This window comes from Lacerta agilis, chromosome 8 (genome assembly GCF_009819535.1).
Source record: "Lacerta agilis isolate rLacAgi1 chromosome 8, rLacAgi1.pri, whole genome shotgun sequence".
NCBI classification, from domain to species: Eukaryota; Metazoa; Chordata; class Lepidosauria; order Squamata; family Lacertidae; genus Lacerta; species Lacerta agilis.
In genome coordinates, this window is record NC_046319.1 from 6,691,739 (window position 1) to 6,955,690 (window position 263,952).

General features: G+C 46.8%; 8 protein-coding genes across 26 annotated transcripts; 3 read left to right on the forward strand and 5 right to left on the reverse strand.

The window, feature by feature from the left end:
* The first annotated feature begins 4,245 nt into the window (after positions 1 to 4,245).
* Positions 4,246 to 31,274, forward strand: LOC117052365 (PH and SEC7 domain-containing protein 4-like). Of its 3 annotated transcripts, none has more exons than XM_033159222.1 (16): positions 4,246 to 4,363; positions 7,342 to 8,529; positions 9,070 to 9,142; positions 12,153 to 12,594; positions 16,051 to 16,257; positions 18,100 to 18,180; positions 18,869 to 18,981; positions 20,379 to 20,437; positions 20,653 to 20,745; positions 21,372 to 21,415; positions 24,773 to 24,939; positions 25,213 to 25,283; positions 25,966 to 26,111; positions 28,905 to 29,049; positions 29,226 to 29,369; positions 30,779 to 31,274. In XM_033159222.1, the coding sequence occupies exons 2-16, from the start codon at positions 7,447 to 7,449 to the stop codon at positions 31,040 to 31,042; spliced, it is 3,132 nt and encodes a 1,043-aa protein (XP_033015113.1). In that variant the 5' UTR covers positions 4,246 to 4,363; positions 7,342 to 7,446; the 3' UTR covers positions 31,043 to 31,274. The 3 variants fall into 3 exon arrangements, with proteins under 3 accessions (XP_033015113.1, XP_033015111.1, XP_033015112.1); XM_033159220.1 differs by lacking the exon at positions 4,246 to 4,363 and adding an exon at positions 5,354 to 5,463; XM_033159221.1 differs by lacking the exon at positions 4,246 to 4,363 and adding an exon at positions 5,677 to 5,756.
* Positions 31,275 to 38,423: 7,149 nt separating this feature from the next.
* Positions 38,424 to 76,725, reverse strand: PAX8 (paired box 8). Of its 10 annotated transcripts, none has more exons than XM_033159226.1 (10): positions 76,615 to 76,725; positions 57,785 to 57,950; positions 55,367 to 55,567; positions 54,517 to 54,605; positions 51,708 to 51,836; positions 49,909 to 50,114; positions 48,989 to 49,112; positions 47,934 to 48,035; positions 40,875 to 40,964; positions 38,424 to 39,074 (listed from the first exon to the last, which is right to left on the reverse strand). In XM_033159226.1, exons 1-10 carry the CDS (start codon positions 76,637 to 76,639, stop codon positions 39,004 to 39,006), a joined length of 1,203 nt encoding a protein of 400 aa, XP_033015117.1. In that variant the 5' UTR covers positions 76,640 to 76,725; the 3' UTR covers positions 38,424 to 39,003. The 10 variants fall into 10 exon arrangements, with proteins under 10 accessions (XP_033015117.1, XP_033015124.1, XP_033015125.1 ...); XM_033159233.1 differs by having other exon boundaries at positions 49,948 to 50,111; positions 55,367 to 55,564; positions 57,785 to 57,953; XM_033159234.1 differs by having other exon boundaries at positions 40,875 to 40,961; positions 49,909 to 50,111; positions 55,367 to 55,564; positions 57,785 to 57,953.
* Positions 76,726 to 96,388: 19,663 nt separating this feature from the next.
* VPS29 (VPS29 retromer complex component) lies at positions 96,389 to 102,599 on the reverse strand. 2 transcript variants are annotated; one of them, XM_033159242.1, is made up of 5 exons: positions 102,502 to 102,599; positions 99,484 to 99,495; positions 98,086 to 98,277; positions 97,537 to 97,772; positions 96,389 to 96,813 (listed from the first exon to the last, which is right to left on the reverse strand). In XM_033159242.1, the coding sequence occupies exons 1-5, from the start codon at positions 102,502 to 102,504 to the stop codon at positions 96,696 to 96,698; spliced, it is 561 nt and encodes a 186-aa protein (XP_033015133.1). In that variant the 5' UTR covers positions 102,505 to 102,599; the 3' UTR covers positions 96,389 to 96,695. The 2 variants fall into 2 exon arrangements, with proteins under 2 accessions (XP_033015133.1, XP_033015132.1); XM_033159241.1 differs by lacking the exon at positions 99,484 to 99,495 and having other exon boundaries at positions 102,502 to 102,569.
* Positions 102,600 to 103,117: 518 nt separating this feature from the next.
* RAD9B (RAD9 checkpoint clamp component B) lies at positions 103,118 to 116,508 on the forward strand. 5 transcript variants are annotated; one of them, XM_033159236.1, is made up of 11 exons: positions 103,118 to 103,167; positions 104,901 to 104,971; positions 105,858 to 106,007; positions 106,608 to 106,722; positions 107,530 to 107,629; positions 108,609 to 108,715; positions 110,699 to 110,805; positions 111,537 to 111,601; positions 112,048 to 112,170; positions 114,489 to 114,627; positions 116,261 to 116,505. In XM_033159236.1, the coding sequence occupies exons 1-11, from the start codon at positions 103,134 to 103,136 to the stop codon at positions 116,384 to 116,386; spliced, it is 1,137 nt and encodes a 378-aa protein (XP_033015127.1). In that variant the 5' UTR covers positions 103,118 to 103,133; the 3' UTR covers positions 116,387 to 116,505. The 5 variants fall into 5 exon arrangements, with proteins under 5 accessions (XP_033015127.1, XP_033015131.1, XP_033015126.1 ...); XM_033159235.1 differs by having other exon boundaries at positions 103,125 to 103,185; positions 116,261 to 116,506; XM_033159240.1 differs by lacking the exon at positions 105,858 to 106,007 and having other exon boundaries at positions 116,261 to 116,506.
* Positions 116,509 to 117,925: 1,417 nt separating this feature from the next.
* On the reverse strand, positions 117,926 to 140,004 carry PPTC7 (protein phosphatase targeting COQ7). The gene is made up of 6 exons (XM_033159243.1): positions 139,600 to 140,004; positions 128,472 to 128,651; positions 125,822 to 126,020; positions 124,223 to 124,346; positions 121,916 to 122,045; positions 117,926 to 121,221 (listed from the first exon to the last, which is right to left on the reverse strand). Exons 1-6 carry the CDS (start codon positions 139,799 to 139,801, stop codon positions 121,163 to 121,165), a joined length of 894 nt encoding a protein of 297 aa, XP_033015134.1. The 5' UTR covers positions 139,802 to 140,004; the 3' UTR covers positions 117,926 to 121,162.
* Positions 140,005 to 147,996: 7,992 nt separating this feature from the next.
* On the forward strand, positions 147,997 to 171,314 carry TCTN1 (tectonic family member 1). The gene is made up of 14 exons (XM_033159244.1): positions 147,997 to 148,469; positions 150,042 to 150,162; positions 153,046 to 153,176; positions 155,911 to 156,080; positions 156,371 to 156,458; positions 157,017 to 157,126; positions 157,415 to 157,435; positions 158,429 to 158,554; positions 161,400 to 161,525; positions 162,413 to 162,495; positions 163,226 to 163,366; positions 169,339 to 169,492; positions 169,766 to 169,891; positions 170,999 to 171,314. The coding sequence occupies exons 1-14, from the start codon at positions 148,112 to 148,114 to the stop codon at positions 171,140 to 171,142; spliced, it is 1,899 nt and encodes a 632-aa protein (XP_033015135.1). The 5' UTR covers positions 147,997 to 148,111; the 3' UTR covers positions 171,143 to 171,314.
* Positions 171,315 to 172,095: 781 nt separating this feature from the next.
* HVCN1 (hydrogen voltage gated channel 1) lies at positions 172,096 to 197,512 on the reverse strand. 2 transcript variants are annotated; one of them, XM_033159246.1, is made up of 6 exons: positions 197,325 to 197,512; positions 179,972 to 180,207; positions 177,443 to 177,547; positions 174,778 to 175,009; positions 173,450 to 173,562; positions 172,096 to 172,427 (listed from the first exon to the last, which is right to left on the reverse strand). In XM_033159246.1, the coding sequence occupies exons 2-6, from the start codon at positions 180,167 to 180,169 to the stop codon at positions 172,362 to 172,364; spliced, it is 714 nt and encodes a 237-aa protein (XP_033015137.1). In that variant the 5' UTR covers positions 180,170 to 180,207; positions 197,325 to 197,512; the 3' UTR covers positions 172,096 to 172,361. The 2 variants fall into 2 exon arrangements, with proteins under 2 accessions (XP_033015137.1, XP_033015136.1); XM_033159245.1 differs by having other exon boundaries at positions 197,280 to 197,512.
* A 4,980-nt stretch (positions 197,513 to 202,492) lies between these two features.
* Positions 202,493 to 222,027, reverse strand: PPP1CC (protein phosphatase 1 catalytic subunit gamma). Of its 2 annotated transcripts, XM_033159249.1 has the most exons (8): positions 221,862 to 222,027; positions 212,657 to 212,788; positions 211,445 to 211,675; positions 208,597 to 208,701; positions 205,269 to 205,492; positions 204,517 to 204,651; positions 203,638 to 203,698; positions 202,493 to 202,882 (listed from the first exon to the last, which is right to left on the reverse strand). In XM_033159249.1, exons 1-8 carry the CDS (start codon positions 221,914 to 221,916, stop codon positions 202,869 to 202,871), a joined length of 957 nt encoding a protein of 318 aa, XP_033015140.1. In that variant the 5' UTR covers positions 221,917 to 222,027; the 3' UTR covers positions 202,493 to 202,868. The 2 variants fall into 2 exon arrangements, with proteins under 2 accessions (XP_033015140.1, XP_033015138.1); XM_033159247.1 differs by lacking the exon at positions 202,493 to 202,882 and having other exon boundaries at positions 203,404 to 203,698.
* Between the last annotated feature and the right edge of the window lie 41,925 nt (positions 222,028 to 263,952).

The window sequence follows — 263,952 nt, forward strand, 5'->3', positions numbered from 1 at the left end:
GCCGTGTCTCGCCATGAAATAATGGGTAAGGAAGAGAAATGGGGCGGTGTTGGTGGTCCTTGCTTGGGTCCCTGGTAAAGAAAGGGGGAGGGGGCTTCCTGATTCAAAGGAAGGGGGAGTGAGGGTCCCCCCCCTGTTGCCTAAATCCGGCTCCCTGAGCAAAACCTTCCTTAAGGGCAAGGGAGTCTGGATCCTCTTCCTGTTTACCTGAGTGGAAGGTTCATAGAATCATAGAGTTTGAAGAGACCACAAGGGCCATCCAGTCCAACCCCCTGCCAAGCAGGAAACACCATCAAAGCATTCCTGACAGATGGTTCAAATGAGCCTGGCCAGCCTTCCTTGCCCTGATGGGGCAGCAACACTTGAGAGTGAACCCCGAGGAACCCCCTCCCTTTGAAAACATCCCCTTGCCCCCCACTGTTAGCTGTAAGACTTCTCTTTCAACAACTTTCCACACTTTTATTCATTTCCTCTGTGAGAAGGAGAAGAGGCCTCGTAGGACGTCACATGTGGCGCTGTGGGTTAAACCACAGAGCCTAGGGCTTGCCGATCGGAAGGTCGGCGGTTCGAATCCCCCGCGGCGGGGTGAGCTCCCGTTGCTTGGTCCCTGCTCCTGCAAACCTAGCAGTTCGAAAGCACGTCAAAGTGCAAGTAGATAAATAGGTACCGCTCTGGCGGGAAGGTAAACGGCGTTTCCGTGCACTGCTCTGGTTCGCCAGACGCGGCTTAGTCATGCTGGCCACATGACCCGGAAGCTGTATGCCGGCTCCCTCGGCTAGTAAAGCGAGATGAGCGGCACAACCCCAGAGTCGTTCGCGACTGGACCTAATGGTCAGGGGTCCCTTAATGACGTCACACGGGCTAAGCCAGGGGTAGGCAACCTAAGGCCCGTGGGCCGGATGCGGCCCAATCGCCTTCTCAATCCGGCCCACGAACAGTCTGGGAATCAGCGTGTTTTTACATGAGCAGAATGTGTCCTTTTATTTAAAATGCATCTCTGGGTTCTTTGTGGGGCATAGGAATTCATTCATTTCCCCCCCCAAAAAATATAGTCCGGCCCACCACATGGTCTGAGGGACCCATGGCTGAAAAACGTTGCTGACCCCTGGACTGAGCAGAAGGGCCACTGTCGGCTGTTGCCTAGAAGTCAAAGCCCCCCCCCCTCTTGGGCTGGGGTCTCCCCGTGCAGACCCTCCCTATTTTCCAGGGACAGTCCCAGATTTCAGGGGGACAGCCACCAAGTTCTATGCTTACACAGCCCAGGAAAGGAACATAAAAAATAAAAATAATCAAAAAACAGGAGAAAATGTAACAACAGCACACAAACCCACAACATCCCTGGAAAGACCCCCACAGCCCACCAATCGGAGGATGTGCTGGCAATGACACCCACATGCCAGAGGGTGTCCTGCCACCTCCCAAAGCTCTTGGCTTTGGAGCATATACTTGCACTCTTAAAACAGGAACACAGGAAACCGACTCACATGGAGTCGGACCACTGGCCCATCAAGTTCAGTACTGGCGGCAGCTCTCCAGGGTCTATACCAGCCCCACCTGGGGGCTGAACATGCAGAACAGGTACACTGCCACAGAGCCCTTGAATTGGGAGATTCACTTACCTGCTTAAAACATGCATCTATCAACATATAGAACAAGAAGAAGAACAAGAAGGATATGCGTTTAAAGAAGATTGGAAAATGTTTATTGAATATACGGGGGGAATCGTGTACACTTGAAAACCTTTGGCAGCATTGAGATAAATTCAACAGTGTAAAGAAGTTTTGATGGATGCAAGAATGGAGTACTGAATGGTTTAGTTTATATAAAATATGCAGGGATTTATGTTATGCAAAATGAACCAAGGAAAAGAGAAGAAGAAATCATTGATATTTTCGATATGGGGCTATCTGTTTAGCTCCATTCCATTGTAGGTTACGCTTTCCTTTTTTTCTTCAAAGTTCCTTCAGAGGTTTTAATTCTGTACAAATGTATTTTTTTCCGACTGACGGTCAAATAAAAGAATGTATGTATGCATTGATATTTTAAGGTTGTTTAAATGAACATTATAAATGGTAAAACAGAAAATTTAAAAAATAAATAAATTAAAATTAAATTATACACACCACACAAACACACACAAAACATGTATCTATCACTTTTCCTTATAAAAAAAATCCCAGGGTAGTGCATATAAAGAATTAAAACAGCAGTGTAGTAAAACACAGAAATTATCCACGGTAGAAAGAGATTAATAAAATTAAAAAGCATTATCGCAAAAAGCTCAGTGTTAAAAGCCAGCAAGATAAAACCGCACTCCTGCTTCTTATTGCCCTGGGATCCCATGTTTTTCCTCCTCCCAGGCTCAGACCTCATTCTTGCCTGGCTCATTTGGGAATGGGGGAAGCTTGAGCCTGCTTAAGAGGCAGGGGCTCTGGCCTCCATCCCGCTTCCTCCACTGCTGGCTCCACTGACAGTGAGAAAGACCCTTTGTTCATTATTAATCTTCGCCCACAGCACTGGCAACCAGGGAGAGCTTGTGAGGGGGCCCAGGAGGCCCCCAGCTCAGCTCAGCCGTGCCACTCACCACCTGGCAAAGGCCCCCTGGCAGCAGCGGCGGCTCAGCTTCTCTGCCCAATGCCTCTTTCTCGAAGGTGGGAAGAGAGGTCACAATGGACTGTGCGGCTTCTGTTGCTCCTTCCCAGCTGCGGCTTCCTCTGGAGACCGCAGCAGCTGCGCGCATGTGGCGAGAGCGATGCCAGGATCCTGCCATGGATGAGAAATCCGCCAACATCCTTCCCTGTTCTGTTCCTTTGTAGGCGTGCAGATTCTCTGCGTGAGAGAAGAAACTACGAAGCTCGTTCAAGAGAGGCGAAAACAGGATCAAACCAAGGGGACAGGAGAGTCTTGTGAAAAGACAATTCATCCGCAGAAGAAGCATTCAAGGGGGACTCTACGCCCTGCCTCCTGCCGTGAATTTTGCCCCAGGCCTATCTGACCCATCTGGACCATCTCAGAGCTGGAAGGAGGAACTCTGCTGGCAAAACGTGAGTTGAGTAAAGGGCAGTTGGCGGGGAACCAGCTCAGTTTCGGGGGGTTGGGGCTGGAGCCTGGGCACCCCTACCCCAACTCTTCTAGCCTTGCTGAGATTGTCAAACTCGGATACTCCCCAAAATGAAAAACAGGCGAGTTGTGCAAAAGGCACAACCACTCCAGCCTTTCTCTGTCAGTCCTGCACTGGCACTGATGGATGAATCTCTCCTGGGATGCACAGCACCTGCAAGGACTCTCCGATCCCGATCAGAACCGTGCGGTTTGCGCGCGAGTTCAAAGCCTCCTTTCCCCTCGCAATGCAGCCCAATCTGGGTCCCAAGGCTGCTAGCCGGGGAAGAAAAACAAACCTGCAACACGGCCCGTCACGTGATCAGTGCCCTGTGCACTTTGTCCCCGAGCGTGTGATGCGGTTTGACTTAACGCTAAGCCGGTTGTGTGGGGGCCTCGGGAGGCCCAGCACCAGCCCAGCAAGGACCCTCCCTTTCCACAAAGGCAATTTGGATGCTGACTGTTTTAATAGGGGAACGGCCATATAGATCACTGGCAGAGCGTCTGCCTTGCAGGCAAAAGGTTTCAAGTTCATTCTCCAGCGGCATCTCCAGGGAAGGCTAGGGAAGACTGAAACCCTGGAGAGCAGCTGCCAATTAGTGCAGGCAACACTGAGCTGGATGGACCAGTGGTTTGGTTCAGTATAAAGGCAGCTTCCTATGTTCCTTTCGTTGTTCCAAGGCTTCTCAGTGCAGATGCTTGCAAGGGATGTGGCCACTTCAACCAAAAACTTAAAGCCAGAGCATGTTTCTGCTGCCCACCCCATCACTTCCACGGTCCCAGGTGGCTCACAGCACCACTTGAGGGCAGCGAGGCCTGGGCCACCTGCAGCAGGGACTCTGGTGGGAGGGTGGCTGGCCACTGCATGGTACCCATGTTGATTCTCTGGGATGACTCAGTCTGCTCTTTTCCAGTGCAGGGAGGTCTGTGAGCACCCTGGAGGCGGTTTTTCCCCAGTGCAACTGCAGGGAGGGGAGGGCAACCAATGAATCAGTTGCTTGCCTTCCCCTCTGGGCGCCCTCTTCTCGCTGGGTGACCTTGGCAGAGGATGAAAAGGCACATCCTTTGGGCCAGCGATTTTTTGTTGTGCCCCTGCAAGGAGGAAGGCTCCCCTCAGCCCCCAAAAGAGCACTCTTGACAGTTACTTCCTGAGACGGGTGCTGACGGTGAGCTTAGACTTGCAGGCAAACAGGAAGCAGCAAGTTTGCCCCATCTTTCTTGCTCAGGAAATGGACACAAGCCCTGGGCAACAGGCAGCTGTTGGGTAAGTCTGTGTTGAAACTTCCCCATGAGTTACCTAGAGCTGGGGGGTGCGGGGTGGGAGGTCCGGAGCTGAGCCCCACTGCAGGGAGCTGGGACCACTGTCCTTGGGATCCGAAGGACAGGTCGTTCTGCCCCTCCCAGGGGATGTTGCAGGGTCAGTTCTACATCCCTCCCACTGCCCAGAGCTGGCCTGGTGTTGTGCAGTGACAGAGAGGGTGCAAAGTGCTTCTGGGGCACCCCATAGTGAGGGAGCCTGAAGGACTCAGCTGGATCTAGTTCTGTGCCAGCGGGCAATGAACGCAGAGGTGAGTGATCCCCACCCTGCCCCTCTCCACAGGCCCACCTGGAAAACATCTGAATGAGAACAAAATTTGGCAAAACCTCTCCTAATATTTCTTGTTTTCACAATAATTCATTTTGGCACAGTTGCTTTTTTTTAATGGATCTTCTCAAGAAGCTAACTGAAACTTCACATTATTGAGAAAAAATTATTATTATTATTATTATTATTATTATTATTATTATTATTATTATTATTATTATGCACCCACTCGACTTGGCACTCTAGGGGTGGGGACCGGCCACACCACCCTAAACCCTGTACTGTTGTCCGGGATCCTTGCTGAAACAGCTGCCCAGAACCTGCCCCACGTTGCCAGGCTGGGGGCGGCTGGGGGCTAGAGATGGGATCCCCCAGTGGACCAGGCGAAAGGGTTGCATCCCGACTGGCTTCCTAGGCTGCCTTGAGCCCTGCTGATGTGGAGGGGGCTGCTGCCGTGGCAAAAGCCGCCCCGCGGAGGCGGTTCGGGCGCAAGAGGCCACCTGCTCCGGGCTTGCTCCTTCGCGCAAAGGGCCCGTCTCCAACCTCGGCGCGCCATCCTGCGCAAAGGTGTCCTCGGGTCGGGGGCTGCGAAGCCTCCGCGGGGTGAGAGCAACCGGGCCCCTGCCGAGCTCGGCCGGCACAAGCCAACGAAGCCTCTCGGAGGCAGGAAGGCCCGGCAATGCAGCTGCGGCTCTGGCCCTGGCTCGGCGGGGAGGGCTCCCGTCGCCAGTCCCGCCCGACGAGCAGGAAAGGCGGAGCGGAGCCGGGCGCGCGGTCGGGTAAGTGCGGCCGTGCGCGGGGCTCTGGCCGGAGCGGGCCGGTGGGAGGGAAGGGGCCGCTCGGATCGGACGGCCCCGGAAGGGAAGCGGGCCGGGCGGGCTCCCTTCGCGGGGCTGGGAGCGGCCTTGGCCGAGGGAAGGAGACGCCACGGGCTGGCGGCCCCGACGGAGGGGGGACTTTGCCCGGGGAGAAGCTGCCGCCTCCGCGGCGCCCCCGAGCGCGGCCCGGGTGGAGGCAGCTGGAGGGCGGAGGCTCCTCGCAGGTAGACTATTCCTGCCCTGGGAGGCCCGAGGTGAGGACTCGATGAGCCCAGTTTCTTTTGCAAAAGCAGCTTCCGGAACCGAGCAGCTTGGAAACGGGGTCCCCACCCCACCCCACCCCTCGGGCAGCCGGTTTCCAAGCGCCAGCCAGCCTACCTGCCTGGTCATTCCTAATGGGAAGGCCACCTGCGCCGCGGGTCGAGTTGTCCAGATTCCCCGCCTGGGTGGGAATGCCTGCCTGCCTGCTTGCCTCCCTCCCCGGCGCCCCTGGCCCCTTTCCCACGTGCTCCCTTCCGCAATCGGAGGAGACGCCGCCCTTCTTAAAGAACAAGGAGGCTGACCGCGCAGGGTCGGCCTGCAGCCTTCACCCAGCTGGGCCTCGCCAGGTGTGCTTTGGAGCACACAAGCCCTACCGGGGACGGCCAGAAGGGCATCATAGGGGCCGGGGGCGATGGGAGTTGTGGTCCGAAACACTGGGGAGGGCATCAGCTTGGGGGAAGCGGGGGTTGTTTATTTTGGAAATCGCCAGTACTGCTCTTTTACAAGTCAGAAGGCAATAGAACAACAATGGCAGCTTCTGTGCGCAAAACACCCGAAAACCAAAAAACGACAAAATTTAAGCAAACTCATAAAGTTCAGAAGAATGGGTTACATAATAGTCAAGGCTGGCTATCATTGCCTGCTGGAATTTCAGGGCAAACAAACAGGTGCTTGCCAGCCTGGCCCTGAAATGTCATAGCTGATGCTTGGCAAGCCTTCCTGAGGAGGGTCTTCCATAGTGAGCCCCTTCCCATGACTCAAAAGGCCCCCCTCCTTGCTCCCCACTCACTTAAGGTTGTGCGCCAGGGAGGCTTGGCCTAGAGACTGGCTGCTGGGATGAAAGGTGATTAGCTCCAGGGACCACCAGAGTGATTAGCCGTCCAGGACCCCATAGTTATCCGCCAGCTCTCTGAATTGTGCCCAGAAATGGATCTGCACTTGGTGCCGTGATTTAAGAACTGCTGGGATGTGATCCGTATAGCTAGTCCCCATTAGCAACCTAATTTTGGGCAGAGATACGGTATATAAATTCTTAAAATACTGAAGAGAAACCTAGTTTCTCTTCACAGTGTGTTTTCGGCAGCAAAGACATTCCTTTGGGCTAGGCTGATCCTCTGATCTGCCTCGATTGGAGCCCCCAGAGCTGGTGAGTCTCTCTCTCCCACCCCACTGCCACCAACCAGTTTCTCCTCCTCTAGCCCAAGATTATTAGGGCTGTTGTGGTTGTGGGGCTGCACTTCACCTCCAACATCTTCTGTTTTCATGCCAATGGATTGGTGGGGTGAGATTTGAGCCCCTTGGATTGGCTTCCACCAGCTGGAACGATGCTTTCTAGCACGGTGAATTGTGGTCCATTGATACGAGAAGAGTGTCCTTTCCCACCACGAACCTGTGCGGAGAGACCGCTGATAATGTTGAAAGTGAAATGATGGACAATTTAAGCACCCCCCAATTTAAACCTGGTGACACCTACAGGGCCCTTTCCAGGTGACCTTTCGGCCTGGTTCTGTTTGCAGCAGCTTCCCTCTCCAAGACTCCTGTTTTGTGATACATCAACGTTTGCTTTCTCTTTTCCAGCGCCAGCAGGAGAGGCATGGATCCTGCCCGCAGGAGGCCCGCATTGCTCAACCCTTTACAAACAAGATGAGGGCTTAGCCTAACTGGACCTTTTTGGACGTTTTCATGGTGAACGCCAGAATGGAGCCTTCTGGATCCTCCAGTCCTTCGGACCTAATAGACTTTCTGACTGATTTAGGAGTAAGAGACGTGACCTGTGAAACTGGAGACAGCTTAGGAGGGGCGGGTGGCCTGCTGACACCTTTAGAAACCCCCCAGACTGAAACCATGACTCCCCTTCCATTCTTGGGCCTGGAAGACATAGACCTTCTCCAGGGAAGCTTGGAGGGCGCTGGCTGGAGCAGAGGTGAAACACCCTCCGTGAAGCCTTCTCCCCCGCTGGCCCAGAGCCGTGCTGAGGAATTCCACCCTGGAACTTCCCCTGCTTCAGAGGGCCTGGAGATTGTGCAGCCTAGGAGGGAAGCATCTCAGCAGCCACCGGAAAACCCCAACAGCCTGGACGACAGCAGCAACGATGCCACAAATGCTCTCTTCTGGGCCAGCATCCTCCAAGCCCAGCTGTGCGTCCTGGACCTGCAAGGGGAGATCGACCGGCAGAAGGAGCCACTTAGGAGTTCCTCCCTTAGCCCTGAGAAGGCGCTGGGGACGCCCCCCTCGCAGGACTCGGCCACCTCCTATGAGCCTTCGCTCCTGGAGAGCGATAGTGGGGAGGAGCCGGAGGAAGACTCAGAGAGGCAGGAGGAGGAGGATGAAGGCTCACTGGAGGAGGAAGAGGAAGAAGAGGAGGAGGTGGAATGCTTGTTTTACGACAACCCGCTCTTTTGCGCCAGTCCAAGGACCACCAGCTCCGAAGGACCAGCTCTCTTGGGCCATATGGAACAAAAAGCCTTCAAGGAAGATGGGGAAGGAATCCCCACCTGCGGTCTGACCTCTAGGGATTGTGCCCACGGCCTGCCGGGCCAGACAAGTGTGGCAGTGAGCCTTGCGGCCACGGACTCCGAGCCTGCGCCTGAGCCAGATCCTGGCGGTGACCCGTCCCCAGGCCCTTACCCAAGCTACGTGCCTCATTACCGCTCCTTGTCGCCCCTGTTGATCACGGAAGGGGAGCTGGAAAGTGCCTGCCCTGTGGAAGAGGAGGAGAGGGAGCTGCCTCATTCCCTTGCTGCCTTGTCGGACGCGTCAAAGGAGGTGAGTCCCGAACATCCAGCCCGGTGTTGCTGCTGTTTCCCTGGGCCAGGCTGCAGGGAATGGCGGCCGTAGCCCGGAGCTCAGCCTGGCCTTTGAAAGGTCAGCCAACTGATGTTGGATCTCTGCGTAGCCTGCCTTGGGAACGAAGGAGACCTGCTGGCTGCAGGAAGGGTGCCTGACAATTCCCCACCTTCAAAGACAGCCCAGTGTGGTACTGATGCTGCTTCCCTATCACAGCCTGGGTCGCCCACCCTCCCTCCACTGCGGTGGCCTTCCCTACAAGCAGATGTGCTTCAGGATGGGCTGCAAGGCCCCCTCGGAAGCCCCCACATCGTTTGCTCCCCTCCCTCCCTGGTCCAGCTGCTCGCAGGCTGCCATTCTCTCCCCCTGCAGGTGCTTAGCAAACATTGCCCATTGACTGGACTGGCAGGAGGCTCCATAGGCAGGCAGGGTCTTCCCAGGGTGGGGCGTGGGGGCCAGAGCTGCTCTCCAAGGCCTGGGCTGCCCTGCCCTTCTCTGACCTCTGCCTTTGCCTTCCAGGTCCAAGGCTTCTCCCCAGACCAGTCGGACCACAGCCCCTGCAGCAGTGATTTGCACCGGATGACTCCCCCAGGTGAGTCTTGTTGTGGGCTGCAGACCATCTTTTAAGAGCATCAGGTTACTACACTCACTGTCTCCCCTGACAATCTCCTCCAGTTTTCCCAGAGCACCAAAGGTTCAGCTATTCCCAGAAATCTGGACTTTTCCTTTGTGACTGCCACCCCCACCCACCCCCCGCGCACCTAAGAGGCCTGCTGGCTCACTTCTCAGCTGCCCTTTATCTGCCCAATAACCTTTGAGATCAGGTAATCTCGGTCTGCTTGTTCTTTACGGTTTTTGTTGGTTTCAATTGGTCTCGAAGGTTTTAAAGGCAGGTCATGCTGCTACGGACTTTCGGTGAAAAGTGGTGTGGAACATATGAAAATAAATTAAATGAAGTGGAGCCCTCTGGCCTGCTTATTCAGCCCCAGCAATTGGATGAAGAGAGACTCTGTGATCCAAAAGCCTTTGGCTTAAGAGAAACACGCGCACACATGGAAATTCACTCCCGCTGCAAGAAATGATAAGGCTCTCTTTAGCTTCTTCACTGTGCAGGGTCGCTCTCCTGCACCCACACTTTTTCTCTCCCCCGTCCCTTTTTACATTTTAAAAAGATTTTAAATATCTTTATCGAAAGTTCAAAAAGTACGTAATTATATGTGCACTAAACATTGTGAGACGTAAAAGAGAGCAAAAGAGGAACAGAATGTGTATAGAAGGGAAAATAAGGGGGGGACACACCCCAAACTATGTACCGTATATACCCGAGTATAAGCCGACCCAAATATAAACCGAGGCACCTAATTTTCCTACAAAAACCTGGGGAAGCTTATTGACTCAAGTATAAGCCGATTCACCTTTGCCGCTGTGGAGGAGGAGGAGGAACGAGCAGCCCGAAAGCAGCCCTTTGGGCTGCTCCTTCCTCTTCCTCCTTTGCCAAGTTTGCATTTATGCGAGCAGTTCAGGAATGGAACAAGCTGCCTGGGGAGAGTAAAGAACCGCTGTTCTGGTACGCTTCTTAAGGAATGGTTGACTGGGGAGAGCGGGTGGCGGCACGAGCGGAGAGAAAGGGCTTCTTTCTCGCTGCCCCCACCGCCCGCCTCACTCAAGTATAAGCCGAGGGCAGCTTTTTCAGCACAAAAAATGTGCTGAAAAACTAGGCTTATACTCAAGTATATATGGTACTTTACAAGGTTGTTATAGTACTTCACCAGATCTTAACCTATTACAGTATATGTAAGAATGGATTCCAGATATCATTGAATTTGTCCATGGCAAGTCTGCATTTGTATGCAAGTTGTTCATACGTTGCGAGTTTGTATAAATCTTCAATCCAACTGTAGAAGGGAGCCGCATTTTTATTTTTTCCAATTCATCAGTATCAGTCTTTTTGCTGCGGTAAGGGCACAGAGAGTCCACTCGTAATGTCCTTTTGTAAATATTCAAGAGGATATTTTGCTCTGTAAATGTAAGGTTGTTCCGTACAGTTCTGTTACCTTCTGCCAAAAATTTTCAATATAGGACAATGAAACAACATATGTTTTAGAGAAGCATTATCCCTATTGCATCTCCAACAAAATAAAAAATAAAAAAATTCCTTCCAGTAGCACCTTAGAGACCAACTAAGTTTGTTCTTGGTACGAGAAGAAGAAGAAGAAGAGTTTGGATTTGATATCCCGCTTTTCACTACCCGAAGGAGTCTCAAAGCGGCTAACATTCTCCTTCTCCCTTCCTCCCCCACAACAAACACTCTGTGAGGTGAGTGGGGCTGAGAGACTTCAGAGAAGTGTGACTAGCCCAAGGTCACCCAGCAGCTGCATGTGGAGGAGCGGTGACGCGAACCCGGTTCACCAGATTACGAGTCTGCTGCTCTTAGCCACCACACCACACTGGCTCTCAGATACACTGAAACAGAAGTCACCAGACCCTTATATATAGTGAGAGAGTGGGGAGGGGTATATCTGAAGAAGTATGCATGCACACGAAAGCTCATACCAAGAACAAACTTACTTGGTCTCTAAGGTGCTACTGGAATGATTTTTTTTATTTTTTATTTTTGTTTTGACTATGGCAGACCAACACGGCTACTCTTCTTCCTCTTCCTCCTCCTCCTCTCTGTTTAGCCCCTGAATCGTTAAGCCACTACAGTGGTACCTCGCTTCTCAAACTTAATCCATTCTGGAAGTCCGTTCCAAAACCACAGTGTTCCAAAACCAAGGCGCGCTTTCCCATAGAAAGTAATGTAAAATGGATTAATCCGGTCCAGACTTTTAAAAACAACCCCTAAAACAGCAATTTAACATGAATTTTACTATCTAACGAGACCATTGATCCATAAAATGAAAGCAATAAACAATGTATTGCAGTCACACAATCAATCAATCAGTAGCTGAACTGGGTTCCACACAGTCAACCCCCCCAAAAAAGAGCCACAAAACACAAAATAAAGAGCAAAAACAGTCAGACCTCAGCGTAACACTCAAATTGGAAGCGTAGCACTTAAAACAGAGCACGTTCAGCTTCTGAAAAAAGTTCGCAAACCAGAACACTTACTTCCAGGTTTGCAGTGTTTGGTTTCCAAGTTGTTTGAGTAGCAAGGCATTTAAGAACCAAAGCACCAATATAGTTGGACCCTCGAAGCCCACGCTAAATGGGCCCAATGCTAGGGGCTCAGCGATATCTGGTTTTCAACTTCGTGATATATCACCAGCTAATCCTTGCGTTATACTGATATAACACAATGTCTGAAATATGTAGATGCATTGGCTGGCTTCACGGTTTTCCCCCGCATCGTGATTTTTGCAGAGCGTACACACAAACATCATGATTTGCAATATATTGCCAGGTCAAAAATTTTGAAACCAATATCACAATAGGGACCTCGAACCAGTTTTGGACAATACTGTATATCGGTATATTGCCTAGCCCTACCAAATACCCATCCAACCTGACCCCAGCCCTGGTCCATGGAGGACCAGAGCAGAGCCTTGTCACGGTATAATTAACCTGTTGTCCCATCCATTCCTCCCTCCCTTTCCGCCCAGGCGTTGACTTGCCATCCCAGGAAGGCCTGCTGTTTTCCACCTGCAACACCTCCCTGGTGACTGCTTTGCTGCAAGACCCTCTGCAGAGCCACCCTGACTCAGAGCCTCCGCCTCCTGCGGAGACCAGCTGGGCTTCTTCCAGCTTCCGGGTCCTCTCGGCTACTGCTGCAGAGCAGAGCCGGTGGCAGGAGGAGCACAAGCCACAAGCCCCATCCCGTGGCCACCCATTGCCTTCGTGCGCATGGGTGGAGGAGCCCAGAAGGACTTCCTGCCTGCAGGAGGAACTTGCTGCGGCAGATTTGCACTCGGCCTCCCTCGGCGGTGGTGTGGAAGGGAAGCTGGAGAGCTCAGCGGAGGGTCTCGAGATGGTGCCCGTCGTGGATGGAGATGAAACCTTGGAAGAGGAGGATGGCGAGGACGAAGAAGAGACACCGGCTGTACAGTAAGTTTGTTCCCTTGGGTGTCTCCTGGGGCCTTTGGCCTCCGTTCATCTGCTAGACGCCCACAACATCCTCCTGGTGTGGTTAGAGGCTGGGCCTGGGCAGGCGCAAGCCAGCAGCAGCCTCCATGTGTGGGGAGGTGTTCCTTTGCAGAGGCATGGCAGAGCGCTTGCAGCTTTGAGGAGCCTCAGCTGCCCTCTGTTCGCCTGTTGCTTCCTCCTTTCCTCCTTCTGCCGGGTCCTCCGCCCTTGTGGCTTGTGGCTCTCAGGATCTCTTTCCTTCGGTGCTGCTCCAGCTCTCTGTGCAAAGGAAAGGCTCTGTGGGAATGTTCAGGGATGCAGGAGAGGATATATTGTTTAAGATATCCTATTCCAACTTGTGTTTACAAGTTCAATAATATCAGCAGAGTTTACATCCCCCCTTTTAAACACACACAGCGGATGCTTGCTCAGGTTCGCTAAAACCTCTATAATAATACTGTCCTGGTATTTTCCCCTTAATCCCTCCTAGAAGATAAGAAAACGACACAGTGTTCTTATTAAAGTATAAAAAGAGTTTACTTACACATCTGTTCACAAAAGGATCCCAGAAGGCAGACTTAAGCTTAGTGAAGTTACATACGGTACTTGGAGACTATTCCATATGGGAGATAGTTCCTTCTCCTCTCTTGGCTGGAAGCCAAGAGAGCATCTTTAGCTGAAAAGATGTTGCTTGCTTGAGAGCGAAGTCAAAAAGAGAGATGGCGTCTGGCCTCTTTGATTTTGTTTAACCTGCACAGGTGAGGCCACACCCAGCTCCAGTCACATGCAGAGGAAGTCTATCCTAGCCCAGGAGAAACAGGAAGTTCTGACTGGCCGGCCTAGAGTTCCCCTTTTATGTCCACTCTAGGGATGTTGTACTTGACTGCTCCTGTGTTTCACAACACCCATCTGACACAGAAGCGCTGCAAGGAAATGCATCCCTCGGATGCTCTGTCCATCCTAGGGGGAGAAGGGCAAAGGGGCAGCCCACCGCTGGCCCACACACAGGACCCACAGAGAGAGTGTGATACTGCCAGGCAGGTACGCTGCCAACTGCAGGGGTCCCGCCCCAGCAGCAGCCAGACTTGCAAGGGGCTGATGCGTCAGCGGCTGTCCTTTTCAGATGGATCTCGGGACATCCGTTGTACTTCTTCATTGGTTAAACTGTGGAACTCACCGCCACAGGAGGCAGTGATGGCCACCAACTTGGATGGCTTTAAAAGAGGACTAGACAATTTCATGGGGGAGAGGGCTGTTGTTGGCTGCCAGCCAGGACAGTTATGGAATCAGTCATGCTTCTGAATACCAGTTGCTGGAAACCACAGGAGGGGGCGGGGCTCTTGTGCTCTGCTCCTGCTTGCAGGTTTCGCGTAATGGGCATCTGGTCGGCCGCTGTGAGAAGAGGTTGCTGGACTAGCATTGACCCGATCCAGGTTCTTCTTATGTTGCCTTTTACCAAGTCCATCTTGTTCAGTGTTGCCTACTTTGACTGGCAGCATCTCTTCAGGGTCTGGCTCCACCTCCCTTTTGGTTCCAGGGACCTCATTCCCTCAAGACTTCCTGTCAGTTCAGACCAGGCCTCTTTCCGTGCCGGGCCGGGGGGGGGGGGCACCTGCTTTCCAGCCTGGCTTTGGATTGCTGGCAGTGTCTTTTTATTATTATTAATTTTCCGTTTCATAATATTCAGACACGTCTCCCTTATCCATTTTACTTCTTTAGCTCTTCGGAGCCTGCGACTTCCCTCCCTCCCTCCCGCCTCATGGTTTTCAAAGTTAACCTCTATCTCAAAGCATTTATGCATTTTCCAATTTACGTTTCGCTCCTTCAAAATACCACAATTTTTAAAATAAATATAAACAGGGAAAGAGCAATTATCATTACAAGTCTTTTTACAACCCTGCTAGTGTTGTTAATTGCTTGCAATGGTCCTTCAAATATTGTATAAATTTACTCCAATCTTTTTGGAAAGCTTGATCGTGCAGGTTTCGGATTTTTCCCGTCAGCTTCACCGATTCCGCAAAGTCAATCATCTTAACCTGCCACTCTCCTTTCATTGGGACTTCTTGTTGCTTCCATTTTTGAGCTAAAATAATTCTTGCTGCAGTTGTTGCATACATAAACAGTTTTTTTAAATCTCCCTTTGGTATCTCTTCACCTACTATACCCAGTAAAAAATGCTTCTGTTTTTTTAACGAAAGTATTTTTATACGTTTTCTTTAACTCATTATATATCATTTCCCAGTAAGCTTTTACCCCCTTACAAGTCCACCACAAGCGATGGAAACTACCTTCCCTTTCTTTACATTTCCAACACTCCTTCGCTCTTGTCCTATACATTTACCGCATGCAGTGCATTGAAAGAATATGTTATGAAAATGATGTATAGATAGATTGCTGGCAGTCTCAGCCTGAAAGCACCAGTGGCAACACCCTGCGCTGGACCGTGTGAATTGGCCACAAATATGAGGGCAGCAAGGGACGCGGGTGGTGCTGTGGGTTAAACCACAGAGCCTAGGGCTTGTCGATCAGAAGATCGGCGGTTCGAATCCCTCAACGGGGTGAGCTCCCGTTGCTCGGTCTCTGCTCCTGCCCACCTAGCAGTTCGAAAGCACGTCAAAGTGCAAGTAAATAAATAGGTACCGCTCCGGCAGGAAGGTAAACGGTGTTTCTGGGCGCTGCTCTGGTTTCGCCAGAAGCGGCTTAGTCACGCTGGCCACATGACCCGGAAGCTGTACGCCGGCTCCCTCGGCCAGTAAATCGAGATGAGCGCCGCAACCCCAGAGTCGTCCGCAACTGGACCTAGGAATTAGGAATAATTTATTGGCCAAGTATCAACCATACTTGGGATTTTGCTTCGACTACATTGCAGTGTAAAGAAAAGCGTACCTCATACAAACACTATTGCCCTCACAATACAACAGAACAGCGAAGGACCCCCATACCACCAACTGACCTCCCTTCCACCCACAACTACAAATTCAACAGTTTGATGGCACAAGGAAAAAAGCTGTTCCTGTGCCTAGACATTTTTATGTATAAAAGAAGAAGAAGAAGAGTTTGGATTTGATATCCCGCTTTTCACTACCTGAAGGAGTCTCAAAGCGGCTAACATTCTCCTTTCCTTTCCTCCCCCACAACAAACACTCTGTGAGGTGAGTGGGGCTGAGAGACTTCAGAGAAGTGTGACTAGCCCAAGGTCACCCAGCAGCTGCATGTGGAGGAGCAGGGATGCGAACCCGGTTCACCAGATTACAAGTCTACCGCTCTTAACCACTACACCACACTGGCTCTGGAGTCCTGGAGTCCTGTAACGACGTCCTAATAGTCGGGGGGTCCCTTTACCTTTTATAAGGGCAGCAGCTTCAGTGTTTTTCTGCTGCCCCTCCCCACCGAAGGCTCCCCGCTTTGCAACTGGCCTCTCACTTTCCTCTCTTGCAGCCGCCCTGAAGAGCCACCCTCTGGGAAGGGCACCGACTCAGGGGAGGAGACGCCACCCGCCAAGGAGCAGGCAGAGCCCAACGGCATCCTCCACGCCAACGGCAGCGCCCCCCCTGCAGACCAGGCCGCTGCGATGAGGCTGGCAACGCGGCTCTACCACCTGGATGGCTTCAAGAGGTCGCAGGTGGCCTCTTTTCTCCGGAAGAAGTAAGGGGGGGGGGTCTTGGATCAGGAACAGAGGCAGAGGTTTCTCTCCCGGCCCTCCTCCCGGCTGGAGTGGTGTGACTCAGATCGCCTTCCTGCCCAGCTGGCTTATTTTGGCTCTTTTCCCTTTTTCTTTTTTGCTCTCCCAGCTGGACACGGCTGCGGCCTCTTGAGGCACGTGGTTAAACCGTGGAACTCACTTCCACAGGAGGCAGGCGTGGGCCAGCAACTTGGATGGTTGTTAAATGAGCACCGGGCAAATTCATGGAGGAGGAGAGGGATATTGAGGGTGTGGGAATGTTTTGGGATGCAGGAGAGGATATATTGTTCAAGATATCCTATTCCAACTTGTGTTTACAAGTCGCAGAAATTAGCCGAGTTCTCATTCCCCTTTTTAAACACACACGCAGCAGATAGCTTGCTCAGGTTTGTTAAAACCTCTGTAGTAAATGTCCTGGTATTTTCCCCATTAATCCCCCTCAAAATAAGACAATACACGGTCTTCTATAAAAGCATAAAACGTTTACTCACGAGAAATCATCTGTTCACAATTGGATCCCAGAAGCAGTCTTAAACTTAGTAAAAGTAACATTTACTCAGGAGACTGTTCCATAAGGGAAAAACACCCCCTTTGTCCTCTCTTGGCTGGAAGCCAAGAGACCCTCTTAGCATTGTTGTTCCTTTGAGAATGGTGTCCAAAAGAGAGAAAGATGGAGTCTGGTCCCTGTGGTTTTGTGTTAACCTGCCCAGGTGAGACCACACCCATCTCCAGTTACATAGAGGAAGTCCACCCCAGCCCAGAATAAACAGGAAGTTCTGGCTGGTGGACTAAGATGCCTTTTGTGTCCACTCTAGCAATGTTGTGTTTGACTGCTCCTGCGTTTTACATCCCACAGAGGGCTGCTAGCTAGGTTCTGCCTCCACAGCTGAAGGCAAAAATGCTTCTGAATGCCTCTTGCCGGGAACCACAGGAGGGAAGAGTTGCTCTTGTGCTTGTGGGCTTCCTACGGGCACCTGGTTGGCCACAGTGAGAACAGGGTGCTGGACCCGGTCCTCCTTGGCCTGATCCAGCAAGCTCTTCTTAGTATGTTCTTAAGCTCTTGCAATGAGCAGGAGGGCAGGAACTTTAAACAAGCCAGACCTTCCTGATGGCATCCTCTCTGGGCTGAAAAGTCATCCTGACACTGGAGTGGGTTTGCCTGGGCAAGTGGTGGTCAGCAGCTCCCTGGTGCCTGGGGTGGCAGAAGGGCAGATACCTGCCACCTGCTGTAACCCCTTCTTGCCCAACTGTTCCTGGAGGTGCAGGAATGGGGCTGCCCCCTTTTTGCACCTGGCCAACCCTGTTGGGTTGAGGGCTGGGTTGAGGAGCCTGTGGGCAGAATTGGGAGTCCCTCCAAAGGCTGGGCGGGGGGTTGGCAGCAGCTGATGCTGGAGAAACCGGAGCGGTGGTAGTGTGTGAGTTCCCCACAAGGCTGCTCCCCAATGCCTTTGGGGTGGTGGTCCTGAGCTTCTCCTGTGTCTTTGTAGAGAGCCAGTTTGGTGTAGTGGTTAGGAGCGGCAGACTTGTAATCTGGGGAACCGGGTTCGTGTCTCCACTCCTCCACATGCAGCTGCTGGGTGACCTTGGGCTAGTCACACTTCTCTGAAGTCTCTCAGCCCCACTCACCTCACAGAGTGTTTGTTGTGGGGGGAGGAAGGGAAAAGGAGAATGTTAGCCGCTTTGAGATTCCTTCGGGTAGTGATAAAGCGGGATATCAAATCCAAACTCTTCTTCTTCTTCTTCTTCTTCTTCTTCTTCTTCTTCTTCTTCTTCTTCTTCTTCTTCTTCTTCTTCTTTGTCCACAGCAACGATTTCAGCCGGCTGGTGAGAGAAGCTTACCTCTCTTTCTTCCAATTCAGCGGACAGACTCTGGACCAAGCGCTGAGGTGATGCCCCTTACTGTGGGGTTGTGTGTGTGTGTGTGTGTGTGTGTGTGTGTGTGTGTCCATCACCTTGCTCTTGAATGGGAAGGCGGGTGGCCATGTCTCCCACCCTAGGAAGTACGCTAAACCAGAGGAGGAGGTGGTCTTGGCCTCCCAGGGAACAGCCCAGCGGGAAAGACAGGGGGCTGCCCTAGGTTTCCACACACTTTGCATCAGCCTCAAAAGGGCCCCCTGGCAGGTTACAACCAGAAACTTACATTGAAAAAGAGAGAGAGCAGTAATTTTTTTTTAAAGGATCACTTAAAATATAGCATCCAAGTGAAGCAGAGAGGAAGCTTTGTGGGAGGGGGGGAATTCCTGTTTTGGCTATTCTAGGAGGGCAGAAACAGGCCTCGCCCATCAGGGGTCCTTGATAATTTGAAGGAGGGGAGGGGAGAGAACAGGATTCTGGCTGAAGGACATGGGTGAGAAATTGGGCAGGGGAGGTGTAATCCTATCTTCCCTACTGTCCCTGGACCATTGCCGCCTGTGTGTGCTGAGCTCCACCCTTGGGAAGGATGCAGAAGCTTATTGGGGGGTCCCAACTTCCTTCCAGCTTCGTGGAGTGATGTAGTTGACACTGGGAGCCGGCAGAGGAGGAGGCAGACCAGGGCTGCCCCCCCTCATGCACTTCTCCCCCTCCTCTTTGCAGGTGCTTCCTGAAGGCGTTTGTGCTCACCGGGGAGACTCAGGAGCGGGAGCGGATCCTGCGGCATTTCTCCCAGCGCTATCACAGCTGCAACCCCGAGGTCTGCTTCAGCCCAGGTAAGGCAGCCAGCAAGCTCAGCTCTTCACCTGCAGCCCCAGACAGGGCTTAAATGAAGGAGGGAGGGAGGGAGCCCTTGTCCCCTCTCTCATGCAGTTTGGGTGTCAGTGTGCAAACGGTCTCAGGTGGCCCATGTGTATCCTGAACTGCACAGGATACTTTCCACTTGGAAGGTTTTATGGCTATATATATATATATATATATATATATATATATATATTCATTTTTAGCTTTAACAATTGTCACAAATAAGTCATAATAGGATTCTTTAAATCCCTGCAATTTCCTGCACCCCTCCATGGTTTCCATAGTTATTATTTTCCAACTGCATCATATAATGTTGTTGTTGTTGTTCAGTCGTGTCTGACTCTTCGTGACCCCATGGACCAGAGCACGCCAGGCACGCCTATCTTTCACTGCCTCTCGCAGTTTGGCCAAACTCATGTTAGTAGCTTCGAGAACACTGTCCAACCATCTCGTCCTCTGTCGTCCCCTTCTCCTTGTGCCCTCCATCTTTCCCAACATCAGGGTCTTTTCTAGGGAGTCTTCTCTTCTCATGAGGTGGCCAAAGTACTGGAGCCTCAACTTCAGGATCTGTCCTTCTAGTGAGCACTCAGGGCTGATTTCTTTAAGGATGGATAGGTTTGATCTTCTTGCAGTCCATGGGATTCTCAAGAGTCTCCTCCAGCATCAGAATTCAAAAGCATCAATTCTTCGGCGATAACCTTCTTTATGGTCCAGCTCTCACTTCTGTACATTACTACTGGGAAAACCATAGCTTTAACTATACGGACCTTTGTCGGCAGGGTGATGTATAATATAATATAATGTAATGTAATGTAATGTAATGCAATGTAATGTAATGTAATGTAATGTAATGTAATATAATATAATATAATATAATATAATATAATATTTTCTTAACGCTCAATTCTCACCGTAGTTCTCATTACATTATGAGTGGGGTTTTTTTAGAATCCTGCCGATGTTTTTAATTGTTTGCAGTGTTCTTTTAAGTAACTTACAAAATCCCGCCATTCTTTATTGAATTTATTATCCTCTCGATCTCTGGTCTTCCCTTTCGTTTTTGCCATTTCGGCATAGTCCGTCATCTCTGTCAGCCATTCTTCTTTTGTGGGTACTTTCGATCTTTGAGCTAATAACATTTCGCGCAGCTGCCGTAGCCTACATAAACATTCTTTTTTGCTCCTTTGGTATTTCTGGACCTGGAATTCCTAATTTAAAAAGCTTCTGGCTTTTTCACAAAAAGTTATTTAAGCCCCTTTTCTGAGTAAGGGGGTTTGCTGGCATTCTGGGAGCAGGAGGCGGGGGCCGGGGTCCTTTGAGCCTGTGGGCCTCCCCTGACCTTCCCCTTGGTCTCCACCCCACTCTGCAGATGCTGTGCACACCCTCACCTGTGCCATCATGCTCCTCAACACTGACCTGCATGGGCAGGTAAGGCCATGGGGGATGGGGTGTGTGGCTTTTGTATGCAGGGGGCCCTATGGAAAGAGGGCTCGCCCCTAGGCGGAGAGGAGCATCGGTGCCCCTCCCACCTCACGCTTATGGGTCTAACGGGAGGGAGGCCTTTGGGGGAAGCACAATCCGGACGTTGCGTTACCTGTGGCCTGATGTGCACCCTTCCTCCCTTCCCTGCTTGTGGCATGCAGAATATCGGGCGGAGCATGACCTGCCAGGATTTCCTCGCCAACCTCGACGGGCTGAACGATGATGGCAGGAACTTCCCCAAAGAGCACCTGAAGGTACAAAGGAGAGGGTGCCCTTTCCCCTCGTCCTGGTCTCACCCAGAGATGAGTGCGCGGGGGGGGGCGGGCGGAGAGACTGGGGGCTTAGCTTGGCTGGGCAGCCTTGCTTCGGCCTTCTTTGTACGGAGGTGGGCAGCCTTCTGCCACTTGAGGTGCCAGCCAGGGGGACGGGCAGCCGTCCTCTTGGGAATTGCCGCGTACAAAAAAATTATTATGTTGGGAACTTGGGACACAGAAGGGGAGAGCAGATGCTCCTGGGTTCACGTTCTTTTTAAAGACGTGAAAATGTCTTTTAAAGCGTTCCGTCTCGTCAGGGCGAAAGCGTGACTCTGAGCACCTCTGCCATCGTGCTTTGTTTGAGGTTCTGTCTCCAAGGGATCAGGCGCTTGGTTTGGGAGGGGAAGGGGAAATCCTGACAGACTTGCTCTGCTAGAGGAGGCACCTAAGGCCCAGGCCCGTTCCATCTGGCTTCTCCTTTGCCTCCTTGGGGGTGCGGCAGGTCCTGGGGGGACGTGCGGCAGGGTGGGGCTTGGATGTGAAGAGGGAACCATAGACTGATGGCTCTCCCTCCCTCCCTCCCTCCCTCCCTCCCTCCCTCTCTCTCTCTCTCTCTCTCTCTCTAGGAGCTATATCATTCCATCCGCCAAGAGAAACTGGAATGGGCTGCGTAAGTAAAGGTGGTGGCAACTTGACGTTGGGGGGGTGGGCGGTGGGTGTCAGACCTTCTGAGTGGGCAGAAGAGAGGCCCATGGCTGCTCTGCATGGAACCCTCCAGCCCCAAATGCCCTGGGGGCAAAGAGAGAGAGAGAGAAGTGAGGGGCCACAAACCGACTGGGAAATAATCTTCAGCCAGTCTGCTCCCAAATGTGCTTCGCAGCCAGGACTTCACGTGACGGACGGAGGCTGAGGCTGGTGGCAGCTGCCCTGATCTGCCTTTGCGGTCTCTCCCACCACGGGGACCATAGATTTGTGGGAATGTTGTGGATAGTAGGAGAGGATATATTGATTAAATATTATCCTTCCTCACATTCCCCAGTATATAGCAGGAAGCTAGTTGGTAGATTCGTTTGAATCTCTTTACTTAAGCAGTCCAAAGTGGCTTGTCCAGATTGGGTTTGATTCTGGTGAATTCCCCTTTTATCCCTCTTGAAAAGAATAAAGACACAACAGTCTTCTTTTAAAAGTAATGATAAGAAGTTTACTTACATTCAATTCACAGTAGGACGTGGGTGGCGCTGTGGTGTAAACCACTTAGCATTGGGTTTGCCGATCGGAAGGTCGGCAGTTCGAATCCCCGCAACGGGGTGAGCTCCCATTGCTGGGTCCCTGCTCCTGCCAACCCAGCAGTTCGAAAGCACGTCAAAGTGCAAGTAGATAAATAGGTACCACTCTGGCGGGAAGGTAAACAACGTTTCCGTGCGTTGCTCTGGTTTTGCCAAAAGCGGCTTAGTCATGCTGGCCACATGACCCGGAAAAAATTTCTGCGGACAAACGTCGGCTCCCTCGGCCAGTAAAGCCAGATGAGTGCCACAACGCCAGAGTTGTTCACGACTGGACTTAACTGTCAGAGATCCTTTACCTTCACCTTTTAGTTTCCCTGAAGGCAGGCTTTAGCTTGGAGTTACAGAAAAGAGAGTGGGTTCATCCCATGTAGGGATTTGAGCCCATGTGCTGCTGGCTTAGAGCCAGCAGACAGCAAAATGCATCAAGAGAACAGCATCAAGAGTCAAAGAGTCCAAAGGGTAAGATGGCTGCGTGTCTGACCCTTTTACAGGGTCTCCCAGGGTCACGCTCATCTACCTGGTCACATGCAGGGGGAGGAAGCTCCAGGCCAGGTGTGACAGGAAGCCCTCCTGGCTGGAGTAACATCCCCCTGTGTGTCCACTCTGGGCAAACAGGAAGTGTTGCACTTGACTGCTTATGTTACATCCCATAAGAATTAAGTTGGAAGGGACTTTGAGGACCATCTATTCCACCCACCCGCAATGCCCCATACGGGGCTTGAACCTGCAACCTCAGTGTTATCAGCACCATGCTCTAGCCAATGGAGCTATCCAGGGAGTTGAGGATAAGCTTCTCTAACAGACCTCAGCCACCTCTCAGTGCTCCTGGCACGTGCTGTGCTACCAGGAAGATCAGCAGCAGCAATCTAGGCACATGGCAGGAAGCACTTTTGTCTTCCTGGACCTGGACAAAGGTCTGTGCCTCCTGCTGTGGTCTGAATGTGTGGGTTGTCCAGGGCAGAGGTAGGAGACACCTGTGGTCCTCAGAAGTTGCTTGGCTACGACTCCCACCATCACCCCTGACCATTGGGCATGATGGCTGCTGGGAGTGCCCAGCTTTCCCACTCTAGTCTCTCAAGAGAGGCCTGGAACTTCCTCCCTGACATTCTACTAGTAGGTCAGGTTTTTAATGAATGTGGAAGGGCTCGAAACATTTGTGTTGTATTAACTGTTGTAATGAATTTGTTCTTGTTGTTTGACATTATAGCAGTTGCAATGCTTGCTTGCTTTTATTGCCGTTGTGATGATGACTGTGAGCCGTTTGAGATCAGCATTTGTTACTGGGAAAGTAGAATACAAATATTGAGTCAAATCAAATAAAAAAATCAGACGTCTGCACTCAAGGTGCACAACCGAAAGCTGTTTTTCTTGATGGTTATCAAGCGTGGTTGGGAAGAACAGGCTGGCTCCTGATTTCCCAGTGGGTTGATGGCTCCTAACCACCCCGTCCCCCAAATCCTGAATAGGGATTGGCAGCAGAGCCCAGGTCCCCAAAAGGAAGAGGTGCACATTTACCTGCTAATGGGACAATAATTTGTAAGTGGCTGGCAGCCATCAGGACTGGCCCTTCTGTGAGGCAGAGGCAGGGGGCTGCATCAAGCGGCAGATACTGCAGGGAAGTGTTGGAGGACAGAGCCATGTCAGCCCCATGGCCTTGTCAGTTTGCATTTCTTAGTACAGAAAGTATTGATCTGATGTGTAGAGATCTTTCCTGTTCTATTTAAATCAATAGGGTTCTGGAAGGTTTCTTTCTATGTGAAAGAAACAGGAAGAAGGTTCTTGTTTGGGTTATTCCTTCTGTGAAGCTGAGAACAGCTGGTTTAAACTGGTTCTGTTATCTTTCTGTCAAGGTCACGCTGACTATAATTGTAAGGCCAAAAGGAGCCAGAGCTTACTTTCTGAGAGCCAGTGTTGTGTAGTGTTTAAGATTGGTAGACTCGTAATCTGGGGAACCGGGTTCGTGTCTCCGCTTCTCCACATACAGCTGCTGGGTGACCTTGGGCTAGTCACACTTCTCTGAAGTCTCTCAGCCCCACTCACCTCACAGAGTGTTTGTTGTGGGGGAGGAAGGGAAAGGAGAATGTTAGCCGCTTTGAGACTCCGGGTAGTGAAAAGCGGGATATCAAATCCAAACTCTTCTTCTTCTTCTTCTTCTTCTTCTTCTTCTTCTTCTTCTTCTTCTTCTTCTTCTTCTTCTTCTTCTTCTTCTTCCTATCTCTTTGTTCTGGTGTGTTGTTCTGTTCTGTATGCTATAGCGTTAAGGTTTAGTCTTATAAGTTACTGTAAGTTTGAGTTAAGTCTGCTGCAACTGGATTTTTTACGGACTGTGCCAGTCCTGAATGTATTGGATTTGTGACCATTATGCTCATTTGCCTTCAGCAGCAGTAAAGCTCTGCTGGATGAGATACAATTGCCTCCGGTCTATTTTGGGGAACTCCGCAATGTGTTTTGGTCGTCCTGTTCCACAGATGCCTTTCCCCTCTGCTCCCCTAAGCGAGAGTGCTGCTGCTCCATCTCCAATGTTGACATCAGATTCAGCTTCCAGTTGGATCAGCTGGGAGGGGACGGCAGCCCAGTGCCTTGGGGGGTCGCCCTTGGCAGTCATGTCAGCGTTTGGAAAAGGAGGAGTTTACTGCAGTGGCTGAATCAGGAGTTGTTGCTCATCCTGTCCTCTGTTCCTCCGGAAGGCCTTTTCAGACAGACCCCCACGAAGCCTCTTTTTCTCCTTCTGTCCGCTGCAGGGATGATGAGGAGGAGAAGGCACCCGGCGCCATGCTGCTCTCCCCTTCAGCATCCGGCCAGAAGAAAGCCAACCCTTTCCTGACTCTTTCGCACGACCCCGAGGCGAAAACCTACCGGCAGGGCCTACTGGCACGCAAAGTCCACGCGGAGGCCGATGGCAAGAAGAGTGAGTGCTGGGCCAGGGGGCACGACGAGCAGCAGCCCACGGGGACCTGGGCCTGCGAGAGATTTCAGCTGTCTCACATGCATGCCAGGCCTGTGGGCAAGCCGGGTGGAGGTGGGCAGTGGTTGGGGCTCTCCTGTGCCACAGGAGTCCTCAGCAACCTCCAGCCCTTTGGGGACAGCAGCCCCTCCTGGGCAGCTCCCAGTGGGCAGCCCTTGAGCACCAAGGCGCAGGCGCAGGACCCAATTGACCGCTCCCCATCTCACCCCTTTGCAGCGCCCTGGGGCAAGAGAGGCTGGAAGATGTTTCATACGGTGCTGAAGGGAATGGTTCTCTACTTCTCCAAGGTAACCGGGAGCAGGCCAGACCACCGCGGAAACCAAAGGACTTGCTCTCCTAGGCCACCCTCCCCGTGGGAGACCAGGGCTTTGCTGCACCCCAGCAGAGCCAATAGAGAGGGGTCCTCCAGGAGGCAGTGAGGCATTTCTTGGGGCCGTGGCATAGAGAGGAAGGGAGGGACGGGCATCCTTTCATTCGGCGCTGCCTCCCCAGCTGGCTGTGCAGTGCTTGGCCCTTCTCCCTCTTCTGGCTTCTTTACTTTCCACCCACCGTTTCTGCTGACCCCCGGGGTTTCGCAGTTGCAGGTAGAGAGCCCATGCAGAAGGTCCCAGGTTCAGTCCCAAACAGCCGGGCTGGGAATGCCCTCCACCTGAAACCCTGGAGAGCCTCTGCTCATCTGGGTTAGGGAGTCCTGAGCTAGAGGGACCATTGTGTGTCTCTTTAACCAGGGGCTTCTTCCCAGGCTGGCTGAGTGGGACCCTCTGCCCTGGCCCACCAGCTGGTGGCTCAGTTTCACCCAGGACCCCACCCCCTGGCTCCGTGCATGTTATCCTGGGTCTGACCTCCTAGCCTGGCTGGCCGGCCGGCCTCGGGTGCCTCTCAGCTCATCTATTTGGGATTATTGCTTCAGGCAAAATCTCTGCTCGGCCACCGCACCCCCAGTTCAGCTTGCTCCTGCTGTTCTTGCAGGATGAGAGCCGGCCAGACGCCTCTGCCTCAGAGGAGCCCATCGGAGTGCACCACGCCTTGGCCGAGAAGGCCAGCAAGTATACCAAGCGGGCCCACGTCTTCCGGTTGCAGACGGCCGACTGGCGCATCTTCCTCTTCCAAGCCCCGTGAGTATTTGCAGAGCTCTGTTGCGGGGAGCCACAGGCTACCTCCTCAGCTCAGGATTTCCTTTTGGCTCCCTCTGAGGCAGAAGCACACCTGGCATGTTGTTGTTGTTCAGTCGTTCAGTCGTGTCCGACTCTTCGTGACCCCATGGACCAGAGCACGCCAGGCACGCCTATCCTTCACTGCTTCCCGCAGTTTGGCCAAACTCATGTTAGTTGCTTCGAGAACACTGTCCAACCATCTCATCCTCTGTCGTCCCCTTCTCCTTGTGCCCTCCATCTTTCCCAACATCAGGGTCTTTTCTAGGGAGTCTTCTCTTCTCATGAGGTGGCCAAAGTACTGGAGCCTCAACTTCAGGATCTGTCCTTCTAGTGAGCACTCAGGCCTGATTTCTTTGAGAATGGATAGGTTTGATCTTCTTGCAGTCCATGGGACTCTCAAGAGTCTCCTCCAGCACCATAATTCAAAAGCATCAATTCTTCGGCGATCAGCCTTCTTTATGGTCCAGCTCTCACTTCCGTACATTACTACTGGGAAAACCATAGCTTTAACTATACGGACCTTTGTCGGCAAGGTGATGTCTTTGCGCAAGGTGATGTCTTTGCACACCTGGCATGGCTGGGTGTCCAAAGGAGGCAGGCCTCCCCAAGCCACTGCCGCTTCCTCCTCACCTGAGCAATTCGTAAGTTTCGCAGATCCAAGAAGAAAAGCGACAAAGGCTGGCATTGGGCAGGAAGCAGTAAATCACGTTCGGAAAGACGGGGTCACTTCGGTTCTTGCGGTATTAGCGACGCAGCAGCAACATTCTTAATCAGCAAGCATAGAGCAAACAGTTTTAGTTTTTTAAATGTGTATTCGAAAAGGAGAAACAGGCTTTGGTCTCTGGCGTGCCTCAAAATCTGTCCCTGTCACTTAACATTGCCCATCAAAATGCTGACTATAGTCTTCGTCGGCAGCCCTGGGGAGTCGAGGTTTCTGCCGTTCCCGTTTAACCGGGTGAAGAGGCCCAACAGTAAACAAATTCTAGCAGGTGGAGGAGAGATAGGGGACCCAATCCTGCTAGGCCCAGCTCTGCCTGCTTGGATGTGATGGCTCCTGGGATACAGCTGCATACAGCGGTACCTCGGGTTACATACACCTCGGGTTACAAACAGTTTGGGTTACAGACTCCGCTAACCCGGAAGTAGTACCTCGGGTTAAGAACTTTGTCCCAGGATGAGAACAGAAATCTGGTGGTGGGAGGCCCCATCAGCTAAAGTGGTACCTCAGGTTAAGGACAGTTTCAGGTTAAGAATGGATCTCTGGAACAAATTAAGTTCATAACCAGAGGTACCACTGTATAAAGGTAAAGGTAAAGGGACCCCTGGCCGTTAAGTCCAGTCACGGACGACTCTGGTGTTGCAGCGCTCATCTCACTTTACTGGCCGAGGGAGCCGGTGTTTCTCCGCAGACAGCTTCCGGGTCATGTGGCCAGCATGACTAAGCCGCTTCTGGCGAATCAGAGCAGCGCACGGAAACGCCGTTTACCTTCCCGCCGGAGCGGTACCTATTTATCTACTTTCACTTTGGCGTGCTTTCAAACTGCTAGGTTGGCAGGAGCAGGGACCAAACAACGGGAGCTCACCCTGTCACAGGGATTCGAACCGCCGACCTTCTGTTCGGCAAGCCCTAGGCTCTGTGGTTTAGACCACAGCGCCACCCGCATCCAACCACTGTATAGGATTTTATTATTTGACAACCACAGTTCTGTTTCTGGATTGCAATTTGAAACGTAGCTAAACTTGGTGGTGTGTGTGTAACTCTCGCCTGCTGGTTTTGCCGGTTCCCCTGCTGTCCCTCTCTTTGAGGGCTGTCTGGAGTAATTCGTGCCTGCTGCGTGCAGACTCCTGCTCGGATGCCTCCCGTCGACTGTCTTCCTTCTGCATCTTCCTCAGGAGCAATGCCAGACAGTTCTGCTGCTGCTGCCACCACCACCAAGGAAGTGCCAGTGGGGCTCTTGGGAGTAGGAAAGCCTGCTAGATTAGAAACGTGCATTCAGTTGGAACTTTCTACCATATGTGGTGGACGTGTCCAGAGATCAGAAAGTTCTGGGACATGATCCATGAAGAAATAAACAAGTTACTAAGAACTTTACTAAGACCAGAAACATATCTTTTGGGAATATTGAACAGTAATATTCCAAAAGAAAAAAGGATATTTTTTTTCTGTATGCGACATCAGTGCTGAGAATTCTGGTGGCTAAGTACTGGAAGGGTAACCAGGTACCGACCAAAGAGGAATGGTTATGTAAATCCACCAAATTGACGGATATAATAAGACTAAAGCCAATGAATACAGTCAAGAAGGAATGGAATTGATTGAATGACTATTTAGAAAGACAAGGTTCAAATGCAAAAAAGTTGGCTGTGTCTAGAATGACCTCGCGAATGGCAAAGGGGAAATATACATATATACGCATCTATATATAAAGATGAAAATAACACTGAAATACAGATAAAATATGGAAGGTGAAAGGAATTGTTGTGAGAGTGATGGAAGTCTATTATTATTTTGTAAAATATTGTTTATTGTATTGAAATATACTTTTCTTTATTCTTTTACTGTCTACGTTTCTTTGCATTTTTTCTTTTTCTTCTTTACTTTTTCTTTCATTCTGTTTTATTAGATATCATTCTTTATGTACGGTTTCGTTTTGATGTATTTACTTTGCAATATAATAAAGATTAAAAGGGAAAGGGGGGGAAGGAAAAAATGTGCATTCATATAACTCTCCCTGCCCTCTCCCGTTTCCCTAGGACCGCAGCAGAAATGAGTTCCTGGGTTGCCCGCATAAACCTGGTGGCTGCCATGTTCTCCTCGCCACCCTTCCCAGCAGCTGTGGGCTCCCAGAGGAAGTTCATCCGGCCAGTTCTACCGACGGCACCTTCCAAGAACTCCCTGGTGTGTGCCCTGGGGCTCCCTTGGCAGGCTGCTTTGCGGCTGATGCACAGAAATGGCTGGGTGGGGGGAATTTGGGGTGGGGCAGCAGAGCGCAGCCTATGGGTTGCCCCAAACCCTTAGCTGCAACCCCCTGGGCACAGGTAAGGCTGAGCAACAACCTGTTCCTCTTGCTGCAGGAGGACCAGCACTTTTCCCATGAGTCCTGGATGGACCAGGTGTCAGACGACCTCTTGGACCACCAGCGGAACCTGCCCAGCAAGCGTGGCCGGGGCCGAGACCTGGAAGAGTATCAACTCAAGAAGGAATATTTGCTCTACGAGGTGGGCAAGGACCAGGCCTGTCTTTTGCTGGGGGCGGTAAGGCATAGCTGTCAACTTTTTCCTTTTTTTAAGGGAAATTCCCTTACTCCGAATAGGATTCCTCGCAAGAAAAGGGAAAAGTTGACAGCTATTTGGGTAGGGGGACCTTCAGAGCATGCTCCCACTGTACTCCTCGCCACTTTGAATGGTCAGAGAGAGCCAGTGTGGTGTAGTGGTTAAGAGCGGTAGACTCGTAATCTGGGGAACCGGGTTCGCGTCTCCCCTCCTCCACATTGCAGCTGCTGGGTGACCTTGGGCTAGTCACACTTCTTTGAAGTCTCTCAGCCCCACTCACCTCACAGAGTGTTTGTTGTGGGGGAGGAAGAGAAAGGAGAATGTGAGCCGCTTTGAGACTCCTTCAGGTAGTGATAAAGCGGGATATCAAATCCAAACTCCTCTTCTTCTTCTTCTTCTTCTTCTTCTTCAGAACACCTAATTTGTAAAAAGTGATACATAACTTCTCCAGGACAAGGTTTTTACGAACGGAGAGTTTGCATGTTGTTGTGGTCTTTGCTGGCTGGTTTGCTCTCAGGCTGCCGGCTCTGAGCTTTTCCTTACCCAAATGTCTCCTCGCAGTCCTGCGGTCTTTTGCAACCTTCCCCAATGAGTGCAACACAGATTCTATAGCAACAAATCTCACTACTGCTCCTTTAAAAGAAAGGAAAATCTGCAGTAACCTGCCACTTTTGCATGCAGTTATGTACCACGACCATAAGAGCTGTTTTGACAGTGGAACGGACTCCCTCGAAAAGTGGTGGACTCTCCTTTGTTGGAGGCTTTTAAGCAGAGATTTGGAGGGCCACCTGTCAAATTCTCCAGTTGTGATTCCTGCATCGCAGAGGGTTGAGCTAGATGACTCTCTTGGGGTGTCTTCCAGCTCTACAGCTTTGATAATTACGTGATTTTAGACTACCGAAACATTAACTATGGACATCTTTTGCATCCTTAATCCTGGGTAGAAGAGTTTGGATTTGATATCCCGCTTTTCACTACCCGAAGGAGTCTGAAAGCGGATAACATTCTCCTTTCCCTTCCTCCCCCACAACAAACACTCTGTGAGGTGAGTGGGGCTGAGAGACTTCAGAGAAGTGTGACTAGCCCAAGGTCACCCAGCAGCTGCATGTGGAGGAGTGGAGACGCGAACCCGGTTCCCCAGATTACGAGTCTGCTGCTCTTAGCCACTACACCACACTGGCTCTGAAAGAGAAGCTGGGGAGAAATCCTCCGTTAACAGGATGAACCTTCTCCCTGGTCCCAGTGTGTCAGGGGTGCCTGCCCTAGTAGACTCCCTCAGGTGCTGCCAGCCAGAGGCGGCCTTCCCCTCCTCACCCACCCCCCCCCACATGATGCCCTGCCCTTTTTTTGTGCAGAAGCGCCGCTACGAGACCTACGTGAGGCTGCTGGAGGTGAAGCTGGCCGGCGAAGACACGGAGGACCTTGAGCAGTGGGAGGTCCGGCTGGGGGAGGCAGGCGAGTTGCCGGCCGAGGAGGGCGGCTCGTCCCTGCAGAAGTCCCACTCCAGCCCCTCCCTGAACGTGGACGGGCCGCCTGCGGGGGTCAAGGTGAAGCGGAACATTTCTGAGCGCCGGACAGTACGCAAAATCATTCCCAGGCGCAACAAGCACTTGCTGTGAGGGCCCCCCACCCACCTTCCAGCGCCGCTGCCGCCGCCCTCCCTAGGGATGGGACGCCCTTCTCCCTTTCCCTCACCCATCCCTTTGGGTGTCGGCCTTCGAAGCCCAAAGTGGACACAAGGTACGAAAGGAGGAGCGCTGCTCTCCGAATCGGCGCTTGCAGTATTTGGACTCCAGGTGGCGCCACGTCTCAAGAAACAGATGGGCAGAGGCTGTTGGGGGGGGTGTGCTGTCCTGGCCAGGCCAGCCTCTGCACCTTCTCCAGGGCATCGCCCACATCACCTGCCTTCAATGCAGAGACTCAGGGAAGTGTCCTGCCTGCTGCTGCTGGGCTCTACTTTGGGGGGCTCAGCCTTCTGCTGCCTTAACCCCTGTCCCCGTCCCTCATGCCTCAATCGCTGCCACTGGGGCAGCTGTGACCTTTGTGCAATAAATGGAGATATGCAGGGACTCAGCCTGGATGTTGAGGGTTGGTGGGGAGGCGGAGCAGCTACCGGGACCCTTTTGCCCCAGAGGGGGAGGGTGCCTGGGGAGAATTGAAGGCCTCTCACCCCAAAAATCCTAATACAGTGGAACCTCGGCTCCCGAACACCTTGGGAGCCGAATATTCCAATTCCCGAACGATCGAAAACCGGAAGTGATTGTCCCAGTTTTTGAACATTCTTTGGAAGCTGAACGTCCGGCGTGGCTTCCACAGCTTCCGATTGGCTGCAGGAAGCACCTGCAGCCAATTGTTAAGCCGCACCTTGGTTCCCGAACCGTTTTGGGAATCAAATGGACTCACAGAACAGATTAAGATTCTGCTATAACTGGTCCCAGTGGCTTTATGTGTTGTTGTTCAGTCGTTCAGTCGTGTCCGACTCTTCGTGACCCCATGGACCAGAGCACGCCAGGCACGCCTATCCTTCACTGCCTCTCGCAGTTTGGCCAAACTCATGCCAGTCGCTTCGAGAACACTGTCCAACCATCTCATCCTCTGTCGTCCTCTTCTCCTTGTGCCCTCCACCTTTCCCAACATCAGGGTCTTTTCCTGGGAGTCTTCTCTTCTCATGAGGTGGCCAAAGTACTGGAGTCTCAACTTCAGGATCTGTCCTTCTAGTGAACACTCCGGACTGATTTCTTTGAGAATGGATAGGTTTGATCTTCTTGCAGTCCATGGGACTCTCAAGAGTCTCCTCCAGCACCATAATTCAAAAGCATCAATTCTTCGGCGATCAGCCTTCTTGATGGTCCAGCTCTCACTTCCGTACATTACTACTGGGAAAACCATAGCTTTAACTATACGGACCTTTGTCGGCAAGGTGATGTCTTTGCTTTTTAAGATGCTGTCTAGGTTTGTCATTGCTTTTCTCCCAAGAAGCAGGCGTCTTCTAATTTCGTGACTGCTGTCACCATCTGCAGTGATCATGGAACCCAAGAAAGTGAAATCTCTCACTGCCTCCATTTCTTCCCCTTCTATTTGCCAGGAGGTGATGGGACCAGTGGCCATGATCTTAGTTTTTTTGATGTTGAGCTTCAGACCATATTTTGCGCTCTCCTCTTTCACCCTCATTAAAAGGTTCTTTAATTCCTCCTCACTTTATGTAGATACCAAATAGAACTGTGAATAGTCCCCCACAGCGCCCCATAGCAGAGCTGCCAGGGGGCCAAAAGGCACTATCCCAGTGCTCCTCTCTGGACTCTGCCCTGAAGGTAGGATCGGAGCAAGGCCGCTCTCCTCTTGTCCCACTCTCTGCAGAAGTCATTCATCAGGGGGACCAAGGCTGTCTTGGTTCCGTGGCCAGATCTGGACCCAGATTGGAATGGATCTAAATAATTGGTGTCCTCCATGAATGTTTGCAGCTGCCCCACCCTGGCCCCCTCCACCTCCTTCACCGAAAACTGGGTGTTTGCAGCTAGTCGATAATTGCTCCCATCCAAATGGTCCAGGGCCGGTTTCTTTAGCCACAGTCACACTACGGCTGCTTTTAATGCAGTAGGGACTAGTGAAGGGTTAGCCACACTCTGGAGCCAACCAGTCAGCCCCTCTCTGCAAGGTTTAATAAACCAGGAGGGGTGAGGGGGCACACAGTCACCTTGCCGCCAGCACCTTGCCTACACCAGCTGGTTGCATGAGGTGAAACTGATCCCACGAAACATCCACGACGGCAGCACTGGGTACTCTTCAATCGCTGCTGTGACAAGTGCAGAGTCGAGATCACTCCAAAAGTTCGAGCAACTTTATCCTCAAAGTGTGTAGCCGGTTGGCCGCAGCGGGTCTCCGAGCACTTCCACACAATGGGAATCAGAAACCTCTGGAATGTCCGAAATAAGTCCACTGGCCAGCTGCTAGAGGATGCAATGCAAGCTGCCGAATGAGCCTTTTGTTTTGCAACCCGCACTGCCTACCAGAACGGAAGGCCCTGAACCTAGGAGCAACCACAAACAGTTGAGAGCGGTGGTGACCCTTTCCCCATCATACCCCTCCCCTCCCCCCCCCCCGCTTTGGGGAAGAGGCCTGGTGCTTGTACCCCTTGTGTGTGGCACAGAGGGGCCAGAGCAGCTGCTGTTGGGGGCAGGCACAGGTAAGTCCTCCAGCGGCAAAGTGGCTGGCTAGCTGGCTCCAGGATCACCATTGCAATGGGGGGCAGGAGTGGCGCCCCCCTCCCTGTTCTATCAAAGTCTACTATGAGTGGGTGGACGAGGGGCATCTCAAAGAGGTGGCTGTTAGGAGGAGTGGCTCAGCAGGAGAGGGAGCGACTAGGGGGGGCACTAAGAGTTGTTCTGACTCTGCTTAGGGACCCCCGATCGCTGCCTCGGATTGGTTACTTGTGGAATCCGAAGTAGCAGCAGCATTGATTGGTTTCCCTGGCAAGGGCTGTAGGGTTCACGAAGGCGGAACTGGCCTTTCCTTTGACCGGAGGGAGGGAGGAACCTTTCAGGCCCCCGAGGGCAAGGAAAAGAAAGCAAAAGAATAGCAGGCCGGAGTCGGACCCGCCAACAGCCACAAAAACCCGGAAACGCAGACTGCCGCTTATAAGAAGCAAAACCCCGCTGTTTCCTTTAAGGGTTCGCGACAGAAGACAGGCGCTTCGGTAGCCATTGGCTACAAAAAGCAAGTCAGGAGAGCAGAAGAGAGGCTCTCTGAGCCTGTGCAGAGTACCCTGGCGGAGGGAGCGCCTTCTAGGCAGCCGCGGCTGCCCTCCTCGAGGGGCTTTTCTCGGGCGCGCCGGGCACAGAGAGAGGGCAGCGGCACCGTAGAGCCTCTGCCACTTGGAGCGCCCGTGCGCCCAGGGCGCAGCTGCTGCCCCGACGAGTCCCGGGAAGCCCAGCGCAGGGCGCAGTCGCCAGTGCCGTCGGGGGACAGTCCTGGTCCGGCAGGCTCCGCTGCCTTCTCCTCCTCCTCCTCTTCCTCCTGCCCTCGGCGGGCGGCGCGGCAATTCCAGCTGCCGCCGTTGCAACGAGGACGGAGGCAATGATCCTTCAAATTGCCACATCTGTATAATCTGCCTTTGATTTTCTGCTCCATGAAGTTTTATTTCCGATTGTTCCTCTCCCCGGCCGCGAGGGCTTCTTCCGCTCTCGGTCGCCGGGGGGTCGCCTTCGCGCCCCGCTCCCTCCGAGTTCTTTTCCCCGGGAGCCGCCCGGCAAGGCTAAGAGAGGGGTCGTCGCCTGCCCAGACTCCCGGGTCGCGGTACCTTCCACTAGCCCACCGGCCCGGTTCTGTGGGCAGCCTCACGGAAGCCACGATCACGACCTCTCTCCCGCCTGCAGTTTGGATGCCTGGCGGAGGATGCCTGTTTCTAGTCCACAAACGGCCGGATTTGGCCCAGCGGCCGCCAGCCGCATACTCTTCCTTATTCCAGTGGCGCAGGCGACCCCGGCAGCTCCTCCTGCCTCAGTCGCGCTTCCCGCAGGGAAACCGATTCCCTTGGCAGCTGCTGACTTGGAGGCTTCCAAAGCGCATTAAAGCAGCGGTTCCAAACTGCTTGAAACCAGGTCAGATCACCAGCCCACCGAGCTCAGTTCAGTCTCCACTGGCTTGTTGCAGTGGCTCTCCAGAGCAGTACCTTGAATGGAAATGCCACCTGGGACCGCCTACATGCGATCTATCACTGAGGCTCCACCTGAGTGTACAAGGTCAAGCTAAACCTGGGTGGCATGGATAGCACCTTCTCATCTAGAATTCACAGACTCCAGCTCTCCCGCTGTGACATTTAAAATTTATTCTTAGGTCCCAGGGATGATATCCTTCCAATTCCCAGCAGAAACCTGATATGACCAACCATGATAAAAACCGCTAGCATATTTGCTACAGCTAAGCAGGATCTGGTCTGGTTTCAAATTGGATGGGGGACCCATTGAAATTCCTGCATTACAGGGGATTGGACTAGATGGGCCCTTGATTCTGTGATCAAGAGTGGGGTTGCTAATCCACAGTGCCAAATGGGGGTGTCAGTCTTAAAAACAAGTTCATTTACTCACTTCCTTTGAAAGCACTTTCGGCTTCTTTAAAAAGCCGAATCTTCAGAAGTTGCAAGTTTGTTTTACAAAGCACTGGCTAAAAAAAACAACAACCCATGCTTTTTTCATTTTTTTAAAAAAAGTGCAGATACTTTGAAGTTTTTACCAGAACACCTTTTGCATTATCACCGCCCCACATGGGCATAGCCAGGATTTATTGGGGGGGGGGGCAGCACCGCAGTTAATTACTTTTTTATTTGATATAGGGGCTATGTCCATGCCACCCCAGGATCCTAGAGCTGGTGTAGGGAACTTTTGTCCCTCCGTAAGTTGCTGGACTACAACTCCCATGAGCCTCAGCAAACATGGCTGATGGCCACAAATGATGGGAGCTGTAGTTCAGCAACATCCAGAATGCCAGATGTTCCCCCACACCTGGGCTAGGGACAAAAAGGTCTCCAGTTGCAAACAACAGTCTCTGAAGAGTTCTTAAAGGGCAGGTCAGGAGTCTTATCCAGTGGTGCATTGCAAGAGAGTTAAACCTACCAGAGATTGGAGGTTGTATCCTGGCCAGTCCCTGCTGTACACTGATCTGCTGTACAGCTGACCCATGTCTACTCCACCAAGGAGCTGCTACCTTCTGGGTTTCTTTGAACTGTCACTTGAACATGCGACCACAGAGCGTGGTGGTTCTTCCCTCAGCTGGTCCCCATCTTCTTTTGCCGACAGATGGAAAGAGAAGGCTTTTTTTCCTCCATCTCCCCAAAATGAAGGCTGAGGACCACGAGCCTGTTGGATACTTAAAATTGCCATCCAACCATGCATGGTTGCTAAATAGACACATGACAGGACAGCTGAAGCTCAAGAGTCCTGTAAGTTTCCTAGTTGGCTTATTGCCACACCAAAGAGATGACTGCTGATATTCTGACCAAGCGTCTACCAGAACCTTCCAGAACCTTCGAATTGGGATGGAACTCTGGGTGGCTTAACAAAAGTGCATGTCTGTTTTGCCTGAGAATGGTTGCGTGGGATATTTGCAGTGCAGCGAAACCATCAATGCATGTTTGCTAGATAGGCACCCGATAGGAGCTGAAGCTCAGAGTCCTGTAAATTTCCTAGAGGGGGCTCTGAGAGACACTCCCAGGTGCCCGGCCAGGGGGAGGGTCTATGCATACGTCACATCTCACCTGGCTGGGCGCTTGCTCTTTGCTCTCACTTCCATTCCAGCAACATGACTAATTTTAAACTAGACTAAAGAGAGTCCCGTGGACTGCAAAAAGATCAAACTTATCCATCCTTAAAGAAATCAGCCCTGAGTGCTCCCTGGAAGGACAGATCCTGAAGTTGAGGCTCCAGTATTTTGGCCACCTCATGAGAAGAGAAGACTCCCTAGAAAAGACCCTGATGTTGGGAAAGATGGAGGGCACAAGGAGAAGGGGAAGACAGAGGATGAGATGGTTGGATAGTGTTCTCGAAGCTACTAACATGAGTTTGGCCAAACTGCGAGAGGCAGTGAAGGATAGGGGTGCCTGGCGTGTTCTGGTCCATGGGGTCACGAAGAGTCGGACACGACTGAACAACAACAACAGCAAAGTATGTCTTTGTAGCTGGCTGGATTATCATTTTAAGCCTGCCTGAACAAAGCCGCTGTATCTGTTACTCTTCAAGTATTCTGAGTGAGTGAATGTTATTCTTTTTAAAACTTTTACAAGACTTTGTGTGATTATTGTTTTAAGGGGAGAAAAGGGGGAAACACCAGAAGAATCCAGTCCACCTTAAAGCATTCTGGATTAAGTTAAACTAAAAAGCTAAAACTAACCTATTAAAGCTTCCCTTTTAAGGGGCAAAGGTATGGCACGCTGCTTCCTCAACAAAAGGAAAGAAAGATAATATAAATACCGGTACATCCCCTCCTAGCATTTATACACATCCCTACAGAGCCGAGGGTTTCGTGTCATTAATACAAACTGCTTTTATTCAAAGGGATGCAGGGGAGGAGACTGTTCTGTGCTGATGGAGGCAGGATGAAAACCCACGCCCATTTCCCAGGGGTGCAGCTTGTGTAAAGTACTGTGTATACAGCATGAAGGACGCGGGTGGTGCTGTGGGTTGAACCACAGAGCCTAGGGCTTGCTGATCAGAAGGTCGGCGGTTCGAATCCCTGCGACGGGCCGAGCTCCCGTTGCTCGGTCCCAGCTCCTGCCCACCTAGCAGTTCGAAAGCACGAAAGCAAGTACAAGTAGATAAATAGGTACCGCTCCAGCAGGAAGGTAAACGGCGTTTCCGTGCGCTGCTCTGGTTCACCAGAAGCGGCTTAGTCATGCTGGCCACATGACCCAGAAGCTGTACGCTGGCTCTCTCAGCCAGTAATGTGAGATGAGTGCCGCAACCCCAGAGTCGGACACGACTGGACCTAATGGTCAGGGGTCCCTTTACCTATACAGCATGAAACAAAGGCATATAGACGTGGACACACAGCGCAACTCGACACCTACCAGCAGCTCCGCTTCAGTTTCCACTAGGCCAAGGAAGAGCTCAACCCCTCAAAAAGGACAAGGCCCTCAACATCTTGCCTTGGCAACTTGCAGGCACCCTGCCAACACTGAAATGAGTTGAGGTCTGCAAATGTTAGCAAGAGCTGTTTACTGGCAGGATCTGGCCCCTGTATTAGAGCAAGCCAGTAAGAGAGGACAAGGGGGGAAGGAGCCCACCATGAGAGGACGCAATCGGGAATTGTGAGGTTTAACTTGGGAGTTGCAGGCTGAGAATCCTCCACTGGGAAATTTCCTCGGCTCCCACCAGCTGTTTGTTGTGCCCCACTCCTTCTGACCTAAAGAAGCTCAGCCCATCTGTCCTTGCCCCACCCGTAACTGAATCAGCCGCCTCTGCCTTTGCCCACAAAAGTTGCACTTGGGGTCCTTATCTGTGGGGCTGCACTTCCTATTCCTGCTGTTCAAACATGGCAAGAACGAAAGAGGAACAGCCAGAAATAAGGGACGGTGCGACCTGCACAAGCAAGCAACTTCAACTGCAGCCAGGATCCCCTAGGGTGAGGGGAGAAGCAGCCCAGGTGTTCAAGCTCCCTGGCCTGGCCCCAAGCCTGCTCTTCTACCAACTACTCTCTCTGCCCCTCTCCAAGTGTCCAGTCCTTTCAAAGACCCACACTTTGCACAAGAACCTTAGTGCAAGAGAGAGAACATTGTTATAAAGTGACTTCGTAAAGCGTCTCTCGATTTCATTGGTTTGAGTTCCTCGATTTCAAGGTGTTTAGACTGTCCTCACTTTTGGAGTCCAGGGATGCAAGCACATTAACGACCCCCCGCTCTTCCTTCCTTCCTTCCTTCCCAGCTTCGTGGGTAACAGGATGGCCTTGCATGCTTGCAACTGCTGCAGCTGCTTGTGTGGATGCCATTGCCCACTCTGCAGATTGAACCAGTCCACATCCCTCTTCGTTGCCGCTGGGCTATAAACAGAGTGGCCCAGGAGAGCTGGCCTGGCTCCCAGAGGGACTGCATCATCTACAGGTGGTCGTAGGTGGTGTTGGGAGGTACAGGGCCCCGTGAAGATGAGCTGTAGTAATAGGGGGAACCTGGAAGAAGAAGAAGAAGAAGAGTTTGGATTTGATATCCCGCTTTATCACTACCTGAAGGAGTCTCAAAGCGGCTAACATTCTCCTTTTCCCTTCCTCCCCCACAACAAACACTCTGTGAGGTGAGTGGGGCTGAGAGACTTCAAAGAAGTGTGACTAGCCCAAGGTCACCCAGCAGCTGCATGTGGAGGAGTGGAGACGCGAACCCGGTTCCCCAGATTACGAGTCTACCACTCTTAACCACTACACCACACTGGCTCTCTCTGGAGAGAGAGAGAGAAAGAGAGAGAGAGAGAGAGAGAGAGAGAGAGAGAGAGAGAGAGAGAGAGGCCATTACCAAATAACCTGCCCGGGTTAACCATTCACTCCAGCTCAATACACATTAATCATCTCGTACCCGCAGCCTTTGCACCCCTCAGCAGGGTTCATGTTAAGATGCCATCAAAACAGCCCAGGGGATGATTGCCTTCCCTGCCCCCTATTCTGAGACAGGGCCAGGATACTTCCTTCCTGTGCAGGACGGGGACTTTGGTCAAACGGCTTCCTTCCCGTAAGAGAAGCAGAAAGTTATCCGGCGTCTCGCATCTGTGCAAGGTGTGTGACTGGCTGCAGAAGCGGAGATGGAGCTCCCTAGCAAGGGCTTTGGTCACTTTGGGTGTCAAAATATTTGGGCAGAGCTGTGGGCCTCTGGGAAAGGAGAGTCTCAGGCAGACCTCTCTGCGTGGTCCATTTGTGGCGAGGAAATGGGGTTGGAAGGAAGTCTTAACTCCCACCCCAAAAATTGGGGATCCCGTTCAAATTCTTTCATCAGATAATCACTGTTCTTAGCCTTAGTCACAAGGGCTCACCATCTTGTACCTGCAAATCTACTGGAGGCAGCGCCTCTTCTAATCCAGAATGCGGCAGCTAGACTGGTGACTGGGGGCAGCCGCCGAGACCACATAACACTGGTCCTGAAAGACCTACATTGGCTCCCAGTATGTTTTCCAAGCACAATTCAAAGTGTTGGTGCTGACCTTTAAAGCCCTAAATGGCCTCGGCCCTGTATACCTGAAGGAGCGTCTCCACCCCCATCGTTCTGCCCAGACACTGAGGGCCTTCTGGCGGTTCCCTCCCTGTGTGAAGTGAAGTTACAGGGAACCAGGCAGAGGGCCTTCTCGGTGGTGACGCCCTCCCACCAGATGTCAAAGAAACAAACAACTACCTGACTTTTAGAAGACATCTGAAGGCAGCCCTGTTTAAGGAAGCTTTTAATATTTGATGAATTACTGAATATTTTGCTGGGAACCGCTCAGAGTGACTGGGGAAACCCAGCCAGGTGGGTGGGGTAATAATAATAATAATAATAATAATAATAATAATAATAATAATATTTTTTAAAAAATATCCCTTGATCATGGAGAGGACTCAAAGCACAGGAGCTTCCCGAGGGGCAGGCAGTGACTGCATTCACAACTCTGCCACGAGAAGGGCATGTTGGAGCTGGGAGCTTGCAAAGAGCAATCTTCGATTTGGAAGGGGGTTCCAAGGGTCATCTAGTCCAACCCCCTTCAATGCAGGAATCTCAGCAGAAGTGCAACAAGTAAACAGTTCTACTTGACTCCTTGCTGCTGGCTAGTTGCAAGGATTGAATGCTCCTCCTTTCTGTGTCGGAGACCACCACAAACAGTCCTCACCTCCCTACACCCTCAGCTTTGACCCCCAAGGTCCCAGGAGACCTGCCAGGCCAAGCTGGGAAAGCGACAGTCCCCACCCCACCCACAACCACCTGCCCTTGCAGCCCCAGAAGAGGAGACTCACCCAGTAGTCCAGAGTTGGGGAATCGCCAGGGCTCTCCATAGCTGGTGTAAGGGCCGTGGCTGTAGGCACCGCCAGAATAATCACTCCCTGCTGGAGACAAAGAGAAGGGGACGTGCGTCAGGCAGCTGGGGGAGGCTCGCTGATGGGGCTGCAAGTGGGGACACCTCCACAAAAGCTAAATGCAGGGTTGATGTGGTGTTAAGGCTACAAAGTTGTTTTCATCACGCACCACAAAAATCAAGATGCCAAACCTGGTTGTTGTCGCCATCATCATTGCCATCTTCCTCCTGCGGCCTTCTAAGAGTGTGTGGGATGTGATACACAAGTAGCAATCAAGTACAACATTCCTTGTTTTCCTAGAGCGGACATGCAGGGGAATGTTTGGTCCAGCCAGTCGAAAGCTTCCTGTTTCCTCCTGGCCGGGACATACTTCCTTTCCATGTGACTAGAGGTGGGCGTGACCTTACCTGCCCAGGTAACAAAAGGGCAAGGCACGCAGCACACCTCTCTCTTTGTCACTTCCTCTTTTCCACCTTCCTTTCATTGTGTGAGCTGCAGTGACTGCCAGTCTGCAGTCACTGGGATTATCCCCCCATATGGGGTAGATCCACATGTACATATTTGTAACTAAGTCTGCCTTCAGGGATCCAACTGTGAACTGATGATGTGAGTAAACTTTTATATACTTTACTCAAGGTTGTGGCATGTTTATTCTTTTAAGAGGGATGTAAGGGAACTTACCAGGAATCTAATATTGAGAGGCTTAAACAAGCCTGCAACCAGCCATCTGCTGTGCGTTTAAAAGGGGAATGTAAAACTCTGCTAAGTTATAGAACTTGCTAATGCAAGTTAGGAAGGATATTAATAAACAATATAACCTTTGAAAGTTAGGAAGGATATTAATAAACAATATAACCTCTCCCTGAACTTTCCCACAGAGGGGACTCAGGCTCTAGTGCTTCTCAAGATGGAACTGAAATGAGGGCACCCAAATTTAAGGGAGGAGCTTCTTCAAACTCGAGGGCCTCCTCATATATTCAGAAATACCAAAGCCTGTTTATGAAAAGGTTTTTTACAAAACCAAAAGCCCAACGGCCTTGGCAAGAACCTCTGAGCTGACAGGCTGCTGGTGACAGTTGAGCAGAGGCTGAGCAAAGGAGACCTGAAGCCAGGCAGAGGCTCAAAGGGTGCAGCCCTCCAGCAGGAGATGGTGGGGTGAGAGACAAGGGGGGAGGTTGTTGTTAATCTCTTCTCTGCTCCTGAAATCCCCCTTCCCTGAGCATGCATTCCTAGGTGAAAGGATTGACCCCCCCTTCCTAAACTCTGTATGCTGCAACATTTCATAATAGGTCCCTCTCAGTTTGGAAGAGAAGAAGAAGAAGAAGAAGAAGAAGAAGAAGAAGAAGAAGAAGAAGAAGAAGAAGAAGAAGAAGAGTTTGGATTTGATATCCCGCTTTTCACTACCCAAAGGAGTCTCAAAGCGGCTAACATTCTCCTTTCCCTTCCTTCCCCACAACTAACACTCTGTGAGGTGAGTGGGGCTGAGAGACTTCAAAGAAGTGTGACTAGCCCAAGGTCACCCAGCAGCTGCATGTGGAGGAGCGGGGAAGCGAACCCGGTTCACCAGATTACGAGTCTACCGCTCTTAACCACTACACCACACTGGCTCCCAAGTGAAACCGGAGGGCAACCCCAAAGGAAGGAAGCAGCATATGAACAGTTGGGGGACCCTCTAGATATGCAGAGCTCTATCTATATACACCTGTAAATGGAAAGGAAACGGTTACCCACATCAGTGTTCTCATAAGGAAACCACGGCTCCATTTAGTCAAGCATTATTAGCAGTTTATATTCTCACTCCCAATCTTCCACCAAGGTGGGGGAGGGGGGGAGGGGCTCCTCCTGACAGATAAGTAATAATCCACAGAAGTCTGAATGCTATTTTTGGCCACATCCAAACCTTAAAGCAGTATTATATCACTTTAACAGTCATGGCTCTCCCCCCCTCCAAAAATAAATAGCATTCTGGGGAATGTAGGTTAAAAAAAAAGTGTGCCGAGAGATGTTAGGAGACCCCTATTCCCCTCACCGAACTACAATTTGCAGAATTCCCTGGGAGGAAAGATTGAATGTTTTATATCCTCCAACCTTTCTCCGATGTAGATAGGGACGTCCTATTCCATAATAATAATTTACTATTTATACCCCACCCATCTGACTGGGTTGCCCCAGCCACTCTGGGCAGCTTCTAACATATATAAAAACATAATACAGCATTAAACATTTTTATTTGAAAAAAAAAACAAACCACTTCTCTATACAGGGCTGCCTTCAGCTGGCTCAGGAGTGAGATAACTCCATACCCTCCAACATTTCTCGGATGAAAATAGGGACGTCCTAAGGAAAAGCGGGACATTCTTGGATCAAATCAGAAACTTGGGGTGGCTTCTCTAAATTGGGGACATCCCTGGAAAATAGGGACACTTGGAGGGCCTGCTGTTTCAACACTCTAAAGTGTGATGTGGCCTTAACCCAGTGTACTACAGAGGCCAGCAACAGGACTCCCGTTTCCACAATGGGGCTTCCCCCTTCTTCTCCCCCCACCCCACACCTCCCTCAAATCTTCTCTGGAGTCCCAGAAGAGTGGGGGGAGCATGGGGGGGGGGAGATTGTTCCATCTGGAAGGCGGAAATGTCTGCACAGATTGATCATATAAGTGCAATGTTTAATTCCATGCATAATTCTTTTTCTGGTATTTCCTCCAAGTACTGTACTCCGAATACACTAATCTTGGTGGTCCTTATCAATGACCCTGCAAGGTAGGGTTGTATGCTTAAACCCCAAATCCCGTGTAGGGTTTAGCCGATAAGAGGTGTCTTTGTATTTGTATTCAGGTTGTCTTCAGGGGTGTGTGTGTGTGTGTGTGTGTATGCGCACACAGGGGGGTGTCGGTTAGAGCAGGTTCTCAAGCCATTTGGATGCTGGTGTTGGTGAGGGGGGGTGGGGTGGGGCTGGAGCCTGACTGCGAGGGAGGGGAACAAGATTTCAAGGGGCATTTGATTGAGTGCTCTCATTACAAGCAGTGTAAAAACAGCCCCCAATCTCTCCTTTCTTCTCCTGACCAATCTCATTTCACGCTTGAGGGGAGGGAGCGCGCTAGGGAGAAGATTCTGTATTCTCAACGCCGCATTAACCACATCTCCAAGGTAACCCAGGGACACACCAGCTCAGCACGTCCGCCAAGCCAAAGGGAACCAGCTTGCCAGCTTCTCCCGCCTCGACGGGCAAGGCCTTCCTCCTGACAGCAGAATTCGAGGCTTGCAAAGTTCATGCGCAGCTTACGCTGGCAACCAAAACATGCTTACTAGGGAGCGAGCACCCCTGGACAGAGTTGCGCTTACTTCTGAGTAAACATGCACAGGATTTGCCCCTTAGAGGCTGCAAAGTGGCCACAAAAAGTCAGATCCTCTTACACCTTGCCAGTTGGAGGAGGGGCCAAATCGTTTCTGAGCTCATTTTTAAAACACATTAATGGCTGGGATCAGGTTTCGTGGAGGAGAACTTTTGCCCTGTTGAACTTACTCCAGCCGTCAAGCATACCCTCCAACATTTCTCTGATGAAAATAGGGACGTCCCATTCCATAATGATAATTTTACTGTTTATACACCACACATCTTACTGGGTTGCCCCAGCCACTCTGGGCAGCTTCCAACATGTATATAGAAACATAATAAAACATTTAAAAACACTTCCCTATACAGGATTGCCTTCAGATGGCTATGGGGTTGCATACATTTCCCCAATGAAAATAGGGACATTCTAAGGAAAAGGACCCGGGTGGCGCTGTGGGTTAAACCACAGTGCCTAGGGCTTGCTGATCAGAAGGTTGGCGGTTCGAATCCCCGCGACGGGGTGATCTCCCGTTGCTCGGTCCCAGCTCCTGCCCACCTAGCAGTTCGAAAGCACGTCAAAAAGTGCAAGTAGATAAATAGGTACCACTCCAGTGGGAAGGTAAACGGCGTTTCCGTGCGCTGCTCTGGTTCGCCAGAAGCGGCTTAGTCATGCTGGCCACATGACCCGGAAGCTGTACGCCGGCTCCCTCGGCCAGTAAAGCGAGATGAGCGCCGCAACCCCAGAGTCGGATATGAATGGACCTAATGGTCGGGGTCCCTTTACCTTTTAAGGAAAAGTGGGACATTCCATGATCAAATCAGAAACCGGGATGGCTTCTCTAAATCAGGGATGTCCCTGGAAAATAGGGACACTTGGAGGGTCTGCATCAAGTTGGCCTCAGAAGCCTTGCGCTCTAGGCCACTTTTGCAAAGGGGCTGCCAGCTACAAGGCCATCTCGGTGGTGGTGCCACAGCTGCGGCGGAATTTTCTCCTTCGGAATTTTCTCCTTTGGGAAACCCAGCTCCTCTGCTTCTTGTTTTCAAACAGCGTTCAAAAACGTTTTCATCCTGGAAAGTGTTTTATGAGTGATTGCTGTTTTTATGTGTTCTGGTTTTTAATGCTGCTGTGCATTCTCAGGACTTTTATTTGAGTGAGCCTAATATTGTATTTTGCAACATGGTTTCTTATAAGGAAAGCAGAGTGGGAAAATGAGCTTGAAATAACCCAAAGAAACAAGGAAAGGGAGGAAGGCGGGGCCGCGGGAGGAGTGGTCTCACTGGGCAGAGGCAGCCTAATGGCAACTGAGGGAAGGAGCACCCAACAGAAGCTGGCCCTTTAAGGGGGCAGACCATGGGGCAGGGTAGCCTCAGGCTTATGGGTTGTGGGGGGGGATTCTTCCTGGCTGCTCTGGAAGGAGAGATGCTGTGCTGCGTAACTCCAGGTGTTTGGGGACTGTATGATGTGTCTCAGTGGGGATGGAAAGACCCCTGCAATCTGGGGAGGTGGCAAAGCCTGAGACTGCGGGCAAAGTGGGTGGGAGGGGCATAGCCAGCCATGGGCATCCTCACTGCCATTGCCCCGCACGGCTGTTGCAGCTGGGATCACCTGCCTGTATCTTGTTTTCTCTCTGTGTCGTGGAGAATGCATAATTGGGGGGGTGGGATACCAGAAAAAGCTGCTCTCTGCGGACTGCCCTCCCCTTGGAAGTGGGCAGCGCCAAGAGAAGTGTAACTTTTTTGCCCAGGAATTTTCAGCATCTCCGTGTATTGCTCTGTTGGGGGAAGGCTAGTCGGCTCTGTGCTTTTAGCCAAGGTAGGCAAATTAAGTACGAACCCCATAATTTAGAATCTGTACCAAAGTTTTGCAGGGGTTTTTTTTTTTCAGACGGCGATGCAGATATGTTTGTATGATAATTCAATATGCTTAAACAGGTAAAGGGACCCCTGACCATTAGGTCCAGTCGCGGACGACTCTGGGGTTGCGGCGCTCATCTCGCGTTACTGGCCGAGGGAGCCGGCGTACAGCTTCCGGGTCATGTGGCCAGCATGACAAAGCCGCTTCTGGCGAACCAGAGCAGCGCATGGAAACACCGTTTACCTTCCCGCCAGAGCGATACCTATTTATCTACTTTCACATGCTTTCGAACTGCTAGGTGGGCAGGAGCAGGGACCGAGCAGCGGGCGCTCACCCCGTTGCGGGGATTCGAACCACTGACCTTCTGATCAGCAAGCCCTAGGCTCTGTGGTTTAACCCACAGCACCACCCGCGTCGAGGGTCTCTAATGAATATATATTTAACTTATTCCAGCTGACGAAGAATTTTCGAAACGGGGCCCTGTCCTGGTGTATATACTTCATCTGACGTATAAACTTCTATAAATAAATCCATCTACAGAAGAGATTATTTGAAACAATTGTATCATTTGAACTACTATCTAGTATTATTTTACTTCTGTGACCTGAGTTCTTGCCCTTGTACCATTTTCGTGTGGTTTTTTTGGGGGGGCAGCGTTCTTTTACTCAGTTTGTGAGGCGCTGCAAAATGCTGGGTTTTTGCTGCAAAAAAAACCCTGCAAAACTTTGCCACATGTTTGCAGAGGACCCCAACTTTGGGGGTTCGTAGTTAATTGGACCAGCTGCAGTTACTCTTTAAAACTGAGGGGTTTTTTTGTTTTTGTTTTAAGACTGTTTCTATTCTGTTTGAAGTCTTGTCTTTTGTTTTATTTTCTCTTATTCAATTTATAACCTGCCCTTCCTCCTAAAGGAGCCCAGGGCAGCAAGCAACATGCGATAAAACACATTTAAAACAATTTCAATACAACTCGGTATTCAAGAACTGTTGGAAGAAGAATATTTTCAGCCTGCCCCTAAAGGAGAACAGAGGCAGCACCTTTCTAATGTTCAAAGGGGAGGGAATCCCCTTGGGCAGAGAGGCCACCACAAGAAAGGCCTGATTCCTACATTGCACAGAGTGCAGCGATTGGTTTGGCATACAAGGGACCAGATGATCTTTCATGTATCGTGCTCCCAAGCTGCATATTATTATTGTTATTATTATTTTAAATTTATTTATTTACTTTATTACATCTATATGAAAGAAAAAAGAACATTGAATAATAATAAAAACGATAACCAAAGAATAGCAATGTTAAAAGATTACATGTTAAATTCTTCCTAAAAAACCACAAAATGCATTCAATTAATGCCTTCCTATATTCCCAATAACTCAGTGGTAAATAATACAAAGCAAAACATAACATCCAATTAATTAACATAACATACAATTAATTTATTAAGCACATTCTAAACCACCATCTCAAGGCAATTTACACCTAAAATAATTTCAAAAGTTAGAAACACAAAAGCAGAACCAAAACCGCAACAAGTGATATAGACACATTGTGGTATAGACCCATTTATTCAGCTGTGTGACCCCGTATGTCTTTATGCACCAAAAACGGCACCCTGAGCCTAGGTTGGTGACTGTGAATAAACTTGAACAACCAGCCTAAGAGATTCAAGCAGATGCTCTGCCACCTCACCCCACCCTACCATAATTTTAGCCGTAGGGGATCCCAGGGCTGGCTGTTCCTAAGCACCAGGACACCTGAGTCCCATCCCTTCCGCCTCCTCCTCCCCTGAAGCTTTTCCCAGGGAGCTTCTTACCTGCCACCATGCCGGCAATTGCGGATGAGCTATAGCTTCCCTGCCCGCCAGTTGGGATGTGGGGAGGGTAGCCCGGAAGGGTGGAGCCAACCACTTCGCGCCCTAAGAGAGAGGGGGGAGGGAGAGAGAGGGACAGAGGGAACCAGAATCAACAGACATGCCAGGAAACACCCTGAGCAGCTTAGGTGCTCAGGGATCTACAAACTGCATTGAACCTCAGTGTGTCTGTGTCTGCCTCCTGAAGCACCAGCCAAAACCCACTGGCCTGATGTGCTACCCCGCATTTCACCTCTCCAGGCTAAGGCTTTGAAAAAGACCTCTCCACACCCCGCAGGCCCTTGCATGGGCGTACCCAGGGGGCCGGGGGGGGCAGTTGCCCCCCGCCCAGAAGCAAAAAAAATAATTAAATGGTTATTGGCAGCCTAAAAGGGAAAAAAAAAGCTCAAGACTGGTCTTTCTCCCCCTCCCAAAATCTCAATAACAATTGAGCTCTTCCGCTCTTGCCGAGGCAGTTGGCCACTGTGTGTGTGTGTGTGTGTGTGTGTTGCCCCGGCTGTTTCCCCCTCCCTCATGCCGACAAAGAGCTGGCGTGCCTATCAGAGACCGGATCCTAGCCTGCACCCTGCTTGGTCAAATGGGGATGCAGGCTGAGACTTGGGCAGTGTCAGGGGGCAAATTCATCATTGCCAAGATTCATTGTTGCAAGGGAGCTTGGCAAACTGAGTTCCCTTGCATGGTGAGTAGTTCCTTTGCGAGGACTGAGGATCCTGGGAAACTGAGTTTTTCAGCCATTTGGGGCTTTCTGTTTTTTGGGGGGGAGTTTTTCTGTTTTTTGAAGCTGTTTTTGTTTTTGAACCTGAACGACCATGGCTTGCCCCCCCCCCCCCTAGTTTTGATCCTGGGTATGCCCCTGGGCCCTTGTGTGACCAACTTGCAGCAAATATGCACAGGACACACCCTGCGCTGCCTCTCCTTCAGAGCTGGTGTGGGACCTGGAGCACCCACAGGCACGCTCATGTTGGGTGCCCAGACGTCCCTGAATGGGCAGCCCTTACCTGTCACAGCAGAGTATGTCTGGTGGGCCGCCAGGTTACGACTCAGCGATGGGTTCGAAGGCGTGAGCATAGATTTCCCATCGTCCATGGATGTGTTGAGCAGGGGCACAGCATAGATACCTGCCTGAGAAAGGGGTGGGGGCAGCAGGAGATCAGGGCCTCATGGGGATCTGAGCACAGTCCTCCATGGCCCCCTGGTTTTTCCCCCACACAGGACTCCCTACTTGTTCCTTAGGTCCCTTCGGTGTCAATGAGCCCTGAATTCCTTCACAATATAATGGAATTCCTGCGTAGTTGAGATCCCTGCATTGCAGGGGGTTGGACCCTTCTAACTCTATGATTCTATGAATATATCCATCAAATCTCAGGTGACGCAGGTGGTGCTGTGGGTTAAACCACAAAGCCTAGGGTTTGCCGATCAGAAGGTCGGCGGTTCGAATCCCCGCAATGGGGTCGGGTGAGCTCCCGTTGCTCGGTCCCTGCTCCTGGCAACCTAGCAGTTTGAAAGCACAAAGTGCACGTAGATAAATAGGTACTGCTCTGGCGGGAAGGTAAATTGCGTTTCCGTGCGCTGCTCTGGTTTGCCAGAAGCGGCTTAGTCATGCTGGCCACATGACCCAGGAGTTGTACGCCGGCTCCCTCGGCCAGTAACGCGAGATGAGTGCCGCAATCCCAGAGTCGTCCGCGACTGGACCTAATGGTCAGGGGTCCCTTTACCTTTTCCTTTACCTCTAACTCAGCCTTGTAGCTTCTCCCCCACCTCCATCCATGCCCCCCCCTGCCGGTTAGGGAGTCACCTTATTATAAGTTGGACCACTGGTGCATCAACATTAGAGGTGCCAGGGATGGATCCTGGAACCTATCGTATCTAAAACGTACGTCTACCACTGAGTTCCAGCCCCCCCAACCCCTCCTCCCACCTCAAGGCTGCCGTGGTGGCCTTTGGCTCCAGCACACACCTGTTCTCCCTTGGCATGGCTAGGGGAAGCGTAAGCCTCTGGGAAGTGCTGTCTCTCGAAAGGGCACTCCAGCAGGTGCTGCCCATACGCCTCGCTGCGCAGGTGCTTGTGGGGGGTGCTGCTGCCTTGAGAGTCTGTGCTGAGCTGGCAGCTCTCCTGGTCACCTGCTGAGGGAAGCCGCAATCAGCCTGACTTGGACAAGCCTCTGCCCGGCCCACCTGCTCTCTCTCTCTCTCTCCCCCCCCCCCCCAGCCCACGGCATTTCCGCGCATTCACAGGATGTGGTTTTGTTCCATGCTCTCTCCCTGCTCAGCCCTCCTGGATGCAATGGGGCAGGTGTGGGTCTCTCAGGGATGGCAAGCATCATTTCGGTAAATGGGTCTCTTGCAACTGCTCCGTGTCATATACGCAAATATAGATCCATGTGCGCATGTGCGCACATGCCCCCAGGGCTGTGCCCCTCCTCGTTCCACTCCGCAACCCCTTCCCCCAACCCCCAACACCCCTTAGACCTTGCCAAACCCCCTTGCACCTCACCCCCTGCACAACCCCTTGCGGTTGTCTGGTGAATAGAGTTTTCAAACAGTTGCACCCACCATTTCTGGCACATCTCATGACTCGGTGGACCAATCAGGACAGGACAATCTGGGGAGGGGGGATTCTTTCCCTCCCTTAAGGGGCTTTGGGGCTCCCTCCCTCTTCCCCAAACCCCCCACCTACCCCTATAATGTTCATTTCGTAAAATCTTCCCTTTTAAAAAAAACTACTTCTTTTTTTGCAGTAATGGTAGCAAAGAAATTTGACTTTGCAGCCACCCCTTGATATGGTTCCGTGAGCCACCATCTACTTTCACCTGTGGGAAGTTTAAGGTGGCGAGTTTGAGCCATGCAAAGGGCAAAGGAGAGATTTGTTGCTATTTTGCTAATATTCCACTCATACGATTGCCCTAGCCAAATGAAATCTAGTCCACCTGAGCGACTGAATGAAACTTTGCTTGGCTTACAGGAGCATTCCCCCCTCCCACAACGTAATGTGCCGCAGAGGTATCGTGGGCAAGTGGGCAAGTTAAGCAGGCACAATGTGAGACTGCAGAACACCATTGCTGGTTACGGAGCAAACTTAGAACCAAACAGAAGTCAGGACAGAGGCTTAGCTTGCGGTTTCCGTGCTTTTTGGCACGAAACTGTCAGTATGTCCTACTCACAAGTAGAACCCTGGCAGAGACACATGCCCGACTGGCATGTTCCCTCCCTCCTGGGTGATCGTTCAGGAGCTTCAAAAGCATTCTTTAGCCCGAACATCACAGCGACTGCTGCCAGAAGACATCAGCACACTTAGGGATCCGCAGAGGTTTGCGCAGTTGCATAACAGAACTCAGCAACTCAGCATCTTGGCTAATCTACTTTATTTACATATAAACACACACAGAGCACTTCAAAATGGCTCCCTCCCTCTAGCATCGGACAGCAAAGAGAAAGAACAAAGGACAATAGTCCCACTTCAGGAAACACAGTAAGACAAACATCCTGTCTTCGTCACATCCTATTCCTGTAGAATCAAAACACATACCCAGTCATGTGATTGACAATAATCCCATGACTGCACACGGGGAATGAATCTCCAACAGTAACAAGTGACTGTGTAAGAGTCCCCTCTTCAACCACAGCACTTCTGAACCTACACTCACAACCTGGAGAAACTAATGTCAGCAACAGGGGTGCCCAGACCCTGCCACACACCCCCAGCCCAGTGTCACTTACTGTCCTGGATTTTTCTCTTGTGGTCGCTGCTGGGGGAACCGATCCCTAGAAGGCCGTTGATGGAGTAGGTGGAAGAGCCCAGAGAGTCCGACTGGGGCGACTCAGGAGGAGTCACAGCTGAACTGGGGACTGGAGGAGACACAGCAGAGGGGTCAGCTGGGAAATGTCAGCAGGCCCTCCCAGGAAAACACCCCCCACCCCTCTTCCAGGTCACACTGGATTGCGGAGGTGAAGAGCAGTTAGGAGGACTGGCCAAGCGGGGAACTCGCCCCCATGGCAAGGGGCAAGGGGGGGCCTAGTTTGGGAATGCTCCCCTCCAGCTAGGACCGAAGAAGAAGGACGCAGCTTCACTTTGTTTCCATGGAACAACGGCAGAGATTCCAAGCTAGCTATCAGATGTTTCTACCACTCTTCAGGAGGAAGGGTGGGGCATCACTTTAACAAACAAACAACATCAGTAGGGCTGTTTACAAAAATTACAATTACTGTACATGTCTCCCTCCCCACCGCACCCGACCCCCAAAAAAACAATTAAGAACCTTCAAAGCTTAGGGCTCATCCACAGTGGAGTTTAATGTGTATTTGAAGCTGCTTGTGTCTCTATTTTCATTTTTACAGCATCCCCATGACCTCCTCTGTATCCAGTTGGCAAACTGCACTCCCCCCCATCCCCCGCCCTATATGAAGATTTTCCTGATCCATGCATAACCCTATAAGGGAAGAAAATCTCAAAGAAAACCACACGGCACCTGATTGTGGACACACATTTGTTTTGCTGGGTGCCACCATTCGCCACACCCCCTACTCCTATTATTATTATTATTATTATTATTATTATTATTATTCAATGCAATTTTAATAATACAGCAGAATCGCCTCCAAAGTAAAATGGGGGGGGGGGGCCAAAGCCCAAAGGAAAGGATGCTGCCAGCCCCTTTCCACCGGTTGTTGAAGTCGCCTTCACAATACTTTTATTCTGAAAACAGTTCTTTTGTGCAGAACTGCTCTTGTGCAAGAGAGTTCTATTAAAAATAAGATTTGCTACTGCAGTTATGGGAGACTGGGCAGGAAAAGGGGCGGAAAGGAAGCTCAAGGGGTTCGCGATCTTTGCCTGGCTTGAAGCGACAGACTTGTGCTGCTGGTTGTCACCTGCTGTCTTGTGCACTTCTGGTTTATACGAAACCTTGCATTTCACGGTTTTTAAAAAAGGTGTATGTCGACAGGTAACCAAATACCTGCAGGCAGTGCCGGATGTACATATGGGCTGAACAGGCTGCAGCCCAGGGCCTCATAATCTACGGAGGCCTCGACCTCTTGCCAAAAATCTTTTGTAAAAAAAACCAGGCAGATTTTACTATCTAGGCCCAGTTGCTTAGGAACAGTAAAGAACAGAATGAGGTTCTATTTCTCATGATCAGATGCTATTAAGTTTGGGCTTCCCAAGGTCTCCTAGCCCAGGGCCTCCAGTTGGTTTAATGCCTGCCTGCCCACACGTGCCTTGTCCCTTGCAGGCTCAAGGGCTCTCTTGGTCTCCCTGCAGTTGGCATTTCCTGCAGCCCAATATTCTCTGATCTTCAAAGCCTGCACTCCTTCGCTGCAGCAACACTGGACTCCATGGGAGGGTTGACAAGTGACAGAACATCGGAAGCGGACTTTTCCTGGGTCTGACCACTGGGCCATCGGGCTCAGTGTTTGTCGGCACTTGGGCTAGCAGTGGCTCTCTAAGATTCCAGGCTGGGGTTTCTCCCAGCCCTGGCAGGAGACTCTCTCTCTCTCTCTCTCTCTCTCTCTCTCTCTCTCTCTCTCTCTCTCTCTCTCTCTCTCTATCTATCTCTCTCTCTCTTACCAACTGTGGGGTGTAACATAAGCAGTCAAGTACAACACTGCCTGCTTGCCCAGAGTGGACACACAGCGGGATGTTACTCCAGCCAGGAGGACTTCCTGTCACACCTGTCAACAGCAGGGGTAGGCAACCTATGGGCCGGGGGCTGGATCCGGCCCAATCGCCTTCTCAATCCGGCCCGCAGACAGTCTGAGCATCAGCGTGTTTTTCCATGAGCAGAATGTGTGCTTTTATTTAAAATGCATCTCTGGGTTATTTGTGGGGCATAGGAATTTGTTCATTATTATTATTTTTCAAAATATAGTCCGGCCCACCACATGGTCTGAGGGACAGTGGACCGGCCCACGGCTGAAAAAGATTGCTGACCCCTGGTCTACAGCATCCTCCCCCTGCGTGTGACCAGGTAAATGGGCGTGACCCTGTGAGACCCCATGAAAGGGCTGGTCATGCAGCCATCTTCCCTTCTTCCTCGTTTTATTCCATCTTGATGTATTTTGCTGTATGCTGGCTCTCAGCCAGCAGCACATGGGCTCATTTCCCTACATGGGATGAACCCACTCTCTATTCGGTACCTCCAAGCTAAAGCCTGCCTTCAGGGAACCTACTGTGAACTGAATGTAAGTAAACTTATCGTCATTACTTTTAAGAAAAGACTGTTGTGTCATTATTCCTTTTAAGAGGGAACAAAGGGGGTTTACCAGGAACAAGCCCAATCTGGACAAGCCAGATTGGATTGCTGAAGTCAAGAGATTCAGATGATTCTACCATCTAGCTTCCTGCTATATACTGAGGAATGTACTCTGCAACTGACTCACTAGCGTGAGTAAGGAAGGGTAATATTTAATCAATATATACTTTCCTACTATCCACAACATTCCCACACCAACTAGCTAGGGGATTCAGTTGAACCCAGAGAGTGGAGCCAGTGGGTGCAGACCAGGCGGGAGCCATCCAAGGAGCACTTACTGAGGTTATGGCCAGGGCTCAATGTTTTAGGCACCATGCAGTTCTCCATCGGGAGGTTGAACGGCTGCTGAACCTTTGTGCGAATGATCCTGGAGAGAAAAGAAGACGAGCTGGGAGAGGGTGTCTGTGGAAGAACGCACGGTCCTGGTGTCTGCTCGCAGCATTGCTGAGATCAGAAGCTGGTCCTGGCCAGTGTTTAGAAGCTCAGATATATAAGCTAGGCGCCAAGTGGCTGTGGGATGTAAACACAGAGCAGCCAAACCCAACACTGCTAGAGTGGACATGAAGGTAACTCAGTCCTCCAGGCTTAACTTCCTGTTTACCTGGACTGAGTTACAGGAACCAGAAGTAGGTGTGGTCTTACCTGGGAACAAGAACCCAAAGAAGACTCCCCATTTTTGCCTTGCCAAGCAGGATGCTCTCTCTCAGCTTGCAGCTGAGAGAAGCAGAGGTGAAGCCTGTTCCCCTATGGAATCAGCTTCACCACATGTAAATATATTTATCTAAGCTTATCTGCCTCTTTGAGCCTGTATTGTGACTCACGGATGACTGTAAGTAAACTCTATTATATCTAATAATCAGTACTGTATTGTGTCTTTGCTTTTAAGAGGGAAGAAGGGGAATATACCAGGAATATATATTTCTTATAGAGGCTTTAGCAAGCCTATGCAACTGTTTTCTGCTGTGTTTTAGAAGGGAATGTAACTCTGCTAAGTTTGGAGCTTGCTCACACAAGCTGGGATGATATATATAAAATAATATATACTCATCCACACTCCTAAACATTCCCACAGTGGCCCCATAAAACCAGGTTACCATCGCCACAATGGAATGTGGTCAGTGCTCTCACCTGTTGATGGAGCTGACACTGGGAACAGTGTCGTTGTCACAGACGCCCTCTGCCAACAGCCGGTCCCGGATTTCCCAAGCAAACATGGTGGGGTTCTGCCGCTTGTAATCCCCAATCTTCTCCACCACCTTGGGGGTTGCCACCTTGGGCTTGGAGCCCCCGATCACCCCTGGCCGTATACTGCCAGTCTCGTAGTACCTACTCCAATAGACAAAGTAATAGGATTACCACACTCACAACAAGAAATGTTCTTGGCGTTGCCTAGAGTTTTATCACCCCTCCAGCTGAAATGTAGCTGCATACATGGAGATGGGCTCCTGCTGAGAGTGGAAATTTCAAAATGGGTTCCTTGCGGAATAATAATAAAAAAAAACTGCATTGACCCAGACAGCAGCTTTCTCACATCTAATTATTTATTTTTAGGATTAGGATTATTCTATTAATTTACATCCCACCTTTTTCAAAACAGTTTACAGTTAAAAGAGAAACATGGGGGGGGTTTAAAAATAAAACATTGATAGCACACACACACACAAACACAGTACCTTAAAACATACAGATTGTTACTATTGAAAACATCACGGCCCTGGCACTTTGCCTAAAAACAGTCAGTTCCCAAAACCCTGTTGGAACAAGAAAGTCTTCATTTGCTGGCAGAAGGACAGCAAGGAGGGAGCCAGACTGGCTTCTCCAGGGAGGGAGATCCAGAGTCTGGGAGCAGCCACCAAGAAGGCCCTCCAAGAAGGTGATGGGACCGAGAAGCCTCCCCGCAAAAAACTCAGGGCTCAGGGAGCTTTGTATGAGGGAACAGGGCCTTTCAGACAGCTTGGGCCTAAACCACGTAGGGCTTTATAGGTTCATAACCAGCATTTTGAATTGTGCCCAGAAACAGGTTGGTAGTCAGTGGAGCTGTTCCCTATAACCAGCCCCCATCAACAGTCTGGCTGCAGCTCTTGGAGCCAGTTGAACTTTCTGAGCACTTTTCAGAGGCAGCCTCACATAACTGGCAGCTCCATCCCACTTCACTAGCTCAGACATCCATGCAGGAAGGTGAATACAGCGGTACCTCGGGTTAAGAAATTAATTTGTTCTGGAGTTCCGTTCTTAACCTGAAACTGTTCTTAACCAGAAGCACCACTTTAGTTAATGGGGCCTCCCGCTGCCGCTGCGCCACCAGAGCACAATTTCTGTTCTTAGCCTGAAGCAAAGTTCTTAACCTGAAGCGTTATTTCTGGGTTAGCGGAGTCTGTAACCTGAAGCGTCTGTAACCCGAAGACAGCACCACTGTACTTTCAAGCACTTGAGTTAAGCAATTGCACAGTAGGCAACCAGGAAAACCCACAGTATATAGCAGAGTTCTCTTTCTTACACTTCAAGCACAGGGTGTTTCTTCAGGCAAAAGGGGACCCTTCCACTTGAAGAAAACACAATAAGAGGATTACATGGTGTTCTATATTTAAAGGTAAAGGGACCCCTGACCATTAGGTCTAGTCGCGGACGACTCTGGGGTTGTGGCACTCATCTGGCATTACTGGCCAAGGGAGCCAGTGTACAGCTTCCGGGTCATGTGGCTGGCATGACAAAGCTGCTTCTGGCGAAAAAGAGCAGCGCATGGAAACTTGCACTTTGATGTGCTTTCGAACTGCTAGGTGGGCAGGAGCTGGGACCGAGCAACGGGAGATCACCCTGTCACGGGGATTCGAACCGCCGACCTTCTGATCGGCAAGCGCTAGGCTCTGTGGTTTAACCCACAGTGCCACCCGCATCCCGTTCTATATTTACACAGCCCCAATACTACAGCACTTAGTCACTTAACATTCCCAGCTTGCTAAACCATTGTTTAGCTGAAACGACAGAAGCTCATTTGGAGGTGGCCTAAGATCGTGGTTAGTAAACCAGGGTTAAGCCACAGTTCTTTGTTTGGACATCAATGTCTGCTGCATCGACAACACCACTCTAAGGGCTGAACAGTCATGGTCAGGCTCCACAATGTGGTTGATAAGGGTATCCAAAGATTTTGAGCACGTGTGAAATGAGCTTTCTGAAAGATCTCCTTCCTTGAGAGGGGAAATGGGCAAGCCTGGAATGCTCGTGAAACAGCAACACAATAAAATTGCAGGAGAAACCAAGCAAAAACTTTTGCCACAATATGATTAAAATTTGTTTGGGCGATCAGGGGCATGGCGAATTGTTCCATGGAGCCCACAGCCCTCCAGCTAGCCACCCCTGACCTCTGGAATGCTCCCAGGATGGTGCCTTTGAAAATGGCCAAAGGAAAGATTTGCTCTCAGCCTCCTTGTCTAGAGCTCCTTCTTGATGCCTCGTCGGATTCTCTGAGCAAGAGGCCAATCTGTCTTCCGGCACGGTCATTACTCACCCCAGCTCTGCACAGCCCTGAGTGGCCACCTTCATGCTTACCTGCCAAGGATTTTGCTGACACAACCGTGACTGACCCGCAGCTGTCGGGAGATGTCGCAGGGCCGCACGCCCTGGTGTGCCAGGTCTACAATGCGCTGCCTCACTACTTCTGGCAGGGGCCGGCCATTCACAAAGGCCCCGCCCAGCTGGTTCAATCCTCCGTGTCCTGCTACGACACAAACCCAGTCCCGAGAGGGATGGGGAGAGATGGTTTCAGTTCGGAACTCTGTGCTGCAGCCGCTGCTGATATTTTTGTTAACGATAGGTTCTAGATGGAGCGTGGGGCTCTGCTAATTGGAGTGCGAAGGGTTTCTATTCCTCTCCTTGGGGTGCATTACTCCACCACCCCAATAGTTGTGGGTGGTGGAGAGGGTGCTGAGTAATTTCTCAGCCTTGGGGGGGAAAGAAGAGGAAAGTTAGATGCCACCTAGAGTTGCCATTGTTTGGGGACGAGCTGCAGGTAGAGGACAAAAGCACCCACCTTTTGTGGGGCAGCGGTTTGTGTGTGGGATTGCATGATTGCTAGACAGTTGCAAACGGGGGCAATGGCGCCACAGAGTTTCAGAACCTGTATTGAGGGGACTCCATGATGTCTGACTGGGGCAATCAGTCGTAATAGTTATACCCCACTCAGATAAGCGGGGTATAAGTACAGCAACACCAACACCAACAATTACTATTGTACCCCCAAACCTGGTGACGGGAAAAACACAATGGGTTAATCCAGTGCTTTTTTTCTATAAAAATAGGTGCCAGTACTCACCATGAATTTGTTACAGAAAGTGTTAACACTTTTTAAGAACAACAAAAAAGAGGTGACAGTACTGCGTATCCTTGAGTACCCCCTGAAGAAAAAGCACTGGGTAATAATAATAATACTTACCGTATTTTTCGCTCCATAAGATGCACTTTTTTCCTCCTAAAAAGTAAGGGGAAATATCTTATGGAGCGAATGGTGGTCCCTGGAGCTGAATCACCCAGGGGCCAAAAGAGGATCATGCTTTTTATTTTACAAAGAGAAAAGGGGGTGTTGAAAGGACCCCACTGAGCAGCCGATCAGCAAGAGATCGGGAGAGAGATAAGAGTCCCGGCTCCCTTTCAGCGCCGCCCTCTTGCCCCGCCCTCCTTTGTTGAATGTGCTGCAGAGGGAGGTTGTTTGTTTCCCCAGCTACATGTGACTGACTGATTAGATTATCTGTCTGGAAACTGTGGAAAAGGCTCCCTTTCCTTTAGAAGCTGCAGAAATGTGAGTTGAACCCCATAAAAACAGGGCTTTTCCTCTTTGCTTTTCCCCCCCTTGCAAAAGGAGCTGTGCTTTTTCCCCTTTGCAAAAAAAGCTGCAAAACTTTTAGCTGATCCTCAAAAAACCAGGGCTTTTCCCTTTGCAAAAAAGCTGCAAAACATTTAGCTGATCCTCAAAAAAACAGGGTTTTTCCCTTTGCAAAAAAAGTTGCTAAACTTTTAGCTGATCCTCAAAAAAACAGGGCTTTTAGAGGAGGAAAACCTACTTACCTACTTACTTAACTTATACCCCGCCCATCTGACTGGGTTTTCCCAGCCACTCTGCGAGGCTTCCAACAAAAGATTAAAAATACATGAATCCCTATCTCTTCCTTCCTGTCACTACACACTCTTTTTCCTACCTTCTTTGCTCTTCTCCAGAGCAGAATATCCATTTTGAACCTCCATATTTGCAACATTTAAGGGTTATTGCCTGTGTCTGTATCTCTAGAATCTGTATCACATGAATTCTGGCAAGAGTTTTGGTGTGAGTACCGGTAAACCTTGCATTTCCTTGTTTACTAAACAGTCTGAGAGTGATTTCCTTGTTAAGAGGGAAACATAAAACTGGGAGAAGATAATCTAAAGCATCCTTGGCTATCATAATGGTTCTAGAAGACAGAGGCGGGCCTTGGGGTCTCAAATTTCAGCTGCGCCCTGTGTGGACTCTGCCTCTTGTCTTCCACAGAGGAGGCCACATCATAGTTGTGGCCTCCCTTGTGGCGCCCCTGAAGCTCTGTGCCCAGTGTGACAGAACAGAGGCAGTTGCAGAAGAAGAAGAAGAAGAAGAAGAAGAAGAAGAAGAAGAAGAAGAAGAAGAAGAAGAGGAGGAGGAGGAGGAGGAGGAGGAGTTTGGATTTGATATCCCGCTTTTCACTACCCGAAGGAGTCTCAAAGTGGCTAACATTCTCCTTCTCCCTTCCTCCCCCACAACAAACACTCTGTGAGGTGAGTGGGGCTGAAAGACTTCAAAGAAGTGTGACTAGCCCAAGGTCACCCAGCAGCTGCATGTGGAGGAGCGGAGACACGAACCCGGTTCACCAGATTACGAGTCTACTGCTCTTAACCACTACACCACGCTGGCTCTCCTAAATCTACCTCTGTAGAAGCTTATGCAACTTTGTCCTAATAGCGCCTAGAGATCAGCTGCACACGGATGGTGATTTTTAACTCTGCTGAAATAGATATTTGCATTCTCACACAAGTGATAAAGAAGAAGGTTAATTACTGAATAAAATATCCTTGTTATCCTATGTGAAAAACTTTAATAAAAATCTTAGTACCAAAAATTAAAAAATTTAAAATTAAATTATCCAGCAAAGCATCCCAGGCCAGCCGTGTTATAAATCCTTCCAACATCTGTTTATTCTACAAAACACCACCCTGGAAAGTAATAGTGCAGGGAATCTGACCCCGTGCCCCCCCCCATGCCATAGCTCTAGTTCAAATGCCTGTCCCTCAAAGCTTCAATTACCCGTTGGGGGGAATAACCGCTGGGAGCTGGATTAGGGCCATGATGCAGGAGCAAATAGTTAAGAAACCCCTATTCTTGTGTATGTCTGGTCTGGGGCTCAGAAGTAAGTTTGGTTCCAGTCCCAGACCTTTCATCTCGCATACAGTCTGACTCTCAGCATCGAAGGATGATTGATTGACAGGCTCAACTTCTGAACGTCACTCCGCTGGGGATGAGCTGCCAGGTGACTTGAGAAAATAGTAAAGAGGTTCCCCAAAGGTGGAGTGGGGAGGTGAATGAGCCTGTTTCCGGAGTTGACTGTGATGCCAGCAGGGCAGGGCATACCCCTCCCCTTCTCCAGGGGGCTCCAGCCCACCTCCCGACCCTCCCTTCTGCCATTGCTGCCGCCAGCCACAGTCCAAGAGGTTGTTCTCCCGGCCATTTTTGTTCCCCTTGTTATGTACTGAGTTGAATAGGATCCAAACTGCAGCAGTCTGATTGGTCCTAGAACAATAGGATTGAGATTGCAGCAGTCTGATTGGTCCCAGAACAATAGGATTGAGATTGCAGCAGTCTGATTGGTCTGCAGGAGCCACCCAATCCAGCTCCAGGTGGAAGTGAATCCGCACTCCGATTGGCATACAGGAGTATCCCGGAATTAGCCAATCACATGGGGCCCATTGTGTAAATAGTGTATATAAAGCAAACGTTTTGGGAGAACTACATTCCTCACTACCATGAGCTGAATAAAGAGCATGAAAGTCACACTGGACTCCGAGTATCTTTCACCCTTGAATAATAATCATGAGCAATGGCATCACCAGGCTTGTGTTTCGCAGGTACAGCTAGTCCTAGTCAAGAGACGTTTAACATTCTTGACCTCTGGCCTCTCGGTTCCCTTCCCCACTCCCAGGGAACGCGGCCAAGAGTTAAAGCTGACGCATCCGAGGCACAGCTTAGATTCCAGGCAAATGCAGCCACCTCTGGCAGGAGGACATGGCCGGCCTACAAGGCCAGTTCCAAGCATCACACAGAGGGAACGGAAGCCTGAGATCCTGCCCCCGCCCCAGAATGCACAACCATAGGGTTGCCCTATTTCAAAATTGGTTCTTTCTTTCTTTCTTTCTTTCTTTCTTTCTTTCTTTCTTTCTGTAGGAACCTACCAAAATTGTTCAGCTTTTCTGGGGAAACCTGTCCCCAAAATAATGATTTAAAGCTTTTTTGCAGCTCTTTCCACTGCTTTTTCCGTCGCATTCACATACATCAGGTAAAGGTAAAGGGACCCCTGACCGTTAGGTCCAGTAGTGGACGACTCTGGGGTTGCGGCGCTCATCTCGCTTTACTGGCCGAGGGAGCCGGCCTACAGCTTCCGGGTCATGTGGCCAGCATGACTAAGCCGCTTCTGGCAAACCAGAGCAACGTACAGAAACGCTGTTTACCTTCCCACCGGAGCGGTACCTATTTATCTACTTGCACTTTGACGTGCTTTCGAACTGCTAGGCTGGCAGGAGCTGGGACCGAGCAACGGGAGCTCACCCTGTCACGGGGATTCGAACTGCCAACCTTCTGATCGGCAACCCCTAGGCTCTGTGCTTTAACCCACAGCACCACCCATGTCTGAGTTTTCCCTTACATTTTGTTAATTCAGCAAAATTTTCCCCCACCCCACATCATTTTTGCACCTGAAAATCAGGACTTGTCAGGAATTTTCCTGATGTATGGCAACCAGGAAGCAATAGAGTCCAGCTCTCTCTCCCTCCCTCCCTCCCTCTCTCTCGCTTCCTGGTAGCTGAACTTATTTCTGTCCAGTCACACTCCCAACTGCTCTATTCTAAAAGATAATGTGGCAAGCAACAGGATTGAAACTAGAGCCACAAAATGCCCACCTTGCCAGAGTGGCTGCATTCAGAGTACCTGCTCTTCCTGCAGGCCATTCCCCTCCCCATGATTTATTTTCTAACTAACACTCAGCAATTGGTGGTTACTGAGCACCGGGCGCCAGGAACGGGGGGGGGGGGGGAGGCACCTCCTTAATTTTTGAAAAAAGTTTTTCTGTACTTCTGCAAAACTCAGGTATCCCCTGAACATGCCCAGTATTTCCCTTCTGTTTCTTTATGGCTGCATTTTGCCTCCATTTCCGTTGGAACAAACTCATCACCTGATTTCAGAACACTATAGTGAAAAGAGGGAATTTTTAAAAACCCTGTACAGGCAGCGTGTCAGCCTTAGACACTTGAATCTAAGTAGCAAACTAAAATCTCTTCCCAGTGCCTTCTTCTCCTGGGATATACCTGTGCATTTGTTTTTTTGGGAGGTGTGGGGCTGCTTGCCTTCCCTGTCTCAGCATGTTGTTACTGGTAACTACTGGAGTTAAGCCAGAGCCTAGGGCTTGCTGATCAGAAGGTCGGCGGTTTGAATCCCCGCAACGGGGTGAGCTCCTGTTGCTCGGTCCCTGCTCCTGCCAACCTAGCCATTCAAAAGCACGTCAAAGTGCAAGTAGATAAATAGGTACTGCTCCGGCGGGAAGGTAAACAGCGTTTCCACGCGCTGCTCTGGTTCGCCAGAAGTGGCTTGGTCATTCTGGTCACATGACCCAGAAGCTGTACGCCAGCTCCCTCAGCCAGTAAAGCGAGATGAGCACCGCAACCCCAGAGTCGTTCGCAACTGGACCTAATGGTCAGGGGTCCCTTTACCTTTACCTTTACGGATTGCAAGGCTTACTCAGATATTTGAGTTACAGGTAGGTAGCCGTGTTGGTCTGCTATAGTCAAAACAAAATAAAAAAATAAAAAAATTCCTTCCAGTAGCACCTTAGAGACCAACTAAGTTTGTTCTTGGTATGAGCTTTCGTCTGCATGCACACTTCTTCAAATACACTGAAACAGAAGTCACCAGACCCTCATATATAGTGAGAGAGTGGGGAGGGGTATTACTCAGATATTTGATCAATGCATTCATATCATACCAAAAGTTCAAGATTCTCCAAAGTCCTGCCCCACATATTATCATGCCAATGGGGTGACCTAAGTAGGGGCAATATGGTAAACCAAAAAAAAGCTCAGATGGTGGAATGCAATATTTCTCATATGGAAGTTTTGTAGGTCCGTATAGTTAAAGCTATGGTTTTCCCAGTAGTAATGTATGGAAGTGAGAGCTGGACCATCAAGAAGGCTGATCGCTGAAGAATTGATGCTTTTGAATTATGGTGCTGGAGGAGACTCTTGAGAGTCCCATGGACTGCAAAAAGATCAAACCTATCCATTCTCAAGGAAATCGGCACTGAGTGCTCACTAGAAGGACAGATCCTGAAGTTGAAGCTCCAGTACTTTGGCCACCTCATGAGAAGAGAAGACTCCCTGGAAAAGACCCTGATGTTGGGAAAGATGGAGGGCACAAGGAGAAGGGGACGACAGAGGATGAGATGGTTGGACAGTGTTCTCAAAGCTACTAACATGAGTTTGGCCAAACTGCGGGAGGCAGTGGAAGACAGGAGTGCCTGGCGTGCTCTGGTCCATGGGGTCACGAAGAGTCGGACACGACTGAATGACTGAACAACAACAACAAGTTTTGTTTTTATTTTTTAGCAATCCTCAAATGGAGCTTGTGTGGTTACTGACATGAGCCAATAGGTTTCCTTGATACCTGCTCCTGGATACCGTACCTATCGAGGGCAAATCATGTTTCTATGGTGCACTGCAGCCTATTTTAAATCCTTGGGGAATGCAACATCTCCACAACAGACGTGTTGCCAGGAGGAAGGAGGTCTGGATCCTCTGAAGAAAAGGAGTAACCGCCTCATTGCACAAAGGAAGCGTTGCCTGGAGAGGGTCCTGAACGTAGCCCAGCAGGGGTAGAAGAGCACAGATGCTGCCAATGAGACTCTTTTTCTCATCAAATCACAATTGTCCGAGTGCTTTTGGGCTTTGCTTAGAGCTACAGGTAATTTCTCGAGCCTGAGCGGCAAAACTGCGAAAAGCCACCTATCAGGGGTCTGAGCAGAAGGAGGGCATCAAGGAGTTAATGGGAGGATTTGCGGGGTTGGAAGCAGGAAGGAAGGAAGGAAGGTTGGGTACCATTAACAGAGAAACCCATTAGAAAGACCAAAAGGGAAAGAATCAGGAGAGCGCAATAGAGAGGCAAATCTAATATCAACTAGGGAAAAATAAATAGAGATTAGGGTGAACAAATTAGCTGTAATGGGCTCAGCACTAATACAAGAATAACGACAGAATTGCGAATGCCTCTGAGGGGAGATGGAATATGAGGCCAGAGCAATCATGCAGAGGGCAATAACAATTATGGAGGAAAGAAGGAAAGAAGGTAAAAAAGAAAAAGAGAGCAAGAGAGGGGGAAAAACTGTTTCCAAATGCTTTACTTTTTTTTTTTTTGAAAGGTGGGTTTTCAGCTTATTAATATGTCTCCCACTTCATAATATGTTGAACTAAAGACTCAAGAAATTTGTCCTTCTACCTAAAGAGATGTCTGCCAACATCTCTTGAAAATACTTCCTGGTGCTTGTTGTTGTAACGATTTGGATCGTGCTGCGGAAGTAATGCAGTCCAAAGGGCAGATTATAGACCCCAATTCTCTTCTTGAAAACCGAAAGGATTTGCCAATGCCGCTTGCGAAATTATTTATCTATCTGAAATGTTACCCTAAATCATGGAGCCAGGGAGGGCGTCCAGCCACAACAACCGCTTGCTCAAGGAAATAAATCCAGAGATAGAGACTCCCCAATAACATTCGGAAAAGGGCAAGCGAAACAATGAAGGGGGTGGAGCGACTCCCCTCTGTGAAAGGTTGCAGCATTTGGGACTTTTTAGCTTAGAGAAAAGGTCAGTAAGCTAGGTGACATGGCTGAAGTTTATAAAATGTACTCATTTACACAGCACATAGTTAAACTATGAAATTCACACACACACCCCAGAAAATCCCCCCAACTTGAACGGCTTCAAAAGAGAATTAGACAGATTCATGGAGGAGGAGAGGGAAGAGAAGAAGAAGAAGAGTTTGGATTTGATACCCCGCTTTTCACTACGCAAAGGAGTCTCAAAGCGGCTAACATTCTCCTTTCCCTTCCTCCCCCACAACAAACACTCTGTGAGGTGAGTGGGGCTGAGAGACTTCAGAGAAGTGTGACTAGCCCAAGGTCACCCAGCAGCTGCATGTGGAGGAGTGGAGACACGAACCCAGTTCCCCAGATTACGAGTCTACCGCTCTTAACCACTACACCACACTGGGATATCAATGGCTACTAGTGCCCTCCAAGTCAGAGGCAGAAGTGCCTCTGAATACCCATTTCTGGAAGCTGCAGAAAGGGAGAGTCCTGGTTGTAGGTCACCCACAGACATACGGTTGGCCACAATGATAATGATGATGATAATTCACTATTATTATTATTATTATTATTATTATTATTATTATTTATACAATGACCATTGGGCTGGGTTTCCCCAGACACTCTGGGCAGCTTCCAACAGAATATTAAAATACAATAGTCTATTAAACATTAAAAGCTTCCCTAAACAGGGCTGCCTTCAGATGTCTTCTAAAAGTCTGGGAGTTGTTTTTCTCTTTGACATCTGGTGGGAGGGCGTTCCACAGGGCGGGTGCCACTACCGAGAAGGCCCTCTGCCTGGTTCCCTGTAACTTGGCTTCTCGCAGCGAGGGATCCGCCAGAAGGCCCTCGGCGCTGGACCTCATTGTCCGGGCAGAACAATGGGGGTGGAGATGCTCCTTCAGGTATTAGAGCAGGATGAGTGGCCTGAACCAGCAAGGGTCTTCCTATGTTCTTAATAAATGACAGCCCAGCCTCTCCATGGAGAGAGAGTCCATCACTACCCCTCTCGGTTGATTGGTGTCAGGATCAAACTGCACTTTGTTATCAAGAGATTTCTCCTAATGTTCAAACAAAATCTAACCTCCTGCACTCCTATAATCTCTACTCCTGCCCTCTGGAGCAGCAGGGAGGAAGCCTTTGCCCTCTTCCATCCCAAACACCTTAAGATTAACCCCCTTTTAGCCCATGGGTCATATTCCTGCAGGGGCAACCATACCAGTGATGGGGTGGGACTTAGAGGCAAAACTGAGCAGGGTAGCAGGTGTCCCTTATACAGTAGGCTACGTGCCAGTCATGCAAAAATAGAGCTTTCTGCACCCACAGACTCCTCCATCCAGACAGACAAGCGAAAGTGCTCTGCCACTTCCCTCCAGCCAAGACTTAGGATAGCTTTGTTTGCTGTGAGTACCAAACCAAAACTTTCCTTTACCCTTACAATCAGCAGCCTTATCTGGTTTTTTCTCTGCACACCACTGCAGTATATCTACTGTTCTCCAACAACAAAGAGGTCTGGAGAGGCACATTTGATCCCTAGGTCTAAGGCATGGGTCGGCAAACTAAAGCCCAGGGGCCAGATCCAGCCCAATTGCCTTCTGGATCCGGCCCGTGGACGGTCTGGGAATCGCCGCGTGGATCTGATTCTGATTGTTTGGGCTGCGCCATTTCCCCCCCCCCCACACACACACACCACGGCGGCGCCTCCTCCCTCCCTCCTCCTGGCTTCTCCCTGCCCTGCCTAGAGGAGGAAGGGGGCTGGGCTTTGTTAGTACCAGCCCCTCTCCAGAGCCCTTTCGCACACCACTCATCGTCCCTCCGCCAGCCCCTGCCACTCGCAAGACACAGCAATTTAAAGCAGCCCCTCTCCGGAGCCCTTTCACATCTCGCGCATCGTCCCATTTTCCCCCCTCCAAAATATAGTCCGGCCCCCCACAAGGTCTGAGGGACAGTGGACTGGGCCCCCTGGCTGAAAAATTTTGCCGACCCCTGGTCTAAGGTTTCTGACCCCTCCTCAGCCTTCTCCAGGCTAAACATATAGTGTAGTGGTGCCCGCCCTGTGGAACGCCCTCCCATCAGAAGTCAAGGAAATAAACAACTATCTGACTTTTAGAAGATATCTGAAGGCAGCCCTGTTTAGGGAAGTTTTTAATATTTGATGTTTGATCACTTTATTATTATTATTAATACTCTGTTGGGAGCCACCCAGTGTGGCTGGGGAATCCCAGCCAGATTGGCGGAGTATTAATAATAATAATAAAAATATATTATTATTATTATTATTATTATTATTATTATTATTATTATTATTATTATTATTATTATACAATGCCTTAAATAATTATTCACAGGCCTTGTTTTTTGTGAGAGGGATGTGCAGCCAAATCAGAAAGGTGTGGCTGCTAGATAGTCACAGACAGGGGACTCTATGATGTCATAGGTCCCAGGGAGATCCCTGAAGATCCCAGGCCCCAGGGAGGTTAGACTGTCCTTGACCAGAGCCAGGGCCTTTTCGGCCGTGGCCCCGGCCTGGTGGAACGCTCTCTCACAGAAGAGCCCAGGGCCCTTCAGGATTTGACATCTTTCCGCAGGGCCTGCAAGACGGAGCTGTTCCACCAGCCCTTTGGTCGGGGTTCAGTCTGATTCTTTTCTTTCTGTATAATAACAAGCATTAAAGAAGTCTCCTAGCCCGCTCACAGGTCCTTTAAATAAGACCAGTGATAACAGTTGGCCCTGGGTAATATTATCCACTCTCCATTTTACCCGTGGACTGCCATCTGTCCAGATTTTAATTTGCTCTGAACTAATTTTAAGATGTATTTTAATTAATTGATTGCCTGTTTTTATATTCTTTTGTTCTTTGTATACTGTGTTAGCTTTATGATAAAAAAAATCCTTCCAGTAGCACCTTAGAGACCAACTAAGTTTGTTCTTGGTATGAGCTTTCGTGTGCATGCATGCATGCACACGAAAGCTCATACCAAGAACAAACTTAGTTGGTCTCTAAGGTGCTACTGTGGAAGACAGAGGAGTTACCAACCATAGAAGAATGGCAGGTGAAAATGATGGACTATATGGAGCTTGCTGAACTGACCGGGAAACTTCGTGACCAGAGGGAAGAAGCGGTGGAAGAAGATTGGGAGAAATTTAAAATGTATTTAAAAGATCGTTGTAAGATTAAAGATTAGAAGCAAGCTGAAAGATATGTTAGGCTGTAGATTCAGAAGATAGATTTAAGGTATATAACTGTTTGAATAATTGATAAGGATATTAGATAAGAAGAGATGTTAAGGTTAATTAATAAAAAGATGATTTTAGCAATGTAAAGAAATTACTAAAGTTGATATACAAGGAACGCAGGGAGAGAGGACATGAGGAAGTCAACCCACAACGATAAGAAAATGAGAAGAAGAAGAAGAAGAAGAAGAATAAGAAGAAGAAGAAGAAGAAGAAGAAGAAGAAGAGTTTGGATTTGATATCCCGCTTTTCACTACCCGAAGGAGTCTCAAAGCGGCTAACATGAGATAGTTGTATTAAGATTCAAGTTTTTATTTTTTTATTATTGTTTTCATTGTTTGTTTGTTTGTATATGTTTTTGTTATGTGTATGTTATATTTTGTTAAAACTAATAAAAATTTAATTTGGGGGGGAAAAATAAGGTGCTACTGGAAGGAATTTTTTTAATTTTCTTTCGACTATGGCAGACCAACACGGGTACCTACCTGCAACTAGTTTTATGATGTTAGCCGCCCTGAGCCTGGCTCCAGCCGGGGAGGGGGAGTACAATAAAATATATTATTATTATTATTATTATTATTATTATTATTATTATTATTATTATTATATCCTCTAAACTTGTGTGGCAGGAAGGAGAACAATAGAAACAAAATATTTAATTCTTCCTGTCACTGCACACACTTTTTCTTACCCACAATGGGATAGGATGTCTGTAAACTCTCGTCCAGAGAGCACACTCCATTTTGGACTATAACTTTCAATGATTATTGCTTGTCTGATTTGCATCACTGATTTTCATCATTGCATCTGTTGAATCCTGCCAAGACTTCGGATGTGAGTAAATCTAACAATTTATTTACTTAAACAGTCTGAGGGTGATTTATTTGTTGAGAGGGAAACATAAACCAGGGAGAAGATAACCCAAGTCTGCCTAAGCATCCTTGGGTATCATAATTGTTATAGAAGCCTGTGCAACCTCATCCTAAAAGCTTATAGAGATAAGCTGGAATTGGTATTTGCGTTCTCATACAAGCAGTATGAGAAGGCAAAAAAGGAAATAAGCCCTGTTATAGCAGTTGGCAAGGGAAGGGGATTTGCGTTGGGGCAAATGGTTGGATCAGGGGTCAGCAAACGTTTTCAGCAGGGGGCCGGTCCACTGTCCTTCAGACCATGGGGGGGGGCTGGACTATATTTTTTTTGGGGGGGTGAACAAATTCCTATGCCCCACAAATAACCCAGAGATGCATTTTAAATAGCACACATTCCTACTCATGTAAAAATTATGGTGCTGGAGGAGACTCTTGAGAGTCCCATGGACTGCACAAAGATCAAACTTATCCATCCTTAAAGAAATCAGCCCTGAGTGCTCACTGGAAGGACAGATCCTGAAGTTGAGGCTCCGGTACTTTGGCCACCTCATGAGAAGAGAAGACTCCCTGGAAAAGACCCTGATGTTGGGAAAGATGGAGGGCACAAGGAGAAGGGGACGACAGAGGATGAGATGGTTGGACAGTGTTCTCGAAGCTACCGGTACCAACATGAGTTTGACCAAACTGCGGGAGGCAGTGGAAGACAGGAGTGCCTGGAGTGCTCTGGTCCATGGGGTCACGAAGAGTCGGACACGACCAAACCACTAAACAACAACAACAACAACAACAACAACAACAACAACAAGCAGCGCATTTTTTAAAGAAAAAGGTGCCAGTACTCAACAACAAGCAGGGGGAGGGACCAGCACATGGGGGGGTGGCCTGGTGCCAACAAGGCTGGGCAGTGAGGGCGGGTTAGCTGTTTGACACTCCCTTGCCCACCCACCTACTGAGGTGCTGCCGCCCAGGTGGGAGTCCGGGATCCTGTCAGAGCATCGCACCTCCTTCCCAAAGCTGGGCAAACACTTCCCGGGCTTTGAAGACGCTCGAACTCAGGACAAAAGGGAGAAACGTGCTAAGAGGAAGGCACGCTTGGCAAAGCCTCACCGTGACTAACTCCCGCCCGGAAACCTATGTCCCCACTGTGGAAGGGTGCGAGGATCCAGAATTGGCCTCCACAGTCACTTACGGACTCACTGTTAAAACCGCGTTTATGGAATACAATCTTACTCGGCTACAAGTGATCACCAGAGAAGAATATTTAAGGATCTGGTGACTTCTGTTTCAGTGTATCTGAAGAAGTGTGCATGCACACGAAAGCTCATACCAAGAACAAACTCAGTTTGTCTCTAAGGTGCTACTGGAAAGAATTTTCTATTTTGTTTCGACCAGAGAAGAAGACATGACATGGAAACTGAGGGCCCTTCCAGAGGCTGGTATTTTACTGTAGTAGATATTTTCTGCAACATGTTTTTGACACAAGAATAGTGCGTTAGTGGTGCACTTATTCCGTGTTATTAGTTGGTCTCGGTGGAAGCTGACCCAACAGGGCAAAGGAGAACAGATAACGCAGAATCACACCAGGTGTTGCCATGGTCCCAATTCCCGTCTGCCCAGGCAGTCAGCGTGGACAATAGTTCATAGAATCATAGAATTGCACGGTTGGAAAGGACAGTGAGGATCGCATCCGCTTCAGCACCATGGATGGGGCTGCAAAGAGCACAAAGACTGCGGCGCTTTGGGTACAAATAGGAGAACCTCCCGTCCCACCCCCGCCGCCTGAAGAATTGCATTTCTGGGTGCTCTTGAAAATAGCAGCAGTAAGGGGACTCGTAGAGGGGTCTTGCACTTGGTGGGGTCTGCGCACACGACAGAATTGTGTGGGCTTTATTGTCCCCCCCCAAAAAAATATTTTGGAATGTTTCTCTTCACCACGTTAGCACCCCCGGGGTACGTGATTTCCCCTGATTGCTCGTTGCACTAGCCTAACCCAGCAGAATCTTAAAAAGCAAAGACATCACCTTGCCGACAAAGGTCCGTATAGTTAAAGCTATGGTTTTCCCAGTAGTAATGTACGGAAGTGAGAGCTGGACCATCAAGAAGGCTGATCGCGGAAGAATTGATGCTTTTGAATTATGGTGCTGGAGGAGACTCTTGAGAGTCCCATGGACTGCAAAAAGATCAAACCTATCCATTCTGAAGGAAATCGGCCCTGAGTGCTCACGAGAAGGACAGATCCTGAAGTTGAGGCTCCAGTACTTTGGCCACCTCATGAGAAGAGAAGACTCCCTAGAAAAGACCCTGATGTTGGGAAAGATGGAGGGCACAAGGAGAAGGGGACGACAGAGGATGAGATGGTTGGACCGTGTTCTCGAAGCTACTAACATGAGTTTGGCCAAACTGCGGGAGGCAGTGGAGGATAGGGGTGCCTGGCGTGCTCTGGTCCATGGGGTCACGAAGAGTCAGACACGACTGAATGACTGAACAACAACAACAACCCAGCAGAACTGTAAAAAGTTAACTTTCAGAGCAGCGCCCGCGGTATCCCTGGGCTGGCGGAGGATGGGGAGAGTCAGGTTTCCTTACAGGTTTTCAACCAGCCCCTGCACACCTGCACTTGGAAGGGAAGGCTGCCGTTTCCTACCAATCAAATAGCTAATTGCAGTGTTAATTAATTTCTTCCTCGAATGAGGTTTCTTAAGTCAGCGAGCCAACTGAGAAGGATGCGGGCATGAAATGGCTCCCGAAAGGGAAATGCTCGGCAAAAATCCTCCGGCCTGGAGGGACACCGCCGCCGCTTCCAGCCCCCGGACAACAAGGGCTCCCCCGGGTGCCTCAGCTGCGCTCCCGCAGCCGGGTTGTGCAGGCTGCCGGACTCTTGCAATCGGCTTCCATCTAGACGCAAACCTGCATGAAGGACATTCAAAGGCTCGTCTGGAAGCGCGCAGCGCTAGGTAGGAATTTGGCCTCGCCGGCCTCTCAAGCTGCGAACTGGAGGTCCCGGAGTTCTCTCTCCCCGCCTTCCTCCTAGCATGTTACTTTCTCTGCTCTATCACCGCGCGAAACGCAGCAAATTTCGCGGGGTCTCAGAAGATCCGGAAACAGCAGAGAGGAAAAGAAGTTTGATCAAGCCCGATCGCTTCTCACTTGGTTTTTCCTCCTCGTGACGGACTTCCAGATCAGATTTCCTCGGCCCGGCTGCGCCCCCAGACCCCAAACCGGCATAATTGATCACAAGACGTGGCACATGTACACCATTTGAATGGCAGTGCCCATCAACATGGGGGGGCGACCCCCCTCAAATATTTTATTGGGAGGGAGAAGGGACCTCAGCCCCTAGGAGTTGGTTCTTAATGGCACATGTGCTCCACCCCGTCTCCCGCCACGCTGGCTGCAAGCAAGCCATTTCCATGGAGCAGCAGTCGGGGGCAAACAGCTGGCGAGAGAAGAGCAACCAACTCCGCTGCCGAGATGCGCAAACTGCCGAAGCCGCAAAACCTGGCCAAAGCCAACAGTCTGGCCCCGTTGCCCTCTGGGCTGCAAACCAGCGGGTCATCCTGTACGTGTGTACACGCCTCCCAGAAGCTGCCAGGTCTTACTCCGTCCGCAGTATCTCCCTGTGGAGCTCCGGTTCCGTTCTCTGTTCCTTCGAGCGCAGTAGCCGCGCCTGTTGCTTTTTGACAAGCTTCGCTCACATTCCCTCTTCGCCAGTCAGTTAAAAAAAAAAAAAGGCAGTGGATCTGGCGCCACGAACTTCTGAGGGCCTTTTCTCCCTCCTTATTCCCACAGGGGATGGAATCAAGACGTGTTCGACTCCGTCTTAAAAGTCAGAAAAGCAAATTCGCTCCAGCGCCCGGTCAATACCAAACAGGAGTGCCCCGCGACCGTCGGTGCCTGGGACCATGGGTGCCCTGGCACAGAAATCTGTGGGTGCCCGGTCCCTTCATGGGGAATTTTGTGGGTGCTCGAGCACCCAGGGGCCCCAGGGAGTTGGCACCTATGTCACCAAAGGTTCTGGAAAAGCCGAATCTTGTCAGAACCCGAAGGGCGGCAGACAGGAGCCCGAAGGTGGTCGCTGTCGAGGCAAGAGGGGGACGCAGCCTCCCCATTTTATGTCGGCTCTTTTATCTATTTTGTCAATTTTGGGTGAAGAGGTTGCCTCAGAGGAAGACGGGAACGTGACCGGGCACCTTTTCATTCAAGCTGCTCGCGAGCCCCGCGAGAGAAACACGACGAGACCAATCCAAAATAAAAGCTTTGCGCCTTCCCGCCCCTTGGACATGGGAGCGGCCGAGTCGAGCCAAAGAACCGAATCCCGGGGGGACGGATCCGTCTCCTCTGCAAGAGGGTTGCCGGGGTCTTTGAAGAGATGTTGGGGTTGTCGGGATGCCCCAGCGAGAATCCTGTCCAAATGCCCCGTTTGTGCCTTGGGCAGAAGGAGCGCTTGGGAATGTATGGCGAAGAAATGCGCCATAAGAACTCCAGCAATAAGTCTTCAGAGGCGCCCCAAGACTTCGACGTGGGCAGCGGGGACCATTCAGATGCTCTTGTTATATGTACGTTGAATTGATCGCCATCCAATTCTACTTCCGCTGTGGCCAAACTAGGTCTGCAAAAGGGCCCCGCCTGAGCGTTTCCTTCATGCAGAAATATTCCGAGTGGGACGAGATCGTTTGGGTGAGAGGGCCGTCGAGGGCCACGGTGGCTCGGCTCTGCGGCTACAATTGGAGGCAGCAATGCTTCTGAATGCCAGCTGCTGGAAACCGCAGCAAGGGAGAGGGCGCTTGTGGTCGAATCCTGCCGGCGGGTTTCCGCCACAGGCACCCGGTCGGCCTCTGTAAGATCACGATGCTGGACTCGATGGGCCTCTGGTCGGATCCAGGATGCAGGCTTTTCATGTGCTTTTACGTCTCCAAGAAAACGGCCGCTGAAATTGTGAGACGAAATTGTGGAGATGGAAGCGGACGCCTCGAGGGGCCCTCCTTGTTCGGGGGAAAGGAAAAAAGGAAGCCCTTGAAAGAGAAGGGAAGTGGGGCGGGACGGAGCGATGGTCGACGAGAAGGCAGCCTGGGACTGCAAAACCGACGTGGCGGGCCGGAGGTAGCGTCCCTCCGATCCCTTCGCAGCCGCCGCCGCCGGTCTCCCTGCTTCTCCCCACGGGAGGGAGGGGGCCTCAGCCCGCCCAGAAGCCTCCCGGGGCGAAGCGGGACTTGCTTCGGATTCGAAAGAGGCACCGGCGAGCGCACGTGGCCCGAAGCAGCCGAGTAGATGGGATCCGGACACACACACACACCCGCGATCCAGTCTGGAAGGGCTGCTGGCGGGCGGCAGGAGACCTGACCCAGGGGATCAGACGCGCCTCAATCCGAAGAGGCCGACACGTGGCAAGCTGGACTCGTTTGCACCTGCTTTTTCTTAAACGTAATGTTAGGCCCAGCATTCACTCGAATATGAACTTCTTTAAGGAAGTTGCTCAGCAGGCAACGGACATTGAATTAGCTGGGCGGCCCAATGCTACAGTGAGTTGCCGTATTGTGGCAACCCTGAGAGTTTTTGCAGCGCTGGGAAAGAAGGGAAATTTTGACATCTAAAAGCCTAAATGGTTGCACAACTGGTGGGGAATAACAACAACAAAACAACAAAACAACAACAACAACAACAAATAATAATAATAATAATAATAATAATAATAATAATAATAATAATGGCCAACCGTGCAGCAGAAGCGGCAATACCCCACATCCAAATTTCACTCTAATGGGAACTGAATTTTCCCTTCTCTTTCCAACCCGCCGCTGGCAATTCTCCGGCGCTCTGCCTCCTGAGAAATCTCACGGTTGCTCTCTTTAAGTTTACCCCGAGAAGAAGAAAATGCAAATAATACGGAAACTGATGACCAGTGGAGATCTCAGGCACCTGCATGGGCGTAGCCAGGATTTATGTGGTGGGGGGGGGCAGGCTTCATGTTAGGGGGCAGAACCTCAGTTAGTTAAGGATATTTATTGGTTTACTTCATTTAGGGGGGCAGCTACCCCCCTGCCCCACCTTGCCTACGCCCATGGGCACCTGCCTCTCCGTTAAGGGGGGCCCAGTTGAATATTGGCTCTGGATGAAACGAAAATACTGCGTTGGCCCCACTTGGTTGGCCAGGGAGCCACAGAGCTGACTTTCAGCCGGCAAAGGCCTCGGGGTGGCCTTTCTGCCTCCAACACCGCAAATGTCTGGACAACTTGGAAAAGGGGCCCCGCGCTGGCCAGGTGGGCGGGCTGTGACTCTCCCCGCGCGCTCAGAGGTGTGTGCGGGGCGCGCCAGACCCCGCCGATCCCGATCCACGTCTCCCGCACGTCGAAACTTTGCTAGGGTGAGAAGAAGGAGGTGCGCTTCTTGTAGCAGCCCAGCTCCCTCTTCGCCCCGGGGCTCAGCCCCACATGGAATAAAGGAGCGGCTGCTTTTCACCCCCCCCCCCAAAAAAACCAGGGGATCTGGAGGTTGCTACGTGGGAGCCCCAGGAGAGTTTGAACAGCAGGCGAGCACTTCACTCCAAGCTTGTGTGTTTTGTGGGGCGGGGGCTGGAGGAGGTTTTCTCCGGTGCCCCTGGGTGGGGCGAGTCGGTCAGGAGCGACCCCATCTCCGGCCACAGAGGACGCGTTTGCCTCCCTCCGCAAGCGGACCAAGGCCGGCGCAGAGGCGGAGTCTTGCGCCCCGCTTGGCGAGGCGGGTGAGAGAGCCCAGCGACTCGCTCGGGCTGCTCGCCATGGGGCTCGGCCCGATGACCCACCAGCCCCCCTCGGGTGGGTCCTCCCCGCAAGCCTGGCTCGCCGCGGCAGGAGGGCGCCCGGGCTGGCCTTGGGCGCGCGCAACTTCCGCGCAGGCGGGCCGGGAATGCCCTGTCTTGCCGTCCGCGGTGTGGCCCTCCCGGACCTCCTTCCCCAACGCGCGTGGGGCGAGGGGGCTGGGGGCTGGAAGAGACCGGCAGGCCGGAGCCGGCAGCCCGGCTGGAGGGGGCAGCGGCAGTTGGGGCGCCAGTTGGGAGTGGAAGGCACACAGCCGGGGGAAAAGCTCTTCTCTCATCCGCCGTACAGGTTGGGAGTAGGCGAGTGACTCCCCCACTCCCTCCCACCCTGGTCCCTGCCCCCACCGCCACGGGAAAGCTTACCTGAGCGGATGGAGTTATGGGGCATGGCTTGGCCGGCTCGTCGGGGGGCGGGCGAGAGGCCGCCGGGTCCTTTTCCTGGAGAGATCCGAAGCCCTGCTCTTGCTGCTGGGGGAGAGAAAGCGAAAGCGGCCTGAGGAAAGGTGGGGGGGGGGCGCCCCAGCAAAACCGGCAGAGGGCACTTTTCGGGGCACCTGCTGGCCCTGACTTGGACGCTCGTGCTTCCGTGAGCAGAACCTCAGAAGCACCCAAGGCTAGGAGGGCCGAGGGTTCTTGGAAGAGTCCCCCCTACCCATTTCTCGACGACCCTAGGATTTGCGAAGGTTCCTGGGAAGCTGCGTGGCCCGGGCACCTCTCCACCCGACCCCCGCGCAGGTCTCCTGCCTCTAGCACCCTAGGAGGACCCTTTACCTGCTCGCCTCCGCCCGGGCCAGCCAGGAAAAGAAGCTACTGGTCCTGGGCGGCTTCTCCGGCCGTTTTGTCCCCAGGAAAAGAGGCATGCCAAGCTGGTTTTATCCACACAGCCCCCTCGCAGCTCTGCCTCGGCAAGCGAAGCGGCGCTGGATTGGCTGCCTGGGGTTTTGGAGGGGGAGAGAAAGCAGGGGGGGTCATGGCTGAGTGCTTTTAAGAGTTAAAAAGAACTGCTCAGGAGCTGTTGTGAAAGAAACCAGGCAGGAGGGAAGGAAAGCAAAGCAAGGCCTGGACTGACCTAGCCAGGAGATCTCCTTCCTGGGTCCACATCACCTGCCCTGGACTGCTAGGCCCAGCTGTGGCCCCCACTGACGGCCAGCCCATGTCAGGCTGGCGCAGCAGGGAGTGCCTGTTACGGTGGGACGCCTACTTGTGCCCTTGCATAACATAGGGAGCCACCTCACTGGCTGGCAGCAATGGCTCCCCCTGGGTTTCCAGGCACCAGTCACCCCCCAGCCCTGCCTGGAAATGCCACCAGGGAGTGGACCCTTTTCAGGAAAAGCAGACACTCTGCCATCACACTGCGGCCCTTTGCAAAGAGGATTTGTTGGTTCCTGGGGCCTCATCCTGTAAACTTGTTCAGGTGGGGGCAGGTACCCTACAGAAGGTCTGGTGAAAAATCCCCACTTGGAGCAAGAGTTTGTTTCAGTGGAAGGGCGAGGAGCAGGCACACGTACCTAGAATTTGTAGAGTTGGAAGGGGGATCTTTCACCCAACGTAGGGCTCAAACCTATGACCCTGGAATGAAGAGTCTCATGCTCTGCTGAGGTTCAAGTATGCCCTTGGCAAGGAGATGTGGGCTGCCCAGAGCAGTGGAAGAACAGCCTGGGGACGGAGCTCACAGACAGGCAGGTAAGCTCCTAGCCACTCTGAGCCAGAGTGGAGATGCACAATTTCTGTGTCCTTGATGGGGGGGCCAACCTGATCAACCTCTACGTACACCCCTAGTGAGGAGGGGTAAAAGTCCATCAGGATCTGCTGCTGGGTTGCTGCCAGATCTGCTGAATCAGTAAAGGATTTCTGATTCCCTCTAGAAACCAGAAGAAGCTGGTGCCAGTTAGGTGTCTGGTGCCCCAGATCCTCAGCAAATCGCATGTAGCTTCGTTCTGGTATGTGGAGGTGTGTGACTCAGGGGCGCAGTCTGTGCTAGGCTCCACCATTTGAGCATCTGCCCTCAAGCTACTATTTTGCAGCTGTCACCAGCTGGTGGACCACTCCATTCTGGTAAATATAATAAGTGTGAAGTCTGCAGGACAGAAAGGACGAGAGAAATGACAGCAGATGAGGTGAGGTGACATAACACAGCACAACACGGACCAGGGTACTTTTGGCAAAATCACCAGAGCTCTTGGCCGGGGAAGGGGGCGGGGACTGTGCTACGAAATGCAGAATAGCTCTGTATTTTATTTCATTTTTTTGAAATAAAGCAAAATTTCTGTACCACTTGATTGTAACAAAACCTCTAAGCAATTTACAATAAATTGCTGTAAATACAATGAACATGTTGTGCCCTGGCTGCATTTTCTGGATCAAGCAAAAGGGAAGCCCCACATGGCACCTATTACAGTAATCTAATCTTGAATTTACAAATGCCTGAGCAAGGTCTCCCAGCCCAGGAATGGTTGTGATACCAAGCATGGAGGCTACCTCTCCCTCCAACGACAGAGCCAACTCCAGAAGCTTGCCTGCTCCTCCAGGGGATGGGCAACCCCATCTCAGGCAGGCAATTGACCTCTTTCTCTGACATGGGAATAACCCACCCAGAGTGCTGCTGTCTGGCGGGGATTCAGGCTCAATTTATTTCCCTTCTCCCATCTCACCACTCAGCCCAGGCACTGATCCAGGTCTTGCATGGCCTCTGATGTTACGTGGAAACAGAGCTAAGTGTCGTCAGCATGCTGATGGTGCCTTTCCCCCAAACTCCTAATGACTGCCAGTGTGATGTAGTGGTTAAGAGCGGTAGACTTGTAATCTGGTGAACCGGGTTCGCGTCCCCGCTCCTCCACATGCAGCTGCTGGGTGACCTTGGGCTAGTCACACTTCTCTGAAGTCTCTCAGCCCCACTCACCTCACAGAGTGTTTGTTGGGGGGGAGGAAGGGAAAGGAGAATGTGAGCCGCTTTGAGACTCCTTCGGGTAGTGATAAAGCAGGATATCAAATCCAAACTCCTCCTCCTCCTCCTTAGTTGGCCTCTAAGGTGCTACTGGAAGGAATTGTTTTAACAAATTTTTGTAAGCCACATTGGGATCATTTTTAGCTAAATGGTGGGGAGAAACGTTTTAAATAAATAGCTCTGCTTAGCTTTCCAGGGGCTGCAGCAACAGCAGCAGCAGCAGCAACCAATTATATTTGGAGGGTCTCATTTAAATAAAAAGGGCTGCACCAAATTCCAGTAAGCTGTAAAACAGACCACAGTGTAGAGACCAAAAATGATGCTCACCGTGGTTGTATCATCCTCAGTCTCATGGCACAGAATTAACCAGCATATTCCCCAAATGATGGACATTCCTGCGACATCTGTGAGCTCACCATCAGCTTCAATCACGCTCTTTATGTTCTGCGATAACATCTGATTTGTACAATGAAGTAAAAGTTTTAGTTATGTCCCGTCCCCCCCGTGGATCATGAAATGGTAGTTGCATTGCTTAACCTTCATTTTCCGTGCTGCCATTTGTATTCCTCGGTCATTAGCCATCAGGGAAAAAAGTCTGTTGTCTGTTTGCCATATCTTCTGTCAGCCCATGCAAATTCTATGTGCTATTCTGAACGTGCCAGATCTCCTCTGCTATTACTGTATTTTATATTGTCTGCATGATGTGTCCATCATGCCAGGAGACCGTAAGAGTGTATGAACGCAGCTTTATTACCCTCATCTTGATAGGCAGAGAAGCATTTCACATTTATTTATTTCTTATTTATTTTGTAGCTGGTTGGCGTTCCTTTCCCCAAAAGTGCTCAGCGGTGGCTCCGCATCAGCATAGACTGGGTGGGTGGGCACAAGCTTCTGTCTTGCCCTGGTGGTTCATAGAATCATAGACTTGTGGAATAGGAAAGTTTTTTATATTTAATGCTGTGTTGTTTTTAACACTTGATTGGGAGCCACCCAGAGTGGCTGGGGAAACTCAGCCAGATGGGTGGGGTATAAATATTTTTAAATTATTATTATTATCATCATCATCATCATCATCATCATCATCATCTATATATATAAAACGCAAGTGTCTCTGCATCCAGTCCCTGTGTCTCTGGGTTTGCGCTACTGAGCATGTGCCCCACGGACACAGGGATTGGAGCAGAGAGATCGGGCCGGGAGCAGCGGCGGCAGTTGAAGCGGCGGTTGAAATGGAACGCTGGCGCTCCAGAGGCTGAAGGGAGGCCGAGAAGGGAGGCCACGCTGCCGCTCTCGCTGCTGGACAGAAGGAGGAGGAGAAGCCTCCCGGGAGATGATGCCGCCGCCTCCGCCGCCGCCTCCGCCGCCGCCTCACCCCCCTTGCTTCCCCACCCACTGCCCCACACTCCGAAAGGGGCTGGGAGCCCCACACATCCAGAAGGAAACCTGTTCTACAGGAACAATAAAAGGAAACACGCTGTCATTTCTCCCTCAGGAATCTTAACGCCGTGTAGGGAGCGCATGGTTTGCCCTGCTCCCTGCACTTCAGGACCTTGGGTTTTGTGTCAGAAATGTTCTAGCGCCCGTTATTTTAACGGGTTTAAACCACTAGTTATTATTATAATATAATAATACAGGAATATTTTGCTTTTAACATCTTCAAACACAGAGTGCCTCAAATTTGCAGCTGATATCTAACTGGGAAAGTTCACTAATGCTTTAGATTAGAAAATGGAAATGGGATTTAATATTGTCACAAATGTTGGGCACCACCCACAGTCTCTGTCCAGTGATAGCAAGCTTCCAGAGGGGTCCAAGCCACTCCCCCAAGGTCTGTGCTGCTTTGGAGAATCGAAGACACAGTGGAGACCACTGTAGCTTTAAGAAATAGGATTTATTCACATATTTACACCTTCAGTCTGCATGGAGGGAGTCCAGATCTGACAACACGGTCATCTCAAGCAGGGATTCTTACCCACAGCAATGGAGTGCTGCAGTCAAAGGTATCTCTCCCACACAGCCTTCAGCCAGCCTGCCCAAGATGGATCTCTGTCTTTCTTCTCCCCTTCTTCCCAACACACCTTGCTAAAGGCACTCTTCTCCTGTCACCTCTCTTTCAAACACCCCAGTCGCCTTGGCAACCTCTGCCTGCCCAGGCCCAAGATTCCTCTTAGATGGGCCACCAACACCTTTAGTCTGATGATGACATTAAAATATTTTGTTGTTCTTCAATAAAGGAGAAAAGGGAGATCAAATTGTGTCTCTCTTTTTTGTGATTTTTGTTATCTGACGGTTTGTTTGGTTTAAAAAAATATATAAAACACTGTGAAGGTCTTGTTAGAGCCAAAAAGTGGCATGAAGTGTTTGTATTTTTATCAACATTAAAAGAAAAATCTTGTTGCCCCTAAAACAGAGCCCTAATATAAAAACTTGGATCCATTTCTAATTTTCTGTATCGGTAATAAGGGGAAGGAAAGACAAGAGGTTAATAAATCTACAAGAAGTTTGGTTAAGTGGCTGAGGAATGCAATATCGAATAACTTAATTAGCAACCTGAGAGGAGGGCAAGCGGAAGCCTAAGAAATTGACAGGATTAACAGTTTACAATCAGGTATTATGATTTATGATTAATTTTGATTGGTTATGATTTATTTATTTATTTAAGTAGTGAATATTGATATGTTATTAATAGAATGAATGAATATGCATGACTTGTTTTGGTTATAATTTTCTTTCTTTGGTGTATTTTTTATGTTTGATATTTATTTTTATGTTTAGGTTTTTTGTGATGTCTGTTTTGTTGTCTTTTGTTTTTAATGTATGAATGTTATAATTTTCAATAAAGATTTAAAATAATTTTTTTTTAAAAGAAAGAAAGATCTTGTTGGTCACCTGCCTGTGCTGACCTCAGTAGGTCGAGGTTGGGGGGACTGGATTCAGGTGGTGGGGCAGATTGTTCTCTCCCCCACCCCATGGACCAAGTTTGACAAATGGGCAGGCCAGCTAGATGCCAATCACCTGATGTCACAATGACTTTGGGCAGCATTGCTTTTTGCCCACAGGGTTTGTAATCGAACATTGTAGGCAAAGGTTGAGTCTACAAAGTGCCAATGAGCAGCTACTGATCAGCACCTGGGTGGCGCTGCCCAGCTGGGCTGGCAGGGTAGCGGTCCTGTCCCGTCCCGTCCCCCCACTACTGCAGGCAAATGAGCTGCTGTTCCTCCCTCCCTTCCTTTGCGTGACCTGAATTTCTGTGGTGAAATCATCAGGCTGACAGGGTCTTCTCTTCTGTGGCATCTTACTGGAAGCTGTAAGACACCCCTCCCACAGCCCTGGCATCCTAAGTTATGCCAAGGCAATGGTAAATTGCTAGGTATTACTCTCTCAATCTTAGAGGAAAGGCACAGGCCATTTGGAAGCCATAGAGTGACAAGGCTCAAAACCACTTAGTCTTTGAGAAACAGTTTCTTGAAATTCTGGGGTGCCATTTTGGTGTTTTGACAAAGTGTCCTGTGCTCCTGTGTTGCTTTCCTTTGGCATCAGAATACATGAGGTTACTCTTAATTCCCTTCAGGTGTGTGAGGGAAAGGACTTGCCCAGATATTCAAACTGGAATCTCGGGGTGTTTGGGTGAGAGGCGGGGGGCAGCAATGTTAACGAAAGGAAAGAAGAAGAAGAAGAGGAGTTTGGATTTGATATCCCGCTTTTCACTACCCGAAGGAGTCTCAAAGCGGCTAACATTCTCCTTTCCCCTCCTCCCCCACAACAAACACTCTGTGAGGTGAGTGGGGCTGAGAGACTTCAGAGAAGTGTGACTAGCCCAAGGTCACCCAGCAGCTGCATGTGGAGGAGCGGGGACGCGAACCCGGTTCCCCAGATTACGAGTCTACCGCTCTTAACCACTACACCACACTGGCTCTCAGAAAGGAAGCGCTGCGGAATTTTTAAAAGCCGGTTTGTGTTTGTTCCGGAACACGAGGCTGTATCTGAATGAGTTGAGAATGCATGCACAGGTAGATAGGCAGCTACTGTGTGCGTAGCGGGTTTGTTATCGAACTGCAGCAGCAGGCCTGCCATTCTTCATCGCACACCCATTCCCATCATTCCTGCGGGTGGGGAGGGAGAGTGCCCCTCAGGTCCCAGACAAAGGGGCATTTGCCCCCGGAGCACCAATCCCACCCACCCAGTTACTCGATGACAGTGGGGCTTCGGATGAATTTAAGCAGTTCTTTTATTATCTTCTGGACGGTATTAATGTTTATATGGTAGGTCTTGACAGGTGAAGAGATCTGGGTTGATGAATTATGCTCTGTGACTCAGCAGCAACAGGCCTTAGTTAACCATTACCTCCCTGATAAACACTAAGATGAAGTTGCCTAACGGTTAGGGTTTTCCAAAGTGAAGTCTCCCCCCAGGTTCAAAGGCACTTTCTTGGTGGGTTAAAGATTGCAATGTGGTTTTTTAAAAGGGTGTGTGTGTGTGTGTGTGTGTGTGTCCGTAACAACACACTGACTTGGCCGTCGATTCCTTTCAGCTGATAAATGTTTCAGAGAGGCAGCTATAGCATCATTGACTAAGCAAGTCACATCTTTCACTAATGGCTGACAATTTGCCAGTTTAGAACATTCGAGTTTTCTACAAATATATGTGACTCAGCTTTCCTTAAGTGTCTGACATGGAGTGGGGAAATGAAGTATACAGTGGTACTTCTGGTTACGTACTTAATTCGTTCCGGAGGTCCGTTCTTAACCTGAAACTGTTCTTAACCTGAAGCACCACTTTAGCTAATGGGACCTCCTGCTGCCAGAGCACGATTTCTGTTCTTATCCTGAAGCAAAGTTCTTAACCTGAAGCATTATTTCTGGGTTAGCGGAGTATGTAACCTGAATGCCTTATGAGGAACGGCTTAGGGAGCTGGGTATGTTTAGCCTGGAGAAGAATAGGTTAAGGGGCGATATGATAGCCATGTTCAAATATATAAAAGGATGTCATATAGAGGAGGGTGAAAGGTTGTTTTCTGCTGCTCCAGAGAAGCGGACACGGAGCAATGGATTCAAACTACAAGAAAGAAGATTCCACCTAAACATTAGGAAGAACTTCCTGACAGTAAGAGCTGTTCGGCAGTGGAATTTGCTGCCAAGGAGTGTGGTGGAGTCTCCTTCTTTGGAGGTCTTTAAGCAGAGGCTTGACGGCCATCTGTCAGGAATGCTTTGATGGTGTTTCCTGCTTGGCAGGGGGTTGGACTGGATGGCCCTTGTGGTCTCTTCCAACTCTATGATTCTATGAGTAAGTGTTCCTCACTTATTAGCGCTCCGGCAATCTAAGAGGGAAAATGCCTGTAGCAAGCTAGGTTGCTGTGACAATCTGTGCATTTTAAACTGGCTGCATTTACTTACTTATTAGAAATACTCCCCAAAGTATGAAGCATATGTAACCTGAAGCGTATGTAACCCGAGGTACCACTGTACTGTGTCTATTTCGGGGCATCACAATTGAAGAAGGATATTGACAAGCTGGAATGTGTGCAGGGGACGGCGACCAAGATGATCAAGGGCCTGCAGACCAAGCCTTGTGAGGAACAGTCGAGGGAGTTGGAGATGTTTAGACTGGGAGGAGATACAATAGCCATCTTCAAATATCTAAAGGGCTGCCACATGGAAGATGGAGCAAGTTTATTTGCTCCTGCTCTGGAGACTAGGACCCAAGCCAATGGATTGAAGTTGCAAGAAACGAGATTCTGATTAAACACCAGGAAGACCTTTCTGACAAGCAAGCGCTGTTCAGCAGTGGAACAGACTCAGACGAGAGGTGGCGGACTCTCCTTCCTTGGAGGTTGGATGCCCATCTGCCATGTATGCTCTAGTTTAGATTCCTTCATTGTAGGGGGTTGGAATAGAAGTGAGAGCTGGACCATAAAGAAGGCTGATCGCTGAAGAATTGATGCTTTTGAATTATGGTGCTGGAGGAGACTCTTGAGAGTCCCATGGACTGCAAGAAGATCAAACCTATCCATTCTGAAGGGAATTAGCCCTGAAGGACAGATTCTGAAGCTGAGGCTCCAATAATTTGGCCACCTCATGAGAAGAGAAGACTCCCTGGAAAAGACCCTGATGTTGGGAAAGATAGAGGGCACAAGGAGAAGGGGATGACAGACGACGAGATGGTTGGACAGTGTTCTCGAAGCTACCAACATGAGTCTGACCAAACTGCGGGAGGCAGTGGAAGACAGGAGTGCCTGGCGTGCTCTGGTCCATGGGGTCACGAAGAGTCGGATATGACCAAACGACACAACAACAACAACAACAACAACAACAACAACAACAACAACAACAAGGTGCCTCCCAACTCTACAATTCTATGAGTTTCACTCAGGGGCTCTCTAACAAGAATTCCTGTCCCCTTTCCAAAATATAATTGATAAACAGTTGATAAAAGGCAAGGTTCATTATTAAGCAAATGTGGTTGGAATTGGCATTGGAGGGACATGATACCCCAGCATTTTGGAAATTGGTGACTGATTTGGAAGGTCTCTCCAGAATTTGAGTGTCACATCATGAAAATGATGTGGGAGGATTCCCCCCCCCCATTAGCATGAAACGATTTTGCATGGGTTTGCCGCACCCTCTCTGCTACTGCCACCCGTTGACAAATAGCCACTTGCGATGATCGATGAAATGGACAGAACCATCAAAAGCATAGGAAGTGGCATAATTTACACACCACAAGCGATAGGCTGGATTTAGAAGCTCTGCATCCAAACCCCATTCAGAAGTGGCTAGAAAGGGCAGTTACCCTGTTGGAGGAGCCATACATCATCTAGAGCACATGGCATCCAGAGGAACACCAGCAGCACCACCCACCCATAGCATGGCCAGCCATGGGTGAACACACACACACAGTGTGTGCCCAAGGGTAACAATGCAAGCAAATGCACATGCCACTGTGAAGGCCCCAGCACCCTATAATCACAGTCCCTACAAACACCCGAAGCACTCAGAGAGGGTGTCAACAAGAAACAAATAATACACACAGGGAAATTTATTGCCACCATAGAAGGGTTCAGTCGGAGCACAGGGAGGAGTCCTGTGGGGGCTGGGATCTGAACCCCCCTGGATCCTGCATCCTCCCCAGGGAAAGGCCAACCATCATCTCTCCTCTCCTCTATCCTGGGTGCTACTTGGCCCTTCCTGCTGGGGCCTGGGCATCTCTGGGGCTGAAAGGCACAAGACCAGGGGTTGGCAACCTAAGGCCCATGGGCCACAAGCGGCCCGCGGGGTCGTTAACCGGCCCATGAGCCGCTGCCGAACTGAGCAGCCCATTTGGTGAGTCCCCATGCGCTGTGCTAAACCGGCGCAGTGCGGCGTGGGGACTCGCTTCCGTGGCGCCAGAAATCGCGTCTGTGCAGACGCAGACACCAGAAATCGCGAGCGAGCGAGCAATCCGACCCACAGAGGGATCTCCGCCGGAGTGAACCAACCCAGGCGAGGTAAATTTTGCCAACCCCTGCACAAGACAGACACTACTGAGGGCTGAGAACTTCCGATAGCTTGTTGGCATGAGACCTAGCGGCCGCCGTCTGCTCCTCCAGGGACATCTTCAGAAGCCCTTGAGGCTCATGTGGTCCAAGCCCTTCCTGGGTGCATGACATCCGATACTAAAGCACCTGGGGTTGGTGGCCACCCAGACTGTGCTTAACAACCTCTACCAAAGCTTTAACACCTTCTAAGGCAGCGCCCCCCCCCCCCCCGCCACTGAAATCAGAATTTTTATACAAATTCCTCTCTCTTGCAATTTCATGCCCATGCTAACTGGAGCGACAGGAAATGAATTCACTCCAGCGTAATGGCTGCAGGTGAAACATGCCCAATTCCTTCCATCTTTGCTCATCGGACTTTAGGGTCTCCAGGCCCCTTACTGTATCTGTGTTTCCTGTGGGCATGTCCCACTTTGTCCATATCCCCCTTTAAACTGTGTGGCCCAGTACTGGACAGCCCGTACACCTGGCCAAGCCAAAGCAGAGCTTAGGTACCATTCCTTCTCACGTTTTGGACACTATACGACTTCCATCAGTGCAGCCTAGACTTGCATCAACCTTCTTAGCTGCCACAATGCACTCCCAGTTCCTGGTTAGTTTGTGGCCCTCTAAACCCTCCCAGATCCTTTTCACGTGTACTGCAGGTCAAGAGTGGATCACGGTGCCAGGCAGCAAGGACAGTCCAGGATATAATCCAGAGGGTTTCAGTTTAGTTGCTTGCATGCTGTGTGTCCAAATACTTGGGGTTTTGAAAGGTTCCCTCGGAAGACACAGCAGACGGAATAGGAAGAACTCTGATAGCACCAGTGAGCGCCAGAGACATAAGAGAAGGTCAGGATGGGACCAGGTGGGCACTGCTGTTCCACAGTACAGACAATACAAATCCCTGCCTTCACATCCCATGATACCCTAGGAGCCTGGGAACAAGGAGGGAGGCACAAGGCTCAGCTGAGGAGGGCAGGATTTAATTCTATGCATCATTAAATAGTCCTCTCAATGCCGTGTCCCCCTATACATCATCCATGCTGAGTACCCTGCACAGTGACATTACATTAGTGTCTGGAAATGAATTTCCTCTTTTATAGGGAAATTGAGAATTCACCAAGAAGAAAGGAGGGAAAGGGGGGGGGACCTTAAAAACCAATTATTGGAGCGTTTATGAGTCTCCCTTCTCTCCCCGCCCCCCACGCTGCTTTCACAACACTCCTGTGCCCAGATGCAAAGGAGCGTTTTATAGCTAATTGATTAAGAAAAGAAAGAAACGTTGATAGATTAGGAAACAGTGCAGCGTTTGCCACCTATTCCGTTCCACAGACGCTTTGCATGTTGCCGAGTGAATATGCACCCTGCTCATGCCAGCTGCCAGAAGTTTCCACATACCGCACCTGGGCTCAGTATAGAGGAGGGTGCAAATCCTTGCCTCGCCAAAAGGGAATGAATCAAGTATGCATTGATGCACAGACAGAAATATACCTCGCAGGGCACAATCCTGCATTAAAGATCTGCTAACTGGCAATGGGACGCGGGTGGCGCTGTGGGTTAAACCACAGAGCCTAGGGCTTGCTGATCAGAAGGTCGGCGGTTCGAATCCCCGCGACGGGGTGAGCTCCCATTGCTCGGTCCCAGCTCCTGCCCACCTAGCAGTTCGAAAACACATCAAAAGTGCAAGTAGATAAATAGGTACCACTCTGGCGGGAAGGTAAACAGCGTTTCCGTGTGCTGCTCAGGTTTTGCCAGAAGCGCCTTAGTCCTGCTGGCCACATGACTCAGAAGCTGTACGTCGGCTCCCTCGGCCAATAAAGCGAGATGAGGGCCGCAACCTCAGAGTCGGACACAACTGGACCTAATGGTCAGGGGTCCCTTTACCTTTACCTTTAACTGGCAAGGATGCTACTAGCCCAAAGATGGAAAAAATCAACAAGTTCCGACCAAGGATGAATGGCAAGCCCAACTGCTGGACTATGCTGAAATGGCCAAACTGACTGGGAGACTCAGGAATCCAGAAGATTATGACTTTAAAAAAAGAAAGGGGGAAATTTATAATTTATTTAGGAGACCATTATAAACAAATAAAAGCGTTAGCTGAACTGTAAAGATAACTTGTAAAGAAATGAAAAAAATATGGATAATTTAGAGAAACAAAAACTGTGGAGAACGTAATGATACGTAGTTTTAGAAAAATGATTTTAAGGACCCGTGCAGGGGAAAGTCACGAGATTCAGAGAATCTCATATATGGATATGGTAAAAGTTTTTTTCTTTTTATTATTTTGAATTTGTTCTTGTAAAAACCAATACAAAAATTAAAAAAAATTAAAAAAAGATCTGCTAACTAAGGGGCCACAGGAAGAAGCACGAGTTCTGTTCTGGTGGTGTAGCTGTGTTGGCAGAACACAATTTACACTGTATGAAACCCCTCCCGTACGTGTGGCAGAATACTCCCCAAGAACAGAGCGGAAACCCATGTGGGCCTGGTGTAGTAACAGGTCTGAGACTGGAGTTATTTCCCCTCCCATTGAAGTTGGTGGAATGGGGGGGGGGAGGGAGACTTCAGGAAATGAGAAAATAGTTGCCCCATCTTTGCCCCTGCAAACGACAGAGCTGATGCGGTAAACTCAACACCCAGTAAAATTCACAGTGCATCCCAAGCAGCTGCAACATTAGAAGCTGTGCTATAAACAAAATCTGCCCTTTTCTCTTATGGGGTACACAAGAGCGCTTTGCGGGTAGGAGAATATAACAGAGGCCAACCAGAGAATATTTAGAACCAAAGCAGCTGGTAAGCTTGATCTTTATTAAGGCTGTTGCAACAGAGTGTTTGCCCCCCACACAGGAGAGTTCTAGGAAAAGACCTAGAACAAAGGAGCGCCTCCCCTTATATAGAAATTTAAATTTCCCACGCTGGAGTAAAAGACCACCCCCAGAAACATGATACAAATGTCACAGAAGGGGTGTAACGCAAGACACCCCCCCCCAGATACATCATACCTAAAGGTAAAGGTAAAGGGACCCCTGACCATTAGGTCCAATCGTGTCCGACTCTGGTGTTGCGGCGCTCATCTCGCGTTACTGGCCGAGGGAGCCAGCGTACAGCTGCTGGATCATGTGGCCAGCATGACAAAGCCGCTTCTGGTGAACCAGAGCAGCGCACGAAAACGCTGTATACCTTCCTGCTGGAGCGGTACCTATTTATCTACTTGCACTTTGATGTGCTTTCGAACTGCTAGGCGGGCAGGAGCAGGGACCGAGCAACGGGAGCTCACCCTGTTGCGGGGATTCGAACCGCCGGCCTTCTGATCAGCAAGCCCTAGGCTCTGTGGTTTAACCCACAGCGCCACCCGTATCATCATACCTACATCACAGAAAAAGGAGGTCTCCAACAGGTTGTTTTTCTCCTGCCTGCCAGTTTATATGATAATGCCTTATCTGATTGCCTTTCCTGGGTAGCCCCATTCTTTTGAGATGGTACCGGTACTTAGCTCCTGAATCTCTTACGCATACTGATAGTGCGCTCAGCTTAACAGATACTTGCCAGACTGTATTTACAGGGAGGTGTAAGTCCCAAAGAGAATTGGGAAGCTTTTCCTATTGTCTTCTCTCCTTGCAGAGAAATACTTGGTCAGCTGGGAGTCAGAATGGTGCTGCTTCAGACATGTGGCCCATACAATCATGTACGTTTGCTTGGTACACTTATGAACAATTATTATATATATAAGACCTTAATATTCTTACAACAGCTGCACCATATCAAGTCAGGCCATTGGTCTCTCTAGCTCTGTATTGTCCACACTGACTGGCAGCAGCGGCCCTTGGAGATGCCCATGTGTGCAAAAGACTGTTCTCTGCCTCTGAGCTGTAGCCTTTCCTCCCAGAGAGGGCTGGGTGTGAAGCAGGGGACTCTCTCTCTGTGTCCTCATGGGACACACAGCGTCAGAGCTGGTCAGGATCCTGAGGGAGAGGGCAACACGGGGTGGGGGGAAGAGACTGCAGAAAGGGACAAAGCTGACTTCTTTCAGGCTTTGCTGACTGCCTGTCGCCGTGGGGCAAAGGTGAGAACGAAACAGAAAAGGGAAATGGGAAAGACTGCCAGGGCTTTGCAATGAAAGGGCTGTCTGCCAGGAAGGCTTCAAATAAACAGGGAAGGCATTTTTAAAATACACACACACAATTGAAACAGCTTAGGGTTGAATTCCAAGCAGTGCCAGCAGCCCTCCTGCCCATATGTGCCACCCAAATCTTCTCAGGAAGGTTCCCCAACCCTCCAAAAATGAATTTGAGGATTCACAAGGGGCTGCAAGTTCTGCTCTGCTGGTCCATGTGCCTTGTACTTCAAACCACACTGCAACCATTTTCAAGCTAGGAGCCTGAGGCTCCCAGCCTCCACATGGAGTTTCTGTTTGCTAGAAGGCACACTAATTTTATTAGTTTTCCATAGCATAGTTTTTAGCATTGAGGAGGAAGGGCAGAATAAAGACAGAGCAAACAGTTAAATAATGTTATGCGTTCTCTGGGTCATTCCCATTTTGCAGGTGAGACTTCCTTCCATGTCAGGAGCCTGGGATGAGGTTGCATCAACTGATCCAGGGTTGTATCTGTGTTTCAGCAAACACAACTTTCCCCACAGAATGTTTCTTGGTGGTTGCTTGTATCTAGAGAGGCAGTGTGGTGTAGTGGTTAAAGTGTCAGGCTAGGAACCTAGGAGATACCAGGGCTCAAATTCCCATTTGGCCATTAAACGCATTTGGTGACCTTAGGAGCTGGTCTCAGGCTAACCTACCTCACAGGGTTGTTGTGAGGATAAGATGGAGAAGGAGAACTGCGCATGGCACCTTGAGTTTCTTAGTGTAACAATAAAAATAACAGAACATGTGACAGAAAAAGAGAACCTATCCTGCCTGTTTGCATTTAAACAGACGACCCAGTAAGCTGGTCTGGATTTGAGCAGCTTCATGGCAACTTGGCCTTCCTTGGAAATGGATTGGTTATTAATTCCTGCATGGTAGGGGATTGGACTAGATGAGCCTTGGGGGGGTACCACCCAACTCTACAATTTTAGGACTACCTGCCCTTCAGTTGAAGGTCCCAGGGTGACTTACAACATTAAAACACAATCCTATAAACTGCTTAAAGAAGATGGCAACTGACATTTGTCATCCACTATCTAGACAGGCCTGGTAGGAGCAAAAAAAACTCAGGCTTGCCCCTTCTCCTTTTGATCTTCACCTGCCTGTTTGATGCCATGGCAAGGAGAGACACCATAGGAAGCACAGGAGCCCCCCGGGGGACTCACTTTCCTCTCTGCCCACTGGCTCCCAGGTGAGTTCAAAGCTCCTGATCCTGTTGCCTTTGCAAACCCTCAAGAAGTTCAAGAAGCCACCAACTTGGCTGGCATTAAAAAAGAATTGGATCAATTCATGGAGGAGAGGGCTATCAATGGCTACTGGCTGCAATGGATATGCTCTGCGCCTCCATGGTGAGTTTGCAGGCTTCCCACACACAGCTGGCTGTCCGCTGTGAGAAAAGGACGCTAGCCTGGATGGGTCCCCTTTGGCCTCATCCAGCAGGACTATTATTCTAAGAGGAAAGGTCAGGGAAAAGAGCAAGACAGGAACTGGATCCAAGTGCATTTTCCTCAAAAATTGGGGATTTGGTGCAGTGGGGAAGTAGGCTGTGAAGAGTCAGGATGGTAGCAGCATGGGGACATGTGTGCAGAGAAAGACAAGGCTAAACTTGACTCTTCCCTCTTCTTTAAGCCCCTTATGAGTGGCACGATCCACCCCGGGAGGAGCAGGAGGTGCCTCTGGGCAGAGTACTTCTGGACCAGGCAAACTCGGCCCTCCAGATGTTTTGGAACTACAACTCCCATCAACCCTAGCTAACAGGACCAGTGGTCAGGGATGATGGGAATTGTAGTCCCAAAACAGCTGGAGGGCCGAGTTTGCCTATGCCTGCTCTGGACCCAGATCCGGAGGATTGGGCCGCAGCGCTGCTCGTTCCTGAACTCCTGCCATCCCAAACGCATAGACTGTGCTGAGCCATGGAGGCTCTACAGAGCCCTTCCAAAAGAGCAACCTTCATGGACTAGTGGGGGGGGGGAGAAGTCGGAGAGAGTGGTCGCGGCGCCCTTTGCACATGCTCTATGGCTCCTGAAAAGCTAAAAACTCTCCGCCCGCCGCCAGCTGGCCTCCACCAGCAGCCACGCACGTTCCTCCGCTGCCGCCGCCGCCATCTTAGGAGAGGCGAAAATGGATTGGGAGGGGAAGGAAGGGCGGAAGCGCCGCCATCTTGGCGGCGGCGCGGGACGAGACGACGACGACGACGCTCGTGGGCGCCATCTTGAGAGAGGCACTGCAAGCGGAAAGGGCGGGAGAGCGGTGGGCGGAAGTGGCCGTTTGGGCGGTTGTTGTTCGTTACATTTATGCCCCCCACCTTTATTTCAATCCGAGGAGCTCTTCCATCGTTCCCTCTCCCTTGTTTAACCGCCACAGCAACCCTGTGAGTTGCTCAGGCTGAGAGTGAGCTACTGCCCAAGGCCACCCTGTGAGTTGCATATGGTCGAGTGGGGATTTGAACTGTTGTCTCCCAAGCCAATTTTATAACCCTTTGTGTGAAAGCTCACCAAAACTTAACCTCTCCATATTAGGCAAAACTGCAAAAATGTGTTCTTTATGGAGAATGCTGTGTCTTTGCCAGATGCCCTGCTCTCCTTTATGGGCCCTGTGCATAGCTGTCAACCTTTCCCTCTTTTTGCGGGAAATTCCTTTATTATAGCACTGGGAAACAGCAGGGAGGGTTGACAGCTATGGCCCTGTGCCAATTTTTAAAGATCCCCATTACCCCTTCGTCTCAAATTCTGACGACCGGTACATCTTAAGACAGCTTGTACCCACTGTGCAATACGTATGAGCTATTGAAACAATTGGGCTTGAAATTTATACTTAAACAACAAACCCCTTTCCAGGCCTTAAAATACAGAGTCAAATTTTAAAGCACATTTTGCAGATTTGATCACACAGGCTGTGTCTCCCTAGCTACAGCCTATTATCAACTTAACTGTCTGAGTTCTTGCACCAAATCCATTCAGAACTCGTACTTAAACCCAAATGGCTTTTCACCCAGCCTTCTATATTTTCAGCATGTAACAAGAGTTCTTTCTCACCTTTACCATCTCTTCCACTCTCTTGAGTTTTTTGTATTTAACAGTAAGAGACTGAATCCAAAAAAGGCATTTGTCTAAAGGAGCTGATGTTTGCAAAGTGAACCAATCCAAAAAAGGGACGCTCTCCAAAGGAGGTGTTTGCAATGTCAACTGATCCAAAGAAGACAGTTCTCTGAAGGAGCAGAGGTTTCCAAAGTCAACTGCTCCAAAAAAGATGCTCTCTGAAGGAACAGATGTCTGAGAAGATCCAACTGATCCAAAAAAGACCGTTTTCTCAAGAAGCAAACTCCTCCACGATGAGCTCCTGGAAGAACGATAGGTCTTCTGGCTGTGCTCCATGAGCCAAGTATTTGTGATATCAACTGATCCAAAGAAGACAGTTCTACAAAAGAGCTGATTTTCTGATGCCAATTGATGCAAAGAATACAGTTGTCTGAAGGGGCAGATGTTTCTGATGTCCACAAATCCAAAAAAAGACAGCTGTCTGAAGGAGATGGTTGCAATACTGACTGATCCAAAAGAGACAGTTCTCTAAAGCAGCAGAGTATTTCTCATGTCATCTGATCCAAAAAACACATTTCTCTGGAGCTAGTTTTTGCAATGCCAACTGATAAAAAAAGATAATTCTCTGAAGATGTTTCCATTGTCAACTTATGCAAATAAGAAAAGTTTTCACAAGGAGCAGGTGTTTGCAATTGTCAATTGTTCCAAAATCGTTTCCCCAACCTTTCAACAAACCAGAGCAGCCTCCAGATGTTTCTTTGGGCTCCCTTCAGCCACCCACTGGCCCAAAATGGTCTCAGGGAGATTATTTGGGGTCTTGTTGCAGTTCTGCAAACATCTGGTGAATTGTTTCTTCTACAACAGCTGGCTGATTGCCATTTATGTTTTTTCTCATTGATTTGGGATGGGGAACTGGGATAATGCTATATAGGTATATCAAGTTCACCCTTTTTGGACAAAACAGACAAAGATGCAGTTGAGTTTCTCATAACCTGTGGACCTAACCAAATTAACTCTTCAGCTGCTTTGCAGAATAGATGTCAGATTATAGACTACATCATAAATGAGAGGTGTGAAGAGTTGTAAACACAGAGTGCTTTCCATTATTGAAGTTATAAGAGATGCATTCTGACAGAATTAAAAGATTGGTACAAAAACCTGTGAAAAAATTGTCAAGTTTCATTTTGGTAAAGGTAAAGGAACCCCTGACAGTAAGGTCCAGTCGCGGACAACTCGGGGGTTGCAGTGCTCATCTCGCTTTATTGGCCGAGGGAGCCAGTGTACAGCTTCCGGGTCATGTGGCCAGCATGACTAAGCCACTTCTGGCGAACCAGAGCAGCACATTTTGTGGTAGGAGGAGCTAATCCTGCTCTCCCCCACTACCATACACATCTTGTTCCATACGATTTGTTGGGTAAAAATAGAGTGGATAATAAATATTCCACCTTCAGAGCAATTTACCAAAACCAAGTCCCATTCTATCATGTGGTACATATCAAGTGGATTGTGCAACCGATGCACCAAACTCTGCATTGCTGTCTGTAAACATATCTCTTGCAGAAATCACATTTTAGTACTTGGTATGCCAATTTGTAACTTTCCCCCCACCCCACCAAAAAAGACCCCTACAGGTATAGGAAAACACGTTCCTCTTGGGTCAATATGCATTTTTTAATTTTTTGCAAATATATTGAGATGTTTTCTGCTAATCACTGTGTGTACATGTATAGGATGGATGATGCAGCAGCCCTAAATAAGAGAGTATTTTAAGATAATCTAGAACTCCTCTTCCACTGGACAACATATCTTGTGAAGCTGATAAAACTTGGGGGGGGGGGACACAACCCCACACAAAACCCAACCCCACCATTAACTTTCCTGAAGTGACTCCTGGGACCCAAACTAATGGATTCAAATTACAAGAAAGGATATTCAGACTAAACATTAAAAATAAGTTTTTGAGGGTCAGAGCCATTCAACAGTGGAACGGGTCACCTGTTAGGGATTCTTTGGCTGTGATTCCTGCATTGCAGGGTGTTCCCTTCCAACTCTGTGATTCTATATTTATTTATTAAATTTGTATCCCAACCTTCCTCCCAAAGGAGCTTAGAACTGAACAAGGTCCAGTAGTTTTGGCTGAAACTTGTTAGGCCCTATTTTGAATACATTACAGTAAACAAAACCGTCAGTCTGGAAATTCGGATTCAGTAACCAAAGAATTTCTGGACACTTGGTATAAATGCTGCCTTTTTCCTCTTCCAGAGGTATTTCAGTGAGCTGGCATAGAAGCCTTGTCATTACCACTAGAAAAACAAGCAACACCTTTTTTATCTTCTAGAAGTTGTTTCTTACTGAATCATAGTGTTACACTATGACATAGTAAACTCGTTTGGTATTCCTACACTAAAGCAGTGTAATTAGTAAAACAAAAGACTTGTATTTATTTTGGGGTTTTGTTTCTTGATTTATATATTTTTATAAATAATGTTAGCTTAATCAAATTAAAGTTAAACAAGTGTTTATTACAATACTGGGAATAGTTCATATGAACAGACAGAATTTTGCTGTGCACTTTGAACGGTATTTACAGACATGAAGAATTTTTAGGCAAAAGAAAAGAGTTAAGCCCAGGCAGACTTTTAGTAAGTCAAGTGCTGTAAAACTTTGCTGTCTACGGTAGGGGAAGAGGACTCATTTCCTAAGTTAACAATATTGGAAACACTGCGGACTCTTGAGTGCATATTGTCCCGTCCCCCCCCCCCCAAAAAAAAGAAACCCACAGAGAAAAGCCAAGTAGAGCAATTTGCTTTAAGATTTCTTGTATTCAATCCTTTCTACTTTCACGTCATCACCAATCAGCTGATAAACGTAAGTAACAACAGTGGAAGCTTGGATGTCCATCAGCACAAATGAAGGAATGATGTTGCTGTAGAAAAAAAAATGTGAGTGTTATTTTAATGAGTGCATCTGAACTGAGTAAGTCCTTTGAAAGCTAAAGTTACCAATCCTCTGACCCTTTGTTTAAGAGAAAGTCCCACTGAACTCACTGGGGGATGGTGACCCCATGGCCCTCCAGCTGTTTGTTGGACCCCTGTCAGTGCCAACCAGCACCCCCAATGGTCAGGGATGATGTAAAGTGGAGGGCCCACAGGTTTACGGTCCCTGTACTAGATGGTCTTAAGGGAATCCCACTAGCATCCTCAAATAACCACTTGACATATCAGCTGACATTTCTGCAGCCCTGGTCAGGAAATATCATTCAGTAGACAGTTCTAATATCTCCTGCTTTATCCTCTAGCACCAAACACCTCTTAAGTTGCATCAAGCAAAATACTAACCAACTTGGTACTCCTGCTGAAATACCAACAAACTATTTTATTATTTTATTTATTGGTTAAGACTTTAAAAGCGATCAAAATTTTGGGAAATCTTCAACTGCACATAGTCCCTTATGTGCTTTGATATCAAAACAATATTCCAAACTGCAAAGAAATTCTAAGACTAGATTCAGGAATGTTTCCTGCACCCAAATTTACAATAAATTTATGCAATAATCCAGCTTCAAAGCCAAGAACAAGCAGCCATGAGTACTTCAGTCAACTAACTGTAGTTAGCAGTGACAAGCACATTGTGGTATATAGCAACTCACTTTTCCAAAGCACTATAGGCTCCTGTTGCTGATCCAGGGTTGATATAGAATTTATTTTCATGTTCAAATGCCTCAAATTTGTGTGTGTGCCCTGAAATTAGGATGTCCACGTCAAACTGCCTTTGAAGTAACGCCAGGCTGGCCATGTCACCCCACGGAATAACTTGATGGCCATGGATCAGTCCAATCTTAAACTGTCCGACAGTTACAACTTTCTGTTCAGGATAATTCAAGTTCTAGGATAAAAGTGACAGCACAAAAATCACATATGCACCAAGAGTCTGTTCCCCCTTTCTGTTTTGTCAATTCTAAAGAAAAATGCCATTTTGTATTCTTAAGAAGAACAGCATGGCAGCATGTTAATTGGGGGACTAAAGGGTACTATTGTCAGACATGCTAAGCAAAAATACATGTATTCCCACTTCCCCAAGAGAATCTACATGATATCAAACACACGTGCAAGGTCAATAGTTTTGAAATTAAACTAAAAAAGAACAGCACAACACAAACAGAAATCTACCATCTTTCCCCACCCAGCAGTTGAGTTACCTCATCAAAATCCCCTCTAACAACATGAACATCACCAGCCAAGGTCTTGAGGTAGTCATAGCTCTCCTTTGTGCAGAGGTTTCCAGTGCAGAGAATGTGTTGAATTTTTCCAGGAACCAGCAGTTTCTTGAATTTAGCTGGCAGGCTGTTGCAGCGGTGCGGGATATGAAGGTCTCCCAACACTAAAACCAACTTATAAAGGAGTAAAAGGAAAGACAGCACATTTAAGTCTCCAGCAACATGTCACGAAACTTTCAGAGTTCCCAATCTTGTCCATGATTCCTTCACTTACGAAGTGATAATGTTTCCCTAAAACGAAGGCAGCCCCATTGAATTTCAGCGGGATTACTGCATTCTTATTGCACTTTGTAACTCCTTCCAAATCCTGTGACACTTGGATATTAAGACTGTTTTAAAATGTTTTGGTTCCACTGAAGTTGCCAATCATGGCAACCACAGTTTTTCCTCCTTGAAAAGTGAGGACTTCACCCATCCAAGTAATTCCACTGCTATCTCAAGACAAAGGCACCAACTCCCTAATAAAATACTGGAGGGGTCTGGGCCCCTCCCAAAGTTGATGGGCACTGACATTCAAATGGTTTGTGTGTGCCATGTCTTGTGATCCATTATGCAGAGCAGGGCTCACCTGCTCCCCCAATATTTTATTCACGTTGGCACCCCTGTCTCAAGATGAGAGTGTCATCTTGCCCCTAAATATATATACCGGTATATATTTTCCAGCACTCAAACAGACAATTCTGTAGTAAAACTTCCAGGCTCTGGGCTATTGCTTTGGTGCAGCGACAGCACACGATGCCTTGCACAAGTCAGATGCAGGTACATGGGGCGTGTCATAAGACAGACAGGCAGTGGTAATACAAAGCATTACACTACCCCTGATATTGGCAAAAGGAGCTGAGGACACTTAACTACAGCCACAAAATGCTTATCAGCTTAAGCTCACCAGTGCATCAAGCTCCAAACCCCGGTCCCTGGCAATGAGAATGCCAACTTACTTTTGCCAAAGTATGCGCAGAACTCCCATGTAGTGCTGGCCAAGCCTACAGGGTCTCATCCTCATACTGTGTTGCAGAGCACACCCCAAACTCCCCCGTTGCTGCAGTCAGCAGCGAAGCACTTGTCTGCCATTATCGATCTTCTCACTTAGAAACAGCTGATAGGGTCCTCTAAACTGAGACAGTGGTTTACAAGGTCATCACAATGAAGCACCATGATGCAAGAGTTTGACCACACCCCAAAACTGCAGTTGCAGCATCATCTGCAGCTAGCAAGACTTTGCTCTTGAATCTGTATAAATTTATGCATTTTAATAGCCACTAAGTGGGTTGTCACCTACCACCAACAACGTTAGCAACAGGCCAAGATGAACAAACTTACTCTGTGCCCAGCCTTATTTGGATGAAGAAGTTGATTGCAGACAGGGGGCGGGGAGCGGGGAATGGAAAAAAACAGGGTGAGACATGAACAATGTTAAATAAAAAGGATGCAACAGAAAAGGAAACATCTCAAGCCAAATTAATAGGCAAATCATCAACTTAATTTGAATGTTAGGAAAGGAAATGTTAAAAAAAAAATGATTTATGCAAGTGATTCCATAAAGCAGGGGTGGGAAATATCATGCCACCACTCCTTCAATGGTTCTGCTTCATGTCCTCTTTGTTTGCTTTTGCCTGGTTGAAATGTGTCCCTGAATTGTGAAGATGCCCCTTGTTTGCCAGAGTGGAGAATGAAGAGATGTGGGCAGGTGCAGAAACCTCCTACATTTTCATGGCTGGAAAACAGCCTACTGTATAAAGGTAAGTCTACCCACATTTGCCTCTTGCCCCACCCACCACTTACAATGTGCCCACTGGACTGTGTTCCCTATGAGAGAATGTGACCCTCTGCCTGAAAAAGGTCCCCATCCTTACATTCATGGAAGGGTTTTCTTAGTCTTCCCTGAACAGATCTAAGCTCTTGCAGTCACCATGGAACCTGTGACCCTCCGTGCATATGTTGGATTCCACCTCCCATCATCCCTGAGCATTGGCCATGCTGGCTGGGACAGATGGGAGCTGGAGTTCAATCATAACAGGAATGCCACAGGTTCTCCACTAAGGCCTTTTACATGCAACACAATTCACCATGCAGATGTAGGAGTTCCAATATGCAACTCAGGAGTCCACTGCCCATATTGGCTTCACCCATTCACTTCTGTGGAAGGGAGAGCTCTATATGCTTGGTGATGTGAAAAGGAGCTAACCCTTATATGTATTGAACAAATACAGAGAAATGGGTGTCACAGCAGTATAAATCGGTTGCAGGATTTTTGGTATTAGCTCATGAATGACTCTCCATATACCCACTTCATTTTATTTTACAATGAGGATTATGCTTTCTTAAGAACCAAGTTTTTATTCACAAAATCCTCTTTCTTGCCATATTGCTATAGTAGATCCAGTTGGGTTAGAGGTTGATGCTATTTGATCAGTGATATAAAGGGCTGTATCCAATGCTGCACATCAGGGAGGCTCAGAGCCTCCAATAGTGTAAAGAGAGCCCTTCCCCTCAAATGCTTTGAGGCTCTGGCTTCTGGTCCCACTTCAGAAAAGCTCTTATGAACATGGCTCTGTACACTGCATCATGACAAATTTTGCAACCTGTACAAATTATGCAGAACTAAATGATTTCTCTTGAGTGATTTCAAATTCATTTACTGACACATTACACCTTATCATAGCCAAAACTTACTGTTTCTACATAATTTATTCTGGTTTTGCTAACCATGGGCAGGGGGAAAGAGTTGTGGAGGAAGCTGAAGTCCCTTTCCTAACTACTGAAAATCTTATTCAGCCAACCTTTTGGGTCACAGAGATTTCATCAGGCATTGCTACAAGGTTTTCAAGCATATAATTGCAGCCAGAGAGGCTGAAGTGAAAGCCAGTGCTCTCAAGGAGTTGAAATTCCTACTCCCACCCCCCAAGAACCTTTGCAGACACAGAGACCTGCATCTGAGCACTACAGGAGCTGTCCAGCTCTGTTTACTTTCACAAGATGCTCCCATGGCTGTTTCAGTGCAATAAGCGGGGCGGGGGATCAAGCTGCTTGTCTGGAAACAAGCAATTTCTACCAGGGATAAAACTCCTTGTACCAGCAAGCACTGTCATTTATTCTCACCCTGCCTCCCCACCCCTGGTTCCTGACTATCCCCATCAGTAAGTTTCATGTTATACTGACACACAGCACAAGATGGCTCAGTTCATGGATTTGTAATGCATCTAAGGGGGTTAGCCAAGCATAATTATGAGAGAAAAGTTATTGTGAGTATTGCAGGAAGGGAATAAAAACTTGTTAATTTAAAGCAGGACAAAATCAGAAGAAACTCAGCAAATCTTCAGGGAAGCTTACTGGCTGCAAAATGTATTTGGAAATTGCCTTTGACAAGCAAACTCACTGAGATAATATCACAACACTGTCATTTTCTCAAACCATTTTGCATATATCACTGAATTTCAGATGTATTTCTCATGTATAAAATTCGGCCGTACTCCGTACGTAAGCAGAGTAAGCTCCACTGAAAACAACGAGACTTGTAATTTAGAAAGTAAACTCTTTTTTGGGGGGGCGCAGCGAAATATCCTTCACTCCCTCCCACTTTTGCTCCACTAAAAAGTGCCACCACACTAATAATAGTGCTATACAAGCAAAACAAGAACTGTAGGAATAAAGACAGAGGGAGTGTTCTGACTGGGAGTGAAGTTATCCGGGCTGAGTTAATCCTTAGTTCTCCAGGATCTTCAGCAATCCTCCTAACAGTAGCAGGGCAATGATCATGCCACAGGAAAAACGTTGTCCGTCTTTTGAGGACCAACAGACGCTTTGTTATTTAAGAAACCCCCCCCCCCAAAAAAAACACCCCTGAACCCAACGTAAGGTCTGAAGGCACCACCCCGATGCCGATCAGCGCCCGGTGGGCGAGAGGCCAGCCTGGGAATCCTGGGCGTTCAACATGGCAGGAACCATTTAACGAAGTTAAATATACTCTGATGTTAAATAGCATCAAGCAAAATTCACCCCCGACCACGCTGGCTGCGGCTGTTGGGAGCCGGGTGCCCAGCAGCGTCCGGTGGGCCCAGAGGGCAGCCGGCCTAGCTGTTGGCAGCCCAGCAGCTGCCCCTCACCCGCGGCCCTCCGTGCACTGCCGGGCTCCGCCTCTCACCAGCCCGGCCGGTAAGGAGGAGGGCAGCCGTGAGCACAGCAACACCTCGAGGGGCGCCAGGCCGAGGCAGGAGGCCATGAAGACGGACAGCTCCGTCCCCCAGTCACCGAGGGAAGAGGAAGAGACAGTGCTGAGCTGAGGGGCTCCAGGAGCCTCTGCCTCTTCGGCCTCTGCCTCGCCCTCCCAGGGCAACTCACCATCTTGGGGGCTCTCCGTGCCGCTCCTGCAGTGCCTTCCTGCCTCCTGCCTCCCACCGCTTCCGGTGTGCCAAGCCGGAAGTTAGGCCTACGGAAGCAGAGGCGGGACAATAAAAATCACACACGCAAAAAAAAAAACCACAAGCAAAGGCCCAGGACGGTTTGCGGAGGCCCCTGCCAGTCAGAACCGAAGAGGCGGGGTCCATTCGTTTCCAAATCAAAAAAGGGCAGGGGTGGGCGGGGGAAAAGAAAGAGAAGGCGGGAGGTCCTACATCCGGGCGCTGGCGAGGCCAAAGGGAGGCAGGTTCCGCAAAGAGGACCGATAGACACTTTCGGTTCCCGGTTGCGCACCTGACAATGAGAAAGCAGCAGGTGGCCCGGAGGGCACCATGTAAGAGGCGGAGTGGGCAGCTATTCCTCCAACTGCGTCGTCGTCGGAATGAGAGCCGGAAGTGAGATGGCCGTCGCCCACCTCGTGACCTCTACGCCTTCCCCGTTTTTTCTGGCTCTGTCTTCCCTCAGAGTGGTTTTCCCGCCTTTTTTGCGGGCTGGTCGTGTGGCTGCCGCCGCTGAGGGAGGCGAGGCGGGAAATGTGCTTTTGCTCCCCTTTTTGCGGTCGCCGCCGCCTCGCCATGAAGTGCGGCCTCGGGGCTGCGGGTGTTCGAGGTAGCGCCGCCCCGGATGGTGACAGAAATTGCGAACGTTAACAATAGTCATCATTTTGGGTCCCTCAGACTCTTATCCTTATCCCGCGTGCCGCACGAGACGCCGCAGAAACAGTGTCCATTAAATCCCACGCTATTCTCCCACGTTTCCGCTTTTGGAATCCTTCAGCTGCTTAGAGATGCGAAAAATAAAAATAAAATAAAATAAAAGTTTAGCTAGGCCGAGTTCCCCCACCCCCGCCCTAAAATGGGAGTAGAGTTTCCAGCTGAGGCAATTATGAATAATACCGCTCCTGAAATGTAAAGTCCAATATATTAAAAACCGCACAAGGCAGGCAGAGAATAACAGGCGCATAAGCCAGAATCCCTTTGAGGCACTTTTCATTTATGTAGTAGTTTGGTTCTGTAAATTTTTAGAGCGCATCTCTGGTTTACAAAAAGTTAAATTTCAAATAGCCTCATACTGGATCAGTTACAGTGTTAAATATTTTCTTAAAATTTGCGGAGTTGTATGCCTGCCATAGAGCCCCTGAGTAGAAAGAAGGGACTGAAATACAACCAGATAGTAATTTGCCCTTACTACAGTATTTCTTTTCAATATATGCTATTTTTTTGCATTGCCTATTGTGTGGCATTTGTCGCTGGTGCTGAATTTTACTTGCACGTATGTTCAGAACATAGGCAGAGGCCGACATCTACTGTACTAGCATCAAGCCATTGGTGTTAAAATACATATTTTATATACTGTCTCATGTCCTTGGCGATTTAGGGACTCCCCTCCCTGGGAAGGTCACTTCAGTGATGCTAAAAGTGCTGCAAAAACAGCTGGATGCCAACAACTAACCAACACACAAACACATATACATAACATGCATATATTGCCATGTTACTATATTTTGGATACATAGTATAACATTTATTGCAATATATCAGGTTGAGCCCAGAGTTAATCACACTGATGCATTTGTAAGAGCATCTTGAGCCATGTCAATTAAAGCTTTGAATGATAGGGTAGTAGTGGCGAGAAATTAAGTAAATAGACACGAATGACCTCAGTCGTGTCGCAGGGACTAACAAATCAGTACAAATTATGAGATGGATGCCCTGCTGTGAAGTGGTAATTAAACTTCCATTTTGAATTTTAAAAATGGGGCTGCAGAAGAAGGTCCTGGAGCCTGTTTAAATATTGGATGCAGGTAGTCACATCTTTCTGCTCCAAATTAAACGATCCAAGCTAAAAGCTACCTCCTATTCTTGAACTTGCAATCAAAATTCCAGCCTTTAATTATCGCATCAATCGTTGACGCCAATATTTCAGTTTCCTGGCTTTACTGTAGAGTATGGTAGGGCAAGCTTATAAAGGATGCACATGCTGGGAATTAAAGTGAACAGGCTGAATGCTTTCATTAAGAGTTCTAATGGGAAAATGAGTGTTTCTCACTCATTCCACTCCATAATAGCATTAGTTGGGTCTTAATCTCTGTGTTTCTCCTTTTTGTTTGTTTCTGATTCAGGTGCTTTCTCTTAGTGACCCTGATTTATTTTGGGTTTCTTATATAGCTAATGGTCTGTTCAGAAGTAAGTCCTGTTTTGCTCAAGGTGACTTATTCCCAGCAAGTCAGCATGCCCACTTACGGTACCCAGTTGGGTTTACTTCTGAACCAACACATATAAGATCACATTGCATATTGAAATGTGACAACACTAATGCCTTTTTCAAAATCTCCTCTACAGTATTTGGAAGGGCCATACATGCCATAGCACGTATCAGTGATGAATTTTGGTTTGATCCTACTGAAAAAGGAGTAAGTACACATTCAAAATTTAGAAAAATGAATATGGAACACTTAAGACAGTTTTACACAATAGTTTACAAAATAGGAAATGCAATGTGTATATATAACAAATTAAACTGAGAAAATACAACACAATGCGGTACAATGGAATACAACAATAAAATTCCCCCCCCCCCAAAAAAATATAGCATATTTTGAAACATGTTTAGAGCTAGGGATCCTCCTGCCAAGGCATCCTAGGAATAGCAATAGCCAGGAGGAATTCCAGGAGGATTGCTATGTAGGGTACAAAGACAAAAGATGGGTTTGAGTAGAGATTTGAAGTATGAGAAGCGGCATCACACACCTGTTGTCTCAGTAAATTCCAGGTGTAAGGGGTAGCAAGGTTAAAAGCATGGTGTTTATTATCTACATATACAAATTGCATATACATATACTAATAATGATAATAAATATTAATTAAATATTAATGTTTAAAATTAATATTAAGTGCAAACGTACACATATCACATATATATATACACATAGCTACAAAGATCTACAGATGAAAAGGGTCCTCTTTAACATCAAATTCAGTATCTGCACAGTGTCTAGAAAACTTTAGTTACATGTAGGTAGCCGTGTTGATCTGCCATAGTCAAAACAAAATAATAATAATAAAAAATTCCTTCCAGTAGCACCTTAGAGACACCTTCCACCAGACATTCAATGACTTTCACCCCATCATCAACCTAACAATGAACCAATCTATGCAAGAAATACATTTTTTGGACACTACTATAAAAATACACGGTGGACACATAGACACCACCTTATACCGTAAATACTGCCGTATGATAAACGTTTTGTTTGTGATTTCAAGTTGTAATTTCATGCTGATTTTGTCTATTCATAGCTTTCCCTCAGGTCAGTGAATTCTTCTCAGTCAGCCTATGCCTGTATCTTTTTTTCATCCATGTTCTTTCAGCACTATTCCTGTAGAAATATGCCTGAATTGGGTTTGAATAAAAATCAGACACACCTTGCATACAAATTAGTAATAAAGGTAAGTCTCTATAGATGAGAAAATCTATAGTATTTTATACCACAAAACCACAGTTCTATTTGCTGTATTGTGATGTGTTGGTGGGATTTGACAAAACACAACTTTCCACTAAAAATAGTTTTTGAACTATGTGTAGTTTTTCTTCCAGTAATAAATTGTTTCTATTGAAGCTGCTAGAATGTTTTAAAAATGTATTTTGTTTCCCAACATTATTAGTACACAATAATAACAAATATTGCTATCCAAAACTAGCACGCCCATTTAGGTCTTCCTTGTGTACTACCTACCGTATTTTCTGGCGTATAAGACGACTGGACGTATAAGACGACCCCCAACTTTTCCAGTTAAGATATAGAGTTTGAGATATACTAGACCGCAGATTCTCCACCCCCGGCGTATAAGACGACCCCCGACTTTTGAGAAGATTTTCCTGGATTAAAAAGTAGTCTTATACGCCAGAATATACAGTAATTAACTTTTATTTAATCCTGTTTATTTAAATGCTAGTATCCAAACTTTTTACCATATATAAGCTTGTTTTTTAAGGGCTAGTTTTGCTCTGATCTCTGCATTAATTCTTTCTTTTAAAAAAATTCTCAGGCTGTCCTGCCTATATTTCGGTGCTTAAACACAGTGGAAAGGAACATAGAGAAATGCAACATCTATGCAAACTTTAATGACTGCCATGTTGTTTTTCAGCTTTTCTGCAAACATGGTAGGTCAGTAGTTGGCACATTATGTTTTAAGTCTTATGGGCTGAAAGGCAGGTTTAAAAAAAATTTAATTCTAGGCCAGGATCCAAACAATAACACAACTTAGTTCTGTTTGCTTACAAACTTTGGACTTGCATTTCTTAGACCTGGAACTTTCCAAAACAACAACTGATATCCCCAGAATAAGTTTTCAGGTTCCAGCACAAATAAATTAATAAAGTACATAATAAAAAATATGTGTACTCAAGTCCATCAAAGCTCAGGCCAAAATAAATTCATTAGCAGCCTTAAAACATTTTAGCTGTAAAATGTTTTACTTAACAGACTAAAATGGCTGAACCTCTGGAAATACTGTATTTTTCTGTGTATAAGACTAGGTTTTTTCCTAAAAAATAATGTCCAAAATTTGGGGGCATCTTATACACTGATAGATTTCTTTCCATTTTCTTAAATCGGAGTCCCCCCAAATAGGGGGCATCTTATAGACAGAAAAATACAGGTGAATCTTTTCCACATTGTAGAAAAAAAATGATGTGCTTCCGTTATTGCATTAATAATTGTTGTTAAGGATACAGTATGTAACAAAATGGCCTAGTCAAAGTAATACTCTGTTTCTTAACTCCAAAGAGAACCTTACACATACAGTACTTTTTATTAAAAAGATGTTGAGCATTCAGTGCCCACCAGAGGGCACTATTGGTTGGCATCCAGTGGAAGAGTGTGCCTTCAGGGGTGAAGTCAAAACTGTTGGAGATTTACAGTGCTAATATGCAGGCTTGCTCATTTCCATCCTTATCCTCTCTCCTCAGGTGTTGTGAAAACTCATAACTTAGCATTTCAAGAATGTGAACCTTTGCAAGCTGTGTTTGCAAAGCATTTGTGCCCCAATGCAATGAAGATTCAATCAAGGTAATAGAGTTAACATATTACCAGCACACCTAATTTTAAAATATATTACTAGTGATGAGTGCCTGGTGCTGCCCAAGTATTTTAAAAAACTAAATGATGTTGCGATTTTAAAAATGGATGGTGCAGTTTGTGAGTTTGGACCAGTCACACCAAAATTCAGATGAAGTCAACCCAAGTCACGTTTTGGTCTGCCATCTTGATTCAAAATGGCAGCTAGCATCCAAACATTGACAAAGAGTGCTACCTTCATCTCAGAAACTCTTATGCCACATCAGGTGATGCTGTCTCAAGAGTTGACTTGTGTTCATAGAGAATGAGCAAACAGACAGACACAAAGCACTTCCCCCCCCCCTCTCTATATATAGCGCCTTTCTCTCAGTGCAGGACCCAAGGCAGCTCAAAGCATAAAATAAAACCGATACAACTAAAATACACAATAAATATATATATTTAAACTAATCCATAAGTAGCCCCAGTGCTTTTTTCAGGGGGTACTCAAGGGTATGCAGTTTCAGCATCTCTTTTTGTTGTTGTGGCATTTCTTCCAGAAAAAAGCACTGAGTAACCCTCTTTTTAAAAAGTACTGAAAGCACTTAAAACTATTTAAAAGCACCCATACACAAAAAGTACAACGCCCAACCACAGAAGACCCTTCCATAATAGTCAGTTAATGGTCAAATGCCTGTATTTGCCTGCAGCCTAGCCTCCTGTTAAAGGGAGTTTCACAATCTTTAAAACAAACAAACAAACAATATCTGGAGGCCCTCATATTCTCCATTCCTCCCTTAGACACTATTGTGATGATTCCCCAATCTCAAGAGAACAGATTGAACAAGGAAATAAATTAGCCAAAGTTAGATAAAAGGAATAGCAATATGCTATGGATTAAGTGAGACTGAGCTGCCAATTTTTACTACTCATGAAAAGCATAGAGAGCTATTTGTAATATGAAAAACTATTACCCTTTTAAACTTCTCAGGCAGCTGTCTGATATACTGATTCATTTTCCAACCTGTCAATATGAAGTAACTGTAGCTGTAACTCCAGTAAAAGTTTGTTTCAAGACTTACACTGACGAGGAAATGGGTAAGAATTGAACTTTCATTGTATGGCTAAGAAATAAGTCAATAAAGTGATAATTAAGAATGTTCAGAATACAATAATGTTATATCAGGAAAAGTATGTTGTACATTATATGACCTAAAATTATTATTTAGCAATCATGGCAAAGAAATATGTTGGTATTTTTTAATGTAACCATCAGAATTTTATAACATTCCAGAATAACAGAAGGGTAACTTTTTAAAAATCCAGTAAGGATCTGTGAAGTTGTGATTGCATTCTGTGTTCTTGTTTACTTATAAGCAATAAGTAAGTACTAGAAGTCAATTAATGCCAGAAATTGATATCAGGCATGTCCAACTCTGAAGAGACTAAACAAAATAAAAAATTAAAAAATCCTTCCAGTAGCACCTTAGAGACCAACTAAGTTTGTTCTTGGTATGAACAAACTTAGTTGGCCTCTAAGGTGCTACTGGAAGGATATTTATTTATTTATTTATTTTTGTTTTGACTATGGCAAACCAACACGGCTACCTACCTGTATCTGAAGAGACTGTGATCTACTCCCAGTATTAAAAAAAATGGCAGTGATCTACCCATTGTCATTGGATTGCACAGTTTTTTAAGCTCCCCCCATAACTTTTTGTACATGATAAGGATCCCACTATCTACCAGGATCAGCCAGGGATCTATTGGTAGATCACAATCTACTGGTTGGACACCCCTGGAATATATCAACACCCCCCACATTAGGCTGTTTCAGCTAAGTTATAACCTATTATTTCTGCTCACATATACTAAAAAAGGAGTCCATTTTGAAATATCTGCCTGGCTGGCATAAATGTATTATCTATCTGGGGTTTGTCAACATTTTTAGATCCGTAGGCACATTTGGAGTACCGGTAAATGGCATGGTTGCTATCCCCTCTGTCTGGCTATTTCTCAATCCCCCCCCCCCGAAAGAAAGTACACCAGTGTACACACTTTGCTTTTCCAAAGGATTTGGGTAAATACTGGAAGTATAATTAATTTGAGCTTTGAAAATATCTGAAAGTGGTAATGAGAAAGAGCTCAAGGAGGAAGTTGGAAGAGAGACTTTCTATGTATGGTACTTTTCAAGGGAGAAAAAGGTAATCCTCCTCCTCACCCTCCGATAGTTTCCTCAGTGTGTCTTCAGTTGGATGCTTTCTGTGGGCAGAGGCTTGTTTGTGGTGGCCATTTCTGCCATGGTTCACAGCCTCTGCCACCAAAAACATGTGGTGCTGCAGGTGAACAGGGTGGCTACTCTGGAAATCATTGTTACAATCAGTGCCACCTGCTTGAAGACAAGAAAAATGTGAGCACAGCAACAGCCCACTGCGGAAGGGCTTGCAGGCCGTGCAGTGGGGTACGCGAGGGAGGGAGGAGCACTGATGGGACAGTTCTGGCACCTTTTTTCCTAGAAAAAAAGGTGCTGCCCTTAACTAACAGCTGCCTTCAGCCTTCTTGCAAGAGGAGGTAGGATTGGTTAAGTCCCATAACTGGATGCTTCCCTCTCACTGGACAGAGAATGAAACATTGGTCACTTTCTGCAAATGTTGTGTCTGGTCCAGGATGAGGGAGGCATCCAGCTCCAACCTTCCTTTAGGTTGCTTTGCTGTGTAAAAATGGTCACATAATGACTTCTGTTATGATCACCCATCTGTGCCAGGTCTTCTCAAAGGAGGCTCCCATTTTCTGTTTCTTTAACATTTTTTCCTTCAGTGTCTTTACTCACTGTTATGGTTCAGTCATGGGGCAAAGCCTGCTGAGCCAGCCTAGGTCTTCAAAGTCACATCACATGGCTCTGCCATGGAGGTGGGGAACAGGAGGAGGAGGTCAACCAGTATCTGGATGTCTCTCTTACATTGGATCAGAACGAATATTCGCTAAAAATGATTAATGTTCAATTTTCAAAGGCTTGAATACATTTGTTATGGTTGGGGCTTCATTGTTTTTAATTTCTGCCATTGTCACGATTTTGAACAGATTTTGCAAAGGCAATGCACACTGAGATACATATCAATCCAGAAGAATTTGAATACTTTCAGGTTGGAGTAGACACTGAAGTCACATTTTGCCTTAAAGAGCTAAGGGTAATATTGCTAATTATATTTCCTTGATGTATTACACAGTTATGCTCTTCCATAAGCACCTGCTTCAAAGTCTTGTTTAGGTGGTTTGCTGAAGGGCATTGGGGGTGGTGAAATAATGGGGAAATTACTGTCAAACACTGGCTTCTCTAAGCGCAGTAGACATAACAGTCCTTCTGGATCAGATCAAGCATCCTAGTAATCTAACATCCTATTGCTGTCATTGGTCAGTTGGAAGCCTCCAAGTTGCCCATGGTCAAGTAATAAAATAATAGCTAGTTGTCCTATACGTAATAGATTGTAACACAAATGTAAAACAAGAAGCTAATGCTTCATAAAGGTAAAGGTAAAGGGACCCCTGACCATTAGGTCCAGTCGCGGACGACTCTGGGGTTGCGGCGCTCATCTCGCTTTACTGGCCGAGGGAGCCAGCGTACAGCTTCCGGGTCATGTGGCTAGCATGACTAAGCCGCTTATGGCGAAACCAGAGCAGCACACGGAAACGCCGTTTACCTTCCCGTCGGAGCAGTACCTATTTATCTACTTGCACTTTGACGTGCTTTCGAACTGCTAGGTTGGCAGGAGTTGGGACCGAGCAATGGGAGCTCACTCCATTGCGGGGATTCGAACCTTCTGATCAGCAAGCCATGGGCTCAGTGGTTTAGACCACAGCGCCACCCGCGTTGCATAGTGTGTCATATTTGAGCTAACTGACATCTTTCACTTGCACTTAGGGACTTCTGACATTTGCAGAAGCCATCACTGCTCCAGTCTCTATTCATCTTGATGTTTCTGGAAAGTAGGTTGATGGGTACTTTGGTATATAGCATTTTAGTATCAGCTTTCCTTTGAACTTCCATAAATGCTACTCTTGTAATTAAGATTACTTAAACTTGTTAAACTAGCAGTGAACATGCATTTCACATGTAAATGCTCAACCAAATTTATATTGAAGTTATGGAATATAAATTGCTCATCATATGGCAACATAAACACGTCCCAGAATCTAACACACAGCTAAGAGTGCTTAAGCTCATTGGTTGTTGGGGTTTTTTTTTGGGGGGGGGGTATTAACTGTGTTCTGTAATGCTACAAGATGAAGCCAAATAATATTTTAGTAACTCTTTTTAAGAGCAGAGGGCAGCATCAGTAGCCACATCACTTTTCTGTATAGATGTATGGATACGCAACCTATTCTTATATGTGCCTGTAGCTCTCAGCTCAACCTTATTCTTACATATATAGGCCAGTTGTTTTCAGCATTGAGGATATGCTCATAGAAGCCAGTTTCGTTTTGGCTACCTTGGCAGATACTGAAGGCAGGACACAGTCTCATGAATCACCTTTGCTTTCGCAATGCCAGAAAAGGTAACTGATTTTTAAATAACTTAATGCTTGCAAAATGCTAGACTTCAAGACCAAACTACAGTTGATGTTACATTAGTCTTTGGTAGAGGGTTTAAAATAAATAAATCATTTCCATCAATTGGAGGGACTGATAACCCACAGAATCAGAGTAGGTGTGAAGGAGGAATTCCTCCTCTGCTGTGGTCCTGAGGAAAATCCCAATTCTAAAGCTGGCAGTTGCATTGTGGTGGGAGGGGAATTCCCCTTGGGCACCAATGGTGTGTCCTCCCCCCCAAAGCAAATACTAGCTATAGCTGAGGGATTTTCCTCAGCCTAGGTAGAAAGGGTTGAACTCTCCCCTGCACCTTCTCTAATTGGATGGATTATCAGCTCCTCCAACTGATGCAAAACATATTCTTTAAAATAAATTCTGCTGGTTATGATGCAAAGAGGCATGGAAAGTAATGAGTCATTTGGCCTTCAGATGAAGCCAGGTGAGGTCTCTTTAAATTCAGAAGAGGATACAAATTGTGCTTTTGCATTTGCTCACAGTTAAGATTTGCTGAGCCATGGAAACTGGGTGCTAGTTAGGGGAAATTATGGAACCATTTCAAGTTTGAAGGACAGAATTATTTTGGAGGAAATAGTTTTTTGTCTGTTAATTTCTGTTGTTAGTCACAAGTTTTACACCAGTACCTGTAACTGGAACCAGTTGGTATAGTACTGCCATGCAGTGGATGTTGTGATGTTGTGTTGGTTTTATTATTGTTACTATGTGGCTGTATTGGAATGCTTATTATGTTTGATTGATATTAACTAATACATTTTAATGCTAATACTGTATAACATTTCAAATCATTGTAAAATAAACTATCAGAGTGAATAATATGGGTTGTCATATTATGTATTGATATGACCTAGTGTTTGCAGGTTACTGCAATGATGTGCTGATTTGCATATTTGTTGTATTGTAAGCTGCTTTGGGCATATTTATATGAAGCAGCATACAAGTTGAAATAAATAATGCACTAATTGCCCTTGTCAGTTGTCAAAGCAACATTTGTAGGCTATTGTACATTTCTCAGGTTTTGTTCACATGCTGAATAGAATCCCAAATCCTGAGGGGGGGGCACTTGAAATCCTTCACGATTGAATTGAAGTCTAAGGGGGGGGGAAGTACGTGGGCACCCATTCCTATGTGCTTATGTATTCCTAGCTAATGTACACAACATACCGGTATATACATTTAAGAACATAGGAAGCTGCCTTCTAGCGAGTCAACTGGTTCACCTGGCTCTGTATTTATCTATAATGATTGACAGGGTTCTCCAAGCTCAGACTGTGATGTTTCCCAGCCCTACCCACAGAGTCCATGGAAACTTCTGTATGTCTTCTGTCTTTGAACCACCAAAAAACTGTTTCCATGTCACTCATTGCTGTCCTCAAATGGGTTGTTTCTGTGTCCTCTTTCAAAGGAGGTTAGCATTATCACCTGATAATTTAGTAATTGTAATTGTTCAGTGGGTGTACAAGAGAACCTGACTTACAAGCTTTGGCAACACCCCATAGAGCGGGAGCCTGGAACCCATGGCCCTGCAGATGTTGCTGGACTTCCAATTCCCCCCAGCCTTCATGGGAGGAAGTGATGTTGGGAGCTGTAGTCCAGCAACTCCTGGAGGGTCACAGCTTTTCCACCCCTGCCATAGAGCTTAGATTGGAGTGGGGAAAGTTGGTAGGCATAGCTGTGCCCAGAAACTTTATTTCAATTCTATTTCTAATTATCATTGCTGTCCTTGTGGTAAGCTGCTCTAAAGCAAATTAACTAGGACTGACACATGTAGGAAAGTGGGCAAAATGTTACCACAGATACCTAGCTTTGCGAACAGAGTATCATTAGCTCTATGCCAGTAGCTGCTTGTTTTCCAAAGCTCCCAGCCTCTTCATTGCCAGTGGTGCCTTTTCTGTCGTATTTGACATAAGGAACCATACCTGTGACCACTTTGTAGCTTGTTCTCTACACATGGTGACGAGCAAGTACCTGCTTCCTTCCTTAAGACAAAATGTCGCTGGACTGTAAATAATCTATCCCCTCCCTTGAAAGTGAGGGAACAGCTATCAAATCATACCAGCCTCCTGCTCCAGAGAAGGGTACATATAATCACATTAAGGATACCCTCCACTGCTGCAAAAAATAGGCAGCAGTGGGAGAGGCCTGACAAGAAAAGTATGAGATCCACCTTGACAAAGGTCCTAGTCACAAATGCTGCAGAGTAGCTGTGCAGTAAGAGTTTTGCTGGAATGGAAAGGCACATAACACTTTCAATTCTGTGGCATTTTAGGAACCCTGCACTAAAGAGAAGCAATAAAGACCCCATAATCTCCAGCAGAAATACTAGCAAGACAGAAACAGCCACAGCTACAGCAAATGGCTTCACCATTACGGAGGAAGAAGCAGTGTCACTTGATCCGGATTATAAGGTAAAAGCTGAAGACATATAGAAATGGTTTGTAAAAGTGAAGTGAGCTTGACACTCCCAAAAAAGAAAACATTTCTGTTGGGATTAAATTGGTAATTTGTTATGTTTGTAGTGCTCCATTCAGAAGTGTTCCACCCTATGCAAAAGTATTCATTCCATTGCTAGCAGGCAGTGCCTGTTGCTGCCTGGGAATTTTTAGAAACCCCAAAACATTGTGATTTTTAAATGGAAAGTGTAATTTGTGTTTTCACCCCCAAAATCAGGTGAGGTCATGTTTTGGTCCATCATCTTGATTCAAAATGGTGTCCAGCATTTAAATGTCACCAAAGACTTATGCCCCCACCTGGGAAACAGTCATAATGAATTTGGCAATTATATTTTGAAAAGTGACCAGACCTATGCCCCAAAATGGGGTAAGTCACACCAAAGTGACATTTTGGTTCACCATCATGAATCAAGTGGCACCCAGCATTCCAGCATTGATGGAAGACAGCTGCCCACAGTTCAAAAACCCTGGTGCAGAATTTGGCAATGATATCCCAAGAGGTGCCAAGCCTATAGAAAACAGATGCACAAACCACTTTGCAAAATACGCAGGGTATGTAGGATCAACAGCTGAATAGTAGAGGGCCTATTGATTACTGCATGAAACAGTATTTTGTCCCTCCCAAGAGCAACTGTAGTTTATAATGAAAGATTATCTATTCCATAAGCCTTAAGTTGCTTAACTTTTTTGTTTACATTGAGGAAAAATAATTTAGGCCTTCTTGGAATTCAGCAGACCCTTCCTACACCCAGCCATTTTGGTAGCAGAGAAAAGGTTAGGATTGAAAAGGGTACTTTTAGATATTTCATGGACGCAGTGGGAGTCAACTGCTCCTGCAAACAGACCCCAACCATATACATACGTCACATTTGTTTTTTAAAGGCAGCATAATAGCATGTGGTATGGGGGGCTGCCTGGCAAAGGAAGAGTAAAAGGATGCCCAGACACATGGAACTTCTTGTAGCTTTTTGGATCTTGGTCAAAATTTGTATACATTAATGCTAAAACGAACATGACAGAAGAGCAACCAAATATGGTACTTCTCTAGAGTGCAGGCTGATAAATTGAGGCTGAGTGGGAGAGCTGGACCCTCCTGCCCCGCCCGCCCCAAAAAACCACCCTTATTTATTCCAGTGGATATTATTTCTAGTTGTGGAATCTCACCACAAGAAAAAGTCTATCATTTAAAGCATTTTAACCCCACTATTCCTAGAGGGGCTTACATAAGACTGATGGAAAGACAATTCTGCTCAGGCCCACCAACATAAAGACAACATAAAGGGGAGAAGGGATGTGGATGGAAGAGAAAAATAAGCAAATAGTTTACAGAAGTCTCTCTCTCCCATACAGCTGGATGAAATGAGTAAGTTATATAGAAAGAATTTCAGGCATATTAAGGGTTTAACTTGTTGCCAGCTCCTGCTGTACATTAAAGACATGCCACTCTTCCCACTTTAGAGATTCGGCTGCAAATAGTTTTAATACCTTGCTCTGCTGCCATCACATCTCATTTGGCCCTAATGTATATGTGCAGTATTTCAAGGATTTTGGCTGATGCATTGCAGTTAACCTTTATTGCCTTTTCTAGTTCCATTCCCTATTCTTTGGGGCAGTTTCATCCAAGGAACAAGATATAACTCATGTATTCCACAGTTTGGCAACAGCAAGTGACACAGAAGATTTTGGCAATGAACAACTCTCCCCAACTTTTTAGTAGTGACAAAGTGTCAATCTGCCAACTCCAATGGTCGCCAAGGAATGTGTGTATGTTCAGCGTTCAGGCAAGCTGAGCTTCTGCTCATTTCAGGTGTTTTTGTATACTCTGTAGTCCACTGTTTCATAATGCAGGCAATGACAGTTTTGCACGGGGGTTACGTTCCCCTTTTCCAGCCACTTCTGGGTTGTGACAATGTATGTTCGCATGGTCATGCATGCATTGAACATACTTTAAAAAAACTAGAAGCTTTTGGATGTGTTTTTCTTCAAGTTGTCACAACTATAATTTTATGAGATTTACTTCTCAGTTAAGCCAAGCATATTAGAGTGAACCAAAACCAGTTAGCACACATACATATTGCATTAATGTTGATGTTTGATTGTATTATGACACAGGAGAACTTAAGACAAATGACTAGATGCAAAAGTGGCATACATGCAGTTTCATTCTCCTGCTCCTTCTAAACTAAATTGTGCAAGATTAACTATGTAGTAATAAACTGGTTTTAACTCAAAGTCTATTAGAAAAACATCTCAGTAGTGTTGAAGTGTGCATAGTATATTATGCCAGTAAATTTGAATGCCTTAGAAGTCTTCCTCATTTTATAAGCATGTGTTGTGTCACAGTAATATTCCTTTCAGAACAGTGAAGTCAGAATGCATTTTGGCCGTTTCAGCCCTGGTAACAGGCAGTTACCCACAGCAACCTAACAAAGAGCAACTAGTCACACGGCTCCATAGTCTGCTTTTCTTTAAGATCCACTTTCTTTCAACTCCCACAGTGCATGACAATGGGAACTGAACTGTTGTTGAAATTTCACTGCACTGCAAAACAGTCCAACTAGTTCAAGTAGCAAATTCAGGTCAATTCTCTAGCATATTTGTTTACTACATGCCCCAAACCCTCAAACTGTTTCTGCTTTTTGCAGTAAAAATATTTGGTTCTTAATCAAATTCCCCATTATGTAAGGTTTTTCTAACAGTGCTTATTGCTCAGTGTCTCCCCTTGCATCTCCCCTTAAGAAATCACCAGCTGCATAACCATCTGCAACGTGTCCTTCACAAGCCCCAAAATGAGCAGAACTTGTACAAGGACACAAATGTGTTATAATGAAATTCCATTTTATTGTGGTTGAACTTATGCAAGAGGAATTCCTTATGGATTGTTTGTCAATATTTTCTGTTTTGACTTCTGCATTTGCCCATATTACTGCAGGATTTGAGAGACAGTTGTTTGATGTCTGTACACATGCATGCATGCATGCAATAATAGAAAATTCAACTATTATTGTTTTGCACATATTTCCTACTTGGGCAGTATGAAATAAATTCTTCCCCTTAAGCAATAAAACTGAAGTCATATGCTATTAAACAATACAGATCATGGTATTATGAAACAACATAAAATATTATTAACCTTGTTCAGATGACCTGAAGACTAAGTTCCCCTAGAATGAAGTGGGGGGGAAGCTGAGTAGCAACAGGGAGTAGTAGTGGGGATGGTGAGGCAGAAGACCCTGTGCCCAAGCACACATGCTTATTGTATAAATACTTTATTTATTAAATATCTTTACAGTTCATTAAAATGTATTTACAGATACTATTCTTGCACAAATTATATACTTCAAACATCCAATTCACATAATTGCCTTTTAGGTAAGCACAGGTAATGATAGTCTCATTTAACAAGAAGGCATCCTCATCATATCAGCTTTGTCAAATAAAAGAAAAAGTCAATGTCTACATTTAGCCTGGCTTCCCATGGAAAAGCAATCCATTACAAAGAGTAATTCCATTCACAGTGTCCTCATCTTTGCTTGCTTTTACTATGGACAGTTTTGTCTATATCCAATCTGGTCCCAATTTTCAAGGTTTTTCCCCACTTGTTGTGGAAATAGCAAATTGAGGGAAAGCCATGGACTTAAGTTTCCTTCATTAATATGGGTATTTCACATTAGCCTAGCCCTTCATATCAACAAACTCAGTAACGCAATTACAGGCATTCCCGTAAAGCAAGCCCTGCAGCACAACTGCATTACTGAGTGAAGCAGGTTGATGCTTTGCCAAGTTATTTCTTTCAGATTCTTTATAAAGCAATTCTGCAGGTAAGATCTCCCCAGGCTCCACCCATGTATTTCAGATTTAAGAAAACACAAAATGGAATGTCTTCTCTGTGCCAAACCAAAACACTAAACAAGTTCCTAGGAAACACTACTGCTTTGAGGATTGGTAAATGTTATTTTCACAAGTACACGAGTCCTGCCTTTTTCTTTTGTAAAAGATATTTGTGCGCAAACAGCTTAAGTTCATAGGAAGAAATTAGGTTCAGATATGTTTGAGTGCACATCTTAAAATGGAAAAAAGACAAGCATGAAATAGAAATATTAATTCTTTATAATACAGTATTGCTCTAAAAACAGATGGCAAAAAGCTATAAACTGTACTGGTCTTTGGCGTCTGGAGAGGGGAAGGGGGAACTTAGTATCTGAAAGTTTAAAAACTCAATTTGATCATCATAAAAAACATTGGAAGAGACAAATGGCTTTATACATACTGCTTGACTAAAAACTGTTCTAAGCAAAGCAAGGCCAGCAATCCCAACAGATGTTACAGTTCTGCTACTCAGAACAAGATCCAAGAACAGTGGCAAAAGGCTCCAGGCCATGACCATCTGGGCATAAGAAGCACCTTCTTTTCCACATTTGTTTAATTGATGGGTCATCCTTTGTAGTTGCAGAAAGGCAGGAAGAGAGAATATGAAGCAGGGAAACTGTCCTGCTCTATGGAGGCACCAAGTCAGGGCCAAGGCCAAAAGGGTGAGGCCAGTCAATCACTAATCAGGGCTTGTGCTAATAAACAATAGCAAATACTGGTGATTTAAAATGCAAAGAAAGTCCAAATGAAATGATAACTGCTCCTCTGGCTAAGCAGGAAAGAAGTCTGGAACTGCAGCATTAATACATTCCTTCTAATTGAATATTGATACTTATAACTTGTTCAGCTAAAGTAGCAAAAGGGATTGAAATGATTTGTGCAAAGTTATCATTTGCCACATTTCTGAATTATAGCACTATGTTTTTCTTTATTTCATTTTATTCCACCCTGTATCCATTCTGGAAAAAAAAATCATTTTGTCAAGTTAAGTGGTTAAGGCATTCTGACAAAAAAGAAAAGAAAAAAAATGTTTTAAGAAAAATCAAGATGCCAATTTCACAAAAAGTAATTTAAACAGCTTCCAAATGATTCTGCCCATTCTCATGGTAAATGAAATGCCTGCTAAAAAGTAGGATGCATTGAAATAGTGACATGTACATGGTACATGTCACATAATTATAAATAAAAGCTTGACGTAATTATGCAAATATACAGTACAACCACAAAAAATATTTAAAACGGGCTGAGGTAACCTCAATCTTACAGTTTTAACACAACAAACCTGGCAGTAAAAAAAACCCCTTTCATCTTAAAAAGGTTGCTTTACTGGCCAAGCTCAGAATCTAAACATCCACATTACCCAACTGCTATATAAAACATGGCTTTTCATTTCTAAGTACTTTTCTACTAGCAAAAAAGTTATGAAAAACTGACCAATATATATCTTTATAGCTATTGGTTTTTACAAGAGCTTAAAAAAGGAGGGAGGAGATTGCAGCTACTGAAGAATAAACTAGATTGAATGGATGTAAATGAAAGGAAATGCTATATTGCAAAATGGCTATTAGATACCTGTAAACATCATTAAAGTTCATTCTGGAAATCCTGTACACCAAGCTACTAAAATGTAAATGCTGCTCATTCAGCATTTTGCATGTGTGCAAGTTCAATTGCTGTGGGAGCACAAGCAGAAGTACGTACATGGAAACACCATCAAGTTCCTCAAACCCAAAACAGAAGACTATCCACTTTAATGCCTCTATCATTCTTAGCTACCTATGGCATACAAAGCAAGATCAGATGATTCATGCTCAGGCAGCATGCCATTCCAAACTCTCAACACCCTGGCTTCTTCAGACTTTAGTGCAACTAAAATATCTTTAGAAAATCTGTTTCTCTAAAAGAAAGATCCAGCCAGGACAGGGCTCCTTGCAAATAAATGATATGCCAAATTTCCATCTGCATGATAACAGGCACCTTCACACATATACACACACACTCTCTCTCATAGACACACAATACTTTTCACAAACTAATCTTGTGTTTCAAATTAGTAACAGACAAAACTCCTGCGCTAAACCATATATATCTTGAGGCTCACTACACTTGGAAGCCTCCAGAGAATTCTTATCGACACAAATCTCAACTATAATTTTAACAAGCTATGCTAGTTACAGAATGATTTGTGACCTCTCCAATGAAAAATGGGCTTTTTTTCTAACAAAACAATTTTGTTTGTCCTCATGGAGGTTTTCTATCAGTGTCAAACTGCGCATCTAGTTCTGAATTATGAATAGCCAATTCTACTTATTTCTTTCAGAGAAATAACCATGATTATCACGCACCCCCCTCCCCACTATGAAGTAATTACTACTAAAGTTTGAAAAGACAAGCTTCAAGTATTGAAATTCTTCATTTCTTGCTGGCAGATGCACCCCAGTGTACTCCAGTAGTGGTTCATGACAGAGACCTCGACTGCATTTGAAAACAGGCAATGGACGTAACATGTAAGAGCCACTGAGATCAGCTGCAGAGAAAGGCATCCTGCCAGCAGGAAACAGTCCATGTGAAGTTGGGAACGGCAGGAAACACTCAAGTCAGTTGTCAAAAGTTTATGCTGTCAGTCTGTATATTCAGCTACTATTGAAAGGAGGACGGTGATGTCATCTGGTTTTCCACCTGCAAAGCAAGACATTCACATATTTTCACTGGGAGAAAATGGCCAAGAAACTGCCATTAAAAGCAGGTCACAAAGCAGAGCAGAGGGCAAGCACTTTCCAGCAAACCCAACACTTATGTCTGGCAGACAGAATCATAGAGGTTTATCTAGTCCAACCCTCTGCAATGCAGGAATCTCAACTAAAGCATCCAAGACAGGTGGCCATCTAACCTCTGCTTTAAAACCTCCAACAAAGGAGAGTCCACCACCTTCCATATTCCAGATACACTCAGTACCATAAGCTAAGAGCCAAGAGTTCCAACAGGTGCCCTTGTTGCTATCCAGGGAAATCTAAGAGATAGTGCTCTAAATAGAAATGTTTGTGCTTGCCTTGAACATACTTCACTGAATCGTGCCGGAAAATTTAAAAACCATTTTTTCCCTGGACTCTAATATAGCTGGCTTATATGCAGTAGTTATGGAAAATAATCAGGTTTGTAAGTATGCAAAGTGGCTTGGATGATGAAAACCAAAATTATACAGCAAATCAGAAGCAAACCTGGGAACAGGTCGCCTCACTCTTTGTAAAACACCACCCCAATTACTAGCCACTCTCATTCTAGTACAAAGTCTGCTTGCCAGTTCAGAATTTGGAACAAATGCTAGCCCGCAGAGTCATTGTTAAACTTCCCACAAGAAAATGGTAAAACTTACCTCTTACATTCAATCCATTATCACAAGCAAACTGTGCAAAGGGAGACATGTAATTTGGGTCATACGCCAGTTCATGAGCTTGCTCGGCAATACTTCTTGCTGTCTGTTGTATACTTTCATAATTTGAATTCTGAATCAATTGTATGGGAGACAGAATAATGTTATTTTTACCAAGGTTACACATTTCATATGCCACAAATAAGTGCACATAATATAAGAATATTGTTTACTCCCTTATTCCAGCTTACATATTAACAGTGGCTAACCCAAAGGGATCTGTTTTGGGTTAAAGACAAATATATTTAAGTATGCTATGTATGGAAATACATCTTCCTACTCTCCACAGCAGCACAAATTTTGGGAAGCTGCACTTGACTTAAACAGCATATCTGAAGCCCTCTGCCTTCAGTATTTGAGGGTATTGGTATCTGGCTGGCTGGAAATCGCAGCTTGTCCTTGACTTCAACTCAGCTTCTGACTTTTACTCAGTTTTTATCTGACTCCTTACTGCACAGGCAAACACCAAGAAATACAGTCATACCCCGGGTTGTGCGTTTTTGGGTTAGAGATGTGCCTAACCCGGAAGTACCGGAACAGGTTACTTCTGGGTTTTGGTGCTCGCGCATGCGCAAAAACACAAAACTGCACTTTGTGCATGCACCGAATTGCGTCACGTCCAGACGCGCTGCTGCGGGTTACGAACGCGCCTGCTGCACGGATCGCGTTTGCAACCCGAGCGTCCACTGTGGCTAAACGGGGGGGGGGGGGGGACGACGACACACAACCAAAACCAAACAGCAGAATTCAAGATTGATTAATAATTTCTTCCCAAATTTGCTTTCCTCAATCTTAATTCCTTTGAAATGCTGAGCTTAGTAAGAGAAAGTCATCACTGACAATTTCAACAGAAGTTGCAGTTCTGACTCCATAGGGATTAATGCTGGGAACCCTATCTGTAGGGCATACTACAGCAGCCAAATTTAAGGTTGCCTGTGGGTGGCACTCAATACGACGTGAACCCACCCATCCACAAGGGCAATAGCATGTTATATCCTGCAAATGCATTCCTAACCCTTCCCTCCCATCAGCACCGGAGGACTCAGATAAGCAAAGAAAGCCACTACAATTGGAACTGTACTTTGGAAAAGGAGGGGGAGAAAGAAACAACTTCCCTTGGAGACCCGTTTGGCACAGCCTGTCTTCCTTAGCAGACATGGCCAATGGAGAAGACCAAACTCAAACCAGGCTGGGGTCAAACAGGCCCTTTGAGGTGCGGGGAGAGTGTGGCTGAAAAGGAGGAGCCTCCTCCACCTCACCAGTCTAACTCAACTCAGGAGATTTCCCCTTTACTGTGGTACCTGGGGTTACAAACTTAATTCGTTCCAGAGGTCCATTCTTAACCAGAAACAGTTATTAACCTGCGGCGCGCTTTTGCTAATGGGGCCTCCTGCTGCCGCTGCACGATTTCCATTCTCATCCTGGGGCAAACTTTGTAACCTGAGGTACTACTAGTTAGCAGAGTTTGTAACCTGAGGTGTTCGCAACCCGAGATACTGCTGTACTCCAATTTCAAATGAGTCATTTTTAGCAACTACTTTTAGAAGATTTTGGGAGTGTCTGGGAAGTTACAATATTAAAACATTTTCAGGAATCAAACTTTCTGAAACATATCCTTTCTGATTAACAGAAACTGCAAAAAGTGGGGAGCACCTTCTAAATAGCCTCCATTTCTTCCTGCACTCCAGCTCGCTTCCCCACTGTCTCCCCAATCCAGATCAAAATTTCTGGAGTTGAAGCTCTGGGGCCAGCAGGAGGCTGGAGGATGTATGGAAAAGTGGCTGCTGCTCTACCCTGTGTCAGTTCCACTGTGCCTCTCTTCGAGGCTTCCTCTGCCCCCACTGATGTCCTCTTAAGGCTCCAGGGAGGGTCTAAACATGAGCAACGAGGGCTCTCCTTCTCTCCCACCATTTCCGTGTTTAAATTAAAAGATTTAATTATTTCCCAGCGTCATGCATATACACGATCACACGTGAATTGATAATGCATAAGTGCAGGACATTGTATTTAACTCTCATGCATTCAAAATTCAGCTTATTTCCTACCCAAATGGTGTAGCCAGGGGCAGATCTGCTAGAAAACTAATGAAGCTTAAGCTTCAGGGCCTCTAATGTTGGAGGGGCCCCAGAAGCAACTTTAGTCTACCTTGCTTAAAAAACTCTGGGTCAAGTAGACTAACATAATATGCAAATAGTTACATGAACTCATCTCTTTTTAAACATTTCACCCAACTCTGTGCATACTGTTTACCTTTAGCTTCTTAAGCTCCTGTAGGATCATGTAGTCAGGCATGTTGTCAAAAAGCCCATCTGTGGCTGTCAGAATGATGTCTCCTAGCTGGACATCAAACGTAGTACTGTCCGCAGCATCTGGGCTGTGAAAACAATGATCACAAATAGCGACATATATTTGAATGGCTCCCAGGTCAGAGTTTAGTTAATCTGTAAAATGGGGAGAACACTACATTCAGCTTACCTGACATAGCTACTGTGATAATGTTTAAGCACTAGTGGGGCAACCCCATTTAGCTGGCTTTGCTTTCTTAAATCACTATTACACAAGCTTTCATTTCACGAGCAAAGAGTTTGCACTGCTGAAAAGCTGCTCGTTAGACACAACAGATTGGGACTCTCGTGACAGACAGTTTGAAGAGATAAAAGGAACCTTACACAGTAGGGCAGCATAGGATAGATCCCATGAACTCTCCCCTGCACTAGTGCTTTTGAGTGACTCCTGCTTTGACCTGTGGAGTAACAAAGGCCTTGCTGTGCAGTGCCGGTGGGAAGGGAGTAATCTTGCTTCAAGTCCTTTGCTAAGGTACCCTTTTTAAGACGCTAGTTCCCATTGAACAGAATGTGCTTTTCCAACACTCCCATCGTGGACCTTGGTGTTCTGCCAAATGGGAGTTTTGCTGATTTTGATTGGGCACAGCACACGGCTGGAAGCTTTTAACCGTATTGAAATACAAGCTGCAGTCACATGCTTCCCTCTCTGTTCTTCAAGCATTTGCTACCTCACTGCCAGAGTATGCAAAATTAGCAGATTCCCAATCCAAATTCCAAGAGTGAGAAGGAGGTTCCCAAATGAACAGGACAGCATGACAGCATTTGCATGCTGGGTGAACACAGAGCTATTTTGGACACAAGTGAATGCACTCAGCAGGACAAGGCTTTTTCCACATCTCCATTCGAATCCTGCTGCAAGTGCAAAGCAGCCACAAAGAACAAACTTTTAGCACCCATTCCAGGAATTCAACTTGGAAGAGCAACTTGATTCACTCTTAAGCTAAATTCACTCTTATAGCCAAAAAAATATTTCCAACGGCAACACATAAAACAGTAGCATTCCTTGGCAAACAAGTCAGGAGGAGGGAAATTTTAAAATGTGACATTTGAGGCCCTGGCAAATGTGGCCACACATGAAAGTCAAACTGAAGCAGGGACCTGGATGCATAAAAGGCACCTAACACCACACCCTAACCATCTTTATGCCAAAGCTCTGTTTTGTAAAGTGGAGTTTTGTAACATGCAAATATCAGAGAGACGAGGAATACTCCATACATAACCCTTGCACAGCCTCATGCAAGGAGGAGACACCTTTCCCTCTAATGACCACTGTAATGAGTGAAGCCAGGCTAGTGAGAGGAGAAAAGCCCCTTCAGGGCAACCATAAAACCCCTGAACAGAAAAAGACCATTTCCCATAATTCTCCTTTGTTTGGAAAAAGGGAGTTACACATTCCGGGACAATAGGGTGTGAGCACAGCTTCCCCTCACAATTCACTGGGGATGCACCCAACATAATCGTTCTGGGGAATTTAGATCTGACCACTCACGCTTAAAAATCTCACCTGTCACTGAAGACGACCCCTTCAGCTTCAGGTGGTGCTATTGACAGCTGGAATGGAGTGTTGAAGTAGTGCTGTTGTTCATCAGATCGGTGTACTACCTCTCCACCTCTGACAACCAAAAAGCCTGAGTCCCCCAAGTTTGCTGTATGTAAACGATGACTTGTTCGATCCAGAACTACAATGCAAGCTGTGCTGCTCCCTGGAAATAAAATTAAATATTTTTTTAGATAATGACATATAAATGCAGCTGCTTTTATTTTAAGTGGGGTCCACTGGCTGCTGTGTTTGGTCCAGCAAGGACAAGAACTTGAGAGAGATACACTACATGGAAATGAGCTGAACAGAATTTCTATTGTTTTCCAACTACTGTGAGAAGCTATTTCTAATTAGCAGAAACAGACTTCCAGTGCTGTTCTCTTGGTAAGTCAGCACAGCTCTTCTTAAAGGTAGCACATCAGACCTCTAAAAGCAATGCCACCATTCTGAAACTTAATAAGCAGCTATTTGGATTCTTGCCCGCTCTAAGCACTTTCTTCAACCAAGATTTGTGGAGGTAGACATGTAACATGCATTCATTTCAAAAGAACCCCCAAAGAAGTGCTGAGGAGGTTGGACAGCGGTTAACAGCACTAGGCAAACATGTACTCTACTATCTCATCACTTGTCCATTAAATACCAGGAACATGTGAGCAACTGACACATTGGCTCTTATATTGGCTTTCCTAACAAGGAATGCTTAACAAAGCATTCAAGATAAGGGGGAAATTTACAGCAGTTAAAAGGAGGAAGAAAATCTAAAGTTTCGGATAAGGAGTCAAGCTGATCAGAAATGCACTGCAAGTAGAAATTCAAGTGCCAAACATGGAGCACATGTGCTCTTGTGAACTGAGAAGGTCAAGATGAATGGGACAGGCACTCACAGCATGAGGCCACCTTGGCAGCATTCAGTTAAGTCAGGACTTTTCCACAAAACTAGTCACAATGTAAGTTGAAATTAGAGCTCATTTAAGCAGTTCCAGCAACGTCTGAACTGAAGGGGAAATGCTGCAGCCAATGGCTATTCCTTAGGTGTGTAATGAAAAAGGGATGACTCTTCCTGAGCTCAGCAGAGGCTAGCTAAATTTAGCTTACATACTTACAGAGACCTCTTGGCAGAGCAGCTAAGGTCAGGTGAGAAGCATGTGCGGTGCAAAAAGTAACTTGCACTTAGTGTGCTAAAGGTTGTCCGTTTCCATTAGAGTGGCTGGTTCTCAACACAGCAAAATCCTGCTCCTTCAAGGCCCCCCAACATCACTCCCTCTAATATCAAACTCACCCCCTTAAGTGCTCACAGGGCTGTGGGTGAAATGGGGCTATTGAGGAACAAAAAAGAAGTGTCAGCATGCCATAGGGATCTTCCAAGGTGTCCAGAAGTACAAATAATATTTAGGAGAAACTTCCTATGGGGCAACAGCCTCCCCCCCCCCAAAAAAAACCCTGCTGAATGAGGACTGGATGTGCTCAACGATCACAGTGTCTTGGGGGGCAAGAGTGGAGAGTGGGGCAATTGGGTTATCTGGAAGACCTGGCTGATTGGCTGGCAGGAACAGTGAACTGGCACGTACCACACTGCAATGTTCTGTTGCGAGACTCGCTTGCTCTCATGAGTTCAAAGAGAGTGGCATGAACGTAAAATGTAAACAGCAATTTTATTTTTTAACTTATTTAATTTATAAAAATATTTATAGGCCACGATCTCAATAAATAAATATCAAAGCAGTTTGCAACAAAAACAAATAAAAAATACAAGAAAAGCAAGAAAAGTTAAAAATAGACATGAATTAACCATTGTGGAAAGATGTATTCTGAATTGCCTCCTTAAGCCTGGAGAAATAGAAAAGTTTTCAGCAGGTGTTTAAAGTTAAACACATACTGCAAATATCCACCACTAGACTTCTCCTAAACTGACACCCAGCTGGAATATATTCCCAGTGGGGAAGTTAAATCTGAAACCAATAATGGCAACTCCATGTTGCTTTTAGACAACCAAAAATAAAAGGTAGGAGCAACAAAGCACAAGTGAGGCATCATCCTGCAAAAAGAAGGGCTCAGATACAAAGGAGAAGCAAAGGGGCTTCAAACTGAAAGTGTTTGCAGTTTATTTTCCTAAATAAACATATATCTGCCTGCATCAGCAACCAGTTCTGAAAGAGCAGGAATGACATCAAAGTGTTTTTGTTTGCTCGCTTATTTAATGTGGTACCAAACCAGGGTCACTTCCCCTTTGTGGCCAAAAGCCACCATTTATTTTTTTTGGAAGCATTTGTTGGAAGACGGCATGTGTCAAAGATCATCCGTGAGAGTCTTACAAGACGGCTTGCCTTGGCCAGGGGTACCCAATGTGATGCCCTGCACTTGTTCTTGTACTACCACTCTCATAATCCCTGAGAATTGGATATGCTGGCTGGGGCTGGTGGAAGCTGTAGTGCAATAACATCTGGAGGGTCACTGGTTCCCCACTCCTGACCTAGGCCAAACAAGGAGTTCCTGTCAGGAGGTGATAACTGAAGGACTCCCCGGCTTAACTACTGGACAGCACTATAGGTATGTCTGGCTAAGAATACACCCCAGTGGACTGATGTGAGAAAGAGGAGAGACCGTTTACGCTTACCAAGCAAAGGTACTTTGTTCTGCAGCAGCTCACAGTAGCTCGTGGTGAGAATCCCCACAGGATTGCTTGGTATAAACCGTCCTTCCTTGACCAAGCGTTCACAAGTGCGCATGAGAGTCCCTGAGAACTGAGAAGGGTCAACACCATAGTCCCGCCAGCCTCCAACACCATCTGCAACCCCTAAAAAAGAATATATACATAACACGTATTATGAATAATTTCCTCAGCATTAATGAAGATGAAATTTACGTTAAACATGCAAAGCTGGTGAGGTTTAATTATTCTCCATATCTGCTAATATTTCTAAAGAAGACTTTCTAAACTAATCACTTTCCTAATTCAATATGCCATGCAGAAAGCACAGAGGTATATAATCACTTCTGATTGCTGAAAGCCCAAAATAAGGGCTTATTGTGCAACTAGCTTAAGACAGATGGGGGAGGGGGAAGTTATGCAGAAGTCAACAGGACCAAGGACAGTCACCTTTACTTCCTTTCTGGTATTATTCAGGAGTAGTTTCCTCATCTCTAAATGGGCCCACATCCTCATGTGAAGCATCACCCTAGGTTTGCATAACGGAACTGTGATACCGGCAGTTTTAACCAAAAGTGGTTGTGCCCCTTTGGATGCATTAAGAAACTCAGGGCATAGATACGATTACCTCTGAACAGAATCATTTAAGAGCTGGTGGTCACCTATATTTCTTGAAGATGAGTACCTCAATTCATCTTAACCAGTTTCAGCACCAAAATGTAAGCAAAAGGGAAACAGGTTAGACAGGCTAACTGTGAGGGGCTGCAGTGATAGAGTTTTAGTCATGAATTCAGCTGATTTTGAGCTTGAGGAGATGCTAACTGTATTTAAGATATCAAACATGTGCCAGCCACATAATCAGGAACATACCATGTTTCCCCGAAAATAAGACATACGCATAAAATAAGCTGTAGCAGGATTTCTAAGCATTTGTGCAATATAAGCCATACCCCGAAAATAAGACATAGTGATAGGCCTGGCTATGCAGCGTACCGACGCGGAGCGGTTAAGAAAATGGGCAGCAACTGACATAATAAAAATAAGACATCCCCCCAAAATAAGAAATAGTGTGTCTTCTTGAGGAAAAATAAATAAAAGACAGTGTCTTATTTTCGGGAAAACATGGTATGCAGGAGAGCAGAATAGTGCAGTTCTACACATTTACCAGGAGAAAGTGGTTGGCTGATAAGCTAGTTCAGCTTTAGGCTCCCAGAATGGTGTGGAGCCCATTTCTCTCAAACATTGCTATCCAACACCATCAGGCATCAAGGTCAAGAATGGCCCTTTGCCGAAAACTTTCTGCAGCAGTTCTGCAGTTGCAGAAGGGTTTGGAGGGTAAAGTAATAAGAGGCAAAGTCGTTTAGCAAAAGCAAAACTCCTGAGAATTTTGCCATGGTCAAATAAGAGTAAGAAATATTTTCAGAGGTACTGCTGAGTATCTACAGCCCCCCCCCAAGCATCTCTAATAATATTCAACTTATTTGGTTCAGAAACTCTCTTCAGCCTGTAAGTATCAACATTTGGTATTTATGGAATGTATGAAGCTCATGTTAAATGATTCAGGATGCAGTGTGAGTCACTTTCTCAACTATCAGGAAGTGAGCCAAAGGAAGATAAATCTGCTAAACAAAATCACAGAATTGTATGGTTGGAAGGGCCCCTGAGGGTCACCTAGCCCAAACCCCTGCAATGCAGGAATCTTTTTACCCAACGTGTGGTATGAACCTATGACTCTGAGATTAAGAGTCTCATGCTCTACCTACTGAGCTATCTCAGCTCCCCAAGGCTGCAAACCTCTATCCTAGAATTGAAAACTTAGTGCATGAAGAAAAACGTGCTAATCTGTAAAATGTCCTTCACTTAGGATGCCAGCTGAACTGGAGATGGAGGGTTTAGAGCTGACCTTGGCATGAACTATGTAATCTGTCAGCATGTTACCGCCAGACTCTGAACAGACTATCAGCATTAATCAGATTTCTCCCCAAAATAGTCCATAACCTTTTAGAACCATTTTTTTTAGGATTTGTATTTTTTTTAAAAAAATCTACACAATGCAACACCAGAAGGCAAGCATTATGAACCCCCCCCCTTTGTAACACTACAAGTAATACAAAGCACAACTTGGATACCATAACCCTGAATACCAAAGAACACCCTTCCTTTCTTCTTTAGGAAATGCACATGAATCTTCTAAACCCATGGTTCCCAATTAGCAAAGTACTGGCAATGACCGTTTGGAGCGTTCAAAGCATGCATGACCACGTGTGTACGCTTTGCTGCAAACCCGGAAATCTTATAAAAAGGGGGCGTAACGGGTGGGCTTATATGTGCTTCACCATTGTGCACACATGACCTGGAACGCAACCCCCACAGAAATCAGGGGTTGCCTATACTACACCCTGTTTTTTAAAAAACAAGTCATGGCCCCTCTGCTTTTGAAAATGTTGGTATCTCTATGGTAGTTTTTGTTATGTGAATGGTGCCACAGACCTCCTGGGTCAGTTACGATGGCCCCCTGGAGTCCACAGATCACCATTTGGGAACCAATGCTCTAAAAATATGTTAAAAGTTAATATTAGATTAACCATTTGATTTCTCTATTAGTGGTTTTAAAAAAAATCAAAGTCCCCATCTGATTAATTGGTTTGGGGTGGGGATCTGTAATTTTCTTACATGCCTACATTAGGTATGAAAGGATCATTTGACAGAACGTGGGCAAGTTCACTGTAGGTCTTGCAGCTTAAACACAATGGGATCTGATTGGTAAAGGCATACAAGGAGCAGAAACACACAACTACAAGTAAATTAAAAGTGTGCCTGTGCAATAAGCCTCTGGAGATTGCAATCGTGCCAGCACATTAGGTAAAGAAAACATATTTAAGGAACCTTGTATGTATGCCTTGTGGTTGCCTCATCAACTTCCCCTTCCTCTAAATACTGCATAACATTTGATCAGTCTTCCACAACTAGTCTGGACAAGCATCCTAGAACTCCATCACCCTCAGACTCTTCAGTTCTGAAACCCAACAAGTCACTCTCAGCATCAACAGTCAGAAAGTGTTGAACAGTGTATTCTGCAGAGACAGTCAGCTGGGAGACCAGGAATCCCAACCTGCAGTCTTTACAGGTCACCAACTCAGCCACAACACTCTGTAAAAGAAGTGCCTTCACACATGTTGAAAAAGGCAACTCCTACTTCTCCAACTGTTCAAGTCTTCTATAACTTCCCATGTTCAAGGTCACCCCTGAGGCCTGTACTTTGTTACATTGGAAACATTAAGTTGTGTTGCTGTAATTTTGCTTGTTTACCTTATGATAAAATTGTTTAGTTGTTTATTGGTCTTGTTTATATGATTTTGTAATTTTTGTATATTATTTTAAATAATAATAATATTTTTCTCCTGTTTACTTTTATTAATTTGTTTCCCACTCTGGGATTGAGGACATTCAATGAAAAGCAGGCTATAAAAATTGTAACTAATTAATACAATAAAGTTCCCTTTGGATATCATAGAAAAGAGACCTACATCTTTCCTGTTTTCAGAACTGGGCATCAAAGAGAATTTGGGGGTTGGGTAGGGCCAAAATGCTTAGTTTACAGTTAAAGATCAATTTAAAAAAAACTTTTGATCAACTAAATGATTCACCTGATTTAAAAATTAAAGACCTGCTTCATGGTTAACTGTTAAGTATTGGAGGGAGGAAAAAACCTACAGAGGGCAAACTCCATCTTAAAAGAAGCATTCCAGCTCCTTCTCTCTTATGTAGGAAAGAACATGTCTTATCAAAGATTATGCCTGTGCATCTAAAAACAAAGCATACTTATGTCAGAACTCTTCATTTTACACTTAGGCAAATTCAATCCATTAATCAACTAAGATTTCCGTAATTGGGCAACAGACCTAGCTTTATTCACTGTGTTGAAATCACCAGCAGTGGCATCATTTCATCAGAACTAACCAAGGACAGTTCCACAGGAACCGTGTCTGTATAAATTCCCTGGCTGTATCAATACATTTTCCCTCTTGCACTAAAAAACTAGTTTGATTAAAAACTAATGGAAACTCATGGCCATAAAAAAAAATTCTCAAATATCTGAAGCATGGGATTTAAGGACACGGCTGGATAGGTTAACCCAATTTATTTCATAAAATTTATACACCATTTGGTTGTAAAAAAGAGAAAGAAATCCCTCAAAGCAGTTTACAAAATTTAGTTTATTTGTATATTACTGAACATACTAAATTAACCTTTGTTTCTGTTAGTCAGTTCTTTACCATAACTCTTAACCACTCTGATTCTCTGCTTCCTTGGAGAGGGCAGAAAGACATCCTCTCATCAGCATTGGCAAGCAGTAGTTACACAGTTCTTCCGCTATAGGGAGGACAGTCCCCAGAGTTACTGCCTGGTTATATGCTATGCAAGCATCACTTACATACTCAAGGCAAGCAAGCACGAAAGCAAATGGTAGCTGATGAGGTAGCAGTGAACTTCTTTGTAGGCTAAAGGGGAGGGCAGGTGTATGCTGTGCTGGCAGCAAGCAGGGCATTTCTGGTACAACCACTTATTCAAACTCCAGAGGATGAGATCCAAGTTTTACTTTCCCACTTACACAAACTATTCTAAAAGATGCAGTTTTATTTTGGCCAATAACAAACCACAACTTTGGCCAAAAACAGTTACAAGCAGGCAGTTACAAGCATTCCTTCACCTGTCAGTGATCAGAGACCAAAACACCTGTGTGTTGCCCTCCACACAAACTGGGAGCCAGTGTGGTGTAGTGGTTAAGAGCGGCAGACTCGTAATCTGGTGAACTGGGTTCGCTTCCCTGCTCCTCCACATGCAGCTGCTGGGTGACCTTGGGCTAGTCACACTTCTTTGAAGTCTCTCAGCCCCACTCACCTCACAGAGTGTTTGTTGTGGGGAAGAAGAAGAAGAAGAAGAGTTTGGATTTGATATCCCACTTTTCACTACCCAAAGGAGTCTCAAAGCGGCTAACATTCTCCTTTCCCTTCCTCCCCCACAACAAACACTCTGTGAGGTGAGTGGGGCTGAGAGACTTCAGAGAAGTGTGACTAGCCCAAGGTCACCCAGCAGCTGCATGTGGAGGAGCGGAGACGCGAATCCGGTTCCCCAGATAACGAGTCTACCGCTCTTAACCACTACAACACACTGGAGAATGTTAGCTGCTTTGAGACTCCTTCGGGTAGTGATAAAGCGGGATATCAAATCCAAACTCTTCTTCTTCTTCAACTAAAGACATTTACTTGTATGTGTTAAATCTTAGGATACTAGAAAACCTGACTATGCCAAAATAATTTTTTACTAAAAATGCAAGTAATATTGCAAAACGCCCAGTGCCTGCATTCTTCCCTCCTGAAGTGGCCACCTTGGGACATTCTGCTTTAGTTCCTTGTGTGTGCCTTTACTCTGTCTACCCATCCAGCATTCTCAAAGCAGAATAATTATGCAATAGCATGGTTCAAATGAGATCCCTGGATGCAAGCCTCTTTTTATGCTAACAAAATAATCCCTTAGCTCATCACCTACCATTTTCACAGACTGTCCTTCAGCCTAAACTAGGCTTACACTGGTGAATATTTTTTTCCACTAAGCAGAGTTGTTTTGATTATGCTTTGGAGGAGCTGTCTTTCCAAGGAGGAGATTTCAGTTATAAGAAGAATTAAGACTGATGCATGCTTTGAGGTGGGATGAAATTAATAAGAACCTCAGCATCATTCATACTGAGAGACTGACAGAACAATTTCAATCCCTGTTTTGGGTGGGGCAGGGGAGCTCTGCTGGTGAGCAACATCCCAATGCACAAGCCCAAAAGGTAGGTGGCTGGAAGTTACTGCTAGCAGTATCCCTGCCAGCAATAGGCAAAACAGTATGTCGTGAGGCTGCAGCTGGGCTGACACAGGATCCAGGATGCGCTCACCCTCCTGCCATCCACATGATGGCAAATACCTCTTTGCTATGTCAGCCTGAGGGCTGATGCAGCAAAACTGCATTTTTCCCACCCCCACCTTTCCAGTGCAAGGAAGAAGGCTGTGGGTGCAGCAGTGGCTATCTATCAGCCAGGAGTTTGGAATGCTTCTGAGCCTGCAGTCCTATACTCAGTTACTTGAGAGTAAGCGCCATTTAGTTTAATGAGGCTTACTTCTGAGTAGCCATGACTGCAAACTTGACTGCATTCAATCTTGTTTTCCCCTGCTCCGGAGCGTAGTTACAAGAAAGGAGATTCCGACCAAACATCAGGAAGCCCTTTCTGACGGCAAGAGCAGTTTGACAGGGGAACACACTCCCACAAGAGGTGGTGGACTCTCCTTCCTTGGTGTTATGGACTGGCTGGATGCCGAGGAGTGGTGGGAAGTACAGGCTGGGGAAACCCAAAGGGTATCCCCAGGGGAAGAAGGCTCAGAGACAGGGAAGCTGTGGTGGGACAACAATGAGTGGACACAGGGAGAAGAAGGAGCAGTCTGGGAGGAGAAAGAGGAAGCAGAAGAGGTAACAAGCCTTCCTACTGCAGCCAGCAACCCTCCCCCTGATCTCCTAGAATATGCAGAGAAATGAAAAATGCAGAGGAGAGATTGGTTGTGTGTAGTTTGCAACTGCTTGGGAAAAACCCTGGAAAAGAGAAGCCTTAGAAAGTGATGGGAAGGTGGAGACTTGTAGTCCTCACAACTGCCTCATTGGGGCAAGATTTACTGGTCAGTTGCTGGGATTACTCGGCCTGCGCTGTTTTGGCTCCTCTGAATAAAGAGTTAACTTCAATGACACAGTGTCTTTTATTGCTGACCAACGCTTGGAGATTTTAAAGCAGAGGTTCTACCATGTATGATCTAGCTGAGATTCCTGTATTGTGTGGGGTTGGGCTAGATGATCTTAACTTTACAATGCTATGATCTTCCAAGAAATATTTGAAATGTCTTTCATCTTTTCATATTTATGCTATGATCTTCCAAGAAATATTTGAAATGTCTTTCATCTTTTCATATTTATCTATTGCTTTTCAACTGTACTGTTTTGGGGCTTATTAAAATGATTAAAAGGTTTGGAATGTCATTTCTCATAAAACGCCCAGCCTAGGATTTGTCAACAGTGTAAGAGCCAAAGAGGAAAACCCAAGCAGTGTGTGCCTGTCTGTACTCTGTTAACTCTGCCCAAATTGCACAGAAACCCAGGACCTGGTGTTCTGACAAACCTGCAAGGCTCCAGTTTCAGTGTTATTATTTTTAAACTCACACATTTTCCTTGTGGTTGCAGAAAACAGCTTGGAAACACGGGCATCTGCAGAAAGCTTCCTGTGATCCTCGCTTCAATCTCCCAAGCCCTTTCCTCACTGTAGCAATGTACTCCTTATGAAGTTACTATGATAATCTAATTGAAGAATAAACAATCCAAATTATCCCTATATGTGTAAACATGCTTGATGCATGTTCTCAGTGTGGCTTTTGCTTCATTGTAAACTGCTGTCGACTGATTTCCCAAAGAAGGTACTAAGGAAAGGAATAAGGACAATCCTTCCAACTTCTGCACCAAAATAATGTTTTATGCTCTTTTTATGTAAGCCTTTCAGAGTTAAAATTTTCATCACCACAGACCCTGATCTCTCCTGAGCTCCTATGGAGGATCTTTTACAATACTGTCATGAAAGGAAAGCTAGCGAAGCAGTTTTACAGGTGAAAGGCCAGAATATGTACAGGTACAATCACCTACAGCTGGCACCAAACCTTCTCACTTAAGGCAGCAAAGGCACTGGAATCTGCAGGAAGTCGCCGTGTGGTTCCAGAATTTATAAAGAATTTATAAAGATAGTGTACTGCAAGTGTTCAAAGCACTTCTTAGTAATCTTCATAACTTCTCTGTTAATGTAGGAATTTCAGCAGAATGTCAACTGCTGACAACCTCTTTCCTTTTACAAGAAAGGCCATTATTACCATTCCCACAATGCAGGAGAGTGCCTGAAGCTGGGCGAATATTTTGCCTTAATCCACTTGCTAAGATGATCTCATAAGGTGAGATTTGAACTGAGGTCTTCCTGGCTCACAGCTGATATAGCGCAGTACTATGAATGCCTTAAGCCCCATTGCACAGGACAGCAGCAGTAACCACTGAGCTGCAAAGGATGTGGCTATTGGTCATAATAGCTCCAGTATCAGATGCAGTATGTCTCTGAATACCAACTGCTGGGAATCATGAGCAGAAAGAGACAGGTCTTTGGTCTGATTCAGCAGCACTGATCTTCAGACCTAGTAACTGCACAACAGAAAAAGGCCATGTGTAGGGGTGTTTTTTTAACTGTGGTCAAACAGGGACTTGGAAGTTGGGCAGATTCCAAGTGCTCTTGCAATTTCCCCCCCACTGGATGGGAGCAGCTCATGTGGCTACTCCGCACCCACATCCAACCCACAAAGACTCTCAAAACTGAAGGCAGAGATCTTGGCATGCTTATATCTGCAAATGAGTAATATATAAAGCTAATCTGGACTGAATGGAAAGTGAAACACATTTAAAACTCATTCTTTGGCTAAAGACATTCTACATTGTTATTTATATAAAAAAATCCAATTGTGCCAAGCTCTTCTGCATTTTATTTTATAGGTTGTATAAAATTAAGATAATCCAGAACAGTGAAGCTGCATAAGTGTTTGAAGACATTTGAAATTTAGAACAAAAGATGCAGGCAGAGCACAGGACACCAAGCAGAGAAAAGCTAACATGTTTAGCAAACATGCAGGTCACACAGAGGGAAAGAAGGGCAAAATATTCAATTATATAGGCTACTAAAAGTATCATTTAAATAAAGATTTCAAAATGGAGAACTAAGAGCAAAAAGAGAATTTTATTTTATCTACTGTGGATTGGGCTAAGGAACCAATAGAAAAATGACAGCAAGAGGCTAATAATATCTTTGTCAAGCCTGAGTTCACCTATAGCTCCTTCTCCAGGGAAGAGCCTGGAACCTGGAGTGTATTATCATGGGCCAGAAGAGACGGAACCCATCTGTGTGAGCGCGCGCACACACACGCACAAATGTGTGGTGGATTTCAACTGTAAGCTGCTTTAGGAGTCAGTCTTAACTGACTAAAGAGAGGGCATAAATACCTAAATCAAAATTAATAGGGGGGCTGTTAGAACAGTCATCCAAAGAACACAGTACTAAGCCACAAAAATCACTTTCTGAAGCATTGGGGGGAAATTACAATGGAGACATTGTATGACACATTGAACTCTTTGGAGGAAAAGTGGGATATAAATCAATACAAGATCTCAAAGTAGCTGTCTTACTACAAAGGAATTTCAAATATAGACTGGAAAGAGAAGTTGCTGAATTGCAACTAATTACCAAACTTAAAACCATGGAGAGACCTGGTCTGAACAAAGACATCGGATTCTTATCTCATTATACATGACAAAGCTATCTTTAGCCATCTCACCCATTGCTTTTTCCTGTAAGACCAATTGCAGTTGTTAACAGTCGTCAACAGGTTTTCCACGCCTATCAGCCAATCACCCATTCCCACCACCCCTCCCCACTCTCTTACTATATATAAGGGTCTGGTGACTTCTGTTTCAGTGTATCTGAAGAAGTGTGCATGCACATGAAAGCTCATACCAAGAACAAACTTAGTTGGTCTCTAAGGTGCTACTGGAAGGAATTTTTTTATTTTTTTATTTTGCTTGGGATATAAATGCAATACATAAAATAAAACCTGCTTGCTATAACAGTAATCAAGTACAGGAAACAAAGTATTTAAAAATGAAAATAATAAGGATTTAATCCCTGCATCACTTCAGTGACACTACAAGGCTGCTTACATAGGACTACTGCAACATAATGACATAACATCACCAAACCCTGCCATACAATTCACTGCAATCCAACTAAAATAAAGGCCAGAGGGGGGAAATGCCCAGCTATACTATTAAAGAGCAATGTAGAACCAAGGTGACTCCAATCACTCTTTCATTTGATAGAAATCCATCAGTCACTCCCTTTCCATTCACAGTGCAAGTAATTCTACTGACAGAAAGGAAGAACTCTACTGACCTTCCCTTCAACATGGATCATATGCTAGATAAGACACTTGAACAGCCACACTGCATTGTGGGTTATGGCCTAAGAACAATGATGAACTGTGCTGCATGACCAAGGTTGATATATTTTTCTTTGTCCTCCGTATCCAGAACTACAGCATGGGCACCTGACAGGATTCTTTTAAATGTACTATTCAAAACATTGTATGAAAGCCAACTAACATTAAAAAAAAAATCACTCATTACAACAGACATGAAGCTACCATGGCTACACTAAGTTTCACTAACACAATATGTTTAGATACAAGAGCAACCTTCAACTCTAAATAAACAATACACCAAGGAGTGTTTAGCAATCTACATTCATGTTGCTGCTGCTCAGCAAGCGAAAGGGCATTTGAGAAGCCGCATCCCCCACAAAGGGCCTGCACTCAGGAGGTTTCCCCCTTTTGCTCCTGTGACATCTGACACAGCACAGCTGCACTGCACTGAAGATCTGCAGGGAGCTCTGAAACCACAGTAAAGTGGGTGTGGGGAGTGAAGCTTGACATCTGAAACCGCTTTCAATGTCACTTTGCTTTTCACCTGACAAGGACACAAGGTGCGCTAAAGGCAGGAAGTGTTTGCTCCCAACAGCTTGTTTCATTTGCAGGGTTGGAAGGGGGGAGGGACACCGCAAGAGTTTAAGTTCAAGCTATTTAAAAAGATGGGGAAACCTAAAACGCTTTTTTTAAAAAAAAAAAAACACCACAGCAGCCACCTTGGAACTGCAGGGGAGCTATTAGGGACAGGTCCTGATGAGCAAAGCAACACACCAACCCACAAAGGAACCTAGACTGGGCAAGATCAGTTCTGGAGCCCCCCACAATCATGGAATCTACTTCACTGTCTCCCCGGCACACTTTGCTCTGAGACGGCAGCCTGCAGATATGCAATTATAAGGCCTTTTCAAATACTACCCAGGGGTGCTATTTTAGAACATTCAATCAAACATGAGGAGGAAGACAGGCAAGTCAGACAAACACAAAGACCAGCCTCAGACATCACTCACCTAGAACATCTGCAGATCGGTGCCGGGCCACAAAGCAGGCGTCATCCCCGTAGCACATGCCTTTCTTCAAGATGCCCTTGCGGAAGTCCTTGCCAAAGCCACAGCTGGCAGTCACCAGGCTGTAATCTCGAGTGTCTGTTTGAGAAAGGCCACCTAGGACTGCCCGGGCTACCAGTCTGCCATAGGAGAGGACCGAGAACATGGTGTGGGGAGCCCAGCAGCCGACCGCCTGCAACGAGGGAAATTGTGGGCAGATGTGCCACCGGAGCCAACGTAGTCCGCTCTGAACTAGGGCCACCCCAAGACCCAGGGTTCCCAGTGGGGACCCCTCCAAAAGTGGGGGCCCCTTGTTTGAACTCTTCTCTAACAAAAGGTTATTTCAACCTTGAAACAGAGCCTTCCTTTGTGTGTGTGTGTGTGTGTGTGTAGATATTGATATACTGTATATAGATGTTCTATACCTATATTCAGTCTCCTGTTGACTTCCTTATCCACTACTTTTACCCACCCTCTCCAAAAAGAAAACTCAGCTCTTATGTCTCTCTCTCTCTAGAAGGAGCCTCTATACGAACTACATTACTGTACCTATCCTTCCCACCCAAATGAGAGATAAAGACAGAAGCAATGCCTTAAGTTTCAAGACGGCTCTAAGCTCAGGCAGGTTTTTCCTTCCTGTGAGCACGCTTAGGTCCCCGTGACCTGCGCTCCTCCTAAACAGGACCCCTTCTTCTCCTGGTGCACATTTCCCAAGGCCCTCCAAGTGCGTCAAAGTTCACCGGAGGGAGTTCAACGGGTTCCAGCTCCTCCTCGGAATAAGGCCCTAGCCTAAAGGCCAGGGGTCAAGGACCCCACCCCCTGCTCCTGACCACGAGGCTCGCTTCAGATCTACAATAAAAAAACAACGGGAGCGGAGAGGGGGAGTCAGCCCCCCCCACTAAAAGGAGCCCCTGTTCAGAGCGAGGGTTCACAGCCCAGAATGGGGCTCTGAGGTGGGGGCGCTCAGCCCCCCCCCCAAAAGAGACGGCTTCGACTCCCGCCAAGTGCTCCTCAGTTAAGTGCCTCCCTTCCGACGAGGGAGGGGGTTCAACTGCCGCTGGCCCCCCCTCCTCCTCCTCGAGGCCCCCCTGAGGGAGGGGGATGCCCGGCGCCCCTCAGAGCGCACAGAGCGACGACCCCCGTTCCCAGCCCCTCTTTCTCTTCAGTAGCAGCCCCTCTTTCTCGCCCCAAAATGACAGAAACAAGTGCCGGCCTCCCCTCCCGGAGGGGCTCTAGACCCCCACCTCAGGCGGGGGCTGAGGCGCCTCGGCGCGAGGCGGCCCCCGAGGTCGGGGGCTGGGCTCTGCCCTCAGCCGCTCTTGGCCTCCCTTCTTGTTCCTCCGTCTCCAGCGGCGGCTCCCCTTGCCCCTCTCTTTCTCCTCCTGCTGCTGCTCCTCGTCCTCCTCGTCCTCTCCCCCTTCACAGCCGGCGGCGTCTCTCCCGCGTCCGGCAGCCGGGCTCTCCAACCGCCATCTTCCGCCCCGTCGCGTGCTACGGGCCCGCGTTCCGCCGGCGGCTCCTCAAGGAGATAGAAAGGGAGGGAGGGAGGGAGGGAGGGAGGGGGGAAAGGGAGGGAGACGCGCGAGGTCAGTCCCGCCTCTTCGCCGGCGAGGAGAAAGAGAGGCGGGGCGGAGGGGGGGGAAAACCCCTCTGAGCTCCCTCACATCCGGGCCTCCGGCGCCAGCCGAGCCCCGCGATTGGCTGCGCGGCTTGCCCTCATTTGCATAGCTCCCCCTCCCTACCGCGCTCCCCCGCCCCTCTCTCCGTTCGGCGCTCGTGAAGGTCAGCTGCGCGTAAGTGCGCTTGCGCGGGAGGGATGGGGAACGGACGTTGTGGCGTCCTACCGTTCGGAGCCTGGACTGCGACTCCCGGCATGCAGCGCGCTCCCCCAAGGAGGCTGTTCCGCTACTCGTCGGCCGGCGACGGGGGAGCGCGGCATTGCCGGGAATTGTAGTTCTTGGCCTTACAAGACCATGTGCGGCTCTTCCTTGGTGGCTTCGCTTTCCGCTCTCTGTCTTGTCGAAGCAAAAGGGGACGGAACGGCAGAGGGCCGGGTGGCAGCTCCGAGGCCGTCGCGCGTGGCCCCCTCGGAGACAGACCCTCCCCCTGCTGGGGCCTTCACTTTTTCGTTATTCGTTTCCTTTGTTTTCTAGTGAGAGGACTATTGTGACGCCTCTTCCGAGGTGCCGCCATGCAAATCCCCGCAGAAAGACGCTCCTGCGAGCTTCACTGCAAGGTCACAAAAGGACAACGGCGGCGGCGTCACGGCGTGGAGGGGGAGGGCGTGGAGGAAGTGTTCGCAGATTCCCAGACCCACAACCAGATCCCTCCTTCCTTCCCTGGACGGGTTGTCCAGACACTTGAAATCTTTCAGACGGCTGCAGAAGTGCGGGGGGCGGGGGGGAAGCCGCCTAGGAGGGTTTAGTCTGGAATAAGCCCCACAGTGAGGTTTACTCTCCCGCAAGTGCGTGTAAGATTGCAGCTGCCTGAGCGCAGTCCTCTCTGCACCCTTAAACTGTAGGCCCTGTTCATTTCAGTAGCTTAGATATCTAATTGAGCAATGGTGGCTGGTGACACTTCTGGAATAGCTGCAGTTCAGTCTTGTCCAAGGGCCTGGGGGAGCTGGTGGGCCAGCTTCCGCACCACCGTCACTGAGCCCAAGAGAATTTCACTGAATTTTCTCTCTCCTTTGACAATCTTTTGAATGAAATCTAGAGTTTGTATCCAACAGAATTAAGTTACCTTTAGTGAAATTCATCTTTGCTTTGAGCACACCTTTTGTTGGAAGGCGTTCAGAATGAAATCTTAGGGGAGTACATTCTTGATAGGGAATTGATTGGAGAAGCAAAGAAGCCCTGCTTGCCCCTTTGTTCTCCAAGATGACATTGCCGCTTGAGATTCAGAGAAAACTTGAGAGGAGATGTAGAAGTGAAAGAGGATGCAACTTAATGCAGATCAGTTTGACTTCAAAGGGCAGCTCAGCACAGAGATCAAAGGGACATAGACAGTTTAGGAATCAGGAGGCCTCCCACTCTATTTGTCAACCTCATGCAGACTCTTCTGAGCAAACTTTAACAATTTATTTGTTCATTAATTGAAGGAGAATGTTTGGGGGAGATAATGGAAGACATTATCAGCATGGTGCTATTGCAAAATTTCCTTGCCTTTTCAATTGCCAACATTTTGCCTGTGACTTTCGTAGGAGCTAAAATTGTGAATAATTGTCCATGGAAATTAATCTAGGTAAAACCATACAGTGAAGGATCCTAAGCGCTAGAGGGGAAATGAGTACAGTTTTCATCTTACTTGAGATGAGTACTTTGTTTTAATCTCACAGGCACACATACAAGCTAGTTATAGCTGTCATGAATAAGCTTGTTTTGCACCAAACGTTCTATTTTAATTAAATAAAAAATGGTATAAGCTTTGGCAGAGGTTTGATTCTTCTTTGCAAAGTATTTCGCTGGCATGGCAGGTTCTGTTTTTTAAACCCAAATCCCAAGGAGTCGGGGGTTGTGCTCAATGTCAGGTCCCCTTCTGATTTCCCAAGGGGCTACTGTGCAGCTGCTAGGAATCTTAAAAAAATAATATCACTTTTCTTACTCTGCATGGCTCATTTGAGTTAAATCCCCAGCAAGACTTTATTTTGTTTTGCAATTTAAATTGATCGGGTAGAAAGGGCATGTGGACTTTGAGTGGGGAGGATTCAGCTCACGCACAGTCACCAAGGAGATGAACTTTGATCTCCTGCTGGTGTCAATTTGGGACTTTTAAAGAACATTTTAGACTAGTTTGTTTTTCAAGGGAACATCACAATTTGTGTATACATTTGTCATCAGTGCACGTGCACTTTGCAGAAGAAGTGGGACAGGACCCTGCCCCTAGGAGCTTATAGTGTATATCAGGGCTGGGGACCCTGAGACCCAGGGGCCACATGTTTCTCTCCAGGGTGCTCTATCTGGCCCTTGGGGCACTCCCTAGACAACACCCTCTTTCCCCAGGTCACACCCTTCGCCAGATATGCTTTGCAGTTTCCTTGAGCATTTTTGCCAAGCTGGAGTGCGTCCTTGAAATTTGATAATGCTTCCTGCTTGCCTGGATAGAGAATAGAGGTGTGTGTTTGCGTTGAAACTAGATTACTTTACAGTGGTAAACTTCCCAGTTGCTGCTTTGTCCATTTCTACCTCTGGCCCCTTCCTTGCCCATGGGCAGCCCCTTGAAGATTGTTAATAGAAGAAAAGGCGCCTCTCAGGATGCAAAAAAGTTACGGTAACAATCTCTGGCCTATTCAAGTTCTAGTGTTATGAGAGGAGAAGAAGAAAAAAACTATCATTTTATATCCCTGAACTATATCACCTCTTGCTCACCTTTTCTCTAAACTAAAATATTTCAAAATGCTGCAAGCTGTCCTTGTAGGGGGAATTGCTTCATTCCCTTGATCACTGTGGTTGCCGTTGTTGTTGTTGTTCAGTTGTTCAGTCGTGTCCGACTCTTTGTGACCCCATGGACCAGAGCACGCCAAGCACCCCTATCCTTCACTGCCTCCCGCAGTTTGACCAAACTCATGCCAGTTGCTTCGAGAACACTGTCCAACCATCTCATCCTCTGTCGTCCCCTTCTCCTTGTGCCCTCCATCTTTCCCGACATCAGGGTCTTTTCCAGGGAGTCTTCTCTTCTCATGAGGTGGCCAAAGTACTGGAGCCTCAACTTCAGGATCTGCCCTTCCAGTGACCACTCAGGGCTGATTTCTTTAAGGATGGATAAGTTTGATCTTTTTGCAGTCCATGGGACTCAAGAGTCTCCTCCAGCACCATAATTCAAAAGCATCAATTCTTCGGCGATCAGTCTTCTGTGGTTGCCATTGCTTAGGTGCAATTATCTTGCACTCCTTTTGACGAGTGGGGTGGCTTTAGAAAGACTCAGGGTTGCCAGTTCATTTCAGTTTCCATTTTCCCTCTCGCCAAGAATGCTTTATAACAGAGCTTTCCAAACTTTTCATGTTTGTGACACACTTTTTAGACGTGTAAACCACTTAGCCTCTTGGGCTTGCTGATTGGAAGGTCAGCAGTTTGAATCTGCACGACGGGGTGAGCTCCCGTTGCTCTGTCCCAGCTACTGCCAACCTAGCAGTTCAAAAGCACACAGTGCAAGTAGAGAAATAGGTACTGCTGCGGTGGGAAGGTAAACGGTGTTTCCATGCACTCTGGCTTCTGTCACGGTGTTAGGTTGTGCCAGAAGCGGTTTAGTCATGCTGGCCACATGACGCAGAAAGCTGTCTGTGGACGAACGCCGGCTCCCTCAGTCTGAAAGCAACCCCATGGTCGCCTTTGACTGGATTTAACCATCCAGAGGTCCTTTACCTTTGCTTTACCATTTCGCCACACAGTAATTCAGTTTTACTAACAAACCAGAGGTTGAACTAAACCCTTTCCAGTCCCAGGAGGAGCACAGGGACTGTTTGCATGACACACGTACACATTGCAGCCGACACGCTAATGCAGGGGTCGGCAACCTAAGGCCTATTGGCCACAAGCAACCAACAGGGGTCGTTTAATTGGCCCACAACAGCGGTCGTTTAATTGGCCCTGAGCTGCCTGCTTGGGGGGTCCCCGCGCGCTGCGCTAAACTGGCGCAGCATGGGGACTCGCTTCTGTGCTGCTGAAAACCGCACATGCGCAGATGCCAAAAATCGCGTCGATGCAGACTCTGGAAATTGCGTGCGCACGATCCAGCCAACGGAGGGATCTCCGCTGGGGTGAACCGGTCCAGGCAAGGTAAACCTTGCCGACCCCTGCACTAACATGTCACGACACACAGTGTGGAAAGCTCTGCTTTTTAACAATCTCAGCAACACATTTGTATTCATGGAACAGGCAGAATGTGTGTTTGTGTGTGAAATTTGTTAAAAGTCTACAAGAACTGTTAGATACATGATGATGTTGGCTGTGGTATCAGAAAGTAGCCAACAGTTTAAACGGAGAAAGCAATCCTTGGGTTAGGTCAGGTGTGAGTCACATTGGCAATGGGCAGTATGAGTAATAATCAGCTCACACTGCTGTCCTCTGCCAGCTTGGGACTTCTGGAAAATATTATACTCTCACGCAAACAGAATTAACTATAAACTGGAAGTTTTGCTATTTAGATGTTATTCAAAGTCTCCTGTGAATGAACAAAACATACTCCAGCGCGCCCTCTGCTGCTCAGATACTGAAGTGGCTGAGCATTTATACAGTGGTATCTTGGTTTGCAACCGCTTTGGATTACAACAGTTTTGGATTACAACCACGTCAAACCTGGAAGTGCGTGTCCCTTTTTTTGGATTACAACCCATTTTTTAAAATTACAACCCATTTTGGGGGGGAGGCCCCATTAGTGAAAGCACACCTTGGGTTATAACCTGTTTTGGTTTACAACCGGACCTCCAGAACGGATTATGGTTGTAAACCAAGGTACCACTGTAATGGGAAAAAACTTGATCGGTGAGGTGGAGCAGGAAGGAAACCATCTGCAGGGGTATAATGAATTTGATACATAATCATAAAAAGAAGTTTCTATATGCTCAGTATGTAGAAACTCACATTTCCCACACACCGTCGGCATCAGACAGAGAATGATAGGAAAAGAGGTAGTAAGGGAATACCTAGCTACTTTAAATGAATTCATATCTCCAGGACCTTATGAGTTGCACCCAAGACTACTAAAGGAGTTTGTGGGTGTAATCCCAGAGCCTCTGTCTATAATCTCTGAGAATCCTTGGAGAACAGGTGAGGTCCCTACAGGCTGGAGGCAGGCAAATGTTTCCCCCATCTTCAATAAGGGGGGAAAAGACCCAGGCAACTACTAACCGGTGAGCTTTCCTGGTTCTAGGACCAGGAAAGATCCTAGAACAGATAATTCAACAGTCTGTCAGCACTTAGAAAAGGATGCTTTGATTGCTAAGACCCAGCTTGGGTTTCTCAAAGATATGTCATGCCAGACGGATCTCATTTCCCTTTTTGATAGAATTATAGGCTTGGTGCACCAGGGGAATGCTGTGGACATAGTTTATCTGGATTTCAGTAAGGCTTTTGACAAAGTCCCACATGATATGCTTGTGGAAAAAAGCTGGTGAAATGTGGGGCTGGATAGGGTAACAGGTGGATTTGTAACTGGTTGACTGATTTAAAACAAAGTGCTCACTAATGGTTCCTCGTCATCCTGGGGGAAAGTGACAAGTGGGGTGCCGCTGGGCTCTGTCCTGGGCCTGTTGTTCAATATATTTATAAACGACTTGGACGAAGGAAGTGAGAGGGTGCACATCAACTTTGCAAATGACACCAAACTGGGAAGGGTAGTTAATGCTGCAGAAGACAGAATCGGGATTCAAAATGGCCTTAACAAATTGGAGAACTGGGCTCAAACTGACAAAATGAATTTCCATAGGGACAGTTGTAAGGTTCTGCACTTAGGCAGGAAGAACCAGATATACCAATATAAGATGGGGGACACCTAGCTTGCCAGAAGTACATGTAAAAAGGATTTAAGGGTCAAGTCAACATTAATAGACCACAAGCTTAACATGAGTCAACAGTGTGATGCAGCATCACAAAAATCTAATGCTATTCTAGGCTGCATCAAGGTCAAGGGAAGTAATTGTACCACTCTCTTCTGCCTTGGTTAGACAACATCTGGAATACTGTGCCCAGTTCTGGGCACCACAATGTAAGGATATTGGCAAGCTGGAACGGGTGCACAGGAGGGTGACCAAGAAGATGATCAAGAGTCTGGAAGCCAAACCTTATTGGAACGGTTGAAGGAGTTGGGTATGTTTAGCCTCGAGAAGAGGAGAATGAGATATGATAGTCATCTTCAAATACCCAAAGTGCTGCCCCATGGAATATGTAGTAAGCTTGTTTTCTCCTGCCCTGGAGGCAAGGACCTGAACCATTGGCTTCAAGTAGGCTAACACAAAAGGAGATTCCAGCTAAGCATCAGGAATAACATTCTGAAGGTAAGAGCAGAGTGGCTGGATTGGAAAATTAAAGTTCAAGCTAACTGCATGTAATGGGGTGCTTAGGGTCAAGGTCAACGGCTGGAAGCACTTGGGCCAAAGCTGGTCCAGTGTGTGGCATGGCATGGCCTGCTTCCGCTCTTGCAAAAGGGGAGCAAGGTGGCAATTTGAGCAAAGCAACTGGCGTGCAACCCGCCATCCCTTTTCAGCCTGGAAAACTCGCTGTTGGCAATTGGACCTGCAATTGGGCCTACTATTGGGCCTCAAGGCCGTTGCCATAGCAACAGCGCCATACTTGTATATCATTCCCATGATGCCTCGGGGGCGGCGCTGTTCGCCACGAAGTTATTGCAAGAGCCGGCGGCGGCTTCAAGTCTGCAGCCGGGATTTGGCGAGGCTCCCGTCGTGCCTTGCGCCGTCTCCATAGTTACCGCCCGGCGGGCGTCCGCCGTTGCCTAGGCCGCGGCGGCCTCACGGGGAGGCGGGATGGGCCGCGGGTCGCCGCTGCGGTTCTTTCCGAGGCTCCTCGCGGCCTGCCTTCTACTGCCGTTGTCGTCGTCCACGGCCGCGCCCACGAGCCCCGCCACCTCGGAGCCCCCGACCGGTTGGGATGAGGCCACGTCGGGGGGGCCGACAGCGGGTACCCCGCCTTACCCGACTCCTAGTCCCAGCCAGGCCTCCTCTAGTCCGGGCCCCGCCAGCAGCCCTGCGTGGACTTCCGACCCGGGCCCCGCCAGCAGCGAGCCCAGTCCGACCGACGCGGCGAAGGTGCCCGTCCCTTCGGAGCTGCCGGACCCCGGAACGACGCCCCGACCTGGTCCGTGGCCCGCGCCTGTGACCGACGGTGAGCCCCTATCCCCGCCATTTCTTGAAGATGAGCGATGTGGGGAGGGTAGAAAAGGGAAGGAGCGGTAGGCATGGCGGTTAAATGGAGCCTCCAGATACAGGGGAAGTCTACCTTGGAACCACAGCGCAGGCTCGACAGAGGGACGTCTCTAATTGCCCATTGCCTGGAGGCCTCCGTCGTAGTCGCTGTTCAAAGTAGGATGCTGCCCCGTCAGTGGTGCAGTTCTGATGTTCTTATACACTAGTATTGCACAAGTTCATCGCTCTGCATTTTGTTAGGTGTTGGAGGGACATGTGGCAGCAGGTAACTCTTGCAGGTCCATGCAGCTGGCTGCTCTCTGCGATGGATGGAAGGATGAAGAACCAGGTGGACCTTTGGTTTGCTCCGGAGGGCTCCTCTCAGTGCGGATGAGCAGCACAGCAGATTATGCAGAGCTGTTTTAAAATTAGATACCAAAAAGCAAGCCCATTGGAAAACAAAAGCATTAAAAATCTTTAAAACAACGGTGATGCAGCCAGCTAAGTCATAATTAGGTCAAGTTCATTTATTTCAGTGGGTCTGTTCTGAGTATGACTGGGTTTGATGCAACCCTATTACCGTGAGAGTGACCCTCTTTCAGTACCCCATTTCAGTATTTCTGCCCCCTTGTTGTATGTTCATATAAACACAAATTACTAGTATTAAAATGCACACAGTAAGCTGCATGAATATGGAGAAGAAGCCTTTGAGAGACTATGCAGAGGTGCGCAGCCTGGGAGTCATTTTGGACTCAAAGCTGTCCATGGAGTCACAGGTCAGTTCTGTGTCCAGGGCTGCTGTCTACCAGCTCCATCTGGTACGCAGGCTGAGACCCCACCTGTCTGCAGACTGTTTCACCAGAGTGGTGCATGCTCTAGTTATCTCCCACTTGGACTACTGCAGTCCGCTCTATGTGGGGCTACATTTGAAGGTGACCCGGAAACTACAACTAATCCAGAATGCAGCAGCTAGACTGTTGACTGGGAGCGCCCACCGAGACCTTAAAGACATACATTGGCTTCCAGTACGTTTCCGAGCACAATTCAAAGTGTTGGTGCTGACCTTTAAAGACCTAAACGGCCTCGGCCCAGTATACCTGAAGGAGCGTCTCCAACCCCGTCGTTCTGCCTGGATACTGAGGTCCAGCACCGAGGGCCTTCTCAGTAGTGGTGCCTGCCCTGTGGAACGCCCTCCCATCAGATGTCAAAGACATAAACAACTACCTGACATTTAGAAGACATCTGAAGACAGTCCTGTTTAGGGAAGTTTTTAATGTGTGACATTTTAATGTATTTTTAATCTTTATTGGAAGTCTCCAAGAGTGGCTGGGGAAACCCAGCCAGATGGGCGGGGTACAAATAAATTATTATTATTATTATTATTATGCATGAAAGCAAGTCCTTTAAACCTTCTGGTTAGGTGGCTCAGTATATAATAGAAGAAATAAGTTGGGCCATATCCAGTATTGTGCCTGGAAGAGGGACTTCCTTGCCGCCCCCCCACCCCAGGTTTAACATTCAGTACTATTTGTCAAAACCTGTTTGTTTTCAGTGGCTGAGTTGTGTGTCTGTGACCTCCTGGTGGACCAGTGTGATGTAAATTGTTGCTGTGACCCCATATGCACTGCTGCGGATTTCAGCCTCTTCACTATGTGTTCAGTTCCTGTTGTCACGTAAGTGCTTACACATGCATCATGGCTTGAAATATAAAGATGCATCTTTGAACAGTTTCATGAGTTCAAGAAGGGTCTGTGCTGCAGTACAACCTCAGAATATCTATAGGCATGTGTCTGTCTAAAAACCAGTCTGTAACCCCAGTGCAGTGCAGCTTCTGATCAGAATGGAAAGAAGAGCTGGTTCAAATATGCAGCTATGAACATGGCTTGTAGGATTGTACCACCCCAAAATACTTGGGGTGAGGTAATTTCTCTGGAAGCTTCCCCACATCAGAATGTGCATGAATGTGAAAGGTCAGCGCATCAGTCTCTCTGATGGATGAGCGTTCCATACACAGAGTGGTTTTGAAATAGAGATGTGTCCCTCTGAGTATTCTGAGGTGGTATAGCCCCATAAGAGTAAGAAGCTGCATGTTTGAATTGACACCCCCCCCCCCCCCGCCGCCGCCACCACCACCTTCCATTCAGGAACTTTTATTTTAATAGTATTCAGCTAAAATTCTTTTATTTTACTTTAGATATTAAGAAATGGTGCTTGAGACAGAAAATACATTAAGGATTTTGTATATCTGTTGGGCTGAAATATTTTTCTCATTGTCTTTAAAAAAATCTTTGGAGGCCTTTTTCAGCTAAAGAGCAGAGTAAAAAATATTTAAATTATATTTAAATAAGAAGAAAGTTTTTTTCCTGGGGTATTTATTAACAGGGCTGTGTTGAAAAGGAAAAGCCATTTATTTTTTTTGCAAGAAGGCATTCTAGGCTATTAGAATTTTAGAAACTGAGCAAATAGAGCTGAGTTTGCTCACATACGTTAATGTTGCCAAACTTCTACTAGCCAAGAAAGGAACTATCTTGCCCTCTCAACCCCTTTTCTGACTTCTAGGATGTTGCTGACCATTACCCAGAGTTTTTCAAGCTAGCCTTGCAGGTGTTAAAGCCACAAACTCATTCTAAAGTGTCAAATGTAAGATGACGTTCTCTGAATATGCCGAGATGTGCATTTCTGCTATGTGATCAATTGCACAAAGTCCGGCACAAAATTCCTGGCTTTGATATCCCAGAACTAATTAAAAAGAAGTGTTGCAATGCTTTTCATATCTCCGTACCGGAAGGATAATTCTCTACCCATCGAGGGATCTTTTGTAAGGATGCATTTATGTATACAACATGTGCTATTCATGCCCCCCCCCCCGGTGCTGCCCCCGCTCTGTCTTATTAAAGCACCACATATTATGCATGGGGAGCTTTGCTCTGGTTTTCTTTCTCTAGGCAATCTAGCTGCTTTCCTCTTAACAGCTGTTTATGCCTCTGGTATTTTTGTATGTTGTGAATGAGACAACCAAATAAGGCCAGGCTGGTTGGTGGCATTTTTGTTGAATACAAATATGCCCAGCAAGTTTTTTTATTGCAACATTCAGGGCTTGAAACACAGGTTTTGTTCACTTTTTTTTAAAAAAAGAAGATTGCTTGAAATAACTGTGAATTCTGGGGACAAAAGGCCACCCTTATCAAACTATTCCCTTCTCCATACATCAGCCCAATCTCACTGTGAGGACTTATTTCCAGCTCTGTGGGAAATGAATCACCCCCATCACTGGGATTGATGCTTGCCATTGTTCTGGCCCACATTGCTGATTGCCACCCACCTTCAGGTACTTTCAGAGCTCTTAGAGACAGCAAAGCAAAAGTGTATTGAATTTTAGATGAATTCTCTGTTATGAAAAGAAATGTGGCCTTGCCAGTAGAGAGGCATATCACGTGTGTTTATGTTCTGTGCTGTTCCTTCTGGACAGTGCTGCTAAAATGTCAGGCATTGTACGCAAACACGTCCTTGCACTGACATTCTTCTTACCGATAATCACTTACTAACAATAAATACAAATTAGAACTAAGGAAAAATCAGAAACATAAGCTTAAAACAAACTATAGAGGTGGCAGGTGAAGCTGCTGCAGGGGAGCTGATCTATAATGTGCTCTCACTGTTTCTGTTAAACTCTTCAGAGGCTCAGCTCCGTTCTCATTGGTCATAGCAGTAATCACATGTATCAGGTGAGACAAGAGATTCACTCAAGGCTAGCCTATGTGACTGAGCCAGGATTTGAATCTGGCCCTCAGCAGAGTAGGGCTGGGCGATGCCAGCTTTTCAACATTGCAATGTATCACCAGCCAAACATCTCAATATAGTGATACATCGCAATATTGAAATGTGGAGGGAGGAACAAGTTGCATTGGCCCGGGCCCCGTGAGACACTGGGGTGAAACCGCCTCTGCTCTGCCTTCACACATCTGCCTTTTGGGTGGCAGAAAAAGGGGGATCAGAAATTCTCCACAGAGACAATTAAGGTCCCTACAGTTTGTTCCAGTTTGGCTTCTGCTGCTGTTTAGAGGTGCCGTGCATTTACACCTCTAGTAAATAGAAAGCTTTCCTTTGTCTCATACAGGAAACCATTCATTACTTTTAACCGTTTTATTTTCATAGGGCTATATATATATATATATATATATATATATATATATATATACAGATAATATCACTCCAAAGGAAGGTTGCAGCTTGAAAATCTATTGAGCAGTATCTAATATTCCTTGTTAAACTCCTTTGTATGATTTGATATTGTTCCATGACATCAGTAAGGGTCTCCAGCTGTTTTAGACCTTTTCCCCAGAATCATTTTAATAAATTATCTTCATCATTCATATGCCTTGGTTTTAGTGTCTGGGGCTTGGGTGGTGAGCTATAATAGCACGTGGTTGCTGCAGTGTCATATCAAGTGCCAAAGCCATTCCCTGGGCTGCTCCTGCCCTGTGTTATAAGGATGTCTTATGTGAAAGGTTTGTTTGGTCTTTTAGCTTTAATTCTTATGTTTGTTTCCCCTGCAGAGGTGACAGGCATCTCTGCAGGCAGCAAGAAGCTCTCTATTCAATAGATCCAACAGCGCATCCTCCAGAGAGGATCTTTCAATTAGCCGACAAGGTCAACCCCAGCATTTTCTGTATTCAGTCCACCAACAGTAAGTAGAGCCAAGTCGGGCATGAACCTCTTATTTGGCTGATTCTTCAAAAGACTTGTGTTGAGGGTTGAGATGAAGAGAGAAAGAAGAAGCCTGGCCTGTGTGTGTGTGTGTGTGTGCACGCGCACACACACACACAGTGGAGAGAGGATGAAAGGGAGACATACAATGTGCCACTCACTAATCTCCAACTTCATATTTTCTCTGTGGAATTCCTTTGCCAGCAATACAGTCATTTTGTCGCAGTGTGTCAAAACTTCTTTACTGTGTATACAGTAGTTGGCTCTTAGTCTGCTCTGTTTGTATTTAGTTGCCTCTGTGTATTATGGCAATGTTATTTTACTTTTTTATATTTTTGCCTCTATAATTTATCCCAATGATTTTATTATATCCTGCCTTTCCAGATAAAATCCTTCAAAAGTACCATACAGAAAGTGGTAAACTACTTACCGAAAAGCACCCCCCCCCCAATATTTCTAGCTTCTTGCATACTGTCTTCAGTATGTAAATGAAGGGGGGCTTAAAAATATTTTTAAAGTGTTTGTTGTTGTGTTTTTTTGTTGTTGAAAAATTAATAAAAAAAATTTTTTTAATCAAAAAATATTTTAAATAATAAAATAAGGATTTCATTAATACAGTTGATTTCCTTTCGAGGGATTTATAGCAGAGTTGGGAAACTAGTCCTCCAGATGCTTCTGGACTTCAGCTTTCATGACTCTTGGCCATGCTGGCTGGAGCTTAGTGTCTAGCAGCTGTTTGGAAAGCCACAGGCCCCACCCCCATTCTGTAGGGTGATATCCAACATAAATTTATTTGATTTCAGTTATAACTGACATCTAAATATCGCCCCATCCTGAAGACTTGAAGTTGGTAACAAAAGCTAAAAGCAGCCAAATACACCTGAATGTATTTCCATTCGTTTCTGCTCTAGTCTTCCAGCCCCTGTTAACGTGTCTCCTGGACATCACTATTCCTGCTCTCTGTACATTTATAGGGATCAGGCGCACCAGCTCCTGGGGGCCAAGGTGTCTTGGGCCTCCTCAGTGTTGAGGGGGCCTTCATGCCGGTGTGTTCCTTTGACGATCACCAGAGCAGCGCCTTCCTCAAAGGCATGCTGGTGATCTCCGCCAGGGAGGCGCTTCGCCCTGGCACATCCTTTTGATGATCGCAAGGGCGCCATCTGGGAAAGGTGTGCTAGTGATCTCTGCCAGGGACGTGGTGGGGCGAAGTGTCTTCGCCCTGGTGCGTCCTTTTCATTATCACTAAGGCGCCTTCCTCGCTAAAGCGCCTTGGCGAAGGGGGGGGAGGTGGTCTTGCTGAGGCAGCCTCAGTCTCATGGCAGTGAACAAAAGGTAAGGCAGTGGGCAGTTGGGGGATGGCGGGCCAAGTCAGCCTGGCTGGGTTGGGTGGCACGCATGTGACATCATGCACGCACGACACCCCCCCCCCCAATGTTGGGTGTAACTCAGTGCCTCTGATAGGGGTTGTAGGGGTATTCCACCCTCCCTCACCCTCTCTGAGACCTCTTGGATCCACCAGTCAGCGTCTCCCCTGGGTTGCTAGGAGCGGTGGAGAAACCCCTCAATAGAATCAATTCTCGGTAAGCTGCCACCACCCTTTTAGTCTGTCCAATTGCCAGCCCTGGGCATAGGGAAAAAGGGACTCCTATCCTTTCCAGACTGCACAATTAATTCAGATGCACACAAGCAAGGATCTTATTTCAGTAGAGTGTCCAAGCAGCAAGGTACTGGTTTAGCTCAGCCAGTCTTAAGGGAAACAGAACACAAACAACATGCCATTTTAAGTATTTATTAAATGAACTTTAAACTAAAACAAGATAATACAGTTCTCAAACAGCAGGTTACAAAGCAATAAAATAACAAAGGTACTTAGTATCACTAGCTAGATAACATACTCACAACTTAGCACTTGAGAAGCATGAGTCCTTCTCCTATACTGGCAAGGACATGACATCTCTAAGCAGGCAGTGGTCAAGAAGTCCAGGAACCATGATGGCTGAAAGCGAGGTCACTAAGGAGCCATGCTTAGAGCGATTTTACATTACAGTACAAGGTCAGTTATACCTATTTATCCACGAGGGGTTGCACAGAATGGACCAATTAGCATAAACCTTTAATTGGTGAATTGACCAATAGAAGACCCATCTCCATTAGTCTTTTGATGTCAAGAAATGCAGACAGCTGTAAATTGTTTAATAACCATCCTCCCCACTTCTTCCCAGGATCAGCCTGATAACTCTCAACTGACCTCAGCTGGACAAACCCATAAGTCAGGTGTTACTTAACACTCCCATGGCAGAACCATAAAACAATAAAGACACCTCCCCAATTAGCAGAGAACAGTTTCACATTCCAGAAAGAGGTTACATTTAGTTCTTTCCCAGCATGCATACATTTCTACAATTCCCAGAATACACTGTGGTCTGAACCAAGGATTACAAACTTGGCTTTGCTATTTCTCTACAGGGGTAGACAAATTTCTTCACCTTATGGGTTGGCCCATAGCATGGTCTCAATGGCCATTCACACATGCTCTTAAAGCAGTCTCTACCCTGTTTGCAACCTTGTTGCCCCAATATGTGGTGGCATTTTCCCTGTACGATCCCAGACTTGGGAAGAACTTCCATGAGTCCCAAAAGTTCAGTAAAAATAACCTCCTAAATTCAGTTAAATGTACTACATTGAAGCGCTTTTTCTTCTCTACCCACCCCCAGACAAAGCTGCCTTATCGTTCCAAGCCCCAGAAATACCTACTATACACAATTTTGATAGGCTGCTTCAAGAATTTGGCGACGATACCTTTGGTATTGAAAGCAACCTTGCACTGGTGGATGAGTTGGACACCCGGCAGGCTACAAGTACAAACAGTACCAGCAAGTACAAGGTAAAGTGGGGAGGTACATGTGTACACCCATTTTGTTAATTATTTATTCAAAGAAAGCTCTTTAGCCAGACTTTCAGAGTGGCTTACATATCAATGGAAATAGCACAGTTCCTTTTTAGGCTTACAGTCTAAAAAGACACAGCATCTGAGGAAAAGGGATGTGGAGGGAAAAGGGAAAGCAAGCAAACTCAGGCACCATATCCTTAATGTCCCAAGGTTCTTAGCATTACCAGCCGTGAAGGGAGGTGGTTATAGTTCAGAATAAAACCTCCTGTCTTTTCTGTTGACAGTATAACGATCCCATACAGACATCAGATGGGTTTCTAAGGCTCCCTGCTCCTCTCTTCCTCGCCTGGTGTACCCACGGTAACCCTGCAGGTCAGAGATTATGTGCCGTCCTTTCCTGGCTCTTTCTACCCTGCTGTTTGGGCTTTATCTGAACAACAACAAATATTGCTTACTTTTGTAAATATGTAATCTGCTTTTCCACCAGATGGCGCTCAAGGTAGTAACAAATATTTATTATTTATTAAATTTGTATACTGCCCTTCGTCCGAAGATCACAGGTTGTTTCACAACAAATAATATCATTATTACCACTACTAATACATCATACTGCTTAGTAATGTCATTTCTAAGTGTTGCTGCTGCTGTTGTTATTCTGCAGTATAATCAAGTGCAATTAAATTGCAATAAAATGTCAAGTAAAAAGCATAAAAGCAAGACAGGTTAAACCTCAGCAAAACCAGGAGAGCAATTACTGAATCTCTGTGCCCATCGTAACATACTTACAGGCCAGTTTGTCTAAACAAAAAGGTCCCTGTCCGCTGGCAAAACGTTTTAGCGGTTTGGTTTGACCCCTGAAGTGCGGTTGGATTTATTAGTAGCCTGAAAATAAATTTTTGGCACTTCTCTTGTATTTTGTGGTTTCTCCAGGGTTTCTTGTGAACCAGGCAGTGAAATGCAACACGATGATCACGGGAGATGCATGCACCACCCTGCCAGGCCTCAGCATGCAGTTCTACACCAGTTCTAGTGTTTTGGCTGTAGGTGATTATTTTGGGAACCAGCCAGAGGCTGGGATTTTGTATGTAACAAACTGAAGGGTGGGGTAAGAAATTAGGATTGCACATGTATTTGCTTTTTATTCAGAAATAAAAGTAAGGACCATTTGTAGCGGCAGCTATAACTTACATTTACAGGACCCCTAGTTCTCTAACAAGAATTGTAATTTATTAGTGGAGGATTCTGGGATGGAGGCTTAATCACTTGTCACTTTTGCAAAAGCTAATCCAGCTGTGTCTAAAATGCTTCTTCTTTATTATTCTCGCTAGGCACCAGAGTCAAGACTCGTGGTAAGTGTCTCTTTATTCTGTTTGAGAGATTTGCTGTTTATATGTGGGCACTTTGTATTTGATACAGTCTCATACTACATTGATGCTACAATCAAGGCTTAATTGCCTCTGAATTGACCTTCCAATTAAGTGGGGCTCTGAGTCAGCCGCCATACCAATGGTGAGGGGTCTACAATTGTTGGTCGGCTGGGCCAAAAACCTGGAGCCACCAGGCCCTCTCCTCAACAAACGCTGCCCCACTTTCCTTTTCACAATTGCATCTAACACCTACTCCTGGCCTTTTTTGGAGGAAGGTGCTAGCAAAGTGTATGCTGGGTTGCCGGGAGGGTTGCTGTTTAAAAGTGCCCTGAGCGCCTTCATAAAATGATGATTACTATCTCCCCATGCTGATTTTTCTGAAGAGGAGGGCCATCACAGAGAGGAGGAGCGTAGCTTCAGGTAGTGACATCCAAGCCTCTTCCTCGTCGTCGTCCCTATCCTTTTCCAAGGGAAGGGTCAGGGAGCTCTGGCTTAAAAGGTGCTCAAGCCTTCACTGCTCTACTTACTCCTCTAAATGTTCCGAAGGATGTGCATGTGTTTTTGTCCCCCTCAGCATTTTTTGGATTTGTTTTCTTTCCTTCCTGTACATCAGAGCTTTCCAAGCTTTCTCCCACGGAAGCTCTGCACGTCCGTTTCTCAGCCACGGAAACGTTGTGCTTTTCAGAGGGTACTGGGGAGTCTTTTGGAGTGTGCCCCCCCCCCACCTCAACCACGAAGCTCCTCTTGCTGGGCCTCACTTTCCAGCTCTTGTGTGAGTTGAGAATATCTTCTGAAACACCCCCACCAGTCCTCCATGGCTTCACTTTTCAGGGGCAGACCCCTAATGGGAGACGGCTCTTCCCCTTGATAAAGCCCTGAGAAGCTTAGTGAATGTGCCAAGTTCTCTTTGCCTGGTTTGTGCGCAAGATTGCAGCCAGCTGTTTTTGTTGAGGCTGCTTCATTGTATTTTTACAGGTGAACATCACCATCCAGTCCATAACCGTGCAGAGCCCGGAGGGGCTGCGCACGCGTTTGAAGAACACTGATGCTCTGATTCTCCCCATATTGAATGGTCAGTCATGCAGTAACGTGGTCCTGGAGGTAAGTGTGCAGTTACCATTTTTTTCAGCAGCCAGAAATATCATAACCAGACACTGGAAAGACCTGTCAGGAATAAACGTGGACCAATGGTACTGCAAGTTGAAATAGACTGTTCATTGAAGTTCCAAATGTGGTAGCAAAAAAAAGGTAGTATGGGAAACAGCCCTACTAGAAAAACTAACCAGTAACCTGAAACTGACACGGGGACAAACAGAAGAAGACACCTTCACCCCGGTATGGCTCCCCTTCATCACACACACAGCCCAACAAGACAATGACAAAAATCCACTGACAGCATACAAATCAATATGGCTAACCTGATCCAAAACACCCACCAACCCCACTCACACAGGAAACCAAAGATCACCACAGCCAACCACAAATGAACAATCGCACCCTACGCCAACCCCAACCTCTCTCACCGCCAAAGAAACACAAGCGAACAACAGAGAACCTACACAATCAATGTTGACACCAAACCCTACATATATTAAGGAAAATAGAAACATCGTCACCTCACCTCACCCATTCCCCCATCCCACCCACCTCCTTTCCCCCTTCTCTCCCTAATGTCTCAACAACCAAAACTGATTTGTAAAAATGTTACATGGAAAAAATACGAGAGAGACATTGCACACACCTTTGTAAATCAAGAAAATCTTTAATAATAATATTAAAAACTCAGCATTTCTTGAAAAGATAGGAGAAGGGGTTTGTACTCCATTCTGGAAACCAGGTGACATGTAGAACTGTAAACAAACTTCATTAAAATAAAAAGCTGGGTCATGCAGTCAGGTGGTCTGTTCTCTTCCTTACCTTTTGGTTAACCCTTCCGACTTGCATTGAAATATTGCTGCTTAACTCCCCCTGTCTTCTAGATTTGCAGTTATGAACATAAAATAGCAGATACTTTGCCAGCAGGCATGAAGAGCTGGTTCTGCTGGACCCATTTTGCTCAAAGGATCAGAAACCAAAGGACTTTCTGTTAAGTCTAGAGCAGGCTCTGCTAAGGCTGCTCTGGAGAGTTCTTCCAGGAAACTCAGACAGTGCCTTCATTCATTCATGCTGCATTTTCCCACTGGATTATGCCCAAGGCAGCTGAAAACAATAACGGATGAACAATAGTAACAGTTAAAAACATAATATAAACCATCAAGCTCATTCTAAAATCCTACCTCATGGTGAAGCACTTTCAACTCAGCTGTGGAAAAAGCCTAATAACCACGTGGAACTGAGTTTGCTTGGTTTTCATCCCTTGTTACCCTGCCCTACTTTGTTTTCTAAAAAAAAACACCACCTATCCCTCATCTTTTCAAACAAGAATTCAGTACTTCTTGCAACTATAAAATAGTAGCACAAAAACAAAACAGTACATAAAATCAACATCACAATAATACAACAGTTTAGAATATAAAGCAGAAATTTCAGCAAGCAGCCATCTTTCTCCCTCTGGGTTCCCCACAACACATCAATATTTGGATTGTATGGGACAAGGACCCGTATTTTGCTTCTGTTACATGATGAGGTGAAATGTATGCCCAGGGCACTATATAAATCGGATGGGCAGTCTCAAGCTTGAGGGCCAAAAGTAGCCCTCCAGGCCTCTCTATGTGGCCCTGGGTACTCTACACAGGCCACACCTCTTACCAGCCCTACTTCATACCCTTGTGTGTTTTTCCTGACTGGAATGTGTCTTTGGCCTCTTGATTTCCTGGATGGAGCGGAGAGAAACTACCCTGCTGAACAATAGTAACATTTGTATTTGTTGCTTTGCTCTCTTGTGTCTCTGGCCCTACCAACTGGTGGCATGTGCCTTCCCCTGGAAGGTTGCCCAGATGGCAGCGTGGCCCTTAGTCTGAAAAATGGTTTCCCATCTCGGATATCTTACCTTGTTACATATAATAAAAATGTTAAGGATGTTGCCATACTGCAGTTTGTGTAGCTGCTGAAAGATGGTGCTGCAAACTGCAGCATGACAACAGAACAGCAGCATTAGAGAGTGAAGAGGAGAGAGGCATGGGCAGGCTAGCAAACAGGTGGGCAGTCCAGGCAAGCTGCGGAGGAACAGCCGTGACAGGCTGGTGGAGCTCCCCACCTCACACTGACACCACCTTTTTGGCTTCAGCAGCATTGGAGGCTGGGGAAGAAGGACATGGAGGCAGGAGGGGACTCCAGGCAATAATAATACTAATACTACTAATACTAATAGTAATAACTTAATATTTATACCCCGCCCATCTGGCTGGGTTTCCCCAGCCACTCTGGGCGGCTTCCAACAGAATGTTAAAATACAATAATCTATTAAACATTAAAAGCTTCCCTAAACAGGGCTGCTTTCAGATGTCTCCTAAAAGTCTGGTAGTTGGTTTTCTCTTTGACATCTGGTGGGAGGGTGTTCCACAGGGCGGGTGCCACTACCGAGAAGGCCCTCTGCCTGGTTCCCTGTAACTTGGCTTCTCGTAGCGAGGGAACCGCCAGAAGGCCCTCGGTGCTGGACCTCAGTGTCCGGGCAGAACGATGGGGGTGGAGACGCTCCTTCAGGTATACTGGACCGAGGCCGTCAGGACAGGTTGCGGCAGCTCCCCAGCAAGTGTCCTGGTCTCCTGTTGTTGCCCTTTGTTTCCCTTCTCCCCACCCTCCTAAATGGTGGTGTCAGTGTGAGGTGGGCAGTATGACGTGGGGGGGGGGAGAGTGATTTGGGTAAGCTGTAAGGGGAGTGGGGGCCTGGTTTGGGGTATTGGCAGGGTTGGCAAGTGAAGTGGGCAGAGGTGGCAGCCCTTAGTAAATGATAAAGAGTTGTGGGCCTTCCTGTTAGTAAAGATGCAAAACGTTCTTTGTTTTTCAGGCAAGTTACCTTATTACCTTCACAGAGGCAGGTGAAATTGCCAGTGCAGGTGTATCTTTGATCCTGGGGACCATTAACATGATGGCACATTTTGTATTGCAGTCCTTTGAGATCCGTTTCATTCAGGTAATTTCCCAAATTATTATTTTTGAGATCCAAAAAGACTTAACAAAACAAAAATTTAAAAAGTTTAGACGATATTACAATATAACACAAATTCTATTACTGTTGCAGCATTCGTACCATACAATAACCAATCTCTGTCTCCTCTATGCATGGTTAATTTTGCACATTAATTTGTCTAAACATCCATAATCACCTCCTAATATGTTAGTCCTGATGATCATATGATTATTCTAGTTTTTTTATCTTACAGAACTTAACAAACTTTATAATAGCTCAGTCTGTATTTCACCCAACATTGTGTATAGGTTTTGATTACATCTTACACTTTTCCCAGTATCTAATAAATAAACTCCACTTCTCAACAAATCCGTTTTCTTTATATCTTCCTTCTTTGGCCCTTATTAAATTCGTTAATTTAATCATGTTGGTTTAATCAGGCAAGCAATGTCCCAGATTCTTATTAACCAAGCCTCTATTGACAGATGCTCTGACTTTTTCCAGTCTTGGCGGATAAACCTTTGGGCTGCAGCTTCCCAAAATATTTTTAATAACTTGGTGGGAAGCTGGTTTGTAACAATATTTTAGAGCTGATGGCAGGGAGGGGAACAGCTGTCTTAAAAAAACAAGGATTTCAGTTGCTCAGTGTGTTCCTGTTTTTCTTCAAAGCATAGGTTCTGAAACTGGTTTGTACCTATGTGTCTTCTGCATGTACCTGAAGCAACAGTTTAATAATAACATGAGCTCAATTATTCAAATGGTTTACTGCTTGGAAAACAGTAATTCAGTTTATCTATAATCCTGAAGGAGATTTGTATATTAGCTGATTTGCCACAAATGGTTAATGGAGAATTAAGTGGTATTGTATTTTATGTCCCCTCCGCACATAGCAAGAAACTCAACCTGTTCGTCTCAGCGGAAGCCCTGGTTATATTGTTGGCCTACCAATAAAAGCTGGATTTCGGACTGCTGGATATCCTTTTTTCATGACTTATTACAGCTCTGCAGTCCTTGCCTGGGAAAAAGTTACATTTCATAGTGCTCATTTCTTTCAAGGCTGGGGCTTGACCCCAAGTTGAATCAGTTCTGGATTATTTCTCTGAGAAATTTTTAAGTTGTTCAATCCTGAACTGTTTTCCCATATGGGAAATAGTACTATGAAATTAGCAATTTCTAAATTTTCTCCTGGAAACTGGTGCCAGACAGTCAGCACAGAATTAACCGTCTTACTCCAGCACATGCAACAGAGCACTGCCAACTATCTTGGCTGTTTTGGTTTTTGGAGTTTTACTGGGATAATGGCCCAGGGTTTTTCTTTTGGTTTTTCCTGTTTTGCTTTTCTGAACTCACTGAGCTGGAAGAAGCCACGTCTACTCCCCCCGCCCCCCATCATTCTGTGGGTGATGCTTGGGTTTGGGCGAGCTGTTTAGTGAAGCTGGAGCACGGTGGGGCTTGGGCTCGCTGTCCAGCGTGGGTGTAGAGGGATGGAGGGGATTATCCTGACACCTCTGCATTCTTGCACCTGGCTTTTAGGGGAAGGGGCAGTCAGTGGCTCAATAGCAGGGCACATGCTTTGTGCACAGAAAGTTCCAGGATCAAAGAATGGCTACCACCTGGAGCAAGTAATAATGCTCTGACAAGGTGTGACAAGGCAGTTCAGAGATTCTACATGTTGTGCAGTTTCCCCTTGACTCTAAATTTACATCTGGAATTGTTCAGAGCACAAATGAAGCTGGCCAGCTAACCCTCATGAAGAGCACGTCTGCTCAGGATTGCTTAGCTGTGGAAGGAGTCAGAACCCCAGTATTGTTTGGGTACAGTATGCTGTCTGGATGCCAACTACGGTAAGGGCTGAAACCAGTCTTGAACTTAGACATGCCATATGCCATTTCCTATTCTTAAAAGGTAAAGGGACCCCTGACAGTTAAGTCCAGTTGCAAACGACTCTGGGGTTGCGGCGCTCATCTCGCTTTACAGGCTGAGGGAGCCGGCGTTTGTCCGCAGACTTTTTTTCTGGGTCATGTGGCCAGCATGACTAAGCCGCTTCTGAAACCAGAGCAGCATACGGAAACACCATTTACACTCCCGCCGGAGCGGTACCTATTAATCTAATTGCACTTTTTGGGGTGCTTTCGAACTGCAAGGTAGGCAGGAGCTGCGACCGAGCAACGGGAGCTCACCCCATCGCGGGGATTCGAATCGCCGACCCAAGGCTCAGTGGTTTAGACCACAGCGCTACCCGCATCCCATTCCTATTCTTACTTCCATGCTTATCACAGTGTTGGGTTGCAAGGAAAATGCTGGCATCTCACTTAGCAGAGTGGCAGTGTTTCATGCCCCTTGGGTGCCTCCATCTTGAATTTTGGACATTGCTTCAGCAAACATGGTCTAATGCAATTGCTACACACACACACACACACACACACACACACACACACACACTACTCCCTCCTCCTGCTGTGTCCCTTCCAATACCCTTTGCTTGGGCATTGCTAAAAGAAAGAGAGGGATCTCTCCTGCAATGATTTCAGATGTGGTGGCGGTCAAGCTGATTTCCAGCACACCAGGGACAGGCCCGGCAGGCCCCATGAGGCAAGGCAAAGCAAATGCCTCAGGTGGCTGGTGTGGCGGTTCGCTCCACCTGCACAGGTCCCCCAGACGTTTAACGGTCCGTTGATACCTGCACTCACCACTTTATTTATTAACCGCTGCCACCAACCAGTTTGTCTGGTATTTACTTCACTCAGTTCAGTCAAGGAGAATATTGGAACAAAACTGTTTTATTTGAAGTTTAGTACATAAGCATGTGGTTTCTGAATAAACAGTACTTTCTTGGTTGTGTTCTTGTTAACAACAGTGCCCAACAAATTCTCCCAACCCTGTTCCTACTCCTTCCCTTGCCACCCTTCTTCCAACCTCTCAATACCCACAACAAGCCCCCTAGGCAAAGACAAGCCTAAAGACTAAAGACAAGACTAAAGAACCAAAAACCCAACGAACCCCAGACCAAAGAACTAAGAACTCTCTTCCTTCCCCGGGAGGGGTTTATATAGCCCACATAACTCCGCCCCCTCAAGGTTCTTACTGGTTATTCCCTTTTAACACCTTCTATGCCAATCCGAAGTGTGGGTGAACGCCACATACCTCCCCCCTTTAGAAAGTTTGATTCAGGAGGGTACACTTTGCCAAGTGACCTCCTGATCAACTGTCAGTTGCAATACATGAACATACCTCATTATTCATGGGTGTCCACCCCCCAAAACAACATATATACACTTTTACTAAGGTTATTTCCAGTAGTTCACTCTTCTTCTTCAATTTCCGGTCTCCTGGATAGGGCATCGGCGACGATGTTAAGGGAACCTTTTACGCTTTTGATGGTGAAATTAAAATCCTGTAGTAACAAAGCCCAGCGCATTAACTTACTGTTGCCTTTCATAGTTCGAAGCCAAATCAATGGAGAATGGTCTGTGCTTAGGGCAAAGGCTCGGCCCCAGAGGTACGGTTTTAGTTTCTGTAGAGCCCATACTATTGCCAGGCACTCTTTCTCAATTGCAGATAAGTGCTTCTCCCTCGGTAACAGTTTCTTGCTGATGTAAGCGATAGGATGGTGGTTTCCTTCCGGCCCCGGCTGACATAGGAAGGCCCCGATTCCTACGTTGGATGCATCCGTAAACACCGTAAACTCTTGCCTGTAGTCTGGTGCTGCCAAAATCGGTCCTGTTGTCAAAGCATTTTTCAAACTGTCAAAAGACTGCTGACAGTCCGGCGTCCACTTCACATGGTCAGCCTTTTTTTTTTTTTTTTCCTTGTTAGGTTGGATACTGGTGCTGCTATGTCACTAAAATTTGGGATAAATCTTCTGTAATATCCCACTAATCCCAGAAATGCTCGCACTTTTCTTTTCGAGGTTGGGGTAGGCTACGTAGAAATGGCTTCTACCTTTGAGGTTAATGGTTTTATTTCCCCACCTCTCCATGTCACCAACAGCTGCATACGAACTGGTTGTCTGGCTTTTAAATGTACTGGGAACTGTTTTCATAAGTTTATGGATAGCTTCTTTTTTAATCAGCTTGCTGAAGCTTTCTATACCAGCGTGATCACTTAATGAAAGTAGGCTAAAAAGCTCCGATTGCTTATTGCTCATAGCAATCTCCTTTGCTGTCAGTCCACCTTTGCTCTGTATTGATTTAACAGTTCCCACTTTGAGCCATTTGAAGACTACTTTTTTATGTCTTTGCTGTGGTGGCCACATTAATGCTGTGTAACCACGTTTATCTTGGACATTTATTTGTGTTGCATAAGCAGCAGGGTACCCATCTTCCCACCACACAATCTCTAGTGTAGGAAACACTTTCACTTTCATAGAAAGTTGATGGGACTCCATGCCAGCTATAACTTCCAGGACGTTTTTCTTTCTATATTTCCAATTGCTGAATGGTTTATCATAAATATGACTAGTTGTTCTAACTGATCTCACAGATAGGTCACTGATCACATTGCAGGTATACCCTCCTTTACCAATTTCACAGGCTTTTTTAACAACATGACTACTATAGTCTAGATTGGGTTGAAGGTTTAGCGACTTGACTGACTTTGATGCATTCAGTTGGACACTACGCATTTCATCGTCCATCCTGAATGTCAGGTATTTTGTGCTATTAATCCCCATGGGTGCACTAAACACACTGTTGTGTGTGTTTTGCAGGATCTTGCCCCTATATTCAGTTGGAACCACCAATCGTGGTTGTATCTCACCACCACCCCTTGCTGGGTTGATAAGAATTTCTCTATATAATAAACCTTGGTCCAACTTAAATTGTTCTGGACTCTCAGGAGTTAAGGTTTTATTTATCTCTGCCGCCTCAAAATAGGGTTTTAACTCTAAATCCTCCTTTTGTTTTTCCACAAAGTTTGAGGCTTGACTATTAGTCAGGGGAAATAATGTAGCGTCTCTTGTTTCCATAGACACTCTTCCCCCCAGCTGCTCTCCTTCCTTAGTGGTTTCAGCAACTGTATCACTTTGTTCAGGCCTGGGCAACAATAACTTCCCTTGTGCTCTGGTGACTATAAAAGCACTTCGCACATGTTCTACTAAATCCCAACCAATAAGAACTGTGGTGGGAATCTCTTCAGAGATCGCTACTTCCCACTGCCCTGACCAACTCTGATATCCAATTTTAACTTTTGCCATCGGTAGTACCTCAGGTTGTTTGGAAATTCCCTTTATTCTTATAGTCTTCCCGGGAATGATGGCCTCCGATTTTACTATATCGGGGTGAAGGATTGTGATTTGTGAGCCAGTATCCTTCAGCCCACGGTATTTGTTTCCCTCTACCCAAATGTTTTCCCCAGCACTTTGTAATAAGTGTTCATCATATAGGATGGTATAACAATGTAGCACCTTGGCCTCAGCTACCTCCTTAGGCCCCTGCTCAACTGTATTCCAGTTGGTTGCCACGACAACCGAGTCAGTTGGGCCCTGCTCTGCAGCCTGGACACAAAATGTTTTCTTTGTAGTTGTGGGACTTTTTATTTTCTCTTTTCCTTGCCAACATTCATCCCTCCGATGTTCCCTTTTCCCACATTTCCCACAAAAGATTTCAGGAGGATCTGTCTTGTTGGGTTCATTAACTTTTCCCTCAGCACTCCCTGATTGTAGGGATGTCTTTTCATTGGGCCCCTTCTCTGAGGAGTAATTTCCCTTGTTGGAGTCTGAGGTAAATTTTCCTCGATTTTGTTCAGTTTTATTTTTATGGTTCTCCCAATTCCTCCCCCCATATCTGGGTCCATCATACACATAGTCTCGGATTTCATTAATTTCATCTCCTAACCGTGCAGCTGCTGCAATGCTTGTGGGGTATCTATCTTTATATTCTGGGAAACGTGTTAACTCTATTTTCACAAGTGTTTGCCCATTGGTATTGTTACTGTTATTCTGCTTTTTTATTGCAGTCACTTCCAATCTCCTCATCTCCAATTGAAACTGTATTTCTTTTTCCCTCATTCGCTCCTCTTTCTCTGCTTCTAATTTTTTCCTTTCCTGCTCAGCTTTTAATTTAATTTCCATCTCTCTCAATTTATATTCCTGCTCTAGTTTCCACTTTTCAAAACTCTCAGAGATTTTAGGACTCTCTCCCGCAGGTGTGGTTTCAATAGAGCCTGGTTCCCCTTGCAGGTCCCCATTTTCCTCTTCAGCACTTTCTATAGGTGATTCCCTCACCGGGTTCTTAGTCTTTTTGGGTGGCATTTTCTTAAAAATAGGAGTTCAAACAGTCTATTAAAGAAAAGAACGTTTTTCTCTGTCTGTTTTCTGGGCTAGGTTCTCCAAGACTATGGTCTCAAAGTCACGCCTAAGGTTCTTTCTCTAACCTTTTCCAGCGTACTTTGCCCCGACCACAACTTAAACCTTTCTGCCAGAATAACTTTTGAGATCACCAGTTCTTAATTCTTTCTCAGCCTCACGGTGATCAAGAGTCTCCACAATTACACCCTAGGACGGGATAATATCCTTTCCAGATTTATCCTCTCCCCCCTTCCAGGTGTATTGCTCCTCTCTTTCCAGTCACTGGACTTTTTGATCCCACCGCTGAGCCACCACTTGTGGCGGTCCGCTCCACCTGCACAGGTCCCCCAGACGTTTAACGGTCCGTTGATACCTGCACTCACCACTTTATTAATTAACCGCTGCCACCAACCAGTTTGTCTGGTATTTACTTCACTCAGTTCAGGCAAGGAGAATATTGGAACAAAACTGTTTTATTTGAAGTTTAGTACATAAGCATGTGGTTTCTGAATAAACAGTACTTTCTTGGTTGTGTTCTTGTTAACAACAGTGCCCAACGAATTCTCCCACCCCTGCTCCTACTCCTTCCCTTGCCACCCTTCTACCAGGCTCTCAATACCCACAACAAGCCCCCTAGGCAAAGACAAGCCTAAAGACTAAAGACAAGACTAAAGAACCAAAAACCCAACGAACCCCAGACCAAAGAACTAAGAACTCTCTTCCTTCCCCGGGAGGGGTTTATATAGCCCACATAACTCCGCCCCCTCAAGGTTCTTACTGGTTATTCCCTTTTAACACCTTCTATGCCAATCCGAAGTGTGGGTGAACGCCACAGCTGGTACCACAAGGGCAGCAGATTGAGTAGCCGAGGAATGCATTGCCCGCTGCTGCTGTTGCAGTCGCAGCAACAGCTGCACGCTCTTTGGTGACCAGATCCGCTACCTCCTCATCAGCAACCCCCCCCCCCCAAAAAAACGCCACATCTTCAGCAGCCTCTTGTTCCTGGTATAGATCTTCAATTACCCCATCTTCCCTGGTGTGTTGTAGGGGGGGAGCTATTTTGTGGTTCGCTTCAGGTGCCAAAATGTCTTTGGTCAGCCCTGGCCAGTGGGGTGGGCACTTGCCACCCCCTGCTCAAAGTGGCATTCTGGCAAAACTGAGTTGCTAGCCAATGTTGCATTTCCCCTGTTAGGGCAATTGCCAGTTTGCTGACCCCAGACCCCCTCTTTGCATTTCTGCTAACTTCTTTGAAATAAATTAAACTCACCTTTTGAGTCAGGTAGACAAAATGGAGGAATGTGAATGGTGTAAGTGATTTATTGGTTTTCTTTCTCTTTCCCCCCTCCACCCCCAAATATATAACCCCGCCTTACATTGCCAGTAGCGTCGGCCCATTGAGTAGAATAGCGAAAGATGGGAATGGCGTGGTTAGAATGCTCCACAAGTAGCCTTTATGTGCTGCTCTTGAAGAGTGGTTCATTAATTGGTTGCCATCCAGCACTGTTGACACAGAAATTTCTTTTCTGAAAGAATTACCAAAGATGCGGACTGCAGGCTCTTGGCCCCAGCACTTCTGAGTATGCTAAAGGGCCAAAACTTCCCAGACTACGTGGCCTCTTTTGGAGATTCTCTGCCCCAGAATGAACTAGACTGGGTGCAAATTTCTAACAACGTCAGCGAACCGGTAAGAGTATGCCCACCCTGCCCTAAGTCAGTATGGGTAGCCATGTGGTAATTTTACTACTTTTGGCCCTCTTAATGTCTTCTTCACCTGACTCAAATACATTATAAGTTCCGTCTTCATCTGGGGAAATGTAACAGCTGCAATCCAGGAGGGTCTTCAGTAGCGTAAGTGGGGATGGAGATCCATTTCGGGCAGTTGGAACGAGCCTGAAGTTCTCTCCTTTCTTTGCCAATGTTATCTTGCAGCTAGCAAAACGTTTGTCTCCTTTTTCAGAGCACCTGCGAAATTCCTGTGTCATTTCAACTGGAAGTGAAATGGACTAAATATGGCTCCTTAGTTAACCCCCAGGCGAAAATCGTGAGTCTCACGGCAACGGTAATGACAGCCGCCTTGCCCCAGGTGGGTGGTGATCTCCTGTGATAGAAGGCAGCATAGTGGCTCCTCGCATGTATTTTTAACTAAATTGGCTTTCACATTTGCCAGGTTCCATGTCTGTATATGAGACAGATGTCTGGTTAATGAAACTGGCTTTTCCCACTCACAGGGAAATCTTGGCACGTTGATGGTTCTGTTCACGCTTCCGCTCTAAAGGTGGCATTGAAGTGGTCCCCCTAACATGCTTGGAAGGAAGCTTTATGGACTCCTGGGGTTCTGTAGGAGGACCTGCTAAGCAGCTGTCCTTTTTAGCTGTGGCGGTGGCTGGAACCCTGCAAGTTCCTTGTGGCTAAAGTGGAAAGAGGGAGGAAGGAACTCTCATAAATATGGGTGGAATGGAAAAAGGAAAGAGAGAGGTCCTTCCCATCGGCCTCTTTTCCCCAGCTGCCACCTCCCCACCCTTGCACCCCAGAAGCCAGCATGGGAGAGACTCTTCCACTAGCCTGTTTGGGCCTCTTTGCATTGCATGTTTCTTTCATTAGGTGCCTTGAGCTTTTATGTTGGTAAAGTAGGAGAATAAATGTGATTGAACAAGCAGCACGGGACTGCTGCTGAAAGCAACCACTGCCCCCCCTCTCCCCGTGGTACAGCTTGCTTTGCCCGCTGGTGCCCGTGCCCACGTACCCTCAGAGCAGCCAGTGGTGTGGCGTTGGGGCATGCAGTATAATGACATCAGGACTCAGGATAGATTGTACTATATATTAACAAGGATGCAGAGTTGCCATTTTCAGCAGGAGCCCTGTGTTTCTTGCATTTCATATCTCCAGCATCCCTGTTGTGTCTTTCTTTCAGTTCTGAAAATAGCTGCTGCTAAACCCCACAATAGCTGGAAAGGAAATGTTTTTGTACTGAGTTGGTGCTCTAAACATGCACAGTCCTGAACTTAAAGCTCTCCTGACCTTGGCTCCTTATCATATCAATTCTGCCAGCTAACACTAACACAACAACCTCTTTTATTTTGGAGCTCAGCATTTGACCTGTTCTGCATGATTCATTCTGTGAAGCGAAACTTTTCTTTGGCCTGTCCTAAGCGGAGCCAGAGTGTGGAATGCATCTGCCTGTCTCTTGCAGGTCGACTCAGGAAGCGAACAAACAATCCCGATCTTCAGCTCTGCCACTTTTGTCGACGTCTCTGCACCTGCTGAGCCGGGTTACAAAGCACGACCAACCATCGAAGCCAACTTGCCCTTCGACTTTTTCTTCCCATTTGTTTAGTCGCAGCGTGAACTGCTTCTTCTTCCTTCCTTTTCTCAAAGCGAGAGAGAACCATGTTTCAAACCACTCTTCCACTGGGGTCAAAGAACACTGCACAAAGATGAGCTGATCCCTCCAAAATATTGACTGGCTGCATGTCTGAAAAGGAGAGTGTGAAGAAAGGAGCCCCAAATAAACCAGGGCAGGGTTAGACTAGAGCAGGCATAGGCAACCTTCGGCTCTCCAGATGTTTTGGACTACAATTCCCATCATCCCTGACCACTGGTCCTGTTAGCTAGGGATCATGGGAGTTGTAGGCCAAAACATCTGGAGAGCCGAAGGTTGCCTATGCCTGGACTAGAGGAAACAACAGCAGCAACTCTCCTGTTTAGCAGTGAGAGAGAGGGGTCCAGCAAATGCAGCTTCCATCATGTGCTACAGTGGAAGTTTTGTGGAGTACAGCTCAACTCCTGTGCCGTGCCTACCTCCTGGACAAAGCCATTCCTCCCCTCCTTTTGTAATACGTGGGCAGTCACCAACTTTGCAGGGAATTGTAAAGGAAGGAGCCATGAATCAAGATATCTATACTTTGCTTCCTCCTCTCCTGGGAAGCTCCAGTTCCCACCACTACTGCCCCCCCCCCACAACACACACACTTGGATTGCAGTACACACCCTGGTATGTATTCTGAATTTATTTCCCCCATGTTTTCCATTCTTCAGAACTACTAACTCTCCAAAGCCCTGCATGTTCCTATATTCATTTCCACGGTCCTGCAAGTAGGAAGAGCTTATTGTAAGACATTGCTTTTATTTTATTTTATTATTTCACTTATTAGACTAAAGGAATTGCTCTGTCAGGCACACTCAGGAATTTGGGGGGCATTTGGGGAAAAGGCCACTGACTCACCTGCCATCCGTCCTCCTTCCTCTTTAGGTACTTGCAGTTTTGTGAAGCTAATCAATGCCAACCAGTTTCACAGATCTGATGTTTATTAAATTATTTTTGCTATTTTTTAAAAACTGTACAGCTGTACAATTAAAGATTGTAATAATTGGTTTTCAGGTTTGTGGATACATTTTTTTTTCCAACGCTTGAGTCTTAACAAGCAATAGGGATAGAATATTGTTCTAGGAAAGGAAGGAAATGTACAAAAGAGTATGTTCAAAATGGCACAGTATGGAAACAAAATTAGCTTCTCAGTGGCGGCACTGGCTCCGTTGGGCCCTGGGATGGCACCTTATCTGGACTGGCCGACAAGTCCATGTTGCTTCAACACAGCATTAAGCCTTTCGATTTCCAGCTCCTGTTGGAGAAGAGTAATTCTGAGGTCAGTTTGGGAGGCTGTTTATGAGGAACTAGAGGACATTCCCCCAGCTTTGAGGTGCGGGGCAGGGCAGGGGAAGAAGCAAGGATGAAAAAAATGTCAAAACTTTATCACTTTGTACCAGCCTCTCAAACAGCTTTTCAGAAGGCTAAATGGAAAACCAACCTAGGTGAACACTCAGCATAAATTCACAGCCTAAGAATAACTTGCAGATCTTTTGAGCTTGTGCGTTGTAATGGAGAACAAATTACATACAGCCTTTGATTGCTTGCATCACCCACTAATCCTCTGCAGCACAAAGAGGCAGCCAGTTTATTCTGCCCCAGTGGATTCTCACTGGCTACCCCATGAAACCCCCACAAAAGGCAGACACCGTGAACATGCATTAGGTCCATGTGCTAGCTGCCCTCTCTCAACTCCAGGGATGGGACCTTGGGAGCCCAAGACTCTGGAGGGCACCAGTTTCTCAGTAGGGTGGCCAACAGCCAGGGGTGATGGCAGCTCTGGTCCAGCAACATCTTGAGCGCCACGGGGTCCCTCTACTTGCTCTAGTCAGTGAGAGCTCATTGCAAGATTCACCTGACTCTCCACTTCTTAAAATATGGTGATTTGTTCAAGAGCACTTAACCATCGTGAACCCAAATGCCTGTTTAGTCTGTTAAGGGAGCCTGGAGCGCAGAAGCCAAACTTGAGAGATGGCGGGGGGAGCATCAGCTTAAGAGGGGCTCTTGATGTTCTCACCTCTCGAAAGGCATACATCAGTGATGGGGAACCTCCAGCCCATGGGCCTAATGGCATGGTGCATGTCCTAACTTGTCGCATGCATCTGTTTTCCCTAAGCCACATTCGCCCGCCATGTGCCTGGCATCAAATATGAGGTCGGGTGTGGGGCTGCTAAAACTGCTCCCTGTCCTGTGCCTTTGCTGCTGTGACTTAATTTCAAGCTGACTCAGTTACATGCAGCTGGATCAGAGCTTCAGCCACTGAAAATATGGCCTTACCTTCTCTGCACAGCTAGTTTCCATCTCCTGGACCTTTAGGCTGAGTTGCAGGTTGGCTTGCTTCAGCTTGGACATCTGCTGCTCAGACCGTGTTTTCACCGACAAGATGATTCCTTGGGGAATGGATGCAGAGGACAAGAAAGTTAGCCAGGCCCTATTGGCTGAGACCCAGGGATCACCTTCACGAGCTCTTTACAGCGGTTATCCTCACAACTGCCCTCTAGGGTGTTCCTCTCGCCGGAAAGAGGAGATGGAGGCTGGAGAGGAAGCAGCTGGAGCTGAATCAAGGCCCTCCAGCTGCAGGTCCAGTTTGCTGGTTTGCAAGCAGACTGGTATTGCCAAGTGTTCTGGGCTAAGTCACATGTGGAAACAGCAGACCCAAGGGAAGAACGGAGATTGAGGCGGCAGAAAGGGTGAAAAGAAGGCACTGTGTGTGGGGGGGGGGGGACAAAGCCATGAGCACTGTGCACTCCTGTTAGGAAGGGCTCGGAGGTCTGGGAAGAGAGGTCAAGGATACCAGGAAGAGGGGATTTGAATGATTCAGAAGTCTGGACTTCCTCTGCCCACAATAAAATTCTGCTATACAATCTACTTTAGAACAGTGGGTCAAGGATATTGATTGCCAATATTCTTTCTCATGTGCCCATAGAATTTGCTCTCCAGTATTTTTTTTTAGTTTAACATGCGTTTTCTAGATATGCCACATATCTAGATAGTTTTGACTAAGTATCTCCAGGCCTTTTCTAGGGCCAGGTTTAACCACCTCCCTTCTACAGCATAAGGAGGCATCCCATGTGAGGACTGTTTGTGTCCTTGTGGAGATAGGAAGTAGTCAAAACTTTGGGTCAAGTCTTTTTTGAATGTAATCTTCATAGAGAAGGGTCACGAGAGATTATTCCCCGCTCCAAAATAAGGAAAAGCCTTGGAAGGACACTGGAACTGAACTCTGGGTATTTCTCGGCTGATACAAACAAGATGATAACAGAGATAATGGCCAAGTTCTTGTTCTCTACTCAATGGTCCTAACTGATCCTAACTGCAATTTGTATCTCAAATTTTATCTTTGTACTATGTAATGCATAATATATGTTTTAGTCATTTGCTTCATATTGCAAGTGAATGTTTTAAATTGTCAACTGTTCTATTTTAATGGGTCTGTGGCCAAATAATAAAACGATGAAGAAGAAGTCTGGCTGCAAGTTTGTTTTTCAGGCAATAACTTGGGACAGCAAACAATGGCTTTCTTCAAGAAATTCCTGCATGAGTATTAGTGCCTGTGCACTGTGAATGGTTCCATACCAAAAATCCTTCTATTCCTCAAGATTTACCATTTATAATCCTGGCCACTCTCCACAGTCTAAGAAGGATCAGTAATCCAAGTGCTTCAAACTCATGCTCCCGGAATATAAGAACAATGTCGAGAACGAATGAGAGGATGACAACGACGGCGTCCAGGACCTCAAACTTGTGATGGAAGAACTCCAGCCGGTAGACAAAGAGTTTGAAGAAAATTTCCACCAGAAAGAGGGTTAGGATGCTAAGGCTCAGGTAGTGGAACACCTGGCAGGGTGCAAAGAGGGAAAGGCAAAAGTTAATACACTTTTAACAACACCTGGAGAGCAGGCAGTAGATTTTGACTGAGGATATACAGTCGTACCTTGGAAGTCGAATGGATCCGTTCCGGAAGTCCGGTCGACTTCCAAAACGTTCAGAAATCAAAGCACAGCTTCTGATTGGCTAGGTAGGTAGTTGATTTCGGCCATTTGGCCCATATCACATAGCAAAAACACATTCATCATAATACACACAAAATAAAACAATTTAACAAATTTAAACGATACGGTACAAAACCAATTTTAAAATAACCCGTTTACACCCTTCCATCTGAGTAGTCCAACTGAATGAGTTTTAAGTTAGTTATTTTCTACATTGTCACAAATGAGCAGAGAACCATTCCTCTTCTTTGTAGATAGCACATTAATCAAAAACCTAGCGACCGTATAGGATCTATTCGGTTCCTCGTCATTTAATAAGTAAATTAATTTAGCATCCTGGGTTCCATCATGGGTTTTCTTCAAAAGTGGAAACAAAAATTTTGACCGAGCTGCCGAATGAATTGGACAGCAAGAAAATATATGTTGTAAGGATTCTATGGAACCGCTGTTATAGTCGCAAAGGAGGGAGATTTGGCCATTGGAAAGTCTATTACCCAAAACATTTGATGGAAAAGCATTAAATCTGGCTTTTATAAAAGCGTACCTATACCTCGCAACAGAGAGATTGGTTAAATAATGTGGTTTTTGTTAGAGATTGCAAATTGCCTACGTGCAGAAATGCAGCTGTCTATCTTCAAGCAATTAGCAGTTGGTAGAAAGCCCAGATTGCTCTCTCTCTAGACCCTTAGCAACGACCTGTGATTGGTCAATGAGTTCCTAAAGAGTGAGCTCTGTGTGAGAGCTTGTGTGTTAGTGGTTAGTGTTAGGTTGGTGTGGTGTAAGTGGTCAGTGTAAGAGAGAGAGTGAGGAAAGATTTTATGTTTTGTTTCTTTTATTTGTAAAGTCTGTACATAGTAACTTATGGATACTAGTTGCTTCAATAAATACTGTATATAGTTATCCAAGGAGTTGCTGAGTTCCTGCGTTGTGCTGTCCAGTTAATTACACAACAGCCAGAAGCTTCCAGAAAAAGTCTGCAGTTAACTCTGCTGTGTCCAGGAATACATTATACTCCTGACACTAAATCTTTTGGCTTCCAAAAATAGTTCGCAAACCGGAACAGTCACTTCCAGGTTTGTAGCGTTCGGGAGCCAAAATGTTTGGGAACTAATCTGTTCAAAAACCAAGGTATGACTGGCTTTATCCAGTGGTCCTTTTGCTGCTGAAATCCAACCTGGCCGATGTAATATTTACAGCACTGCACCAAGATCTGTTTGCAGAACAGCACAGCGGTGCTATTGCTTCACCCAGAGTTTCAAATACTTTCCCCAGCTTTAGATTGTACCACGGGGATGAGAAATACCTACTGGAACTAAATGCCACAAAGCATTCACAGCCCTGCCTTTTCACGCTATAAGGTCTTAATTTTCTGGAAGGGAGATTCAAGAAAACCCCCAGAGATCAGCCCTTTTTGCATTTTTACACACACCCCTTGAGAACTTCACACGCTATGTGCTATACTCCGAATGGTACAAAAAAACCTAGGCATAAAGATTCAGAGAAATATTTAGCATAGCTTGCTACCCTCATTGCTATGGATAAGATTAAATATCCGTTGTCTAGTTCAGACAGGTCCTGCAACATCTAAAGCAGCTAAATTCGCAGTGAAGGCTGTTCAACTTACACAACGCCTTCTGGCCTCCCTTGAGATCTAAGATTCTGTTTTTTAATGTTTCATTTATTATACAGGTCAGGTTTTTATCTTTATATAGCGTTATTCGGTATATTTCAGGGTCATACATTTCTACTTGGCTCCAACCTGTATTTGGCTTCCTTCTTAGTAAATGTGAATGTTAGTAGACCAAACGCCACAACGCAACCAAAGAAAAATCTTCTGTAGCAAACTATGGGATGGGTGGGTCACACGTACATACACACCTTCCCATATTTGCTTCACAGAGAAAGGGCACCACACATATCTCTTCAAGTACATATATGCATCTCTACAGGTCTAGCAACTGGCTTACTTTAAAAATGAGAATAGAAAATTCTTTCCAGTAGCACCTTAGAGACCAACTAAGTTTGTTCTTGGTGTGAGCTTTCGCGTGCATGCACACGAAAGCTCATACCAAGAACAAACTTAGTTGGTCTCTAAGGTGCTACTGGAAAGAATTTTTTATTTTGTTTTGACTATGGCAGACCAACACGGCTACCCACCTGTAACTAAAAATGAGAAGTTAAGGTTCTGACGAAGCTGGATTCTACACCTCACAGAATTGCAATACACTGGCTACACCAGCCATGATTTATAGGCAGATTCCTCCCGTATTGCCTTTACCTTGGGTGCAATCTCGTGTTTGTCAGGGTGGATGATTTTCAAGTCCATAAGCAGTTCCCCGAGGACCAGTATGGCATCCAAAATAACCAGGCCGACAACTAAGATCTGGGAGAGGAAGAGAACCAAGACCAGAATAAATATGCAAACCTTTGAAGCCAAGCAGAAGATTGCAAAAGTCAAGGCTTGGTGTTCATCAGCCATGGAAGAAAGGCGGCAGCTGGGATAAGGAGAATGAGGCAAAAGCTGCGGCTCAAGTGTGGTGGTGTGTAGACCATTAGGCTGTGCACCAAGGAGACCCAGAGAATGACTTGGCCTTGGGCAGCTCACTGTCTTTCAGCCTAGTGCACCCGGCGGGAAAGTTGAGACTCCTCTTTAAAACCACACGGAATTGATTAGAGCTGGGGTGCAAGTTTACTGTTACTGTTCTCCATTTGGGATAACGCATCTCAGATTTGGTTTGAGGAACAGCATTCATTCCCTGGCAGAGGCATACCTAGGCTTCCTTGCGCCATTGGCAAGGAGCTGTACCAGTGCCCCCCCAATCCCTTATGCCCAGGGCAAGGAGCTCTGCTGGAGCACCCAGAGGAGCCTGCCCACCTTGCTGCCACCCAGAGAAACAGCCTGGGTGGTGGAACGGGTTGGGCAAGCTCCTAGCCAGAGTGGAGAGGCAGAATTTTTGCGCCCCCCTGGGCCTGTGCCCTTTTAAACTTTGAAGTCCAGTCTCATCCTGTAAGAAAACGTGATATGGGAAAAGTGTGTTTTATTGCTGCTCCAAACATGCTTGTAGTGTACGGTTACCAGATGTCCCCATTTCCCGGGGACAGACCCTGGATTTGCGAATAAGTCCCTGGACAAATTCCATCCCTGGAATGTCCCCGGATTTCATCTAATGTCCCCAGGAAACGCAGCAGTGGCAGTCTCAGCAGCCCAGAGCAGTTGGCTCTGGCTGGCTTCAGGAGCTGCTCGGAAATCCCCATGTGATGGTGAAGAAGAAGAAGAAGAAGAGTTTGGATTTGATATCCCGCTTTTCACTACCCGAAGGAGTCTCAAAGCGGCTAACATTGTCCTTCTCCCTTCCTCCCCCACAACAAACACTCTGTGAGGTGAGTGGGGCTGAGAGACTTCAGAGAAGTGTGACTAGCCCAAGGTCACCCAGCAGCTGCATGTGGAGGAGCGGAGACGCGAACCCGGTTCCCCAGATTACGAGTCTACCGCTCTTAACCACTACACCACACTGGCTCTCTACACCACACTGGTGGCGCAGGGGCTCTAAGAATGCAACTTCCGTGCTGCCTCTACCTTCCCTGACCCCAGCAACTAAGCTGTGAAAGGAGGCCTTATGCTGCCTATCGGAGCAGCCTCCCAACTCCTACTTGCGTTCAAGCAGGAGGGGGCAGGGATCTCTCAGTTAGGCAACAGGAAGCCTCCCTTCCCAGCTGAGGGATCCCCGCCCCCTCCTGCTTGCACACAAGTAGGAATGGGATTGGGGCTGCTCTGATGGGAAGTGTCAGGGAACTGTCCCCGATGCAACGCAAGGTGGTGGAAGGGCTCTCCGGATGCTACACAGAGCCCCAGTCCCACCTTGCCAGCAGCACCTCCTCTGGTAGCAAAAAGAGCAGAGTTCACAAGGGAAAGGGAGTAGAGGCTCTGGGGATGCAAGGGAGACCCAACACTCCCCAGTCCCGAGGGCGATACAAGGGGAACGCAATTTCCGTCGCCCCAAAGGTGTCGTGGGGTGAAACGAAAGGATGGAAGGTGGGGTTTTCGTATACCAAAACTCTTTCGTTGGGGTCAGAACCGGAAGGGGCCATTCCCGGATTCTGACACCGCTTGATACAGACTTCAACTTTTTAGCTCTGCAACTGTACATAGTTTGCACAATAAAATCATTAAAGGAAACAGCAGAGTCCTGGCTGCTTACTCATGAGCAACTAACCGAGAACCTTACAGGAAGGGAGGCTGAGTCTCGCCGCCGTCGCTCTTGGCCCTCCTCCGCCTTCCATGCCTGACCCACTGCGCACCACTTCCCCACCACCACCAAAGAACCAACAACTCGGGGGCTGCCTAGGCTCATGGAGAAAGGAGATAGAAGCCTCGGAGGAATGGGAAACGTGGCGGTTGAGGTCAAGGCGGCGGCCACCCCTCTGCCACCGCCACCGCTGCAGCATCAATGTCCCGAACGTGTAGCACTTATTTATTTATTTCTAGTGTCCCCGGATTCATTGAAAAAAAATCTGGTAACCTTATTGTAGTGCCTTTGAGGAAAAGACACCCCAAGAACAACTGCACTACAAAAATAAAAAAATAAATTGTGATTACAAGGAAAGTCCGCGAAGTATTTGGAGAACCCAAGTTGACTGGGTGTTCAATTGCTCCTGCTGGTGGCAATGGCTGGTTATTCGTGGGTCAGCAATTTAACCCTAGAGGCCTCCGTCTTCTTTCCCTTCAAAGCTGGGCACTCAATACAACACTGAGGTCTCTGGGCCACCAATGTTTCCATTCACATAAGAGCAGGTGCTTGCCACGTACCTGAAATTTGTGTGACTGGAACAACTTCTTCATCACCTCCCGGAAGGTAGGGGTCCTGGGGGAAGAGTCGATTTTGACGGCAGTTTCAGGGGTCTTCGCCTCCTCTTCCATCTCCTCTTCCTCCCATTTCCTGTAGTCATTGTTCCACTGAGCAGGGTCATCCCCCACCACGGTGAAATGCTTCAAGTACATGGACATGGTGGCAGCTCAAATGGGCATCACCCTGTAGAAACACACTGTGGAGTGAAAGAAGCTTGAGAGCATCACTACAGCTGAACTTCCTCCAAGGAATGACAATACAAAAGAAAGAAGAAGAAGAAGAAGAAGAAGAAGAAGAAGAAGAAGAAGAAGAAGAAGAAGAAGAAACAACCCTGTGATCTCACAGTACAAGGCTATTTTTAAAAATGGTCTGGATTGTGTGTGTGGGATGATACCTACTTCCCCATTCAGAGTTTGGCAATATCTGAAGCACCCTTGGAGTAAGCTGCATTTAAAAAGCAACCAGCAAGTTCCTAGGCCTCATGGTTGAAAAGGTAGATTCAGAACCACTGTTGGGTTAAGCAGGGGTGTTCCTAGGACCAACCCCCTGCCCCCAATGCCCTATGTTTTGTTACCTGTCCTCTGTGCGCAGTTGCTCCTGGTGGAGACCATTTATCATGCGTGTCTTTTGCAATTCCACCACACAAGGGCAACATTTAGCATCCTAAGAATTCCCCTCCCCTGTAAAAGAAGTTCCTAGCCTTTAAGGCCGCAGTGGTGGATGGGATAAAATAAATCAGAGGAAGGGGACATGGGCTCAAGAGTAGAGCACCTTGAAGAAAGTCTCATGTTTAATTCCTGGCATCTCCATTTAAAAGGATCTTGGGTACCAGGGCTATTAATATTATTATTATTATTATTATTGGTATATCAGAATAGTCAGGCTGCTGGATCCCACCAAAGGGCCATCTTCTAATCCAGTATCTGGCTTGCCACAGCAGCCAACCAGATGTTGCCACGAAGTCCACAACCAGGACTTGGGCACACCAATCCTCTCCCCAGAAAATGGATACCGTGCCTGGGTAACAGCAGTTGACAGATCTTGATACCAAGCCAGATCATGGATTCATCTAGCTTCATGATGGCAACCCTGACTGACTCCAGGGGTCGAGCCTGGTACCTTCTGCAGGCAAAACATGTTTTGCTCTCCCACTCCTGTGACTTCATTTTCATTTCAGGGCAAAAGCTTGTGACTTTGCATTCGAGACCATTGAAACCAGGGACTTTCCCCGGCCAACAGCTGAGGCTTTTTGCTATGACACGAGGCCGGCTGTCAGAGGGCCACAGTGTCGCAATCTGGAAAAGGCCCCCCACGTAAAAATCATGCCATGCTCTCAGTGGGGCATCGCAGGGGAAGTGAAGGATTCCTCCTGCACAGCCTGAAAGGCTGCAGTGCGAAAGGCTAAGGCCAAGGTCCTAACCTCACGTCCTGTGAAGTATGCCTCTCCAAATCCAACAGGATTTACTTCTGAGCAGGCAGAGATAGCATTGCGCTGCATCGTAAAGCATCGATTTAAGAGGCAGCAAACAACTCCTTTGCAGACCAACTCAGAATGTGCCCCGTTGATCATATCCTGGACTTCTTTTAACAGATTACATGGTTTGCTAATGTTCACACTGGCCAGATAAGCAAGATCAACAAGGATCTGCTCTCCGTCCTTCTTGAATCACTCTCACCTGACTGGTTAGAATGGAGCAAAGAGCCTTAGACGGATGGTTCTGCGGGACAATTTACTACCCCAAGCAATGTTGTTGACTATCAGGCATCAGGGACAAAGAGCAGTTTGGGTTCAGGCCCTATTTGTAGACTTCCTGGAGGCAACTAACCGGGCACTTACGGAAGCAGGAGGCTGGTGGGCCATTCCGTGAAAAATGAGCCTGATAAGAATGCTAGATGAGCACGACTTTGGTGAGGAAGATTCCAAACGTGCAGTCTAACCATTTTTTTAAAAGCTAAAGACAAAAGAAGTTTATTTTATGGACCTTCTTTTCAAAAGTCCACCCATGTAGTCTTCACAGAAATGTTCAAGTTAAAAGTTTTCTGATGATTGTCCCACCCGTGACAGCATTTTTTCCTTAATTTTGTATCGTTAAATTTCTTGAACTTAATTCCTGATTGCATAGTTGTAACCAATAAACATTGATTTAAACAGATATGCTGAGTTTATCATTGGTCACCTCCCAACTCACAGAGTTTTTCCATAAATCAAACTTATCTCAAGCTCCATGTCCTTTTTTTGTCCCACCCATGACAACACTTTTAACATTTAATAAAATTGTCAAAAATATCCATAAAATAATAAAACATTAGTAAAATGTTCAGTATCTTATTAAGAACATAGTTTAAATTTTGGTTGTTAATTTTTATGTATATTTACATTGTTATACATGTGTGAATACCAAAAAACATGGTCAAAGTGTCCCACCTGTGACAATGGAATGGCCCTGGTCTGGGTGGACAGGGAACCTGTGGTCCTCCAGATGTTGCTGGACTGAAACTTCCATGCGCCCCAGGTGTCATGGGAAATAGGCCAATAACATCTGTAGGACATCATGTTCCACCCCCTGGGTTCAGTGCACCAGAAAATTCTGCTTCTCTGGATCCATTTGTTTCGTAAAACCATTCATGGGATCCATCACTTTTTAATGTATTTTAATCTTTGTTGGAAGCCACCCAGAGTGGCTGGGGAAACCCAGCCAGATGGGTGGGGTATAACAATAAATTATTTATTTATTTATTTATTTATTTATTAATTTATTATTATTATTATTATTATTATTATTATTATTATTATTATTATTATTATTATATACCTGCTTTATTGCTGGAGTCTGGAACCAAGCCCGCAATATCTCTGAGCTATTCCCGTATATTTTTTAGGACTCGCCCCTATTCTTGCGATTGTCATTTGCTTCAATGACAATGTGATTGTCATGTTTTTAATGTTGTACAGGGGAATCCCCGCTCCGTTCCCGCAGGGCTCCGTTCCCGGTTGCTGTGTGCATCAGCAGGACGTGTGCAAGTCCCTTCCGGTCCGGTCTACCCCCGTCCCATGTTGGCCGTCGAAAACGGCACGTGTGTCTGCGGTTGCACATGACTCTTAACACGCAGAAGTGTGGAGTTGCCTGCATTTCCAATTGTTGTGCTCCACCTTTGGGACCTTATGGCAAAGGGGTTTTCCTTTGGGAGGAAAGGCAGGATGGAAATTCAGTGAACTCAGTAAAAAAATAAATAAATAAATAAATAAATAAATACCTCAGTGACCAAGTATATTCCATTGGCTGAGGTAAAAAAAACAAGACAAAACCGAACTGGAAAAGCAGTAAGGAAATTCAGGGGGACTGTTTTTGTGGCAAGCTGTTGTTTCTGGTTTTTGGAACAAGGACTCTGTATGGCCACTTGGAACTGGTCAGGGAAGCAGATTTGTTGGGATTCTTTTTATTTCAACCCGACAAGTTACATTGACTGAGCTAAAAAAAGCATGCCCCACATAAAAAGGATTCAGTTGGCCATGGGGGGGATTTTTTATTTTTTATTCCAAGCTGCTTTTTGAAAGAAAACTTGATGGACAAAAAATATAAATAAATGAATATATAAACGGTTAAGTGGCTGAAATTTCAGGTGACGGTGTCCTAAAGGGGTCATGTTGTAGATTTAAAGGTAAAGGTACCCCTAACCATTAGGTCCAGTCGCGGACGACTCTGGGGTTGCGGTGCTCATCTCACTCTATAGGCCAAGGGAGCTGGCGTTTGTCTGCAGACTTTTTTTCTGGGTCATGTGGCCAGCATGACTAAGCCGCTTCTGGTGAACCAGAGCAGCGCACGGAAAGGCCATTTACCTCCCCACTAGAGCGGTCCCTATTTATCTACTTGCACTTTGACGTGCTTTTGAACTGCTAGGTGGGCAGGAGCTGGGAATGAGCAACGGGAGCTCACCCCATCACAGGGATTCAAACCGCCGACCTTCTGATCGGCAACCCCTAGGCTCTGTGGTTTAACCCACAGCGCCACCCGCGTGATTTACTTATGTGTAAATTGTAGATTTACTTACGTGTAAATTCTACAATTAAAAGTACACCTGTGTTTGATTTGGTTCCAGGTGGTTGGAAAGAAAGCACAGCTTTTTAACCTTCTTTTGGAAGCTGCCCAGAGTAGCTGGGGAAACCCAGCCAGATGGGTGGGGTAGAAATAATAAATTATTATTATTATTATTATTATTATTATTATTATCAAATCAAAATAAAAAAAATCCTTCCAGTAGCACCTTAGAGACCAACTAAGTTTGTTCTTGCTATGAGCTTTCATACTGTTAATATAAAGTAAGACATAGGGGGAGACGACATGACCAAGGCTTCTAGAAATGTGTACGTGCTGTGGAGAAAGCAGATTTTCCCTCTTGTCTCATAATACCAGAGCCAAAAGACACCATCCAATGAAGCTGAATAGAAGGAGATTCGGGGCAGACAAAAGGATGGGCTACTTCACACAACAGTTAGAAGAAGAAGAAGAAGAAGAAGAAGAAGAAGAAGAAGAAGAAGAAGAAGAAGAGGAGGAGGAGGAGTTTGGATTTGATATCCTGCTTTTCACTACCCGAAGGAGTCTCAAAGTGGCTCACATTCTCCTTTCCCTTCCTCCCCCACAACAAACACTCTGTGAGGTGAGTGGGGCTGAGAGACTTCAAAGAAGTGTGACTGGCCCAAGGTCACCCAGCAGCTGCATGTGGAAGAGCGGGGAAGCGAACCCGGTTCACCAGATTACAAGTCTACCACTCTTAACCACTACACCACACTGGAAGATTCTACAGATCCACGGAGAAAGAAGTCCAGCAGCTGCTATGAGTCATGACAGCTCAATGGAACCTCCAGCTGCAGAGGAAGTATACCTCTGAATGCCAGGCACCAAGAGGCTACTGCTCTGCTTGTAAACACCTCCCAGAGGCAATCAGCTGAGCACCTGTGGAACCAGGATGTTGGACAAAAGATGGACCTTTGGTTCGATCCAGTATGACTTGTCTTACGTTCTTGTCGTCTGTGAGCTGAGAAACCCTAAGAAAAATTCTCAGCTGAGTCTCAAACCTTAGGGAAGCCACCCCCTTAGTTCCCAACGAGGGTATTATCCTAGCTTAGAGAGCCGTTGCACAACTTCGTGATAGAGCACCGGCTTGGGATGCAGAAGGTCCCCGTTTCATTCCCCACTGGCAGCATCACCAGGTAGGGCCTAAAACTCTGGAGAGCTGCTGCCAGTCAGTGTAGACAATACTGAACTAAGTGGGTCAATGGTCTATCTTAAACACAGAAAGCTTCCTTAAACTATGTTTAGGGAAGTTTTTAACGACTGATGTTTTAATGTATTTTTAATCTTTGGTTGGAAGCCGCCCAGAGTCGCTGGGGAAACCCAGCCAGATGGGTGGGGTACAAATAATAAATTATTATTGATGATGATGATGATGATGATGATGTTCCCTGCACTGGACATTTCAGAAAAAGGTTGGGGTCCAAAATGTGATAAATCTCTGCTAAATAAATTACAGCGGTACCTCGGTTGCCGAACGTAATCTGTTCCGGAAGACCATTCGACTCCCAAAATGTTCAACAACAAGGGGTAAAGGGCATTCGGCAAAGTCAATTGACAAAACTGAAAAAACACGCAGCGGAAGCTGTTCCGACTTCCGGAAAGTGTTTGAAAATGGAAGCAATGACTTCCGGGTTTTCGGCGTTCGGAAACCAAAACGTTCGGCTTCCGAGATGCTCAAAAACCAAGGCACCGCTGTATAATTATGTTTTTTTTTCTTCAAAAGAATTTATTGGATTTTAATAACAGAAATACACAAAACACAAATACATACACTACAAAAACCACACAAAATACACACAAACAAAACAATTATTTACTCATCCTTATCCTCTTTATAATCTTAAACTTGGGACTTCCTCACATCCTCTCTTTTGCGTTCATTTTCTGATCTTCTTTAGTAACTTTGTAACATTGTTAAATCTACTTTCTTGCATTTAATCTTAGTCTTACAATTATAATCCACATATCTTAAATCCTAAATCTTATTCTTATCAAATAAACATCAAATTCCACATCTCCACTTCTTTTATCCTCTCTAATTATGAAGATGAATGCAGAATATATATTCATAAGAATATACGAGCATAACAACAGCCCTGCTGGATCAGGCCAGTGGCCCCCTGAATCCAGCATCGTGTTCTCACCCTGTGGGAAACTCTCAAAGAACACAAAGGCAGGACTTTCCCCTCCTGCAGTTTCCGATGACTGGCATTCAAAAGCGTTGCTTTCTCCAGAGTAGCCATTGATCACAGCCATCGAGAGCCCTCTCCTTCCATGAACTGTCTAATCCTCTTTCAAAGGCACCCAGGTTGGTGGCCATGACTGCCTCCTGCGACAGCGAGTTCCACCAAAACTTCCAACCCCTAGCATGGTCGTAAGCAAGGGGTGGGCGCAGGGGGTGGACCACCCCATTTTCCATAACAGAGGGGGTGACAAATAATCAAGGAACAATTACTGCCCTACTAGGGCGGTTCATAAAAAAACTTTTTATTTTTAAATGCCTGCTCCAAAGGTCTTATCGTACTATACTAGGGATGATATAGCTATATATGAAATTTCATGCATATCGGTTAATATCTTGACCCTCCTCCACCAAAATAGCTGTTCACTCGGCTGTTTTCCTATGTCGCGAAGGCTGAAATTTCAGTTCAGTGGAGCACTTACTGTTCATAGAATCATCGATTTGGAAGAGACCACAAGGGCCATCCAGTCCAACCCCCTGCCAGGCAGGAAACAACCAACCCTAACCCTGTGGAAAGCCATCTAATTAGACTTTAATTTGATCTTGAGATGTTTTTAGGAGGTAATTTAATTATTGTTTGATTTTACACCAATGTTATGTATCTGACGTTAGCCACCCTGAGCCCGACTTCGGCCGGGGAGGGCGGGATATAAATAAAAGATTATTATTATTATTATTATTACTTGCTATTATTCCTTTGTAAGAAAATATGAAATAACGTAAAACCATTTTTGCAGGGGAGGAATCAATTGGGGGGGGGGGTTGACAAGAAATTTTCCGCACCGGGTACCACCTGACCTTCCTACGCCTCTGACCCCGAGCTCCGTTGGACGTCCACAAGTTCTAGCATTAGGAGAGAGAGAAGGAAACTTTCCTCTCTCCACTTCCTCCATGCTGGGCATCCAGCTAGAATGCCAGCGTCCATCCCTGATCCCCCACTTAGCTTAGCATGCCTTTGCTCTTACCTCTTACTGACTGCTGCTCTCTCTTTGTCCATGCACAGCCTCTGCTTTCACTAGCAGCAGTGGGGAGAAAACACAACTGCAGGCAGGGAAAACCCGGGGGTTGGAAGCATCAGCAAAGCGGTGAGACACAGCCGAGAGAACCAAAGTTTCCGGCCTCGTTTGGTATTTTGCATAAGAGGTATGCTGTTGCAATGCAGACGGATGCAGGACCGCCCGCACTGCTTCCTGCCTAGCTAACTCTCGCTATGGGGTGGGGGGTTGGACAGAGTGAGGGAGAAGCACACTAACGTTGGTTACAGTCAACATCCAGTCATTTAAAACCCCACTCCGCAATCCCTCAGCATGTTTGTTATGGGTACACAAGCTATCGCCATATCTCGCCAAGTTAACAGCCACTTGCCCCGAGTGATTGGGGGGGGGGGGGAGGAGCGGGTAGGAATCTTACACAAAACCATTTGAAAGTCAAGACAACTTGGACGGGAACATTTTATGAATGAATGAGGTTGGGGAGTCCGATACCTGTCCAATCCGCCCCAGAGTGCAATGGGTCGGCTGCAGTGTAGACAAATCTAGCACCTGTTGATACTACTTAGAAGTGAACCTGTTAACACAAGGTGCCTTTCTGTGACACACAGTCAAGGTTGCTGAAACACTCAAGGACACAGAGCAACTTTGGCAAGGAGGTCTATCAGGGCAGGATGACTATCAACTTGCTTCGAGGAGGTAACCGGACAGTAAACAGAAGCCAACCACACACCCCATCCTGTTTTGGGGTTTTTCTCAAACGTATTTTAGAAGAAGCAGAGCAAGTTGCCAGAAAATTCAGCGGTCTGTTCTCGGGTACGCTTCAAGGTTACGTTGCAAAACAAAAATAAAAACGCAGCGTATTCTATGAGGAGCTGTGCTTGTTCAAAAAAATAATTCAGTTTTTTTTAAACCTCGTGAAGAACTATGTCCACATTAAACACAACCCTATTTTATTTTATTTTTGAAGAAATGCCGCCACAAAAGTCTTTGTGCCCACCAAGGATTGCACCCAACCGGTTTTTGTTCCGAATAGACTGGCTGAAATTAATGGAGCCAATGTCCATTCATTTCGATGGATCTGCTTTAAGGAAGGAAGGCCAACAATGGGTGCAGCCCCCTCGTGCAGACCCAGAGAAGCATTTCATAAAATAACCGCCGTGGGGGGGCTTTCAGGCAGGCCCCAAAGTGAGGGGTCACGACACACTCTGCCAGACGTCTGCTCACTATCAATGGGTTGGAAACAGGGAAAGAAGAAGAGGAATCAAAACGAAGTGTTGCGGTGTGTCTCCTCGCCCCACAAGGGAAGCCTCCGGGAGCAGTATGGGGTTCAGGTGGGTGGGTACTTTGGGGGTCGGAGGGAAAGGAAAGTAACTCCCCCCCCCACGCTTTGTACTACTGAAGTTCTAAAGGGCTGAGTTTCATGAAATCTCCAACAAAGATAGAACATTCTTTATGTATGCCACAACAGCTGCTAGGATTTTAATAGCTAAAAACTGGAAAACTGAAGAATTACCAACAGTGGAAGATTGGCAGATGAAGTTGATTGAATACATGGAACTCGCAGAACTGACCGCGAAACTCCGAGACCAGAGGGAAGAAACGGTGCAGGAGGATTGGAAGAAATTTAAAGATTATTTGAAACGACGTGAAAAGATAGACATTTGAAATTAAAATCAGAGGACATATAAGGCTACAGTAATGTCAGAAGTTTGATTAAGATGGGATATAAGAAGTAGATAGAAATATGTTATGTTTATTTTTATTAGGATTGAGATTAGAGTAAAATGATGAGTATTGTTTATAATGATTAAAATTAGATGAGAACGATGAGTTTACAATGTTATAAAATTACTAAAGAAGATTAGAAATGAACGCAGAAGAGAGGATGTGAGGAGGTCCCAAAACAATGTTATGAATATTATAAGGATAGTTAAATAGGTGTTTGTTTGTTAAGATTTTTGCTTTTTCGTGTTTTGCTTTTTATGTTATTTTTTGTAGTTTTGTAGTGTTTTGTTGTATTTGTATTTTGTGTGTGTTTTATTGTTAAAATTTAATAAATTCTTATAAAAATAATAATAATAAAGGGCTGAGTTCCAGGGCTGTCAGCTGGCTCAAACCCGAGTGCTTTGTTCTGAGCTACTGTAGCGCATTGGTTAGAGCAAACTGACCCATCAGAACAAAGCTCCAGGCACTGGCAGAGAATGGAGTGCTCTTCAACTGTCATAGGTTTGGGAGGCATCTAAGAAACAATAACCAAAAAAAAAAGAGAATACTGTGCCACCTTAAAGGGAAATCCAACAACAGGAGCTGAGAAGGCTCCGGTTCAAACAAATCTCCCCCCACTCCCCTGGGACGTAGATGATCAAATAGATGAAAATAGAAATGTGGGTGGTGGAAAACTAGGTGCTGTGAGTGCAGCGGCACGAGAGAAGAAGAAGAAGAAGAAGAAGAAGAAGAAGAAGAAGAAGAAGAAGAAGAGTTTGGATTTGATATCCCGCTTTATCACTACCCAAAGGAGTCTCAAGGCGGCTCACATTCTCCTTTCCCTTCCTCCCCCACAACAAACACTCTGTGAGGTGAGTGGGGCTGAGAGACGTCAGAGAAGTGTGACTAGCCCAAGGTCACCCAGCAGCTGCATGTGCAGGAGCAGAGATGCGAACCCAGTTCACCAGATTACGAGTCTACCGCTCTTAACCACCACACCACACTGGCTCTCCAGCAATTCCGGGATGCCGAAGGAGCACAAATTTAAGAGGCAGATGGTATCCAAGGGTTTATAAGCCTCCAAGTGAAGATGGGAGAACTGGGGTGCCGGGTCTTAGAGGAAAACATAGATGCAGTGAGCATCACAGAAACGTGGTGGAACAGAAAGAACCAGTGGGGCATAGGTAGCTCTGGATATAAGCTCTGTAGCAGTGTTTCCCAAACTTGGCTGTTTCTGGACTACAACTCCCATCATCCCTAGCTGCAGGGTCAGGGATAGGGATGATGATGATGATAACAATAACAACAACAACAACAACAACCATAATATATTATTTATACCCCACCCATCTGGCTGGGTTTCCCCAGCCACTCTGGGCGGCTTCCAACAAAATATTAAAATACAATAGTCCATCAAACATTAAAAGCTTCCCTAAACAGGGCTGCCTTCAGATGTCTCCTAAAGGTCTGGTAGTTGTTTTTCTCTTTGACATCCAGTGGGAGGGCGTTCCACAGGGCGGGTGCCACTACCGAGAAGGCCCTCTGCCTGGTTCCCTGTAACCTCACTTCTTGCAGCGAGGGAACCGCCAGAAGGCCCTTGGCACTGGACCTCAGTGTCTGGGCAGAACGATGGGGGTGGAGAAGCTCCTTCAGGTATACTGGACCGAGGATGATGGGAATCGTAGTCCAAAAGCAGCTGGAGAGCCAAGTTTGGGAAACACTGCTCTATAGGAAGGATAGAAGGGCATGCCAGGTGTGGCTATTGCTCTGTACATTGGAGACCAGCAAGCTAGAAATCCCAAAAGGGACAGACTCCCCTGCAAAATCATGGCGGGTGCCGATACTGGACCCAAAGAGTAACTTGGCACTGGGGGCATGCTGTCATGCACTGGTCCTGCTTGCTTCCCTAGGTCCCACTGCCCAGAATCCTTGTGATGGGTGGGCGGCATGACAGGGGCAGCTGCTCAGAAATCCGTTGGCTCATTGCAGCCGCTGACCTCCTCAGGTTTGGAAACAAATCCCAGGAGACCAGTTGACAGCCCTGTATTTGAAGGGCTTTCCATTCCATGTTAGATTGGGGAGGGGGGGAATAAAGACGCCCCCCCCCCCCACTCCAAGAAGAGAGAAGGCACCTTGAACCAGCTCATTCACAGTTAGCCTCCGCACAGCCGGCTTAGGGGACACACAGGTCACCTAGTCAAACTTCCCCCACGGCACTGAGACGCAGTTCTCTTTAAACGGCAGACATCATTTCTATATTTGCAACAAAACATTTAAGTTTGCACAGGCACTTTGCATTCTTTTGGGAGTGGTGAGGCATGATTAAGCGGCCAGCTTTCCTGTTCCGTCCCTTTTCTGCTACTCTACACACTCCTGGCCCTATAAATATCTCCCTCCACCCATCTCTCATTAAAGCCCCAAGGAAGAATTTTGCCTGGTTAAAGATTCTCCACTCAAATGTCCTGACTTTGCAGAAAAGGAACACTCAGTCAGAATGCAAATTCCAGGAGTCAACACATCCACTTCTGACTTCAGACACTTTCTGATAAAATGTGCCTTTGCCAGCTACTAGCCTTGTGAGATAGCATTTGATTTGATTTAAGTGAAATGCTATCTCAGAAGGCTAGTAGCGCTGGGGGAATTCTTTGTTCTTTTTTTTTTTTACTGCCATTGTACAAAGGATGTGATGAGCTACTTAACACACCTTAGCATCTCACCAGAGTACAGGTAACTCACAGCTTACACATATTCAAGTTTAAGTGCTTTCATTTTATTTTTTAAGGGGACAGGCATCTAGGAAAAAGTTATTTGGCAATCCCAGTTCTGTGCACAGATGACAACTGATAGGCTGTTGAATCTCACTTTGGTTCTGGTGGCAGGAGTGTGTCCTCTACTGCAACTAAAGACAGCAAAGCAGTTTGGAGAATGGACGACAGGCCACACAACACCCACAGCTCTGTCCTCCAACACCATTTCCTATCCCGTCCCGCCAAATCTGCTGCCTGAGGCAACTGCCTCACCCTACCTAACAGCAGGGCCAGTCCCTATATTGATCTTATCTGTATTGCCACATAATGGAAAGCTTTACAGATAACCAACCATTTCAAAATGGTTTAAAAAGATTTGGGACACCATTTTATTGGAGAAACTGAATGACTTTTCAAGGTTACTTTAGAAGTCCAGACAACACGTGTTTTTTATAATTGAATGTAATAATTATATAGCTACGCTCCATCCATATGTTTTCCCTCTGTATTGTAGCAATTTAGAGTGGGTTACTAGCGGATTTTGTTAGGGACATCGGTAGCGCTGTGGTCTAAACCACAGAGCCTAGGGCTTGCCAATCAGAAGGTCGGCGGTTCGAATCCCCGCCACGGGGTGAGCTCCCATTGTTTGGTCCCTGCTCCTGCCCACCTAGCAGTTCGAAAGCATATCAAAGTGCAAGTAGATAAATAGGTACCACTCCAGCGGGAAGGCACACGGCGTTTCCGTGCGCTGCTCTGGTTTGCCAGTAGCGGTTTAGTCATGCTGGCCACATGACCCGGAAGCTGTACGCCGGCTCCCTCGGCCAGTAACGCGAGATGAGCGCCGCAACCCCAGAGTCGTCCACGACTGGACCTAATGGTCAGGGGTCCCTTTACCTTTACCTTACTAGCAGATTTTATATGCCATTGTCCACACAACTGGCATACTATTGTTTTATGATTTATGAACTACAGTTACAATGCTATTTCCACGAAATATGTTATTATTTGTTTATAAACTTAGTAGAAAGAGTCGTTTAAAAAGCTACGAGGAGGGCAAAAAACCAGTTTGATCCCCTTTAGACTTGGCATTTCCATGTAATTTGCTACATAGCGACTTTTTATTTTATTTTTACTCACACCCATATTTACCGATGAGCTGAATAACAAGACCAAGCACACCTCAGTCTGAATGTCAAAACCCAGGACATGAGTTACCGTCATGATGACAGGTACCACACCTTAACCGTGACCTCTAACATCAACTGCACTAAATTTAAAACTGAACAAAATTGCATCACACAGAGATGTCACAACCGTCGCCTTAAGCATCTAGCCGTATTTACCTCCAAACACAGTGAGACTTGCATAAACATTGGAGGGCCCTCGAAAACTTTCTTCCTCACTCCGATGGGAGTTGGGAGTCTAACAGCACCCGGAGAGCCACAAGTTCCCCAGCCCTATTTAAGGCTGAAAACACACACAAACACGGGATGGGGAATTTGTGGCCCTCCAGGTGCTGCTAGTCTCCAACTCCCATTGGCCCCAGACAAGAATGACTGGAGTCGGGATCTACCATCATACAAAATGGTCACACACTCCCCCGCCACTTTGGGTAGACGTTGAGTGCCGCAAATCTCTTGCCAGCATGGCGGCAGCAATGGCTTTGGGCTGCATTTTAATTGACCCAAAAATGAGAGAGAGAGAGAGAGAGAGGAGAGAGAGAGAGAGAGAGAGAGAGAGAGGGAATGCATGAATGTGCTGTCTGAACTTCTCTTCTATGGCTTTTAAAGCTCCAAAAGAGAAATACTTTTAAAGCAAATTAAGAAGGCATTTATAATTTATTTTGTGTGTTCAATATTGATAAGCAAACCTCGTGTAGTTACGATTTACCTAGCAATTAATTTTGTATCTGGGTGGGGAGGAGAGGAGGAGGACGGACAACGCAAAACCAAGTCACTGAGAGCAGCAAAGAAATCTCGCCTGCCCTACACATGGCCAAGATGCCCAGAGGGGTCTTCATATGTAAGCCCCATTGAACAGAACAGGAGCAGACATGCCTTTCAACTGGGGTTCTGCATGCTGGAGTTTCCTGCAAGTGGAACAGACCTGTGCCTTTCCCAGTGTGCCACCCTTAATGGCAACTGAACACAGCCCAAGGTGCCTTCCTCCCCCCCCCCACCCCCTTTTGCTACCTTTACTGGTCACTTTGGGCAAACAAGTTAGAATACCGTAGATGCCTGGCTGGAAATCAGAATGTTGGCTCTGCTTTCCTCTGAATTTACAGTGGTTCTCAACCTTGGGTCCCCAGATGTTTCTGGCCTACAACTCCCATCAACCCTAGCTAGCAAGACTAGTGGTCAGGGACGATGGGAGTTGTAGTCCAACAACATCCGTGGAACCAAGGTTGAGAAAGGCTGCGGCAGAAGAAGAAGAGAAGAAGAGTTTGGATTTGATATCCCGCTTTTCACTACCCGAAGGAGTCTCAAAGCGGCTCACATTCTCCTTTCCCTTCCTCCCCCACAACAAACACTCTGTGAGGTGAGTGGGGCTGAGAGACTTCAGAGAAGTGTGACTAGCCCAAGGTCACCCAGCAGCTGCTTGTGGAGAAGTGGAGACACGAACTCGGTTTCCCAGATTACAAGTCTACCACTCTTAACCACTACACCACACTGGCAGAAGGACCAGCAAGGCCTGAAACACTTTGGACTCCCTTGTTTGCTCCCATTTGATTTCTGCTGTGCCTTCCAGGTCCTCCTCACGCTCTCCTTTTCCTCCGGTCACCTCATTTATATCCTGCCCGTCTTGCTTAAAGAGCCCAGCATGGAAAACGGCAGAAGAGCCGTTGAAAGAGCGCAATGTGAATCATGCTCTATGTCTGAGACTCAAAACACACACACAAACCAACAAAAACCTCACAGGAACAGAGAGCGGTCTCGTGAATTTAACTTTCTGGAGGGCTGCTGAGGTTGCATTGCGCTCATGACGACTTGCTGGCTATTTTCCCATCGCATCAGACAGCAGCACCTTTGCTCAAGGCCCGAGCAATAAATATTTCAGAGGAGCCCTGCAGGATCAGATCAAAAGGGGCGGGGATCTAGTCCTGATAAGTCTTTGCTGGATTGTCCCCGAGGGCCATAATGAGGGGTCTTCGCGGCTTTGCTTCATAGTGCTGCCAACTGCTTTGGACCTGGCTAGTTATCTTTTAATTACAACTAATTACTTGTAAGGTTATATCGCTCATGCTATTTTTATTTTTCTCTTTTGCATTAGTTGTTAGCTGCTCTTTTGAGGAAGAGCAGGCAACAGGTCAGGCAGGGGAAGGGGAGATCCTCCAGGCTGAGGGCTGCACTGCCTTGTGGGAAACTTTCTGGGGGGGCCACATGCCAGTGGTGGTGGTCGGGGGGGGGGCAGAGGCAAAAGACCCTGCAGGGCAGTGGATGTGACTCTCACCTTTCCATTTTCCAACCAGGCAAAGGTCAAGAAGTGACCAAGGCAAGCAAACAATAGACATTGTCATGGTTCAGGGCTCTTAAGGGCAAGTGAGGGAGACTGTCCCGAGGGCCAGATAGAGAGGCCGAGGGGGCCACATTCACCCCCTGAGCCCCCACCCACCCACCAGTTGTCAGCATTGGTTGCTATCATTAAATATCAACAGCCTCCTGTTCTCACAGTGGCCAACCCTGGGAAACCTGCAGGTAGGAGACAAACACAGCAGTCCCTGCCTCACTTTGTCCCCCAGCAAGTGATATCCAGAGGTGTCATGCCACCCTCAGCAGCCCAGAGCCATCATGGCTAGTGATCGCTGATTACCTTATCCCGAAAGCTCTTTTAAACACAGGCTGCTGACCTGGACAGTTGATCAGGAGTGGAGAATCGGTTGCCCTGCGCACGAGTTCCCTCCAGCTCCCATCAGGACTTTTGCTACCTGAGTATTATTGCAAACTGGGTCTCTTGTCTAGGACCAATGAGCCAACAACACCAAGAAGTCCAGGATTCCTGTGTTGTAGGGGTTGGACTGGATGATTATTCAGGGTCACTTCCAACTCTACGATTCACACATTCACACTCCAGGCTTCCTCACGTGCTCCGGGCTGGCACCGCACCACTCCTGAACCCTACACCACCCCTAGAAAATGCTGGTGCTATGGGTAGATGCAATTTTAAATACACTTAAAAAAGAGAGAAGAAGACTGCCAAGAATCCAATGAGCTAGAAAGGCAAAATAGCCAAGAGCCGATTACACATTTTAACTCCTCATAGAATCATAGAGTTGGAAGAGACCACAAGGGCCATCCAGTCCAACCCCCTGCCAAGCAGGAAACACCATCAAAGCATTCCTGACAGGTGGCTGTCAAGCCTCTGCTTAAAGACCTCCAAAGAAGGAGACTCCACCACACTCCTTGGCAGCAAATTCCACTGCCGAACAGCTCTCACTGTCAGGAAGTTCTTCCTAATGTTTAGGTGGAATCTTCTTTCTTGTAGTTTGAATCCATTGCCCCGTGTCCGCTTCTCTGGAGCAGCAGAAAACAACCTTTCACCCTCCTCTATATGACATCCTTTTATATATTTGATAATGGCTATCATATCACCCCTTAACCTTCTCTTCTCCAGGATAAACATACCCAGCTCCCTAAGCCGTTCCTCATAAGGCATCGTTTCCAGGCCTTTGACCATTTTGGTTGCCCTCATGTATCAGGTGAAGTTTGCGCAGGCTGGGGGAAAGGGTTTAAAAACATGTTTTGCAGGAGGATGGGCTAGATGACTCTTTGGGTTCCTTCCAGCTCTACAATCCTATGATTCTATATATAAAAAGACACATCCCACACACACAATTTGGGTAACTGGAGACACAGCAGCCTTGCTCCCTTAAGGCCCAGGCAACACATTTCCCACTCCTAATTTTTAGGTAACATATTCAAACCCTTTTAGTGAAACCACTGTAGACCACCCAAAGCTCCCCAAGGGAAGGCTGAGATATGTGAGCAATTATTTTAAAATATTGTTTTTATGAACCCTGGGTTTGGCTCGGACCCACCCATTCCCCTTTAAGACCACCCGTTTATTTGTCTCGTTTTTGCTCCTTGCTGTTGCTCCTTTGACCCAACAACCCCTCGCCCCCTCCTGACTCCACCAAATCCCAGGAGCCCACAAGGCCAGAAAATTACCCCCAGCGGCCCCCCAAAAAACCCGAAGGCGAGGCCTCTGGGACCTATCACAAAGAACGGGGAGGGACCATCCCCGCACCCCTTCGCCCCCACCCAAGGCAGTTCCTCGAGGGGGGAATAGAGGGAAAGAGACTTTTTCCTTGCTCCCCTTCCGTGCAGAGTTGGGGATCGGGGCTGGGGGGCTGCGCACGCTTCCTCCCTGGGATGCCCGGAGCCTCAGGTTCATGTTTCCAGTTTGCCACCCCAAGAGGCGGGGCAGTGCTGCTTGGGAGCCCCCCTCCCCTGCCCGCTCGCTCCCCTCTCCTGCCTCCCGCTCCCCCCCCCCCCAAAGACCACCCCCAGTACCGTGTCTGGCTGCAGCAGGGAGCTGACCCAGAACCGCCAGCCTACCCAGACCGGACGCTGCACAGCTGCTGATGCCGAGGCTGCTACTGATGCCGCCGCCTCTTTCTCCGCCTTCCTGCTACTCATTGGTGCATAAAGTGGAATTTATTTTCATAATGAAAAGAGAGAACGAGGAGGGAGGAGCGCAGATGCAGCCCAAGTCCCGGCGGCCAGGATTGCAGCGGCTTGGAGGAGGAGGAGGACCATCTGGGGGCAATAAATAAATAAACTGTGGATAAAACTCTAAAGCGACTCCTGCCCGCCCCGGAACCTCTCCTATTCTGTCTCTTGGGCTTTTCCAGGAAAGTAAAGTTTGCAGGAATTTAGATATTTGATCCCAGGTTGGGTGAGAGTTGGGGGTTGGTCCAATCCAGGCGTGGGTGTGTGCGCAGTAGCCTACACCCCGCCTCCAGCTCAAGTTCCTGTTTTGCACAGGAAATTTCCTTTCCTTTCCTTTCCTTCCTTTCTTCCTTCGTTCCTTTTGCTCGGCTTGCAAAAACGTCGTCGCCGCCCTCCTCCTTGTGTCTCAATCGCGTGAGGAATTTTGGAGGCGCGGAAAGGAGAGGATATTGTGGTCAGCGGCAGTTTCATCTCTCGCTGTCCCGTTACCTGATGGCCCGTTTTGGTTTTGGTTTTTTTACTTTTTCTTTTTGCAAGCGTGCGGAGTGGCTGCGCCCCGGTAGCAGTCCCTGCTAACATGCAAGATGAGAAAGTATTGTCATCGCTCACTTATTGCAGGTGGAAATGCTGATTATTTTTATCATGCAGCTTGAGCTTGCATCATAGCAACCCCTTTTCAGAACATGTTAGGTTTATGCAAGCTAACGCTTTATGATCTGTTAATTGCCTGAGGTTCAGCCTGCCACGCCTCCCTCATTCCTTCCATCGTCCTTTGTAGGACCAGTCCTACCATTGGGTAGTGTGAGGCAGCTGCCTCAAGTGCTGATGGGTAGCAGCAAGCTGTCAGAGAGGCTGTGCATGCTACATATCCTGCCCTGCACAGGCAAGCTGGCTTTCTGCCCAGCCTCAGGTGTGCTGGGGGTTGGTCTCCCATCAGCCTCAGAGATTTAACAGCATGGTATCCGTCTGGACTGTCTAAAGGAGTTGGGGCACTGTTATGCCGTGGTTCCACTCCTTCCTCCTGGGCTGTGTCCAGAAAGTGGTGTTCAGAGATAGGAATAGGAATAGGAATAATTTATTATTGGCCAAGTACATTTTCCAACATACTTGGAATTTGTTTCAGCTACATTGCAATGTAAACATACAGACACTGTTCCTCTCACAATACAAAGAAGCAAGGAAACCCCACCCATAATTTACCCCCCCCCTTCAGCTATACAACTATGAATTTAACAATTTAATGGCACAAGGGAAAAAACTATTCTTGTGCCTGGCCGATTTTGTATATGAACTCCTGTAGCGACGTCCAGATGGAAGTAAATCAAGCAGATGATGACCGGGATGTAAAGGATCTGCTACAATTCTCTCTGCTCTCTTCCTAACTCGGGTAGCATAAATTGTCTCTATTGAAGGCAAGCTAACACCAATTACCCTTTCTGCAATTCTTACAGCTCGTTGGAGCCTTTTCTTGTCTCTCTTGGAGGCTGTACCGTACCAAGCTGTTATAACAGTTTCAATTATGCCTCTGTAGAATTGGAACAACACTTCCTGGGACAATTTAAATTTCCTTAGTTGACGCAGGAAATACAGCCTCTGGTGGACCTTTTTAATAATACTATTGATGTTGTTTGACCAATTTAAGTTATAAGAAATTATAGAGCCCAGGAACTTAAAGGACTCTACTGCTACAACCATGTTACCAAGAATGGAAAGTGGTGGCAGAACGGAAGAGTGCCTTCTGAAATCAATTACCATTTCTACTGTCTTTTAGGTATTTAGTACCAAATTATTTTCGGTGCACCACGAAACAAGATGGTCTACTTCCCTCCTATACACAGATTCATCGTCCTCCTGGATAAGCCCAATAACTGTTGTGTCATCAGCAAATTTCAAGATCTTAACCGATGGATCAGTTGAGGTAAGCGTTCGGACCCCTAGGCACTCACTTATGGGGTGTCTCAGGGCTCTGTCCTCTCCTCCATGCTTTTTATATGAAGCCGCTGGGAGAGATGGGGGGGGGGCTGGATATTCACCAATATGTACAGGTGCAACTCGAAAAATTAGAATATCGTGGAAAAGTCCATTTATGTAAGCAATTGTTTTCATTAGCTACTGGAGTTTAAATATATGAGATAGACTCATGACCTGCAAAGTGAGATATGTCAAGCCTTTATTTGTTATAATTGTGATGATTATGGCGTACAGGTGATGAAAACCCCAAAGTTGAAATTGTTAATTTGGAATTCTCATCAGCTGTACGCCATAATAATCACAATTATAACAAATAAAGGTTTGACATATCTCGCTTTGCATGTCATGAGTCTATCTCATATATTAGTTTCACCTTTTAAGTTGAATTACTGAAATAAATGAACCTTTCCACAATATTCTAATTTTTTGAGTTTCACCTGTATATGATACCCAAGCTCCCACTCTCCTTTAAATTGAAAGCAGTGAAAGCAGTGAATGTCCTGTGTGTGTCTGGTGCTGGCTGGAGGATGAATGGTGGCTAACAGATTGAGGCTGAATCCTGACAAGACAGTAGTTTTTGGAGGACAGAGGGAAGGCAGGTGTGGTCTTGAATTGGGTAACTGTGCCCCTGAAGGACCAGGTGTGCAGCCTAGGAGACATTTTGAACTCAGTTGTCCATGGAGGCACAGGTGAATTCTGTGTCCAGGGCAGCTGTCTACCAGCTACATCTGGTATGCCAACTGAGACCCTACCTGTCTGCAGACTGTCTCGCCAGAGTGGTGCACGCTCTGGTTATCTCCTGCTCAGGGCTACCTTTGAAGATGATTCGGAAACTACTATTAATCCAGAATGTGGCTGCAAGACTGGGAATAGCCACTGGGACCATTTTAACACTCAGTATGTTTCCGAGCACAACTCAAAGTCTTGGTGCTGACCTCGGCCCAGAATACATGAAGGAGCATCCCAATTGTTCAGCCAGGACACAGGTCCAGATATGAGGGCCCTCTTGGTAGTGGCGCCCTCCCTGTGGAACACCCTCTCACCAGATGTCGAGATAAAGAACTAGACAACTTTAGAAGATACTGTATCTGAAGGCAGCCCTGTATCCAGAAGTTTTAAATGTTTGACATTTTATTGTTTTTATATGTGCTGGAATCTGCCCAGAATGGCTGGGGGAACCCAGCCAGATGGGTGGGGTATAAATAAAATTTTGTTCAGTCACATGGAATAGGGGGTGCAATCTTGTCCTTTGCTCCCAGCAGCTGTATTTTGGACCAGCCCCAAAAGAAACCATTCCAGGCATCATCCTTTGTTGACTAATGAGATTAATATGAATTACTGTAACTGAAAGGTTTTTCAAGAGGGAGCAAACTGCGAACATGCACAGGCTCAACAGGTTGGGGTAAAGTAGAAACAATCCACTAAGACTCCCCCCCCCTGCCAATACCCCTATTGCCATTTGACAACGTCCACGTTTTGTATAATAATAATAATAATTCATCTGGCTGGGTTTCGTCAGCCACTCCTATTAGAATTTGCGTAGCACATTGGTGGGTTTTCTTCATAGGTTGGATCTATCTGCTATCATACAAGGCCTCAGAGCAAGGCTAGGTCTGGGTACCTACTTCTAGCTTATGACAAGCTGTGTGTATGAACCAATCTTAAGAGCCCACCCAGCATGACATCTGCATGCTTTTTCAAAGACTATTGTGGTTACACAATGTGGACTTGTATACGCATGCATGTCGGCTGTGAAGAAATTTGCCTTTTCCAAATGGTGTAATAATTTTTCCAACTCCAGATCTATCTTCAATTTAATTGTGTAGACTTGCAGTTCCCTCTTTGGCAGTTCAGACAGAGGCAGGTCTGAACACACTATTCACACAGGTGTTTTCAGTTCACTGGCCTTAGGGCTGGCCACACCATTAGGGAGATTGAGATGGCCACCTGAGACAACTTATTTTGGGTGTAATGAAAGGACAGCAAATCATTATTTATTATGGGAAGAATGAGGCTTTTCTGCTTTGGGTGCCAAAACTTGACTGGGCATGGATACGATGCACTTTGATGTGACAAAAGTTGTTGCTCTGCCTCAGGCAACAAAATTTCCAGCTCCTATTGTGCCCTTGTGCCAACCTTAGGAGACCCTGCTGGGACTCCTCTCAACCATGCCAGCTCATGAAAATGGGGGATTTGAAAAAACTAGATGTGTATTAACTATTTTATAGATATAACATTTCCTGGAGATTTGAAGGCCTGGGGAAAAGTTGTCTCTCTCCATCCATCCCATTCAGGAGAAACTAGGGATTTGACTGTCTCAAGACCCAGCAGTAAACTAGAAAGGCTGGAGAACACAGAGCTGCAATGCCAAGCATGCAAGCACTTATTTCAGCATGGGGGGGGGGGGGGAGAGAGAGCAAGGAATCTCAACCCAACAGTTACACTGGTTAGGCTCCTTTCTCCTGCTACATCATTCCTCCCCTCACCGCTTTTGACCTATGCAACTGAAGTGAATTAGAGAGTTTAGAATATACAGGGCATATTTGCAGTTTCTTCTGAGGCATGACCTACTCAAGAGCTGATGGCACAAGCTCTTCATGCCCTTTGCCACTTCTGTTTGTTGCACTGCATCTTGAAGTGTGTTAACAAAAGGGCCCTGGTCTGCAGTACGTTTTGGTTCCTTCCTTTTCCACTGCACGAAACAAACTGTACAACTATTGGTCCCCTGGGCAAGACAGCCTTCTTTGACAATCCATGCAGTCTGCTTGCTTCCTGTTAAAGTCCTGCATATCTGCTGGGCAGTTAAGACCCCAGAGAGGCCTCTTAAATCTTGTGCACATCCAACCCAAGTACACTCTGAAACAGGCACTCTTTAGGTACAGTTCCTTATGATCTAGCCTTGCCTGCAAGGTGACCAGCTGCTGCAAAGCTGATATATGCTTATCCCAGAAGATACCCAGTTGAAATCTACTCTCTTGGAGCATGGTAGGCTCAAGCTTCTTTGTGAAACCTTTTTTTTTTCTCCCCAAAGTTGCATTCTACCCTGCACACATGCAATACTGATAAAATTGACACTGAGAAGATTTAACAAGTTATTCATTTAATAAGCATTTTACCACATTGTATTGTACACTGTCATCTGTTCAAAAAGATTAGGTTTTTTTAATTAAAAAAAAACACCACAGGATACTGTGTTATATTCATAGAAACAGGTGAACAGTGTTCACTGTTGTAGCTGGTTGTTTTTTAAACTTTGTGGAATAAGTCTTCAGCTGCAAACAAACAAACCCTAAAAGGAATTCTAATTCTCAGGCAAGTCTCTGAACAGCTCTCCACACGTTACAGCTTTCTGAACTGGCTAAAATAGCACAGTAGCAAGCTTCGACATTGAATATAGGGGAAGTAGCAAAAGGCTTTAATCCTGCATCCCAGCTGATCACAGCATTACTCTCTGCTAGTTCAAGTCGTCCTTCCTGCAGAGGAAAAAACCTGACTTAGATACTGCCAATGCATCCCTATGAGCTTTGCCAACAAGTTTCTCTATGCACTTTGGTTTCACAAAAAGAGACACAAACCTTTAAAATAATGGCTTTAATTGTCATTTTGAAGTATAGGGGAGGGAAGTGTGCTTGAATTAAAATATACATCATACCAGGGAAGCTGGCAAAGGTTATGGGGTGGATTCAAAATGCTGACAGCAACGTAACTAGTATACATGACAAGAAAAAAGCAATCCCTTTAAAACAACAAAATAAAAGACATTCACAGTGGTTTGTATAAACAATATGTAATTCGACAGTAATCAGTTTTGTAGCACACTAGTGCCTCTTTAGGTCCTAAATGAAAAGCAGGCATCACACACCACCTGGTCTGTACAGGTTCAAGGAGTCAATTGTACAATTACCCGGAATGACAGGATAAGTTGCTGTGAAGTATACAGCCGGAACAATAAGGAGGGGAAAGCGTTTTTTCTCTCTTCAAATGAACGTAAGAATTTTAAAAAAAACTTTTCTTGAGAAGGGAGAAAGTCTCATTTGCTGTTACAACCAGCAAACGCCATCCATCAAAATGAAAAAACAAAAACAAAACCCCACAAACACATTAATCTAGTCTTAGCAAGCTGACAGATACAAGTTACCGTTTTTTAAAAATGATTATATACTATAGTACAAGTCCCAACTAGTCAGGGCCAAGAGTGATTATTTCTTTGCTTGTTTTGTGATCATACCCCTGGGTGGCGTTACAGGCCGGCTAGCATTGGGCTTCTTCTTCTCGGCAGGTTTCAAAATCTGGAATGACAACGTTCTTTCTTAGCATGGAAGCACTGTATGCAGCTGAACAGAGATGAGAGCACAACAAGGAGGCTACCAAGAGCTGGCTATATATATATTCTACACCCATAATTTTGTGATTTCCACTCAATGGGCATGGCTAAGTGGCTTAGAGCTGTAAAATCATTCATTCAGGGTCTTGGCACACAGAAAAATAATTATTTTTCAGGGCAATAATCTTAAAACAGCCTCACCTTGCTGAAATGTTGCAGTGTAGGAAAAGACGACTCCCTGCACTCCCAAAGGGAAGAGGGAATAGAAGGGTCTTCAGGAATGTCCATGCTGATTCTATTGCCAAAACAGCCTTGCTCCAAGAGGAAAAGAGCATTTCTTCACTTAAGAGAGTAGCTAAGCAGGTTGCCACCAGAATCTCAATGCACGGGATGGGAAAGGCTCATTCAGTAACAGGTGCTCCTGGGACCTCTGGCCTAATCCATTTAGGGCTAAGTCAACAGCAGCACCTTGGATATAAATGTCACCCTGCTTTCCCTCCCGCTGCTTGCAATTTTCGATGCCTCCTCTCAGATCACCAGCATTAGGCAGCAGGGAAGAGCCATGACTCTTTGGACAATCCAATTCAAGGTGGAACAGATTACAGCTGTCCTACTAATTTTATGGCAAGCCTGTGCCTCAGCACAGATTAAAGGAAATGGAACGCATTTTCAAATAGCTAGCGCTTACGATTCTAGTTTAATTTAAGGAAAACCAGCTTTAAAGTGAGAACAGCAACATTATTGGGGGAAATGAGGCACCCAAACCCTAAAAATATACTGTACCTGGAAGGAACACATTAGAGTCTCATCCACACTCATCATGGCACCCGCATTGTCAAACTCCCCACAGTAATTTGGGGCAGAAAACAGAGTTACCAGTTGCCTTTTTGCAAAGAACTCATATCCATCCTCAACCACCTTTAAAGCAAAGACAATTCAATTAATTATAAGGGGGGATATCACACAACAGCAATAATTTTAATACTCCTAACCTTTTTATAATCCTTCTTCCTCCTTCTAGTGCAGCAGAATCACTTTGGTGTTGTGGCTAACCCAAGTCTTGATCTCAGAGGTCCCTGGTTCAAATCTCACCACAGCTGCGCCATGTCATCACGACATGGTCTTAGTGTCAACCACTCCCAATCTCACCTGCTCCCCACCCCATTCTAGTTATTAGCATTTATCTAAATCTTTTACCATGGGACACTGAAGAACAGCGGCACAGTGGTCTATGCAGGAAGTTCTATGGCTGAGCCTATGAATCCAGGCCTCCAGGGCCCATTCATTCTTCTAGCTACAAAACCATGTTAACCTCACAAGCTGCTTGTTTCATGTCTTTCTGCAATTTAGAGATAAGGCTAGATCAGCAAGGCCAGGAATTCGTAAAGCAAGCATCATTCTGAGGCAAGTGAACTGGGGGGGGGGGGAGAGGAGAGACTGACAAGTTTCTTGCATGGTGGACCAAGGGGTCTCCACTGGGGCCCAGGAGCTGGTGGCTCCTTCCCCAGGATCAACTCTTAGCATTTGGTCTTTACCTGATGAGCTCTGCATATAAGATCCAAATCATGTTTATGAAGGAACTTTGCAACCACTTCGGCTCCAAATGTGAAAGAAACTCCTCTGTCATTTTCTCCCCATCCCAGGACATCTTTGTCAGGGTCAGACCACAGCAGATCACAAAGGAGGCCTTGATCTGGCACATCAGTAGGCCGCATAATTCGTCGGATTTGTTCCATTGATTGGAGGTCTGGCGATAAGCCTGCAGGGGATTAAGATGCAGCCGCTTTGCATTTTGTTCACATACTGGGCACTCGGCAAATGCACGCACTGTGCAGTGACAGTATCTTCATTCCAACTGCAACCTCATCTATGCTTATTTTGAGGAAGCTATCCAGTGCAACCCAAAATTATTCCTCAGGTATGTCCCATTTATGGTATGAACTATCCTCTCATGCCAAGGACATGCTACTGTGAGGCAAGGAGACTGGTAGCGGCAGAGCTGATTAGGAACATAGGAATTTGTGATTGGTGTGGGGCCCCATGGTGCCTTGCACGAATGGTGTGGATGCTGTAGACGTCACATGCTGTCTAGGTACTGTGCAAGAAGTGTCAGTGGTCGTGACACTTATGTGGATAAATGATGCTGGAAAGAAGCAGCCGTAGAGACAAAATAAAACATGTTCCACCTGCAGAGCCAGTTAGGTGGAAGCATCTGATTTGGTATGCCTTACAGATGATGGGACAAGTGGTTCAGGTTCTCAAAGCGAATTACAGGATATATGAATTACACATATATGAATGGCTGTACTTTAAAAAGACTAAAGAGTCATAGGGGGAAATGCCTATGAATAGGACACCTGTATAGGCATCCACACGCCTCAGACCCAAGACAGGGTAGCTGGAGTACTTGGCACTAAAAGATCACAGCTGTGCTAGAGTGGCGGTCTGTAGGGGAAGTTTATCCCTGAATATAAAAATCTGAAGGAAGGAGAAAAGTGTCAGATCAAGGGTATTTAAAGAGGTCATAGATGAGAAAATTTAACAGGAAGAGGAACAAACTCCTTCACAGAATCACCATGGTGAAAACAGGTACCTAAGGCAACACGGTACAGGCATCTCCTCACTTAATGCATGTTTGACTCACGTGCATATGTGTGGTGCTGGGAAATAAATAAATAAATTGATCTAAACTGCAAAAAGTTGTGAAATGGGCAAAAACAGATAAAAAAGAACGGCAAAACGGCTAGCAATTCCAAGAGCCTTTGCACCAACCTTTGATGCCTATGGAGAGTTGAAGTTTGAGAAAGGAGGTTTGGAGAGGGCGGCTGTAGTGGAATTTGGCTTTTTAGATGGGTGCTTCCCACTACACATGATTTCAAGTATATGCATGGGTACCCAGAAACACAGCCCTGTGTAAGTGGGAAGGTGCCTGTACTGTAGGGATAGTGTTTTTTCTTACACAAGCACAGAGCCAAAACTCCTTCCGTATATTTATTTAATAAAAATATTTCTATAATGCCATATCATAAAATATATCAAGGTGGTGAATATTATGTATGTGTGAGAGTGAGTGTTCCATGTACAATGTACATTTTCCATGCTTTCCTTTTTTTTACCTAAAGAGGTAAAATGTCTTTACAATATTCCCATGTAGGATCTTACAACCAGTTACCATGACAGTTTGTGAGACAAATGGATGCACTTTTCACTTCACAATTCACACTAGACTTACAATGGGATCTTCATAAACTAGGATACTGTCATCTGCACAATGATTAACAATGCTCCCAAATTTCAGTAACATACAATTTAGTTTTCTTTCTGCATATATATAAAATCTCAAGTAGTCTATTAATTTTTGTGATAGGGTACTTTTTGTTGCAATTAATGTTAACGTACTGGAGTAAGAAAAATGTCCCATGGTTTTTCAAACAAGAACTGATCCAAGAAAATGGATTTCAGTGTCCCTTTTTCAACACCACACACAGCTTTGTTTGGGACATTTTTCCACCCCATTATAGATTGGAATTTGGCTTGGAGGGGTTATACAGCATAAGGTTGATTGGCAAAATAATAATAATAACCTTCAAGATAGAACTCAGTGCTAAAAAAAATCAATCTCTTTTCCAGTAGGCTGTGAAGGAGCAAGGAAGGCTACAGGCTTAATCCTTCCCATCACACCAGCCATCTCCAGAGCAAGCTGCCCATCACAGTCACTATACTGTATCTAAGCTGCTCAAAAGTAGGACATTTTATTCGTTTAAAGCAGCTGCCTCAAATTAAAGAGGTATGACCTGTCTTTTCTGCAAGGTCATAAATATTTGTCCTCACATCTGTTCAGCTATAGCCTCCCAATTCAATGTCTAGTATTGCAACCCTGGTGTTTTTGCCTGTGTAAGCATACTGCAGTTGCTTATAGTTCAGGAATGGCAAGGCTAAATATTTAAATAAAAAATGGATCAGGAGATGCTAGGTTAGTATAACACAAGTATTTTTATAACATGGCACTGGGAACTGTCCAAATAACCTACAATTACCTACAAGTATGCAATTACCCACAAGCAGATAGCATGCATTTATAGCATCATATTTCAGTGGAAGAGTTCCGGCTGTTACAAAATTAGGCCTTTTCAGTAAAGGTCTACTTCTCATTCTGCCTCAGATTATCCATTAGCCCCATCACTACAGCCATCACTACAGTAACACGTAAGCTGGAGCACCCACATCCCTATAGTCACCTCACTCTTAATGGGGGAGTCACCAAATGTATCCAGGATTACTTCCCGTCACCAAATTCGTTGTTCTGGTGATTCATTGTCATGACTGCAGTTCAAATGGTATGGGGGAGGTAACTATATTCAGACCAACTCTGGTATATAATACCTCCTTCCTATATCACACTCGGTCAAAGTAATTTGCAGGTGTTCCCCTATGCAAACAAGGGTACAAATAGGCTGCTTGGACAAACATTCTTCAATACATTGTTACACCAAAAACCTGTTAGAAACATTATCTCAATTGACATTAGCTGTGAAATTTTGCAGTGTGCTCAACCTGTGCTTTAGACAGATGAAGAAATAAATGCAGTGCTCTGCAAAAAAGAGAAAGTGGCTCCAGGCCTGCACAGAGCTTGCCTGAGGCCTGGGGCAGGAGTCTTGTTAGAATAGGGTTATAAACTCAAACAAAAAAAGGAAGTTGGTGCCTGGCAAGGCCCTCTGGCCAGCTTAATCCTCTAAGGCCCAGGGCAAGTGTACCAAGCTGCCACCCCACTGCATGGTCCTGAGTCCTACATGCTGACTTACCCAAGATGGTCAGTAGTAAGGCATAAGCAAGTATCACTTTGTAAATCATATATCAAATTACCTCCATGACAGCAGAATATTTTCTCATCCACAATGGCTGCAATTGGTAAACAATTAAAGCAGTCTGTAAAGGTTTTCCACAGCTTTATGTTGTATCTTCTTTTACCTAGGGAGATATTTCAGTACATGAACTAACTTGCAAAATAACAGTGGCAGAAGAATAGGGAGGACAAGGAGACGTGCATTTACATTTTAGTATCTTTGATCTGCTTAATCATTGTTTACGTGATGGAACATTAAGGTCCTAGTCTGTGTTGGCAGAGAGGAACTGTTCTCCATACCTGCTAAAACCCAAACACAGGGGTATCACAAACCCTTGAGGATTTCCCCTCCTTCTGTCATAATACCTGCTCAAGAAGTAAACTGGCAAGAAGCTCAGGACAGACCACAGAAACGTACTACTTCACACAGGCACATAATTAATGTATGGAGCTCATTCCACAAGCCACAGTGTGGTCACTGGCTTGGGTGGCTTTAAATAAGCTTGTGACACAAATTCATGGCAGCTACCAAACAGCTAAAACCCCTGATGACAAACGTCACCTGTGTTCAGAGGTAGTGCAGCCCTGAATACAAGTTTGGAGGGACAACAGTGGGAAAGGTAGACCGCTTTCATATTCTACCTGTAGGATCGTTAGATGCTTAATTAGATGAATCTTTAGTAGAGTCAAGCAGGACTCTTGCAGTCATCACACCAGCCCTTTTCACACACAGATGCTATTCTAATAACTGTTCTAGCGTTTAGAGACTCCCAAGACAAAAATAAGCCATGAGCTTGCCAATGATCCCTCACTGCACCTTCACCACTGATAACTGACCCTTAGTCTTGACCTGGAATTTAGGCTCCCATATCCTAGACCGATTTGAACATTGCCCTTGTTTTACTGAAGCACATGCTGCCTAGGATGCTGTCAAACGGTGACAGCATCAAGTGCAAATCCTCTTATCACACTCATGACAGTTTCTGCAATTTGCTTCCAAGCAAGCCTAACCAACAAATTATGCTGAAACCATTACAAACCTAAGTATGAAGTTCACTGAATGAAGGGGTGGGGAGTATGAGGAGAATCTACCGGGTAAGTGTGAATGCTGCATTTAGCCTACAGGATACAAAAATACACCGGAGCATCCGGAGAGTTAAGCCATTAAAAGGACAGGGAGTTCAAACCACCAAGACGGAACTGCAGACGTTTCCATAATATAAAGCTGTAATGTGAAAGGGATCTTTTGGCCGTGTTTTTAATCACACGTTCTGCTTTATTAACAATTCTTCCTGGGATTACAGATATCAGTGAGCAGGCAGTCCCAGACAAATCAGAACAAAGGAAGCTGCCTTATACCAAGTTAGACCCTATCTAATTCAGTATTATCTACACTGACTGGCAGCAGCACTTTAGGGTTTCAGACAGGGTTCTTCTCTCCCAGCCCTAAGTGGAGATGTTGGGGAATAAAACCTGGGGACCTTCTGTATGCAAAGCAGGTGCTCAATTGTTTTGCATCCATTAAATAAGTCGTTAAACAGAGAAATATGAGCATACTTTGCAAGTCTTATGGCAAATGCCATCATTAGCGTCATTTGTTACTATAAAATCACTGGGGAGAATAATTGTGCACTGTTAATCTGAAGCTGCTGAAAAGGTGGATCTCCTCCCACCTCAATTAGTATGAACCACAAAGTTTGTAGTAGGTTTGCTGTAGGCAGTTACTGAAGTATTACGTCATGGGTAGGCAAACTAAGGGACGGCCCAATCGCCTTCTAAATCTGGCCTGCGGATGGTCCAGGAATCAGTGTTTTTACATGAGTAGAATGTGTGCTTTTATTTAAAATGCATCTCTGGGTTATTTGTGGGGCATAGGAATTCGTTCACACACACACCCCCCCAAAAAAATATAGTCCAGCCCCCACTAGGTCTGAGGGACAGTGGACTGGCTCCTTGCTGAAAAAGTTTGCTGACCCCTGTATTATGTTTTTACTGTTTTTTGTAAACCACTTTTAGTACAAATGTATCTGAAAAGTGCAGTGTTTATTTATTGATATAAATTATGTGATTCAACACATTTTTAAACCAGTGGGCTCAATGGCACACTGCTTACTAACGACAAGCAAGTGACAGAGGCTATAGGAAAAGCAGACTATCTGATTCGTAAAGTCCTGAAACCAAGCAGGCATATTTTTCAAACCCTAGGTTTATATCACCAATTGGAACAACCAGAAACTGAATTTATAGTCAATTCCAGAAAGTGCAACAAAAGGAAACATAGAGATTGCACATTGTGTCATAGCACGGAGCATCCCTATTGTACTTAACCGCCATGCAGAGGCATGCAATTCAATCAGGCTTGCTTTTAACCAATCAAATGATTATTAAACGACTAGAAGAGCAGTAACAAGGTACCGGTATGTCCTATCTTCAAGCAAGGCAGATAATGAACTGTCCTTCAAGGAAGGGGAGGAGTTCACATCCAGTCCAGCAACTGGAATAAGACAACACCACCCAGAGGCTTCTTAGTGCCCACTCAAGGAGGAATGGGTTCAACTTTGTACTTGCAAACTCAAACTGAAAAAGTTAACATTATAAATATAAGCTTAATTTAGCACTTAAGTGGAGGCTGTCAGAGCAGTGACTTGGTGAAGACCGCACTGTAGTTGCACCTTTCTCTTCTGAAGGAAGAACAAGGTTATATTTCACCTGCCGAAATGATAGAAAAGTCTCTTAACTAGGCAAGTCAGTATTGTCATTAATAAGCAACTCACTCCAAACCCAGAGGCTATTTTATAGTAAAAATAGTGCCGTTTACACTATGAATCAATTTCCCAAGTCTCAAAAGACAGCACCAGAAGTACTTACATTCATCGTAGAAGCCATAAATTCTATTAATGCTGGCACATTCATGGTTCCCTCTAAGGAGGAAAAAATTCTCTGGGTATTTTATCTTGTAGGCCAGTAAAAGACAAATTGTTTCTAAAGATTGTTTCCCTCTATCAACATAGTCACCAAGAAATAGATAGTTGCTTTCTGGTGGGAAACCTCCATATTCAAAGAGTCGAAGTAAATCATAGTATTGTCCATGGATGTCACCTTAAAACAAAACAAAATGGCATTTATATGGTTTGAGAGTTTGGCTCATTAAAGCAAATGCATGCTAATATAATCACTTTAAAGAATAAGAACTGTTACACAACATTAAGAAAATTAAGCATATGTAACGGTAAGTTTCCTCCAATTAGCAATTCCTATTCCATTCATTGCTGTTTTTGCAAGAGATGTTCAATGGACTGTGCCACTATTTTCTCCAAAGTACAAACCTTCAGACTATTATTTGTGATCTGTGAGGTTAGAAGCACAGCAAAGCCCTAAAAATTGAAGCTGGCTTGAAGTGAAAATTTCACTTGTTTTTAATTCTGACTAAGCAAGTCCAGCTTAATCTTAAATCTTTTGCATTAAGCAGTATCTAACACAACTTATGACTTCTTGTGAAAAGCAATGCCTTCTGCTCCACCTTACAGAATCATGCAATGATGAAGAAAAATGGGCCACCACTTTTTAGTATACAAATGGTTATGGATATTGCTAACACTGATACAGGTACAGGCAACAACCAACTGATGCGCGCCCATGTGCGTCACAGCAATGAGGAAGTGGTTGGAAAAGGGGCTGTAAAAGGGCGGTCGAATAATGTGGTGAAGCGGGCTTATGCATGCTCCACCAATGCGTGCAGGGATCAGGAACATAACCCCCAGGCAAATCAGTCGTGCCTGTATCCATAACCTAAAATCAAATCTCCACTGGGCTGATGGAGAAAACTTCCTCATTCTGGGATTTGTGTCCTCTTTATTCTGTCTACGTGAAGAAGTTTCCCTTCAGAATTCTATTCAAATCAATTCTAGTTTTGTCCTCAAGTAGCATGATTTGCATAGGATGATAAGAGTATTTTGACAGCAATATTTTAATGGATTTGCCATCTTCAGAGATGGTGAAATTGCCACCTAAGAAGTTGTGCCACATCATCATCAGTTAATTAAAAAAGGATAGTTGGAGCCAACAAATCTCAATGCTTACCACATATTTTAAGCGGTGCTTCAAGTTCTAACAGAATGGGTTGACTGAGAAAGATTTCTCGAGATTTCAAGCATAATCCTCTTATTTCGTTCTCTTGAAGTTGCACATTTTTACCGGGTTTTGACCCTCTTACTGTGAAAGAAAAAAAAGGATGGTCATGTTTAGCAAATGAAATCTACCGAGTTTCAAATCAATCATCATTAAACACATAAAACAGATTTTTTACATTAATTGGAAATGACCAATTTTGGGTCTTGAAATCTCTTCTGAGCTCTTACAGAGAAGGCTCATGATTACCAAGCAGATTTTGATTCAAGCTGAGGGAAGTTTGCCCACTGCTGGAATTAGCACGCAAATAATGAAAACACTGCCTATTAAAATATGTGTTGTTCCTAAATTCTAGTGGTCCAGGAAACAAATGCTTCATATATAGGCTGCACCAATGTATTTTATGCTGGTGAAACATTTAGGATACAGATACAAGAATTATAATTTAAGGACAACAATATGAAACAGATTCTACACCAGTGGTATTTATTTTCCCAGGAAGCACAACTGATCTAGTGCAACTCTGCTTATTCCAACTCCATCCTCTCCCAAACATGTATATTACTCAAAATAGTCACGTGGATTAATCATGGATTTAAGGCACTGCTCCTTCAGATGAGCTGACAAGATTACGCAGTTTAGAAAAAAATTCAGAGGAGAATATGTTTTAAATAGCAGTACCCATTTATGGTCCTATTTCAGTTTAACCTGCAACAGTGTTAGAAACTCAGATATGTAAGCTAATTGCCCAATGGCACCTTAAATCTAAGTTATGATCACTACAAAGGAATGTCTAGGTGCCCTTTTTTGAGATGACATTACTCATTTCATTTCTCTACCGCTTTATATTTTTTTAAAAGCAAGTTGTTTACAATGCATTAAAACATCAAATAAAACTATCTAGAATACAACAAATTCAAGCTTCAAGGAAAATATTTCAGATCCTTCTCCAAGTGATATTCTGCTTTCCCCATTTTTATTTACCTACTTAATTTATATAGCTGCCCCATAGAAGTACTCTCTAGGAAGTCAGTGTGGTGTTGCCGTTAGCGTGTCCGACTAGAAGAAGAAGAGTTTGGATTTGATATCCCGCTTTATCACTACCTGAAGGAGTCTCAAAGCAGCTAACATTCTCCTTTCTAGGAACTGAGAGATCAGGATTCAAATCCCTACTCAGTCATGAAGATCACTAGATGCCCTTGGGCCAATCACAGCCTCTTAACCTACCTCATAAGGTTGTTGTAGGGAATAACTGAGAAGGGGGAGAACCATGTACTCCTTGGAGGAAAAGGCAGGCTATAAATTGAATAAGCTCTTCTGCTTACCTGCTTAAGCAAGCAGGAGGGGTCAGCCAGATGGAGATATCCATTGCCAAACAGGCATCTAAAGATCTCCATGTGGTTACAATTGGACCTGCACCAGCTGCAAAACACACCTGGGGAATTTCAGACACTGCCTGCATAGAACTTCCAAGTTGCTGTCAGTTGACAAAGCAAAGGATTCCAAGTTATCACCATTAGTTATGCTTACTGGGCTCTGGAGGTTCTTGCAAGCCTGTCTGAGATTTCATAGGATCTCGGATAGCCCCGCAAAATTTTGCCTTTGCGTGCAACCCCCAGGAACAAAACCCCCATATAACCTGCAGTCCCACTATTCTTACTTACATGGAAGAGAAGAGGTGCAAAAGTTGAATATCTTAATTCAAAACCAAGAGGAATTTGAAAACTGCATGGGTCCCAAACTAAGCCAGAGTATGATATACACCAAACCCAGTAAGAGTTAAACTCGATGGCAAAAATGTTCCTCTCACACCAGTCAGACATGCTACCTCATGTTTGAACAGTGCAACTAACTAAGCCTTCCCAGAGCTTTCCCCAATGATGCATGTGTTGTTTTCAGTGCAACATATTCTATTGACCTATTTCAATCTAGACATCACCTGTGCACTGATGTTATACAGGAAGCAGAACAAGCAGTTTAAAGTACTTGCACCAAAGCTTTGAAAAGCTCAAAGGCGGTAGTTTAAGACGATTTACTTTGAAGTTTAGTATCAGGAAGGAGTTGCAATTACCAGCAGAATAATTGCAGGGCAATGGTTGTGACATGAGCAAATACATGTTTCAATTTTATTTCCCCATCAGTTGTTAGCATTCATTGATGACATTATCAGTACTACTATATATTGAGGGTGCAATTAAAATACTTAGCACAAGTAATGAGGCATAAACCTATTGATATATTTCCCCATCTCTGCAGTGTGATTATGCATGATGCTATTGAGCAATAGAGCAATTTCCCCAAGCTCTCCTTCCAAACTATAAGTAAGCAGCCTCAAATCAAAGTGTCCATCAGCAACAGTTTATAGAAATGACATTATATGCTTTTAAACAGTTAACTGAAGGGTGTTACCATGTTAAAAGCTTCTAAAGACAGAAAACAGATCAAGCATTTTAGAAACGATATGCTTGTATTTTAGTAATGCTCTTAAAAGAAGGAACCAAAGGCCTGTAGGCAAAACTATTCAGCAGCGTTTGTGAAACAGAAGCTTCTGCCACTGCCTCAGCTTATATTCTCATCACCCCCACAAGCAGAGAACTTTGGCCAGGCATGGATGAAAAGGAATGTATCCTCGAACAGCAATCTGCATTTAATGACATTTGGAATTCTAGTCATTTCCTATAAACTCTCCCTTACTAGATGTCCTCAAGGAGAAGCTGGACAACATAGTCTACAAGCCAGGTTCCAACTTGCTACTTTAATCACCCAATAAATAAGAAGTATGACCAAGATCTCTGAAAGTGGTATGACTTAAAATGAGAAGAGATTACCTCTAGAAAGCATGCAGAATTTGACATGTTGCAAAGATAGCATCAATGTTTCAAGCACTGAAATTTCAGACATTTTTGTTGATTTCATGAACTATTGAAAGCAACTATTGCCAGCTCAAAGTCTGAAACCAGTATCACAATCTGAATGTCATACCAGTTTCAGAAAACATACCGGTACTACATTATCGCCCAGCTCTAGCAGGTACTTACAGCTAATCTACTATATATTTTGCAACGTGATTTGTCTGTTCAGAATTCTCAAATGCTTAAAAAATGCTTCTCAATTAATCATATTTTGTCAATTATATCTTGTTAATTAATCTAACCAATTAAAATTGCTGTAACACTGCAGCCCTTGCTACTTTCATATTTGACATTTACACATACTTGTTGAAAATTTCAAGTTAGAACTAGATCTGAAAAAATATATCTAGGTGTAGTTTGTCAGTAGTGTATGAACCTCTTGTAAAAAGACATTCCTTCAATATTAACAAATTAAGGGATTTGCTCTTGGTCCAAGCAAGGAGCAACAGTGTTCTGTCAAACTTTGCTTTGTGTAAATAAATTCCCACTCCCTGAATATCCTGTATCCAGAGATTTAAAGTGTCATCATAAATCTGATCTGTAAGAACAAAATAGCTAGGGCTCAACTATTTGCAAGGGATCGTTGAACAGTATATCTCATAAGAGGCTATTGTAGCTATGTGAACCATCATAGAAATGTGTTTTTTCTATGAATACCCTAAAAGCTGTTGTATTGTTGCTATGTATGAACATCAAACCACCATCACCTATGGTCTGAAGGGGGGAAAAAACGTTTTCAGAAATGGAGTTGTTTACTTAATGGCAGAAGAGAGGCAGACCTTCCAAGGCAGGGAACCCCACAAAAAAGATGCTGTGATGGAAGTCATGCTGATCTAACCTGTAAATGAGCAGTTACAGAATAAGGCTACTTGCAGAAAGAGAAGAGACACCATATTTATGAGCTCAGCTGATACCTTAATGTCATCTCCCACAACTATCACTAGTGGCCATTATATAATCATTACATAACATTGTACAAGAGTTGATACCTGAATTCACTCCTTCTCTACAACTTTTTGCTTTCTGTAGTATTCTAAAGTAACTTTACTATTCTAAAATAAGCATTCATGTTGTAAACCAGCTTCACTGCATCAGTGTTCACTGCGTGCATCAAGGGTTTGGACAGTGCAATGGCCAGGGATTATGAAACCTATAATTCAACAACATCTTAAGGGCCACTCCTGCTGCAGCATGAAACTATGGTTTTCCTCTACATCCATGCCAAACTGTAGTAGCAGTAGCATACAAGTGTTGATTTCCAGGGCCTGATAGACTGCAACCAAGGGTACCAAAGGAGCTTGCAGATGTAATCTCACAGCCTCTGTCTATAATACTTGACAATTTCTGGAGAACAGGTGAGTTCCCTACAGATGGCAGGTGGGCAAATGTTGTCCCCTTCTTCAAAAAGAAGACCTAGGTAGCTACAGACCAGTCAGCTTGACCTTGATACCAGGAAAGGACCCAGAACAGATAGTTCAACAGTTGGTCTGTGAGCACTTAAAAAAAGATGCTGTGATTACTAAAACATGTCATGCCAGACGAATCTCATTTCCTTTTTTTTTTAATAAAATTGCAGGTTTGGTGCATCAGGGGAATGCTGTGGACATACGTTTATCTTGATTTCAGGAAGACTTCTGACAAAGTTTCCCACTGTATTCTTGTAAGGAAGCTGGTAAAATGTTGGTTAAACGAGGTAACTGTTAGGTAGATTTGTAGCTGGTTGACTGACCAAACCCAAACAGTGCTCATTAATAGTTTCTCATCATCCTGGAAAAAAGTGACAAGTGGGGTGCCACAGTGTTCTGTCCTGGGTCCATTTTTAATGTCTTTATAAATGATTTTGAAGAAGGAACTGAGGGCATGCTCATCCAATTTGCAGATGACACCAAACTGGGAAGGGTAGCTAATGCAGCTGAAGACAGAATTGGGATTCAAGATGACCTTTACAGATTGGAGAACTGGGACCAAACTAACAAAATGAAATTCAATAGTGACAAATGTAAGGTTCTGCACTTAGGCAGGAAGAACCAGATGCACCAATACAAGACGGGGGACATCGGGCTTACTAGCAGTACATGTGAAAAGGAGACCATGAACTTAACATGAGTCAACAGTGTGATGCAGCAGCAACAAAATAATACAGTGGTGCCCCGCTAGACGAAAATAATTCGTTCTGCGAAAATTTTCGTCTAGCGGGTTTTTCGTCTTGCGGAGCGGCAATGACAGCCGCGCTCCGCAAAACGAAAAAAAAAAAGACGAAAATTTTTCGTCTTGCGAGGCAGCCCCATAGACTTTTTCGTCTTGCGGGGCAGCCTTCCGCTAGACGAATGCCTTCGTCTAGCGAGTTTTTCGTCTTGCGAGGCATTCGTCTAGCGGGGTACCACTGTACTTTAAAAATCTAATGATATTCTAGGCTGTATCAACAGAAGTATAGTGTCTGGTTCTGGGCACCACAATTTAAGGAGGATGTTGACAAGCTGGAACGTATGCAGAGGAGGGCTACCAAGATGATCAAGGATATGGATACCAAGCCTTATGAGGAATGATTGAAGGAGCTGGGCATGTTTAGCCTGGAAAAGATGAGAATGAGAGGAGATATGAATGCCATCTTCAAATATCTCACAGGCTGTCACATGGAAGATAGAGCATGCTTGTTTTCTCTTGCTCTGGAGGGTAGGACTCAAACCAATGGCTTCAAGTTACAACAAAGGAGATTTTGAAACACCAGGAAGAACTTTAACAGTTAGAGGTGTCTGACAATGGAAAGGACGCCCTCAGGAGGGTTGTGGACTCTCCTTCTTTGGAGGGTCCAAAGAAGAGGCTGGGTAGCCATTTGTCATGGATGCTTTAGCTGAGTTTCCTGCATTGCAGAAGGTTGGACTAGATGACCCTCGGGATCTCTTCCAACTCTATGATTCTATGATCTTACTATTGTCTCTTACCTTTTGCGACAGCAATTTCTCTGGCAATTTTAAACTTACTTCCTTGTTGATTGTGTAAATTATTAGTCAAGGAGGAGTTCTTTTTAGACCTTGAACAATTACACAATTCTCACCAATTAACAGTGAGGAAAAAGATTGGGAGAGCACATGCAAAGTAACCCAAGCTTTTTGAGGAAGAGCTGGGTATAAATATACAATTAAGAAACAGCACTATCCAATACACAAACCAACCAAATATGTCTTACAACATTAACCTCTTTGAAGTCTCACTTTCATTGGGGCTGAGCTAGCCAACACAGGAACCAGTGCTGTTATCTGCAAAAGCATATGAGCTACTTTAAAGTATAAATTCCAAGTGGAAATGTTTCAAAAATTCTCTCCGTTACTAAATGATTTAACATTTTATTAATACAAATTTGGCATTAAATTGCCATACAATTTATATTATCTTCTAACAAATGTTGATATGCCCTACTTGGCTCCTAGAGTTACGTCTACACCAACTTTTCAAAGTTCATGTAGCAAGAAATTTAACACTGAAATTACTGAGAAATCAATCTACACTAAATCAATATTGTTGGCATCTTAAATTTAAGCTCATTGATGAGATGGAGACATGATAAATTATATTTTTAATTAAATGAAGGTGGTGAAAAAAGGACTAACACCAAACCAACAGAAGCAATCTCTCTAGTTCTATTTTATCCAATCCCAAATATCCTACATTCACAAATCCTATCCCTTTCCATAGCTATGCTAAAATAAATCTTTATCTTTAAAAACTGGAAGGGACGATGAAGTGAGGCGAGAGACTACAGCAGCAAGACATATCCCTTATATTTAGCTCAGACCACATTGCTGCAGATTACTTTGCATCAAATGAAAAGTTAATTCCCTGATTGAACTCTTCAAGTATAAGTCCTGGATAGACTCAGACAAAGCTAGATTAGTGCAGCCTCCCTCCCTAGCTAAATAAATGTGATATTGCTTGCTGCTACAAGGATAATTTGTCATCAGCTACTTCACAACGCTTCACCTCAGCCAAGATTTATAAGCACGTTTAACTAAACCTAGAAATCAAAACACGCACTATCTAAGATTTAGGGAACATGGCATATCATAAACAACCCCAGCACCAAGGTCAGAGATGAAAATGTTCAAATGAGCAGACATCCATGTGGCCCACAATCATATCTTTAGGGCACTCAAATGTTCATGTTGCTACAAGGATTAAATTTTTAATTTGTTTGCAAGCTTCACCCTTGCCACAATAATGGCCACAACAGACTGGCATAGGAGGGTGAGCAACGTTTTAATGCCCTCATGATTCCCCAGGCCAGCAGTCATGCAGCATCGGGAGGGAAACTAAACCAACAATCTGATTTCTCTTACTACATAAGTAAGACTCCACTTTGCTAAGCAGAGGGCAAAACAATGAAAAACGGCCAACCTACTACTTATGTACTTACCCTAAGAAAAACATCAGAATAAAACACTGCATGCACATCTAATGTATCAGTGTAAGAATTGTGTGCACTCCCACCTATTTTTAAGTTATATGTTTGTTTGTGTGTGTATGCACACACAGACACACACAGTGTACAAGAACTGAGGAAGAGACTGTTGTAATCTGAAGATAGATCACTGAGGCACAAACAAAGCACCTCCAGACCCTCCATCTTGGATGCAGACCCTTTAGTCTTGCCTCCTTCCCTGCCAAAGCAACTCAGGAGAGTCCAAAGACAAAGTCAGAACTGAGATGAGCGGAGAGCTATGGGATTTCAGATACCCTGGTGTGTTCTATGCATATGTGAGGGGGCCTCTTACCATCCTCCACATAGTCTTCCCCCACCCACAACAATTACTACAGTACTTTACTTCCCTTTCCTCTAGCTGAAACTCTTAACCTCACCTCCACACAGAACCACAAAGGGGCACTTTAAAAAAAAAATGAGCCCACTGCAATAAAAAACCATTCCTAATTGGGTTCAGCAGCTTCTCCCCACCCTGCCCTCAACAGCATCCCCTTACTGGATCCCTCCACCTTATGGAAACTTTTTCACAGGCACGCAACCCCAAATTTGGTTCCCAATAATGCTCCTCAATCTCACTGCTCCTCTGCAACCCACCCCAACCCACCTGCCCCCTCCCTACAGAAACACCAATGCAAATAAATATTGGGAGCCCAACCCCAATTCCACTCCAAATACTCATCTCCCCCCAAATGGAGCCTGTCAAGGGCCTCCAAAACCCCTACTCTTCTCAAGCAACACCTTCACTCTCGCAAAAAAAGAGTTATACGGGTTTTTTTTGGGGGGGGGGGGAATCCTCTCTATACCACTTTGACCTTTGTGTATCCATATATCCCATATTCAAACACACACACCCCTCTGTATTGTTAAGAGTCCTCTCTCAAATAATCCATGCACCCCATATTCAAAATATTTAGTATACACACAAAACCATTACAGCATCCTCCTTCCTACCAGTCTCTCCTGTCTTCTTCTTTCTTTCTTTTTTGTGGCAAGAGAAACAGCAGCAGCATTTAGATGCAGTATGTACTGTAAATGAATAAAGTCACACGCATACCTAAATCTAAATATGCACGCCCGTCCACCAGTACAACCCCCCCTCTCCAGAAACGTCCCTCATTTTTTTTTTGGTGGGGGGCCCCCCGAGAACATACTACAGCCCCCCCAAAGACACCCTAGAAAAAACCCCTTCCCTTGGCCTCCACAACTTCGGGTCTCGTAAGCGACCATCTCCCCAAAACACAACAACGCGTGTCTCCCCCCCACCACCAATTGCACCCTCCCAAGATACGGGAGGAAGGAAGAAGCGCCCCAAAAAGTGCCCGAAACGAGAAGCGAAAAGGCGGCGAACGGCGGCACGCGCGCGCACACAAGCCACGCTATTATGCTTCGTTTATCACTATTTGCGAATATTACCGATAGCCGTCATGTGGAGAGCTATAGTCAGTTGGGGTTTTGTTTTTTTTTTTGTTTCGTAACTGGGATAATAATAAATAAAATAAAACGGCCTCCCTTCCCCCGCGCTGCTGCTCCTCCTCTTCTTCCTCCCCCCCCCAAAAAACTGTGGGCAACCCCTCCCCTCTTAATGGTTTGCCGCCCCTTCCCCAAACCTCGGCAGCGACCCCAGAGGGAGGCAGAAGCCCCCCCCCCAAGGAAGCCGCCTCACGCGTCGCCCTCCCCCCCCTTAATCCAGCCTCATTGTACATCCCTATTCCCCCCCCCCCACACACACACCGCCGCTCAGTTCCCTCAAGGCGCCCTCCTCGCTCACCCTCCAGCAGCCGTTGGATGATGCTGTCGATGTTGAGCTTGTCAATATCCGCCATCGCCTCTCAGCGGCCGGGGCGAGGGAGCGAAGCCGGAGCCCGCCGGGTCGACCCGCGCCGCTCTTCCCCCCGCTGCCGAGCTGGCTCCTTCCTTCTCCTTGATGCCTACCCGCGCGCCCCCTTCCTCCCTCTCTCGCTTTCCCGCCCCCCAACCCAGCTCGCTCGGTCGCTCGTTCCGGAGGAGGAGGAGGAGAGGATGCCGCAAACAGCGTCGGCGGGCGAACAAAATGGCCGCTCTTTCCCCCCTCCCCTCACAAGGAGCCGCCTCCTTCGGGCGCGCAGGGATACGAGAGGAAACTGCGGCCGGGGACTTCTTTCCGGGCAAAGGGCGGGAAGATTGAGGAAGGGAGCCCCGCGCAGCAGCAGCAGCAGCAGCAGCAGCGCTTCCCTTCGGACTGCTGGGCCGTTTGCGCGCGCTGCCTCTCGCAGAATCTCGTTTCTCTCGCTCGCGCGCTCAAATCCTTCCGCCGAAAGAAAGCCGGGACCGGTGCGCGCGCGGGGGGGGGGGGAATGAGTGAGAGGCGGTTCTTCGCTCGTTCTTCCTTTCTTCCCTTCAAAGGCTGAAGGGCATTTGGGGGCTAAAGAGAAGAAAGGAAATCTCCCTCCCGCCCCAAAAAGAGAGACAGAGAGGGGGAAAGCGGTCACTTAAGTGCTTTCAGCCTTAGAATGTGGTGGGGGATAGAGCACCCTTGAACATGCGCAGAGTTCTGTTGTTTATTTTCTAAGCCTTTCACATTAAGCCAGCGCAGACGGCTCTTGGGGCACGATGTGACACTTGCTTATATGCGAGCGGAGCTTTAATTTCTAAAATGAGGGTTCAAGACACTTTGGTGTGTGGAAATTGGGGCCATAAAGCTTCACTTCCCCTCTCCCAGCTCCAGATGTTTAATTATACAGGAGTTGTAACCTTTCTTCATACGGGAGTTTCATAGAGTTGGAAGGGACCCTGAGCGTCATCTAGTCCAACTCTCTGCAATGCAGGAATATGCAGTTTTCTCTTACGGGGATCGAACCTGCGACTTTGGTATTACCAACACCATGCTCTAAACAACTGAGCTACTATACACCTACACAGTGTTGAAGTGAGGGCAATTTGTACATGCTCAGAGACACTCATCCTTTGAATTGCCTCTCGTGCTCTTGGGATAAGCTCTGCTCAGCTACAATAAACTCAGCTACAATAAACTGGATCAAAAGCTAAAGCCCCACCACCTGTCATTTAATAAATTAATTGCAAAATTAAAAAAAGCTTCTGTTGGTTTGCATAAGCCGGCCCAGGGATCCCTTACCTGTGACAGTTCTGCAGCTTGCATTTTTATTCATATCCCAAATAATCAAAATCCTACCATTTATTGATTTTTTGGGGTTTAGGAGGTTCCTACCCACAAACCTACAGCAATACAAAGCACAAAAGCTTATATATACAGTAAATGTAGGGCTTCCACAAGTCTTCTACAATTCTTTCTGAGAACTTTTCCTGTGGAATGTTGCATGGGGGGGGGAGTTACTTTCGGGGAAAGTGTGTGAACTTTCACTTATTTTATTAAATGAATTTTATTTGAAAAACCCAACTTGAACCACAGCTCAATGTTAGATCAACACGTTTCCAAGCAGAATGTCCCAGTAGGGATGGAAGGCTCTGGCAGTTCTTCTTCCGGGTTCTCATTTTTCCAGTTTTCCACATTTTTCCAGTTCTCCACATTTTGCAGCGATTTGCGTTTTTGATTAAGGCAAACATTTTTGCAAGCAATTTCTGCTAAAAAAAATTGCATTTTTGTGTTATTTTTACTAGCAAGCTTTAGAGGACTCTTCATATCAAATTAATTAAATATAGCAAAAAAGAGTGGGGCATTTTGCGGGGGGCATGGTTGACAAACCACAGTGTGGGCCATATTGTAATTTCAGATTTAAAATAGATATTACAAGAGAAAGTCTTGTGGCACCTGAAAAACTAATGCTTATTATGGCATAAGCTTTTGTGGACTACATTCTACTTCAGCAGAAGCATGAAGTCTTGTCCTTAGTTGTGGGCATGTAGGAACATGGTTGGGGGGGGTACATGCAGAAAAGTACAGGCAATGAGCCTGTATTTTCTGCATTGTGTTGCACTCTGACCTCACAGTTCATAATCTCCCGTCCCCCAAGCCATGACTGTGTGTGTGTAAGCAGGTGTGTTTAAACAACACCTCTCCCATTAAACAGCTCACCTGCCACCTGTGCTGCTTCCTTGCTCGCCTGCCTGTTTGCTGTTTGTCACACTGCAATTGCTGTGAGCACCTATTGGCAGCCATGGAAACTGCAGGGCGTGATGACAGCCTTACATTTTTATGTATATAGAAAGATATGGATTTACATATACTCTCTCTGTATGCGGAAGACTGTTCAACTTCCGAAACATTTGACTACCGAGGCGCAATGGGCAATTGGCAAAATTCATTGAAAAAATGGAAAAACACACCTCATAAGTCGAAAGGCGTCCGAGGCACGCTATTTCTGGATTGTCGGCATTCAAAAGCCGAAACATTCAACTTCTGAAGCGTTCAACAACCAAGGTTTGTGTGTGTGTGTGTGTGTATTCATGCACCACTGATAAAGTGGTTCAGAAAAGCTTGTGCCATAATAAATGTTTTCAAGGTACCACAATATTCTTTGTTCTTGTGGTACTTTGTGCAATGGAAATCATAACTCCCACTCATGGGATTGTGGTGTAGGCAGGAACCCATGTTACAAGTTTGTACTGTGCCCCAGAATGGTGTTTATTTAGGCCTGAGTCCTGACACTGATGTCAAATGCCAGGGGCTGAGCCCTGGCATGGATGAAACCCTGCAAAGGTTTTTTCCACGGAGCAGGTGGTCCGCATTTTTCAGGTGCTCTGTGAAGAACGTTTGCAATTTGAATCCAATAGAATCCCGTGGGATTAACTAATACAATAAAGATGGAATACAATATACGAAATAAAAGAAGAATAAAAAGACAATTAAAAACCACGCAGCATCTAGCAAAGAACGTTATTGTTCCTACAACTGGTTGGGGGTGGGAAACAACATTAATTGGACTGCACAGACCCTCAGCTGTGGTCTTTGGATGGAAAGGGTTCAGCTTAGAACAAGGATAACTGAAAGCAGAGAGGAGTGCTAGGGCTTTATAAAACAATGTATGATCTGGAGGAAATGGACAAAAGGGCATTTCACCGTCATGAATCCGTTTCAGAAAGAAATACCAGAATTCAGAAACACCTGATGCAATTGATTCAGGATGGGGGGGGGGGAAGTGAGACACATAATCCAAAATTAATTGATGGAATTTGCTTCCACAAGCTTAGATATCTTTAAAAGACAAATTAATGGAGGTTATAGGCCTTTGGATACCTATTAGCCATGATAGCTAAATCAAGCATCTGTGTTCAGAGGCTGTATATCTTTTTTTTTTCATAATCTTTTTATTCAGTTTTACAGATATACAATACATTTACAATTCATTACATGTTGAACATTCTGTATTTTGGCCTCTCTGGGCCCGGACTTCCCTCAAGGCTTCCATATGGTTTCCACAATATTCTTTCTTTGTTTTTATATTTATTCCATATATTATTGCTTTAATATTCATAACTGACATAATCATTGCTTATTTCATCATACAATAATATTTATTTTTTACTACAAAGCTTCCTGTAATCCTACTAACGTATTCAATTGTGTATATTTCTTCAAATAATTTACAATTTTTTTCCAATCCTCAATAAATTTCTGATCTCGCTGTTCTCTAACTCTCCCTGTCATTTTATCTAACTCCGCATAATCCAACATTTTCAAAATCCATTCCTCTTTCGTCGGCAGTGTTTCCTGTTTCCATTTTTGTGCCATTAGGATTCTGGCTGCTGTTACCATGTATTGAAAAAGTTTTATATCATCTTTTTTAATTCCTGTAGCTGTAATGCCTAATAATAAAGATTCTGGTTTTTTAACAAAGTTGTATCCTAATATCTTTTTCATGTCATTATATATTTCATTCCAATAATTTTTAACTTTTTTACATTCCCACCACATGTGGTAGAAAGTTCCAACATTGTCTTTACATTTCCAGCATTTGTTGTCACCTTTATGCATTTTTGCCAATTTTGCTGGAGCAGAGGCAGTATATCTGTAAATCTTGGATGGAATGTGGGAGAGGCATTATATAGTGTAAATTATGAATCGCTTTTGTTTCAGCCACGTATTCTTTCCGATACTCCATTCCATTTCTCCTCACCCCTATATTTCTCCCCGGCCCCATAGGTGCTCAACATTCTGTGGGTTCTGAGCACCCCACGTCCTTATATGGCTGTTGTGGTGTTTCCCCACCTCCTCTTAAGTTTTTGTTTTTATGCAAACCTTGGGGTTCCCCTGAAGCTGCTGATACTCCCTGCTTTTGTCCCTGTAGCGCCATTTTGGCTGCCTAAGGATTAGCACACAGAGAATGAATTTGCTATACAGTAAGCTTTTTGTCCAATACATACTTGTGTTCTTTCAAAAAGGCCCACAATTGGATATGTTTTAATATTCATTGTTTTTCTTCTAGATTCTGCAGAAATCAGTCAGGGCGAAGCCAAGGAAAACCCAAAGCAATTTAAATCAGCTAAGTGGTGATAATATTTATAATTCCATTGGCAGGGAGAAAAGATGTGCAATGTTTAACTACTTTTGGTTTTAATCTTTGGCTGAACGTCGTTTAATTAGCATACTTATTGCTCCTTTAATAGTTAGGGTAGCGGTGTTGTTGTTTTTAATTGACGTGAAGCCAGCTCTGCCTCTCTTTTCCCCCAGGGCAAATGCCTTCTTAATGTACACGCCAACTGGATCTTTTACCCTGGCAGTTATATAATTAATAACCATAAACCATAACACCTCATTATAACTGGTGGAACTTGCAAGTTAAGAGTTCAAGCTTGAGTCGGAGGAATCTGCAGTGTCAGCTCACCTTGAAGCAAGTCAGGAAGGGAGAGTCAGAGCAAGCAAGATGTAGGAGACCTGCCGCTTAGGTAACCACTGCTGCCGCAGGCAACCTACAGGTAATGACACTTTCTGGAACCGCAAAAGGTCCTGAAGCAGGCTGGGCCTCAAAGAGTTCCAAATTGCACCAGCCGAGCAAGAAGAGCTTTACAAAATAGACAACAAACAGTCCTATGTGGGAAGGTACGCCACGTCAGGGTCTCCCAACAGGGATCTTGCACGCCCGATGGAATTGGGTTGTTTGTTTCTTAAAGTCATTTCCCCAAAAGAACTTTCTTTTTTTATATATATATATAAAAATTTTATTTTTCAGCATAAGGAAAGAAAAACAATACACATACACAAATACACATAAAAAGAAAACATAATAAACAATTAAACAGAGAAACACAATAAACAAAAGAAAACTTATACCTACCTAAATAAACATGAACATACATTAATCCTTATCTCTTTCTAGTTTCGATCTTCTTTAACCAGGGACCTCCCCCGCACACTCGGCTGCATTCAATATCAATATACTTTGGTAACTTTGTATCTTTTTCCCATAAACATTAACCAAACTTCTTAAAATCTTTGGGGCAATTAATCACATATAATTCATCACTTAAACTACACATCCTAAAATTCTTAAACAATTAAATTGTTCATAACAGTACTTCTTATGCACAATTTTATCTAATATCAACTAGCTAAAGCCAATTCATCTAGCTAATTCTGCTCAAATATTCAATTTTACACACTTATTTAAATAATCTTTAAAGTTCTTCCATTCCTGGTACACCTTCTCCTCCCTCTGGTCTCGGATTCTCGCGGTCAGTTCGGCGAGTTCCATAAAGTCCATCAGCTTCATCTGCCATTCTTCCACTGTCGGGATCTCTTCACCTCCCCCAAAAGAACTTTCAACCCAGCTTTTTTAATGTGTTTGCATTGCACCGTGGTTAAAAAACCACAAACGCACCCCCTCTTTTGACTTGATAGCCGGACCCCCCAAGTTAGCTCGCGTGTTTTCTCCCCTGCTGCAATGCTTCCTTCTACACGGCCAGCTCCACGTGGGATTTTAATTTTTTATTTTGTAGACACTGCAGTAATAAAATTGCAGTCATGATTCTTAAGCAATAATAGCATTTTGCTTGTGAACGCCGGTTGTTAAAATGTAGGCTTCAAGGATACATTTCTTACAGAATTAATGTTACTTTAGTGAAGGCAGCTCTTTGGTTTGCTTGTTGTTGTTTTTTTTGTCGCATCAACAAAGCACCAACCAGGCCTTTAGTCGTTTCAGTTTAATTGCCCCACATTCTTCCTGTTTAGAGCGGTGATGTGATTCTTGAAGGTAAATTCTGGGACAATCCCTTACACTTGCTGTACGTGGCAAAACTAAGCTTGCACGCCCCATGTAGTGGGTACTTCCTCCCTCTTGACATTTTCCAAGCTCTGAATTATAGTTTGGCTAAATAATTTATTGCGTTTATATCCCACGCTTTTCCTCCAAGTAACTCAAGGTAAGCATACATGGTTCTACCTCCCTATCTCATTTAACTCCCGCAACAACCCTGTGAGGTAGGTTAGACTGAGAGGCAGTGGCTGGCTCAAGATTCACCAAGTGAGTTTCATGGCCAAGTGGGGGATTTGAACCCTGCTCTTCCAGGTCCTAGTTCAACACTCTAACCCAGGGGTCCCCAAACTAAGGCCCGGGGGCCAGGTGTGGCCCAATCGCCTTCTAAATGCGGCCCACGGACGGCCCGGGAATCAGCATGTTTTTACATGAGTAGAAGAAGAAGAAAAAGAAGAAGAGTTTGGATTTGATATCCCGCTTTATCACTACCCAAAGGAGTCTCAAAGCAGCTAACATTCTCCTTTCCCTTCCTCCCCCACAACAAACACTCTGTGAGGTGAGTGGGGCTGAGAGACTTCAGAGAAGTGTGACTAGCCCAAGGTCACCCAGCAGCTGCATGTGGAGGAGCGGAGACGCGAACCCGGTTCACCTGATTACGAGTCTACCGCTCCTAACCACTACACCACACTGGCTAGAATGTGTGCTTTTATTTAAAATGCATCTCTGGGTTATTTGTGGGGCCTGCCTGGTGTATATTATATTATCCTCTAAGAATTCCACAAATAGACCCCGGTGTAGAAATGCCTGTATTTGTTTAAGTTTCCCTTTCATATCTTCCTCCGCCTTGGATATTGTTTCTGCTCTTGTGAGGTTGCTGACTTCTTAGACTGTGGCTGTTTTCTACTTCTTCTTAAGTAAATGATTTATAGTTGTAAATTAGCTTGGTTATAATAGATGACAAGGTTCCATTTTTTTTGTGAGTGTCATCACAATTGCTGTATTGATATCTATATGCATGCATATTTTAAATGAAAGGTTAAGTCGCTTTTGCAATGGGATTAATGTATTCCAAGACGGATCGAAAAATTATTGAAGGCTTCAGGGTTCTTAAGCAGAGAATCTGGCAAAGGAGACCCAGGCACCTTATGTAGGTGCACGGTCCATTTTATGTGCCGTATTTTTCGCTCCATAGGGCGCACCGGACCATAGGGCGCACCTCGTTTTTAGAGGAGGAAACAAGGGGAAAAAATATTTTTCTGGTTTTCCTCTAAAAGCCTTTTTTTTAGGATCAGCTAAAAGCTTTGCAGCTTTTTTGCAAAGGGAAAAGCCCTGGTTTTTTGACGATCAGCTAAAAGTTTTGCAGTTTTTTTGCAAAGGGAGAAAAGCAAAGCTCCTTTTGCAAAGGGGGAAAAGCAAAGAGGAAAAGCTCTGTTTTTATGGGGTTCAATTCACATTTCTGCAGCTTCTAAAGGAAAGGAAGCCTTTTCTACAGTTTCCAGACAGATAATCTAATCAGCCAGTCACATGTTGCTGGGGAAACAAACAGCCTCCCTCTGCAGCACATTCAACAAAGGAGGGCAGGGCTGAAAGGGAGCCGGGGACTCTTATCTCTCTCCCGATCTCTTGCTGCTCAGCTGCTCAGCTGCTCAGCGGGGTCCTTTCAACACCCCCTTTTCTCTTTGTAAAATAAAAAGCATGATCCTCTTTTGGACCCTGGGCAATTCAGCTCCAGGGACCACCATTCGCTCCATAAGACGCACAGATATTTCCCCTTACTTTTTAGGAGGAAAAAAGTGCGTCTTATGGAGTGAAAAATACGGTAGCTCCATGGCAGGGGTCAGAGGGGAGAGGCTGACCTGCTGTCTGTTGCACTTTGGTGCCACCACTTTGAGTGGCCAGAGGGTAGTATTGCAGCTTACCAGTTTGACAGGGGTCAGGTGACATAATGGCCTAATAGGATTCCAGCTGATCCTCCTACCTACAGGACTGCCTCTCCTGGTATGCCCTGCAGAGGACCTTAAGGTCCACAAATAACAACACTTTGGAGGTCCCAAGCCACAAGGTGGTTAGATTGGTCTCAACGAGGGCCAGGGCCTTTTCAGTACTGGCCCCGACTTGGTGGAATGCTCTGCCACAAGAGACCAGGGCCCTGCGGGATTTGACATCTTTCTGCAGGGCCTGCGAGACGGAGCTGTTCCACCTGGCCTTTTGTTTGGACTCAGTCTGACCCTCATGTTTCCCTCCCCTTGTGGTTTTGATTTATGGGCTACTACTAAAATGAGGTCCATGGGGTCACGTAGAGTTGGACATGTCTAAACGACTAAACAACAACGACTAAAATGAGGCTGCAGTTTAAATTGTATTTTAACCTGTATCAGAAGGTCGGCGGTTCGAATCCCCGCGATGGGGTGAGCTCCCGTTGCTTGGTCCCAGCTCTTGCCCACCTAGCAGTTTGAAAGCACGTCTAAAGTGCAAGTAGATAAATAGGTACCGCTCCGGTGGGAAGGTAAACGGCGTTTCCGTGCGCTGCTCTGCCAGAAGCGGCTTAGTCATGCTGGCCACATGACCCGGAAGCTGTACGCCGGCTCCCTCAGCCAGTAACGCGAGATGAGCGCCGCAACCCCAGAGTCGGACACGACTGGACCTAATGGTCAGGGGTACCTTTACCTTTACCTTTACTAAAATGAGGTCCATGGGGTCATGTAGAGTCAGACACGACTAAACGACTAAACAACAACAACTAAAATGAGGCTGCAGTTTAAATTGTATTTTAACCCGTATTTTAATTACCGTATTTTTCGCTCCATAGGGTACACCGGACCATAGGGTGTACCTCGTTTTTAGAGGAGGAAACAAGAAAAAAAATATTTTTCTGGTTTTCCTCCTCTAAAAGCCCTGTTTTTTTGAGGATAAGCTAAAAGTTTTGCAAAGCCCTGGGGTTTTTTTTTTTTTTTTGAGGATCAGCTAAAAGTTTTGCAGCTTTTTTGCAAAGGGGGAAAAGCAAAGCTCCTTTTGCAAAGGGGGAAAAGCAAAGAGGAAAAGCCCCATTTTTATGAGGTTCAACTCACATTTCTGCAGCTTCTGAAGGAAAGGGAGCCATTTCTAGTTTCCAGACAGATAATCTAATCAGCCAGTCACATGTTGCTGGGGAAACAAACAACCTCCCTCTGCAGCACATTCAACAAAGGAGGGCCGGGCTGAAAGGGAGACGGGACTCTTATCTCTCTCCCGATCTCTTCCTTTCAACACCCCTTTTTCTCTTTGTAAAATAAAAAGCACGATCTGCTTTTGGCCCCTGGGCAATTTGGCTCCAGGGACGACCATTCGCTCCATAAGATGCACAGATATTTCCCCTTAATTTTTAGGAGGAAAAAAGTGTGTCTTATGGAGCGTGTTTTTTCTTTTTCTTTTACGTTTTATTGTAATTTTATTGGTGTTAGCCGCCCTGAGCTCGGTTCTGGCCGGAGAGGGCAGGGTATTATTATTATTATTAATAATAATAATAATAATAATAATAATAATAATAATAATGCTGATGCACTGTTAGCTTGCATCATGCAGGAGGCAGCAAAGACATGGGGGAGGCTTCCCTCTCTGGCCAGCGAAGGAAAAGGTAAATGGGCTAGACATGATTTTCACCTATATGCATGACCTTCAAAACAGAATCTTCCACGTATGGTGTGACTCAGCTGTCTCAGCATGACCACAACATTGCAACATAATAATAGGAAGAAGTAATAGTTCCACTTTATTCTGCGCCCTGTTCCAGACACTAGATTGTAAGAAGAACGTAGACAAGCTGGAAGGCCAACAAAGGTGGTCAGACATATTGAAAACAAGTCCTGTAAGCAGGGGCGTAGCAAGGGGGGCGGGCTGCCCATGTTCCATAATGGAGGGGGTGACAAATTATCTAGGAACAATTATTTGGGGGGGGGGGAGAGGAATGGAAATTTTTTTTTGGATTTTTTTAAAATTGTTTTTGAAAATGTCTTATCTTACTATACTAGGGATTATATAGCTATATATGAAATTTCATGCATATCGGTTAATATATTGACCCTCCTCCACCAAAATAGCTGTTCACTCGGCTGTTTTCCTATGCCGCGAAGGCTGAAATTTCAGTTCAGTGGAACACTTACTGTTCCCAACCCTAACCCTGTGGAAAGCCATCTAATTAGACTTTAATTTGATTTTGAGATGTTTTTAGGAGGTAATTTAATTATTATTTGATTTTATACCAATGTTATGTATCTGATGTTAGCCACCCTGAGCCCGACTTCGGCCGGGGAGGGCGGGATATAAAAAAAAGTTTTTTTGTTATTACTTGTTATTATTCCTTTGTAAGAAAATATGAAATAACTTAAAACCATTTTTGCGGGGGGGGGATCAATGGGGGGGGTCGACAAGAAATTTTCCGCACCGGAGACCACCTGACCTTCCCATGCCTCGGGGGTGGGGGTAACAAATTTTTTTTTGCCCCGGGTACCAATTTACCTTGCTACGCCCCTGCCTGTAAGGAAAGATGGAAGGAACGTTGGCATAGTTACCCTGGGAAGGGGTTTGATAGCCCAGGAAAGGATGTCATGCAGAAGCGGGCAAAGCCTTGTTCTTTGTTGCCCCAGAGGGCAAGATTCACTCTCAGAGGCGTAAGTTACAGGAGGGTAGGTTTTTGACTGAACATTAGGAGAAACTGCTTGGTGAGCAGCTCAACGGTGAAACCAATGACCTAAGAGGGGAAGTGACCTTCCACAGAGGTTGTGCAGCCGTTCAGCTCTGGATTCCCTGCATCTGGCAGTGGAAAGGGAGCCCCCATTTTGGAATCCCCACCCCTCTGAGATACAGTTGGAGCCTAGTCCTTGAAGCAGTAGATGGCCAGCCCAAGACCGGCTTATTCGCTCAGGCATTTAGTGGAACCTGATGTTGGAGAGCCAGTGTGGTGTAGTGGTTAAGAGCGGTAGACTCGTTATCTGGGGAACCGGGTTCGCGTCTCCGCTCTTCCACATGCAGCTGCTGGGTGACCTTGAGCTAGTCACACTTCTCTGAAGTCTCTCAGCCCCACTCACCTCACAGAGTGTTTGTTGTAGGGGAGGAAGGGGAAGGAGAATGTTAGCCGCTTTGAGAATCCTTCGGGTAGTGATAAAGCGGGATATCAAATCCAAACTCTTCTTCTTCTTCTTCTTCTTCTTCTTCTTCTTCTTCTTCTTCTTCTTCTTCTTCTTCTTCTTCTTCTTCTTCTTCTTTTTCTTCTTCTTCTTCTTCTTCTTCTTCTTGGAATTCAGACCTTTTAGGTTGCTTCCAGGGTGTCACTATTTTCACATGGGGTTCAGGTCTCACAATTTCAGTAGACTGGGAGGACTTGCAAAACAAACCCACTTCCCCAAAAGTCACGACTTTTTGCAACAAGGAAATGGGCATGAAAGTGTGAGGTGACACTGGCTTTGATGCAATGTCATCTAGCCCTCCCCACTAACAAATCAGGATGAATCAACAGGTTGTCTGAAAGTGCCTTTCGCTGGTTGTGAAACTTACTTGCCTGTTTTTTTACTAATTGTGTTGATAATTTAAATCTCTTAGTTGCAACCCACTCTGAAATCCCTGTGCAATTAAGAACGGGTAAGAAATGTTTTTAAAGAAATGAAATGAAATGAAATGAAATGAAATGAAATGAATAGATGGCCCTACAACGTCCTCTTCCTCTGTGATAAGGCTCCAGACTCTTTCCTTGTCCCCCAGTTTAAGGAATTTGCTGTCTAGATTAAGATGGAGCTGCTGCCTGTTGCCAACAGAAATATTTCCCAAGTTTGCATTTCACTGCCCAAAGACCAAATGATTTAATAGAATGCTCCTACATAATATCACACTGAAAAAAGATGCCAAGTTCTGGAGGCACCTTTGACCAACGAGAATAGTCGACTCTTCAAAAAATAATAATAATAATTAAAAAGCTAATACTTTGCATTTGGAAAAGACAGGGAAAATGTGTGCTTCCTTTCTCTCTGACGTTCAAAGGAGCCTCAGAAGCATGACAGCACTTTCACGTGCTTTCAGTCTGGTGACGCTTCAGCACACAACTGAGAAGACAGGAAGACAGGAAGTGACACAGCGTTCCTTTCTCAGTTGTGCAGGGGTGGATCAAGGCCTTTAAAGGCCCTAAGAACTGAGAAAATTGTGGTGCCCCCAATATACAAGATCAAGGCAATTCTGGACCGCAAAATAAAATAAAAATAATTTGATATTTGGAAGAAGAAGAAGAAACCACTGAAGAAAAATAAGAACTCTTCCCTCATTTTTCAATTCTCTTCTTATTACCGGTACTTATCCCAACCTAAACCAGTGGGTGTCCTATTAACATAGATCGAAATTATGCGAGGGAATCTGATTCTGTCATGTGTTGAAATAAATCCGCATTGTATTATTTTAAGGTTTAGTACTGCTTTTATTATGAACTACATATTTGGGACACCGTAATATTGTCAGCGCCTCTAGAGGTAATAATCCAGCCCTGATCCTGCATCTCTCCCAGCTGCCCCCCCCCCACCAGATTGATCCCTACAGATTGTAAGCCTTTCCAGTTTGGGTTTATTGAGGAGTGGCTCAGGAGACTCGAGCCTGTGCCATGGCACCCCAAAGCCTCTTTTAAAGACCTGGCAGAACCTCTGCTTCCAGCAGGCCTGCCACTTGCCCTGGCAAGGATGTTCTTGTCAGCTCCTATCCATTAACTGGCTCTTCCTTTGAAGGGAAGGCGTCCCCTCTGGGGAAATTCCCCGATGATTCAGCCTGCTGCAGTCTTCTCTTTGAGTCAGCATCTAGTTCACTCATTTCAGAGGGAAGTTGCATTAAGATTCTGGGCGGCTCAAGGTGACGCGTATCCAGTAGTTGGTGACCTTCCTACTGGCACCAACTTCAGACAAGAATTACTGTATTTTTCGCTCCATAAGACGCACTTTTTTCCTCCTAAAAAGTAAAGGGAAATATCTGTGCGTCTTATGGAGTGAATGGTGGTCCCTGGAGCTGAATTGCCCAGGGGCCAAAAGAGGATCATGCTTTTTATTTTACAAAGAGAAAAGGGGGTGTTGAAAGGACCCCCTCAGCAGCTCATCAGCAAGAGATTGGGAGAGAGATAAGAGTCCCCGGCTCCCTTTCAGCCCTGCCCCCTTGCCCTGGCCTGCATTGTTGAATGTGCTGCAAAGGGAGGTTGTTTGTTTCCCCGGTGACATGGGACTGGCTGATTAGATTATCTGTCTGGAAACTGTAGAAAAGGCTCCCTTTCCTTTAGAAGCTGCAGAAATGTGAGTTGAACCCCATAAAAATGGGGCTTTTCCTCTTTGCTTTTCCCCCTTTGCAAAAAGAGCTTTGCTTTTCCCTCTTTGCAAAAAAAGCTGCAAAACTTTAAGCTGATCCTAAAAAAACAGGGTTTTTCTCTTTGCAAAAAAAGCTGCAAAACTTTTAGCTGATCCTCAAAAAAGCAGGGCTTTTCCCTTTGCAAAAAAAGCTGCAAAACTTTTAGCTGATCCTCAAAAAAGCCAAGGCTTTTAGAGGAGGAAAACCAGAAAAATATTTGTTTTTCTTGTTTCCTCCTCTAAAAACGAGGTGCGCCCTATGGTCCGGTGCGCCTTATGGATCGAAAAATACGGTAGCAAGATGCTGCTACCCAGTCAACTGGATTTCAGCAAAGGCTTAGCTCCTTTTTACCTCGAAACTGTCAGGCCCACCTTCCCTGTCTTTAGCTATAGCCAGCCAGCCAGATGCTGTAGGGCAGCTCTTTCCAGATGTGGTTCTACTACAACTCCTATCAGCTGGCTAGGGCTGATGGGAGTTGTAGTCCAACAAGACTGGGGGGCACCAGGTTCTTTGCAGGAAATGGATGTGGCACTGGCACCCCAGGACTGGCAGCTGAATGTAGCCTTCAGAATTTTTCCCCAGGCCACCTCTCAGCCCAGCCCTGGTCAGAATCCTCCTGTGTTGCTTTTCATGGCTGGAATATGACCTTGGGACTGCAGTAAGATGTGCACATGCATGTGTTGAAACCTCTAACTTTTGCACAGCAGGATTAAAGCTTATTGCACAAAGGTAAGGCTCACAATCATCGCTCCCTGGGCAATATGGGCAATGCATACCATCCAAATGTCCCAATTTTCCAAGGACAGTTCCAGATTTACAGAAGCCATCGCGGTTTCTGATTTGATCCCGGAATGTCCCACTTTTCTTTAGGATGTCCCTATTTTCACCGGAGAAATATTGGGATGTCTCTGTTTTCATTGGAGAAATGTTGGAGGGTATGGCAATGTGGCCCACTAGGAAATAAACCCCTCGGGCTGAAAGAGACCCCACCCCACCTCACCCCCAGTGCTGAAGATCAGGGTGCACTTGTGGCTCTAATGTTTTGTTGTAATTTTGTGAGTCATTCTGAGTCTGGAGAAAAGTGGCATGCAAGAAATTATTTTCTTATTCCAACCATTTATACGCCGCTTAATTACAATCGTCTCTAAGCAGTATACACGTAATGCAACAAAAATCCAAATAAACAAATAGCCCCCTCTTTACTGTAGTTAGTTTGGGACAGAGCAATGGGAGCTGACCCCGTTGCGTGGATTCAAACTGCAGACCTTGCGACAGATGAGCCCAAGAGGCTCAGGGGTTTAGACCACAGCTCCACCTTCATCCCCTGGCTGTACTGTGTTACAGAATTTTCCTCCTTTGTCAACTGTATTCTCAGTTGCTTTCAGGTTTTCCTCCCCATTGTATCTTCACTTTATTTTTTCTATCTCTGCATGCATTTGTATTGATTACACTTATTCCTTTTACTGTACAGTGATACCTTGGTTCTCAAACTTAACCCATTCCGGGAGTCCATTCGACTCCCAAAACCGTTTGAAAATCAAGGCACAGCTTCCGATTGGCTGAAGGAGCTTCCTGCACTCAATAGGAAGCCACACCGGATGTTCAGCTTCCGAGAAATGTTTGCAAACTGGAACACTTACTTGTGGGTTTGTGTCGTTTGGAAGTCGATTGGTTCGGCAACTAAGCCGTTCGGGAACGTGTGTGAATTGGACGAAGGTGTCCTTCCTTCATGGTGGAGTGATCCTTTGAATGCACCTTGAAGAATTCACCTGAGATGTTTTAAGTGCAAGCATAAAAAGGCAAGGTGTGAATTTGGCAGTTGTGTAAACGAAGATCAGGTGGGCCCATGACTGGAGGCAACACCTTGCCGAGTTTAGCCAACAGCAAAACCCGGGTTCAGCCCTGTGCAACCTGTTAAACATTCCAGTTAAATGCAGGAATTGCCAAAACAATATGGAATGGTGCAGGGGTAGGCAACCTAAGGTCCATGGGCCGCATCTGGCCCAATCGCCTTCTCAATCCAGCCCATGGACGGTCTGGGAATCAGCGTGTTTTTACATGAGTAGAATGTGCATCTCTGGGTTATTTGTGGGGCCTGCCTGGTGTTTTTACATGAGTAGAAATAATAGGAATAGGAATAGGAATAATTTATTATTGGCCAAGTACATTTTCCAACATACTTGGAATTTGTTTCGGCTACATTGCAATGTAAACATACAGACACTGTTCCTCTCACAATACAAAGAAGCAAAGAAACCCCACCCATATTTTACCTCCCCTTAAGCTATACAACTATGAATTTAACAATTTAATGGCACAAGGGAAAAAACTATTCTTGTGCCTGGCCGATTTTGTATATGAAGTCCTGTAGCGACGTCCAGATGGAAGTAAATCAAGCAGATGATGACCGGGATGTAAAGGATCTGCTACAATTTTCTCTGCTCTCTTCCTAACTCGGGTAGCATAAATTGTCTCTATTGAAGGCAAGCTAACACCAATTACCCTTTCTGCAATTCTTAGAGCTCGTTGGAGCCTTTTCTTGTCTCTCTTGGAGGATGTACCGTACCAAGCTGTTATAGAATTACAGAGAACAGTTTCAATGATGCCTCTGTAGAATTGGATCAACACTTCCTGGGACAATTTAAATTAAAAAGGCCTCTGGTGGACCTTTTTAATAATACTATTGATCTTGCTTGACCAATTTAGGTTATAAGAAATTATAGAGCCCAGGAACTTAAAGGACTCTACTACTACAACCATGTTACCAAGAATGGAAAGTGGTGGCAGAACGGAAGAGTGCCTTCTGAAATCAATTACCATTTCTACTGTCTTTTGGGTATTTAGTACCAAATTATTTTCGGTGCACCACGAAACAAGATGGTCTACTTCTCTCCTATACACAGATTCATCGTCCTCCTGGATAAGCCCAATAACTGTTGTGTCATCAGCAAATTTCAAGATCTTAACCGATGGATCAGTTGAGTGCTTTTATTTAAAATGCATCTTTGGGTTATTTGTGGGGCATAGGAATTCGTTCATCCCCCCCCCAATATAGTCCGGCCCACCACATGGTCTGAGGGACGGTGGACCGGCTCACGGCTGAAAAAGGTTGCTGACCCCTGGAATGGTGTCTTGCACAAAAGGTGGTAACTCCCCTAATCTTCTTCAGTTAATAGACTTTGGTCTTCTTATCTAGTGGTAGGATATCAGAGTCGCCAGTCTCCAGCCAAGTTTTTCTGGAGATAAAATAAGGGCCATTTACGTGAAAAGTCCAGTGACACGTTTATGTGAAAAGTCCAGTGACACTTTCCATGCCAGGCATAATTTTACCATCTTCTATCATGTCACCTCTTCCTCACCTTTTCTCTAAACCTAAAACCCCCCAATGCTGCACCCTTTCCTCGTAGGGAAGTCACTCCATCCACCCCCTTGGTCATTCTGGCTGCCAAAGCCTATCTCCCCTGGCCAGGCCATCCTCTTCCCTGAACGTAGCACAAGCCTTGCCCTTCCATTTTTCCTCTTCTCATTCACGGCTGCGTTGGCAGGCTTGGAGTCACCCTCATGCTTCAGCAGCTACCCAATGGAAAGAAATACGCTGGCTGCTAAGGAGCAATCCCCCCCACCCCCTGCTTATTTCAGAACCAGCCAATATGGGGGACTAATCCTGTGTACTTCCTGCCCCCCCCCCCCCCCCCGCGCAGCCTATTCCCACTCCTGTAATTTCCTTTTCCTCTGCTGCATGTAGGTCACCAGGAAGCCTTAGGAACCCACCAGCTAACATTCGTATTCTGTTTTATTTTTTTTAATCTGTTTCAATACTCGGAGGGGAGGGGAAAACGCCATGGCAAGCTTCTTGCGCGGCTGCAAGTAAAATGTATTTTCCAGGACCAGTTTCATTGAACAAAGAAATGGAAAGGGTTGTTGTTGTTGTTGTTTTTTCCAATGAAAAGAAAGAGAAGAAGAGAGATTAGCAAGGTCCCATCTGCCGTTCTCGCTGGCTCAGCTGCCTTCAGCAGGTTGGCCAGCTTCTTGTGCAAAGTATGAGGCTTCTTTGAATGAGATCTTCCCATTTTTCTAGTTTTCACTCTTTCCCCTCTTTCCCCAAACACAGTTGGAGAGGGCCTGCTTCTGCCAAAGCATTTATTATTATTATTATTATTATTATTATTATTATTATTCCAGATTTTCAAAATCCCAAAACTTTGATCAGCTTAATATGTTGCAATCACCATAAACTTTTCGCACCAAGAACCATATTATCCAACTGTTTATGGTAGCAGTTCGGCAGATTTGAGATACTTCGATTGCGTTCGTTTCCCTTTAACAAAACCTAGCTTTAAGTGGACCCAGGTGGCGCTGTGGGTTAAACCACAGAGCCTAGGGCTTGCCGATTGGAAGGTCGGCGGTTCGAATCCCCGTGACGGGGTGAGCTCCAGTTGTTCGGTCCCTGCTCCTGCCCACCTAGCAGTTTGAAAGCATGTCAAGTGCAAGTAGATAAATAGGTACCACTCCGGCGGGAACGTAAACGGTGTTTCCGTGCGCTGCTCTGGTTCGCCAGAAGCAGCTTTGTCATGCTGGCCACATGACCTGGAAGCTGTCTGCGGACAAACGCAGGCTCCCTCGGCCTATAGAGCGAGATGAGCGCCGCAACCCCAGAGTCGGACACGACTGGAGCTAATGGTCAGGGGTCCCTTTACCTTTACCTAAAGATACTATAATGACCCCAGTGGAATTAATTGGTATAACAGGGAGCAGATAGAATGGAGGACTGAAATGCCTTTAAAAAAAAAAAAACTCGTTCAATAAATCAAACTTGCTTTGCCTGGTCCCAGGGCAGGGAGACTCTGAGCATACCATGAGTGCCTTGCAATAAAAACGACGCTGCAGCCAGTAAAGAGCCATGCGTGGCACCACAACAGGCAGCCTCTGGGCATGCCCAGAGTGCATTGCAAAAGAAAAGAGATAGGTAGTTCTAAAGTTCCCTGTGGGAAGGAAGCCTCTGGATTAGGGATGGAAGAACCTGTCAGTTTGAGCAGGAAATGCGGGGAGAGAAGAAGAGGAGTTTGGATTTGATATCCCGCTTTTCACTACCCGAAAGGTGTCTCAAAGCAGCTAACATTCTCCTTTCCCTTCCTCCCCCACAACAAACACTCTGTGAGGTGAGTGGGGCTGAGAGACTTCAGAGAAGTGTGACTAGCCCAAGGTCACCCAGCAGCTGCATGTGGAGGAGCGGAGACGCGAACCCGGTTCACCAGATTATGAGTCTACTGCTCTTAACCACTACACCACACTGGCTGAAGGTACTTGCTGAGGAGTGGATAAACAAAAGAATAAATACTGTAATGCGATGGAGTTGGCCGATGTCTTCCTGCTTACATAACCCGCGAGGGTTCCTCCGAAAGCACAACTCTGCATGATAAGGCAAATTGCAGCAATAGGAGCAATTACTGTTGTGGTTTGGCAGCCGCAGACCTTTGGAATGAGAAACCGCTCCTTTGACACCCAAGGCAGCTGCAAGGATCAGGTTTCGAAAAAAAGATCCATCTGCTGAAATGCTGCACCTCCTGTTGGCATTGCTGAGCATCCTCCAGCAGTGCACTGGTTAAACACCAAGGTGCAGAAGCTCACATCCTGCCAGCCCCAGGAGAACCCAAAAACGCAGCAGGCCGCTATGTTGATCCATTGGTGTAACTATCTATTTCCACCAGCCTCTCTCAGCCTGGTTCCCTCGGTTTGCTTTGGACTACAGATCCCATCAGCAGCGACTTCCCCAATGAAAGAGTATCACCTGCATAGCCAGTTTGCAGTCATAACATGATGCTTTATAAGAACCACAACTTGGAGCCAAGGAATGACAGCTCAGGTTGCACCCAGGCATGTTTCTGCAGAAACGAGGCAACTCAGATACCTGCAGCTGAACCTAAAGACTGGTATGGCCAGCAGAACGAGAAACACCCAATGTGCTCTGAGCGCAAGGAACACCCAGGCAGGATCTGGCCCCTTATGCAACAGAATGCTTTTTTTTTTTTGAAGGGCTGGCCCGGGAGGACATTCCTGGGCAAGCAGGTGCACCTGTACTTAATTGCCACTGTCAGCCAGGTGCAAGGTGTGTGCATGTCTGCAGAGAGAGTACACCTGGTGCAGGGTGGGGCTACCCTTCCCCGGCCATATCCCACCTTGCTGGTCTTATACAGGTCTTGCAACCTGCAGGTCGCACTCCCGTGCTAAACCTCCAGTGGCAAGTCCACAAAAGATGAGACGATCTGTCTTGCGGAGGTGGGGAATAATCTTGTTCATAAAAAGAAAAGCGTTTCCCCCCCCACTGCTGGGGTTTCTAGCATACAAGGATTTTTAAAGCCCAGCAGTGGGGCACGGACTCTTATCAGACAGCATCAAATCACATTTCTATTTCATTTTTCCTTCAAGAAGCTCAAAGCAGCGTTTGTTGGTTCCTTCCCTCCCTTGAACCTCATAACAATCTTGTGAGGTAGGCTAGACAGGGAGAGGGAGGCAGAGACTGACTCAAGTTCAAGCGTCGTAGCTGAGCAGGGATTTGAACCCGAGCCTCAAAGGGCGTAGCCCAATGCTCTAGCTACTCCGCCACACTATCATGGCCTCCCTAGGATCTTCCAGTCCTGTGCAGCAATGCTCTCCAGGTTTATCCGCTTGAGGATTCCCGGCAACTCTCCCACAAAACTCCTGCATGTTGCAGAGGGTCCTGCCAACGGTTTGGGGGTTTAGAAGACCATTGCAGCCTGGTTGAATTGCAGGGGGTGCAGACCTCTATGCCTGCTGCTTTTCTGATGCAACCGCTACCTGGCCAAAAGGAAGAGGTGTTGGGGAGGGGTTTGTGGCCCAATAACGCACCCCCTTGCGACGCGGGTGGTGCTGTGGTCTAAACCACAGAGCCTAGGGCTTGCCGATCAGAATCATAGAATCATAGAGTTGGAAGAGACCACAAGGGCCATCCAGTCCAACCCCCTTCCAAGCAGGAAACACCATCAAAGCATTCCTGACAGATGGCTGTCAAGCCTCTGCTTAAAGACCTCCAAAGAAGGAGACTCCACCACACTCCTTGGTAGCAAATTCCACTGTCGAACAGCTCTCACTGTCAGGAAGTTCTTCCTAATGTTTAGGTGGAATCTTCTTTCTTGTAGTTTGAATCCATTGCTCCGTGTCCGCTTCTCTGGAGCAGCAGAAAACAACCTTTCACCCTCCTCTATATGACATCCTTTTATATATTTGAACATGGCTATCATATCATCCCTTAACCTTCTCTTCTCCAGGCTAAACATACCCAGCTCCCTAAGCCGTTCCTCATAAGGCATTGTTTCCAGGCCTTTGACCATTTTGGTTGCCCTCTTCTGGACACGTTCCAGCTTGTCAGTATCTTTCTTAAACTGAAGGTCGGCGGTTCGAATCCCCGCGACAGGGTGAGCTCCCGTTGCTTGGTCCCTGCTCCTGCCAACCTAGCAGTTCGAAAGCATGTCAAAATGCAAGTAGATAAATAGGTACCGCTCTGGCGGGAAGGTAAATGGCGTTTCCGTGCGCTGCTCTGGTTCACCAGAAGCGGCTTAGTCATGCTGGCCACATGACCCGGAAGCTGCGGACAAACACCGGCTCCCTCGGCCAGTAAAGTGAGATGAGCGCCGCAACCCCAGAGTTGTCCGCGACTGGACTTAATGGTCAGGGGTCCCTTTACCTTAATGCATCCTCATATATCATTCTATCCGCATGTGAGCATTCCTCTGTATGTCTGTTGGGTTACAATGTTAGGAATGTAAGGACATAGGATGCTGCTTTATGGCAAATCCATTTAGCCCAATACTCTTTCTTTGTTTTGGGACAAAAGCATTTCGTGGCCCAACCTGGCGATATCAGGGCCTGAACCCACCTTCTGTATGCAAAACGGATGCTCTACTACCCTTCCCCGAATATTGCTCCATTGCAAAATGCAGGCTTGGAGTATTATCAACATTCCTATGACTGTGCATTGCAGGAGAAGATTATTTATTGGCAGGTCAGATGTCCTCTGGGAAGCTCATCTGCCATTCCTGATCTGACTGACGCCCAATGGGAAGCCTATGCCTTCCTCTGGTGTGGGAGTCTGCAAGGGAGCAAAGAGGGAACCCAGAAAAAGAAATCTCCGCAGTGCTCCGAGTTTGCAAAGTGTCCTTGTTGCCAGGTTTCTTAGTTCACCCGCCCTTCCCCGCATCATGTGCTTTTTACAGTGGCATGGCAATAGCAAATTATTTCCCTTTCTTTCACTGGCAAGGAAAACGAAGATTCTGTGTGTCAAGCTGAGGTTGAAGGCACAGGAATGGTGTTGTTCTAATTTTAATTTTTTAAAAAGGTGCCCACTCACAAATATAATAGCTGTTTCCAGGTTTGCATATCTGCCTCTTTTGGAGGCAAAAGAGGCCAGGAGGCTCCCATGCCTTTAATAGTTTGGCAGTAGAGGGAATTTCAGCAGGTGTACTATTAAAGGAGCAGGAGCAACACACACACCCCACCCTGTGCCTCTGTTGCAGCTTCTGCCACCTCCCCCATTTGAATTGCCTTCTGCAGGGCTTCTTCCATTCCCTCCCCTGACGGCATGGTCTCTCCCTCCACCTTTTGTCTGCCCTGAATGTTAGGAGAGCAGGGGACAGGTAAAAGAAAGTACTTCCTCACACAGCAAATAGTTAAACTGTGGAACTCTCTGCCACAGGATATACTGATGACCACCAACTCGGATGGCACAAATTCAGGTAGGCAGCTATCAGTGGCTACTGGCTATGATGGCTGGACGCTACCCACCAAGATCAGAGGTAGTATGTCAGTTTCTGGAAGCTATAAATGGGGGAGAGCACTTTTTGCACTCAGGTCTTGCTTGTGGGCTTCTCAAAGGCATCTGGTTGGACTGATCCAGCAGGACTCTTCTTACATTCACCTTTAGGGAGCTGTTTTTATTTTGCTTTACATAAAAACAGAGGGGGGGGGGAAATCCCTTCCTGTTAGCAGTGGTGGTCGTTGCCTAGTGATCTTGACTCGATTCTCTCGCATCTTTCTTACAACCCCATTGATACAAAGAAGAACATACGCCAGAACCCTGCCCCAAGGAGCTTACAGAGACAGACAGCATTTGCTGGCCTGGCCTGTGACTGGAGAGGTACAGACACAAATCCCAACTCAGCCGCGAATCTCACCAGGGCCGGTTCTCCTGAGCCTAAATCTCAGGGTTGCTGAGAGGGCAAAATGGTGTGAGCGGAGGGGACCACTTGAGATTACAAAAACGGTAAAAAATTAATTCAGTCAGGCCTGAGGGGGCAAGCTGGTGCCCTCCAGATGTTGCTGGAATACTCCACCCACATCATTGACTGAACTGGCCAGGGCTGATGGAAGTTGAGGAGCAAGTGACAAGTTCTCCACTCCTGGGTTTGAAAGCAGAGTGATCTGGTCCCACTTTGTTGTTGTTGTTGTTCAGGCGTTCAGTCGTGTCCGACTCTTCGTGACCCCATGGACCAGAGCACGCCAGGCACGCCTATCCTTCACTGCCTCTCGCAGTTTGGCCAAACTCATGCCAGTCGCTTCGAGAACACTGTCCAACCATCTCATCCTCTGTCGTCCCCTTCTCCTTGTGCCCTCCATCTTTCCCAACATCAGGGTCATTTCAAGGGAGTCTTCTCTTCTCATGAGGTGGCCAAAGTACTGGAGCCTCAACTTCAGGATCTGTCCTTCTAGTGAGCACTCAGGGCTGATTTCTTTGAGAATGGATAAGTTTGATCTTCTTGCAGTCCATGGGACTCTCAAGAGTCTCCTCCAGCACCATAATTCAAAAGCATCAATTCTTCGGCGATCAGCCTTCTTGATGGTCCAACTCTCACTTCCGTACATTACTACTGGGAAAACCATAGCTTTAACTATACGGACCTTTGTCGGCAAGGTGATGTCTTTGCTTTTTAAGATGCTGTCTAGGTTTGTCATTGCTTTTCTCCCAAGAAGCAGGCGTCTTCTAATTTCGTGACTGCTGTCCCACTTACTTGGGAGTGGTCCCACTTACTTGGGAGTAAGCCTCTCCCATCCCTTGCTCCCCGACTCAGAGGGCCAAATTTGGGCTGTCTCTGTAAGTTCCTTGTAGCAGCCGGGGAACTGATGTACTGTATCGTTCTCCCCGTTCCAGAGGCAGCAATGCTTCTGAATCTCCGTTGCAGGAAACCACAAGAGGGCAGAGGGCTCTTGTGTCCTGTTTGCAGGCTCTCCAAAATAGGCATCTGGTGGCGGGCCATTGTGAAAACAGGATGCTGGACTAGATGGGTCCCCTTTGGCCTGATCTAGCCAGCTCTTACGTTCTGAGAGAGGGAGAGGGAGAGAGAGAATGGAAGTTCCATATAATCCAGAGAAGAAGGAATTGGGAAGCTTGCAGCAATGGCTTTCTTTAATTGCTCAGGGGTTATTATTGTTATCATTTGTTGAATTTATACACCCCCCCTATACCTGGAGGTCTCACTGCAGGCAGATCTGCAGCATGCATTGAAAGCACATAACTTTCCCTCAAGAATCATGGAAACTGTCAGTCGTGTTCCCCTGCCCACCCCACCCCCCTTGCAGTTCTCAGCCCCCTTAGCAAGGAGGGCCCTCTCCTCCCCCCTCTCCTTTCCAGTTGGGTACCAATTGCCTGGCACTTGTCACTGCATCTAAAGAGGCCCTCCTTGCTTCCTGGCTAATGATTCAGTGGCCCTCTTGATAGAAGCGCAGAGGCTTCTGCCAAACAAGGTCTTGGAAAGCCACCCAGCTAATGAAGATTAAACGTTCTGCAGCAGCCATGCGTGATGAGTAATTGGGGCGAGTATTTTCATATCAGCTGGACTTTAATAAAAATGACTGTCTTTTTTCATTTTTCTTTTTGAGAGCTTTCCTAAACAACATACTGGGGGTATTTTTTTGGGGGGGGGGGTGGGTTCCAGAACGGAGCCGTTCATCTTTGTGGGAGGCTTTTCATTATGTGCTTCCTTCCAGACACCAAGAGAGAAGAGCACCTCTGAGCACATGCAGAGTGCATCTCTCCCCCAATAGTTGTCATGCCACATGGTCTCCCTGTAATATCATAGAATCATAGAGTTGGAAGAGACCACAAGGGCCATCCAGTCCAACCCCCTGCCAAGCAGGAAACACCATCAAAGCATCCCTCTGCTTAAAGACCTCCAAAGAAGGAGACTTCCAATCAGGCGTAATTTCTCTTCCTCCCCTGTCTTTTAAAATACATTTTAATTGAGTGATTGGTTTTGTTTTTCTGCATTTACATCGCCACCTGTTTCTCCAAGGAGCACAAGGCCATGTACGTGGTTCTCTCCCTCCTCATTTCATTATCACGACAACCCTGTGAGGTAGCTTAGGCTCAGAGGCAGTGAGTGGCCTATGGCCACACCAGTGAGCTTTGTGGCCAAGTAGGGGGGACCCCCCCTCTTCCTAGGGGTCCCCTGGTCCTTTGCCACTTGGCTCTTGTTATGTATTGAAGTTCTCACCCTAGGCCACTAGGGGTGTGTGTATATAGTTCATTCTGCTGCAGTTTTCACTCAGGTCCGCACATGCAAATGAGGGATTGAAAGTGACGTTCAGGGATTGGGTAACTACAGAAAGTTGTTACTGTTGCTTTGTAGCTGAGTTCTATATTAGCAGGCTGCTGAGCCCTTCAGCTCACTTCTGTTCCAGCCTGAGAATAAACAAGAGCTGCTTGGAAATCACTGTGTCGTCTGCTGTGTCCACCCACAACTTAACAGCTCTCATTCCAGGGCCCCACCTAGGGACCAAACAGCTCCCTCATCTTTTTCTTTGAAGCAATGCTACAACTTGACATCATTCCAGCCACTAACTACACGACAGACATCTGGGCTTGCTGCATTTCATGTTAATAAAGAAAGCTTGGCATCACTTACACCTGCCTTATGCGAATATGGTGCCCTCCAAATGTTGATATACTACAACTCCCATAAGCGCAACCAAGCATGGCTAATAGTCAAGAGTAATGGGAGTTGTAGCCCACAACCTCTGGAGGGCACCGCACTGGCTACCTCTGATAGAGGGGCTCAGCTGCTACTCTAGTGAAATGCTCAGGCAGGGTCCAGGGAACCCTCCACATGGGAGGGTGTTCGAAAAAGGGTGAGAGGCTGCCAGCTCTGCAGGTAAGGGGTGACCTAACTGGGCTCCTGAGCCCCACAGGGGTGCCGCAGAAAGAATGTAGTTGGTTAAGGGAGCCGTGGACTCAAAAAGGTTGAAAACCTCTGCCCTAGAACACTTTACCATGCTGTTTTTTTGCCCCTAGGACAGGGGTCCCCAAACTAAGGCCCGGGGGCCGGATGCGGCCCAATCGCCTTCTAAATCCAGCCCGCGGATGGTCCGGGAATCAGTGTGTTTTTACTTGAGTAGAATGTGTCCTTTTATTTAAAATGCATCTCTGGGTTATTTGTGGGGCGTAGGAATTTGTTCTCCCCCCCCCCCCCGTCCTTAACCTGAGGTACCACTTTAGCTAATGGGGTCTCCCGCTGCTGCCGCACGATTTCCATTCTCATCCTGAAGCAAAGTTCTTAACCCGAGGTACTATTTCTGGGTTAGCAGAGTCTGTAACCTGAAGCGTCTGTAACCTGAGGCGTTTGTAACCCGAGGTACCACTGTAACCTGGTTTCTAGCAGACACCTAAATATATATAATGATGGGGCTCACCGGCTCTGAACTAGCAGACTATTCTCCAAAGCAGAGGGCATCCTCTTCCCCCTAAAAGGGCCTTGCAGATTGTTGCCTCTTAGATCTAAACCATGGGTAGGCAAACTAAGGCCCGGAGGCCAGATCCAGCCCAATCGCCTTCTAAATCCGGCCCATGGACAGTCCAGGAATCAGCGTGTTTTTACATGAGTAGAATGTGTCCTTTTATTTAAAATGCATCTCTGGGTTATTTGTGAGGCATAGGAATTCGTTCATTTCCCCCCCTCCAAAATATAGTCCGGCCCCCCACAAGATCTGAGGGACAGTGGACCGGCCCCCTGCTGAAAAAGTCTGCTGACCCCTGCCCTAGGATGTCCCACATGCTGCCGAAATTAACAGTAGGTTTCTCCCCCAACTGAGCATGCAAGGCCTGGTAGGGTGGTTTCAGGTGGAGGAAGGCCCCTAGCTCATCAGCAGAGCACCTGGTTTGCATGCAGAAAGCCCCAAATTTAACCCCCAGCGGCTTCTCCAGGTAAGGCTGGAAAAGACTCCTGTCTGAAATCCTGGAGAGCTGCTGCCAGTCCGTGTCAACAGTGTTGGGCTAGGTGGATGAATAAGGCAATTCCTGATGTTCTACGTTCCTCCTGCCAAAGTGAACCCATCAGTGTTTTCTCAGTCCCCAATGATGGTTCCTCAGCTGATAAGAATGCTTTCCCCCTGACATCACAGAATGTTCAGCCAGTGGCTCAGCAGAGCTTGCGATGTTTCTGTTTTTAAAAGCCCAAGTATGTAAGATCTTCTTCTTCTTCTTCTTTTCCCCTTGAAAAAGGGACACATGAACTGAAATCCAGAGAGAATAGTGGGGTAATTGTTGGAAGAGTCTTGGTAGTCAAAGCGCTCTGTGGCCGTCAGGCTGATCAAAGCAAATTTGAGGTTGCGCATTTGAGGCCTGGGTAGAGAACAGGGCGAGCACAGCTTGTAAATTTTAAAGCAATGTGCGTCAGAGATGTTACATAAATCCTTGGGAGCTAAATATAACAGAGCACTCTTTTTTTGGGTGACGGCTGCTGCTTTCCTTGAAAAGGCTGCGTTAGAGCAAGAAAACGGGAGTTGGGTCTGTTCCCAAATTTACCGTGCATTTTTAAAAAATGTACTTCTCTCTCTCCCCTGCCCCCCACTGTCCCCCCACCGCCCCAGAGCCTTCAGTAAACTACTCAGGGGGCCTCAAGTTTCCCCTTCCCTTATAATTGGGAGGGGAGGGGGCGGAATTACATTTGCGGCTGCTTTTCCCCAAAATGAACGAAATGTACCAAAGTACTAAATGTCACGCAATTGTCCCAGTAAGTGTTTGGTAGGGAATAATTACAGTATAGCAATTGTAGCTGAGACCCTGTTATTGGGACTGAGGATTTCCTCTTCCCCAACCTATACTTACCAGGCTGAGCCTCTTCCACCCCACTTGTCTCATTCTGCCTACCCCAGCCCCCCTTCAAAAAATCTGACCATGTCACCTTCTGCCCCCCCCCCATCCTACACACCCACACCCACACACCCACCCACACACACCCTGCTCCTTTGCCTGGAGGGCGTGTGGCTGTCTAGCATGCTGCCTGTGGTTGCTAAGCAACCGGAGGATGCCTCTCAAAATACATCTGGGAGGCTGGTGGGTTGCATCCTTTGCTTGGCAACGACCTGTGCTTCCTTTGCTCCCCCACAGTTCCTCTGGGAACCGGCAAAATGCCTGGGTCCAGCCCACAAGTGCCACTTGGCGTGACGGCACTCTCTGCAAAGGTGAGAAAGAGTAGCACTACTAAAAGGTAAAGGGACCCCTGAATGTTAGGTCCAGTCACGGACTAGGTTGCAGAGCTCATCTCGCTTTATTGGCCGAGGGAGCCAGCGTACAGCTTCCAGGTCATGTGGCCAGCATGACTAAGCCGCTTCTGGTGAACCAGAGCAGCGCATGGAAACCCCGTTTACCTTCCCGCTGGAGTGGTACCTATTTATCTACTTGCACTTGCAAGACAATGACTCCTATACAACCTTGCAGGTGGCAAGGTTTCTAAACTCTGTCATATCTCAAAAAAGGCGCTGTGGCCAACTACACGACCACTAATTTTTTTGTTTTCTGCTCCCTGGTTGCAATTTTAAAACTTGTATTTGTGCTGTGGTTTGTTTCCCTATGACTCCAGGGTCTATGGTTTGCTGTAACTTTATGTCATATATTACATATTTTATGTTTTTATGGGCTTATAGCCGCAATAAAATTTGAATTACTTGCACTTGGACGTGCTTTCAAACTGCTAGGTTGGCAGGAGCTGTGACGGAGCAACAGGAGCTCACCCCGTCGTGGAGATTCGAACCACCGACCTTCTGATCGGTAAGCCCTAGGCTCTGTGGTTTAGACCCACGTTTCTGCAAAGGTGAGAAATAGTAACACTAGTACGTAGTAGTAGTAGTAGTAGTTCAGTCGTTCAGTCGTGTCCAACTCTTCGTGACCCCATGGACCAGAGCACGCCAGGCACGCCTATCCTTCACTGCCTCTCGCAGTTTGGCCAAACTCATGTTAGTAGCTTCGAGAACACTTTCCAACCATCTTATCCTTTGTCGTCCCCTTCTCCTTGTGCCCTCCATCTTTCCCAACATCAGAGTCTTTTCTAGGGAGTCTTCTCTTCTCATGAGGTGACCAAAGTATTGGAGCCTCAGCTTCAGGATCTGTCCTTCCAGTGAGCACTCGGGGCTGATTTCCTTCAGAATGGATAGGTTTGATCTTGCAATCCATGGGACTCTCAAGAGACTCCTCCAGCACCATAATTCAAAAGCATCAATTCTTCGGCGATCAGCCTTCTTTATGGTCCAGCTCTCACTTCCGTACATTACTACTGGGAGTAATGTGCAGAAGTAGTAGTAGTAGTAATAATAATAATAATAATAATAGGGACAATTTGAAATAACAGTGGGTCCCAGATCCATCAATATAAAGGATATAGTTAAACTCTGGAACACACAGGAAGCAGTGATGGCCACCAACTTGGACAGCTTTAAAAGAGGATTGGACAAATTCGTGGAGGAGGGGGCTATCGATGGCTACTAGCCAGGATGGCTCTGCTCTGCTTCTATGGCCAGAGGCAATAATACCTGGAAACCGCAGGAGGGGAGAGGCCTCTTGTGTTCAAATCCTGCTTGCAAGTTTCCTAGGGGATGCTGCAGTTGCTAGACTCTTGCCCTGGAAAGCCTGTACTGAAGAACAAGGCAACTAGATAACCTCTAGTGTCCCTCCTGAGTCTATGGTTAAATAATTCCATGTAGTTTGGAAACAAGAACAGGCAGCTCTGGAATTCAGGTTGGAAATTCAGATGCAGAGAACAAGTTGTAGACTCTTGAAAACATGATTTCAAAAGGCCAACAGGAAGACCTCACCAAGTGCCCAGACTTTATTTCAGAGGATATGAGACCAGATGGGCAAACAGTGCCAGCATGAGGTCATTAAAATAAAAAAAATGTTAGAGAAATCTGAGACGCTCAGCTAGACTATAGGCCCTCGTGAACCAACACCCGGATAAGGGAAAGCAAAAAGCACTTTAAAAATGGTAGCCTGTTTGAGACAGACTGAAAGAGATCAAAAGTCTTTTTTAAACTTCTGTCTAAAAAAACACCAGTCAAACAAAACTCCAACTCAAGCATCTCTTGAGAGCTATGCAGGCCTTGATTAGATGTGGTTTGGGCAGCCATTGCAGCAAATCAGCTAATTGCAAAATAAAATTTATATATAACATCAGCATTTGCTAAGCACAGCTGGCTGGATCTGATGGGAGTTGTTGTGGTCCAAAGCATCTCGAGTGCACCAGGTTGGTGAAGGCTGAAGATGAACACACACACACAAACACACAGACACAGAGAGAGAGAGAGAGAGAGAGAGAGAGAGAGAGAGAGAGAGAGTGAGTGTGTCATTTCAGTGAACATTAAGTCACAAATCCCTCTCCCCTTCCAGCAACGCTACACCTCTTATGAAGCTGATGAATTGAGACAAATCGTGGAATCTTACTGGAACATCAAGAACCCACCAAGGGGCTGTTGGGAACACAGACGGCCAAGGAGACATTATCGGAGCAGATAACCTGCTCCAAAAACACCAAGCGGAATGAGAGAGACTGAGCGAGTGAACAAGCATAAAAGTGAAGCTGCACCAGGGGGAAGGAGCGCACTCACAAGGAAGTTTCCGCCTCTCCAAGTGCTAATGGCAGAGTGACTCATTCGTAACCAGCGTGTGCTTCTTCCAGCCCACCCCATAGGAATCTTCCTTGAACTGTATTTCAGTCCATCACCAGCAGCAGTTGTGTAGCGTGGGGGGACGGGACAGGGGGGCCGTGGCCCCAGGTGCAAGTTTCTAACGGGTGCTGCAACCAGGTGCCCCCACAACAGGCTCCCTCGTCGAGGCCAGAGCCGGGCCAGGTCTTTGGGGCTGGGGCAATGTTTCCTTCTCCTTCTGGCCAGCAAAAGGACACCTGGGCTGCCTGGGAGGAAGCCAGGGGGTGCCACCGCTGCCACCTACCGAAGAGGGATGGAGGAAGAAGAAGAAGAAGGCAGGAAAGCACTGCTGTTGTCAGGTGTGCTGCCCAGAGTGCCTAGCTGCGGGTACAGGAGGGCAAGGCGACATAGCGGCACTCCTGGCTTCGCGTTTCTCTGCCTTATCTCTGCTCCCAGGTTGGGGCTAGTTTGCAAGGAGAGGCTCCCTTGGTTAGACGCTGGCCAGCAAAGGGACTGATTGCTGCCGAGTCCAACACTTGCCCCGCCCTGGGTGACAGCAACCCACGCTACTACACCCCTGCCTAAGAGACCTTAAAAAAAGGTGTGATATGTTGGCTGATCCCAGAACAACCCCATCCCCATGCTCTTTCCCCATCCCCAAAGAATGCCTCCTGTTAAAGTTATAAATTCAATGTACATATGACCCTATCTGTGATGGCCTGGGAGTCAGACTCTGATGCTGAACCTGAGGGATCCCAGCCTGCACAGGATTCCCCGCCTCCAGAACCAGCTGAGCCGGGGCCAGGGCTTGAGCCTGAAGGATCCCCACCTGTGCTGGATCCCCAGGTGCAGGCATCAGCAGAGTCTGCTCTGGCTCCTGATGGGAGGGAGGACCCATTGCCTGCAGGTGCTCCACTCCCAGCCTCTTCAGAGGAAGCTGAGGCATCCCCTGGGTCCAGTAACCCACCAGCCTCTCCTGAGCTACAGAGGCTCAGGGCAGAGAGGCGAAGGGAGTTAAGTGTCTGCAGGAGGAGTGCTCGCCTCCAGGCCCGGAGGAGAGGCGAGTCTCCGGAGGATCGGGACCGCCCTAAGCATAGGGCCAGATAAAAGCCAGCCAGACCCAGCCCAAGTTGCGTGAGCAACTTAGTTGCAAGCATGTGCTCAACCTGCAACCTTGTGCCTGAACCTGCCTTGGACCTTGACCTGCTCCCTGCCTTGCTCCCCGCCGGATTGACCTCCTTTGGACCCCTAGACCCAGGACTGGACTTGGACCTCGCTTCATGGACAAACCCTTGGGGCCAGCACAGTTTGCTCACGCCACACCCGCACTCCCCCTTCGCTGGGGTGCGTTCGGGAGGAACTAGTAGCCATGGCTGACCAGGCGGCTGCGCTAGTGGCATTGGCCCAGGAGAACCAGGCCTTGACCCACACCGTGCAGCAGCTAAGCAATGCGGTTACGGCGCTTCAGCAGCGTTTGGATGCCCTACCGGCTCCTGGGGCCGCCGCCCCAGCTCCTGGCAAGTACCCAGTGGCCCTGCCAGAGAAATTTGATGGGTCCCCAGCCAGCTTTCCCATGTTTCTCGCCCAGGCCAAGCTGTATATTCAGGGGCGAGCTCGGGATTTCCCTGACGACCGCACCAAGGTGCACTTCCTGATCAGCTTGCTGAAGGACCAGGCGGCCAAGTGGGCGTTGCCGCTGCTCCGGCAAGACTCCCCCTTGCTGACAGACTATACGGGGTTTTGCAATCATCTGGAAACCACGTTCGCCAACCCTCAGAAGGGGAGTCAAGCCAATCGGGCAATTCGGCGGTTGAAACAGGGCAAGTCCACAGTGGCCACCTACGCCACGGAATTTCGGCTGCTGGCGCAGGACTTGACCTGGAACGACTCTGCCCTGCGGGACCAGTATCTCGAGGGACTTTCAGACGAGATACTGGATCAGCTGGCCACGTTGGATCGCCCTGCCACACTGGATGCCCTCATCCAACGGAGTCTGCAGATAGACGATCGGTTGGAGGACCGTCGCCAGGCCCGGGGCCGCCGGCACTCCAGGCTCCCGGCGCCGGTGCTTCCCTGCAGTTCCGTGGCCAGAGCTGAGTCATTGGAGGAGCCGATGCAGCTCGGGGCAGCGCGGCCTCGCCTCTCCCCCTCGGAAAAGACTCGGCGTCGGGAGGGGAACCTGTGTCTCTACTGCGGTGGGAGTGGACACTACGCCCGAACCTGCCCTGAGAAACGCCAGCCGCAGGGAAAACTGCCAACCCCAGTAGCCGATGGCCCAGGCTACCTGGGGACCCAAGCATCGCATGATGGGCCCTCACCAGTGGAATTGCAACACCTCATGATACCGGTGCGTCTATACCCCCCCGGTGGGCCCTGGATTCTCACCCACGCTCTGGTGGATTCGGGGGCAACCCGCTCCTATATGGACTCTGCCTTCGCCACTCAGCATCAGGTGCCGCTTCAGAACAAGCCGGAACCAGTACAGGTGGAGGCAATTGACGGACGGCTCCTACGCTCGGGCGCTGTTACTCGGGAGACCCAGCCCTTGGTCCTGTGCTACCAGCAGCACCGGGAGGTGCGAACCCTGGACATTGCCACCATGCCCCGGTTTCCCCTGGTGCTTGGGATGGACTGGCTGGAGTCACACAATGTTCAGATCGACTGGGTCAATCGGACTGTACGCTTCCCAGACCCGGGTTCCCGTGCTCAGTCCGAGTTAGTAGCAGCTGCCCCCATGGGGCAGGCTGTGTCAACGCTCCCTGCCGTGTACCAGGACTATTTAGACGTGTTCGAGGAACAGGGAGCAGACAAGCTGCCGCCTCATCGGTCCTTCGACTGCGGCATAGACCTACAGCCTGGGGCGCCCCTGCCTGTGAGCCGCCTATATTCTCTTTCGGAGCCAGAGCGTGAAGCCTTGCAGGACTTCCTTCGCAAGAACCTGGAACGTGGGTTCATTAGACCCTCTACCTCACCCACTGCCGCTCCTGTACTCTTCGTTAAGAAGAAGTGTGGGGAGCTTCGCCTCTGCCATGACTACCGGGCCCTGAATAAGATCACCATCCCAGACCGGTACCCCTTGCCCCTTATTGCAGAATTGCTGGAGCGGGTGCAGGGGGCGCAGATGTTCACCAAACTGGACCTCCGAGGGGCCTACAACTTGATTCGGATCCGTGCTGGGGACGAGTGGAAGACTGCATTCGGGACCCGGTATGGGCAGTTTGAATACCTGGTTATGCCGTTCGGATTATGCAACGCGCCCGCCGTGTTTCAACGGTACATCAACCACGTGTTCCAGGACTTGCTAGACAAATACGTGGTGGTGTACCTAGATGATATTCTGATTTATTCCCGTGACCCAGCCCGTCACGAGAGTCATGTTCGGTCCGTGTTGCAGCGCTTGCGGGAGCACCGCCTGTACGCCAAGCTCAGCAAGTGCGAGTTCCACCAGCGGTCAGTGGACTTCCTTGGACACCGACTCTCCCCTGACGGGGTGCAGATGGACCCTGGGAAGGTGGCTGCGGTTCGAGAGTGGGCAGCGCCCCGGAACCGCAAGGACTTACAGCGGTTCCTAGGGTTCGCCAACTATTACCGGACCTTCATTGCAGATTATGCTCATCGCACCACCCCATTAACCCGACTGCTGCGCCCCAAGACGCCCTTCTCCTGGGATGAGGAGGCTGAAGTGGCATTTCAGGGGTTGAAAGCCTGTTTCCAGAGGGCGCCGATTTTACAGCACCCTGATCCCTCTCGTCCCTTCGTGGTGGAGACTGATGCCTCCAGTACGGCTCTCGGTGCCATCCTGTCTCAGCAACACGGACCCGATGCGCCACTGTTACCCTGCGCTTACTACTCCCGGCAGCTCCTTCCGGCGGAGCGTAACTATACCGTGTGGGAGCGGGAACTACTGGCCATCAAGGTGGCCTTTGAGGTCTGGCGCCATCATCTGGAGGGGGCACGACACCCGGTGGAAGTGAGAACGGACCACCGGAATCTGGAGTACCTCCAGACCACCCGCAAGTTGAACCAAAGGCAGATCCGGTGGGCGCTGTTTTTCTCCCGGTTCCAGTTCCGGATCCGCTACATCCCTAGCTCCCAAAACCGGAAAGCGGATGCCCTGTCCCGGAAACCTGAGGACGTCGCAGACACTGTACAGCAGGCAGTACCGACGACTATCTTACCACCAGCCGCATTCCTGGCCACTCAGGAGGCCAAGCCGCTGCAGGCTCGGGTGCGAGAACAGCAACGGGTCGATGCTTGGGCACAGGAACGGCTCCGGGAACTGTCTGACGGGTCATGCTCTCGATATCCGGGGCTGGCCCTGCACCAGGGCCTACTGCTGCACCAGGGTCGTCTATACATCCCACCAGGACCATTGCGGGCTGAGGTTCTCCAGATGTCCCACGATGCCCCAGCAGCAGGGCACTTTGGGCGGTACCGAACCACCCATCTGGTAAGCCGGGAGTTCTGGTGGCCCCGCCTGAAGGCTGATGTGGCACGCTATGTTGCTGGTTGCGACGTCTGCCGGCGGGCCAAGGGTCCTACCGGGCGACCCCCCGGTCTGCTCCAGCCATTACCAGTCCCACCGCGTCCCTGGCACACGGTCTCGCTGGACTTTGTGGTGGACTTGCCCCCATCTCGTCACTGTACCTGCCTCCTGGTTTTCACGGACCATTTCACTAAGATGGTGCACTGTGCCCCCTGCCCGTCCATACCCACAGCTAAGGAAACGGCTCAGCTGTACTTGCAGCACATCTTCCGCCTGCATGGCCTGCCCGAGCGTGTGGTTTCTGACCGCGGCGTCCAGTTCACATCCCACTTCTGGCGAGCCCTGCACCAGACCCTTGGGACGGAGGTCTGTCTATCTTCGGCCCACCACCCGCAGACCGATGGCCAGACGGAAAGGGCAAATGCGGTGCTGGAGCAGTACCTCCGGTGTTACTGCAGCTTTCAGCAGGATGACTGGGTCGATCACTTGCCATTGGCGGAGTTCGCCTACAACAATGCAGTGAACGCCTCCACCCAGCAGACCCCGTTCCAGGCCTCCTACGGCTACCATCCACGTTTGTTCCCGGACGTGCTGCCAGCTTCCGCGGTCCCCGCAGTGACAGACTGGCTTCAGGAGCTTCAGTTCCAGCAACAATTATTGATGGAGCAACTGCGCCAGGCCAAGGACGCATACAAGGCCCAGGCTGACCGACATCGTCAGGAGGGGCCAGAACTCCATGTTGGCGATCGGGTGTGGCTCTCTACCCGTCACCTGCATCCTTCTCGGCCCTCACGAAAGCTGGATGCACGGTTTGCCGGCCCATTCACCATCACTGCGCAGGTGTCGCCGGTGGCGTTTCGCCTCCAGTTACCTCCATCGCTCAAGGTTCACCCAGTATTCCACCGGTCCCTACTTAGTCCAGTCGCCCCGCCCGACGAGTTCCACCCGGACAATCCACGACCGCAGCCAGTTTTGGTTGAGGGGGAGCCTGAGTACGAGGTGGAGCGCATTCTCGACTCACGATACCGCAGGGGGAAGCTCCAATACCTCATCGACTGGAAGGGGTATGGGCCTGAGGATCGTTCATGGGAACCAGCGGGAAACGTCCACGCACCTGCCTGCCTCCGTGATTTCCATGCAGCTTACCCCAGCAAGCCTGGTCCGGCCCCTCGGTTGAGGGGGAGGCCTGGGAGGGGGGATGGTGTGATGGCCTGGGAGTCAGACTCTGATGCTGAACCTGAGGGATCCCAGCCTGCACAGGATTCCCCGCCTCCAGAACCAGCTGAGCCGGGGCCAGGGCTTGAGCCTGAAGGATCCCCACCTGTGCTGGATCCCCAGGTGCAGGCATCAGCAGAGTCTGCTCTGGCTCCTGATGGGAGGGAGGACCCATTGCCTGCAGGTGCTCCACTCCCAGCCTCTTCAGAGGAAGCTGAGGCATCCCCTGGGTCCAGTAACCCACCAGCCTCTCCTGAGCTACAGAGGCTCAGGGCAGAGAGGCGAAGGGAGTTAAGTGTCTGCAGGAGGAGTGCTCGCCTCCAGGCCCGGAGGAGAGGCGAGTCTCCGGAGGATCGGGACCGCCCTAAGCATAGGGCCAGATAAAAGCCAGCCAGACCCAGCCCAAGTTGCGTGAGCAACTTAGTTGCAAGCATGTGCTCAACCTGCAACCTTGTGCCTGAACCTGCCTTGGACCTTGACCTGCTCCCTGCCTTGCTCCCCGCCGGATTGACCTCCTTTGGACCCCTAGACCCAGGACTGGACTTGGACCTCGCTTCATGGACAAACCCTTGGGGCCAGCACACTATCATTGAATGCATTGTGTTTAAAATGCTGTAAAGCAAGAGGTTCCACTCTGGCAAAAGCGTCAGAGAAGGCAGGTATTTTTCCATTTCAATGAGATGAGCTACCTGATGACTCATCACTGGAAACATGAATTGCAGCAGAGTTCTCCCAGCAGGAAGCTGAAACTTGAAAAGCCAGACTGTGCTTGTTTGGCAATGGCTAGTGATAGCCATTCTGAAATGATGAACAAGCTTAGGCTCTCCCTCTGGGACCATAGAGAGGAACTGCGTAAAGGATGGAACCTCATTACTTGTTTGAAATGTGTTACTTGGTTATTTTGCAACATTTCTATTACTGTAACTAGTATTTACGATTGTTCTGCAGTAAATCTTTGAAACTCATTCTTGTGGTGGAAAGAATCAATTTCTAAACAAGGTCCAGACTGGGGGTTCCATTGAAGAACACCCACCTCTGCCATTCTTCTTAAAAAAATAAAAGGATAAGGAGAGAGAGAGAGAGAGAGAGAGAGAGAGAGAGAGAGAGAGAGAGAGAGAGAGAGAGATGCCTCTGAGCATGTACAGAAGGACTCCCCCTCCCTGAACAATTGTGGAGCACAGAGAGCATGTCTTCCTCACCATTGACAATATTTGGAGAACAGCGGCCCCACGGGCGAGCTTTTTTAAAAAAATCCTTGGCCTCAACAAGGCCAGGCACAAAGGACAGTGGGAATGTGAGGATCCTGGTGGCTAAAGATCCACCGCCAAGCAGAGCTTCCATCCTGCTGGCATATGTGGTGGATGAACCAGGCCATTCTGTTCCCCATCGAGAGCAGGAACTGGGGTGGTGGGGAAAGGGGTTAGAAATAGAAAAGGCTCTTGATCTTTGTCTGTGTGGTTTTTTTCAAAGCTGAAAATCTAGCGGCTAGGGGAAACTGAGGGGGAGTCGAAACAGATCTCGAAGGGAAGCCTTGTTTGTGCTCTCTGCTCAAAGGTTGCAAGAGACACATTTCGTAGGGTGGCCCTGACTTCTAATAATAGGAGACTGGCAGTGAATCTATAGCACCTGTCTTGCATGAGGAAGGTCCAAGATTCAGTCTCCAGCAGCATCTCCAGGTAGGTTTGGCAGAGAACTCTGAGCAGCTTCCAGGCACTGTAGACAATACTGACGATATATATCGCAGCTCCCTCTGCCATGTATCATTTCATTTCTTTCTTTTTAGAAATAATTCTTATTAAAGGTTTTCCTTGTTTACAAAAGCACATGCACTGGTTTTTTCCCTTCAGGTTGTGTTTTCTACAGATCAGTTACATTTCTTGTGAGACATTGGTGTTCTATGCACTATAGGGTTGGGAACAGGGCCGGATTTAGGTCTGATGAGGTAATGGGGCCCTTTATATGTCCAGCCGTCCTTTGTCAACAACAAATTGTCACTGTTTTTTTGTGTGCTGAATATATGCTATATGGTAATTTATGGACCTAATAGGTATCTAAAGCCATTTGCACATAACAAAATAGGAGCCTACACAACACAAAACACTGTTGCTGTATGTAGATTTTATTTTATTTGTTTTTTTTATCATATTTTGTTGTAAGAATTTTAAGGTATTTAATTTATATATAATAATTGTTATTAATGTACCAAAACAAATAAGGCCACATGTCTGGAAAACAGCACAGGAAGACAGGCCTCACTCCATTTTTGACTCCCAACTGACCAAGTATTTCTTTGTCTCAGGAAACAAAAGGGGGGTTGCCCCTCCAGCTACTCAGCAGCCCTCTGCCTGAGTGATAATCTCTGGCATCCTGATACCTGAGTGCCAGACAAAAGGGTGTGATTAACTTGGCTGGGAAATAGGGAAATGTAAATATCTTTTGTTTCACTTGATGGGTTTTTGGTGGAGGGCAAGAGGAGACATGGGGGCAGGGTCCAAGATGCTCAGATCACTGCTACCAGACCCTCCCAATTTGTGGTGTAATTCTAATGTATGGAGGGGTGGTCTTGAGCTGGAGGGGGGCAATTTCAAAAGTCTATATAGGAGCTTGCGCGCCTTTGTTGGAGGTCTTTTGCTTGCAAGACACCCTGCTGCAGCAGTTTCTAATAAAGGGCTATCGCCTTGCTTTGGGAGATTCTGTATCGTCTCTATTTATTCATAAGTGCTCTTGAGAGGAGGGGAGCCCTACTAAGGCTCTCCCCCGGGTTCGTGGACTCCCTTCTGGGGTTGAACCTAATTTTTATAACAATTTTGGAAATGTATATCCAGTTTTCTCCTTTAATTTTTTTTGGGGGGGGGCAAAAGAGTGGGGCCCTAAGCTATAGCTTATACGTAAATCCGGCACTGGTTGGGAGGTCCTTAAGCCTATATCTCTTTTCCTAATCTGCGGGGGGGGGGGAGCCCCAGTGATTTTGCCTTTGCGGGGCAATGGTAGGACTACCATACGTCCTGTTTGTCCCAGACACGTCTTGGAATTCGCCCTCGAAAATGGCGCCCTGGATTATTTTTCGCAAAAAGGGGAAATGTCCTGGAGAAAAATCTCCAAAACTCAAAAATTATTGCAGTTTAAGAATTCTTGTAGCTCAACAACATTTGGGTTTTCTTCTTAAAAGCTGAACATCTTGGGAGTTTCCTAAGAAAAGCTCAACAACTTTTGGGGTGTCCTGGTTTTTACTTCTTGAAATATGGCAACCCTAGAATGATGCTCTCGGGATCCTGCCTCAATGATGCTCGCAGGGTCCCCCTCAACAGAACAAATGTGTGTGTGTGTGTGTCCAGATGTACCCAGGCTGACTAACCATGTTTTCAGTGGTCCACGGGGCATCATGATCAGCCCAGGGGAGGGGGGAAGTTGGTCCTGTGTGTATACAAAACTGACTGTGTCAAAATTACGGGTGTAGGACAATCACAGAATCATAGAATTATAGAGTTGGTTGTTGTTCAGTCGTTCAGTCGTGTCCGACTCTTCGTGACCCCATGGACCAGAGCACGCCAGGCACGCCTATCCTTCACTGCCTCTCGCAGTTTGGCCAAACTCATGCTAGTCGCTTCGAGAACACTGTCCAACCATCTCATCCTCTGCCGTCCCCTTCTCCTTGTGCCCTCCATCTTTCCCAACATCAGGGTCTTTTCCAGGGAGTCTTCTCTTCTCATGAGGTGGCCAAAGTACTGGAGCCTCAACTTCAGGACCTGCCCTTCCAGGGCTGATTTCTTTGAGAATGGATAGGTTTGAACTTCTTGCAGTCCATGGGACTCTCAAGAGTCTCCTCCAGCACCATAATTCAAAAGCATCAATTCTTCGGCGATCAGCCTTCTTGATGGTCCAGCTCTCACTTCCGTACATTACTACTGGGAAAACCATACCTTTAACTATACGGACCTTTGCCAGCAAGGTGATGTCTTTGCTTTTTAAGATGCTGTCTAGGTTTGTCATTGCTTTTCTCCCAAGAAGCAGGCGTCTTCTAATTTCGTGACTGCTGTCACCATCTGCAGTGATCATGGAACCCAAGAAAGTGAAATCTCTCACTGCCTCCATTTCTTCCCCTTCTATTTGCCAGGAGGTGATGGGACCAGTGGCCATGATCTTAGTTTTTTTGATGTTGAGCTTCAGACCATATTTTGCGCTCTCCTCTTTCACCCTCATTAAAAGGTTCTTTAATTCCTCCTCACTTTCTGCCATCAAGGTAGTATCATCAGCATATCTGAGGTTGGGATTCATCCAGTCCAGCCTTTCGCATGATGAATTCTGCGTATAAGTTAAATAAGCAGGGAGTTGGAATGGACCCCAGAGTTCTGATAGCAATAGGGTTCCTGCCTTAGTGCGTTCCCAACTCCCCAAACAATTTGGGAACAATCCCTGCTGTGTGCCTGGCAGGAGGAAAATGTGCAGAATTGGAAGCCAAGGGAACAAAAGGGAGGCCGGGTTCTTTGCCTTTCCGAATCACCCCAGATAAATCCCTCGGCCCAGTATACCTAAAGGAACGTCTCCATCCCCATCATTCAGCCCGGACACAGAGATCCAGCGCCGAGGGCCTTCTGGCAGTTCCCTCATTGCGAGAAGTGAGGTTACAGGGAACCAGGCAGAGGGCCTTCTTGGTAGTGGCACCCTGCCTGTGGAACGCCCTCCCATCAAATGTCAAGGAAATAAACAACTATCTGACTTTTAGAAGACATCTGAAGGCAGCCCTGTTTAGGGAAGCTTTTAATGTTTGATGAATCGTTGTATTTTAACATTCTGTTGGAAGCCACCCAGAGTGGCTGGGGAAACCCAGCCAGATGGGCGGGGTATAAATAATAATGAATTATTATTATTATTATTATTATTATTATTATTATTATTTTATTTGCCGGACCCCAGACCATTTTCTCTTCATTCGGTTTACCTCTAAGTGATTTCCCAATGGATCCCACTCCAAAACGGCTCCATTTCCCCATCAGTGACCCCCATGAATTACCCCCAGATCATCTGGAAATTGATTCCATTAAATCAATAAATTAAGAATCAAGAATAATAATTAATATTGTGGGCAGCCCCCATGCCCACAGTTGCCTACTACTCCTTTGTGTCTATCCTTTCTGACCCTTGGCCAAAAAATAAACTAAACCTTGAAGCTTTATGCGCCCACTTAAACCCCAGGGATGTGGGTAGTGCTGTGGGTTAAACCACAGAGCCTAGGGCTTGCCGATCAGAAGGTTGGCGGTTCGAATCCCCGCGACAGGGTGAGCTCCCGTTGCTCAGCCCCTGCTCCTGCCAACCTAGCAGTTAGAAAGCACGTCAAAGTGCAAGTAGATAAATAGGTACCGCTCTGGCGGGAAGGTAAACGGCATTTCCGTGCGCTGCTCTGGTTTGCCAGAAGCGGCTTAGTCATGCTGGCCACATGACCTGGAAGCTGTACCCCAGCTCCCTTGGCCAGTAACGCGAGATGAGCGCTGCAACCCCAGAGTTGTCCGCGACTGGACCTAATGGTCAGGGGTCCCTTTACCCTTTACCTTTAAACCCCAGGCCAAAACACACCCACATGGGGGATTTACGTGTAGGCTGGGCATTTTAGACTGCCTGTGGTTATTTCCCTGTTGTCACGTCCCCCCTCCAAAAAACCCCCTCAGGCATTCAATAACTGCTGTTCCAGGCACTGTGTTTTCTGATATCAGGAGCAGGCAGCTATTTCATAGAATCGTAGAATCTTAGAG

Excerpts from the sequence above, each read along its gene's own strand:
- LOC117052365 (XM_033159222.1), top strand. The coding sequence starts at position 7,447 with ATGGTGAACGCCAGAATGGAGCCTTCTGGATCCTCCAGTCCTTCGGAC. Across the intron at positions 9,143-12,152 it reads GCACCGGATGACTCCCCCAG|GCGTTGACTTGCCATCCCAG; the intron begins GTGAGTCTTGTT and ends CTTTCCGCCCAG. Across the intron at positions 20,746-21,371 it reads TCCCCAAAGAGCACCTGAAG|GAGCTATATCATTCCATCCG; the intron begins GTACAAAGGAGA and ends CTCTCTCTCTAG.
- PAX8 (XM_033159225.1), bottom strand. The coding sequence starts at position 76,639 with ATGCCCCATAACTCCATCCGCTCAG. Across the intron at positions 50,115-51,707 it reads CAAGAGAAAAATCCAGGACA|CAGGTGACCAGGAGAGCTGC; the intron begins GTAAGTGACACT and ends GGCTTCCCTCAG. Across the intron at positions 40,965-47,933 it reads AATTGCCGGCATGGTGGCAG|CAGGGAGTGATTATTCTGGC; the intron begins GTAAGAAGCTCC and ends CTTTGTCTCCAG.
- VPS29 (XM_033159242.1), bottom strand. Across the intron at positions 97,773-98,085 it reads TTAGAGGGGATTTTGATGAG|AACTTGAATTATCCTGAACA; the intron begins GTAACTCAACTG and ends CTTTTATCCTAG. Across the intron at positions 96,814-97,536 it reads GCCTATAGTGCTTTGGAAAA|CAACATCATTCCTTCATTTG; the intron begins GTGAGTTGCTAT and ends TTTTTTCTACAG.
- RAD9B (XM_033159235.1), top strand. The coding sequence starts at position 103,134 with ATGAAGTGCGGCCTCGGGGCTGCGGGTGTTCGAGGTAGCGCCGCCCCG. Across the intron at positions 106,008-106,607 it reads CATACAAATTAGTAATAAAG|GCTGTCCTGCCTATATTTCG; the intron begins GTAAGTCTCTAT and ends AAAAATTCTCAG. Across the intron at positions 107,630-108,608 it reads GCAATGAAGATTCAATCAAG|GCAGCTGTCTGATATACTGA; the intron begins GTAATAGAGTTA and ends TAAACTTCTCAG.
- PPTC7 (XM_033159243.1), bottom strand. The coding sequence starts at position 139,801 with ATGTTCTCGGTCCTCTCCTATGGCAGACTGGTAGCCCGGGCAGTCCTA. Across the intron at positions 124,347-125,821 it reads GGGGTCGTCTTCAGTGACAG|CCCAGATGCTGCGGACAGTA; the intron begins GTGAGATTTTTA and ends TTGTTTTCACAG. Across the intron at positions 122,046-124,222 it reads AGGAGCTTAAGAAGCTAAAG|AATTCAAATTATGAAAGTAT; the intron begins GTAAACAGTATG and ends CAATTGATTCAG.
- TCTN1 (XM_033159244.1), top strand. The coding sequence starts at position 148,112 with ATGGGCCGCGGGTCGCCGCTGCGGTTCTTTCCGAGGCTCCTCGCGGCC. Across the intron at positions 148,470-150,041 it reads GCCCGCGCCTGTGACCGACG|TGGCTGAGTTGTGTGTCTGT; the intron begins GTGAGCCCCTAT and ends GTTTGTTTTCAG. Across the intron at positions 153,177-155,910 it reads CTGTATTCAGTCCACCAACA|ACAAAGCTGCCTTATCGTTC; the intron begins GTAAGTAGAGCC and ends ACCCACCCCCAG.
- HVCN1 (XM_033159246.1), bottom strand. The coding sequence starts at position 180,169 with ATGTCCATGTACTTGAAGCATTTCACCGTGGTGGGGGATGACCCTGCT. Across the intron at positions 173,563-174,777 it reads AGTGGCCAGGATTATAAATG|GAATCATCTTGTCGGTGAAA; the intron begins GTAAATCTTGAG and ends CCATTCCCCAAG. Across the intron at positions 172,428-173,449 it reads AAACTAGCTGTGCAGAGAAG|GAGCTGGAAATCGAAAGGCT; the intron begins GTAAGGCCATAT and ends CTTCTCCAACAG.
- PPP1CC (XM_033159247.1), bottom strand. The coding sequence starts at position 221,916 with ATGGCGGATATTGACAAGCTCAACATCGACAGCATCATCCAACGGCTG. Across the intron at positions 212,789-221,861 it reads CATCCAACGGCTGCTGGAGG|TAAGAGGGTCAAAACCCGGT; the intron begins GTGAGCGAGGAG and ends TTTCTTTCACAG. Across the intron at positions 211,676-212,656 it reads AGCACCGCTTAAAATATGTG|GTGACATCCATGGACAATAC; the intron begins GTAAGCATTGAG and ends TTTTGTTTTAAG.